Source organism: Apium graveolens, chromosome 3 (genome assembly GCF_009905375.1).
Source record: "Apium graveolens cultivar Ventura chromosome 3, ASM990537v1, whole genome shotgun sequence".
NCBI lineage: Eukaryota > Viridiplantae > Streptophyta > Magnoliopsida > Apiales > Apiaceae > Apium > Apium graveolens.
Window position 1 is genome coordinate 56,326,446 of NC_133649.1, and position 288,358 is coordinate 56,614,803.

General features: G+C 35.3%; 2 protein-coding genes across 2 annotated transcripts; both read left to right on the forward strand.

The window, feature by feature from the left end:
• The first annotated feature begins 109,437 nt into the window (after window positions 1–109,437).
• LOC141714233 (uncharacterized) lies at window positions 109,438–224,343 on the forward strand. The gene is made up of 10 exons (XM_074517765.1): window positions 109,438–109,952; window positions 110,058–110,124; window positions 110,227–110,290; window positions 110,411–110,533; window positions 146,423–147,880; window positions 148,025–148,374; window positions 148,753–149,040; window positions 222,532–222,589; window positions 222,670–223,130; window positions 223,600–224,343. Exons 1-10 carry the CDS (start codon window positions 109,438–109,440, stop codon window positions 224,341–224,343), a joined length of 4,128 nt encoding a protein of 1,375 aa, XP_074373866.1.
• An 11,460-nt stretch (window positions 224,344–235,803) lies between these two features.
• LOC141714234 (uncharacterized) lies at window positions 235,804–237,437 on the forward strand. Its single transcript, XM_074517766.1, has 4 exons — window positions 235,804–236,110; window positions 236,230–236,482; window positions 236,583–236,715; window positions 236,763–237,437. Exons 1-4 carry the CDS (start codon window positions 235,804–235,806, stop codon window positions 237,435–237,437), a joined length of 1,368 nt encoding a protein of 455 aa, XP_074373867.1.
• Window positions 237,438–288,358: the final 50,921 nt, after the last annotated feature.

Sequence of the window (288,358 nt, forward strand, 5' to 3'; positions counted from 1 at the left end):
ATATTTCAAATCAATAATTGATAATCGGGTGGAGCATTGTCAAGAGGCGTCACTTAATAACCATTTCTTACAGATAGAAATCTGTTGTCGACAGAATCATCCTTTCTCTCATATCGAAAATTCATATTAAATTACGTGTTTCATAAACACGAGAATCTCATGATTGTATTCATAATATTATCATTAAGGTTATGAAACAATTTTACTATACTAGGTTGTCTAACAAACGCCTTATGTTCATTTAAGTTCACCTAAATCTATCATCGCATGATAAACTAAGCATATATCACATATATAAACATGAATAAACATCAAGGTAGGCATGTTACATTATCTAGCACATTAGTCTAAGCATTATACATCTAAATATATCACATGAAGCATTTAAAAGGAGTTAAAACAGTCAAACACAGCTTTAAAACACTTCTGTTAGCTATAAACAGTTCGAAACAATTTCATAAAATATCATATAATATACCATTAGAAGTGTCTCGAAAAGACGAATCCAACGGCACCAAAATCGCCCAATTCTGAGCTGCCACGCGCCCGAACACGCCGAAAGAAGATCTCCCACGCGCCCACACGCGCACACGCGCTGTCAGGCGCGTGTCAGAACTCGGCCCACGCGGCCCACGCGCCCACGCGCTTCACGCGCCCAGAACCCTACGCTGACGTCAGCATGATGTCACCAGCGCGTGTCTACCACGCGCCGTGCGTGGAACGCCATCGCGTGAGCCCCACGCGCGCGTGGTCGACGCGCGGTCCTCCCCCTTTCTGCGATTCGCCGCCGCCTGACTTCGTCTCGATTTCCATGCCGCTGTACCTTCTCTGTCTGTTCCTTGCTTTGCTTCCCGTGCCACACAGACAGCCACAACAACCAACACAGCAGATATATATATACGTACTTATAATTTTTATATATATATGATTATTTAATTACGGATTTAATTGCAAGATCTTCAAAAATTCATAATAAAAAATCTATACATCATAAAATTATAAGAAAAAATACCCAGACGATCTACAACACTTGTAGAACCCAGATCAACATTCAAAATTATTCTGAGAAACGATTTCTCATCAGACAAAATTAATCCATGATATAACTTGTAAAAATCATAATTAATTCATACAAGCACATAAAATTCTGAAATTTTTACCACAGATCTATATGCATACAACCTAAGCTCTGATACCAATGTTGGATTTTAATCGCAGCAGAGGCATGGCAAAACACTCTTACACATACAAAATCCAAATAAAAGCATATAAATCGTGGTAAAAACGTAGGGATCGATTACTAACCTTTAATATGCGATCCAAAAGCAACGTTCGGAGATCCTTAGCAGCTGCTCCTCAAACGTGAAGCACTCCACCGGTATCCACCAAGAAAACGATGTTAAGGAGGAGGAGGAGGTGGAGAGAATTAGGTTTTTATAAAAATTGGGGTTAGAATAAAAATAGGGTTTATAATAGTATATTTATAGGCAAAATTTTCAGCTGAAATTTTCCCATAAATATTATTATTATTATCCCATTTATTATTCTCATTAATAATTAAAACACCTTTTAATTATTAATCCTTTTTCTAAACACTTTAGAAATAATTCTCTCTCTTGATTTAATTTCCAAAAAATTAAATCCTTAATTAATAATATTAAGAACTTTTCTTAATTAATTTATAATCAATTAAATCTCATTTAATCAATTATTAAATTTGCCAATTAATTATTTATTTCACAAATAAATAATTATTAGCCATTATTAATTAATTCCTCCACCATTAAATCATTCTCTTTTTATGGTGTGACCCTATAGGTTCAATATTAAGCCGGTAGTAGAAATAAATAATAATAAAACTATTTTATCATTATTTATATAAATTCTCTAATTTATTAAATATGATTAATTAATTAATCACATTTATTCTACATCGTGAGGGATACTTCTCAGCCTATCGCGACTATCCGGATAATATGAATTCACTGCTTAGAATACCAAGAACCTATTCAGTGAATAGTTACTGTACAATAAACTCCTTCTACCCTACAATGTCCCGATTAAATACAAGGCATGGATCTCGTGTCAAGCCTATCTAATTTAATCACTTGCTTACCATTTACTATGCTTAGTTCTATGCAAATTAGAAACTCCTTTCTAATTTCATTCACTCTGGCCAGAGATTCCTGAACTAGCATAAGTGGATCAGCCTTGAACATTCGCTTCCTTCATTGGAAGGGGTAGATCCTTTATTGATCATACACTATCTTCGTGTACAAATTCCTATACCCAGTAGAGCCCTAATAATTGACCCTGGAGACTAAGAACTAAACCAAAGCATAGTTCAGTGTACACAAGATGACTATGATGACCTCAAGTCTAAGGATACTTGTACAACTATCACTATGTGAACAACTGCTGACACGTGAGTGAACTCCATCAGTTGTTCAGCTGTGCGAGTCATGTTCAGTGAACTTATTCTATAATAAGCACCTACATACTAGCTATAGTGTCACCACACAAATGTCTATGAGAACAGACATCCTTCATAATGAAGCAAGCATAATATGTACCGATCTTTGCAGATTATTAATTACCAGTTAGTAATCCTATGATCAGGAACAATTTAAGTTTAGAGTTATCATCTTTTAGGTCTCACTATTATGATCTCATCATAATCTATAAAAAGCTTTACTCTAAACTATGGTATATCTTATTTAAACACTTAAATAGATAAAGCCCATAATAAAAACAAAACAAGTCTTTTATTAATATCAATGAAATCAAAACAGATTACATAAAAAGTTATTCCTAAATCCTAATACATGATTGGACTTAGGACATATTCCTTTCAATCTCCCACTTGTACTAAAGCCAATCACTCTGGTATCTAATACCCATCTTGTCTTTATGACGATCAAAGTGACTTTCAGAAAGTAGCTTTGTGAGTGGGTCTGCTATGTTGTTATGTGTGTCAACTCTATTTCAATACAACACAAGAAATGTTATCGCGCTCCCACTAACCCTTTTGTAGACACATGGTTCATCTACATTTTTCATAAAATCAAACTCTTTGATTGTCTCATCAAAACAGATGTTCCATCTACGAGAAGCTTGCTTTAAACCACATATGGTTCGCTGCAGCTTACACACTAGGTTTTCATTTCTCTTAGAAAGAAAACCATCTGGCTATTTGCCAGATCTCATAGTCGTAGTAAGCAGCATTCGCAAGCAAAATCCGAACTGATTTTAACAGGGCTACAGGTAAAAGGTTTCATCAAAGTCAATTCATTGCCTTTGTTTGAATCCTTTTCCCAAAAGCCTGGCCTTAAAGGTCTCCACCTAGCCATCTGCTCTAATCAATCTTTTGTATCCCGTATACATAGATTTCATTCCGGATTTCATGGCACAATGCCATTTCTCTGAGTCAACACTACTCATAGCCTCATTATAGGTCACAGGGTCGTCATCATCAATGATCGACAACTCATTGTCATTCTCAATGACAAGGCCATATTACCTCTCAGGTTGGTGAGACACTCTCCCTGACCTACGAATAGGCTGTTCCACAGAAGGTTGTTCAGTCAGAACATGTGTTTCCACTTGATCCGTAGTAGTTTGTGCTTCTTGAACTTCATCAAGTTCAATTTTGCTCCCACTGTTTCCTTCAAGGATAAACTCCTTTTTCAAGAAGGTAGCATGTCTGGAGACAAACACCCGATGATCGGTGTAAAAGTAATACCCTAAAGTCTCTTTAGGATATCCCACAAAACTACATTTTACGGATCGATATTCCAGCTTATCTGGGTCAACTTACTTGACATAAGCTGGACATCCCCAAATCTTAACGTGTTTAAGACTCAGTTTCCTTTCTTTCCATATCTCATACGGAGTTTGAGGAACAGATTTGGAAAGCACCTTATTCAGTAAATATGCTGAGGTTTCCAATGCATAACCCCATAGGAATACTGGAAGATTTGCATAGCTCATCATGGACCAAACTATGTCTAACAAAGTTCAATTTCTCTTTTCAGATACCAATCTGGAGGAGTCCACTGGGAGACTATACCATTTACTTTGAGATAATCTAGAAACACTCATTTAAAGTATTCACCACCTCGATCTGATCGAAGAGTTATAATACTATGTTTGGTTGTTTCTCCACTTCATACTTATACTCTTTGAACTTTTCAAAGGCTTCAGACTTGTGTTTCATCAAACACATATCCGAATCTAGATCTATCATCTATGAAAGTAATGAAGTATGAAAATCCACCCATGGCTTGCTTAGACATTGGTCCACATACATCTGTGTGTACCATTCCTAGCAAATTTGCAGTCCTCTCTCCATGTCTACTAAATGGAGACTGCAATGCCACTATAAAGTGAGATTTTCATCATCCCTTTTCTTTTATTAGTTTGTTCAATCTGAAGTAAATTATGTCACATATATACAGACCATTATTTAAAGCACCACGTCCATAAAGAATATTATCTCTAAGAATAGAACATTTATTATTCTCAATAATAAATGAAAATCCAGCCAAGTCTAACATGGGAATAGAAATAATATTCCTCACAATCGAGGGAACAAAATAACAATTATTTAAAAAACAGTAGTCTTGCCCGTAGACATATGTAAATGAAATGATTCTACATCTTCAGCAGCAACTCTTGCTCCATTTCTCATCAGTAGAATCACCTCCTCTTCCTCAAGAGTCCTACTTCTCCTTAGTCCCTGCAATAAATTACAGATTTGAGAACCACAGGCGGTATCTAATACCCAAGTAGAAATTTGATTTAATGACATATTCACTTCTATCATGAACATACCTGAATCAGTAGCGGTAGTCTCACTACCCTTCTTCTTCTTCAATTCTGCAAGGTAAACCTTGCAGTTCCTCTTCCAGTGCCCCACCTTGTTACAGTGAAAGTAAACAACTTTGCTTTTGGGGTCTTCAGCTTTTGGTGGAACCGGCGTTTTCTCACCTACTTTCTTCTTCTTGGAAGGGTTCCTCTTCCTTTTCTTAGGATTGGAAACTTCACCAATTAGAAGAACAGAACTCTTCTTAGTGGGAAAATTCGATTCCGCAGTCTTCAACATGTTGTGGAGTTCAGGCAGGCTGACATCCAACTTATTCATGTGAAAGTTCACAACAAACTGCGAGAACGAACTCGGAAGCGATTGCAAGACCAAGTCTTGGCTCAGCTCCCCATCCATGGCAAAACCAAGTTGTCCAAGACGTTCAATCAAATTGATCATCTTAAGTACATGGTCATTCACAAATGATCCCTCAGACATCCTACAACCGAACAACTCCTTCGATATCTCATATCGAGCTGTCCTCCCCGCCACATCATACAACTCTTGTAGATGCATGAGGATAGTGTGAGCATCCATATGCTCATGTTGCTTCTGTAGCTCAATGTTCATGGAAGCTAGCATGATGCATTGAGCAATATTTGCATCATCTATCCACCTACGATACACAACATGTTCATCATTATGTGCATCACTAGCAGGTTCAGTAGGCTTAGGTGAGTCAATCACGTATTCCAGCTTCTCAATCCTGAGAACAATTCTCAAGTTTCGAAGCCAGTCAGCATAATTAGGACCAGTCAATTTGTGAGCATCCAGTATGCTCCTGAGTGATAGTGCAGAAGACATAATGTATATTGTAAATCTGTAAATGATAAACACATAACTACACTCAGCAAATATTCGATTTCATTTTAAAACACTATATGAATCGGGTCTTTATTTATAAGTGGCTCCCACTAGTTTATCTAATTTATTCAACCCCCTACGTGAAAAAATTAAGCATTCATAATGCTATTGGGAATAGGGATCCTACATTCCATTACACAACCCCGGCTGTGGCACGAAACGCCATGTAATGTTCAATAGGCAGACAACTCTTGTCAATTACATCTTATGTTATTCCCTAATCAAACTTTAGCCTCTTGAATAATTGAGTCTCGGCTGTGGCACGACAAACTCAATATTCTAAGTCAAGTCTAACCCAACATTCCGTACAGTTAAATCAGTCCCCAAAGGCCCACGGCTGTGGCACGTACCGACCTTTAGATTCTTATTCAATGTACACATCTCTATGTAATAGACAAGTATTTCTTATTTCGAAATCAAAGCCCTCGGCTGTAGCACGAACCGACAATGATTTAAAAATAAGAACTACTTTCTATCATGTTGGAAGGCTATGACCGACACAAGCCCGTTGTGTCATTGGCCAATTACTACTTGATATTATTTAATTTTAGAGGGATTATATTACGTTACAATCATAATCATATTATAAAGAGATTGTTCCTTTTAAATTAAATATTTCAAATCAATAATCGATAATCGGGTGGAGCATTGTCAAGAGGCGTCACTTAATAACCATTTCTTACAGATAGAAATCTGTTGTCGACAGAATCATCCTTTCTCTCATATCGAAAATTCATATTCAATTACGTGTTTCATAAACACGAGAATCTCATGATTGTATTCATAATATTATCATTAAGGTTATGAAACAATTTTACTATACTAGGTTGTCTAACAAACGCCTTATGTTCATTTAAGTTCACCTAAATCTATCATCGCATGATAAACTAAGCATATATCACATATATAAACATGAATAAACATCAAGGTAGGCATGTTACATTATCTAGCACATTAGTCTAAGCATTATACATCTAAATATATCACATGAAGCATTTAAAAGCAGTTAAAACAGTCAAACACAGCTTTAAAACACTTCTGTTAGCTATAAACAGTTCGAAACAATTTCATAAAATATCATATAATATACCATTAGAAGCGTCTCGAAAAGACGAATCCAACGGCACCAAAATCGCCCAATTCTGAGCTGCCACGCGCCCGAACACGCCGAAAGAAGATCTCCCACGCGCCCACACGCGCACACGCGCTGTCAGGCGCGTGTCAGAACTCGGCCCACGCGCCCACGCGCTTCACGCGCCCAGAACTCTACGCTGACGTCAGCATGACGTCACCAGCGCGTGTCTACCACGCGCCGCGCGTGGAACGCCATCGCGTGAGCCCCACGCGCGCGTGGTCGACGCGCGGTCCTCCCCCTTTCTGCGATTCGCCGCCGCCTGACTTCGTCTCGATTGCCGTGCCGCCGTACCTTCTCTGTCTGTTCCTTGCTTTGCTTCCCGTGCCACACAGACAACCACAACAACCAACACAGCAGATATATATATACGTACTTACAATTTATATATATATATGATTATTTAATTACAGATTTAATTGCAAGATCTTTAAAAATTCATAATAAAAAATCTATACATCATAAAATTATAAGAAAAATACCCAGACGATCTACAACACTTGTAGAACCCAGATCAACATTCAAAATTATTCTGAGAAACGATTTCTCATCAAACCAAATTAATCCATGATATAACTTGTAAAAATCATAATTAATTCATACAAACACATAAAATTCTAAAATTTTTACCACAGATCTATATGCATACAACCTAAGCTCTGATACCAATGTTGGATTTTAATCGCAGCAGAGGCATGGCAAAACACTCTTACACATACAAAATCCAAATAAAAGCATATAAATCGTGGTAAAAACGTAGGGATCGATTACTAACCTTTAATATACGATCCAAAAGCAACGTTCGGAGATCCTTAGCAGCTGCTCCTCAAACGTGAAGCACTCCACCGGTATCCACCAAGAAAACGATGTTAAGGAGGAGGAGGAGGTGGAGAGAATTAGGTTTTTATAAAAATTGGGGTTAGAATAAAAATAGGGTTTATAATAGTATATTTATAGGCAAAATTTTCAGCTGAAATTTTCCCATAAATATTATTATTATTATCCCATTTATTATTCTCATTAATAATTAAAACACCTTTTAATTATTAATCCTTTTTCTAAACACTTTAGAAATAATTCTCTCTCTTGATTTAATTTCCAAAAAATTAAATCCTTAATTAATAATATTAAGAACTTTTCTTAATTAATTTATAATCAATTAAATCTCATTTAATCAATTATTAAATTTGCCAATTAATTATTTATTTCACAAATAAATAATTATTAGCCATTATTAATTAATTCCTCCACCATTAAATCATTCTCTTTTTATGGTGTGACCCTATAGGTTCAATATTAAGCCGGTAGTAGAAATAAATAATAATAAAACTATTTTATCATTATTTATATAAATTCTCTAATTTATTAAATATGATTAATTAATTAATCACATTTATTCTACATCGTGAGGGATACTTCTCAGCCTATCGCGACTATCCGGATAATATGAATTCACTGCTTAGAATACCAAGAACCTATTCAGTGAATAGTTACCGTACAATAAACTCCTTCTACCCTACAATGTCCCGATTAAATACAAGGCATGGATCTCGTGTCAAGCCTATCTAATTTAATCACTTGCTTACCATTTACTATGCTTAGTTCTATGCAAATTAGAAACTCCTTTCTAATTTCATTCACTCTGGCCAGAGATTCCTGAACTAGCATAAGTGGATCAGCCTTGAACATTCGCTTCCTTCACTGGAAGGGGTAGATCCTTTATTGATCATACACTATCTTCGTGTACAAATTCCTATACCCAGTAGAGCCCTAATAATTGACCCTGGAGACTAAGAACTAAACCAAAGCATAGTTCAGTGTACACAAGATGACTATGATGACCTCAAGTCTAAGGATACTTGTACAACTATCACTATGTGAACAACTGCTGACACGTGAGTGAACTCCATCAGTTGTTCAGCTGTGCGAGTCATGTTCAGTGAACTTATTCTATAATAAGCACCTACATACTAGCTATAGTGTCACCACACAAATGTCTATGAGAACAGACATCCTTCATAATGAAGCAAACATAGTATGTACCGATCTTTGCGGATTATTAATTACCAGTTAGTAATCCTATGATCAGGAACAATTTAAGTTTAGAGTTATCATCTTTTAGGTCTCAATATTATGATCTCATCATAATCCATAAAAAGCTTTACTCTAAACTATGGTATATCTTATTTAAACACTTAAATAGATAAAGCCCGTAATAAAAACAAAACAAGTCTTTTATTAATATCAATGAAATCAAAACAGATTACATAAAAAGTTATTCCTAAATCCTAATACATGATTGGACTTAGGACATATTCCTTTCACATGTCGTAACCTTGGCTATAGTACGCCAAGCTCTGCAGTTGCCTGAAAACAGAGCCTATACAACTGTTGAGGAACCCATTCTTCAAAATATGATGGCCAGTCTGGGGTATGAAAAGACATTGGCAAAGCTGGGTCAATGGAAGAGACCTTATATAAGGAGGGAATGGAGTTTCTTCTTTGACTGCATCACCAAGGCTTTTGCCAATAAATGTTCTAACTTTGATGTAATCCCTATATTCAGTCAACAAATCGGGTATGCTCTCATTAATCAAACTGATTTTGATTATGCAAGTGCTATTTTAGGTTTCATTGGGGATAGGATGACAGAAGATAGGAATATTGTCTATTTTGCTAGATTCCGTCAGCTTATTTATAGTTTTGTTGTGATTATAAGCCCCAATAAGCTAGTGAATTAATTCCATCATTCAGACTAGCTAAAAGAGCTTTTAATGACTTATTATCTACTGATAATAAGAAGGTTGTGTTAAGAGCCCTCCGAGTTCCTTTATCTGTCAAACAAGCCTTAATAACCTATGATTCAGTTAAATACACTGCACTATATCCTGATGTCCAATCATCAGAACCTCAACCGTCAGCACCTACCACCTCTACACAAACACCTCAAACTTCTCAACCATCAGGACAAACAACCAGACCTTCATCTTCCAAACCTTCTAAGAGGACAAAGTCTGTTCCTCAACCTCCACAAAAGAGAAGGAAGATGATTCTCAGAGATGAGTCTGAGAGTGAAGAGGAAATAATTGAAGCACGGGTTCATGCATCTGAACCTGTGATAAATGAAGGTGAGAATGTTACTTCTCAGAAAAAACAACAGCTCAAAGTTCTAATACTTTGAAAAGAAAGAAATCTGTAAGTTCTGTTGCTGTTGAAGCAACTCCTTCATTGGCAAGGAGATTGAAGAAAATGAAGGCTAGGAGGTATTTGGCTAAGGCTCCATCAGAAGATACTGAAGAAGCCGAGGAAGGGGATCGGGAATCTCTGATCTCACAAGAACCAGTTATTATTGAAGCCCTTCCAGCTCAAGCCAAAGAAACTGCTAATGATACAGTTGTTACCCCTCCTATCTCTCCTATTAAAACTACAGATGATGCTAAAGAACAAACTGATAATTCTGAAATAGATATTCATAATTTGAATATACCTAAAAGTTCTTTATCTGGAAGCTCCATCTACATCAAAGACACCAGCTCTGGAGTTAAATTCTGATCCTCATAATTTAGATGATGTTATTCCTGAATCTCCAGTTGCTTCACACACTGTTGAGCTATCAGAACAACATGAGTCTTCCTCAAGTTCTGATGACAGTGTTTCTGCTGAGCATCCAGTTCCTATTCTGGGCAAGGAAGAATTGGTAAAGAAATTTGTTGAAAAGGAAGCACCTATTCCTTGGGAGGATACTCACAGAGGTGTTGAGTGGACCAAGAAGCGGAATGAATCAGGATTTTATTCCATGTTCTAAAGTTCTGACAGAGCATATTGCAAAAGCTGATAAGTTGCTCACAAATGCTAATTTTAAGACACAACTCAAGATCACAGCTCTGTCTACAAAATATCTTCAAGGTCTACATACTTCTACTCATGAAAAGGTTGATACATTCAGAGAACAAGTTGACAAGCTCGATCTAAAACTCAAGCTTGACAAGAACATATATATCAGACCTATTTCTAAAAAAGTTAAAGCCATTGAGGAAACTCAAGAGAAGCAACAGGCCCAAATTGCTGAGTTCCTGGCTAATCAAGCTTCTCAGAAAGCTAAATTAGATGAAATCCAATCTTCAGTTGAACTTCTTCTTTCTCTCTTACTTCCTGATGATGCCAAAAAGGGGGAGAAGGTAGTTAAGTCCAAATGCTCACCTATTTATGAACTGAAGAAAAAGGATGATAAAGGTGATGACCAGGGAAACTCTGAAAAGAGCAGAGGTCAAAGAAAAGTTCAAGGAAAATCTTCTATTCAGAACAAGTCAAGTTCTGATGCTGTGAATGCTCAAAGACTGAAGTCAAGTGCTGATAAACAAAGTCAGGATCTGAAGACTCTCAGAAGTTTTTGCAGACTCTGAAGTTAAAGGGGAAGCAGACTACTGTTTATTACAAAAATCCTAAAATCCAGACACTTGATGAGGAGATAGCTAGAAGATTATTTCTGAAACACAATCCAGGAATGGATTTAGAAACTCTCAAGGAGGAAGAAGCTAAATTTGCAGCTGAGAAGACAAATCTTAAGTCTAAAGCTTCTGATGCAAAGAAACCTCCAAGGCATAAGGAAAAAGGCATTATGATAAAGGAAAAGTCAAATTCTGAAACTTCAAAGTTCAAGACTAGATCACAGATTGAGAGTGATCCCAAAGACAAAGGGAAAGGAAAAGTTGATGAACCAACCAAGCCACTGGACTTGAAAACTTCTCAAGATTTGATGAAACCAGTGTGCAAAATGGTTCAAGTAACTGATGATAATCTTTTTGAAGATGAAACTGTTCAAATTCTGAAAAGAAGAAAGATAATTGAAGAATCTAAAACAACCTCTTACACTGCTCAAGTTGTTGTTCAGAAAAAAGGACAGCAAGGTACAGAAGAAACAACAAATTCTGATCAAGCTATCAAGACATCAACTACTGACAATGCTCAAGTTGATTTGAAGAAAATGACAATTGCTGATAAGAAAAAGCTGTTATGGAAGAAAGCTACTCCAGTTGAACCAAAATCCAATCTCATGATTAATCAACTCGCTACATTTGTGTTGAGAGCCAAGCAACCTAGAGATAGAGCTGGATTAGGTTCTGACGAAGAGAAGATTCGAACAGGAGTAGAGGTTACTCTAAGAGATCCTTTCATGTCGACAGACAAACCATATGAACAAATCAAATAAAGGCACTTTGACAAGGTGTTGTCTGCTCAAATTGTGACAGATGCTCATGACAAAGAGAATCTAAAAGAGAAACTGATCTTATTTCTCAATGATGGAAGGACTTATAGACTAGCTGATACTGATGTACTAAAGAAGTCTGTCAGAGAGCTTTAACATATTCACTATCTTCTGGAAGTGAAATCTGATGTTACAAGAAGATGGTCAGAATACATTTTGAAGGCTATAAGAGATCTATTCAGAATCTCTGGTACAAAGACTTCTCATTACAGTCCAATGATTACTGAAGGTGATAGAAGAGAAATTCCTATGCTGAAGAGCTAAGGTGGAAGTTATTCTGAAAGGAAGATTCTTATGTTATAATGAAAACTCTTCACATCCTAAGGTTATCAGAATTGGTGATGGACTTGAAAGAACATCCATTCAAGCTCTCAGAACAGCCATTTATCAAATTGGTGATAGTAAAGAAGAAAAACTGATGTAAGTCAAAGCACAGTTAGCTAAAGTTCTGAGGAAAGCTGAAGATAATCTGATAAATGATTTTGTTAAGAATCATTATGGATTCAGATTGATTCAGTGATGTTGGTAAAGCTGGATGTTTTGTAAGTTGTAGTTAATAGTCTTATTAAACTCTTATTGCATTTGAACTTAAATGTTCTTGACATCATCAAATCTATTAACTTGTACATTCTTGCATAATTTACAAGTTGGGGGAGATTGTTTGATATATTTGAGATGTCATGTCTAATATGTTTCATGTTTAGTTTTCAGATCTTAACAAACAGGAAATATCAGTTCTTTCTGGAATCAAGACTTACTAGAAGTCAAGACTTTAGGATATCAGGACTTAGATTATCAGAAGATAATATCAGAAGATGGATATCAGAACTTAAGTACTGGAGGACTAACAGTTAAGGAAAGAAGCTGATTTATAGGAAAGAAAATCGAGACTAATACAAAAGAAGATATGCATGGAAAGAGTTAAAGGACTAGAAGAATTGTATAAGATATCTGATTGATATATTTTAGGAGACAAAATTATATTCCATATCAATTAGAAGTTATCTTGTAACTGTATGTCTATATAAACACATACATAGGTTTACACTATATGTGTTACGATCATCGAGAAGATCATACATTGTAACCTAGCAGCTCTCGTGATATTTTTTCATCACTGAGAGAGAACAGTTCCATTGTAACAAAGTTTATTATATCGAATACATCTGTTTTCTGTTACTTTTGTTCTAAATCGATTTGATTGTATTCTACACTGTATTTGACCCCCTTCTACAGTGTTGTGTGATCTAACAACCTGTAGAATTACTTACAACTTCACTGTTTTTTTCAAAGAATTCCACATGATAACCTCCGTCATAGATTTGACTCACACTCAGCAGATTGTGTTTAAGTCCTGAGACAAGAGCTACTGTTTCAATGATAACATTCCCATGATTAATATTACCATATCCCAGAGTTTTTGCCATGTTGCCATCTCCATAAGAAACTCCTGGGCCAGCTTTCTCCACAAAGTCTGAGAGCAGGGCTTTATTTCCAGTCATATGTCCTGAACATCCACTATCCAGTACTAGGATGTTTATCTTGTTGCCCTTCAATTCAGCAGTTTCATGGGGGCCATCAACATTTGCCATTAAATCATAATTCACCTCATCTTCAGAATCTGAAGAGTCTGTTCAGCTTTTCTTCTTTGTGACAAGTGCCTTGCCTTTGTCACTTTTTCCTTTCTTGTAGTCAGGAGATATGTGGCCTCTTTCACCACAATTGTAGCATTTTACATTTTAGTTATCTCCTCTGTCAGACTTTGCACTTTTTCCTTCTTACTTTCTGAACCCTTTCTTATCAGTACTTCCACCTTTCTTGGAAAATTTCTTTCCCCTTCTGAATTTCCTGTAGGCTATCTTTGTAATACCCTTCACCATGAGAGCACACAATTTCATCATCTCTTCATCAACATCTATTTTAGGTAAACTTTTAGTTTCTGAATCATCATCATCAGAACTTGATGATTCTGAATCAGGCTTTATGATGAGAGCCTTTCCTTTGCCTTTCTTTGAGACATCCACTTTGGGGGATTCCTCCTCAGCCTTAAGAGCAATTGTCCTTGACTTTCTCCCATGCCTCTTGCTCCTTTGATCCATCTCAAGTTCATAAGTCTTGAGCATACCATAAATTTCATCAAGAGTAGTTTCATCAAGAGCATAGTTGTCTCTTGTAGTAGTAGACTTTAAATCCCAACTATCAGGAAGAGCTAAAAGGAATTTTAGATTTGAATCTTCAAGATCATATTCCTTGTCCACCAGTGACAGATCATTCAAGAGTTTGACAAACCTATCATATAAGTCAGTTAATGACTCATCACCTTTTGAGTCAAAGTGCTCATACTCTTGAGTGAGTATAGTCCTCCAGTTCTTCTTGATTGCATCAGTTCCCTGGCATCTTGTCTCCAAAGCATCCTATATCTTCTTTGCAGTCTTGCAATGAATTACCCTGTTTGACATGACATTATCAATGGCACTATGCAACAAATGCCTTACCTTTGCATCCTTGGCAATGGATGAGATATCTTCAGCTGTATATTCACTTTTCTCTTTTGGTATGGTCTTTGCTGGGTGATCTGCAACTACAACAGAGAGCTTGGTTGGCTTATGCGGTCCTTCATTAATTCTGTCAAGGTTTTCTGAATCTGTAGCTTCCAGAAACATAGCCATCTTCACTTTCCATATGGGGTACTCAAAAGGTCTCAGTATGGGAACCCTAATAGTCTCATATCGACTGTGGATTTGAGTGTATTTAGTTTCTTCAGTTTTGGTGGGCTTGGTTGGATTTTCTGCTTCTTCAGACATGATTGTTTGGATCTTTACTGTATATGTGTTAACAGCTAAGCTCTGATACCAATTGTTAGGTCACACAACACTGTAGAAGGGGGTTGAATACAGTGTTTAATACAATCAAATCGATTTCAAACACAAGTAACAGTAAACAGATATATTCAATATAATAAACTCTGTTACAATGGAACTGTTCTCTCTCAGTGATGAACAAATATCACGAGAGCTGCTAGTTTACAATGTATGATCTTCTCGATAATGATAACACATATAGTGTAAACCTATGTCTGTGTTTATATCGTACACAGTTACAAGTTAACTTCTAATTGATATAGAATATTATTCTGTCTCCTAAAATATATTAATCAGATATCTTATACAATTCTTTCAGTCCTCTAACTCTTTCCATGCATATCTTCTTTTGTATTAGTCTCGATCTTCTTTTCTGTAAATCAGCTTCCTTCCTTAACTGTAAATCTTCCCATACTTAAGTTCTGATATCTATCTTCTGATATTTATCTTCTGATAACCTAAGTTCTGATATCCTTAAGTTCTGACTTCCAGTAAGTACTGATTCCAGTAAGTACTGATATTTCCTGTTTGTTAAGATCTGAAAACTAAACATGAAACACATTAGACATGATATCTCAAATATATCTAACATATATGTATATATATGTATTTTAACAACAAAAATATTAGAGGGAAAAAGCCCAAATCCACATTACATAAACTAGCCCAATTGTAAAAGGGCTAGAACAGAACCAATCTAAACATATTATACTAACACCACATTTCATTAATATAACTTAATAAACCACTAAACTTCATTACCAAACTTAATTAACTTAATAATTATAATTTAAATAACAACTGTTGGACTACCCAAAAAGTCATCATCTTCTAGCTGCTTGCTTCTGCTGCTACCTTGCTTCTTCTGTTGCTTCAGAGCTCCATCTCCTTGCCTGCTTCCCGGACAACACCAGCTCCCACCGCCCCAGCTGCTGGAAAGCCCACCACAACCTCAAGCCCCGCAAAATCATCCACACCAGCATTACCTTCAGCATCTCCAGCCACATCAACTTCTTCATCATGCCAAGCCAAACCCAAACCCTAAACCTGAACCTCATTGATCTCCGCATCGTGGGGCAAGTCATCTTCTTGAGGATCAAAAACCTCATCTTCCATAGAAACATGCTCAATCTCACTTTTCTTAACTGCACTGAACTTCTGATCAATATTCCCCAAATCCATATCTAGATACCAACGCTCTTCAATTCTCCTAAAATCCTCTATTATCAACATTTGATCCCAATGATTAGCACCACACTCAGCTAAATATGCAGCTAATTCATTAGCCTCACTATCAACGAACCTAAGCTCACATTTGTCGTTTGTATCATCCTTACGCTGATTAAGCTACCACATGACATTAACATACTGAAGCTTTCCTCCAATAACTATAGAATTATACAACTCCCAGTAGGAATCTACATGATCAGTCTCAAGAATGACCTTCTTATAACCCTTGTAGTAGGCCTCCTTAAGACCCTCCAACAGTGCATGAAACTCATTTTTCCTATGATATTCAAACCCCACAAATCCACCAGTCATGTGTAAAATGACTCTCACACAATTCCTAAACACATCACCTATACCTGAGTGATTCCCATTTGGTAATGTTTCTTGTGAAAAGAAAATGTGCACATTAACATTCACATTTTCTTCTTCCACGAAACTTTTCCTAAAAGACTGATGATACCCTAAATCTGAATTTCTCTCAAAAGAAGAAGAGTATAACACTGAATTGAAATAATTTCTATGGAGTGGTTGCATGCAAGGAACCCTCTTTATATATTACTTCCAGTTGACCCCCCCTAGAGTCTTTCATAAAAGCCCTACGACCTCAATACTACTCCCCAAAGAAATCGTTTAGGCTTCCAAGAGGGAATCTTAAACTCTTTCAGTTTCCCCAAGCTAACATAATGACTCTATAAACAAGTAATTATGCCTATAATATTTATTGATTTGAAATAATCCACTAAAATCCTAATTAAAAAAGTACTTTTATGCACCCCCAAAAGGAAAAAATTCCCTATTTAATCACTTCTAATTTATTCTTGATATATATATAGTAAACCCCCGAGAGTTGTAATACGAATCATATTTATCTTTTTTTTTCTAGAATTTATCTATTTTTTAATGTTAAAATTAGAATTTCCTTTTAGGGATTCTAATCTTTAGGTAATTATAAAATACAAATGTTCTAACAATTGTAAATTTTATCAAAATATGTAACTAATTGATCATAAAAGAAAAACCTAATCAAATTATGTAACTATTTGATTATGTCAATAGTTTTATATGTAGTTATTATAATCACGTCAAGTTGAATATATTAGCATATTCGAATTCTGTGATTACTTTTTATAATTTTTCATTAATATTGCATATGTACTTTGTGGTGTTGTTAGAGTTTGAAAAAAACACCCAAAATAACCACTATAAACTACAGCACTGTCTGATATACCCAGTGAACGGCGACACTTTCCCCACCCAATATGGTTATGTGTATGAAGTATATCAAGTCAAAAAATAAAACCCTCCTAGGAGGTGCTGCTGCCATTGAGGTTCATATGAGCAAATATATCCCTGCAAGACTACTTCAATCTCGGCGTAACATAATACATATAGTACTTTGTCGGAGGCATGTACTCCAGTAGTTCTTAACCATCCAAAGCGTATCCACTTGATACGACAAGCACGCAGACGCAATCTTTTGATATGTCTCACCGTTAGGCGTAACATGGGTAAATGGATGGCAGAAGGCGTAACATGGGTGTGTGGCTTTGTCGACTAATACTTATATAAAGGAGAAGACGGGGGCTGTTATTCCCAGACAATCTAACAATAGAATTAAAGAAGGGGGTTGAATGTAATTCTTGGTTTCTTTTCAAAATTAAGAAAACTCTTTATCGAAACATAAAAACTGTTTGAATATGCAAGTGTGCGGAAATGAAATATAAACTTATTCAAGACACAAAGTAATTAAACACAAGGATTTAAAATTTTTCTAGTGGATTGATCTTTTCCACCAGAGATATATATTGATTGAGAACTCTGTGATGCAAGATTACACACAGCTATTTACAAGTAAAGTTACAAACAAGAACAAAGAAATTCTTAACAGATATAGCTTTTTTATTTCTCAGTTCTATCAATTGATTATTATCTACTTGCTACACTTGGTTTATTTATCACCAAGTTACATATGAAAAAGACAAACATATAAAACAAAATATCTAAGTCTAATAACATGTTTCTTCATCTCTCTATCCAGCATCTTTGTATTTCTTCAAGTAAGCATGTAAATGGAAATGCTTCTTGGTTCTCATAAACCTGTAAATAGGCTGCCACATTCCTTTTATATACAATCAACCCATGTGACTGTCAAGTCACTATCAACTGCTATATGAATTTTTTATCCGTTGAGACTTGTAGATTATCCGTTGAGTCTCTATTGGATCATCCGTTGATAGTACCTTGAGTCATCCATCGAAGCCTTGTAGAATTATTCGTTTAAAGTATTTCCATAGCAGTTGACACAATTTCATTTATATAAAATTACAAGACATCTCATATTTACAATTAGCCAACCTATTTGGCATATCATCCTAGTAGTCAACATGACTTAGAATATTCTACAACCTCTAATTCTCTAAAACATTACAGTATACAGAAATGTGCTACACAAATTTATTTAAACATAAGCTACTCTAACAACGGATGAACAAGTGTGGTTATCCGTTGATAGTTACAAAATCACTTAATTAAATCTACTGAGGTGTTTTGGTGAATTATCATCAAGCCTACAACATATTCCTATCAATCTCCCCCAATTTATGTCTACTAGAATTGTAGGCATAAATTTAGGAGGACTTGATGATAACAAAACACCCTATACAAAATGATCATTCAATAATAGATAAAAATAATTAGTGCTGCAAAATTTTATTAAAAAATGATAGTGTTAGATATATTTGTGATGTCATGTCTAATCTGATTTGTTTAGTTTCAGAACTTACTATCAGAACTTAACTGGAAATCAGAACTTACTGAAGACAGAAAGTTATCAGAACTTAAGCCATCAGGACTTACATCAGAACTTAAGTGCGTATACACTTCAGGGATGAAAAGCGGCTGATTTACACGAGAGGACCTGGATTAAAAAAAAGAAGATATGCTTGGAGAGTTGTACAGCTAAAGGACTACAGTAGATAATCTCTGAATGATGTATTTTAGGGAACAGTATCAATTAGGAGATATCTTGTAACTGTGTAGTATATAAACACAACTTAGGGTTTACACTATATGTGTTATCATTCATGAGAATATTATTCATTGTAACCCTAACAGCTCTTAGTGATATCATACATCACTGAGAGAGTAGATTAAACCTACTGTAACAGAGTTTGATATATTGAATAAACTTGTTTTCTGTTACATACTTGTGTTTATAATCGAATCGATTGTAGATACTATATTCAACCCCCTTCTATAATATCATTGAGGCCTAACAAGTGGTATCAGAGCCAATCTGTTAAGATTACAAACAGTTAAGATCCAAACAAACAATCAATCATGTCTTATCAATCAAAAACACAAGACCCTCAAGAACTTGCAAAGGTTCAACCCATTCAAAACACTAGTAGATATGAAACCATCAGGGTTCCAATGCTCAGGGTGTCTGAGTATCCTGTATGGAGTGTGAAGATGGCCATATTTCTAGAAGCTACAGATCCAGAATATTTAGACAGAATTTATGATAGTCCACACAAGCCCACAAAGCTTTCTGTTGCAGTTGGGAATGAGCCACATAAGATGATTCCCAAAGAAAAGAGAGAACTCACCACTGAAGACATCTCTTCACTAGGCAAGGATGCAAAAGTAAGATACTTGCTTCATAGTGCACTTGATAATGTCATGTAAAATAGGGTGATTGGATGCAAGACTGCAAAAGAAATCTGGGATGCATTGGAAGTGAGATGTCAAGGAACCAATGCCATAAAAAAGAACAAAAGACAATACTCACACAAGAGTATGAGCACTTTGACTCAAAATCTGATGAGTCACTAACTGATACATATGACAGATTCATAAAGCTGTTGAATGATCTGTCACTAGTGGATAAGGAATATGATCCAGAAGATTCAAATATGAAATTCCTATTAGCTCTTCCTGGAAAGTGGGATTTGAAAGCTACTACAATAAGAGACAACTATGAACTTGCTGATATGTCTCTTGATGAAATCTATGGGATGCTCAAGACTCATGAACTTGAGATGGAGCAAAGAAAGGAGAGGCATGGAGGGAAGTCTAAGAAAGTTGCTTTAAAGACTGAAGAAAAGCCAATTGTCTCTAGGAAGGCAAAAGGAAAGGCTCTCATCATACAGTCTGATTCAGAGTCATCAGATTCTGATGATGATGATTCCGAACCTGAAAATTTATCTGAAGTGGATGTTGATGCAAAGATGCTGCAACTGTGTACTCTTATGGTGAAGGGTATCACAAAAATAGCCTACAAGAAATTCAGAAAGGGTAAGAAGTTTTCCAGGAAAGGTGGAAGTTCTGACAAGAAAGGGTTCAGAAAGACTGAAGGCAAAGGAGGAAAGTCTGACAGAGGAGACAACTCAAATGTCAAATGCTACAATTTTGGTGAAAGAGGCCACATCTCTCCTGATTGCAAGAAAGGAAAAGGTGATAAAGGCCAGACACTTATCACAAAGAAGAAAAACTGGGCAGACACTTCAGAATCTGAAGAAGAGGTGAACTATGCCTTAATGGCAAATACTGATAGCAGTTCTGATGTTGCTGAACTAAAGGTACCTCTATCAACTCTTGCTTTTGATACAAAAGATATTACTGAGTTGAGATTATTTTTGAAAAATATTTATATTAGCTATAGAGATCAGACTTTGGATGAAAGATTAAAATCTGAAAATCTAAAGTACAAAAACAGAACTAGCTATCTTGAAGAAGAGTTAGTCAAGATGAACACTATTCAGACAGAGAGAGATAATGTCGTGTATGTTAAGAATGAATTGCTTAAATAGAATGATTATCTAAAAACTGAATTAGAAAAAGAAAGAGAAATCATCAGGACTTGGACTAACTCAGGCTGAACAACTCAGAATATTGTAAGTAGTGGAAACTCGAAAGAGGGGTTGGGTTATAAAGATGATAAAAGTGAGAAAGGGACTTTGCCAATTAAGCCAATTGCTATCAAATAGACTGAAAAGCCAAAGGTAAATCCTGTTAAATTTGTTGTAAAAACTGTTGTGTCTGATTCTGAAGAGATGAAAGACTCTAAAACAGAAGTAAAAGAAAAGTCAACTTCTGACAAATTAAAATTGGATAAACCAGCTTTGGTAAACATTGGCTTAATGACAAAGAAGCAGCTTAAGTATAAGCTGAAAGAGATTAAAAATGTGAACAAGGTAAAGGAAGCTAGGAAAAATAGGAATGGAAAGGAAGGTGTGAATAAAAGTAATAATTTTATGCCTGTTCCTAATGCTCCTAAAAAATGCTATAATTGTGGAAACTCTAATCATCTTGCTTCTTTTTGCAGGAAAAATAAAGATATAAACTCTTTACCTCCTAGATCAGGAGTTAAGAGTCAGTCTGTTAGGTTTAAACCACAAAATCCTTGTTTTCATTATGGTAGTTTATGACATTCTATTTATACTTGTAAGAAATATCATAGTTTATACTATGATTATTATGAAATAAAACCTTCTTTAAAGAAACTTAGTGTAATTCCTTCTAGTTTAAATTCTGATACAAAGTCTGATATAAAGTCCAATAAAAAATATATTAGTTGTAACACCCCCAAATCCGGGGTCGGGGATCTGGGTTGTCACGAGTTCCATTTCCCTTAATAACACATAATCTTAATAAACAATCAACTCCTCCGTACTGTGACCCCACAATAAACACACACACCACAAGTTATAGTCTCAGAGATGAATATCCAAAAATAACACGAGTCATTTTATTCCACAATTATATGCCATTACACCTTAAAAGGGTTTCTGAATAAATTTACATTTCTTTGCCATTATTATAATTCATAAATATACATAAGTCTGGTACATCAAAAGTTGAAAGCCTAGCCTATTGGTAGTTCCTACCTCAGCTACAGCGACATCAACGCCTATAGGAAACTGCGGAACGTTTCCTATTCGCTCGCGAATTGGGAGCTTGATCTTGTTCATCTTGTCTATCTGTTGTTGTGTGATGAAAGAAGAAAGCAAGGGTGAGCAACATGCCCACTGAAATAATATGTATAATAATTAACAATATATGAGCATTCTCATAGTACTCATGAAAGTCTTGGTCAAGAAGAAATGAACCAAGTTGATATCTTAACGCGACCAAGTCGCAAAATATTCAGTATATATATACATATATACTTTTCACAATCTTTGAAATCCTCTGACATGTATAATATACACAGAGTTCCCGTTTATAACTGTATAAAATATCGTTGCAAGGTGATCTCATATATCTAACCTTGTCACAATGTTTTTCCGAAAATCTTTGACATGCACAAGATAATCATTTACTAGATATAAGTTTAAAAGATGAAGTTACAAGATACTCCAATATACTTATATCTTTCCGAATACTACTTGAACTACCACCGTTCAAGTTATAATCAGTTTCAAAAGTTCATCACCCAGATGAGACTACAAGATAAGACTTGAATAGATTCAATCTTTGAAATATTATTGAATGAAATGAAGTTACGAGATACTTCATTAAATCCCGATATATATCCATATATATCTCTCATACATTTCCTGAAAACCTTTGTCATGTAAGGTATGAACAGAGTTGCAATATCCAATGAATTTGGAAAGAAAAGAATTTTGGCATAAACCCGATATCTTGCTGATCAGGCAAAGATACCAATAAGTAACCTTTTCTACTGTAGATGGATGAATTCCTCGCCGATCATCATCCTAGCCGCATTAGAACCTCGCGCTAGACCGTTACCCGGCCACTCACGCGTGGATGGACTGTCACCCAGCCTCTTACACCTTCATAGACCGTACCCCGGCCTGTCGCTTATGCCGACTCAATTAGATGGACTTACTTCCCGAACGTTGGGCAAGTAATCAAATTGTTTTCTCAAAACAGAAACCTCGTTGCGAATATAAAATACACAACAGAGCCGGATCCCCAAGATTTTTGAGCAAATATTCAAGTCTCCTTCGAAAGAAAGATCTTAAATCTGAAAACAAGTTTTGGGATCCGCTCTAACTTTTAAAATCATTTTGAAGACTCGAAAACATTTTTAAGAATGTTTGGAGTAAAGCTGATATAATGAAATAAATCAGTCCCGATATATTAGAAAATATCTGAATATTATTATTTAAATAATATTTCCATAAGGATAATCCTTATAAAAATAATTGAAGTAAAAGTTTTAAAACTTATATTTAAAATGAATAATAAATAACCAAGGATATACTTATACGAAAGTACGATCTTTATTTGAATAATCGAAAATAAGTTTGTTTATCGAAACATTATTCTTTAATAAAATAAAGAATATTATTTAATAAATAAGCGGAGTCATAAGTCCTCAAATGAATATTCAAAATAATATTAATTAAATAAAATAAACGGAGTCTTAAGTCCTCGAATGAATATTCAAAGTAATATTCATTAAATGAAATGAAGTTATCGAATAAACCTTATTTGAATAATAGTTTTGAAAACTATTTATATATATATATAAAATATACTCGGGAACATCGTCTCCCGGTTTAGAAAATATGTTCACCTTTGGGTCCCCTATACTAAGGGTATACGCAACTACTGCTTATCTCTAGTATAGGTATTATGCAACTTATAAGCAATTGAATCAACAATTAGATATCAAGATTATGAAACAGACATGCATATATACCATATCAGCATGCTCCAATATATCGCAAGATTTGCTAATAACAATCATGCACTTACCACAAGATAATGCATATACATATATACATCACAACAACAATATAACGGGTAGAAAACTTGCCTGAGCGACTGGGGGGTTATAAATGGCTTGGGACGAGTCTGGTAACCTATAAACAACATATAAGTTGGAATTAAACCAAAGTCACTTATAAATCTATACTTTAACCAATTTAGACTCTAACGCTCGCTTTGCGCTTAATGATTCTCTTAAGTCGCTCGAGTACCCTCGGCTCCACCATTTTTAATAAATTAACCATTAAGAGTTTTAAGGCGATTCTTTCGCGAGTGCCTTACCAACTGCCTAATACACTTTACATAAATGTTTCATATTCCAATTAGTCCTTTTAGGTCTTTAACCTATGTTTCAAAGTAAGGCGAGGGGTAATGGTTCGTTCGCGAAACGCCGTTACTTAAAACGGTCGTTTCTCCTAAACCGTACATCGGATTCAAACGAACCACATATCAAAACGAAGCTGGTAACATGAACTATCTAATCATGGCAATGGTCAAAACCTAGAAGTGAGTTCACGGGTCCTAATGTTAAGAACAAAAACCGTCTAAAGTAAATCGGGCATTACGACGGCTATGTTTACGCGATTACCCAAATTTATACCACTCTAAATCAACCCACAATCAACATCCCAACCAAAATCCATCCATACTTCACCATAACAGCCCCAACAACTCAATATTATCAATTTATACTATTCTCAAACATGAATTTAAACTATACTTAAGTTCATTAAACAATAATCCAAGAATTACAACTCCAAAAACATCACAAAACCAACTAACCTCTACATACACAACAATCAAGCCTCTCATGAACTATAACAACAAAACTAAACCTAATACTCAAAGTAAATTTAGGGTTTGGAGGGGTTATACCTTCCTTGGAGAGTGGAGAATCAAGTAATTAGCTTGGAATAACCCTTAAAAGTCCTTATCCAAGCTTAATCTAAATAAAAACTCAAGAACAAAAATTTTAGTTCTTGAAAAACACTATTCACCCTCTTCTTCCATGATTTTTAGGAAGAGACTGTGAATGAATTAGAAGCTCAAACTTATAGGATAGCTATATCTATGCATAAGGAGTCTTAGATAATTACCTTGCTAATTAACAAAGCTTGAAGCTAGGATTTTGACTTTTTCTTTCTTTGAAGAAGAAGAAAGCCGAGAGCTTTTGATGAAGAAAGGGAAATAACTTTGTGTTTTTGGGGAAATGAATTGTTGGTTGGCTTGGTTGATTTGTTTTGTTTTGATTTATTACCTTTTACCATGGTAACTTTTGTGTGGTTCTTAATCAACCAACAACACACCTTTCTTTGTCATGCTTATGTCACCTTGTTATGTCACCCTCCCCCACTTGTCCTCCTCTTATTGGTTTGATGACATCATCATCCCTAACCTCCTTGATTAACTCTTAATTGCTTGCCTAATGACCGTTGATCTGTTGTGCGGTTAGCTTAACTTTCGTTTTCGTTTATCGTTTATCGTTTGAGGGATCATACCCGGGATCTTATTACTTAGGTTTCCTTAACCTTTCTCAATACATTATATTCCTTTTATGATCCTCTCTTATAATCCTTGAATTTAAATCCTTTTTATTCTGTTACCTTATACTCAATTCTTTCTGTATCTGGTAGATTTCCGGGAAAAATCAAAGTGTTCGGATTTGGATTCTGACGATCTTTAAATACACTTATATACCACATAGAGTACTAATAATATCCCAGAAGATCAATAAAAGAACCCCTACATAGTGTGGCATGAAAATTTTTCTTATTCAGCATAATCAGCAAAACACTATTCATAAGGGTTTCAAAAATTCCAAAAATTGGGGTTATTACATTAGCATAAACTCTGAAACTAAATCCACTGCAAATTCTAACAAACTTAACAAGGCCAAAGGATCCAAGCAAGTCTGGGTCCTTAAAACTAATCAATAGTGGTCTTTGTGATTGCAGGGCAACTGGAAAAATATCCTGGTTCCGGACAGTGGATGTTCAGGACATATGACTGGAAATAAAGTCCTGCTATCAGACTTTATGGAGAAAGCTGGCCCAGGAGTTTCTTATGGAGATGGAAACATGGGAAAGACTCTGGGATATGGCAATATCAATCTTGGGAATGTCATAATTGAAACAGTAGCTTTTGTCTCAGGACTTAAACACAATCTGCTAAGTGTGAGTCAAATATGTGACAAAGGTTATCATGTGGATTTCTTTGAAGAGCACTGTGAAGTTGTACATAATTCTACAGGAAAAGTGGTTCTGAAAGGTTACAGACATGGTAACATATATGAAGCCAGACTTTCAACAAATTCTGATGGTTCTGCAATCTGTCTGTTAAGCAGAGCATCAATTGAAGAAAGCTGGAATTGGCACAAGAGACTCTCTCATTTAAATTTCAACAATATAAATGAGCTAGTAAAGAAAGATCTTGTGAGAGGACTGCCAAAATCAATATTTGCTCCTGATGGTCTTTGTGACTCATGTCAAAAGGCAAAATAAAGAAAATCTTCATTCAAGAGCAAAATTGAATCCTCAATTTTTGAGCCTTATCACTTACTACATGTTGATCTATTTGGTCTAGTCAATGTCATGTCTATTGCAAAGAAGAAATATGCTATGGTTATAGTGGATGAGTTCACAAGATACACTTGGGTGTATTACTTGCACAAGAAGAATGAAACTACATCTACTCTAACTGATCATGTCAGACAACTGGATAAGTTAGTCAAAGATTCTGTTAAAATAATAACAAGTGATAAGGGCACTAAGTTCAAGAATTCAATCATGGAAGAGTTCTGCAAAGAGCAAGGAATAAAGCAGGAATTTTCAGCACCTAGAACTCCACAGCAGAATGGAGTTGTAGAAAGAAAGAACATGACTCTTATTGAAGCTGCAGGAACTATGCTTGATGAAGCAAAGCTACCAACCTATTTTTGGGTTGAAGCTGTGCAGACTACTTGTTTTACACAGAATGCTACACTCATAAACAAGCATGGAAAAACACCATAGGAGATGGTGAAGAAAAAGAAGCCAAATCTGAAATACTTTCATGTATTTGGATGCAAGTGTTTTGTTTTTAAGACTCATCCTGAACAACTGTCAAAATTTGATCTAAAAGCTGATGAAGGAATTTTTGTTGGTTATCCACTTTCCACAAAAGCCTTCAGAGTCTACAATTTAAGAACAAGGGTTGTCATGGAATCTATCAGTGTATCTTTTTATGATAAAAAGATTACTGGACTTGAAGATTTCAATGATCATGATCAGCTGAGATTTGAAAATGAAGATGTAAATTCTGATTCTGTAAATTCTGATGACTAAAATCCTGATCCTGTAGGTTCTGACGGGTTAAATTCTGATGTCATTGAAACTATGGTAACTGCTCCAAAGGAAAATGCACCTGTTCAGGGGTAGCAAGCTGATGATCATACCACATCTCAAGACTCTCAAGAAGCATCAGAACCAATCACTGGCTCTTCAAGTTCTGATTCATCAAGTTCTGATGAGCCAAATTCTGACAATTATGGAAACTATAATTCTTCAATTCCTGAAGGATCCAACTCAAATTCTAGAATATCAGAGAGCATAACTTCAGGGGGAGCATCAGAAAATACTTATGGAGATAGCATGGATCACGAGGGAGGATTCAGTTTTAGAGATCAACTTCCATCTGCAAGGAAATAGACTAAATCACACACACCTGACTTAATAATTGGAGATCTTGAAGCAAGTGTCAGAACTAGAATAGCAACAACAAATGAATGTCTCTATCATTCCTTTCTATCTCAGACTGAACGAAAGAAAGTGGAAGAAGCTCTTCAAGATGCTGATTGGGTGCAAGCAATGCAGGAAGAGTTAAATAAATTTGAAAGAAATAAAGTCTGGACCCTAGTACAAAGATCAAAGGACAGATCAATTATTGGTACAAAATGGGTGTTCAAAAATAATTTTGACAGTGATGGCATAATTACAAGAAACAAAGCAAGGCTGGTTGCTAAAGGTTACTCTAAACAGGAGGATATTGACTATGATGAAATATTTGCTCCAGTTGCTAGATTGTAAGCCATAAGAATCTTTTTGGCATATGCTGTTCACAAGAAGTTTAAAGTCTTTCAAATGGATGTGAAAAGTGCTTTTCTCAATGGAGAATTGGAAGAAGAGGTTGAAAGGCATATGTCATAGCCTATTTGTTTATTCGAGGATTTAACTTAACTCAAATAAGAATGTAACAAGTAAATAGTGGATCTACCATCAAAGAGATCTCTCAAAGTAACATCTGTCAAAGGATTCAGAAATAAGGTTCATCTACAGACTTGAGGAATTACTTCACTGGAAGAAGTTCAAGAAATTGATCAAGCCTCAGTGATATAAATCAAGATTGTGGATTTAATCAAGTGACAGAGATCTTGTCAGGGTATCAGATAATTACAGGGATTTAATCTGAAGAAAATCAAGTTTTCAAAGTCAAGACATGAAGAAACGTCACGAAAGTTAGTCACTCATGAACCAGACAGTACATCGAGTGTCAACATTGAAGTGGTGTAATTGATTCATAATTGAAAGTGATTTTCAGAAGATTTTCAAAAGAATGGTTGCTGTTGAAGAGTATTATTAATTCTCTATTAATTAATTAAATCATATAGTTTAATTAAGAAAATAAATTATATCTGAAAAGATTAATTTATTGATTAATTGAATTGATTGATTAATTAATTCTGAATTAATATTATGAATTTTCAGAATTGATTTTGAATTTATATTCAATATTAATTCAGCATGACAATCAATTGAACTGGTATGACAATCTGGATTGTCATACCGAAAGTCATACTAGTTAAACAGATTGTCATACCGAAAGTTCTACCAGCTATGGGATTGTCTTGCTAGTTTAATAGATTGTCATGCCGATTGTCTTGCTAGTTCAAGTGATTGTCTCACCGATTGTCATGCTAGTTCAAAAGATTGTCTCACCGAAAGTCATGCCAATTCTCAGATAGTCATGCTAGTTCAAGTGGATTCTGTTGATTGAATTATAAAAGACAGAAGCAGCTGATCATTCATTAACAATTGAATACACTCAACCAACCAAGAACACAGCAGCCGCAGAACAAAACATTTCATCTCTCTGCTGACTTCAAGATTATCAATTTCTAGTTTTAAAGTTAAATCCAAACCACTAGAAATCATTCTCTTGTTCTTGTGTAACTATCTAGCGGATCAAAATCCCAAGAACTTAATCTCAAATTGCTTTTAGCATTTGATTCTTTTTATTGCAAAAATAGAAAAAGTTCATGTCGAATTTATTCTAGATTTGTGATAATTAATTTGAGATTAATCCCTTGTAATCGATACCGTTGTTGTAACACCTTTCAAGTTTAATAATAGTTATATTTAACTTGAATTTTGTTTCAATTTTTATTCCGCACTAAATTCTATTAAACAGTATAGTTTGTATTCAACCCCCCTTTCTACAAACATATTGGGACCTAACAATTGGTATCATAGCCTTCTGATTAACGAACAAATCAAGATCCTAGACTTTTGTGATTTTTCAACTCCTTGAATTTTTATTTATTCAAAAATTCATAATGACTTCACAAAAAGTTGGAACCGTTAAAATTCCACTATTTGATAAATAAAATTATATTATGTGGAAGAAGAAGATGCTCTTGTTTTTACAAGTTGCAAATCCCAAATATCTGAACTTGTTAAAGAAGGGTCCCAAAATTCCGATGGTTATTGAACCAAAGATGATAGAAGATGATGTTGTAATTACCAAAGCTAGAACCTATGCAAAAGAGCCTAAGGATTTTACTCCTGCTGAAAAGGAAGAAACCTCCTTGGATGTCAGCCTTCAATTAATTTTAGTTGATTCCCTTGATTCTTTGATGAACAGACATGTGATGAACTGTAAAAATTCCAAAAACATCTGGGAAACTATTGAGGTGATTAATGAAGGTACAGAGGAAGTTAGGGAGAACAAGTTAGAGATCCTAACCTCTGAGTATGAACATTTTAAATCCAATCCAGGAGAAGGAATTACTGAAGTGTTCGAGAGGTACAATGCATTGATCAACAACCTGAACATAAATGGAAAATATTATTCAATGAGGGAGAACAACAAAAAGTTCCTTTTAACACTGCCAACTCATCTTGAACATATAATCACTGCCATAAGAGAAGCTAGCGATCTGAGTGAGATTTCTTTGGATAGACTCTATGGTATGTTAAAAACCTATGAGTTGGAGCATATTCGGCAGAAGGAAGTCTACGGTAAAGATAGAGTGTTCAGCACATCTACTGCTCTAGTAGCTGAAGGTCAACAACAATAACAACAATCTCAACAGTCAGAGAGAATGGTACAGTATTCCAAGGCTGAGGAAAACGTGTTAGTAGCAAAATATGATCCTCCTACTACAAATCAATCCAGTGATGATTTTTACTCCTTGGAAGAGCTGGAGCAATTGGAAGATGAGTCAATGGCCCAGATTGTCAAGAGATTCTCCAATGTCAGATTCAAGGGAAATCCCAAGTTCAAGTACAAGTCCAACTACAACAAATTCCAGAAAGGTGGATATTCATCCTCTAACACTAGCAGTGGTGGATACAAAACATGGATGGTTGATCGGAGCACCATTAGATGCTATAACCGCAATAAGTTGGGACACTTTGCCACATAATGTAGGAAGCCAAAGAAAGTAAGAAAGAACTCTTATAATTTGAATCAGAAGAGTAACTCTGAAAGGGCTTATCTGGCAAAGGGAAGAAGCTGTGATGATACTGATAGTGAAGATGAAGAAGATGGGAATCTTGCTCTTATGGCTATTGATGGAAATACTTCATCGTCAAGAAAAGAGGTAAAATTTACTGATGCTGAATTAGTTTATCATCTAGGAGGTTCCTTAGATTGTGCTCGTCGTGATAATGAACTGTTAAGTCAGCAGATCAAAGACCTTGAGAAAGAGGTCAATGAATTAAGACTTGTTCACATTAATCAAGACAAATTAAAAGAACAAGTATCTTTTCTAGAGAATAGAGTTAACTGTTATAGACAACTCAAAACTATTCTCAAAGACAAGATCACCGGTCTTGAGACTAAGGTTAAAGCTTACTTTAATTCTTGTTCGAAGGCTAAAGAGTTCTACAGTAAGCAAGCTGTTAATCAAACATCTGGAATATGTTTTGATTACAATGCTGCTATTGGAGAATTAGGCATAAACTCCCCTCCTCATGTATGTGCTAAAGGTAGGGAAGTACCACATGTGCTTAAGGGTGTTGATAAACCCCTCTATAAAGGATCATTTGCTGAACCATTTGATAAGACCTCCTTTATTATTCAAGAAGAAATACGTGCTGAAGATCATGCTAATGAGAAGGTTGTTTCCAAGTCAAGTGTGTCAAAAGTTCCAGTCAAAGTTGTGAAAGCAACTGAGACTAACTCAGACACACATGAGTTGGATAACAAAAATGTCATGTCTACCATGCATAAATTGCCTGTTGTTAATCCCTCTCATAAAGTATGTGGTGTTCCTAATTGTATGTCTTGTGCTTTCAATTTGATGTATGCTTATTTTAATGGTAAACATGTTTCTAGTGATAAGACTACTCCTCGTCAGTATGTGAATAATAGGAAGCATGATAGGTCTAAGACTGCTAGTCCTCCTAAGGCTAGAAAGGAGACATTTGTGCCTAAGCCTAAACAGAAATTTGTTAAGGTTGTTTACAAGGTCAAATGTCCAGTCATTGAGAAAGTTGAGAACATGAAAATTAAGAATGTTGTTTTGCCTGAAAAAGGCCAAGCTTGGGTTCCGAAGAAGGTCTAATCCATTTATAGTGTAGGGCAGTAAACAGGTGGAACTGGTAGTGTGGATTCTTGACAGCGGATCGTCAAGACATATGACCGGAGATAGAGCCCTGCTATCAAATGTGGTTGAGAAAGCTGGCCCAGCACCTTTGGAGATAACAGCAAAGGTTTAACTGAGGGATATGGCTGTTTGCAAGCTGGTAATGTTATCATTGAACTCAAACTTCTTTCAACATTAGTGATTTCTTATTTCATTTAAAATCTTTTGAAATCACTATTGTACATCATTTCTCTCAAAAGATTAAATATATAATTTTCATTCATTATCGATCTTAAGTACATTTTATCTCTATATTTCCATATGTTCTGTGATACAGGTTCAATCTCCAATGGCTTTCTTTCATTGACAGTCATGAGGTTGAAAACCCACAACTTCTAGCCCAGATTGTAAAGACAAACATAAAAACAAAACCAACCAACACTCTTTTACCACTAAAATGAAGTATGAATGAGCGTGAGGGAGATAGTGCCTTAGTGCACCACATAAGGAAGGTTCTGAAGTCAACCCGACAGCTCTGTCTCCTACAAAGATGAGTAGTATTTAAACCAAGACAACTGCTAGCTCCTATACATCTTCTCAAAAAGATGTAATGGCTGAAAAAGGCATAAAAACAGTTACTAGATTCACTCTCTCAACAGGGTGCGTCTATTGAAATTTGCCTGTCGGCCAGGGTATCTGTTGTAGTGTCACCACCTCAAACATAAACAATTCTTGATGTACAAGGAAATGTTACACACACAAAGGAGAAGTTGATGGAGACAGAAGTTTCGACCATTTTAAGATCATATTCGATTGTTCAAGGTTCTTTAATGGACCAATTGCCTTTACAGGTGTTAGGAGAGGATACTGATCCAAAAGCCATATGTCAGTTGTCAGTGTCTACCTCCCCAGGCTTAAATTCCCTGGATGCATCTGCGGATAGTGGATCTGACATAGGCGCAGATCGGCAACTTGTTGACAATGATTCAGATATTACCTGATGAGTCATAAGGAAATGTCTTCACAGACATTAGAAGGGAACTTTGATCTTTATGCTAAATTCGTTGGATTGGGATCTTTGTAGAAGAATGTTGCTTTCTTTCCTTTGAATTTCAAAGTCTGCAAAAACTTCTGTGACTCTTGGCTTCCAGCTTGGACTATCATATCAGAAGTAATTATCAGAACTTGATCATCAGTATTTGAAGTATCAACATTTGTGATCAACAAAGAAACATCCTGATCTGTTGGCTTCTTTCCTTCCTTATTCCTCCCTTGCATAGCAGATCTATCAGAGTTCTTGCTACCAGACATTCTCTGATGAGAACTTGTCTGTTGAGTGGGAATTCTACTCAGCTGCTTCCCTTGACTTTGACCTCTACTCTTTTCAGAGTTTCCCTGGTCATCTCCATGATCATCCTTTTTCTTCAGTGTTTGGCTTGGTGAGCATTTGGAATTAACTACCTTCTCCCCCTTTTTGGCATCATATGTCATGAGTAGAGAAAGAAGGAGTTTCACTGAAGATTGGATTTCATTTAACTGGGTCTATTGAGAAGCTTGATTTTATAATACCTCATCCAGTTGGGCTTACTACTTGGCTTGAACAAGCTCAATAACATCCACTTTTTCTTGAATTGGTATGATAAACCTCTTCTTGTCTAGATCTTGCATCATGGCTAGCTTATCAGCTATTTCCTGAAGTTTATCAACCTTTGCATGAGTCTTGGAGTGTTGACCTTGTAGAGTTCTTGTACTGAGAGCAGTGACCTGTAGTTGATGCTTGAAGTCAGAACTTGTCAGCAACTCATCAGCTTTTGAAATATGTTATGTCAGAACATGTGGGCTTAGAATAAAATCAGTATCATTCTATTTATGCATCCACTCAGCCCCTCTAAAGGTTTCCTCCCATGGAACTGGAGCAGCATCTTCCTCAAACTGGAATAATGCCTCCTTTCCTGTAGGCACTGGAGTGTTTACTGGAGCTGACTCTCCAGAACTTGCTAGAATCTCCTCATCTTCAGATAACACCAAGGTGTGTGTGGATGTAGGATACTCTGAAGCAATTGCAGCTTTGTCTAAATTCTGATCTTCAGTTCCAAGATCAAGAATTGGTGTTGTCGGTATCTCAGCCTGTAAAATTGGAGAAGTAACAGGAGTTGGCTATTTTGTAGTTGGAACTTCCAAATATAGAACAATAGGTATATTCAAATTATGAATATCTGTTTTAGGACTTTTCTCTTTTTTTCAACATCATCTGTAGCTTTGATTGGAGAGTGAGGTGGAGAAATCACAGATTCTGTACAGGTTCTGATCTGTGGACTTTAGGAATTTCAGATTCCTGAATCAGAACTTCTTCAGCTGCTGGCAGGGCTTCAATCACAATAGATCCTAATGAGATCAGAGATTCTTGATCCCCTTCCTCAGCATCTTTAGCATCCTCAGATTGAGTTTGTGCAATATGCACACATGCTCTCACCTTCCTCAATTTTGATTTTCTAGATGGAGGGGTGACATGATCTATATCAGAATATGAAGACCTCTTTCTTTTCTGAATGCCAGAAGCTTCAACTGCTTTCTCCTTCTGAAGAGTTGACTCTTCAGCTTCTTTTGTCACATGTTTTGATGCATGAACCTGGACCTGTTCTTTCTCATCTGATTCATCTCTCAGAATCAGCCTTCTCTTTCTCCTAGGTGGAGATTGAGGAACAGATTTAGCTCTTGAGGTTTTGGGTCTGGAGGATGTGTCAGATTTTACAACTGGCACCTTTTGAGAAGTAGCAGAGGTTGGTTTGGTTTTGGATTTGGGTCTGGACTTTGAAGTGCTGACAATAAGTGCTGATGTTGGTGGTTGTGAGGTAGACTGTGGTTGTTGAGTAGTGGATGGTTGTGATGGTACTACATCAGGGAATATGGCTGTGTAAGTGTCTGGGATAGTATTGACTAAGAACTGTTTGACAGATTGGGGTATTTGGAGAGGTCTTAGTACTTCCTTCTTATTATCAGCAGATAACAAGTCAGTAAATGCCCGTTTATGTAACTTAAAAGGTTCCATTAGGTCACTGAACACTTGTGGATTATCAGGACAACAATAACTATAAATTAATTGACAGAACCTAGCAAAATATACTACATTTGCATCTTCCTTCATTATGTCACCAATATAGCCTAACACGGCAGATGCATAATCAAAATGAGTCTGATTAAGAAGTGCATACCCTATTTGTTGACTCATGATTGGAATGGCTTCGAAATTAGAGCATTTGTTAGCAAAAGTCTTTGTGATGCAATCAAAGAAGAAGCTCCATTCCCTCCTGATGTAAGGCCTCTTCAACTGTCGTAGCTTGGATAAGCTTTTCTCATATCCCAAGCTTGCCATCATGTTCTGAAGAACAGATTCTTCAGGTGCTGAGTTGTAAGTGCAGTTTCCGGCAGATGAAGAGCCTGCCTCACTGTAGTAACAGTTACCATATACTCATCTTCTCATGATGAGAAAATGATGCTTGGAGATCCAGTTTAACCTCCATCATCATAGATTCCAGTCTTCCAGAACTCCAGCACTTGTTTACCAGAGATTGCTTGAGGTTGGGTCAGAGCATACCCAATCTCACTGTGAGCCAAGAAATCCTGAACAAAGTGAAGTTCTGAAGGAGCTTCATCCTTGTTCAAGATAGCAGAGTAGTTGTTTGGGACAAACTTAGCTCCATTAAAAATAACATCCTTTGGTGCCATTTCTGTTAAAAAATCAAGTGAAAATTTTGTGTTTGCAAAGTGTTTGATAAAATGCCTGTAAGAGAACATCAGAAAATAAGAGAGTAAGAAAATAAGAGAGAGAGAGAGAGAGAGAGAGAGAGAGAGAGAGAGAATAGAGTAAAAGAGTGGGTAAAAGATTGTATAATCTTGTATCTCTGATATTTATACTCTGCACATGGAAACATCTCTTTTTGTGAATTAGAACCGACAACTTTACACTTGGCAGTGTGTAATCAGTTAAAACATAAATAGTGGGCACGGTAAACATACAATAATTATTGCACACCTGCACATACCAAAACCAACAAGCAACCCACTAACAAATGATTATGATTGTTTTTATCTCACCCAATTATTTTTCTAAGTGATATAACCGTTACAGTAAATACCAAAAATAAGTCAAGTAAATAAATAATGCCACGCAAGCATCAGGATTTGCATCAGAATTTGACTATTATCGGAATTTAACGGTCATCAGAACATGGTTTCTGTACTCAAAAAGTGAATGACTATTTCTGTGTTTCTTCACACAAATACTGACTGGTTTCTTCAGAGTTTAATCATCAGAACATAATCAGAACTTGTCCTCAGAATTTATGCAAATAATACTTAACTGTTTATCAGAAACAACTTAATCACCACAGTAATTTTCATCATTCATATGGAGTGATAGTATGTGTATGTGCAAATAATCAGATAAAGATTAAAGTCTGATAAACCTCAGTATATCTTAGAAATAAGGCATAACTAAGAAAAATGCTTAAAATCTGTCTTAAATTGTGAAGTCTACCGTAGAATAAAGTTATGCAAGAATCCACCTCAACTGTTTGTGCTTATTTTATGCATCTTTTGAAATTCTTTTGACAAGGGCTTCTCAGTGTAAATGAGTTACAACTACCATCAGAATTAATGCTGTTATCAGAATATTTCTCCAGTAATCAGAGAATGTGAAAAGTAACCAAGAAAAATTAATTTGCTTTTCTAATGCATATAACTTAATACCAGCAATGCACTTGGATCTTCCCTTTCACATAAATTACTCTAAACTCAAAGGAGTACTTGATTTCAATTTTTTCTTTTCTTTTATTTTCTTCTGATAAGTGAGGCTTATCAAGCATGTAGTTCATCCTTAAGATATACTGACATCAGAATTTGATAGATAAGAAGCAATAATCTAGTTTGTGACTTAGTAATAAGATACAGGAAGTAAATTTGACTATGATCAAAATCAGAATTTGCTTGTGTTATTGATTTCCACATAAATAACTAATTCAAACATTGGATACATAGTTTGTTAAAGACTATTAAGTCAACATCTAACAAGATAATCCGCATTGGATTGAATAGCACAGAACATTCAAAACACTTTCAGAGTTTATAGAATCACATCAGATAATAAGTAGTGTTTAATATGTTACAATTTAAGCACATGTTACATTGAGATAGGAAAATCTGTAAAAACTGATCATACAGTCTGATGTATGAGAATAAAAACTAAACAGATTTTGAGAAAGAACCTGAAACCATTCCAAGTTCATTTACCAGTCTTAGCAAAGTAGCTTCACATAGTTGTTGATCTGTTGGAACAAAATACAATTCCACTGTACCTTCCATCATATTTTCCCTTATGAAATGGTAACTAATGTTGATGTGCTTTGTCATTTTGTGTTGAACTGGATTTCCTGTCATAGCAATAGCACTTTGATTATCACAGTAAATAGGTATTTTAGAAAATTCTAACCCATAGTCCAGTAACTGATTCTTCATGTAACACCCCCAAATCCGGGGTCGGGGATCCGGGCTGTCACGAGTTCCATTTCCCTTAATAACACCCAATCTTAATAAATAATCAACTACTCTGTACTGTGACCCCACAATAAACACACACACCACAAGTTATAGTCTCAGAGATGAATATCCAAAAATAATCACAAGTCGTTTTATTCCACAATTATATGCCAATACAACTTAAACGGGTGTCTGAATAAATTTACATTTCTTTGCCATTATTACAATTGATAAAGATACATAAGTCTGGTACATCAAAAGTTGAAAGCCTAGCCTATTGGTAGTTCCTACCTCAGCTACAGCGACATCAACGCCTATAGGAAACTGCGGAACGTTTCCTAATCGCTTGCGAATCGGGAGCTTGGTTCTGTTCATCTTTTCTATCTGTTGTTGTGTGATGAAAGAAGAAAGCAAGGGTGAGCAGCAAGCCCACCAAAATAATATGTATAATGATTAACAATATATGAGCCTTCTCATAGTACTCATGAAATTCTTGGTCAAAAGAAATGAACCAAGTTTGATATCTTAATGCGATGAAGTCGCAAAATATTCAGTATATATACATATATACTTTTCAAAATCTTGGAAGTCCTCTTCCATGCATAATATACACAGAGTTCCAGTTTATAACTGTATAAAACTATCGTTGCAAGGTGATCTCATATATCTAACCTTGTCTCAACGTTTTTCTGAAAATCTTTGACATGCATAAGATAATCATTTACTAGATATAAGTTTAAAAGATGAAGTTACAAGATACTCCAATATACTTATATCTTTTCCAAATACTACTTGAACTACCACCGTTCAAGTTATAATTAGTTCAAAAGTTCATCACATAGATGAGACTACAAGCTAATACTTGAATAGATTCAATCTTTAAAATATCATCAAAATAAAATGAATTTATGAGATACTTCATTTGATGCAAACATCATTTTGAAAACTTGACCCTTCCAACACTCAACAATCGCCCAACCGTAGCCTTTCTATCGAAGTGCTCTGGGTAGTGTTGCAGAAATATCCAATTGGATGATGAACTCATTACGGGAGTTTGCCGTGCCAGGAAGACCACTTACGATGATCAGTCGTAGTAGTGCAACCCCACCATTTTCTACATGTAGAGGAGAACCTGTCGGATTTACTTGTCAACCAAACACTGGACTCCTAAGGAATGGACCGTCTTAGCGGAACTTCCAGGCCATTTTGGGCCAATATAATAAGGCTGGGCCGGCGCCACTCGACCACTTACGCCACTCCTAGTTCAGATGAAATCCATGACTCTGAAACGTAAAGCTCGTCCCCCCTTTCCCCAAGTAGAAACTTGTTGATACGGCTCCACCAAGAAGTCGTATCTAGTTGGAAAGGAAAACTCACCGATATTTCCCAGGCGATACCTGTTAATGGATTAACTTGTTCCAAGATTTTTACTTCCCGAGTGTTGGGTAAGTAATCAAAATTCTTTTATCAAGACAGCAACCTTGTTGCGAATTTAAAACACACCACAGAGCCGGATCCCTCAGGTTTTGAGCGAGTATTTAAATCCCCTTCGAAAGGAGGATCTTAAATATAAAATGAGTTTTGGGATCCACTCTAACTTTTAAAAATCATTTTGAAGACTCGCAAAACATTTTTAAGAATGTTCGGAGTGATGCTGATTTAATAAAATAAATCAGTCCCAATATATATAAAATATCTGAATATTATTATTTAAATAATATTCCCATAAAGAATAATCTTTATAAAAATAATTGAAGTAGATGTTGTAAAACTTGTACTTGAAATGACTATTAAATAACCAAAGAAATACTTATACGAAAGTAATATCTTTATTTGAATAATCAAAAGTAAGTGTGATTATCGACACATTATTCTTTAATAAAATAAAGAATAATAATCATATAAAGAATCGGAGTCATAAATCCTCGAATGAATATTCAAAATAATATTCAATAAATAATATAAAGTGATTAATAATTCCTCGAATGAATATTCAAATAATATTCAATTAATAAAATAAACGGAGTCATAAGCCCTCGAATGAATATTCAAAATAATATTCAATAAATAAAATAAGCCGTGTCATAAGCCCTCGAAGGAATATTCGAAATAATATTCATTAAATAAAATAAGCCGAGTCATAAGCCCTCGAAGGAATATTCGAAATAATATTCATTAAATAATATAAAGTTATCGAATAAACCTTATTCGATTAATAGTTTTGAAAACTATAACCATATAAATATATATATATATATATATATATATATATAAAATCTACTCGGGATCCTCGACTCCCGGTTTTAGAAAATGTTTTCACCTTTGGGTCCCTATACTAAGGGTATATGCAAATTACCGCTATTCTCTAGCATATATATTATCAACTGAACCAACATATATATATGGCAAGAATACGAAACAGGCATCCATACGTACCATATCACATGCTACAATATATCGCAAGAATTTGCTAATTTAACCGTCATGCATCTATCACAAGATAATGCATATACAAGTGTATACATCACAACAACAGTATAACGGATAGAAAACTTGCCTGAGTGCTCCCGGATAGGCTTAAGCTTAGAGTGGGTCCGATAACCTATGAACAACAACATAAGTCGGAATTAAACCCCGGTCGCTTAAGAAACTAGACTTTAAGCATTTAGAGTCCTAACATTCGCTTTCGCGCTTAACGATTTACTTAAGTCGCTCGAGTACCCTCGGCTCCCCCATTTTTAATAAATTAACCATTACGAGTTTTAAGGCGATTCTTTCGCAAGTGTCTTACCAACTGCCTATTACACCTTACATAAATGTTTCATACTTCAATTAGTCCTTTAAGGTCTTTAACCTATGTTTCAAAGGGTAATGATTCGTTCGCGAAACGTCGTTACTTAAAACGGCCGTTTCTCCTATACCGTACATCGGAATCAAACGAACTACATATCAAAACGAAGCTCGTAACATGAACTATCTAAACATGGCAATGGTAAAAACCTAACAATGAGTTCAAGGGTTCTGATGTTAAAAACAAAAAACAGTCTACGGTAAATCGGGCATTACGACGGCTATATTTACGCGATTTCCCAATTTTATACCATTCCAATTCAACCACCAATCAATCCACAATCACAACCAAATCAAAACTCCATCCATACTACATCATAAGAGCCCCAACAACTCAACATTAACAATTTATACTTATTCCCCACATGAACTAAAAGCTTTACTTAAGTTCTTTAACTAATTATCAAGATTTAAAACTCCAAAAACACCACAAAACCAACTAATCTCTACAAACTCAACCAAACTTTAAACAAACAAGCCTCATGCTTCACATCTACTATATCAATCATATTCATTCCTAATTACTCAAAACTAAAGCTAGGGTTTGGAGTTTATACCTTCCTTGGAGAGTGGAGAATCAAGAGAATGGCTTGGAATCACCCTTAAAGTCCTTATCCAAGCTTAAACTAAACAAAACTTCAAGAACAAAAATTTTAGTTCTTGAAAAACACTATTCACCATCTTCTTCCATGATTTATTGGAAGAGATTGTGAAGGAATTAGAAGCTTAAACTTATAGGATATCCATATCTATGTACAAGGAACCTTAGATAATTACCTTGTGATTTAACAATGCTTGGAACTAGGATTTTGATTTTTCTTCCTTTGGAAAAGAAGAAAAGCCGAGAGCAAGATGAAGAGAATGAAATGATTTTGTGTTTTTCGATTTGTTTGGCTTAGCTTGGTTGTTTTTTGTTTTGTTTTTGGTTAATTACCTTTCTAACCTTGAACTTTGTGTGGTTTTAAATCAACCACATCTCCTTCCCCTTATGTCATGCTTATGTCATGCTTATGATGTCATCATCCCTTACTTGCCCTCTTCTTATTGGTTGGATAACCTCATCATTCCTAACCTCCTTGATTAACTTCCTAATTGTTTGCCTAATGACCGCTGATCTGTTATACGGTTCGCTTAACTTTCGTTCTCGTTTCTCATTTGAGGGATCATACCCGGGATCTTATTACTTGGATTTCCTTAACCTTTCTCAATACATTATATTCCTTTTATGATCCTCTCTTATAATCCTTTAATTTAAATCCTTTTTATCCTGTTACCTTATACTCAATTCTTTCCGTATCTAGTGGATATCCGGGAAAAATCAAAGTGTTCGGAATTGGATTCTGACGATCTTTACATACACTTATATACCACATAGAGTACTAACAATATTCTAGAAGATCAATAACAGAACCCCTACATAGTGTGGCATGAAAAGTTTTCTCATTCAGCATAATCTGCAATATCACTATTCATAAGGGTTTCAAAAAATTTCCAAAAATTGGGGTTATTACAGTCTCCTCTCCTTAAAAGGATTCCGTCCCGGAATCAGATAGAAAATGAATAGGGATACTTTCTTACTCTCGAGTAAATTTTCCCACATTGTGGTTCTTCCATCAAACTCTGAATAGTTTGATAACCCTTCTCCTAAGCACTTGTTCCTTTTTACTCTATAACCCATCCTGGTTGCTCCATATAGGTTACGTCGGGTTGCATGTCTATGTGCTCATATGCCCCTATTTATCTGGCATCCGAATTATACTTCCTTAACATTGATACGTGGAACACGTTATGACTTGCTACATGTTCGGGGGTAGGGCTAGCTCATATGCTAACTTCCCAATATGTTTTAGTATATCCAAAGGTCCGACAAATTGTGGACTTAGCTTTCCTTTCTTTCCGAATCTCATCAATCCTTTTCAAGGGTTTCCAAGGGGATACCTTTAAAAATGCTAGGTCCCCTACTTCCTATTCTTTGTCCTTTCGTGTCAAATCAACATACTTCTTATGTCCATCTTGGGCTACTACCAGCCGTCCTCTGATTAGATCTATTATATCCTTGGTCCTTTGCGGGTCCGAGCATCTTGCGCTCTACCACTTCATCCTAACATAAGGGAGATCGACATTGTCTTCCCTCAAGGATCTCATAAGGCGATATCTCGATACCTGACATACAATCTATTGTCGTAAGAAAACTCAATCCGTGTTAAGTGATCATTCCAATTTCTCTCAAGTCTATTGCACAGACTCTCATTATAGCTTTTAGCATTAGAGCTTTTGCTTCTCAATACCCATCCTTTTCCAGTTCATAATCGCTACTACCTTCCGTTCCTACTATTATACTGGTTATACTTTTGCTTGTTAGCGTTCTATAACCTTTTAATAACCCCGTCAACCTTAGTATCACGAATGTGTTAGAATCGGAATACCACCATACTTGGTACCACTTCCTCTCTAGCTGCCTCCATCTTCGAAAGCTTGGTCCTTCATATAGAAGTAAAAGAATTTATTGAGAGATCACTATGATCATGAACACTTGTTACATTGCATAGTTAGTATAGAAGGTGGCCAGCCTTTAGTACTTGACAAGCAATTAAACAATAGATGGTATCCTACTAGGCTTCTATCACACAGATAGATAGTCATTCGGCAATACCTCCCCTTCTGGAAGGGTTGTTCTTCTCATCTTACATGAAATGAAAAGAAGAGAAAAGAATGAACTGAAGAGGATTGTATATTCGTAAAAAAAAATTTTATTGCCATAAAATATCTGGCTTGGAATCTACCTCTGAACTATAGAGGTTTGTCATAGGAGAACAAAACATATATGTATTTATATCAACATCAAGTATTATAGCATCGTATTTCACATGCCTAAATATTTTTACTATTCCGTCCATCATTCTATGGACCCATGCTCTTCCTCGAGCTTATACACAATCACCTTTGAAACTCCCTCGATATCGAAAATCGAATCTGGGATCTCATTCTAGACATCATCGTTACTAGAATTCTATGCTTGCACCGCAACCTTCCTCATATAGTAATATGACTCACTTTTCATAAGAGGGAATAAATATTCAATAGGTAGATACTCTACTTAAATAGTCTATCAATGATAACTTATACACTACCACGACCCGATTAGTGGTACTCAATCTCAACATCCATTCCAATACAACTCTCACGGTTGTAATCAGCTCATTAATCGCAGAATCATTGCTGCACTACTATGGTCCTCTGCTGACCTACTGTAGTCATTACTTTCCATGAAATCTTAATATCTAATCATACGGAGTCCATACATCTAGTATAGAATTCTTCTAAGGAGTTAACATAACCACCAATCACAATTCATGAAGAACACTCCAAACTCTGACGTACTTTCATGGCATGAAGTAGATAAAATTGCAGAAGAGTTTCAGTCAAAGCAACGATAGCAGGTTAATACCATTCTTAATCGTATACCTTAAATAGAAGACTTAACTCAAGGGTTCGTCTAGTCCTTTTTGAAACATGGTCCTGACTTATCTCAAGATAGTATCTTCTGAGATAGATAGCCCGCTCATGGCGATTACACGAATTAAACCTTTACCAACTACTATTACGGTTGGGTATTGCACAGTCATCCGAAGGAATGTCAATCTTCCAAACCATAATACAACCTTGACGGCTTCAACCATTATCACTGTATTCCTTTGGCACAAGCGCCTATAATTATCCTCTTACCTTTAAAGTGTCGGCCACCTCTTTGGCCTTTCCTGATAGTAAAATTTCCTTACAGTCAATGTCATTTTAACCACCTCCAAATAAATTTTCTACCTTTATTTCAATCACAGCTTATGTGAAGATGTTTTCCTTAAAATCTGATGAGTAAAAAAAAATATCACCATTTTTCCATAAGTTATTGCCTCACTCTTTAGAGGTTATTCACTGTCATGACTGAATCTCAATCATATTTAGAACATCTTTTATCTTAAGTCCTAATTGCCCTGAACAATTTCGACCTTTACTGGTTCGATCCATACTTTCTCGTGGTTTAACACGTGCCCCACTTGGCATCATTATAATTATGTCGTATTTCCTTTATCAACATTTTTACTCTTGAGAATTTTGAATATTACCCTTCTCCTTGTAAAACCTCTAAGGTTATCCTTGAATCGTTCCTCCTGTATTCCCTAGATACAGGGCATATCGAAATACCCTTTACTAATACTAGAACCATTGTCTATATGCTTCTGAAAATTTCTCCACTGATTCTTAAAGGTTGTTATTACCTTAATCCTTTCCAATTCATACTGTCAAAACTCATGATGTCCCTATTAAGGGTGAAATGCCAACCTTTATGCATTCCCCTAGGATTCGTTTTAAGTTACCGATATTCTATCCTTAATTCCACCTTTAAAAGGTATAAGCATCCTTCCATGGATAAATAAAGTCATATATCCCTGATAAGGGTAATCTTATTCAATCATTTCCACCTCGATAGTCTATACCAAATTTCACAATAGCATCCTTATTCAAGTTAAGGTCAATCCACATGGCCTCCAAAAGATAAAAATGGTTATCCGCTTTTCTTTCCTGATTTGGTAATGATCACATGGATGTTCAGGAAGATATTGGTCGTGTTCAACGTGAACTTCTTCTTAATAAATCCTTATTTACTTTTGTTGTTTATCTCAACAGTCATCTCAATGTTGGGATATCTTTCATACCTGGCGTCTCCCTTTCTGGGTATCATGCCCCTGGTCTTACACTTCACATTCTTGAAGGTCACTTCCTTCATCCAGTTTTCCTAATTTCTTACTTCCTTGTCTCCTCAGTTTGTCCGCGTCTCAATATTTATCCTTCGAACTATCTCAAGGTTTCCTCAAATCCTCCCAACTTACAGGGGATAAAATATATGTATCTCTTATGCCTTCAACCATCAATTTAACTCATGGTGAATCACCCTCATCCTGACGAATGCATACTTTTCTATTTCTATTGCTACGAGTCTTTAGGGTTTCCTCATACCCAACTCCCTTATCATACCTCAAACTCTATTGCCTTTATATTCCTTTCCACTTCAGTTTCTTTTTATTTTCCTTTCTCTTATCCTTATTTCATGAACCAACACAACATAAGTATTGATTTCAAACATCCCGTCATTCTGGATTCGTGTCCTCAGAACGAATCTTGACAACTTTTACAACTTAGATTCATAATTCATCATACTCATCCGCTTTTGTTCTAGCTCCAAAGCTTTTACACTATCTCCTTATCTTTGGGAAGTACTTTCCCGAAAACAATTGGCTGAACTTAAATCAGTTTATTATAATCTCTTGCTTCGTGCCTTCCTTGGCCTTTCACCAGCGGGTGGTCTCTCTCTTAGGAGGGTAAGTGACAAAAACAGTCTTTTGTGATTCGTCAATCATTCAGAATCTCAAATGATTCCTCTATTTCCTTTAGCCAGGCTCTTGCCTCGACTAGGTCAACCTGTTCCTTGGAACTCTGAGAGCTTAGAGACTTAAAGGTCCTGAAAGAATTTCCTACCGCATTATTTCCTCAAGGTGGTGGTTGGGGATAATAGTCTAAGTTCTGTCTAGACAGGTCCATAAATTGCCGTATAGGAGTACCGTCTCGGGTCTCCTTTCCTTACTCGACTTTCTGTTTCCTTAGTATGAAGTGTTTCAACCTTCTCCCATAATCGGGGTTATCTTATACATTAAAAAAACCTTGTTTTCCACTCTATTATGTTATGGGTTCTTTCTTTCTTGATGGCAACCTCCCTGACTATCACATTCAGGGTTTGCCCTAAATCTTATTCCTCAAACTATGGCTCTCATCTAAGTTCTCATCCTTAAGCTCTCGAACTTTTGGAACCCAATTTCTGTAGGAACACCTCACTATCCCCTTATCATCTTTCTCGGTATGGATCTCTTCTCCAGTCATTGACTCTCTGCCTTCATTCATCACTTTTTCTGGCACAATATGTTCTTTTCCAGAAATTCGGTCTGTATTACAATCTCAAACAGCTTTTCGGTACCGGCTCCGGTTACCTTCACTTATATTTCCATTTTCTCAAAATCTCTTATAAACTCTCCCAAAGACATTATTATCTTGAGTCTCTCCTTTTTACTAAGGGCATCAGCCACCACATTGGCTTTCCCTGAATGATAAAGAATCTCCCAATCATAATTCTTGATTAGCTCTAACCACCTCATTTGGCACATGTTGAGCTCTTTCTGCGTGAAAATGTACTAGAGCACTTATGGCTTGTGTAAATCTCGCACTTTTCTCCATACAAGTAGTGCCTCCAATCTTTAGGGCAAAACTATTGCCACTAGCCCAAGCTCATGGGTGAGGATATTGAATTTTATATTCCCTTAATTGTCTTGACGCGTACACGATTACCTTGCTGTGCTGTATAAGAAGCACCCTAATTCCTTATGCGAAGCGTCACTACACTTCACAAAATCTCATTTTCCATCCGGCAATGCCAACATAGGGAACGTCACCAACCTTTGCTTCGGTTCTTAAAAGTTGTTCTCGCATTTCTCTGTCCCTTCGAACTTCTCAGTCTTATGAGTAAGCCGCGTTAAAGGGGCTACTATCTTTACAAATTTGAACGAACCTCTGGTAGTGACCGGCCAATCCTACCTCTGGGAGTTGCCCTAACTATGGTCATCGATTCCTCAGTGGTCCTTTATTCGTTCTTGTTAGGATCCTTCACGGGATCCTCTTCAGCAACAATCCCTTCTAGGACAACATCCTCAACCGCTACATCCTCAATATCAACATCATCCGGTCCTGCGTTAGGACGCTCTATCGGATCCACAATCCGATCTCCAATTAGTAATAAAACATCATCGCGCTGTTACTCCTCAACCTCAGGGTTCGGAGTCCCGCTACCATATACGATAACGAACTACGCTTCTACCACGATATTTATAAGGGTTCCCATAAGGGTTTTAACTGTCAGTACTATGTTAGGTAGCCTGACTATGAACTTGGCAAGAGTTCTTATTATCTTAGTTATTATCTTAACGTCACATCATCTCTGAGGTTTATAACGCTTAGCTCTGATACCACTTCTATAACACCCCCAAATCCGGGGTCGGGGATCCGGGCTGTCACGAGTTCCATTTCCCTTAATAATACCCAATCTTAATAAATAATCAACTACTCTGTACTGTGACCCCACAATAAACACACACACCACAAGTTATAGTCTCAGAGATGAATATCCAAAAATAATCACAAGTCGTTTTATTCCACAATTATATGCCAATACACCTTAAACGGGTTTCTGAATAAATTTACATTTCTTTGCCATTATTACAATTGATAAAGATACATAAGTCTGGTACATCAAAAGTTGAAAGCCTAGCCTATTGGTAGTTCCTACCTCAGCTACAGCGACATCAACGCCTATAGGAAACTGCGGAACGTTTCCTAATCGCTTGCGAATCGGGAGCTTGGTCCTGTTCATCTTTTCTATCTGTTGTTGTGTGATGAAAGAAGAAAGCAAGGGTGAGCAACAAGCCCACCAAAATAATATGTATAATGATTAACAATATATGAGCCTTCTCATAGTACTCATGAAAGTCTTGGTCAAAAGAAATGAACCAAGTTTGATATCTTAATGTGATGAAGTCGCAAAATATTCCGTATATATACATATATACTTTTCAAAATCTTGGAAGTCCTCTTCTATGCATAATATACACAGAGTTCCAGTTTATAACTGTATAAAACTATCGTTGCAAGGTGATCTCATATATCTAACCTTGTCTCAACATTTTTCTGAAAATCTTTGACATGCATAAGATAATCATTTACTAGATATAAGTTTAAAAGATGAAGTTACAAGATACTCCAATATACTTATATCTTTTCCAAATACTACTTGAACTACCACCGTTCAAGTTATAATTAGTTCAAAAGTTCATCACATAGATGAGACTACAAGATAATACTTGAATAGATTCAATCTTTAAAATATCATCAAAATAAAATGAAGTTATGAGATACTTCATTTGATGCAAACATCATTTTGAAAACTTGACCCTGCCAATACTCAACAATCGCCCAACCGTAGCCTTTCTATTGAAGTGCTCTGGGTAGTGTTGCAGAAATATCCAATTGGATGATGAACTCATTACGGGAGTTTGCCGCACCAGGAAGACCACTTACGATGATCAGTCGTAGTAGTGCAACCCCACCATTTTCTACATGTAGAGGAGAACCTGTCGGATTTACTTGTCAACCGAACACTGGACTCCTAAGGAATGGACCGTCTTAGCGGAACTTCCAGGCCATTTTGGGCCAATATAATAAGGCTGGGCCGGCACCACTCGACCACTTACGCCACTCCTAATTCAGATGAAATCCATGACTCTGAAACGTAAAGCTCGTCCTCCCTTTCCCCAAGTAGAAACTTGTTGATACGGCTCCACCAAGAAGTCGTATCTAGTTGGAAAGGAAAACTCACTGATATTTGCTAGGCGATGCCTATTAATGGATTAACTTGTTCCAAGATTTTTACTTCCCGAGTGTTGGGTAAGTAATCAAAATTCTTTTATCAAGACAGCAACCTTGTTGCGAATTTAAAACACACCACAGAGCCGGATCCCTCAGGTTTTGAGCGAGTATTTAAATCCCCTTCGAAAGGAGGATCTTAAATATAAAATGAGTTTTGGGATCCGCTCTAACTTTTAAAAATCATTTTGAAGACTCGCAAAACATTTTTAAGAATGTTCGGAGTGATGCTGATTTAATAAAATAAATCAGTCGCAATATATATAAAATATCTGAATATTATTATTTAAATAATATTCCCATAAAGAATAATCTTTATAAAAATAATTGAAGTAGATGTTGTAAAACTTGTACTTGAAATGACTATTAAATAACCAAAGATATACTTATACGAAAGTAATATCTTTATTTGAATAATCAAAAGTAAGTTTGATTATCGACACATTATTCTTTAAAAAAATAAAGAATAATAATCATATAAAGAATCAGAGTCATAAATCCTCGAATGAATATTCAAAATAATATTCAATAAATAATATAAAGTGAGTCATAATTCCTCGAATGAATATTCAAATAATATTCAATTAATAAAATAAACGGAGTCATAAGCCCTCGAATGAATATTCAAAATAATATTCAATAAATAAAATAAGCCGAGTCATAAGCCCTCGAAGGAATATTCGAAATAATATTCATTAAATAATATAAAGTTATCGAATAAACCTTATTCGATTAATAGTTTTGAAAACTATAACTATATTATATATATATATATATATATATAAAATCTACTCGGGATCCTCGACTCCCGGTTTTAGAAAATGTTTTCACCTTTGGGTCCCTATACTAAGGGTATATGCAAATTACCACTATTCTCTAGCATAGGTATTATCAACTGAACCAACAGATATATATGGCAAGAATACGAAACAGGCATGCATACGTACCATATCACATGCTACAATATATCGCAATAATTTGCTAATTTAACCATCATGCATCTATCACAAGATAATGCATATACAAGTGTATACATCACAACAACAGTATAACGGATAGAAAACTTGCCTGAGTGCTCCCGGATAGGCTTAAGCTTAGAGTGGGTCCGATAACCTATGAACAACAACATAAGTCGGAATTAAACCCCGGTCGCTTAAGAAACTAGACTTTAACCATTTAGAGTCCTAACGTTCGCTTTCGCGCTTAACGATTTACTTAAGTCGCTCGAGTACCCTCGGCTCCCCCATTTTTAATAAATTAACCATTACGAGTTTTAAGGCGATTCTTTCGCAAGTGTCTTACCAACTGCCTATTACACCTTACATAAATGTTTCATACTTCAATTAGTCCTTTAAGGTCTTTAACCTATGTTTCAAAGTAAGGCGAGGGTTAATGATTCGTTCGCGAAACGTCGTTACATAAAACGGCCGTTTCTCCTAAACCGTACATCGGAATCAAACGAACCACATATCAAAACGAAGCTCGTAACATGAACTATCTAAACATGGCAATGGTAAAAACCTAACAGTGAGTTCAAGGGTTCTGATGTTAAGAACAAAAACAGTCTACGGTAAATCGGGCATTACGACGGCTATGTTTACGCGATTTCCCAATTTTATACCATTCCAATTCAACCACCAATCAATCCACAATCACAACCAAATCAAAACTCCATCCATACTACATCATAACAGCCCCAACAACTCAACATTAACAATTTATACTTATTCCCCACATGAACTAAAAGCTTTACTTAACTTCTTTAACTAATTATCAAGATTTACAACTCCAAAAACACCACAAAACCAACTAATCTCTACAAACTCAACCAAACTTTAAACAAACAAGCCTCATACTTCACATCTACTATATCAATCATATTCATTCCTAATTACTCAAAACTAAAGCTAGGGTTTGGAGTTTATACCTTCCTTGGAGAGTGGAGAATCAAGAGAATGGCTTGGAATCACCCTTAAAGTCCTTATCCAAGCTTAAACTAAACAAAACTTCAAGAACAAAAATTTTAGTTCTTGAAAAACAGTATTCACCATCTTCTTCCATGATTTATTGGAAGAGATTGTGAAGGAATTAGAAGCTTAAACTTATAGGATATCCATATCTATGTACAAGGAACCTTAGATAATTACCTTGTGATTTAACAATGCTTGGAACTAGGATTTTGATTTTTCTTCCTTTTGAAAGGAAGAAAAGCCGAGAGCAAGATGAAGAGAATGAAATGATTTTGTGTTTTTCGATTTGTTTGGCTTAGCTTGGTTGTTTTTTGTTTTGTTTTTGGTTAATTACCTTTCTAACCTTGAACTTTGTGTGGTTTTAAATCAACCACATCTCCTTCCCCTTATGTCATGCTTATGTCGTGCTTATGATGTCATCATCGCTTACTTGCCCTCTTCTTCTTGGTTGGATGACCTCATCATCCCTAACCTCCTTGATTAACTTCCTAATTGTTTGCCTAATGACCGCTGATCTGTTATACGGTTCGCTTAACTCTCGTTCTCGTTTCTCGTTTGAGGGATCATACCCGGGATCTTATTACTTGGGTTTCCTTAACCTTTCTCAATACATTATATTCCTTTTATGATCCTCTCTTATAATCCTTTAATTTAAATCCTTTTTATCCTGTTACCTTATACTCAATTTTTTCCGTATCTAGTGGATTTCCGGGAAAAATCAAAGTGTTCGGAATTGGATTCTGACGATCTTTACATACACTTATATACCACATAGAGTACTAATAATATCCAAGAAGATCAATAACAGAACCCCTACATAGTGTGGCATGAAAAGTTTTCTCATTCAGCATAATCTGCAAAATCACTATTCATAAGGGTTTCAAAAAATTTCTAAAAATTGGGGTTATTACACTTCATCCAAAGAATCTGTGCACAACAGCTTCCTGCAACAATATATTCTACTTCTGCAGTTTATGTGGAAATTGATTTCTGTTTCTTGTTAAACCAAAAAACCATTTTACCTCCAAGAAATTGGCAGCTTCCACTAGTGCTTTTCCTGTCTATTTTGCATCCTGCAAAATCTGCATCTGAGTAACCTATTAGCTTAAAATCTGATTCCCTAGGATACCAAAATCCTAGATCAGTTATACCCTTGAGGTACTTGAAAATTCTTTTCACAGCTATTAGATGCGGTTCTCTTGGATCAGCCTGAAATCTTCCACAAAGATAGGCAGCATACATGATATCTGATCTACTTATAGTTAAATAGAGTAAAGAGCCAATCATACCTCTGTAGTTAGTAATATCTACTGATCTCCAGCATCTTTATCTAACTTGGTGGCAGTGGCCATGGGAGTTGATGCAGTAGAACTGTCTTGCATTCCAAATTTCTTGAGTAGATTTCTGGTGTACTTGGATTGACTGATAAAAGTACCTTCTTCAGTTTGTTTGACTTGAAGTCCCAGAAAATAACTTAACTCTCCCATCATACTCATTTGATATCTTGACTGCATTAACTTGGAAAATCTTTTACAAAGTTTTGTATTTGTAGAGTCAAAGATGATATCATCAACATATATCTGTACCAAAAGTAAGTCCTCTCCATGGTTGAGGTAGAATAAAGTCTTGTCAATTGTGCCTCTGTGAAATCCACTTTCCAGAAGGAATTGAGCCAGAGTCTCATACCATGCTCTAAGAGCTTGCTTAAGACCATAAAATTCTTTTTCATGCCTGTAAACAGGATTTGGAAATTTTGGATCTACAAAGCCTGGAGGTTGTTCAACATATACCTCTGTTAGGTCCCAATATGTTTGTAGAAAGGGGGGTTGAATACAAACTATACCGTTTAATCGAATTTAGTGCGGAATAAAAATTGAAACAAAATTCAAGTTAAATAAAACTATTATTAAACTTGAAAGGTGTTACAACAACGATATCGATTACAAGGGATTAATCTCAAATTAATTATCACAAATCTAGAATAAATTCGACATGAACTTTTTCTATTTTTGCAATAAAAAGAATCAAATGCTAAAAGCAATTTGAGATTAAGTTCTTGGGATTTTGATCCGCTAGATAGTTACACAAGAACAAGAGAAAATTGATAATCTTGAAGTCAGCAGAGAGATGAAATGTTTTGTTCTGCGGCTGCTGTGTTCTTGGTTGGTTGAGTGTATTCAATTGTTAATGAATGATCACCTGCTTCTGTCTTTTATAATTCAATCAACGATATCCACTTGAACTAGCATGACTATCTGAGAATTGGCATGACTTTCGGTGAGATAATCTTTTGAACTAGCATGACAATCGGTGAGACAATCACTTGAACTAGCGAGACAATTGGCATGACAATCTATTGAACTAGCAAGACAATCCCATAGCTGGTAGAATTTTCGGTATGACAATCTGTTGAACTAGTATGACTTTCGGTATGACAATCCAGATTGTCATACCAGTTCAATTGATTGTCATGCTGAATTAATATTGAATATAAATTTAAAATCAATTCTGAAAATTCATAATATTAATCTAGAATTAATTAATCAAATAATTAAATTAATCAATAAATTAATCTTTGCAGATATAATTTATTTTCTTAATTAAACTATATGACTTAGTTAATTAATAGAGAATTAATACTACTTTACAACAACAACCATTCTTCTGAAAATCTTTTGAAAATCACTGTCAATTATGAATCAATTCCACCACTTCAATGTTGACACTCGATGTACTGTCTGGTTCATGAGTGACTAACTTTCGTGACGTTTCTTCATGTCTTGACTTTGATAACTTAATTTTCTTCAGATTAAATCCCTGTAATTATCTGATACCCTGACAAGATCTCTGTCACTTGATTAAATCCACAATCTTGATTTATATCACTGAGGCTTGATCAATTTCTTAAACTTCTTCTAGTAAAGTAATTCCTCAAGTCTATAGATGAACCTTGTTTCTGAATCCTTTGACAGATGTTACTTTGAGAGATCTCTTTGACGGTAGATCCACTATTTACTTGTTACATTCTTATTTGAGTTGAGTAAAATCCTCGAATAAATAAATAGGCTATGACATATGCCTTTCAATCTCCCCCTATTTGTTTGTTATAAAATAACAATAAATACCTAGAGGATAACTCAACTAACAAATAAGAAAAAAATGTAAACAGAAATGCAAAGTAAATAGCAGAAAAGTTCTGGATTATATTTAACATTTTCCTGATTCCAAATAGATGTTCCTCTAGACTGAACATATCTTCAAGTAGTTTCATCTTCTTTTGTACAACCACATTTCCTGTTGAGAAGCGCATATCTCTCTTGCTTCTCCCCTATGAGAATCAACTGCTTAAAGGAGATCACCTTCGTTTACCACATCTCCCATACAATAGGATCCGCAGATAAAAACCAATGGTATCCCCTTTTGGAAAACAGCTTCTTCCCTTACTAGGAAATCACCTTGTGTTAACCACCTCTCCCGTACAATAGGATCCGTAGTTACAAACAACAATGGTGTAGTGTAGTGTACATGTGCTTTACCTTTTTCTTCCTCCCTGCTATTTCTCCCCCTTAGTTGAGGAATCCTCCAAACTATTACTTGAGCTTTTATCTCCCCCTTAGAAAAGGAATGTATGCCAATGTCTGAAGGAGTTCTCATATTTCACTTGGTTGGAAAAGAAATAACAAGTAGTTTCTCTTTCTTCCTCACTGTGAGTGTGTGATTCTGTTTAGTGTACCTCACATGTGTTTCACTCTTCTCTCCAATTGTGTTTACACTCATTCTCACAAGTGTATCACTCATCTCATAGCTCCAAAATTCAGCTGTACCTGCAAGGAAAATCACCTTAGCCATCCTTAAGGAGGTCACATGTGGTGCAATGGGAGTTCGCAAATCCCCATACTTGTTAAACTCGTCAGATGAATCTGAGTCATAATCTACTAGTTGCTAGTTTCCCTTTTAGGATTCCAGATTTGAATTCTGGGAAGGTAAACAATGGGTTAATGAGTATATTCAATTGGTATTGCGTTTGCATGTTGTTATAGATATTCATTTTGTGTATGAGTACTCGAAAATATGATTTAAGTGTTAGTCTTGCTACTTTATTTGTATAATTTGGTCATGGTGCATTAGGGTATGAATGATCTACACCACGTGTTAGTGGGTTAGATGAGAGTATTAGGATAGTAATTATGCTTGGTTAAAGATTGGGTTCATGGTTTATAAGTGGGAGTTAAGGTGGAAGGGTTAGTATAAGGTTTGTCTTTTTCCAGAATTTTGCACTAGTTTGTAGGAGAGTTTTGATTGGGCATTCATTGGGAATTTGGAGGCCCAAGCCACCAGAAGTTAGGACTTGACCTATAGTTGAACCCAGAAGCTTTAAATGTAAGAAATCAACTCATTTAGTTAGGTGCATAAGTCGAATCATGAATCTGGTCAGAACAGAGACAATTTGAGTGAGGAGCACTTTTAAGCTTAGAAAGTGGTGTCATTGGTAGGCCCTCATTAGGACTTACTTAGAATTGATACTAGGGAGTTTGTGGGAGGTTTTTAAAGATATAGTTAGAAGGTTTAGAGTTGAAACCAAGAGTATAAAGTGAGTTCAAATCAGGGCAGTTTGAGTGTCACTAGGACAGGGGAGAGCCATCTTTGAGAATAGGCCCAAGGAGGCCTAGGTTGAGCCTTGCTGTAATTCCAAGTGCACAAGTTAGATTTAGGACCTAAGATTCCATTTTAGTAATTTGAGTGTCAAACCTTGAGTGGAAGGGGGATCATTGTCACTTAGTACCATTCGGTGTCACCCAATAGTTGCACTTAGGAACACATTATCCTTGCACTTAGATTTTATATTCTTAAAGATGAGGCCTGAGTTGAACATTGAGTCTAATTGTTAGTAAGAGGTCAGAAGAAGGTTAGGCCATATGTGTGGCTAAGCGAAATGGAGTTTGGCTAGTAAAGGCACTTCAAAAATTGGAGAGCTAGTTGGGTTGCACTAGACTAGTTAGCACTTCGAGTCAATTGTTTTGGTTGAGTGAGATAATTTAATACTCAATAGCGCACCATTATATCAATGTTGTATATTATGTGATTAAATGTGTTAAGTGATCCTAAATAATTATTTGAGCATAATAAGTAATTAGTAAAGAGTCAAATGTGTAGTTAGGCCTAAGTGCCGATATGATTTGAAATCCTTAACTAGGATGGAGTATTTGTGAGAGTCTGTCTTGATGAGGTCTAATATTTTGTGTAGGCTCAGGAGAAGATAGTAAACTTGCCGTCAAAGTCGAGTAGTGATCCCGGTTACTTCCACGATCAAGATGAGAGTTAGGCCAGCCTTCTTAAGGCAAGTGTTCCCGGACTTCCTTGATATATTACAAGTGTTTCCCCTTGTCAATTCTTTTTTTGTACAAGTGTTTTGCCCACATCGTTCTAGTGATGTTTTCATTAAGACATATATATATTGCAAGTGTACCGAACCACTCTTTTGAATCATGATAGCATGTTCGTATAATGATCGTTAATATTGTTGTCACCATGATATATCGTTACAAATATTCTGATTTTAGATTGAGATATTGCAAATGGTGTGTCATGCTTACGGTTATTGGACTTGTTTTGAATATGTTTATGCGCTTATAAAAATCACACCCTTACAAACTATAACACTTCATTTGCCTTGATTGTGTAATCTCTCTTGATTAACCGCTATTCTTTTTACTCTTACACCTCCGAGTTACCAACTCTTTACATAAATCCTTACAATCATACCCAATTTTTGTCACTAGATATATCCCATATATAACCCTCAAATTTAAGACATCTATCTTGTGGAACAACGTTATTACTCTTTTTCAATACTTTCAATACTTTCATTTACGTGAACCTAAATGATTATTTGAGCATAATAAGTGATTAGTAAAGAGTCGAATGTGTAGTTAGGCCTAAGTACCGATATGATTTAAAATCTTTAACCAGGATGGAATATTTGTGAGAATGTATCTTGATGAGGTCTAATATTTTGTGTAGGCTTAGGAGAAGATAGTAAACTTGGCGTCAAAGTCAAGTAGTGCTCCTGGTTTCTTCCACGATAAAGACGAGAGTTAGGCCTGCCTTCTTAAGGCAAGTGTTCCCGGACTTCCTTGATATATTGCAAGTGTTTCCCCCTTGCCAATTCTATTTTTGTACAAGTGTTTTGCCCACATCATTCTAGTGATGTTTTCATTAAGACATATATATATTGCAAGTGTACTGAACCACTCTTTTGAATCATGATAGGATGCTCGTATAATGATCCTTAATATTGTTGTCACCATGATATATCGTTACAAATATTCTGATTTTAGATTGAGATATTGCAAATGTTGTGTCATGCTTACGGTTATTGGACTTGTTTTGAGTCTGTTTATGCGCTTATAAAAATCACACCCTTACAAACTATAACACTTCATTTGCCTTGATTGTGTAATCTCTCTTGATTAACCGCTATTCTTTTTACTCTTACACCTCTGAGTTACCAACTCTTTACATAAATCTTTACAATCATACCCAATTTTTGTCACCAGATATATCCTATATATAACCCTCAAATTTGAGACATCTATCTTGTGGAACAACGTTATGACTCTTTTTCAATACTTTCTTCCTTGGTTACCAAACCTTTGCTGACTATCCTTGAAAACCCTGCTAGTGAGAGGTCACATCATTCTGATAAGAGTTTCTTAACTCGAAATCCTTGATTGATGATTTAATACCCTTTTTTATTTAGATCTTTGTAAAGTTCTCCTTGGCATCAGTTTTATAAAAGATAATTGCTCTTTAAATAAAAGAATGTTTTCTTGAGATTGGTGAATTGGACTAAGACGTAAGTCCCTTTCACATTTATCATGTTAGGCTTAAAATATTCCTAGGGTTCCCATTAAATTGTTAAGAACCCAACGAGGTTCGGGATTGCTTCACGGCTGATCACCGGCTATAATCTGTAGCGTCATAAAATGATTTTGAGCAATGTTTTGGTTATAAATGTTTTGACTTGAATAAGATGCCATACACCTCAATTCCCAGATATAAATTGCTATGATGTTAAATTCTATTTTATGATATACCTTGTTGAGCGCTTGGCTCACTTCTTACTTTTCATTTATGTCATTTCAACTAGCAAGTATGGTTAGATTCAAGCAGACTGCTCGTAATTCTACCAGTGGAGATGCTGAGGCTTATGTGAGAGCCCAGGTAGTATAGTTGGCGTTTGTGTGAGGACCTGTAGCTTTATATATATAAGTTGTCATAGTTGTAATGTTGGACTGTTCAAAAACTGAACCTTTGCGATCTTGGATTCTGTTGTTAACAGCCGTTTGTAATAACTTTGTATTTATTCAGTTATATTTTGTTAGTGTTATTTTTGGGCTGTGACACTTCTTAGTGATAAGTATTTTAATTTCAGCACCTCTGTTGCTAATTACCATAAGGAGGTTCCCCTAATCTACATGCCAATAATGGAGCAGCCTCAGGTAAGTGAGGTAAACATTTTTGTCCCTACTACTTCTCTACCACAAATGTCTTTGCAACCAACTGTGGCCATGGCACCTGTGACAGTGACCAAACAGGTGCCTACCCAAGCCACAAAATTAAGAATTTACAAATCCAAGTCTCAAAGACCCCACTCTAGTTCCTCTCAAAAGGGACTAGTTTCAAAAACTACCAAAAGTAAATAGGGGAGTGTGAAGGGAAGTAAGTCTAGTGAGGAACATGGTGAATATAAAAGAAACCCTAATGATAAGGAGGGAGAGGTGTGTGTAACCCAGCCTAGCCACACTACAGTTTCCCAACAAACTGTAGTTCTTAATAAAGATTCTAGCTCTTTACTAGTTTCATCCTCCCAAAAGGATGTCACTATTCAAACAAGCTCTCAACCAAGAGCACAGGCCAAAAGGGTTAGGGACACAGACTCACCCTAAACTTATACAAGAAAGAAGAAATCTAAAACACTTGGGGATACACAGGGTGCACATACTGTGCAAACTACAGTCAAAGAATCAGTTACAACACCTTCTCAAATTCAGTTTGATGTGGCTCCTGTAAATGTGGAGTCACAGCCAAAATCTCTAACAATAGAAGCACCTCACACACAAAACTCACCATAAACTCTTTGGATGTGGACATGATTCACACATCAATTCCTGATTCTCCATCTTTAACTCTCATGGAGAAGCCAATATCGACAACAAGTGAGCATCATCTTTTAGATGATCTGTTGGCTCACTTGCCATTTCTTTCTGATTCTACTGAGAAATCTTTGCCAAATATTAAATCAATCACCACAGATTTTACAATACTTTCCACTCCAAACTCTGTCATTTCTACTATCTCGATGGACATTGTTCATCCGTTGACTAGTGATTTTATCTCGACGGATGTGCCTAACAGCAGTCATCCATTGAAACTTTCAACTACTACCTTGACGGATGTTTCTCATCCATTGACTATCACTGCACCACTTGAAATCTCAACTATTGTTACAAGTGCAGATGACTTAGTAGTTGTACAATCACTCATAGGATTGAGGGAAGGGGGTGAACAGAGTGAGAGACTGAGTTTAATACCTGAGAATTATTTTTTTCAATTATTATTATTATTATTATTTATTTATTTTATTATTATTTATTTTATTATTATTATTATTATTAATTTTAAATGTAATGGTAATTACGGAAGCCATATTAGATTGATATAGTTAGTTTATTTATAGGATTCTTTATATTTAAATAAATATGTTGGTGTATAATTATAGAATTTAAAAAGAAGTTAGTTGATGATTGTTACTCGTGATACGCAGTAGATAAGGACTAAGGTTCTAGTAGTTGCATACTGATAAGGATAGAAATTCGTTTAGAGGTCTATCACTTTGCTAAAACTAATCTACATCCTTTAATATGAGATCTTGGCCGCATCATATTTTTTTATACTCATTAGAAGCTCACTAGTGGGTTGAGAATAGTGACTGTGGCACAAGGATGTACAATGATATATACTTATGCCATTTTACTTGTGATAGTGCAATACCTTCTAAACTCAATGATCATGATTTATTTCTAAGTTAAATAATTTTTGTCAACAACTTTGATGTAGGATCAATATTTTGATCTTCTTCGTCAAGATTGTATTAGTGATTTTGTGAATTGTGCTTGCAAGTAAGTGTTCTTGCCTTGGTTGCTAAAATATTTTATATTAATTTGTTTAGTATAAATTTGGTTCCATAATATATATATCATAAAATTTGTAATTATCGCTCTTTGATTAAATAAATGATTAAGTGTAATATTTTTGTAGTAGTGATAATTATTTGTTTAGATTTTACATGCGTTTTAATCTTATGTTTTATAATAGTATTAATTTATAAGTATTAATTGCTATAATAATTTATAATTGTGTAGATCGATGTCTTATTTTAGAATCTTGGTATCTTGTGGTAAAAAGCATTCTTGGAATTGAAAATTTTTATTTTTAATTTTAAAGAGATTTTTTTAAGAAACGTGAGTTTTATAAATCATGTTAAATAGTCGTTTATTATTTTTGATTGTAGTTAACCTGACCAATGCATGCATTCACTTTGTAGTTTCTGGTTACATGTGAAATTGGATATACAACCTTATAGTTATATAAGCTTTGCTCATTAAAAATTATATTTACCAAATATTAATTTTAATGGATGCATGTATTTTATATTAGTGTCTAAATTGGTTTTAAAGTGCTAATTATTGTGATTGTCCTTTATTTATTTATACATAGTTTTGATTTTCATATACAAATAGAATCATATTTTCTATGTTTTAATTTATTATATAATTAACATACTTTGTCGATTTTAGCCACTATATTTGATTTAAGTGTTGGCTGGCTTAGTGGTGTCTATGAATTAAATGTGCATGTTCTATACTTATATGTCTGCTTTAGTTAGCTACTGCATCAACTGATATCAAAGTTTAGTTGCTACCGATCTACGTGTATAATATTAGTAACAGTCTATGTTATTGTAGTTAATTATATGTTCATTTATAAACATGTATGTTAGATATATTTGTGATATCATGTCTAATGATGATTTGTGTTTAGTTTTTCAGATCTCTATCAACAGGACAAATCAGTACTTAACTGGAAATCAGTTCTTATACTGAAGTCAGGACTTAAGATATCAGGACTTAAGTTATCAGAACTTAAGTTATCAGAAGATATTTATCAGGAGATAATATCAGGACTTAAGGAGACTTTCAGATAAGGAAGGCGGCTGATTGAAAGGAAAGAAGATCGAGACTAAAACAAGAAGAGATATGCTTGAAAAAAAATTCTATGAAGAATAGAATACTTGGAAGAAAAGATAACTGATTGATATATTTTAGGATACAACATTATATTCTATATCAATTAGAACTTATCTTGTAACTGTGTGTCTATATAAACACATCATAGGGTTTACACTATATATGTTATCTTAATCGAAAATATTATTCAGTGTAACCCTAGCAGCTCTCGTGATAAATTGTTCATCACTGAGAGAGAACAGTTCATTGTAATAGAGTTTATTGTGTTGAATAAAATTTGTGTTCTGTTACTTGAGTTCTTATATTCGATTTGATTGTAGTAAACACTGTATTCAACCCCCTTCTACAATGTGTGACCTAACAAGTGATATCAAAGCAATCTATTAACATACATACAGTAAAGATCCAAAAACAATCATGTCTGAAGAAACACAAACTCCAACCAAGCTCACCAAAACTGAAGAAACTCCAAAGACTCAAATCCATAATCGATATGAGACTATTAGAGTTCCCATACTGAAACCTTCTGAGTATCCCATATGGAAGGTGAGGATGTCTATGTTTTTGGAAGCTATAGATCCAGAATACCTTGACAGAATTAATGAAGGACCACAAAAGCCAACCAAGCTCTCTGTTGTAGTTGCAGATCAGCCATCACAGACTGTACCAAAGGAGAAAAGTGAATATACAGCTGAAGATATCTCATCTATTACAAAGGATGCAAAGGTAAGACATTTGATGCATAGTGACATTGATAATGTCATGTCAAATAGGGTAATTAACTGTAAGACTGCAAAGGAGATATGGGATGCCTTGGAGACAAGATGCCAGGGAACTGATTCAATTAAGAAGAACAGGAGGACTATACTCACTCAAGGGTATGAGCACTTTGACTCAAAACCTGATGAGTCATTAACTGGTTTATATGACAGATTTGTCAAACTCTTGAATGATCTGTCACTGGTGGATAAGGAATATGATCTTGAAGATACTAATCTTAAATTCCTTTTAGCTCTTCCTAATAGTTGGGACTTGAAGGCAACTACTATAAGAGACAACCATGCTCTTGATGAAACTACTCTTGATGAAATTTATGGTATGCTTAAAACTCATGAACTTGAGATAGATCAAAGAAGCAAGAGGCATGGGAGAAAGTCAAGAACAGTTGCTCTTAAGAATGAGAAGGAATCCCCCAAAGTGGCTGTCTCAAAGAAAGGCAAAGGAAAGGCTCTCATCACAAAGTCTGATACTGAGTCATCAAGTTCTGATAGTGACGAGGATTCAGAAACTAAAAGTCTATCTGAGATGGATGCTGATGAAAAAATGATGAAGCTGTGTGCTCTTATGGTGAAAGGTATCACAAAGATAGCTTACAGGAAATTCAGAAGGGGAATGAAGTTTTTCAGGAAAAGTGGAAGTTCTGATAAGAAGGGATTCAGAAAATCTGAAGGCAAAGATGGAAAGTCTGACATAGGAGATTACTCAAATGTTAAATGCTACAATTGTGGTGAGAAAGGCCACATATCTCCTGACTGCAAGAAAGGAAAAGGTGACAAAGGTAAGGCACTTGTCACAAAGAAGAAAAGCTGGACAGACACTTCAAATTCTGAAAGTGAGGTGAACTATGCTATGATGGCAAATGCTGATAGCAGTTCTGAAGCTGCTGAGTTAATGGTACCTCAAACAACTTATGCTTTTCATACTGGTGATATTAATGAGTTGAGAAGATATCTTAAAACCATGTTCATTATTTATAGAGATCAAACTTTAACATGTGAAAGGTTAACTTCTGAAAATTTGGCTTTTAAGAAAAGGAATGACTATTTAGAAAAAGAGTTAGTTATGTTCCATCAAACTCAGAAAGAAAGAGATGATGCTTTTTATGTTAGAGATGAAGTGTTAAAATTGAATCGATCTCTAAAAACTGATTAGAAAAGGAAAGAGAGATTATCAGGACTTGGACTAACTCTGGAAGAACAACTTAGAATTTGTTAAGTAGTGGAAACTGGAAAGAGGGCTTAGGTTATGGAGAAGATAAGAATAATAAAGGAACTGTAGAAATTGAGCCTATAGTTGTTAAACAAAAGCCAAAGGTAAATCCTGTTAAGTTTGTAGCTATAAAGTGTGATATTGATAAATCATAAGTTAAAGAGAAATTAACTTCTGACAAACCAAAAAGGATAAGCCAACTGAAGTTAACATAGGCTTAATGACAAAGAAGCAGCTTAAGCATAAGCTGAAAGATGTTAAGAATGTAAACAAGGTAAAGCTACCTAGGAAAAATAGGAATGGAAAGGAAGGTGTGAATAAAAGCAATGATTATAAGCCTGTTCTTGATGCTTCTAGAAAGAAATGTTATAAATGTGGAAATTCTAACCATCTGGCTTCTTTTTACAGGAAGAATAAAACATAAACTCCTTACCTTCAAAATCAGGAGTTAAGAGTCAGTCTGTTAGATATAGGCCATAAAATCCTTGTTTTCATTGTGGTAGTTTATGGCATTCCATTTATACTTGTAAGGAATATCATAGTTTGTACTATGATTATTATCAAATAAAACCTTCTTTAAAGAAAGTTAGCATTATTCCTTCTAGTGTAAGTTCTGATGCAAAGTCTGATACTGTAAATTCTGATAAGAAAAATGTTAACATAAACTCTAATGTTAAATCCGCTGCAAATGTTAACAAACTTAATAAGGCCAAAGGATCCAAGCAAGTTTGGGTCCTTAAAACTAATAATTAGTGTTCATTGTGATTGCAGGGCAACATGAAAAATATCCTAGTTCTGGATATTGGATGTTCAGGACATATGACTGGACATAAAGCCCTGCTATCAAACTTTGTGGAGAAAGCTGGCCCAGGTGTTTCTTATGGAGATGGCAACATGGGAAAAACTCTGGGATATGGCAATATCAATCTTGGGAATGTCATCATTGAAAAAGTAGCTCTTGTCTCAGGATTTAAACACAATCTGCTAAGTGTTAGTCAAATCTGTGACAGTGGTTATCATGTGGATTTCTTTGAAGAACACTGTGAAGTTGTAAGCAAATCTACAGGCAAAGTTGTTCTGAAAGGATACAGGCATGGTAACATTTATGAAGCCAAGCTTTCAACAAGTTCTGATGGTTCTGCAATCTGTCTGTTAAGCAGAGCATCAATTGAAGAAAGTTGGGATTGGCACAAGAAACTCTCTCATTTAAATTTTAACAATATAAATGAACTTGTCAAGAAAGATCTGGTGAGAGGACTACCAAAATCAGTATTTGCTCCTGATGGTCTTTGTGATTCATGTCAAAAGGCAAAACAAAGAAAATCTTCATTCAAGAGCAAGACTGAATCTTCAATTTTGGAGCCTTATCACCTACTACATGTTGATCTATTTGGTCCAGTGAATGCCATGTCTATTGCAAAGAAGAAATATTCTATGGTCATAGTAGATGAGTTTACCAGATACACATGGGTGTATTTCTTGCACACAAAAAGTGATACCTCATCTATTTTGATTGATCATGTCAAACAACTGGACAAATTGGTTAAAGACTATGTGAAAATCATAAGAAGTGATAATGGCGTTGAGTTCAAGAATTTGATTATGGAAGAGTTCTGCAAAGACCATGGAATCAAGCAGGAATTTTCTGCTCTTGGAACTCCACAGCAAAATGGAGTTGTTGAAAGAAAGAATAGAACTCTTATTGAAGCTGCACGAATTATGCTTGATGTAGCAAAGTTACCAACCTATTTTTGGGTTGAAGCTGTGCAGACTGCTTGTTTTACTCAGAATGCAACACTTATCAACAAGCATGGAAAGACACCATATGAGATGGTAAAGAAAAAGAAGCCAAATCTGAAGTATTTTCATGTATTTGGATGCAAGTGTTTTGTTCTTAAGACTCATCCTGAACAGCTGTCCAAATTTGATCTAAAAGCTGATGAAGGAATTTTTGTTGGATATCCACTTTCCACAAAAGCCTTTAGAGTCTACAATTTAAGAACAAGGGTTGTCATGGAATCTATTAATGTCTCTTTTGATGATAAGAATATTACAGGACTTGAAGATTTCAATGATCATGATCAGCTGAGATTTGAGAATGAAGTTTTAAATTCTGATTCTCTAAATCCTGACAGTCTAAATCCTGATAGTCTAAATCCTGATACTGCAAACTCTGATGGGTTAAACTTTGATGTTATTGAAACTGTGGTAATTACGCCAAAGGAAAATGCACCTGTGCAGGGGGAGCATATTGAAGATCCAACCACATCTCAAGAAGCATCAGAACCTAGAACAGGCTCTTCAAGTTCTGATTCATCAAGTTCTGATGGGCCATGTTCTGATAATTCTAGAAACTCAAATTCTGATTCATCAAGTTCTGATGGGCCAAATTCTGATAATTCTGGAAACTCAAATTCTGAAGGATCCAACTCAGAGAGCATAATTTCAGGGGGAGCATCAAAAAATGTTGATGGAGACAGCATGGATCATGGGGGACCATCCAGTTCTAGAGATAATCTTCCATCTGCAAGGAAGTGGACTAAAGCACATACACCTGACTTGATTATTGGAGATCCTAAAGCAGGTATAAGAACTAGAACAACAACACCAAATGAATGTCTCTATCACTCTTTTCTTTCTCAGGCTGAACCAAAGAAAGTGGAAGAAGCTCTTCAAGATGCTGATTGGGTGCAAGCAATGCAGGAAAAGTTAAATGAATTTGAAAGAAATAAAGTCTGGATCCTTGTGCCAAGACCAAAGAATAGATCTGTTGTTGGTAAAAAATGGATGTTCAGAAACAAAACTGATAGTGATGACATAATTATAAGGAATAAAGCAAGGCTGGTTGCAAAAGAATATTCTCAACAGGAGAGAATTGATTATGATGAAACATTTGCACCAGTTGCTAGATTGGAAGCCATAAGGATATTTTTGGCTTATGCTGCTCACAAAAAGTTTAAAGTCTTTCAAATGGATGTGAAAAGTGCTTTTCCTAATGGAGAATTGGAAGAAGAAGTATATGTTGAACAACCTCCAGGTTTTGTAGATTCAAAATTTCCTCATCATGTCTACAGACTTGATAAAGCACTTTATGGCCTTAAGCAAGCTCCAAGAGCATGGTATGAGACCTTAGCTCAGTTTCTTCTGGAAAGTGGATTTAACAGAGGGACTATTGAAAAAACATTATTCTATCTCAACTATGGAAAGGACTTACTTTTGGTGCAGATATATGTTGATGATATCATTTTTGGTTCTATAAATGACAGACCGTGTAAAAGGTTTGCCAAGCTAATGCATTCAAGATATCAAATGAGTATGATGGGAGAACTTAGCTATTTTCTGGACCTTCAAGTCAAGCAGAATGAAGAAGGAACTTTTATTTGTCAATCTAAGTACACTAGAAATTTGTTGAAGAAATTTGTACTGCAAGACTGTTCAAGTGCATCCACTCATATGGCCACTGTAATAAAATTGGATAAGGATACTGGTATATCAGTAGATATTACTGATTATAGAGGTATGATTGGCTCACTACTCTATCTAACTGCAAGTAGACCTGATATCATGTATGCTACCTTTCTTTGTGCAAGAATTCAAGCAGATCCAAGAGAACCTCACTTAACAGCTGTGAAAAGAATTTTCAAGTACCTCAAGGGTACAGCTGATCTGGGTTTGTGGTATCCTAGAGAATCGGACTTTAAGCTAATAGGTTACTCAGATGCAGATTTTGCAGGATGCAAAATTGACAGGAAAAGCACAAGTGGAAGCTTCCAATTTCTTGGAGGCATATTAGTTTCTTGGTTTAGCAAGAAACAAAAGTCAATTTCCACATCAACTGCAGAGGCAGAGTATATTGCTGCAGGAAGCTGTTGTGCACAGATTCTTTGGATGAAGAATCAGTTACTGGATTATGGGTTAACATATTCTAAAATCCCTATTTACTGTGATAATTAAAGTGCTATTGCTATGACAGGTAATCCAGTTCAGCACTCAATGACAAAACACATCAACATTAGGTACCACTTCATAAGGGAACATGTGATGGAGGGTACAGTGGAATTGCACTTTGTTCTAACAGATCAACAACTAGCAGATATCTTCACAAAACCACTATGTGAAGCTACTTTTACAAGATTGGTAAATGAATTTGGAATGGTTTCAGGTTCTTTCTCTAAATCTGCTTAGTTTATGTTCTGATACATCAGGCTTTATGATCAGTACTTATAAATATTACTATCTTTATGTATTCTGTGCTTAAATTGAAATTTTCTAAGTGCTGATTGTTGTCTGATGTGAATTTCTAAATTCTGATAGTGATATGAATGTTTCTGTGACTATTCAATCCAATGAGGATAACTGTGCTAGATGCTGACCTAGTAGTCTTGAATATACTAAAGATCCCATGTATGAAGTAATTGTTTATGTGGAAATCTTTTATCACAAGCAAATTATGATATTGAGCTTGGTTAGGTTTACTTTGTGTATCTTATTACCAAGTCAAAAACTAGAGTAGTGCTTCTATTTTGTTAAGTTCTGATGTTGGTAAATCTTATGAATGTACTAAGTGCTGGTAAGCCTCACTTATCAAAAGAAAAAGTGAAGAAAAGTATTAAAAGGCAGGTACTCCTTTGAGATCTAGAGTAAAAATGTGGAAGGGAAGACCCAAGTGCATTGTTGGTATTAAGTAATATGCATTAGAAAAACAAAATTTTTCTTGGTGACTTTTCACGCTCTATGATTACTGGAGAAATACTTTGACAATAGCATAAGTTTTGATAAGCAGTTGTGATTCACTTACACTGAGAAGCCACTGTAAAAAGGAATTTCAAAAGATGCATAAAATGAGCGCAAAAAAAGTTGAGGTGGACTTATGCATGAACTCATTCTGTAGTGGACTTCAGACTAATGACAGATTTTGAGCAAAGTTCTAAGTTATGCCTTATTTCTAAGATGTACTGAAGTGAATCAGACTTTACTCTTTGTCTGATATTTAGCTCAATGCACACACTTACACTCCATATGAATGATGAAAATTACCGTGGTGATCAATGTTGTTTTAGATGAACAGTTTAAGTGTCAGTTGCATAAGTTCTGAGGACAAGTTCTGATGGAAGTTCTGATGATTAAGTTCTGAAGAAACCATATCAGTATTTTTGTGAAGAATTACATAAATAAACATTCACTTTTTGAGTTAAAGAAGCCATATTCTGATGACTTTTAAATTCTGATAATAATCAAGTTCTGATGCTGGCGTGGCAGTATTTATTTACTTGGTTTACTTTTAAGTCAATACTTGAACAATTATATTTTTCAGAATATTGGATTATGTGAGATAAAGCAGTAATAATCATTTGTTTAATGGGAACAATTTTTTTTAAAAACTGAATGTGCAATGTAATCATTACTTATTTACCGTGCCCATTAACTCTTATCTTAACTGCTGCATGGCTGACAGGTGTAAAGGTCTGTTCCACTTCTCAGTAATTGTTGTCACGTGGGATGTTTAAGTAAAAGAGATAAAAGATTTTCAAATCTTTTATTCACATTACTATTCTATTCACTCTCTCTCTTTTCTTATTCTCTCACATTTTCTGACGGTTTTTTATACAGACATTTTCTCAAACACCTTTTAGGCACTCTATTTTCTCACTTCTTTTCAATGGCGCCCAAGGATATAATCATCGATGGAGCTAAGTTTGTACCAAACAACTATGCTGCCATTCTCACTAAGAGTGAAGCTCCTTCTGAACTTCATTTTATTCAGGATTTTTTGTCTCATAGTGAAATTGGTTTCGCCTTGACGCAGCCAGAAACTTTTTCTAGAACTCAAGTTCTGAAATTCTGGAGAACTGGGTTATATGATGATGGTGGTGCTGCTGGTTCTCCAAGCATAATTTTCACAGCAGGAGATGTCGAGTATGTGGTTACTAAATCGACTGTTCGTAAAGCTCTCCATTTACCTGAAGACTGTACATTCTCAACAGTGGAGGAGCCTGTTTTACAGCAGCTTATGGCTAATTTGGGCTATGAGCAAAGCCTGGGAAAGCTGGGTCAATTGAAAAGATCACATATCAGAAAGGAATGGAGTTATTTCTTTGACTGCATAACCAAGGCATTCGCCAATAAATGCTCCAACTTTGATGCTATTCCCATAATGAGTCAGCAAATCGGGTATGCCCTTATCAATCAAACTCATTTTGATTATGCAAGTGTTGTGCTAGGTTTCATAGGGGATAGGATGACAGAAGATAGGAATGTAGTATATTTTACTAGATTCTATCAGCTTATATATAGTTACTGTTGTGATGATGAACCCCAACTAGCCAGTAGCTTAACTTCACCTTTTCAGCTTGCAAAACGGGCCTTTAATGACCTGTTAAACTCTGATACTAAGAAGAGAGTTTTGAGACCCTTACAAATTCCTCAATCAATAAAACAAGTCTTGGTAAATGCTGATCCAGAAACTTATACCACTTTATATCCTGATGTCCAAATCACAAATCTACAACAGCCATCAGTACCTCCTCCTGTCACTCAACAACCACTCACATCAGAACATGCAAATCAACCATCAGCACATACTTCTGTGAAGCCTTCTGTGTCTAGAGCTAAGAGGACAAAGAATGTACCTCAGAAACAGCAGAAAAGGAGGAAAATAATTTTGCAAGATGAATCTGATGATGAGGCACATGTTCAACACTCAGAACATGTTGCTAAAGCAGCTGAGGAAGTATCTCCTCAGAAAGGAATGGAAACTGGCAGTTCTAGGCCTCTAAAAAGGCTTAGAAAGCAAATCTCTGATGATGAAGCTCCTAAAGTCTCTACTTCAGCAAAGAGACTTAAAAAGCAAAGAGCCAGGAGGGCTATAAGTGAATCATCTCACTCTAAAGTGAAAATGTTTGTCCTTGTAAGTCATATGTCATAGCCTATTTGTATATTCGAGGATTCAACTCAACTCAAATAAGAATGTAATAAGTAAATAGTGGATCTACCGTCAGAGAGATCTCGCAAAGTAATATCTGTCAAAGGATTCAGAAACAAGGTTCATCTACAGACTTGAGGAGTTAATTCACTGGAAGAAGTTCAAGAAGTTGATCATGCCTCAGTGATATAAATCAAGATCATGGATTTAATCAAGTGACAGAGATCTCGCCAGGGTATCAATTAATTACAAGGATTTAATCTGAAGAAAATCAAAGTGTCAAAGTCAAGACATGAAGAAATGTCACGGAAGTTAGTCACTCATGAACCAGACAGTACATCGAGTGTCAACGTTGAAGTGGTGGAATTGATTCATAATTCTCAGTGATTTTCAGAAGATATTCAGAAGAATGGATGCTGCTCAGGGTTAATATTAATTCTCTATTAATTAATTAAGTCATATAATTTAATTAAGAAAATAAATTATATCTGCAAAGATTAATTTATTGATTAATTAAATTAATTGATTAATTAATTCAGAATTAATTTTAGGAATTTTCAGAAGTTTAATTGGATTAAATTCAATCTTAAATCAGCAAGACAATTGAAAATGAACTAGCATGACAATCTGGATTGTCATACCGATTGTCATGCCAGTTCAAAAGATTGTCCTACCGATTGTCATGCTAGTTCAAAAGATTGTCCTACCGATAGTCATGCTGGTTCAAACGATTGTCTTGCTAGCTCAAAAGGATAGTCTCACCGATTGTCATACAAGCTTAAAGGATTGTCATTCCAATTCAATTAATTCGGCTGTTGATAAATAGAAGCAGAAGTCATTCAACTCAATGATCTCTCAATCATACAGAACACATTCAAGAACAAAGAAAAGAAAGCAGCCGCCTTGAAACATTTTATTTTCTTCTCTGCTTACATCAAGATCAAAATTCTAGTTTGTTAATGTTAAATCCAAACCACTAGAATTATTTATCTTGTTCTTGTGTAACAATCTAGCGGATCAAAATCCCTAGAACTTAATCTCAAATCGCGTTTAGCATTTGATTCTAATTATTGCAAAAATAGAAAAAGTTCATGTCGAATTTATTCTAGATTTGTGATAATTGATTTGAGATTAATACCTTGTAATCGATACAGTTGTTGTAACACCTTTCAAGTTTAATAATATTTTTATTTAACTTGAATTTTGTTTCACATTTTTTATTCCGCATTTATTCGATTATTCGGTACTGTTTGTATTCAACCCCCCCTTCTACTAACACATTGGGACCTAACAATTGGTATCAGAGCCTTCTGATTAACGAACAAATCAAGATCCTAGACTTTTGTGATTTTTCAACTCCTTGAATTTTTATTTATTCAAAAATTCATAATGACTTCACATAAAGTTGGAACCGTTAAAATTCCATAATTTGATAAAGAGAATTATATCATGTGGAAGAAGAAGATGCTATTATTTTTACAAGTTGCAAATCCCAAATATTCAAACTTGTTAAAGAAGGGTATAAAAACTCCGATGGTTATTGAACCGGAGGTAATAATAGATGGTGTGGTGACTACTAAAGCTATAACCTATCCAAAAGAGCCCGAAGATTTTACTCCTGCTGAGAAGGAAGAAGCCTCCTTGGATGCCAGCCTTCAATTAATATTAATTGATTCCCTTGATCACTTGATGAACAGACATGTGATGAACTGTAAAAATTCTAAACACATGTGGGAAACTATTGAGGTAATTAATGAAGGCACAGAGGAAGTTAGGGAGAACAAGTTGGAAATCCTAACCTCTGAATATGAACATTTCAAATCAAATCCAGGAGAAGGAATTACTGAAGTGTTTGAGAGGTACAATGCGTTGATCAACAACCTGAACATCAATGGAAAGTATTATTCAATCAGGGAGGTCAACAAAAAGTTCCTTTTAACACTGCCAGCTCATCTTGAACATAGAATCACTGCCATTAGAGAAGCTATAGATCTGAGTGAGATTTCTTTGGACAGGCTCTATGGAGTGTTAAAAACTTATGAGTTGGAGCAGATTCAACAGAAGGAAGTCTACGGGAAGGATAGAATGGTCAGCACATCTAATGCACTTGTAGCTGAAGGTCAACAACAACAACAATCTCAACAGTTAGAAAGAATGGTACAGTTTTCCAAGGGTGAGGAAAATGAGTTAGTAGCTGAATATGATCCTCCTACTACAAATCAATCAAGTCATGATTTTTATTCCTTGGAAGAGCTGGAGCAATTGGAAGATGAATCAATGGCCCAAATTGTCAAGAGATTCTCCCATGTCAGATTCAAGAGGAATCCCAAGCTTAAGTACAAGTCCAACTACAACAAATTCCAGAAAGGTGGATCTTCATCCTCTAACACCAGCAGTGGTGGATACAAAACAGGGATGGTTGATCGGAGCACCATCAGATGCTATAACTGCAATGAGTTGGGACACTTTGCCACAGAATGTAGGAAGCCAAAGCAAGTAAGAAAGAACTCTGAAAGGGCTTATCTGGCAAAGGGAAGAAGCTGGGATGATACTGATAGTGAAGATGAAGATGAAAGAAATCTTGCTCTTATGGCTATTAATGGAAAAGCTTCATCGTCAAGAATAGAGGTAAAACTTTCTGATGCTGAAATGGTTTATCATCTAAGAGGTAACTTAGATTGTGCACGTCGTGATAATGAACTGTTAAGTTTACAGATCACAGACCTTGAGAAAGAGGTCAATGAATTAAGACTTGTGCACATTAATCAAGACAAATTAAAAGAACAGGTATCTTTTCTAGAGAATAGAGTTGAGTGTTATAGAAAACTCGAAACTATTCTCAAAGACAAGATCACCGGTCTTGAGACTAAGGTTAGAGCCTACTTCAATTCTTGTTCGAAGGCTAAAGAGTTCTACAGTAAGCAAGCTGTTAATCAAACATCTGGAATAAGTTATGATTACAATGCTGCTATTGGAGAATTGGGCATAAACTCCCCTCCTCATGTCTGTGCTAAAGGGAGGGAAGTACCACATGTGCTTAAGGGTGTTGATGAACCCCTCTATAAAGCATCAATTGCTGAACCATTTGATGCGACCTCTTCTGTTATTCAAGAAGAAATACGTACTGAAGATCATGCTAATGAGAAGATTGTTTCCAAGTCAAGTGTGTCGAAAGTTCCTGTCAAAGTTGTGAAAGCAACTGAGACTAACTCAGACACACATGAGTTGGATAACAAAAATGCCATGTCTGCCATGCATAAATTGCCTGCTATTAATCACTCTCATAAAGCATGTGGTGTTGCTAATTGTATGTCTTGTGCTTTTAATATGATGTATGCTTATTTTAATGGTAAGCATGTGTCTAATGATAAGACTACTCCTCGTCAGCATGTGAATAACATGAAGCATGATAGGTCTAAGACTGCTAGTCCTTCTAAGGCTAGAAAGGAGACATTTGTGCCTAAGCTTAAACAGAAATTTGTTAAGGCTATTTACAAGGTCAAATGTTCAGTCATTGAGGATGTTGAGATCGTTAAAATTAAAAATGTTGTTTTGCCTGACAAAGGACAATTCTACAAGTATGCCGGGCCCAACCAAGTTTGGGTTCCGAAGAAGGTCTAATCCATTTGAAGTGCAGGGCATTAAACAGGTGTAACCGGTAGTGTGGATTCTTGACAGTGGATCATCAAGACATATGACCGGAGATAGAGCCCTGCTATCAAATGTGGATTGAAAAAGCTGGCCCCCTGGTTACCTTTGGAGATAACAGCAAAGGTTTATCTGAGGGATATGGCTGTTTGCAAGCTGGGAATGTTATCATTGTAATTTTGTATATTGTGCTAGGTTATTATCAGGAAGCAGTATCTAACATATAGCACCAGTGACGAGACTTGAGAATATTACGACATATCAGGCACCTGCTGCATATTACACTTGGAATTGTACTCTAGTAAGATGTGTACAAGTGTAATCCTGATTGGTGAATCAAAAGAGGAAGTCAATGCACCACAGTTCATGGACTTTGCAGCTGCAGATCTATTGGACTATGCAATCTCTTCTTCACAATCTCACTTCAGGTTGGTATGAACTAGTATACTGCTCAAGCAATCGTCAAGGACATGGTATGGCACTCTAACAGAAGTTATAATTTTATATGAATAAGTAGAGTCGTCATATTAATAACTATCTTATCACTAAGCACAATCATATTGTTTTATATGTGCAGTGGTATATTGATTATGCAACATAACAATTAGTATCTAAAGTACTTGACAAGTATCGGTCAATGATATGTTGTTAACATTATGTTGCAGATATTTGGAAGCTTTTGACATGAATGAGAATTACTTAGACTTTACCCTAAGTGATCAATGTTTTATCAAAAACTCATTCATATTGAAATACAAAATCAAACTTCTTTCTACATTAGTGGTTTCTTATTTCATGTAAAATCTTTTGAAATCACTAGTGTAAATCATTTTCTCTCTATTACCATATGTTCTGTGTTACAGGTTCAGTCTCCAATGACTTTCTTTCATTGACAGTCATGAGGTTGAAAACCCACAACATCTATCCCAGACTGTAAAGACAAACACAAAAACAGAACCAACCAACACTCTCTTACCACTAAATGTAGTATGAATGAGCGTGAGGGAGATAGTGCCTAGTGCACCACATAAGGAAGGTTCTGTAGTCAACCCAGTAGCTCTGTCTCATACATAGATGAGTAGTATTTAAACCGAGACAACTGCTAGCCCCCATACATCTTCTCAAAAAGATGTAATGGCTAAAAAGGCACAAAAACAGTTACTAGATTCATTCTCTCAATAGGGTGCGTCTATTGAAATTTTGCCTGTCGGCCAAGGTATCCGATGTAGTGTCACCACTTCAAACATAATCAATTCTTGATGCACAAGGAGAGGTTACATACACAAAGGATGAGTTGACGGAAACAAGAGTTTCGACCATTTTAAGGTCAGATTCGATTGTTCAAGGTTCGTTAGTGGACCAATTGCCTTTACAGGTGTTAGGAGAGGATACTGATCCAAAAGCCATATGTCAGTGGTCAGTGTCTACCTCCCCAGGCTTAAATCCCCTGGATGCATCTGCAGATAGTGGATTTGACATAAGCGCAGATCGGCAACTTGTTGACAATGATTCAGATATTACCTGATGAGTCACAAGGAAATGTCTTCACAGGCATTAGAAGGGAACTGTGATCTTTATGCTAAATTCTTTGGATCATTGTTTACCTTCCCAGAATTCAAATCTGGAACCCTAAAAGGGAAACTAGCAACTTGTAAATTATGACTCAGATTCATCTGACGAGTTTAACAAGGATGGGGATTTGCGAACTCCCATTGCACCACCTGTGACCTCCTTAAGGATGGCTCAGGTGATTTTCCTTGCAGGTACAGCTGGATTATGGAGCTATGAGAGAAGAGTGATACACTTGTGAGAATGAGTGTAAACACGAGTGGAGAGAAGAGTGAAACACATGTGAGGTACACTAAATAGAATCACACACTCACAGTGAGGTAGAAAAAGAAACTACTTGTTATTTCTTTTCCAACCAAGTGAAATATGAGAACTCCTTCAGACGACGGCATACATTCCTTCTTTAAGGGGGAGTTAAAAGCTTAAGTAATAGTTTGGAGGATTCCTCAACTAAGGGGGAGAAATAGAAGGGATGAAGAAAAAGATCCTAAAAATGTACACTACACCACACCATTGTTGTTTGTAACTACGGTTCCTATTGTACGGGAGAGGTGGTAAACACAAGGTGATTTCCTAGTAAGGGAAGAAGCTGTTAGGGGAGTACTATTGGTTTTTATCTGCGGATCCTATTGTACGGGAGAGGTGGTAAAACGAAGGTGATCTTCTTTAATCAGTTGATTCTCATAGGGGGAGAAGCAAGAGATATGGGCTTCTCAACAGGAAATGTGGTTGTACAAATGAAGATGGAACTACTTGAAGATATGTTCAGTCTAGAGGAACATCTACTTGGAATCTGGAAAATGTTAAATCTCATCCAGAACTTTTCTGCTATTTACTTTGCATGTATGTTTATATCTTTTTCTTATTTGTTAGTTGAGTTATCCTCTAGGTATTTGTGTGTTATTGTCTAACAAACAAATAGGGGGAGATTGTAAGTCATATGTCATAGCCTATTTGTATATTCGAGGATTCAACTCAACTCAAATAAGAATGTAATAAGTAAATAGTGGATCTACCGTCAGAGAGATCTCGCAAAGTAATATCTGTCAAAGGATTCAGAAACAAGGTTCATCTACAGACTTGAGGAGTTAATTCACTGGAAGAAGTTCAAGAAGTTGATCATGCCTCAGTGATATAAATCAAGATCGTGGATTTAATCAAGTGACAGAGATCTCGCCAGGGTATCAATTAATTACAAGGATTTAATCTGAAGAAAATCAAAGTGTCAAAGTCAAGACATGAAGAAACGTCACGGAAGTTAGTCACTCATGAACCAGACAGTACATCGAGTGTCAACGTTGAAGTGGTGGAATTGATTCATAATTCTCAGTGATTTTCAGAAGATATTCAGAAGAATGGATGCTGCTCAGGGTTAGTATTAATTCTCTATTAATTAATTAAGTCATATAATTTAATTAATAAAATAAATTATATCTACAAAGATTAATTTATTGATTAATTAAATTAATTGATTAATTAATTCAGAATTAATTTTAGGAATTTTCAGAAGTTTAATTGGATTAAATTCAATCTTAAATCAGCAAGACAATTGAAAATGAACTAGCATGACAATCTGGATTGTCATACCGATTGTCATGCCAGTTCAAAAGATTGTCCTACCGATTGTCATGCCAGTTCAAAAGATTGTCCTACCGATAGTCATGCTGGTTCAAACGATTGTCTTGCTAGCTCAAAAGGATAGTCTCACCGATTGTCATACAAGCTTAAAGGATTGTCATTCCAATTCAATTAATTCGGCTGTTGATAAATAGAAGCAGAAGTCATTCAACTCAATGATCTCTCAATCATACAGAACACATTCAAGAACAAAGAAAAGAAAGCAGCCGCCTCGAAACATTTTATTTTCTTCTCTGCTTACATCAAGATCAAAATTCTAGTTTGTTAATGTTAAATCCAAACCACTAGAATTATTTATCTTGTTCTTATGTAACAATCTAGCGGATCAAAATCCCTAGAACTTAATCTCAAATCGCGTTTAGCATTTGATTCTAATTATTGCAAAAATAGAAAAAGTTCATGTCGAATTTATTCTAGATTTGTGATAATTGATTTGAGATTAATACCTTGTAATCGATACAGTTGTTATAACACCTTTCAAGTTTAATAATATTTTTATTTAACTTGAATTTTGTTTCACATTTTTATTCCGCATTTATTCGATTATTCGGTACTGTTTGTATTCAACCCCCCCTTCTACAAACACATTGGGACCTAACAGTCCTAAATCCAATCACGTATGATGAGTTAGGAAGAACTTTCTTGTATTCCTATTTGATTTCATTGAAATTAATAAAAGACTTATTTTGTTTTATTATGGGCTTTATCTATTTAAAGTGTATTAAATAAGATGTTCCTTAGTTTAGAGTAAAGCTTCTAGAATTATAATGAGATTATAATAGTGAGATCTAAAAGACGACAACTCTAGACTTAAACAGTTCCTGATCATAGGATAACTAATTGGATGTTAGTGGATCCACAAAGATTGGTACATACTATGCTTGCTCCCTTCAGGAGGATGTCTGTTCTCATAGACATTTGTGGGGTGACACTATAGCTAGTATGTAGGTGCTTATTAGGGAATACGTTGTTAGTCCCTTAACAATATAGCAAGAATTACAGAAGGGGGGTTGAATGGAATTCTTGAACCTTTTTCTTGAAATAAAAATGTTCAACTCGATTATGGATATATTTGTTTTGATTAGCACAATGCGGAATGTAAACTTGAATGAATCAAAACATAAGTAATTAAAAACAAGAGGCTTTAAAAACTTTCTGGTGGATTTAAACAATTCCACCAGAGATATATTTAATATATCGAGAGGACTCTGTGTGCAGAAATGCTCACAGCTGCTTACAAAAAATAGAACTGCTAAAAACACAGGAAATGCTAAAGATAGTGCTTACAAAGATTTCTCTGTTGTTGTTTCTTAGCTATCTCAGTTGTTTATTTTTATTTGCTACTCTCTTGGTTTATATATATTACCAAGATTAAAAAGTCAAAAGAACTGAACAAATATAAAATCTAACAGTCTTGATCTTTGCTGCTTTTCGTCCTCTATTACCCAGTTAATGGGCTTCCACAGTGTACTTGTATCCAACTCAACGGCTGTGTGTCAGCTTTCACTGTTCAACTGATGTTTGAATCTTGATATGATCATCAGTCGACTTTCAGATCATCCGTCGATGACTTAATTGATCATCCGTCGACTGCTATGTTAAACATCCGTTGATAGTCATTTGATCATCCGTCGAAGCTTTGTTAAGCATCCGTTGGTAGCTATTTTGGCACTTGACTTCATTTCACTTATACAGAATTACAAGACATTGCTTATGTACAGTTAATCAACCTATTCTGCATATCTAGTTAAAGTCAACATGACTTATATGCTACTTCAGATTCTATAGCATACAACACTGTGCTACAAACTTATTATTACATAAGCTACTCACTCGATGGATAATAAGTTAATCATCCGTCGGGACTATAATGAGTTATCCGTCGGGACTATAATTCTTATCCGTCGAGTGCTACATTATTTAACTAAGTAAAATCTACTTAGATGTTTTGTTTAGGTAATCATCAAGTACACAACATATTCACAACATACGTTCACTGAACATGACTCGATAAGTTGAACGTCTAATGAAGATTACTCACGTGTCAATAGTGGTTCACTGAGTGATAGTTGTAGAAGTGTCCTTAGACTTGAGATCGTTAAAGTTATCTTGTATATAATGAACTGTGCATTGGTTTACTCCTTTGTCTCAAGGACATCCATTAGGTCTATTCTAGGCATAGGGATTTGTGTACAGAGATAGTTAACATCAATAGAGGATCTACCCCTTCCAGTATAGGAAGAGAATATCCTATGTTATTCTTAGTATGCGAGTTCTGGAATCTCTGGCCAGAGTGTATGAAATTAGAAAAGAGTTTTTAATTTGCATTAATATCAACTTTGCATTATGAATAAGAAATCATATGATTAAATTTGATAGGCCTGACATAAGATCCATGCCTTGTATTTAATCGGGATATTATAAGGGTAGAAGGAATTCATTGTACGGTAACTAGTCACTGACAGGTTCTTGGTATTCTAAGCAGCAAATTCATATTATCCGGATAGTCGCGATATGTTGAGAAGCATCACTCACGATGTAGAATAAATATAATTAATCAGTTAATTATATTTAGTGAATTTTAGTATTCATATAAATAATTAATAAAAGTTTATTATTATTTATTTCTACTACCGGAATAATATTGAACCTACAGGGTCACACCATAAAAGAATATTTTCTTTGATGAAATAATGAGAGAGAGAATTATTTTCTAAATAGTTTAGAAAAAAGAAATAATGATTAAAATAGTTTTAATTATTATTAAAGCATTTTATAAAGATAAAATGTGGGGCTAATATATATATATATTGATATATTATGGAAAAACCCTAGGAGAGCCCTATAAATAGAATAAGATGGATCATTCTATTTACACAATTTTGGTTTTGTGAAAACCCTAGCCTCCATCTTCTTCCTCTCTCTCTCTCTCTCTCCCAAAAACTCCATTTTATAAAAGCTCGGTTTTATAAAAAGGTTCATCGAAGAGGATCGTTCTTGGTGGATACCGGTAGAGTGCTTCACAACTGAGGAGCAACTGCTAGCACTCCATTTTTATAAAGCTTCGATTCACAAGGTATGGTTATGATTCCTCAGTTTTTCCTTTTTATACATTTTTCTATATGTGCGGTATATGGTTTTTACGGAATAAATGTTATATCTCGCTTCCGCTCATCCGTAAATTCCTTCAATGTCATCCGAGCTAGTTTTTGCATATAGAGATTTATATAAAAAATTTCAGATTTTTTAATGCATGTATGGATTTGTTATGATTTTTGCAAGTTTATTTATATTTAATTATGAATTAATTCGAAATAATTTTTGCATAATATCTTGACTACTGATCTGGGTTCTACAAGTGTTGTAGATCATCTAGGTATTTTTTTCATAATTTTGTGATGCATAGATTATTTGTTATGAATTTTTTAAAATTGTTTTAATTAAAAATTCATGAAATAATTATGCATGTGAATAATTATGATTAAAATTTGCACAAGGACACATGGCTGATCTGATAATTTTCTGCTACTGCCTGATTTAAGAAATCATATTATTTTGATTTTTATTAATTTATTAATTAAATGTTAATTAATTTATTAGTAATAAAATTAAATGAGACAATATTAGTAAAGGTTATTAAATGATGGTGTAAAGAAAAGGGGTTACCTTTTTTTTTGAAATGGCTGTAAGCAGACACAGACAAACGGCAGGTGCAGGTAGATAGAAAGAAAAAAAAAATTGCAAAGCAACGGTCGGCCAGGCGCAGGCGCGTGAAGCGCAAGCGCGGAGGGGGGTGTCGCACATTCCGGGAATGCGTTACACCCTGTTGCGCATTCACGGAATGCGTTACAGGGCTTGTAACGCATTCCTATAATGCGTTACAACCCATCTGTCTTTTTTAAATTTGATTTTTGGGAGTTTCGTAACTCCGTTTTGGGCGTGCAATATATAGTTGGATTCGTTTTTCCGAGACGGATCTAATGGAGTGGTCAAATATTTTTTATATAAAAGTTTTGAACTGTTTATATTCCCGAGAGTGTTTTAAAGCATGTTTTAATTGTTTTTGTTGCTTTTAAATGCTATAATAAATCCATACATCATTATATCAATGTGTGACATGATATTACTTGCATGCTTACTTGTTTATTTATTTTTATATATGAGATATATGCCTATGTTTACCATGCGATGATAGATTTAGGTGAACTTAAATCAATATAAGGCGTGCTCTAGAAAATCTAGAATATGAATCGTTTCTTGCCTTAACAATAATATTATGAATACAATCATGAGATTCTTGTATTTATGAAACACATAATTAAATATGAATTTCCAATTTTGAGAGAAAGGATGATTCTGTCAAAAGCATATTTCGATATGTAAGAAAGGGGTATTAAGTGACGACTCTTGATAATACTCCCCCCGATCTAGGAATCATCTGATTAACGATTATTGATTTGAAATATTTAATTTAAAAGGAAGAATCTCTTTATAATATGATTATGATTGTAACATAATATAATCCCTCTAAAATTAAATAATATCAAGTAGTAATTGGCCAATAACCAAACGAGCTTGTGTCGGTCATAGCCTTCCAACATGGTAGAAAGTAGTTCTTATTTTTAAATCATTGTCGTTTTGTGCTACAGCCGAGGGCTTTGATTTCGAAATAAGAAATACTTGTCTATTACATAGAGATGTGTACATTGAATTAGAATCGAAAGGTCGTTATGTGCTGCAGCCGTGGGCCGTTGGAGACTGATTCAATTGTACAAAATTTGGGTTAGACTTGACCTAGAATATTGAGTCTGTGGTGCTACAGCCGTGACTCAATTATTCAAGAGGCTAAAGTTTAATTAGGGAATAACATAAGATGTAAATGACAAGAGTTGTCTGTCTATTGAACATCACATAACGTTTCGTGCTACAGCCGAGGTTGTGTGATGGAATGTAGGATCCCTATTCCCACTAGCATTATGAATGCTTAATTTTTCACTTAGGGGGTTGTATAAATTAGATTAACTAGTGGGAGCCACTTATGAATAAAGACCCGATTCACATAGTGTTTTGAAATGAAATTGAATATTTGCTGAGTGTTGTTATGTGTTCATCATTTAGAGATTTACTATATACGTTATGTCTTCTGCACTATCACTCCGGAGTATACTAGATGCTCACAAGTTGACTGGTCCTAATTTTGCTGATTGGCTTCGAAACTTGAGAATTGTTTTCAGGGTAGAGAAGCTGGAATATGTTCTTGACTCACCTAAGCCTACTGAACCTGCTAACGATGCACATAATGATGAACATGTTGTGTATCGTAAGTGGATAGATGATGCAAATGTTGCTCAATGCATCATGCTAGCTTCCATGAACATTGAGCTACAAAAGCAGCATGAGCATATGGATGCTCACACTATCCGTATGCATCTACAAGAGTTGTAAGATGTGGCAAGGAGGACAGCTCGATATGAGATATCGAAGGAGCTGTTCGGTTGTAGGATGTCTGAGGGATCATCTGTGAATGACCATGTACTTAAGATGATCAATTTGATTGAACATCTTGGACAACTTGGTTTTGCCATGGATGGGGAGCTGAGCCAAGACTTGGTCTTGCAATCACTTCCGGGTTCGTTTTCGCAGTTTGTTGTGAACTTTCACATGAATAAGCTGGATGTCAGCCTGACTGAACTCCACAACATGTTGAAGACTGTGGAATCGAATTTTCCCCTAAGAAGAGCTCTGTTCTTCTAATTGGTGAAGATTCCAATCCTAAGAAAAGGAAGAAGAACCCTTCCAAGAAGAAGAAAGTAGGTGAGAAAAAGCCGGTTCCACCAAAAACTGAAGACCCCAAGAGCAAAGTTGTTTGCTTTCACTGTAACGAGGTGGGGCACTGAAAGAGGAACTGCAAGGTTTACCTTGCAGAATTGAAGAAGAAGAAGGGTAGTGAGACTACCACTTCTGTTTCAGGTATGTTCATGATTGAAGTGAATATGTCATTAAATCAAATTTCTACTTGGGTATTAGATACCGCTTGTGGTTCTCACATTTGCAATTCGTTGCAGGGACTAAGGAGAAGTAGGACTCTTGAGGAAAAGGAGGTGATTCTACGGATGGGAAATGGAGCAAGAGTTGCTGCTGAAGCTGTACGATCATTTCATTTACATATGCCTACGGGCAAGACTATTTTTTTAAATAATTGTTATTTTGTTCCCTCGATTGTGAGGAATATTATTTCTATTCCCATGTTAGACTTGGCTGGATTTTCATTTGTTATTCAGAATAATAAATGTTCAATTCTTAGAGATAACGTTCTTTATGGAAGTGGTATTTTAAATAATGGTCTGTATGTATGTGACGTAGAGCATAATTTACTATAAATTGAACATACTAATAAAAGAAAAATGGATGATGAAAATCTCACCTTTTTGTGGCACTGCAGACTTGGTCACATTAGTGAAAATAGACTGCGGACATTGCATAAGGAAGGGTTACTTGACCCCTTTGATTTTGAATCATATCCTACATGCGAGTCTTGTCTATTGGGTAAAATGACCAAATCTCCATTTAGTGGACATGGAGAGAGGGCTGCAGATTTGCTAGGATTGGTACACACAGATGTATGTGGACCAATGTCTACGCCAGCCATGGGTGGATTTTCATACTTCATTACTTTCATAGATGATCGATCTAGATTCGGATATGTGTATTTGATGAAACACAAGTCTGAAGCCTTTGAAAAGTTCAAAGAATATAAGCATGAAGTGGAGAAACAAACCAAACATAGTATTATAACTCTTCGATCAGATCGAGGTGGTGAATACTTGAATGGAGAGTTTCTAGATTATCTTAAAGAAAATGGTATAGTCTCTCAGTGGACTCCTCCATATACTCCACAGTTGAATGGGGTATCTGAAAGGAGAAATCAAACTTTGTTAGACATGGTTCAGTCCATGATGAGCTATGCGAATCTTCCAGTATTCCTATGGGGTTATGCATTGGAAACCTCAGCATATTTACTGAATAAGGTGCCTTCCAAATCTATTCCTCAAACTCCATATGAGATATGGAAAGAAAGGAAACCGAGTCTTAAACACGTTAAGATTTGGGGATGTCCAGCTTATGTCAAGAAAGTTGACCCAGGTAAGCTGGAATCTCGATCGGTAAAATGTAGTTTTGTGGGATAACCTAAAGAGACTTTAGTGTATTACTTTTACACCGATTATAGGGTGTTTGTCTCCAGACATGCTACATTCTTGGAAAATCAGTTTATCCTTGAAGGAAACAGTGTGAGCAAAATTGAACTTGATGAAGTTCAAGAAGCACAAACTACTACGAATCAAGTGGAAACACCTATTCAGACTGAACAACCTTCTGTGGAACAGCCCATTCGTAAGTCAGGGAGAGTGTTTCACCAACCTGAGAGGTATTATGGCCTTGTCATTGAGAATGACAATGAGTTGTCAATCATTGATGATGACGACCCTATGACCTATAATGAGGCTATGAGTAGTGTTGACTCAGAGAAATGGCAAAGTGCCATGAAATCCGAAATGGAATCTATGTATACCAACCAAGTATGGACTTTGGTTGAAGCACCTGAGGGTGTGAAGCCTATTGAGTGTAAATGGGTATACAAAAGAAAGATTGGAGTAGATGGCCAGGTGGAGACCTATAAGGCCAGGCTCATGGAAAAAGGATTCTGACAAAGGCAAGGGATTGACTTTGATGAAACTTTTTCACTTGTAGCCCTGTTAAAATCAATTCGGATTTTGCTTGCGATTTCTGCTTACTACGACTATGAGATCTGGCAAATGGACGTGAAAACGGCCTTCCTCAATGGGAAACTTGAAGAGGAAGTGTTTATGACACAGCCAGAGGGTTTTCTTTCCAAGGGAAATGAACACCTAGTGTGTAAGCTGCTTCGAACCATATATGGTTTAAAGCAAGCTTCTCGTAGATGGAACATCCGTTTTGATGAGACAATCAAAGAGTTTGGTTTATCAAAAACATAGATGAACCATGTGTCTACAAGAAGGTTCGTGGGAGCGCGGTAACATTTCTTGTATTATATGTGGATGATATACTTCTTATAGGAAATGATATACGGATGCTGCAACCAGTCAAAGTGTGGCTATCGAAGAACTTCACTATGAAGGACTTGGGAGAAGCATCCTACATTCTCGATATGAAGATCTATAGAGATAGATCTAGAAGAATGATAGGTCTTACCCAGGGTACATACATGCAGAAAGTGCTTAAAAGGTTTAGCATGGAAAACTCCAAAAGAGGTCTCATACCGATGAGCCATGGAGTGTCCCTTTCCGAAAAGATGTCTCCTAAGACACCTGAGGAAAGAGAGCGTATGAGTAAGATTCCTTATGCTTCAGCAATAGGATCTATCATGTACGCGATGTTATGTACTAGGCCTGATGTTACTTATTCAATCAGTGTGACGAGCAGATATCAGTCCAATCCAGGTGAAGACCACTGGAAAGCAGTGAACAACATCCTTAAGTACTTGCAAATGACTAAGGATATTTTTCATGTTTTCGGTGGTGGATCTGAGTTAAAAATAGAGGGTTATACTGACTCTAGTTTTCAATCAGAAAGTGATGATAGCAAATCCATGTCAGGGTACATGTTTACTCTGAATGGTGGTGCGATTAGTTGGAAGAGTTCCAAACAGTCTACAACGGCTGACTCCATAGCGGAAGCAGAATATATAGCTGCAAGTGAGGCTGTAAAAGAAGCCGTTTGGATGAGGAAATTTGTTTTTGAGTTGGGAGTTGTTCCTAGCATTGAAGAGCCTATTATGTTGTATTGTGATAACAACGCAGCAATAACACAATCCAAGGAACCTAGGTCTCATAAAAATTCCAAACATGTTTTGCGACGCTTTCATTTGATTAGGAAATCATTGAAAGAGGAGATGTCAAGATTGAGAGAGTTGACACACATTAAACGTAGCAGACCCACTCACAAAGTCATTGTCTCAGATTCACTTTGATCGTCATAAAGAGAAGATGGGTATTAGATACCAGGGTGATTGGCTTTAGTTCAAGTGGGAGATTGAAAGTGTTTGTCCTAAATCCAATCATGTATGATGAGTTAGGAAGAACTTTCTTGTATTCCTATTTGATTTCATTGAAATTTATAAAAGACTTATTTTGTTTTATTATGGGCTTTATTTATTTAAAGTGTATTAAATAAGACGTTCCTTAGTTTAGAGTAAAGCTTCTAGAATTATAATGAGATTATAATATTGAGATCTAGAAGACGATAACTCTAGACTTAAACAGTTCCTGATCATAGGATAACTAATCGGATGTTAGTGGATCCGCAAAGATTGGTACATACTATGCTTGCTCCCTTCAGGAGGATGTCTATTCTCATAGGCATTTGTGTGGTGACACTATAGCTAGTATGTAGGTGCTTATTAGGGAATAAGTTCGCTGAACATGACTCGATAAGTTGAACGACTAATGGAGATTACTCACGTGTCAATAGTGGTTCACTGAGTGATAGTTGTACAAGTGTCCTTAGACTTGAGATCGTTAAAGTTATCTTGTATATAATGAACTGTGCTTTGGTTTAGTCCTTTATCTCAAGGACTTCCATTAGGTCTATTTGTGGGCATAGGGATTTGTGTACAGAGATAGTTAACGTCAATAGAGGATCTACCCCTTCTAGTATAGGAAGATAATATCCTATGTTATTCTTAGTATGCGAGTTCTGGAATCTCTGGCCAGAGTGTATGAAATTAGAAAGGAGTTTCTAATTTGCATTAATATGAACTTTGCATTATGAATAAGAAATCATATGATTAAATTTGATAGGCCTGGCACAAGATCCATGCCTTGTATTTAATTGGGATATTATAAGGGTGGAAGGAATTCATTGTACGGTAACTAGTCACTGACAGGTTCTTGGTATTCTAAGCAGTAAATTCATATTATCCAGATAGTCGCGATATGTTGAGAAGCATCACTCACGATGTAGAATAAATATAATTAATCAGTTAATTATATTTAGTGAATTTTAGTATTCATATAAATAATTAATAAAAGTTTATTATTATTTATTTCTACTACCGGAATAATATTGAACCTACAGGGTCACACCATAAAAGAATATTTTCTTTGATGAAATAATGAGAGAGAGAATTATTTTCTAAATAGTTTAGAAAAAAGAAATAATGATTAAAATAGTTTTAATTATTATTAAAGCATTTTATAAAGATAAAATGTGGGGCTAATATATATATATTGATATATTATGGAAAAACCCTAGGAGAGCCCTATAAATAGAATAAGATGGCTCATTCTATTTACACAATTTTGGTTTTGTGAAAACCCTAGCCTCCATCTTCTTCCTCTCTCTCTCTCCCAAAATCTCCATTTTATAAAAGCTCGGTTTTATGAAAAGGTTCATCGAAGATGATCGTTCTTGGTGGATATCGGTAGAGTGCTTCACACACTGAGGAGCAACTGCTAGCACTCCATTTTTATAAAGCTTCGATTCACAAGGTATGGTTACGATTCCTCAGTTTTTCCTTTTTATACGTTTTTCTATATGTGCGGTATATGGTTTTTACGGAATAAATGTTATATCTCGCTTCCGCTCATCCGTAAATTCCTTCATGAGGAAGTCCTGGAAGCAGCAGCAAAGGAAGGGGGTCAGGAATCTCTGATCCCAACAGAACCTAGAGTAATTGAATTACTTCCCACTGCTGAATCATCTCACAAGTCTCCTATTCAAGCACAAGAGGATATTCCAGAGAAAGTGCCTACACCTCCCGTGTCTCCTATTAATGATCCAGTACATGCTGAAGACTCAGGTACAAGTGCTGAAACAGATATTCATAACTTGGTTGTGCCTGAGGTTCTGTACTTGGAAGCTCCACCTACTCAAGTTAATCCACCAACAACACCAATTCTGGATGCTGATTTCACTGCAGAATTTCCCACAACACCTCTTCTAAATCTAGATGCTGATGATCAGATATTAGGTGGGCATCAGAATTTGGATGTTGATTAGAACTTAGTTACAGATCAGAATTTAGAGGATGATGTTGAAACCTCTATAGCCTCACATACTGTTATTCTATCAGATGATGCCGATACTGCAGACTCTGTAAGTTTTGATGCTGACAATGCTGAAATTACTGGTGAAGCTGCTATAAATGTAGATACTGATGCAACTGGTCCATCTGGACATGCATCTCAACAAGCTCTATCTAAAGATGATCTAGTCAAGAAGTTTGTTAGAGAGGATGCACCAGTACCTTGGAGTGAAACTCCTAGAGGAAAGGAGTGGACTAAGGAGTGGAACACAGTTGATTTTGTTCCTACTGCCAACATACTTGCTAAGCACCTGGCCAAAGCTGATAAAATGCTGATAAATGATGATTTCAGGGCACAACTGAGAGTTACTGCATTGAGTACAAAGCTGTTGTGAATATGTTGTGTACTTGATGATTACCTAAATAAAACATCTAAGTAGATTTTACTTAGTGAAATAATGTAGCACTCGACGGATAAGAATTATAGTCCCGGCGGATAACTCATTATAGTCCTAACGGATGATTAACTTATTATCCATCGAGTGAGTAGCTTATGTAATAATAAGTTTGTAGCACAGTGTTGTATGCACCTTTGTATAGAATCTGGAGTAGCATATAAGTCATGTTGACTTTAACTAGATATGCAGAATAGGTTGATTAACTGTACATAAGCAATGTCTTGTAATTCTGTATAAGTGAAATGAAGTCAAGTGCCAAAATATCTACCAACGGATGATTAACAAAGCTTCGACGGATGACCAAAATAGCTACCAACGGATGCTAAACAAAGCTTCGACGGATGATCAAATGACTATCAACGGATGTTTAACATAGAAGTCGACGGATGATCAATTAAGTCATCGACGGATGATCTGAAACTCGACAGATGATCATATCAAGATTCAAACATCAGTTGAACAGTGAAAGCTGACACACAGCCGTTGAGTTGGATACAAGTACACTGTGGAAGCCCATTAACTGGGTAATAGAGGACGAAAAGCAGCAAAGATCAAGACTGTTAGATTTTATATTTGTTCAGTTCTTTTGACTTTGTAATCTTGGTAATATATAAACCAAGAGAGTAGCAAATAGAAAAATAACTGAGATAGCTAAGAAACAACAACAGAGAAATCTTTGTAAGCACTATCTTTAGCATTTCCTGTGTTTTTAACAGTTCTATTTTGTAAGCAGCTGTGAGCATTTCTGCACACAGAGTCCTCTCGATATATTAAATATATCTCTGGTGGAATTGTTTAAATCCACCAGAAAGTTTTTAAAGCCTCTTGTTTTTAATTACTTATGTTTTGATTCATTCAAGTTTACATTCCGCATTGTGCTAATCAAAACAAATATATCCATAATCGAGTTGAACATTTTTATTTCAAGAAAAAGGTTCAAGAATTCCATTCAACCCCCCTTCTGTAATTCTTGCTATATTGTTAAGGGACTAACAAAAGCACCTTCAAGGTCAACACTCAATAACTCATGATAAGATGAAAAAAATTCAAGAATCACTGATCCAGCAAGATATGAATGTAAAATTGGAAATGAATAGATTTTTTAAGCCATCCTTTGACTGAATTGGGAATATTGAAAAGACTCAGGAGAAGCAACAAGATCAGATTTATGAAATTCTAAAAAATCAAGCTTCTCAGCAAACTCAACTCAATGAGATCCAATCCTCAGTGGAATTGCTTGTCTCTCTTCTTTTACCTGTTGATGCCAAAAAGGGGGAGAAAGTGATTAAGTCCAAATGCAAATCTATTCAAACACTGAAGGGAAAGGATGATGAAAATGAAGACCAGGGAAACTCTGAAAGGAGTAGAGGTCATGGTCAAGGCAAAGGATTTTCATCAAGAAAATCTAGAACTTCAAGTCAAAGATTAAGTTCAGATGCTGGAAAGAGAACAAGTTTTGATAAACAAGTTCTGACCAAACCTGAAGCTTTGATACAGGGTGAAAGTCAAGAATCACAAAAGTTATGCAGACACTGAAGCTCAAGGGGAAGGAAACAACTGTTTATTATCAAGACCCCAAGCTACAGAAGCTGGATGAAGAGATTTTAAAGAGATTATTTCTTAAAGACAATCCAGGTATGAACCTTGAAAGTCTGAAGGAAGAAGAAGCCAGACTTAAAGCGGAAAATGTCAAATCCAAGTCTAAAGCTTCTATTGCTGAAAAGAAACTTCCAAAGCCTAAGGGCATTGTGATGAGGCAACCAAGGCCAAATCACAAGAGGAGGTAGATCCAAGGTTCAAGGGCAAAGCTAAAATTAATGACTTTGTAAAAGTCTATCTGCCAATCATGGATGAGGAAATAATTGATGAAGAAGATACTAGTCTTACTCTGAAGAAAAAGAAGATTTCTCAATCAACCTCTGACATGGCTCAAGTTGTTTAGAGTCAATGTAATATCCGGGATATAACGTGTAATTATTTTTACTATTAAATAATTAATATGTGTGTTCAGTATCTATTCTGTGAGTTAATTGTTAAGTGATATATGTACTTGTATATTCAAAAATAATATTAATTGAGTATTTTAATTTTTATATGTCCAAAATAAAATATAGATAATTGTCATATCTTCCTAATTATTTTTATGTTGATTTATAGATTTATGAGAATCATATGAAATTTTTAAAATCTTTTTCCGGGTAATTAAAATTTATTTTATAAAAATGGGAACCAACCGACGTCAACCGTTGTTACGTTTTTGGAACCCGAAACTCTTCCGAGAACTCCTTCCTAACCTAATTGTAATATTCCGAGCATTTTCCATGTTTCGACTTTTTCGATCCGGCGTACGGTTTGTCCTGCGCGGGTCCCGGCACAACATTTTCGATACAATATTCGTTTCGGTAAAGTAATAAAACCCGTATTTTCGATAAACGGGAGGTTTTTTTATTAAACTATCCCAATTATCACTTCGTAGTACGGGTAACTGGGTGCTGAGACCAAGACCGCAGTACAAGCTGTACTGATTTGGATAATTATCCCGAAAACCGATACCGTTTGGATCAGTTTTTATAAATAAACATACCATTTTATATCCGGAATGATCCAACGGGATACTAATTTTCCGTAATTATAAATAGCCTTTTTCCGTATTTTTATTTCGTATAAAAATCATTTGCATACAGATAATTATATAATTTTACAGAGAAAAATCTTATATTCATAAACTGTTCTAAGAATCAAACAGCAAAACGAAGGCGTTACCGATCTCTGTTTTCAAAGCTTGAGTAACCAAAACGAAGGATTTGAGGTGTTCTATCAGATTCTGAGCTTTGTTTCACTGCAGAATCAAAGGTTTAATTTCTAAAAATTTATTTATTTTTGAATTTATTTTATTAAAAATATGAATTTGTGTTCGGATGATTGTTTGTATAATTTGATGATTGCATGTTGTAGAGCTTGTTTTCCTGATGATTTTCATATGTCATACGTCTGATTTGGAGTTCAATAACATGTTCAAATTTGAGTTTGATTTTCGAATTTTAAAATTAGGGTTTATAACCCGTATGAATGTTCTTAATTGAAATTTTGGGGTTTCTTATTCTGTGATAGATTGATGTTGTGTTATAGTGGGTTGTGTTCTTTGTGAAATTAGCAATCCAGTCATATAAGTTTCATGAACCAACGAGGTCTGTAGAGAAGGAAGTTGTGTTTTGAATATTTTCGATGTTCGCCTGAAACCGGCGATGTTCTTGGCCAATTTTCGGCCAAAACATGAATGATTATAATGATTTGATTGCATGAATATGTTTCTGGTGAGGTGTAGTTGTGATCTGGACAGTTTGGTGGCCTGAGGTGGCCGGAATCGTGTTCTCCGGTCACACTCCGGCGAAGTCGACGGCGGGGTTGGTAAAATTGCAAACAGGCCCCTGTAGTTTTAAAAACGATGCAGTTAGGTCCCTGAAGTTTCCAGACTTTGCAAAAATAGGATTCCTGTTTTAAAAATGTTTAAAAATCATATTTCCCATTTATTTTTATTATAAAAATTCGTTTTTAATTTCTGAAAATTCTAAAAATTATTATTTTAATTCCAAAAATTATTTTTAATTCACAAATAAATATGAATTAATTAGTTAATTAATTTTAGTTAATTTTTAATTGATTAATTAGTCAATTAATTCAAAAATTAATTGATTAATTGATTTAATTAATTATTAATTGATTTTTAATTAATTATTTAATTAGATTTAATTATTAAAAATAATTTAAAAATTCTGAAAAATAGTTTCGAGCTTTAAAATATTATTCTAAATTATTTTTAAGGCTCGATAATTATTCTAAAATTATTTCGGAGCCAGAATTGGCTAACCGAATCCTGTTTATTAACCCGAAATTGATCCAACGACCCGTTTTAATTCCGAAAAATGTTTTAAAAATTATTTTAAATACCCGAAAGCACATTTATGACCCGAGACTTCTTTATAAATGATATGTCATTGATTACGTGATGTATTATGTGTTATACGTGACCTGTTGTTTGACTATCGGTCTATATATTCGGTGTTTACTTCGTTATTTCATAGATTTCAATCCGTTAATCGGATTTGGGTAAAACGAAGGGTAGATAGAAGTGTGTATTGAATAGAACTCTATGAGTTGATGATTGATAGATGCTTATGATATGTGAGCAGAAAAGGCAAGACATAGGAAAGGAAAACAGATAGTTGAAGAGTAAGACGGTTGTGATTGGAAGTCAGTGCAGAGTAGTAAGCTAATACCAGGCAAGTGTTCTGAACTTTCTCGAGATATTGTAATTCTTGATAGTCTTGTTGACATTGCAAGTGCTTTGAAGCACGGAAACCTAAACCCTGATTTCAGTTATTGTTCTTGAGCTATGAACCATATTCTTTCTAAGCCATTGATTATTGTAAACCCAAACTCGAACCTCAAGTATACGATACTATTCCATAAATACATGCAAACAAAATCCCAAACACTGAACTGAATTACTTGTACATTCAACCATTGTATCCTATGCTTTGAGAGCCCAAATCTTTGAAACCCTGAAATATTGATTCTTTTGTTATCCAATTCTTTCATTACCCAGCGTTCAAGCTTTTAAACTACTTTATTGATCCTTACAAAGATTGAAAACCTTTCATTGTTAAACACTCATTGTTGTTAATGATTTTGGTTATTGTTTATTATTGCATATTCTGTTATTATATTAGAATTGGATTGTTTTTATAAAATTATGGACCAGATTCGTGGTCAGACCATATAATGGTCAAGTTAGGCCAATGTGTGCCTTGGATCCAGTAGTTAGAGCAATGCTGTGTGCCTTGCTCGGGGTTAGTGCGTGACTGATCAACAGCCTAACCTTGGTTTTTAAATTAAAAGTATAATATCCAATTCTAAATCATAATCCAATGTTCACTTGATATCATAATCATAGTCACCTGATGATCATTATTCTCAGTTTTGTCATTTTGACTTGCTGAGCTAGTTAGCTCATTTGTGTGATGTTGTTTATATTCTTTCCAGTTAAAAAGGAACCAGTTGGTAGCGAGGATCCCCAGTCCAGCGCGAGAGCTAGGGGTTCAGGTTGAGGAAGCTGAGCTAGTAGGCTTCTTTTGGGATAATTTAAGTTTGTAAAAGTTTGTATTAATGTTTGATACTCAGTGTGAGTTTGAAATAGTTGGGATTTGAACGGTTTGTAATATATTAGTGTGTTTGGCTTGTGTGCATACTTTAACCTGTTGCGGTCCGTGGTGGTTGATAAGTAGGGTCACTGCATATATTATTATTATCTTTATTATTGTTATAAGCAGGTTATAATTAAGGTGTGTGTGTGGACCCCAAACTTCTGACCCGGGTTTGGAGGGCGCCACAGATTTGGTATCAGAGCTACAGGTTATAAGTCACTGACACAAGCCTAGGTTAACGGGAATGGGTAGAGGGTTAAGATTAGAAGTAAGGCATAGGATGAAAGAACGTTGAGAGGTTGAGTGCTTCGGTATATCAGGTATTAGTATAGTTTGCGTTATGGAATGAGATTCTTATATTGCGATATGATTTCAGATAGCAGAGATGGCCGACTCTTTTATTCCCGTATCAGCTGATCACTCAGAGCCTTCAGTTGGAGTGCCGTTTTCGCATCCACGTCCTGTTGTTCCACCAGCATTGGCTATTCTACCTCCACCGGTGTTGCAGCCCGTGCCACTGCAGGCTATTCCACCTCCAGGCATGAGGCCACCTGTTAGAGGACCCCCACCTGCTGATTCCGGTTTTACTAGTCATTCAGTTACAGGAGTACCTTTTCAGTTCTCTTCTTATCCTGTCCCATATCATCAGTTTGAGGCTTGCCTTATGGAGCAGCGATTCCTTCAGGGTCAGATTCAGGAGTTACTACATATCATGCGTACCAGAGAGGTTGGGAGTGGTGAGAGGCGACTCAGAGAGAGGCTACAGGCGTTTCCTAGGACAGCTGCAGTGAGGATTGCTGAGGCTACACATGAGGACATCACCCCTGACTTCCTAGTGGAATGGGCTAAGTGGGTTGTAGAGGAGCTTGAGGAGATTGGAGGTCCAGACTTGCCATGAGTTAGAGACTCAGAGATGGAGATGCGGAGCAGTGTTGTATGGTTATATAGCATGTACAGTAGTGTGTAGTGTGTATCAGTAGACTTTTGAGTTGTATTTATAGACTAGCTATGTTGACTAGTGAGTAGGTTGTTGTACCCTTTTTACTTTTACTTTCGAAGCGTCTTTACGCTTGTACTACCCTAAAACTTTTGATCTATATATATCTGTACCTTTTTCCTTTCCAGCACTGTCATTTATTTTATTGCACCTGTTTTACCTTACCTTATTTATTGCACCAGTTATACCCTGTGATGCCATGTACCCTATTTTCCATAACTGTTTATATTCTGTAAAGAAGCATGCAATTTACTTAATTACCACTATTTTCAAAAAGAGATATTCATGTTTTACAAAACTTTTCTTTTATGCAAATATTTGATTCAAAAGCTAAATAAATTGATTGATTCTTTACAGAAAATGCCTCCCAAAAGAAATACCCGCACCAACACCCGAAATGAAGAAACCAACAATAACAACAATCAAGATGATACAAACCCGAATGTGAACCCAGGACCTATGGACCCAGCAATAGCCCAGATTCTTCAAATCTTGGCCCAACAAACAGTTCACCTAGCACAACAACAACAAAGACAGACCAATCCCCAGGTAACTTTCAAAACTTTTCAGACAATAAACCCACCAGAATTCAAGGGTTCCTTAGAGCCAATTGAAGCAAATGTTTGGTTAAAGGAAATAGAGAAGGCATTTGCCTTAGTGAAAGTAAAGGAAGAACAGAAGGTTGAGTTTGCAAGTTACTATTTGAAGAATGAAGCCACCTATTGGTGGGAGATGGTGAAGACATTGGAAGGTACGGATGTTATTACTTGGGAAAGGTTCAAGGAATTGTTTCTAGAAAAGTATTTCCCTCAGTTTGTTCAGGATCAAATGGAGCTGAAGTTTTTAGAGTTAAAGCAAGGGAATATGTCGGTAACAGATTATGAGGGGAAGTTTGAGGAATTGTCAAGGTATGTGCCGTCGTATGTTGATACTGATAGAAAGAAAGCTAAGAGATTCCAGCAAGGCTTGAAGCCATGGATCAGAGGGAAGGTAGCTATTTTTGAATTGGATACCTATGCCGGGGTTGTACAGAAGGCTATGATCGCAGAGACAGAGAGTGAGATGTTCCAGAAAGATAAGGAAAGCAAGAAAAGGAAAGTTGAGGGAAGTGAGGGTCAGTCACAAACAGGGAAGTTTCCAAATTTTAAGAAGGGCAAGTTTCAGCCAGGGAGAAATTTTAATTTCAGGAGACAAAATGCAGGAGACGGAGGCCAGGGCAATCGTCCAGCTAATGTGAATCAGCTGAATCAGTTGAGATTAACTTTTCCAGATTGTCAAGTTTGTGGAAAGAAGAATGGAGGAGTTTGTAACAAGTTGAATGTGGTATGTTTTAAATGCAACCAGAAAGGGCACTATTTAAGGGAGTGCCGAAATCAGCCAGCAAATAAGGATCAGCCTATCCGGAATCCAGCAGTAAAGGTTCCAGTCATTGGATTTACATGCTTTAAATGTGGGAAGCCAGGACATATGGCCAGGGATTGCAAGACACCAGCCCCAGTCAGTAATGCATTGAGGATTATGGGATCTACCCCAACAGTGAATGAGACTTCAAGGGCTAGAGTTTTTGACATGTCGGTGAAGGATGCGATCCAGGATACGGATGTCGTGGCAGGTACGCTTAATGTGAATTCTTTATGTGCCAAAGTGTTAATAGACTCGGGAGCAACTCGATCGTTTGTTTCACAAGATTTTGTTAGTAAATTAAACTGTCCAGTTGAGTGCTTAAATGAAATAATGACTGTGGAATTAGCAAATCAAGAACGTGTAACTGTAAACCAAGTTTGTGGAAATTGTGAGATTGAGATTTATGGTAGTAAGTTTTGTGTAGATTTGATACCATTTAAGTTAGGAGAATTTGATGTGATATTAGGGATGGATTGGTTATCTAAGTATGATGCTCAGATAGATTGTCGAAATAAGAAAGTAATGGTGAAAACGCTAGACGAAAGAATAATAACGTTCAAAGGTCAGAAACAAATAAAGAAATTCTTAACAATGATTCAAGCCAAGAAGTTACTACGACAAGGATGTGAGCATTTTGTAGCAGATGTAATCGACAGAAGTCAGGAGCCAGCAAAACTTGAAGATATTCCAGTAGTGAATGAATTTCCAGACATATTTCCCGACGAGTTACCAGGACTTCCTCCAGATAGAGAAATTGAATTTGCGATCGACTTAGAACCTGGAACAGAACCGGTGTCCAAAGCCCCGTACAGAATGGCGCCTGTTGAGATGAAAGAGCTAGCAAGGCAATTGCAAGAATTGTTAGAGAAAGGAGTAATTAGACCCAGCGTATCCCCGTGGGGAGCCCCGGTATTATTTGTCAAGAAGAAAGATGGAAGCATGAGACTGTGCATTGACTATAGGGAGCTCAACAAGCTGACAATCAAGAACAAGTATCCGTTACCCAGAATCGATGATCTGTTTGACCAATTGAAGGGAGCCAAGTACTTCTCCAAAATTGATTTAAGATCGGGATATCATCAACTAAAGATCAAACCAGAAGATATACCAAAGACAGCTTTCAGAACAAGGTATGGGCATTATGAATTTCTAGTGATGTCTTTTGGATTGACCAATGCCCCAGCAGGGTTTATGGACCTGATGAACAGAATTTTTTAAGGAGTATTTGGATAAGTTTGTTATTGTGTTTATAGACGATATTTTAATCTATTCCAAGACGGAAGAGGATCATGCGGAACATGTGAGAACGGCTTTGGAGATTTTAAGGAAAAAGAAGTTATATGCTAAACTGTCGAAGTGTGAGTTTTGGCTACAGGAAGTTCAGTTCTTAGGACACATAGTCAGTAACGAAGGGATCAAAGTGGACCCGGCAAAGATCGAAGCAATTACGAATTGGGAGAGACCGAGAACACCCACTGAGGTAAGAAGTTTCCTAGGATTGGCGGGATATTATCGTCGATTTGTTCAGAATTTCTCAAGGATTGCCACATCATTAACAAAGCTTACACGAAAGAATGAAAAGTTTATATGGAACGACAAGTGCGAAGAAAGTTTTCAGGAGTTGAAGCGAAGATTAATCACGGCACCTGTTTTGTCACTTCCAGACGATCAAGGGAATTTCGTAATTTATAGCGATGCTTCTCATAAAGGATTAGGATGTGTTCTTATGTAGCACGACAAGGTGATTGCTTATGCGTCAAGGCAATTGAAACCACACGAACAGAAATATCCTACTCATGACTTGGAGCTAGCAGCTATAGTTTTTGCTTTGAAGATATGGAGACATTATTTGTATGGAGAAAAGTGTGAGATTTTCACGGATCACAAAAGTTTGAAATATATATTTACCCAGAAGGAACTTAATATGAGGAAAAGGAGATGGTTATAATTGATCAAGGATTATGATTGCTCGATTAATTATCATCCCGGTAAGGCGAACGTTGTAGCAGATGCGTTGAGTCGGAAGGAAAGGTTAAATGTGTTATCTGTACCTGAAGAAATATATAAAGAATTTCAGAAATTAGAATTGGAGGTTAGAATTTGCAAGCCTGAGGAAGCAAAAGTGTACAGTATGATTTTCCAACCAGAGTTATTGGAGAAAATAAAGAAATGCCAGAAAGAGGTAATGGATCAAGATATAAATAGTTTGGTAGGTGAGGAATTATGCACGCAACAAGATGATCAAGGTATTCTTAGGTTTTCTTCAAGAGTTTGGATTCCACCAGTGACGGAGTTAAAGAATGAAATTTTACAAGAGGCACATAGTTCAAGATATTCCATCCATCCAGGGAGTACCAAAATGTACAGAGATTTAAAGAAGAATTATTGGTGGCCAAATATGAAGAGGGAAATTGCGGAATGGGTTAGCAAATGTTATACCTGTCAGAGAGTTAAAGCAGAGCATCAGACACCTAGCGGATTGCTACAGCCATTGGAGATTCCAGAATGGAAGTGGGAACATATTACCATGGATTTCATAGTTGGATTACCAAGGACAAGGGCTAATCATGATGCCATTTGGGTTATAGTGGATAGACTTACCAAGTCAGCTCATTTTCTGCCTATAAATGAAAGATTTTTGCTCGACAAGTTAGTCCATATGTACCTAAAAGAAATTGTAGTTCGTCATGGAGTTCCAGTGTATATCGTATCTGATCAGGATCCAAGGTTTAATTCAAGATTTTGGAAGAGTTTTCAAGAATGTTTGGGAACAAAATTGAATATGAGTACGGCCTATCACTCGCAGACGGACGGCCAAAGTGAAAGAACAATCCAGATAATCGAGGACATGCTACGTGTTTGTGCTATTGATTTTAAAGGAAGTTGGGACGAGCATTTACCCCTGGTAGAATTTGCTTATAACAACAGTTATCACACCAGCATTGGGATGCCACCTTATGAAGCCCTTTATGGACGCAAATGTAGATCTCCATTATATTGGAACGAAGTAGGAGAACGCATAATACTCGGACCTGAATTGGTGCAACAGACAAAGGAAATTGTTGAAATTATCCAGAAGAGATTAATAGCCGCACAAAATCGTCAGAGGAGATATGCAGACCAGTCAAGGAAAGACATGGAATTTGAAGAAGGGAGCTTGGTATTATTGAAAGTATCACCGTGGAAAGGACTAACGAGGTTTGGGAAGAAAGGGAAGCTAAGCCCAAGATATGTCGGACCTTTTGAGATCCTAAAGAGCGTTGGCAAAGTCGCTTACGAATTGGCGTTACCTCCGCACATGGGGCACATTCACAATGTTTTTCATGTATCGATGCTCAAGAAATATAATCCAGACTCCAGGCATGTAATAGAATATGAGCCAATAGAGCTTCAGGCAGATTTATCATATGTAGAGAATCCAATAGAGATTTTAGAGGAAAGAGAGAAAGTATTGAGGAATAAAGTGATAAAGTTAGTAAGAGTATTGTGGAGAAACCCAAAGGTTGAAGAGTCAACCTGGGAGTTAGAAAGTGATATGAGAGAAAAGTATCCTCATTTGTTTTCTTAGGAGATTCTGAGGACAGAATCCTTTTAAGGGGGGAAGGATGTAATATCCGGGATATAACGTGTAATTATTTTTACTATTAAATAATTAATATGTGTGTTCAGTATCTATTCTGTGAGTTAATTGTTAAGTGATATATGTACTTGTATATTCAAAAATAATATTAATTGAGTATTTTAATTTTTATATGTCCAAAATAAAATATAGATAATTGTCATATCTTCCTAATTATTTTTATGTTAATTTATAGATTTATAAGAATCATATGAAATTTTTAAAATCTTTTTCCGGGTAATTAAAATTTATTTTATAAAAACGGGAACCAACCGACGTCAACCGTTGTTACGTTTTTGGAACCCGAAACTCTTCCGAGAACTCCTTCCTAACCTAATTGTAATATTCCGAGCATTTTCCATGTTTCGACTTTTTCGATCCGGCGTACGGTTTGTCCTGCGCGGGTCCCGGCACAACATTTTCGATACAATATTCGTTTCGGTAAATTAATAAAACCCGTATTTTCGATAAACGGGAGTTTTTTTTATTAAACTATCCCAATTATCACTTCGTAGTACGTGTAACTGGGTGCTGAGACCAAGACCGCAGTACAAGCTGTACTGATTTGGATAATTATCCCGAAAACTGATACCGTTTGGATCAGTTTTTATAAATAAATGTACCATTTTATATCCGGAATGATCCAACGGGATACTAATTTTCCGTAATTATAAATAGCCTTTTTCCGTATTTTTATTTCGTATAAAAATCATTTGCAGACAGATAATTATATAATTTTACAGAGAAAAATCTTATATTCATAAACTGTTCTAAGAATCAAACAGCAAAACGAAGGCGTTACCGATCTCTGTTTTCAAAGCTTGAGTAACCAAAACGAAGGATTTGAGGTGTTCTATCAGATTCTGAGCTTTGTTTCACTGCAGAATCAAAGGTTTAATTTCTAAAAATTTATTTATTTTTGAATTTATTTTATTAAAAATATGAATTTTTGTTCGGATGATTGTTTGTATGATTTGATGATTGCATGTTGTAGAGCTTGTTTTCCTGATGATTTTCATATGTCATACGTCTGATTTGGAGTTCAATAACATGTTCAAATTTGAGTTTGATTTTCGAATTTTAAAATTAGGGTTTATAACCCGTATGAATGTTCTTAATTGAAATTTTGGGGTTTCTTATTCTGTGATAGATTGATGTTGTGTTATAGTGGGTTGTGTTCTTTGTGAAATTAGCAATCCAGTCATATAAGTTTCATGAACCAACGAGGTCTGTTGAGAAGGGAGTTGTGTTTTGAATATTTTCGATGTTCGCCGGAAACCGGCGATGTTCTTGGCCAATTTCCGGCCAAAACATGAATGATTATAATGATTTAATTGCATGAATATGTTTCTGGTGAGGTGTAGTTGTGATCTGGACAGTTTGGTGGCCTGAGGTGGCCGGAATCGTGTTCTCCGGCCACACTCCGGCGAAGTCGACGGCGGGGTTGGTAAAATTGCAAACAGGCCCATGTAGTTTTAAAAACGATGCAGTTAGGTCCCTGAAGTTTCCAGACTTTGCAAAAATAGGATTCCTGTTTTAAAAATGTTTAAAAATCATATTTCCCATTTATTTTTATTATAAAAATTCGTTTTTAATTTCTGAAAATTCTAAAAATTATTATTTTAATTCCGAAAATTATTTTTAATTCACAAATAAATCTGAATTAATTAGTTAATTAATTTCAGTTAATTTTTAATTGATTAATTAGTCAATTAATTCGAAAATTAATTGATTAATTGATTTAATTAATTATTAATTGATTTTTAATTAATTATTTAATTAGATTTAATTATTAAAAATGATTTAAAAATTCTGAAAAATAGTTTCGAGCTTTAAAATATTATTCTAAATTATTTTCAAGGCTCGATAATTATTCTAAAATTGTTTCGGAGCCAGAATTGGCCAACCGAACCCTGTTTATTAACCCGAAATTGATCCAACGACCCGTTTTAATTCCGAAAAATGTTTTAAAAATTATTTTAAATACCTGAAAGCACATTTATGACCCGAGACTTCTTTATAAATAATATGTCATTGATTACGTGATGTATTATGTGTTATACGTGACCTGTTGTTTGACTATCGGTCTATATATTCGGTGTTTACTTCGTTATTGCATAGATTTCAATCCGTTAATCGGATTTGGGTAAAACGAAGGGTAGATAGAAGTGTGTGTTGAATAGAACTCTATGAGTTGATGATTGATAGATGCTTATGATATGTGAGCAGAAAAGGCAAGACGTAGGAAAGGAAAACAGATAGTTGAAGAGTAAGACGGTTGTGATTGGAAGTCAGTGCAGAGTAGTAAGCTAATACCAGGCAAGTGTTCTGAACTTTCTCGAGATATTGTAATTCTTGATAGTCTTGTTGACATTGCAAGTGCTTTGAAGCACGGAAACCTAAACCCTGATTTCAGTTATTGTTCTTGAGCTATGAACCATATTCTTTCTAAGCCATTGATTATTGTAAACCCAAACTCGAACCTCAAGTATACGATACTATTCCATAAATACATGCAAACAAAATCCCAAACACTGAACTGAATTACTTGTACATTCAACCATTGTATCCTATGCTTTGAGAGCCCAAATCTTTGAAACCCTGAAATATTGATTCTTTTGTTATCCAATTCTTTCATTACCCAGCGTTCAAGCTTTTAAACTACTTTATTGATCCTTACAAAGATTGAAAACCTTTCATTGTTAAACACTCATTGTTGTTAATGATTTTGGTTATTGTTTATTATTACATATTCTGTTATTATGTTAGAATTGGATTGTTTTTATAAAATTGTGGACCAGATTCGTGGTCAGACCATATAATGGTCAAGTTAGGCCAATGTGTGCCTTGGATCCAGTAGTTAGAGCAATGCTGTGTGCCTTGCTCGGGGTTTGTGCGTGACTGATCAGCAGCCTAACCTTGGTTTTTAAATTAAAAGTATAATATCCATTTCTAAATCATAATCCAATGTTCACTTGATATCATAATCATAGTCACCTGATGATCATTATTCTCAGTTTTGTCATTTTGACTTGCTGAGCTAGTTAGCTCATTTGTGCGATGTTGTTTATATTCTTTCCAGTTAAAAAGGAACCAGTTGGTAGCGAGGATCCCCAGTCCAGTGCGAGAGCTAGGGGTTCAGGTTGAGGAAGCTGAGCTAGTAGGCTTCTTTTGGGATAATTTAAGTTTGTAAAAGTTTGTATTAATGTTTGATACTCAGTGTGAGTTTGAAATAGTTGGGATTTGAACGGTTTGTAATATATTAGTGTGTTTGGCTTGTGTGCATACTTTAACCTATTGCGGTCCGTGGTGGTTGATAAGTAGGGTCACTGCATATATTATTATTATCTTTATTATTGTTATAAGCAGGTTATAATTAAGGTGTGTGTGTGGACCCCAAACTTCTGACCCGGGTTTGGAGGGCGCCACAGTCAAGATGTAGTAAGTTCTGATATTACAAAGAAGCAAGCAACCTCTGACATAGCTCAAGTTGGTTTGATATCAAAAGATAAGAAGAATGGCACATTAACCTCTGACAGTGCTCATGTTAAACCTACTACAAGTCTACTACCAGGATTCTCCAAAGCTCAACAGACTCAACCTTTGAAGACTACATCAAGTGGTTTTGAAGCAAGCGTTGTTCAAGGAAAGGAAGCAAGAGACAAATCAGGATTGGGTAGTTCTAAAGAGAAGAGAATACACAACACTACCAATGATCCTACTTCCTTAAGTGAACCAGGAGTAGGTGCAACTCCTGAGAGATTGAATCAACTTGAATCTGTACAAATGGTTTACCATTCTGTTTTGAAAGAAGATTTCATGTTATATTTTATGACAGATGGGAGGGTATTCCAGATTAGGAAGAATGCTATTAGACTGAAGTATTTTGAAGAACTGGAACATGTTCTATTCCTACTTCAAGTGAAGAACAGATCAACAAATGGTGCTGCCAGTTATTTAAAATCTGATATTCAAAGACAGAAGAGACTTTATTCTGTAAAGTCTGACAGGCCATATTTTCCTAAGTACAGAGATCACAATGGTGATATTGTTAAAATGAAGCCTAATACCGCAAAAATCATCACTACATTTTCTGGTATTAACGGACTAGAATTCAATCTAGAGTCTGATAAAGCCTATATTATCAAACTGGATCAAGATATAAGGAAATAAAAAAAATGATCTCAGGGCTGCTATCTTCCAAACAGGTGAAGATACAGTTGAACTTAAAAATGTAAAAAGGAGGATGCATAATCAACTTGAATATGCTGAGAGAAGTCTGTTGAAGAACTATCTCAGAATAACTCCTGATATTAAAGAGATCACATATTGAAGCCAAGTCAAAGATCTACAACTGCTTAAATTCTGAAGGATATACAGACTGAAGCTGATATCAGACTTTAAGGATGGTAAAGCTGTAAGGACTGTAAGTTGTAGTTATCTAGTCAAATTCTCATACATTTGTACTTAATATTTTTTACTTCATCAAATATCTCTTAAACTTGTATATTATGCTAATTTACAAGTTGGAGGAGATTGTTAGATATATTTCTGATGTCATGTCTAATGATGATTTGTGTTTAGTTTTTTAGATCTTAATTAACAGGATAAATCAGTACTTAACTGGAAATCAGTTCTTATACTGAAGTCAGGACTTAAGATATCAGGATTTAAGTTATCAGAACTTAAGTTATCAGAAGATATTTATCATGAGATAATATCAGGACTTAAGGAGACTTTCAGATAAGAAAGGCGGCTGATTTAAAGGAAAGAAGATCGAGACTAAAACAAGAAGAGATATGCATGAAAAAGAATTCTATGAAGAATAGAATACTTAGAAGAAAAGATAACTGATTGATATATTTTAGGATACAGAATTATATTCTATATCAATTAGAACTTATCTTGTAACTGTGTGTCTATATAAACACATCATAGGGTTTACACTATATATGTTATCTTAATCAAAAATATTATTCATTGTAACCCTAGCAGCTCTCGTGATTATTTGTTCATCACTGAGAGAAAACAGTTCTTTGTAACATAGTTTATTGTGTTGAATAAAATCTGTATTCTGTTACTTGAGTTCTTATATTCGATTTGATTGTAGTAAACACTGTATTCAACCCCCTTCTACAGTGTGTGTGACCTAACAATGTATTGTTATTTTGTTTAATTAATTGATCTACTATTAAGATAAATTATAATATTATATATATGTAAAATATTCACATTTTGGTACTTATAAACATAATTGTTAGTAATTACTATAGTATGAATCTGAAGCTCAGCTTATACTAGGATTTGATATTATGTGTTTTGGTGTTGAACATGTGGCAACTAGTAATAGAATGGTGTTAGACTAGGACTAATGCTCAGTTGTTGTCCTTACATAATCTAGTTTGTATTTATCATTTAATTTTATATTTAAATAAGGAGTAGTAGCTGTGTATCTCTCTTAGCGGATTTACCTTAACATTGTCGGACTAGTTTTTTATTTACTCGAGGTACGAATTTCTTATTCTTCTCTCGTTTTAAATAATAAAATATTCGTTAATTTAATGTTGATTCATTTTCTAAAATTATGCGCTTATTGTACTCAATACGTACCTTTTTGTACGCATTCTCATTTTCGTTTCAGTTTCCCTATTCTTTGAATTATTGTTGCTTTGACTCGTTCATATTGTTATCTCGCATTTTTCTTGCGACATTTTTTTACTTTGTTTCGTTTCGTGCAACGAGTCGAGCAACCTTTGTAACCTTATTGTTGGGCTCTTAGACCGATCTGTGTGGGTTAATCACGGACAATGTTCACATGGAGTTCAGAGTAAAGGTGAACTGGGCACCAACTCGTATCGGTGGGTGAGTATACGAGCACGTCTCTAGGGTATCAGATGTGATTAGATCATGATCGCTATTATATTGTTGGGGTGTATTTTACATTCCTTATTTCTTCTTCTGGATTACCGAATAAGGAACCATTGTCCTATACTTCGTTGGTGATTGGAGTTTAGCAAGTATAGTTTTGTGTAAGAGGTCCATATTTGTACCCACCTTATTTGCTATTCCGCCTTCTTTTATGCTTCATTATTAGCTCAATTATTTGTACTTATTATCCCGCTGATTCGATAAATATTAGTAAATTGTTTCAAAACTACATTATTGACCTTTTTGTCATTTTCAGTTTAAATCTTTGTGTTGGTAAGACACAGTCTATTCGTATTTATATTTTATCAATTATATAGATTATATTCGTACTGAGCATTTGGCTCACTCGTATTGTTTCCTTTCTGCAGGTAATTAGGGGGTAAAACGGGCAGAGTGATAAGTGACACCCAGTATTTAGTTGAGATTCAACTTAGTGGATCTAATAAATGCGAAGGCTTTTTTTAGTGGATTTTATATCCTATTTCTATTATTATTGTTGGAGATTTAAACCATGGATTTTTTTACTATGTCATTCGGTTTTGCTACACTATTGCAGGTTTTATATAATTTAGACTTGTTTATATTGTGTAGTTTTATTGTTATAAAAATAGGGTGTCACAGTGTTGGTATCCGAGCTACGGTTATAGATTCTGTAGACTGTCTTTTAGGCATTGACCTGTGAGTTTTGGGTTGACTTCGCATGGGTAGGAAAAAAAAGAAATCTCGATTCTTTATTTGAATATCGTATTACTTCTGTGTGTTATTTTTGCACTTATAGAAAAGTTTTACAGGATGGCGCGAGGCAGTGCAAGTCAGAATAATGCTGGAAATGCCCATCATCAAATTGTGATGGATCGAGCTACTTTTATGGACATGGTGCAGGAAGTTGCAGCCCGACAATAACAGAATTCTTATGGTAATAATAATGGGCAGAATCTGGAAGGCCAGACCATGTTCGATCGATTCATGAAGCAAAGACCTAATTTTTTTAAGGAAGCTAAGACCCCGATGGATGCTGAAGCGTGGATTGATCACATGGAAAAAATATTTCGGGTTTTAAATTGTTCTAAGCAGGAAAAGGCCCGTTTTGCTATATACCGTCTTGAGGGGGATGCTAGCATTTGGTGGAAGTCAGTGGTGGCTTCTCACGCAGCTGGATATGAAAATACTATCACTTGGGATGTGTTCAACGCACAGTTTGATCAGAGATACTTTCCTGCCGGTATTCGTGAGGAGTATGCTCAAGAATATCAGGGTATAGCTCAGAAAGAGGATGAGTCTGTGGTAGACTTTCAGGTCAGATTTTAGAGATTGGCTAGGTATGCTCGATCTGTTGCTGGTACTGAGGAGGATAAGATCATGAAATTCAAGTGGGGTTTGAAGACTTCTATTCGTAACCACATCATAGCTAATCGCTACACTACCATGGACAATTTGGTGGACAGTGCTAGAGATCAAGAACTTCATCAGGCTGATTTTTGTAAACAGCGAGACATGCAGAATCAGAAAAGGAAGAGAGATGATGATTCATCTAAGTTTTAGAAAAATGGCGAATCTGCAGGAAAATTTAAACAAAATGAACACAGGTACAACACTCGCAGTTTTCAGCAGAGAAATGGAAATCAAGGCAATCAGCAGAACAAGTCAGGGACTCAAGTTGGTAATCAGAATGGAGGAAAATCTTGTGAGCACTACGGGAAGATGCACAGTGGTGTTTATTATTGGATTACTAGATCCTGCTTTAACTACAGCCAGAAGGGCCATACTATTCGAGATTGCATGCAACCATTGAAGAAATCTGGGGACCCAAACGATCAGAATGGAAGAAATAATCAGAAGAATGGTGGACGTGTCTTTTCTATTACCGTAAAGGATGCTGCAAATACCCCAGGTACCTTTACGGGAACATTTTCTATTGGCAATAGGAATGCTACTGTCTTATTTGACACTGATGCTACACACTCATTTGTCTCTACATCTTATTTTAAACACTTATGCATTGCACCTACTACACTTTCATCAGAATTTTCTGTTGGCAACCCTATTGGGATAAATACATATGTGAACACTCTGTACCATGATTGTGTAGTCGTAGTTCAGGATAGGAAATTATTCATGGATCTTCTACCTATTCCGATGCAAGATTTTGATGTCATCTTGGGGATGGATTGGTTAGAGCGGCATAAGGTCACTATTGATTTTCAAAAGAAGAAAATAATTTTTGGTGATCCAAATTCACCCGAGTTCGAGTTTCAGGGTTCTACGCCTAGTGGTTTGAGGAAATTTATCTCGGCCATCAAGGCCCATAGGATGCTTACACATGGATGTGAAGGATATTTAGCTCATGTGATTGATTCTTTTATATAATCACCTGAACTTGTGGATGTCAGTGTAGTTTGTGAGTTTCCAGATGTGTTTCCAAAGGACTTGGATGGACTACCACCACAAAGAGAGGTGAAATTTTCTATTGACCTACTTCCTGGTGCGCAACCGATTTCTAAGGCTCCGTATCGCATGGCTCCATTGGAATTGCAAGAGTTAAAGGAACAATTGTAGGAACTTCTTGAGAAAGGTTTCATCAAACCGAGTGTTTCACCTTGGGGTGCACCTGTCTTGCTTGTGAAGAAAAAGGATAGTTCGATGAGGCTATGTATTGATTATCGAAAGTTGAACAGAATCACTGTGAAGAATAGGTATCCGCTGTCGAGGATCGATGACTTATTTGATCAGCTGCAAGGAGCAAACTATTTTTCAAAGATTAATCTACGTTCCGGCTACCATCAGTTGAGAGTGAAGGAAAGTGATATCCTGAAGACTATATTTAGGACTCGTTATGGGCACTACGAGTTTCTTATCATGTCATTTTGGTTGACAAATGCACCAGTAGTTTTCATGGACTTGATAAACAGGGTATTCAAAGATTTTCTCGACAAATTTGTGATTATATTCATTGATGATATTTTGGTGTATTCAAAGTCTAAAGAAGAGCATGAGGAACATCTACGAGTTGTATTGGAGATATTGAGGAAAAATAAGTTGTTTGCAAAGTACAAGAAGTGTGAATTTTGGCTTGATCAAGTTGCCTTTTTGGGACATATTGTATCAGCAGATGGAATTAAAGTGGAACCAGCTAAGGTTGAGGCTATTACCGATTGGCCAAGGCCTAGCACTGTGACTGAGGTGAGGAGTTTCTTGGGACTTGCTGGTTATTATCGTCGCTTTATTGAAGGTTTCTCGACTATTGCCATGCCATTGACACAATTGACTCGTAAAAGTAACAAGTTCATATGGACCGAGGAATGTGAGGCTAGTTTTCAAGAGTTGAAGAAAAAACTTGTGACATCTCCTGTTTTGACACTACCATCTGGAAAGGTGATTGCATATGCTTCGAGGCAACTGAAACCTTATGAGGTGAACTATCCGACACATTACTTGGAGCTTGCCGCTGTTATATTTGCACTAAAGATATGGAGACACTACTTGTATGGTGATAAGTGCGAGATCTTTACCGACCATAAGAGATTGAAGTATATCTTTATACAGAAGGAGCTTAATATGAGACAAAGGTGATGGATTGAACTTTTGAAAGACTATGACGTGAACATTCAATATCACCCTGGAAAAGATAATAAGGTTACAGACGCGTTGAGTAGGAAGAATTCTGGAAATTTGGCAGCATTGATGACACATCAACGACCTCTTCAGCATGAGATTGAAAGATTTGTCTTGGAGTTTTATCGTGAAGGCACAGATGGTATATTAGCAAGTATGCATGTCGAGCCTAGTCTTATCTCTATGATAAAGGCAGCTCAGGATGGTGATGGTGACATATGGTATCTTATACAGAGCATGGAATCAGGAAAGCAACCAAAAATTCGCGTTGACGAATATGGTATAATTTGAAAGGGTAACCGATTGTGTGTGCTTGATAATAAGCAACTTAAGGAGCAATTATTGGAGGAAGCCCATCGATCTCCATTCTCAATTTATCCAGGTGAGACGAAGATGTATCATGATGTGAAGGAACACGTTTGGTGGAGTGTTATGAAGCGTGATATAGCTGAGTTCATTTCAAAATGTTTGACTTGTCAACAGGTGAAGATTGAACATCAAAGACCAAGTGGATTATTACAACCATTGGAATTGCCTACATGGAAATGGGAGAATATTTGCATGGATTTTATTATTGGGTTGCCGAAAACTTTGAAGAAGAATGATGCGATATGGGTGATTGTGGATAGGCTTACTAAATCTGCTCACTTTTTACCGATTCGTGGGAACATGTCTTTGGAGAGTTTAGCACTAACATACAGAAATGAGATTGTTAGACTTCATGGTATTCCAGTTTCTATTATTTCTGACAGAGATCCAAGATTTACTTCAAAATTTTGGCAGGGATTTCAAAAAGCATGGGGCACCATATTGAATTATAGTACAACATTTCATCCGCAGTCTGACGGACAGTCAGAGCGGACGATTCAGACTTTGGAGGATATGTTACGAGCTTGTGCACTAGAATGGTTTTGAAATTGGGATGAGTATTTACCGTTGGTTGAATTTGCGTACAACAATAGTTGGCAGGAGAGCATTGGTATGGCTCCTTTTGAGGCATTGTATGGACGCAGGTGTAAGACACCGACTTGTTGGAATAAAGTGGGAGAGAAGCTTTTAGAAGGTCCTGACTTAGTTCAGGTAACTACTGACAAAGTATCATTTGCTCTGGAGAAACTTAGGCAAGCTCGATCTAGATAAAAGAGTTATGAAGATAAGAGTAGACGAGAGTATGAGTTTAAGGTTGGAGATAAGGTCTTTCTAAAGGTATCTCCGACAAAGGGCATTCAGCGTTTTGGTCAAAAAAGTAAATTGAGTCCGAGATATATTGGTCCATTTGAGATTCTTGAGATGGTTGGAGCAGTAGCATATAGAGTTGCATTGCCACCTCAGTTGTCATGAGTATATAACGTATTTCACGCATCAGTTTTGAGGAAGTATGTTTATCATCCGCATCATGTTGTTCAATATCCTTTAGACACATTAGGCGAGGATCTACTTTGTAAGGAGGAAGCTGAAGCAATATTGGCAAGAGAGGAAATAGTTATGCGTAAAAAGACGATTTCTTTTGTGAAGGTTCTTTGGAGGAATCATGATATCCGGGAGGCTACTTGGGAGACCGAAGATTCGGTTCGCACAAGATATCCATATCTTTTTGAATAAGGTACATTATTTTAATTTCGAGGACGAAATCATTTTAAGGAGGGAAGGATTTAATACCTGAGAATTATTTTTTTCAATTATTATTATTATTATTATTATTATTTATATTATTATTATTATTATTTATATTATTATTATTATTATTATTAATTTTAAATATAATGGTAATTACGGAAGCCATATTAGATTGATATAGTTAGTTTATTTATAGGATTCTTTATATTTAAATAAATATGTTGGTGTATAATTATAGAATTTAAAAAGAAGTTAGTTGATGATTGTTACTCATGATACGTAGTAGATAAGGACGAAGGTTCTAGTAGTTGAATACTGATAAGGATAGAAATTCGTTTAGAAGTCTATCACTTTGCTAAAACTTATCTCCATCCTTTTATATGAGATCTTGGCCGCATCATATTTTTTATACTCACTAGAAGCTCACTAGTGGGTTGAGAATAGTGACTGTGGCACAAGGAGGTACAATGATATATACTTATGCCATTTTACTTGTGATAGTGCAATACCCTCTAAACTCAATGATCATGATTTATTTATAAGTTAAATAATTTTTGTCAACAACTTTGACATAGGATCAATATTTTGATCTTCTTCATCAAGATTGTATTAGTGATTTTATGAATTGTGCTTGCAAGTAAGTGTTCTTGCCTTGGTTGCTAAAATATTTTATATTAATTTGTTTAGTATAAATTTGGTTCCATAATATATACATCGTAAAATTTGTAATTATCGCTCTTTGATTAAATAAATGATTAAGTGTAATATTTTTGTAGTAGTGATAATTATTTGTTTATATTTTACATGCATTTTAATCTTATGTTTTATAATAGTATTAATTTATAAGTATTAATTTCTATAATAATTTATAATTGTGTAGATCGATGTCTTATTTTAGAATCTTGGTATCTTGTGGTAAAAAACATTCTTGGAATTGAAAATTTTTATTTTTAATTTTAAAGAGATTTTTTTTTAAGAAACATGAGTTTTATAAATCATGTTAAATAGTCGTTTGTTATTTTAGATTGTAGTTAACCTTACCAATGCATGCATTCACTTTGTAGTTTCTGGTTACATGTGAAATTGGATATACAACCTTATAGTTATATAAGCTTTGCTCATTAAAAATTATATTTACAAAACGTTAATTTTTAATGGATGTTGTGTATTTTATATTAGTGTCTAAATTGGTTTTAAAGTGCTAATTATTGTGATTGTCCTTTATTTATTTAGACATAGTTTTGATTTTCATATACAAATAGAATCATATTTTCTATGTTTTAATTTATTATTTAATTAACATACTTTGTCGATTTTAGCCACTATATTTGATTTGAGTGTTGGCTGGCTTAGTGGTGTCTATGAATTAAATGTGCATGTTCTATACTTATTTGTCTGCTTTAGTTAGCTACTACATCAACTGATATCAAAGTTTAGTTGCTACCGATCTACGTGTACAATATTAGTAACAGTCTATGTTATTTGAAAGGCATTTGTCATAGCCTATTTGTTTATTCGAGGATTTAACTCAACTCAAATAAGGATGTAACAAGTAAATAGTGGTTCTATCGTCAGAGAGATCTCTCGTAGTAACATATGTCAAAGGATTAAGTAACATTGTTCGTCTACAGACTTGATGACTTAATTCACTGGAAGAAACTCAAGAAATTGATCAAGCCTCAGTGATATAAATCAAGATTGTGGATTTAATCAAGTGACAGAGATCTCGTCAGGGTATCAATTAATTAAAAGGATTTAGTTTGAAGAAAATCAAGAGTATCAAAGTCAAGGCATGAAGAAACGTCACGGAAGTTAGTCAATCATGAACCAGACAGTACATCGAGTGTCAACATTGAAGTGATGGAATTGATTCGTAATTGACAGAGATTTTCAGAAGAATGGTTGCTGCTCAAGATTAGTATTAATTCTCTATTAATTAATTAAGTCATATAATTTAATTAAGAAAATAAATTATATCTGCAAAGATTAATTTATTGATTAATTGAATTAATTGATTAATTAATTCAGAATTAATATTAAGGTTTTTCAGAATTTAAATTGGATTAAAATCTATTTAAATTCAACAAGTCAATCTGATTGTACTAATATGACAATCGGTATGACAATTGATAGTCATACCGAAAGTCATGCTAGTACAAATAATTGTCTTGCCGAAAGTTACACTGGGAGGAGGATAGTCTTGCTAGTTCATTTGATAGTCCTACCGAAAGTCTTACCAGTTAAAAGGATTGTCATGCTGAGCCAAAAGAATTGTCTTGCCGAAAGTCTTACTGATTCAATAGAAGTGTTTTGTTTACAAAACCAATAGAAGCAGCTCATTCAACAAAAAGCAGAGTATTGAATATCATTCAGCAGAACACAGAACAAAAGAAACCTGCAGAGAATTTATTGCAAATTCGCAGATCATTTATTTCTAGTATTTATTGTTAAATCCAATCCACTAGAAATATCTTTCTTGTTCTTGTGTAACTATCTAGCGGATCGAAATCCCTAGAACTTAATCTCAAATCGCTTTTAGCATTTGATCTTTTTATTGCAAAAATAGAAAAAGTTCATGTCAAATTTATTCTAGATTTGTGATAATTGATTTGAGATTAATCCCTTGTAAACGATACCGTTGTTGTAACACCTTTCAAGTTTAATAATAATTTATTTAACTTGAATCTTGTTTCATTTTTTTATTCCGTATTTTATTCGATTAAACGGTATTGTTTGCATTCAACCCCCCTTCTACAAATATATTGTGACCTAACAATTGGTATCAGAGCCTTCTGATTAACGAACAAATCAAGATCCTAGACTTTTGTGTTTCTTTTACTCCTTGAATTTTTATTTACTCAAAAATTCATAATGACTACACAAAAAGTTGGAACCGTTAAAATTCCACTATTCGATAAAGAAAATTATGTTATGTGGAAGAAGAAGATGCTATTGTTTTTACAAGTTGCAAATTCCAAATATCTGGAAGTGTTAAAGAAGGGTCCTAAAATTCCAATGGTTATTGAACCAGAGGTAATAGAAAATGATGTGGTGATTACCAAAGCAAGAACTTATGTGAAAGATCCTGAGGATTTTTCTCCTGCTGAAAAAGAAGAAGCCTCCCTGGATGCTAGCCTTCAATTAATTTTAGTAGATTCCCTTGATCCCTTGATGAATAGACATGTGATGAACTGTAAAGATTCCAAACATATCTGGGAAACTATTGAGGTTATTAATGAAGGCACAGAGGAAGTTAGGGAGAACAAGTTAGAAATCCTAACCTCTGAGTATGAATACTTTAAATCCAATCCAGGAGAAGGAATCACTGAAGTGTTTGAGAGGTACAATGCATTGATCAACAACCTGAACATTAATGGTAAATACTATTCCATCAGGGAGGTCAACAAAAAGTTCCTTTTAACACTGCCAACTCATCTCGAATATAGAATCACTGCCATTAGAGAAGCAAGAGATCTGAGTGAGATTTCTTTGGAAAGGCTCTATGGTGTGTTAAAGACTTATGAGTTGGAGCAGATTCAGCAGAAGGAAGTTTACGGGAAAGGAAGAGTGGTTAGCACGTCTACTGCTCTAGTAGCTGATGAACAACAACAACAACCACAATATCAACAACAATCTCAACAGTCAGAAAGAATGGTACAGTCTTCCAAGGTTGAAGAAAATGTGATAGTAGCAGAATTTGATCCTCCTACTACAAATCAATCAGGAGATGATTTTTATTCCTTGGAAGAACTGGAGCAATTGGAGGATGAGTCAATGGCCCTGATTGTCAAGAGATTCTCAAATATCAGATTCAAAAGGAATCCCAAGTTCAAGTACAAGTCCAACTACAACAGATTCCAGAAAGGTGGATCTTCATCCTCTAACACCAGCAGTGGTGGGTACAAAACATGGATGGTTGATCGAAGCACCATTCGATGCTTCAACTGCAATGAGTTGTGACACTTTGCCACAGAATGCAGGAAGCCAAAACAAGTTAGGATGAACTCTTACGATTCTAATCAGAAGAGTAAATCTGAAAGGGCTTACCTGGCAAAGGGAAGAAGCTGGGATGATACTGACAGTGAAGATGAAGAAGTTGGGAATCTTGCTCTCATGGCTAGTGATGCAAACACCTCATCATCAAGAAAAGAGGTAAAATTTACTGATGCTGAATTAGTTTATCATCTAGGAGGTTCCTTAGATTGTGCTCGTCGTGATAATGAATTGTTAAATCAACAAATTAAAGACCTTGAGAAAGAGGTCAATGAATTAAGACTTGTGCACATTAATCAAGATAAATTAAAAGAACAAGTATCTTTTCTAGAGAATAGAGTTGACTGTTATAGACAACTCGAAACTATTCTCAAAGACAAGATCACCGGTCTTGAGGCTAAGGTTAAAGCTTACTTTAATTCTTGTTCGAAGTCCAAAGAGTTTTACAATAAGCAAGCTGTTAATCAAACATCTGGAATAGGTTATGATTACAATGTTGCTATTGGAAAATTAGGCATAAACTCCCATCCTCATGTCTGTGCTAAAGGAAGGGAAGTACCACATGTGCTTAAGGGTGTTGATGAACCCCTCTATAAAGAATCAATTGCTAAACCATTTGATGAGACCTCAATTATTATTCAAGAAGAAATCCGTGTTGAAGATCATGCTAATGAGAAAGCTGTCTCCAAGTCAAGTGTGTCAAAGGTTCCAGGCAAAGTTGTGAAAGCAACTGAGACTAACTCAGACACACATGAGTTGGATAACACAAATGCCATGTCTACCATGCATAAGTTGACTATTGTTAATCCCTCTCATAAAGCATATGGTGTTCCTGATTGTATGTCTTGTGCTTTTAATTTGATGTATGCTTATTTTAATGGTAAGCATGTTTCTAATGATAAGACTACTCCTCGTCAGCATGTGAATAATAGGAAGCATGATAGGTCTAAGACTGCTAGTCCTCCTAAAGCTAGAAAGGAGACATTTGTGCCTAAGCCTAAACAGAAATTTGTCAAGGATGTTCACAAGGTCAAATGTCCAGTCATTGAGAAAGTTGAGAACATTAAAATTAAGAGTGTTATTTTGCCTGATAAAGGCCAATTTTACAAGTATGCCGGACCCAGCCAAGCTTGGGTTCCGAAGAAGGTCTAATCCATTTGTATTGCAGGGCATTAAACAGGTACAACCGGTAGTGTGGATTCTTGACAGCGGATCGTCAAGACATATGACCGGAGATAGAGCCCTGCTATCAAATGTGGTTTAGAAAGCTGGCCCAGTGGTTACCTTTGGAGATAACAGCAAAGGTTTAACGGAGGGATATGGCTGTTTGCTAGCTGGAAATGTTATCATTGAAAATGTGTATGTTGTGCAAGGACTTGAACACAATCTGCTTAGCATTAGTCAGTTCTGTGACAACGGCTATAATGTTTTATTCGACAAGCTGAAGTGTCAGATTCTGCACAAGAAAAATGAAAAACCCTCCTTGATGGGAATCCGGAAAGGAAATCTGTTCGTAGCTGACATGAACTCTGGAAGCAATCCTGAAGTCAATTGTTTCTATGCAAAGGCATCGTCAGATGAGAGTTGGCTATGTCACAAGAGACTTTCTCATCTCAATTTCAAAACAATGAATTCTCTTGTCAAAAGAGAATTGGTCAAAGGTCTGCCTCAGCTGGAATTCTCCCCAGAAGGACTATGTGAGGCTTGCCAGAAAGGAAAGTCAAAGAAAGCAAGTCACAGAGGCATTGACACATCCTCCATAACTGGTGTTCAGCAATTATTGCACATGGATTTATTTGGACCAGTTAATGTCCTTTCGATGTCAAAGAAGTGTTACTGTCTTGTGATAGTTGATGACTATTCCAAGTATACGTGGGTTTTATTCCTTCACTCTAAGGATGAAACACCACAAGTTGTGATTGATCATATCAAGTTGATCGAGTTAGATTCTAATGTCCCTGTTAGAGCAATAAGGTCAGATAATGGAACAGAATTTAGGAATTCACTTCTCAATGGATTCTGTACAGACAAAGGGATTACCAGACAATTTTCAGCTCCTAGAACCCCTCAGCAAAATGGAGTGGTAGAAAGGAAGAATCGTACATTGATTGAAGCTGCAAGAACGATGTTAAGTGAATCAGGTCTTCCAATGTACTTTTGGGCTGAAGCTGTCAATACTGTATGTTATACTCAGAATCGAACTCTAATCAACAAAGACTTCATGAAAACTCCTTATGAGATTTTGAATGAACAGAAACCTTCTATCAAATACTTTCATGTATTTGGTGCCAGATGCTTCGTGCTCAAGGATGGAGATGATCGTCGTGGTAAATTCGAGGCAAAGGCATATGAGGGTATTTTTGTTGGATATGGAAGAAGATCATACAGAGTGTATATCATTGATCAACACAAAGTAACTGAAAGTGTCAATGTTACATTTGATGACACTAAACTCCCTAGTATCCAAACTGAAGATCCTTCTGAGAAACTGAAGTTTGATGATATGTCAGATTCAGAATCAGAACATGGTCAAGAACCTGAGATTGTTGCTGGTGAAGAACCTGTTAATCATGATGATACTCAAAGTAATGGTGATGGAAACTTTGGCAACAATGGAGATACCACTGCTACTGACGGAGAATCTTCAAGTCAACATGGCAATAACTCAGGGGGAGATGCTGAAGGATCAACTAGTAGGACGCAACATCCCAATGAATTTCAAGGCGAATCATCAAGATCAAAACTTCCAAGACAGACTGTCTGGAATAAAGCTCATCCTTTTGAGTTAATTATTGGTGATCCAGATGTTGGAGTCAGAACTAGACGTGCTACTCAAAATGAGTGTCTATTCTCAGGATTTCTTTCTGAGATGGAACCTGAGAAGATTGAGGAAGCACTGACTGATCCAGATTGGGTGATTGTTATGCAAGATGAACTCAATCAGTTTGAACATCAACAAGTCCGGAAACTGGTACCTAGACCTACACACAAGAAAGCTGTTGGTACTCGGTGGGTATTCATGAATAAACTAGATGAAGATGGTGTGGTTACAAGAAACAAAGCAAGACTGGTAGCTAAAGGGTATTCTCAAGCTGAAGGCATTAATTATGATAAAACCTATGCTCCAGTGGCTAGACTAGAGGCCATCAGGATTTTTCTGGCATTTGCAGCATTCTCTAACTTTAAAGTTTATCAAATGGATGTCAAGAGTGCCTTTCTGAATGGAAAGCTGGATGAAGAGGTATATGTAGAGTAACCTCCTGGTTTTGAAGATCCAGATCATTTAGATTTTGTCTACTTTCTTTTCAAGGCTATCTATGGACTCAAACAGTCTCCGAGAAAATGGTATGACACTCTCTCTGAATTTCTTATTGAAAATAGCTTTATTAGAGGTGTCATAGACAAAAATCTCTTTTCTAAAAAGCATAAGAATGATACAATATTAGTCCAAGTCTATGTAGATGATATAATATTTGGGTCTACTAATGATAATCTCTGTAAGAGATTTGCTAAGTTAATGCACAGCAAATTTGAAATGAGCATGATGGGAGAGCTGAAGTTCTTTCTTGGATTACAAGTAAATCAAAGGTTAGATGGAACCTTTATTTGTCAATCCAAATATCTCAAGGAACTCCTCAAAAAGTACAATCTAGAGGATTCTGCATCAGCAAGGACTCCGTCAACTACAGCTGTCAAGCTTGGACCATGTGAAAACTCCATTAAGGTAGATGTCATAAGCTACAGAGGTATGATTGGCTCGTTACTCTATCTTACTGCAAGTAGATCAGATATTATGTATGCTACATGCTTATGTGCAAGGTTCCAAGGGGATCCTAGAGATATTCATCTCGTTGCTGTTAAACGAATCTTAAGATATCTTAAGGGAACACCAAATCTAGGTATTTGGTACCCTAAAGAATCTGGTTTTAACCTTGTTGGATATACAGATTCAAATTACGCAGGAAGTGTTGTTGATAGGAAAAGCACCTCAGGGAGTTGTCAATTCCTAGGTAGCAGACTAGTCTCATGGTACAGCAAGAAACAGCAAACAGTTTCAAATTCAACGGCCGAGGCTGAATATATTGCTGCTGGAAGCTGCTGTGCTCAAATCTTGTGGATTAGGAATCAGCTACGGGACTATGGCTCTGTACTGAACAAAATACCTATTCTATGTGACAATACAAGTGCAATAGCCATCACCAACAACCCTGTGGAGCATACAAGGACCAAGCACATTGACATCAGGTATCATTTTATTAGAGAGCACGTCATGAATGGTACTGTTGAACTATTTTTTGTTCCAACAGAAGAACAAATAGCAGATATTTTCACTAAACCTCTTGATGAATCCACATTTACCAAATTAGTTGGTAAATTGGGTATGTTGAATATCTTTAGTGATTAAACTTGTGAATATCTGAAATCTGTTCTTGAGTGAATTTACAAATGAATTTTTCATAAATGAAAAATTCATTTGCAAATTTATTTTATCATTTTCCAAAATTTCTTGCTTATTTCTATGAAATTTTTATTATCTTATCTTATTTATTTACTCAACTTGTTAATTTTAATGTCTCAGAATATTTTATTTTCTCTAAAAATATTTTTCTATGAATTTTATTTGCTAAAATTCAAAAGAAATCTATTTTTGGACTGAAAATATAATTATCTCTGAAATATTTTAATTGTGTAAATATTTTCTGCCATATCTATATTAGTATTTATTGTAGTTTTCTGTAATTTTGTTTATATATATATGTTCTGTTTTTGTTAAAAACTGTTTGTATTTGTTTTTGTTAAAAACAGTTTTTTATTTTAATTATTAAATATATATATATATATATATTTGTTTGTTTGTGTTAAGTTTATACTTGAATGACAATCGGCAAGACAATTGAAATTGTCTTGCTGAAAGTCATTTCAGTATATTTATATAAATATGTAATTTAGTTTATACTAGAATGACAATCAGCAAGACAATTGAAATTATCTTGCTGAAAGTCATTCCAGTACAAATACGTGTTTATTTTTAATACAGTTTAATTTTATAACTGGCAAGACAATCGGTATGACTATTGATTGTCATGCCAGTAATAAAATTAATATCAGATATTTTATGATTTATTTTGTACTGGTATGACAATCGGTTTGACTATCAGATTGTCCAGTTATATATTATTACTATTTTTTGTTTTGTCTTCTCAAAATGCCTGGTATGACAATCGGGAAGACAATCGGTATGACTTTCCTCGATTGTCATACCAGTTGTCTTCTTAAACATTTTTTTTATTTTGTAAATCTTTCAGTTCAGTTTTTCTTCAAAATTCCAACAGTCTTCATTTTCTCTCTTATTTCTCTCTCTATTCGATCAAAATCAAAACCCATCTCCATTATCTTCCTTGCTCGAGTTTTTACTCAGCAAACTAAAACATCACTTCTATTATATACATACACGTATATACATACAGAAGTGCTGCGAAATTTTTTTAAATTTTTTTTTTTCGATTTTTCCCCAAAAATCAGTTTGTGTTTGTTTGATTTTGGGTAATTCTATTTAATTTTGTTTGGTGTCTTGTGCGTTTTTCTAATTTGCTTTTGTGAGTTAAGAACTTTAACGAGATACATTTCTTTCTAAATTCTTCGAATATAATTGATTTAATTCGAATTATTAAATTAATTTAATTAATTCGAATTTTCTTAATATTATTCTTAAAATTCTGAAAGTGTGTATTTTATTATTTTTAAATGGCTCTCAATTTCGAAATTGTCGCACATAATCTTGTTGGTTATTTTAATCCAGATAAATGTGATGTAGAAAAATTTAAGCCGTGGATTAGATTTTTAAATGACCATTCGATTGTTAGCTCTGCTATTAAATCAAATGTGATTTTAAATGTTGATCTGCTCAGACTGATTTGCACAACCTCTACTGTGGCCGATGATTTTAAATCTTTTTCATTCACCGTGGCAAACACACAGTATGTGGTTGATGAAACAGTCGTCAATCGAGCGTTAAATTTTCCTATGGACAATTTCTGTAATTTGCCCTCTGAAAATGATATTTCAAACTTTTTCCATGCTATTCACTACCAGGGGGTGATTAATTTAACCAAGTTATCAAAATCCAACTTGGTTTCTGAATGGGACATTTTCATCGATACTCTTTCTAAAGTGTTTGCCAACTGCACTAAATCAAACTTTCACAACATCACTTCCACTCTGCAGTATATTGGTCTTGCGGTTGTTTTCAATTAAAGGATCAATTTTGGCAAACTACTTTTACCTATTCTTTTGAGATGTCTCACTACTGCTTTACGGGATCATTCTACAAATCGTAGGGTCTCGTGCTACTATGCCCGTTTTCTCATGCTCATAGCAGAACATATTCTCTCACCTGAGCATAAAGCCCTTTTTGCTAACTCCTCAGTAACCGAACCCCCTCCTGTAAGCAAAAAGATTTACACCCGCCAAGATACAATGTTCAAATTCATGCAAGTTCCAGTACTTGTATCTGCTTTCATGGCCACTTATATTCCTTTACCTATCTTCAATCTTCCCGGTCATGAACAACAAGCTCAACCTCCAGTGGTTCAAACCACCCAGGCTCAAACATCGGATGCACTTTCTCTACAGGTAATAGTTCCTCAAACTCAACCTATTCCTACTTCTGTTGAAAGACCCCCAGTGGTTGATAGGACTGACCATGAAGTTGTAGAACCACAGCTTCAATCCCAGGTCATAGAGCCAAACACAGAGTCACAACCTATCTCAACCTCTCCCCCACTGTCTAAAATGTTGCCTAGAAGATTAGTAGGAAGTAGTTTGTTAGTAGATGTGAATGAACCCTCAGCTCTGCCTCCACCCAAGAAAAGGAGAACATTTACTGAGGCATCTAAAAGCCCATCCTTGTCCTCCAAACAGGACATGGACTTTGAAATGACCACTGAACAGTTACTAGAAACATTCTCTCAACAGGATGAATCTATTAAAATTCGCCATAGGGCCATGGCATCCTGTACTGAGTCAAGCACAATTCCATTACTCACAATGGAAGCATACAGACCAGTAGATGATACTCAGGACACGGAGCGAGGAGTGCACATAGAGTCGGTTACAGTGCCTGCCATAGTTACGGCAGAAGAGTAGTCACATGCTTCTGAGGGAAAATTTGACTCTCAGCCACCTTTAATAGAATCATTTTCTCCCCTCCCAGATCCAACACCTCTGGCTCCCTCACGGGATTCTCCACTCGCAGATTTATCTGGAGAAAGTGGAGGGCAACTCGGTCAATCTATCCCTAAAGCAATTCAGACATCTATTTCACATGAAATGATAGGTTTGACTGAGGATCGGGACTCGCGAATTCCCATTGCACCACCACTGACCTCTCTTGAAGAGGCTAGGGTGATTTTAAATGCAGGTACAGAAGATCAGCATCAGGAAGACTCCTCACGAGCAATTATATTGAGAGATACACATGCATGTGAGTTGAGTGAATCAAATAGGAGAGATATTCAGGTGAGCGCACACACAGACACAAACACTGAAAATCTGTTAGCTCAAATTGCTGATCTCAAGGAACAACTTGCAAAAAGTCAGGCTGAAGCTAAATCATTCAAAGCACAAGTGGTTGAACGGTCTTCTTCTTCCACCTCTGTCAATAATCAGCTGGCTCTTATCAGGACTGAAATATCAGATTTGAAGACATCTGTTGTACCAAAGCTTAACTCAATCCAGGAATCTCCAACGTTATCAGCTGACGACATTTCAAACTTCTGCTCTCTACATACAAGAATGACTTCTCTTGAAGACTTGGTTGACATGAATCATTCACTAGATTCTTCCAGATTTCTGAAGATAGAGACAGGCATGGAACATCTGAATGAAGGGATGAAGCACTTGTACTTCATGATCAAAAATTCTCACTGCCCTAATGAAGAACAAAGGACTTTCTTTGAAGGGCCGTCTGGTGGAGGCTCAGGCTCGGGAGGTGATAAAGGTCATGGAGGATCTAAGGGAAGGTCTATAGAGGATTCCTCAACTAAGGGGGAGAAGAAAGGGAGAAGTGAAAAGGGAAAAGAAAAAGATTCGTCTGCTGGAGGCACAGGGAAGCCTGATGATATCTACTATAGTGGAGAACAGGATGACTTTGATATTTGTGACATTCCCACTGAACCAGTCTTGGAAGATAAAGATGGTTTCTTTGAAGCTGAGGAGGAAAGTGATTTTGGAGAATGGGAAGAGGAAGCTCCAGTGGATCCTCAGTTTGAGAAAGAGTTTCAGCAGCAGCAGTCAGAGATGAAAAGAAAAGAAGCTGAACTCAAAAAGGTATCCCAGATCATTGACATGAGGAAAGACATACAAAGAACAGAAACTCTTCAAAAGCAACGTCTTCATGACATTAAAGCTCAAGAAAGGAGAAGAGATGTCAGACTGAAGATTGGTGAAAAATGGGATGAAGCTAGGAGAGTACTTGATATGCCTCAGCTGAGCACAAACAATGATAGGTGGTTTCTATATCTTCTGGACAAGCTGGAGATCTCTAATCCAAACAATGACATGTACATGAATGCTATAAAGACTGAAGTCTCAAGGATCACAGCTGTCTTTGAAAGATCCTTAAATGAGATGAGCATATTTGTATATTGTCAGAGCGAAGGATCTTTCAAGGTGTCACTTCATCTATTTCAGAATCGTTCATTGTCAGAGACTTGGGTTCTTCTTAACAAAGTCAAAAGAAGCTCAGAGTTGAATGAAGTTCTTCGAAAAAGGCTCAAAGTGTTTGCCAGCAGGGCTAGTCCTCAAGTGGTCAACAATCCTCATCAGGTAAGATTCTTTAAGTCTGACTGTCTTCAAATCTGCCAGCTCGATTCACAATCTCTTAAAGACTACTCAGCTAAGCATCTGGTTTGGATGGAACATCACTTAAGAACTGCTGGATATTCATCCATGTTGAAAACTCAAGCAGCTGATATGATTCAAGCTTATTGTGAAAAGAATATTAAAAGATACAATCAACTCAAGAATAAGCTAAAGACAGTTGGAGTTCAACCAGTTAGACCAGACAGCTTCACTTCAGAAAAGGATCGTGTCTTTGACAAGGAGTTGCTTCAAGATTTGGAAGAAGGTGAAGTCGGAAGAGAAGACAACTGAATTCAATTAGCTCAAAACTCAATGTAATATGATTAGAGCTTTATGAATCAAGATAGACTAATGTAGTTATATGTTCAGGCTAGAGGAACATCTATCTTGTATTCACTTGTAAATTTCGTTTGGAATCTGGAAAATGTTAAATATAATCCAGAACTTTTCTGCTATTTACTTTGCATTACTGTTTATATCTTTTTCTTATTTGTTAGTTGAGTTATCCTCTAGGTATTTGTTGTTATTGTCTAACAAACAAATAGGGGGAGATTGAAAGGCATTTGTCATAGCCTATTTGTTTATTCGAGGATTTAACTCAACTCAAATAAGGATGTAATAAGTAAATAGTGGTTCTATCGTCAGAGAAATCTCTCATAGTAACATATGTCAAAGGATTAAGTAACATTGTTCATCTACAGACTTGATGACTTAATTCACTGGAAGAAGCTCAAGAAATTGATCAAGCCTCAGTGATATAAATCAAGATTGTGGATTTAATCAAGTGACAGAGATCTCGTCAGGGTATCAATTAATTACAAGGATTTAGTCTGAAGAAAATCAAGAGTATCAAAGTCAAGGCATGAAGAAACGTCACGGAAGTTAGTCACTCATGAACCAGACAGTACATCGAGTGTCAACATTGAAGTGATAGAATTGATTCGTAATTGACAGAGATTTTCAGAAGAATGGTTGCTGCTCAAGATTAGTATTAATTCTCTATTAATTAATTAAGTCATATAATTTAATTAAGAAAATAAATTATATCTGCAAAGATTAATTTATTGATTAATTAAATTAATTGATTAATTAATTCAGAATTAATATTAAGGTTTTTCAGAATTTAAATTGGATTAAAATCTATTTAAATTCAACAAGTCAATCTGATTGTACTAATATGACAATCGGTATGACAATTGATAGTCATACCGAAAGTCATGCTAGTACAAATAATTGTCTTGCCGAAAGTTACACTGGGAGGAGGATAGTCTTGCTAGTTCATTTGATAGTCCTACCGAAAGTCTTACCAGTTAAAAGGATTGTCATGCTGAGCCAAAAGAATTGTCTTGCCGAAAGTCTTACTGATTCAATAGAAGTGTTTTGTTTACAAAACCAACAGAAGCAGATCATTCAACAAAAAGCAGAGTATTGAATATCATTCATCAGAACACAGAACAAAAGAAACCTGCAGAGAATTTATTACAAATTCACAGATCATTTATTTCTTGTATTTATTGTTAAATCCAATCCACTAGAAATACCTTTCTTGTTCTTGTGTAACTATCTAGCGGATCGAAATCCCTAGAACTTAATCTCAAATCGCTTTTAGCATTTGATCTTTTTATTGCAAAAATAGAAAAAGTTCATGTCGAATTTATTCTAGATTTGTGATAATTGATTTGAGATTAATCCCTTGTAAATGATACCGTTGTTGTAACACCTTTCAAGTTTAATAATAATTTATTTAACTTGAATCTTGTTTCACTTTTTTATTCCGCATTTTATTCGATTAAACGGTATTATTTGTATTCAACCCCCCTTCTACAAACATATTGAGACCTAACAATTGGTATCAGAGTCTTCTGATTAAAGAACAAATCAAGATCCTAGACTTTTGTGTTTCTTTCACTCCTTGAATTTTTATTTACTCAATGCGTACCTTTTTGTACGCATTCTCATTTTCGTTTCAGTTTCCCTATTCTTGGAATTATTGTTGCTTTGACTCGTTCATATTGTTATTTCGCATTTTTCTTGCGACATTATTTTACTTTGTTTTGTTTCGTGCAACGAGTCGAGCAACCTTTGTAACCTTATTGTTGGGCTCTTAGACCGATCTGTGTGGGTTAATCACGGATAATGTTCACTTGGAGTTCGGAGTAAAGGTGTACTAGGCACCAATTAGTATCAGTGGGTGAGTATACGAGCGCGTATCTGGAGTATGAGATGTGATTAGATCATGATCGCTATTATATTGTTGGGGTGTATTTTACATTCCTTATTTCTTCTTCTGGATTACCGAAGAAGAAACCATTGTCCTATACTTCGCAAGTGATTGGAGTTTAGCAAATATAGTTTTGTGTAAGAGGCCCATATTTGTACCCACCTTATTTGCTATTCAACCTTATTTTATGCTTCATTGTTAGCTCAATTATTTATACTTATTATCCTGCTGATTCGATAAATATTGGTAAATTATTTCAAAACTACATTGTTGACCTTTTTATCATTTTCAATTTAAATCTCTGTGTTGGTAAGACACAATCTATTCGTATTTATATTTTATCAATTATATAGAGTATATTCGTACTAAGCATTTGGCTCACTCGTATTGTTTCCTTTCTGCAGGTAATTAGGGGTAAAGCGGGCAGAGTGATGAGTGACATTCAATATTTAGTTGAGATTCAACTTAGTGGATCTAATAAATGCGAAGGCTTCTTTTAGTGGATTTTATATCCTATTTCTATTATTATTGTTGGAGGTTTAAACCATGGATTTTTTTACTATGTCATTCAGTTTTGCTACACTATTGCAGGTTTTATATAATTTAGACTTGTTTATATTGTGTAGTTTTATTGTTATAAAAAAGGGTGTTACACTGAGTTGCTCTCAGGCAAAAGGAGAGGAAAGGAGTGAAGCTATGCAAGCTATTTCTTCAAGGTTGGAAATAGTGAGTGGGTGGAGTCCCACCTTAGATGGTGAAGGTGAGGGTGTGAGGGTGGGAAGCCAAGGGGAGCCCTTGATGCAAGAAAAGAAAGATTATGAGAGAAAAGAAGGTAATGAAGAATGGGAAGAGCCCATTGTTAGTGAGTTAAGGGATGTCAATGAGGATGAAAAGAAACAGCTATTTCAGCAAGAATATTAAGCTGTCTTAGAATCTGTTTCTTATGAGGTTGAGGCATTTACTCACCTTATTCCAGCTTATCAAGTTTTGGCTGAACAGGAAAATGTGGCTGCTGAGAGAATTCTAAACTTGGTGCATACAACTGCTTCCATGCAAAGGGCGAAAGATGCAATCACTGTAACACCCCCAGATCCCGGGTCGGGGATACGGGTCGTCACGGTCTTTCTTTCCACAAAATCACTTAACTTAATTAATAATAAATAACCTCATACTGTGACCCCACACTAACACACACCACAACACGTTATAGTCTCAGAGATGAAATTGAAATAAGTACAAGTCCTTGAATCCACAATTTAAAAGTTATTACAACCCAAAATGATTACTTGATAAGTTTACAGTTATTTGCCATTATCTGCCACAAGTTATAATTATACATAATTAATTCCCAAAAATAGAATGCCTTATCTACAATAGATCTACCTCTGCAGCTATAACAGCTACGATATCAATGGGAAGATGCGGGACGCTTCCCACGCGCTTGCGCTGGGTCTGCTTGAGTCTGGCCATCTTTCCTAACTGTTGTTCTGTGATGAAGAAATGAAGCAAGAGTGAGCATTACAGCTCGCAAGATAATATATAGTGTAAACAATAATGCAAGTATCTAAATGGATAACTTACAAAAAACCTTTATCAAGTATAAGGTAATTACTTACTGGATATAAGCTTAAAGGAAGATCAAGTTACCAATTACTTCACTATACTTATACCATTTTAGAAATCCACTTGAACTACCACTGTTCAAAGTATAATAAGTTTTCGAAGGTTCATTATATAAATGAGACTACAATATGAGACTTGACTAGATTCAATCTTTGAGATATTGTTTAAAGGAAATGAAGTTACGAGATACTTCATTTGATGGAAACACCATTATAATTGTTTGACCCTATCAATGCTTCGGCAATCACCCATCCGTAGCCTTTCGATCGAAATGCTCCGGGTAGTGTTGCGGAAATATCAAACTGGATGATGAACTCATTATGGGAGTTTGTCGCGCCAGGAAGACCACTTACGATGATCAGTCGCAGTAGTGCAACCCCACCATTTTCTACATTTAGAGGAGAACAGTCGGATTTACTTGTCAACCGAACCCTGGACTCCTAAGGAATGGACCGTCTTAGCGGAACTTCCAGGCCATTTGGGATAATATAATAAGGTTGGGCCGGTGCCACTCGACCACTTACGCCAATCCTAGTTTAGATGAAATCCATGACTCTGAAACGTAAAGCTCGTCCCCCCTTTCCCCAAGTAGAAACTTGTTGATACGGCTCCACCAAGAAGTCGTATCTAGTTGGAAAGGAAAACTCACCGATATTTCCCAGACGGTGCCTGTTAATGGATTAACTTGTTCCAAGAATCTTACTTCCCGAGTGTTGGGTAAGTAATAAAAAAAAACTCTTTGATCCAAACAGCAACCTTGTTGCGAATATAAAATACACCACAGAGCCGGATCCCTCAGGTTTTGAGCGAGTATTTAAATCCCCTTTGAAAGGAGGATCTTAAATTATAAAAATGAGTTTTGGGGTCCGCTCTAACTTTTAAAATCATTTTGAAGGCTCGAAAACATTTTTAAGAATGTTTGGAGTAATGCTGATTTAATGAAATAAATCAGTCCCAATATATTAGAAATATCTGAATATTATTGTTTAAATAATATTCCCATAAAGGATGATCTTTATAAAAATAATTGAAGTAGAAGTTTTAAAACTCATACTTGAAATGAATAATAAATAACCAAAGATATACTTATACGAAAGTACGATCTTTATTTGAATAATCGAAAATAAGTTTGATTATCGAAACATTATTCTTTAATAAAATAAAAAATATTATTTAATAAATAAGCGGAGTCATAAGTCCTCGAATGAATATTCAAAATAATATTCATTAAATAAAATAAAGTTATCGAATAAACCTTATTCGATTAATAGTTTTGAAAACTATTTATATAAATATAATTAAATATATATATATATAATATACTCGAGAATATCGTCTCCCGGTTTAGAAAATGTTCACTTTTGGGTCCCCTATACCAAGGGTATACGCAACTACTGCTTATCTCTAGCATAGGTATTATGCAAATAGATATTAAGATTACGCAACAGGCATGCATATAAACCATATCAGCATGCTCCAATATATCGCAAGATTTGCTAATAACCATCATGAATCTATGACAAGATAATGTATATACATATATACATCACAACAACAGTATAACGGGTAGAAAACTTGCCTGAGCGACTGGGGGTGATAAAAGGCCTGGGACGAGTCTGGTAACCTATAAACATCATATAAGTTGGAATTAAACCAAAGTCGCTTAAGAATCTATACTTTAACCAATTAGACCCTAATGTTCGCTTTTGCGCTTAACGATTCACTTAAGTCGCTCGAGTACCCTCGGCTCCATCATTTTTAATAAATTAACCATTAGGAATTTTAAGGCGATTCTTTCGCGAGTACCCTATCAACTGCCTAATCCACTTTACATAATTGTTTCATACTCCAATTAGTCATTTAAGGGCCTTAACCAAGGTTTCAAAGTAAGGCGAGAAATAATGGTTCGGTCGCGAAACGCCGTTACTTAAAACGGTCGCTTCTCCTAAACCGTACATCGGATTCAAGCGAACCAAATATCAAAAAGAAGCCCGTAACATGAACTATCTAATCATGGCAATGGTCAAAACCTAACAGTGAGTTCACGGGTCCTGATGTTAAGAACAAAAGTAGTCTAAGGTAAATCGGGCATTACGACGGCTATGTTTATGCGATTACCAAAATTTATACTACTCCAAATCAATCCACAATCAACCCACAATCATTACTACAACCAAACTCCATCCATACTTTACTACAACAGCCCCAACATCTCAAGATTTCCAATTTATACTACTCTCAGTCATGAACTAAAAGCTATACTTAAGTTCATTAACCAATAATCAAGATTTACTACTTCAAAAACATTACAAAACCAACCCAACTCTAAATATACAACAACTGTAATAACCCCAATTTTTGGAATTTTTGAAACACGGATGAATAGTAACTTTTGCTGATGATGCTGATGAAGGAAAATTATCAGACCATGCTATATAGGAGTACTGTTACGGAAATTCTAAGATCGTATTAGTATTCCATAAAGTAAATAAGTGTATGTAAAGATCGTCAGAATCCAAATTCGAACACTTTGATTTTTCCCGAAAATCCACCAGATACCGAAGGAATTTAGTATAAGGTAACATGATAAAAAGGATTTAAATTCAAGGATTTTAAGAGAGGATCATAAAAGGAATATAATGTATTGAGAAAGGTTAAGGGAACCCAAGTAATAAGATCCCGGGTATGATCCCTCAAACGATAAACGAGAACGAAAGTTAAGCGAACCGTATAACAGATCAGCGGTCATTAGGCAAGCAATTAAGAGTTAATCAAGGAGGTTAGGAATGATGATGTCATCAAACCAACAAGAAGAGGACAAGTGTGAGAGGGTGACATCACATGATGACCTAAGCATGACATAAGGGAAGGAGGTGTAGTTGATTAATAACCACACAATTTTTCATGGTTAAAAAGGTAATTAATAAAAAACAAAAGCTAGCAACCAAGCAAATAACATAAATCAAAAAGAGAAGAGTAGACTTTGCAAGAAGAAGCTCTCGGCCAAAATAAACACAGCAACTTCAAACTGCCATATCTCCTTCAATACTCACTCAAATGTTGTGTTCTATAGCTCGTTGGAAAGGTATTGAGATGGCCTACAAATCTTGTTCACAATTCTCTTCCAAATAAGTATGGTAAGACCCTCATTTTTACAGTTCTTTAAATCGGACTTTTAGAAACTTCAAAGCCTAACTTTGTGTTCTTGATTTCTTTGGAAAGATCAAGCTTGTAGGAGGCTTCCTAAGGCTTCCTAGCAACTTAACACCTCCCAAGGAAGGTATAAACATCAAACGCTAGCCTTTACTTTATTTTTTAGTAAGTTTAATTGTTGGTTTTGTGAAATGAGAAGCATAGATTGTGATTATTAGTAGTTTGGTTTGATTTGGAAGTGTTTTGGTAATTAAAGCTTGATTATAGTTCATAGGTCTTGATTGTGGTTGTTTGAGTTGAAAAACTTGGAGGTTATGGACTGATGTGATATGGTTTAGGTGAAGTTTTGTTGTATTGATGGTTATGAGTTGGTTGGTGGTTGATTGGAGTAGTTTAAAATTTGGGAATCGCTAAGGTATAGCCGTCGTAATGCCCAATTTTCCTTAGACTGTTTTGTGCATGACTTTTGAACCCGAACACTAACTACCATGAACTGACCATTACAATTATTAGATAGTTTATGATTCAAGCTTCATTTTGATATGTGGTTCGCTTGAATCCGATGTACGGTTTAGGAGAAACGACCGTTTTAAGTAACGACGTTTCGCGAACGAACTATTACCCCTCGCCTTACTTTGAAACCTTGGTTAAGGCCCTTAAATGACTAATTGGGGTATGAAACAATTATGTTAAGTGGATTAGGCAGTTGGTAAGGTACTCGCGAAAGAATTGCCTTAAAACCCTTAATGGTTAATTTATTAAAAATGGTCGAGTCGAGGGTTCACGAGCGACTTAAGTGAATCGTTAAGCGCTAAAGCAAGCGTTAGAGTCTAATTGGTTAAAGTCTAGATTCTTAAGCGACTTTGGTTTAATTCCAACTTATATGTTGTTTATAGGTTACCAGACTCGTTCCAGGCCTTTTACCACCCTCAGTCGCTTAGGCAAGTTTTCTACCCGTTATACTGTTGTTGTGATGTAAATATATGTATATGCATTATCTTGTGATAAGTGCATGATTGTTATTAGCAAATCTTGCGATATATTGGAGCATGTGATATGGTATATATGCATGTCTGTTTCGTAATCTTGATATCTAATTGTTGATTCAAATGCTTATATTTGCATAATACCTATGCTAGAGATAAGCAGTAGTTGCGTATACCCTTAGTATAGGGGACCCAAAGGTGAACATTTTCTAAAACCGGGAGTCGATGTTCCCGAGTATATTATATATATATATATTTATTTATATATATATATTGATATAGTTTTCAAAACTATTAATCGAATAAGTTTTATTCGATAACTTTATTTTAAATAATGAATTTTAGTTGAATATTCATTCGAGGACTTATGACTCTGTTTATTTTAATTAATGAATATTATTAGTTGAATATTCATTCGAGGACTTATGACTCCGTTTATTTAATGAATATTATTTTGAATATTCATTTATGGACTTATGACTCATCTTATTTATTAATTAATATTCTTTATTTTATTAAAGAATAATATTTCGATAATCAAACGTATTTTCGATTATTCAAATAAATATCATACTTTCGTATAAGTATATATTTGGTTATTAATATCCATTTCAAGTATGAGTTTTAAAACTTCTACTTCAATTATTTTATAAAGATTATTCTTTATGGGAATATTATTTAAATAATAATATTCAGATATTTTCTAAATATATTGGGACTGATTTATTTTATTAAATCAACATTACTCCAAACATTCTTAAAAATGTTTTCGAGTTTTCAAAATGATTTTCTAAAAGTTAGAGCGGATCCCAAAACTCATTTTTGTATTTAAGATCTTCCTTTCGAAGGGGATTTAAATATTCGCTCAAAACCTGAGGGATCCGACTCTGTGGTGTATTTTATATTCGCAACGAGGTGGCTGTTTTGATAAATGAATTGATTACTTACACCAAAGTTCGGGAAGTAAGTCCATCTATTGAGTCGGCATAAGCAACATGGGCTCAGTGGGCGTCCATGAAAGTGTAAGTGGCTCAGTGGGAGTCCATCAAATGCGTAAGTGGCTGAGTGGCAGTCCAGCATAAGGTCCTATTGCGGCCAGGGTGATGACCAGTGGGGAATTCATCCATCTACTAGTAGAAAAGGTTACTTATTGGTATCTTTGCCTGATCAGCAAGATATCAGGTTTATGCCAAGGTTTTCTCCTTTCCAAATTCATTGGATATTGCAACTCTGTTTATAATTTTCATAACAGAGGTTTTCAAGGAGTGTATGAAATGTATATATATAGGTGTATATATATATCGGGATTTAATGAAGTATCTCGTAACTTCATTATTTATAATAATATTCAAAGATTGAATCTATTCAAATCTTGTCTTGTAGTCTCATCTATGTGATGAACTTTTGAAACTAATTATAACTTGAAGGTGGTAGTTCAAGTAGTATTCGGAAAAGATATAAGTATATTGAAGTATCTTGTAACTTCATCTTTTCAACTTATATCTGGTCAATGATTATCTTATGAATGACAAAGATTTTCACAAAAACGTTGAGACAAGGTTAGATATATGAGATCACCTTGCAACTATATTTTTATACAGTTATAAACTGGAACTCTGTGTATATTATGCATGGAAGAGGACTTCCAAGATTTTGAAAAGTATATATATACATATATACTAAATATTTTGTGACTTGGTCGCGTTAAGATATCAAACTTGGTTCATTTCTTCTTGACCAAGACTTTCATGAGTGCTATAAGAATGCTCATATATTGTTAATTATTATACATATTATTTCGGTGGGCTTGTTGCTCACCCTTGCTTTCTTCTTTCATCACACAACAACAGATAGACAAGATGAACAGGATCAAGCTCCCAATTCGCGAGCAGATAGGAAACGTTCCGCAGTTTCCTGTAGGCGTTAATGCCGTGTAGCTGAGGTAGGATCTACCAATAGGCTAGGCTTTCAACTTTCGATGTACCAGACTTATGTATATTTATGAATTTTAATAATGGCAAAGAATATGTAAATTATTCAAAAACCCTTTTTAAGGTGAAATGGTTTATAATTGTGGAATAAAATGACTTGTGTTATTTTTGGTATTCATCTCTGAGACTATAACTTGTGGTGTGTGTGAGTATATTATGGGGTCACAGTACGCAGTAGTTGGTTGACTGTTAAGATTAAGTATTGATAAGGGAAATGGAACTCGTGACAACCTGGATCCCCGACCCCGGATTTGGGGGTGTTACAATAACCATGCTTCTCATGAACTATACTACTCATAACAAGCTCTTAACATTCAATAATAAGGCTAGGTTAAGAGATTATACCTTCCTTGTGAGTAGGAGTAACTAATGAGCTTGAAATAACCTTGGAAAATCCTTACAAAAGCTATATCTAAACAGAAACATAAGATCAAAATTTCAAGTTCTTGAAAACACTGTCCACTCTCTTCTTCCATGAATTATTGGAAGAGATTGTGAAGGAAATGGAGGCTTAGATTCATAGGATATCTATATCTATGTATAAGGAACCTTGGATAATTACCTCACTAATTATCAAAGCTTGGAACTTGAATTTGGATTTTCTTTTCTTTGAAAAAGAAAAGAGGCCGAGAGCTTCTTGTTAGAAATGCAAAGTCAACTTCTCAAATTTGATTTTGTGTTATGATTATTGTTGGCTTGGTTGCTTCCTTTTATTTTGTTTAATTGAATTGTTACCATAGTAAAAATTGTATGGCTTATAATCAACCAACAAATTCTTCCTATTTGGTCATGCTTATGTCATCCACTTATGTCATCTTCCCACACTTGTCTTCTTCTTGTTGGTGTGATGACATCATCATCACTAACCTCTTTGATTAACTCCTAATTACTTGGCTAATAATCGTTGATATGTTATACGGTTCGCTTAACTTTCGTTCTCGTTTATCGTTTGAGGGATCATGCTCGGGATCTTATTACTTGGGTTCCTTTAACCTTTCTCAATACATTATATTCATTTTATAATCCCCTCTTATAATTCTTGAATTTAAATCCTTTTTATCATGTTACCTTATACTCAATTCTTTCGGTATCTGGTGGATTTTCGGGAAAAATCAAAGTGTTCGAATTTGGATTCTGACGATCTTTACATACACTTATATACCATATAGAGTACTAATAAGATCTCAGAATAACAATAAAAGAACCTCTACAAAGTGAGGCATGAAAAGTTTTCTTATTCAGCATAATCAACAAAATCACTATTCATAAGGGTTACAAAAAGTCCAAAATTTTGGGGTTATTACAATCACTGTCATGCCCTCCACAGCTGGTGATGACTTTGAATATCTAAGTGGTGGTTCTGAAGACAATTTTGGGGATATGATGGTGAGGATGATGAAGGAGATTTCATGGACATGGGGGGAGAAACAGGCCCTAGCTCAAGCTGTTAGGTCACACAACACTATAGAAGGGGGTTGAATATAGTGTTTATACAATTAAATCGATTTATCAATACACGTATGTTAACAGTAATCAAGTATATTCAATATAATAAACTCTGTTACAATAGAATAGTTGTTCTATCTCATTGATGAACAATATCACTAAGAGCTGCTAGGTTACAATGTATAATCTTCCTCGTGAATGATAACACATATAGTGTAAACCCTAAGCTTTGTTTATATAGTACACAGTTACAAGATATCTTCTAATTGATATGGAATATAATTCTGTCTCCTAAAATATATCAATCAGATATTATCTTCTACAAGTCTTCTAGTCTTCTAACTCTTCATGCATATCTTCTATTGTTTTAGTCACGATCCTTTCCTGTAAATCAGCTGATTTCCTTATATGAAGTATCCGCACTTAAGTCCCGATATAAATCCTGACGACCTTAAGTTCTGACTTTAGTAAGTTCTGATTTCCAGTAAGTCTTGATATTAAGTTCTAAAACTAAACACAACAGATTAGACATGACATCTCAAATAAATCTAACAATCTCCCCCAACTTTTAAATTATGAAAAATATACAAGTTAATAGATTTGATGATGTCAAAAACATTGAAGTACAAATGCAATAAGAGTTTATTTAGACAACTAACTATAACTTACAGTCCTTGTAGCTTTTACCAATCTTACTGAGTCAATCTGAATCCAAAGTGATTCTTGACAAAGTTTGATATCAGCTTCTCTTCTGCATTCCTCAGGACTTGAGCTAATGTAGCTTTGACTTGCTTCATCTCTTCATCTTGACTTCCAATCTGGTAGATTGCAGTCCTAAGTGATGAGATATGATTTCTTTCCAATCCATCACCAAGTCTGGTTACTCTTGGATGAGATGAGTCTTCATTATAGCACAGACATTTCTCTTTCAGAATAACTTCAAGTTTAGCAGAATCCTTCTTCATTGGAATTTCACTTCCATCATCTTCAACTATATTTGGAATGAATTCTGTAACCCTTGATCCAGAAATTCTTGCTTTATCCCTTATGGTCTTCATTTTGAAATTTGACCATCTCCTAGTAATCTCAGACTTCATCTCCAAAAGATAATAAAAGAATTGAAGTTCTTTCAAAGATTTGTTCATCACTTCTGATTCTGACATTATGTATGTTCTTCCGTCTTCAAGAAATAGAATCAGTTTTTCTTTGACATTACTTTTATCATGAACATCTAGTACCAATTGAACAAATATAACCTTATCAAGGTGTTTCTGTGTAACTTCTTCAAGAGGTTTGTCAGTCAATAAGAATGGATCTCTTTTAAGTACTTCCACTCCTGTCTTGATCTTGGCTTCTTCAGAACCTAATCCAGCTCTGTCTCTTGCTTCTCTGGCTTTTAATCCAACAGTCATGAAATCAGATAACAATTGACTTTTCTTAGGAACTGATGGATTAACATTCTTCCATAGGAGTTTTCTCTTATCAGTAACTGTCAATTTGTTCAAATCAACTTGAGCTTTGTCGGAGGTTGATGTCTTGATGACTTGATCAGGATTTGTTATTTCTTCTATAGCTTTCTATTCTTCACTCTGAACAACTTGAGCTATGTCAGAGGTTGTCTTAGATTCTTCAGTTATCTTCCTTCTTTTCAGAGTTTCAACAGTTTCATCTACTGCAACAGCATCATCAAATACTTGAACCAGTTTACATACAGGTTTCATCAGGATTTGGGGAATCTTCATCTCCTGTGGTTTTGTTGGTTCATCAATCTTTCCTTTCCCTTTATCCTTGGGATCAATTTCAACTTGTGATCTTTCCTTGGGCTTTGAAGCCTCATAATTTGACCTTTCCTTGATCACAATGCCTTTACCTTAGGCCTTGGAGGTTTCTTTGCATCAGAAGCTTTAGACTTAAGATTTGTCTTCTCAGCTGCAAATCTAGCTTCTTCCTCCTTTAATGTCTCTAAATCCATTCTAGGATTTTGTTTGAGAAATAGTCTTCTTGCAATTTCTTCATCAAGTGTCCGAATCTTAGGATCTTTATAATAGACTGTAGTCTCTCTTACCTTGAGCTTCAGAGTTTGCAAAAACTTCTGAGAGTCTTGACTATCACCATGAATGAGAAGATCAGAACTTGATATCAGATTTTGATTATCAGAACTTGCTATCAGAGCTTGAGCATTTACAGCTTCAGAACTTGTCTTCTTCTACGTAGAAGATTTGCTAGAGTCAGAAATTAGTTTCCTTGAAGAAATTTTGATGTTTTGCCCTTGCCCTTGACCCTTGCTAGGGTTTCCCTGGTCATCTCCTTTATCATTCTTTTTCTTCAGTACTTGACTAGTTGAGCATTTGGACTTCACCACCTTCTCCCCCTTTTTGGCATCATCTGGTAGGAGTAAAGATAGAAGAAGTTCTACTGAATATTGGATTATATTCAGTTGAGCTTGTTGAGAGGCTTGATTCTGCAGGACCTCAGTCAGTTAGGCTTGTTGCTTTTCTTGAACCTTCTCAATATCCTCTACTTTCTCATGAATAGGTCTGATAAACCTGTTCTTGTCCATCATGATCATCAGGTCCAGCTTATCAGCATTTTCCTGTAGCTTATCGACCTTGGCATGAGTAATGGAGTGGTGACCTTGAAGGCTTTTAGTACTGAGAGCTGTGACTTTAAGTTGAGCTTTAAAATCAGAATTTTCATCAACTCATCAGCTTTAGCAATATGATCTGACAGAACTTTGGAGCTTGGAATGAAATCAGATTTATTCCACTTCTTGGTCCATTCAACTCCTCTATGAGTTTCTTCCCATGGAACAGTCTTGTTCAACAAACTTTTTAATCAGTGCCTCCTTTCCAAGAACTTGAGCTGGTGTGTTTACTGGAGCTGACTCTCCAGAACTTGCAAGAAACTCATTATCTTCTGACAACACAAGTGTGTGTGTGGCTATTGGAGATTCTGGTACAACTTCATCTGTTTCCACATTCATAATTGGAGTAGTTGGAACTTCAGCATTTATTGAGAAATAGGTGGAATTGTCACTTGTCCTTTTGGAGCTTCCAGAAACAGGGCAGATGGAATGATCAGCCTATGTATGTCAATCTCAGGACTTAATCCTGAATCTTTAACTTGAACATTTTCTTTTATTGGAGAGACAGGAGGTGTGATCACTGTATCTGAAACAGTGTCTTTAGCTTGAGGTGGAGGTGGCAAAGCTTCAATCACTATTGGTCTTGATGAGATCAATGATTCCTGATCCCCTTCCTCAGCTTCTGTAGCATCCTCAGATTGAGGTTGTGCCATATGCCTTTGTGCTCTCATTTTCTTAGATCTCCTGGATGGTGGAGGAGTTGCTTAAGCAGCATCAGAACTTGAAGTTCTTTTCTTCTTTGCAATACTAGAACCCTCAGCTTCAGTTTCCTTCTGAGAAATATCTTTTTCAGCTTCTACTGTCACAGGTTCGATGCATGAACCTGGACTTGCTCCTCTTCTTCATCAGACTCATCCCTTAGTATCATCCTTCTTCTCCTTGGTGGAGATTTAGGAACAGATTTTGCTCTTGAAGGTTTGGGTCTAGATGTTGTAGCAGATGGTTGTGGTTGAGAAGATTGTGCAGGTTGGAAATAAGTTCTGATGGTAGGCTGTGGTTGAGGTTGAGAGGATGGAGCTGGTTGTGTATTTGTTATAGGTGCTGATGGAGGTTGAGATGGTGCTACATCAGGATATATGGTATTTTATGTGAGAGGATCAGAATTTACTAAGAACTGTTTGACTGATTGAGGAATTTGGAAAGGTCTTAGTATAGTCTTCTTATTATCGGTAGATAGTAAGTCAGTGAAAGCCCTTTTGTGAAGTTCAAAGGGTTCAATTGTCTCACTAAAGTTTTGAGGTGAATCAGGACAATAGAAATTATAAATAAGTTGACAAAATCTAGCAAAATAGACTATATTGCTATCTTCTTTCATCCTATCACCAATAAACCCAAAAATAGCACTTGCATAATCAAAATATGTTTGATTCAAAAGGGCATACCCGATTTGCTGACTCATTATGGGTATAACATCAAAGTTTGAGCACTTGTTGGCAAAAGCTTTTATAATATAGTCAAAGAAAAAACTCCACTCCCTCCTGATGTGGGGTCTCTTCAATTGTCCCAGCTTTGTTAAAGACTTTTCATAGCCTAGATTTGCCATCATTTGTTAAAGAGCTGGCTCCTCAACTGATGAATTGAAAGTGCAATCTTCTGGCAAATGTAGTGCTTGTCGAACAGTTGACAAGGTCACCACATGCTAATCCTCCCCTGTTGTAAAAATAATACTTGGGGACCCAGCTCTTCCACCATCATCATAAACTCCAGACCGCCAAAACTCCAGAATCTGCTTGCCTGAGAGAGCCTGAGGTTGGGTCAGTGAATAGCCTATTTCACTTCGAGCAAGAAAGTCTTGGATGAAATGAAGTTCTGAAGGAGCCTCGTCGTTAGAAAGAATATCCATGTAGTTATTAGGAACAAACTTGGCTCCATCGTAGATTAGGTCTTTGGGTGCCATTTCTGTAAAAAAATAAGTGAGTAAATGTGTGTTCACAAGATGTTTGTTAAAATGCCTGTAAGAAAATCCGTCAGAGAATGTTAGAGAATGAGAGAGAGAATAAGAGAGATTAGAAAGTAAAAAAATAGTAGGTGAAAGGTTGTAATTTTTTTTAACTCTCTTATTTATACACCCCACGTGACAACGGCTAATTTTGTGAAGCAGAACAGACTTTTTACACCTGGCAGCATAGAAACAGTCAAAAAGTAATGAGTGGGCATGTTAAACGTGCAGTAATTATTGCTCACATGTTGTTACCAAAACAAACACGCAACCCATAAACCAAATGATTATCATTTTTTTTATCTCACTTAATTATTTTCTGACAAAATATAACTGTTACAGTATATACTAAAAAAATAAGCCAAGCAATTAAATAATGCCACGTAAGCATCAGAGTTTCCATCAGGATTTGCATCAGACTATTATCAGAATTTAACGATCATCAGAACATGGCTTCTGTACACAAAAAGTGAATGACTGTATCCGTGATTCTTTACACAAATACTGTAATATCCGGGATATATCGTGTAATTATTTTTGATATTAAATAATTATTATGTGTGCTCAATATCTATTCTGTGAGTTAATTGTTAAGTGTTATTTGTACTTGAATATTCAAAAATAATATTAATTGAGTATTTTAATTTTTATATGTCCAAAATAAAATATAGATAATTGTCATATCTTCCTAATTATTTTTATGTTGATTTATGGATTTATAAGAATCATATGAAATTTCTAAAATCTTTTTCCGGGTAATTAAAATCTATTTTATAAAAAACGGGAACCAACCGACGTCAACCATCGTTACGTTTTTGGAACCCGAAACTCTTCTGAGAACTCCTTCCTAACCTAATTGTAATATTCCGAGCATTTTCCATGTTTCGACTTTTTCGATCCGGCTTACGGTTTGTCCTACGCGGGTCCCGGCGCAACATTTTCGATACAATATTCGTTTCGGTAAATCAATAAAACCCGTATTTTCGATAAACGGGAGCTTTTTATTAAACTATCCCAATTATCACTTCGTAATACATGTAACCAGGCGCTGAGACCAAGACTGCAGTACAAATTATACTGATTTGGATAATTATCCCGAAAACCGATACCGTTTGGATCAGTTTTTACAAATAAACGTACCATTTTATATCCGGAATGATCCAACGGGATACTAATTTTCCGTAATTATAAATAGCCTTTTACCGTATTTTATTTCGTATCAAAATCATTTGCAGACAGATAATTATATAATTTTCAGAGAAAAGCCCTAATTTCTTAAAATTGTTCTAAGAATCAAACAGCAAAACGAAGGCGTTACCGATCTCTGTTTTCAAAGCTTGAGTAACCAAAACGAAGGATTTGAGGTGTTCTATCAGATTCCGAGCTTTACTTCACTGCAGAAATCAAGGTTATTTTTCTAAAAAATTATTTATTTTCGAATTTATTTTATTAAAAATATGAATTTTTGTTCGGATGATTATTTGTATGATTTGATGATTGCATGTTGTAGAGCTTGTTTTCCTGATGATTTTCATATGTCATACGTCTGATTTGGAGTTCAATAACATGTTCAAATTTGAGTTTAATTTTCGAATTTCAAAATTAGGGTTTATAACCCGTATGAATGTTCTTAATTGAAATTTGGGGGTTTCTTATTCTGTGATAGATTGATGTTGTGTTATAGTGGGTTGTGTTCTCTGTGAAATTTGCAATCTAGTCGTATAAGTTTCATGAACCACCGAGGTCTGTAGAGAAGGGAGTTGTGTTTTGAAGTTTTCCGATGTTCGCCGGAAACTGGAAAATTTCACGGCCAAATTCCGGCCAACTCAGGGATTGTTAGGATGAATTGATTGCATGGTTGTGTTCCTGATATTGTGTAGATGTGATCTGGAGGTATTGGTGGGGTGAGGACGCCGGGAACGTGTTCTCCGGCGAACCCGACTGTTTTCCGGCGAAGAGCTGGAAAATTACAGTTTGGTACCCCAACTTTTGAAAACGATGCAGTTAGGTCCCTGAGGTTTCCAGACTTTGCAAAAATTGGATTCCTGTTTTAAAAATGTTTAAAAATCATATTTCCTAATTATTTTTATTATAAAAATTCGTTTTTAATTTCTGAAAATTCTAAAAATTATTATTTTAATTCAGAAAATTATTTTTAATTCATAAATAAATCTAAATTAATTAGTTAATTAATTTCAGTTAATTTATAATTGATTAATTGGTCAATTAATTCGAAAATTAATTGATTACTTGATTTAATTAATTATTAATTGATTTTAATTAATTATTTAATTAGATTTAATTATTTAAAAATGATTTAAAAATTCTGAAAAATAGTTTCGAGCTTTAAAATATTATTCTAAATTATTTTCAAGGCTCGATAATTATTCTAAAATTGTTTCGGAGCCAGAATGGCCAACTGAACCCTGTTTATTAACCCGAAATTGATCCAACGACCCGTTTTAATTCCGAAAAATGTTTTAAAAATTATTTTAAATACCCGAAAGCACATTTATGACCCGAGACTTCTTTATAAATGATATGTCATTGATTATGTGATGTATTATGTGTTATACGTGACCTGTTGTTTGACTATCGGTCTATATAGTCGGTGTTTACTTCGTTATTGCATAGATTTCAATCCGTTAATCGGATTTGGGTAAAACGAAGGGTAGATAGAAGTGTGTGTTGAATAGAATCTTGTGAGTTGATGATTGATAGATGCTTATGATATGTGAGCAGAAAAGGCAAGACGTAGGAAAGGAAAACAGATAGTTGAAGAGTAAGACGGTTGTGATTGGAAGTGAGTGCAGAGTAGTAAACTAATACCAGGCAAGTGTTCTGAACTTTCTCGAGATATTGTAATTCTTGATAGTCTTGTTGACATTGCAAGTGCTTTGAAGCACGGAAACCTAAATCCTGATTTCAGTTATTGTTCTTGAGCCGTGAACCATATTCTTTCTAAGCCATTGATTATTGTATACCCAAACACGAATCACAAATCTACGATACTACTCCACAAATATATACCAACTAAATACTAGACACTGAACTGGATTACTATATACTCAATCCATGATATCTTATGCTTTGAAAGACCAGATCCTTGAAACCCTGAAATGTTGTTTCCTTTGTTATCCAATTTTTTTTTCATTACCCGGCATTCAAGCTTTGAAAGTACCTGGTTGATCCTTACAAGGATTGAAACCCTTCCATTGTTAAACATTTATTGTTGTTAATGATTTCGTTTATTGTTTATTATTGCATATTCTGTTATTATGTTAGAATTGGATTGTTTTTATAAAATTGTGGACCAGATTCATGGTCAGACCATATAATGGTCAAGTTAGGCCAATGTGTGCCTTGGATCCAGTAGTTAGAGCAATGTTGTGTGCCTTGCTCGGGGTTAGTGCGTGACTGATCAACAGCCTAACCTTGGTTTTTAAATTAAAAGTATAATATCCAATTCTAAATCATAATCCATTGTTCACTTGATATCATAAACATATTCACCTGATGATCATTATTCTCAGTTTCGTCATTGTGACTTGCTGAGCTAGTTAGCTCATTCGTGCGATGTTGTTTATATTCTTTCCAGTTAAAAAGGAACCAGTTGGTAAAGAGGATCCCCAGTCCAGCGCGAGAGCTAGGGGTTCAGGTTGAGAAAGCTGAGCTAGTAGGTTTCTTTTGGAATAATTTAAGTTTGTAATAATGTTTAATACTCAGTTTTGAGTTTGGAATGGTTGGGATTTGAACGGTTTGTAATGTATTAGTGTGTTTGGCTTGTGTGCATACTTTAACCTGTTGCGGTCCGTGGTGGTTAGTAAGTAGGGTCACTGCATATATTATTATTATCTTTATGATTGTTATAAGCAGGTTATAAATAAGGTGTGAGTGTGGACCCCAAACTTCTGACCCGGGTTTGGAGGGCGCCACAGGTTTGGTATCAGAGCTACAGGTTATAAGTCACTGACAGAAGCCTAGGTTAACGGGAATGGGTAGAGGAATAGGATTAGAAGTAAGGCATAGGATGATAGAACGTTGAGAGGTTGAGTGTTTCAGTATATCAGATATTAGTATAGTTCGTGTTATGGTACGAGATTCTTATATGGCGATATGATTTCAGATAGCAGTGATGGCCGACTCTTTTATTCCCGTATCAGCTGATCACTCGGAGCCTTCAGTTGGAGTGCCATCTTCAGATCCACGTCCTGTTGTTCCACCAGTGTTGGCTATATTACCTCCACCTGTGTTGCAGCCCGTACCATTGCAGGCTATTCCACCTCCAGGCGTGAGGCCACCTATCAGAGGACCCCCACCAGCTGATTCAGATTCCACTGGGCATTCAGTTGTGAGTGCCCCATTCCAGTCTACATTGCCCCCAGTTCCTTATTACCGGTATGAGGCTCTTCTATTGGAGCGTGATTCCTTGTTGGCTCAGATCAGAGAGTTACAGCATATCATCAGGACTACAGATGTTGATCGTGGTGTGAGGGAGCTTCGAGAGGAGATTTATGTAACACGGAGGGTTCTTGAAGCTAGGCTACATGGAGCTACACTACCTGGCAGAGGTCCTGATGCACTGATGGGCTGGGCTACTGAGGTGATGGAGGACTTTGAGAGGCTGGCAGGACCAGAGTTTCCTTGGAGCTGAGTTAAAGATTCAGAGATGGAGATGTTGAGCAGTGTTGTTATGGTTATGTAGTATGTACAGTAGTGTGTAGTGTGTATCAATAGACTTTTGAGTTGTATTTATAGACTAGCCATGCTGACTAGTGAGTAGGTTGTTGTACCCTTTTTGCTTTTACTTTCGAAGCATCTTTACGCTTGTACTACCCTAAAACTTTTGATCTATATATATCAGTACCTTTTTCCTTTCTAGCACTGTCATTTATTTTATTGCACCTGTTTTACCTTACCTTATTTATTGCACCAGTTATACCCTGTGATACCATGTACCCTGTTTTCCATAACTGTTTATATTCTGTAAAGAAGCATGCAATTTACTTAGTTACAACTGTTTTCAAAAAAAAGAGATATTCCTGTTTTACAAAACTTTTCTTTTATGCAAATATTTGATTCAAAAGCTAAATAAATTGATTGATTCTTTACAGAAAATGCCTCCTAAAAGAAATACCCGCACCAACACCCGGAATGAAGAAACCAACAACAACAATCAAGATGATACAAACCCGAATGTGAACCCAGGACCTATGGACCCAGCAATAGCCCAGATTCTTCAAATCTTGGCCCAACAAACAGTTCACCTAGCACAACAACAACAAAGACAGACCAATCCCCAGGTAACCTTCAAAACTTTTCAGGCAATAAACCCACCAGAATTCAAGGGTTCCTTAGAACCAATTGAAGCAAATGTTTGGTTAAAGGAAATAGAGAAGGCATTTGCCTTAGTGAAAGTAAAGGAAGAACAGAAGGTTGAGTTTGCAAGTTACTATTTGAAGAATGAGGCCACCTATTGGTGGGAAATGGTGAAGACATTAGAAGGCACAGATGTTATTAGTTGGGAAAGGTTCAAGGAATTGTTTTTAGAAAAGTATTTTCCTCAGTTTGTTCAGGATCAAATGGAGCTGAAGTTTTTAGAGTTAAAGCAAGGGAATATGACGGTAACAGATTATGAGGGGAAGTTTGAGGAATTGTCAAGGTATGTGCCGTCGTATGTTGATACTGATAGAAAGAAAGCTAAGAGATTCCAGCAAGGCTTGAAACCATGGATCAGAGGGAAGGTAGCTATTTTTGAATTGGATACCTATGCCAGGGTTGTACAGAAGGCTATGATCGCAGAGACAGAGAGTGAGATGTTCCAGAAAGATAAGGAAAACAAGAAAAGGAAAGTTGAGGGAAGTGAGGGTCAGTCACAAACAGGGAAGTTTCCAAATTTTAAGAAGGGCAAGTTTCAGCCAGGGAGAAATTTTAATTTCAGGAGACAAAATGCAGGAGACGGAGGCCAGGGCAATCGTCCAGCTAATGTGAATCAGCCGAATCAGTTGAGATTAACTTTTCCAGATTGTCAAGTTTGTGGAAAGAAGCATGGAGGAGTTTGTAACAAGTTGAATGTGGTATGTTTTAAATGCAACCAGAAAGGGCACTATTCAAGGGAGTGCCGAAATCAGCCAGCAAATAAGGATCAGCCTATCCGGAATCCAGTAGTGAAGGTTCCAGTCATTGGATTTACATGCTTTAAATGTGGGAAGCCAGGACATATGGCCAGGGATTGCAAGACACCAGCCCCAATTAATAATGCATTGAGAATTATGGGATCTACCCCAACAGTGAATGAGACTCCAAGGGCTAGAGTTTTTGACATGTCGGTGAAGGATGCGATCCAGGATACGGATGTCGTGGCAGGTACGCTTAATGTAAATTCTTTATGTGCCAAAGTGTTAATAGACTCGGGAGCAACTCGATTGTTTGTTTCACAAGATTTTGTTAGTAAATTAAATTGTCCAGTTGAGTGCTTAAATGAAATAATGACGGTGGAATTAGCAAATCAAGAACGTGTAACTGCGAACCAAGTTTGTGGAAATTGTGAGATTGAGATTTCTGGTAGTAAGTTTTGTGTAGATTTGATACCATTTAAGTTAGGAGAATTTGATGTGATATTAGGGATGGATTGGTTATCTAAGCATGATGCTCAGATAGATTGTCGAAATAAGAAAGTAATGGTGAAAACGCCAGACGAAAGAATAGTAACGTTCAAAGGTCAGAAACAAGTAAAGAAGTTGTTAACGATGATTCAAGCCAATAAGTTATTACGGCAAGGATGCGAGCATTTCGTAGCATATGTGATCGACAGAAGTCAGGAGTCAGCAAAACTTGAAGATATTCCAGTTGTAAATGAATTTCCAGATTTATTTCCCGACGAGTTACCATGACTTCCTCCAGATAGAGAAATTGAATTTGCGATCGACTTAGAACCTGGAACAGAACCAGTGTCCAAAGCCCCGTACAGAATGGCGCCTGTTGAGATGAAAGAGCTAGCAAGGCAATTGCAGGAATTGTTAGAGAAAGGAGTAATTAGACCCAGCGTATCCCCGTGGGGAGCCCCGGTATTATTTGTCAAGAAGAAAGATGGAAGCTTGAGACTGTGCATCGACTATAGGGAGCTCAACAAGCTGACAATCAAGAATAAGTATCCGTTACCCAGAATCGATGATCTGTTTGACCAATTGAAGGAAGCCAAGTACTTTTCCAAAATTGATTTAAGATCGGGATATCATCAACTAAAGATCAAGCCAGAAGATATACCAAAAATAGCTTTCAGAACAAGGTATGGGCATTATGAATTTCTAGTGATGTCTTTTGGATTGACCAACGCCCCAGCAGCATTTATGGACCTGATGAACAGAATTTTCAAAGAGTATTTGGATAAGTTTGTTATTGTGTTTATAGACGATATTTTAATCTATTCCAAGACGGAAGAGGATCATGCGGAACATGTGAGAACGGCTTTGGAGATTTTAAGGAAAAAGAAGTTATATGCTAAATTCTCGAAGTGTGAGTTTTGGCTACAAGAAGTTCAGTTCTTAGGACACATAGTCAGTAACGAAGGGATCAAAGTGGACCCGACAAAGATCGAGGCAATTACGAACTGGGAGAGACCGAGAACAGCCACTGAGGTAAGAAGTTTCTTGGGATTGGCAGGATATTATCGACGATTCGTTCAAAATTTCTCAAGGATTGCCACACCATTAACAAAGCTTACACGAAAGAATGAAAAGTTTATATGGAACGACAAGTGCGAAGAAAGCTTTCAGGAGTTGAAGCAAAGATTAATTACGGCACCTGTTTTGTCACTTCCAGACGATCAAGGGAATTTCATAATTTATAGCGATGCTTCTCATAAAGGATTAGGATGTGTTCTTATACAGCATGAAAAGGTGATTGCGTATGCGTCAAGACAATTGAAACCACACGAACAAAAGTATCCTACTCATGACTTGGAGCTAGCAGCTATAGTTTTTGCTTTGAAGATTTGGAGACATTATTTGTATGGAGAAAAGTGTGAGATTTTCACGGATCACAAAAGTTTGAAATATATATTTACCCAGAAGGAACTTAATATGAGGCAAAGGAGATGGTTAGAATTGATCAAGGATTATAATTGCTCGATTAATTATCATCCCGGTAAGGCGAACGTTGTAGCAGACGCGTTAAGTCGGAAAGAAAAGTTAAATGAGTTATCAGTACCTGAGGATATATATAAGGAATTTCAGAAATTGGAATTGGAAATTAAAGTTTGCAAACCCGAGGAAGCGAAAATGTATAATATGACTTTCCATCCGGAGTTGTTGAAGAAGATAAAGAAATGTCAGGAAAATATAATGGACCAAGATATAAATCGTTTGGTAGGTGAAGAATTATGCACGCAGAAGGATGATCAAGGCATTTTAAGATTTTCATCTAGAATTTGGATTCCACCGGTGACGGAGTTAAAGAATGAAATTTTACAAGAAGCACATAGTTCAAGATATTCCATCCATCCAGGGAGTACCAAAATGTACAGAGATTTAAAGAAGAATTATTGGTGGCTAGATATGAAGAGGGAAATTGCAGAATGGGTTAGCAAATGTTATACCTGTCAGAGAGTTAAAGCAGAGCATCAGAGACCAAGTGGATTGTTACAGCCATTGGAGATTCCAGAGTGGAAGTGGGAATATATTACTATGGATCTCATAGTTGGATTACCAAGGACAAGGGCTAATCATGATGCCATTTGGGTTATAGTGGATAGACTTACCAAGTCAGCTCATTTTCTGCCTATAAATGAAAGATTTTCGCTCGACAAGTTAGTCCATATGTACCTGAAAGAAATCGTAGTTCGTCATGGAGTTCCAGTGACTATCGTATCTGATCGAGATCCAAGGTTTAATTCAAGATTCTGGAAGAGTTTTCAAGAATGTTTGGGAACAAGACTGAATATGAGTACAGCTTATCACCCTCAAACGGATGGCCAAAGTGAAAGAACGATCCAGACAATCGAGGATATGTTACGTGTTTGTGCGATTGATTTCAAAGGAAGTTGGGACGAACATTTACCTCTGGTAGAGTTTGCTTACAACAACAGTTATCATGCCAGCATTGGAATGCCACCCTATGAAGCCCTTTATGGACGCAAATGTAGATCTCCAATATATTGGGATGAAGTAGGAGAACGTAAAATACTTGGACCTGAACTGGTACAGCAGACAAAGGAAGTTGTTGAACTTATCCAGAAAAGATTAACAGCCGCTCAAGATCGTCAGAGGAAATATGCAGACCAGTCAAGGAAAGACATGGAATTTGAAGAAGGAAGCTTGGTATTACTGAAAGTATCACCATGGAAAGGACTAACGAGGTTTGGAAAGAAAGGGAAGCTAAGCCCAAGATATGTCGGACCTTTTGAGATCCTAAAGCGCGTTGGCAAAGTAGCTTATGAATTGGCGTTACCTCCGCACATGGAGCACATTTACAATGTTTTTCATGTATCGATGCTCAAGAAATATAATCCAGACTCCAGGCATGTAATCGAATATGAGCCAATAGAGCTTCAGGCAGATTTATCATATGTAGAGAGTCCGATAGAGATTCTAGAGGCAAGAGAGATAGTATTGAGAAATAAAGTGGTAAAGTTAGTAAGAGTATTGTGGAGAAACCCAAAGGTTGAAGAGTCAACCTGGGAGTTAGAAAGTGATATGAGAGAAAAGTACCCTCATTTGTTTTCTTAGGAGATTCTGAGGACAGAATCCTTTTAAGGGGGGAAGGATGTAATATTCGGGATATATCGTGTAATTATTTTTGATATTAAATAATTATTATATGTGCTCAATATCTATTCTGTGAGTTAATTGTTAAGTGTTATTTGTACTTGAATATTCAAAAATAATATTAATTGAGTATTTTAATTTTTATATGTCCAAAATAAAATATAGATAATTGTCATATCTTCCTAATTATTTTTATGTTGATTTATGGATTTATAAGAATCATATGAAATTTCTAAAATCTTTTTCCGGGTAATTAAAATCTATTTTATAAAAAACGGGAACCAACCGACGTCAACCGTTGTTACGTTTTTGGAACCCGAAACTCTTCCGAGAACTCCTTCCTAACCGAATTGTAATATTTCGAGCATTTTCCATGTTTTGACTTTTTCAATCCAGCTTACGGTTTGTCCTACGCGGGTCCCAGCGCAACATTTTCGATACAATATTCGTTTCGGTAAATCAATAAAACCCGTATTTTCGATAAAAGGGAGCTTTTTATTAAACTATCCAAATTATCACTTCGTAATACGTGTAACCAGGCGCTGAGACCAAGACTGCAGTACAAATTGTACTGATTTGGATAATTATCCCGAAAACCGATACCGTTTGGATCAGTTTTTACAAATAAACGTACCATTTTATATCCGGAATGATCCAACGGGATACTAATTTTTCGTAATTATAAATAGCCTTTTACCGTATTTTATTTCATATCAAAATCATTTGCAGACAGATAATTATATAATTTTCAGAGAAAAGCCCTAATTTCTTAAAACTGTTTTAAGAATCAAACAGCAAAACGAAGGCGTTACCGATCTCTGTTTTCAAAGCTTGAGTAACCAAAACGAAGGATTTGAGGTGTTCTATCAGATTCTGAGCTTTTTTTCACTGCAGAAATCAAGGTTATTTTTTTAAAAATTTATTTATTTTCTAATTTATTTTATTAAAAATATGATTTTTTGTTCGGATGATTATTTGTATGATTTGATGATTGCATGTTGTAGAGCTTGTTTTCCTAATGATTTTCATATATCATACGTCTGATTTGGAGTTTAATAACATGTTCAAATTTGAGTTTAATTTTCGAATTTCAAAATTAGGGTTTATAACCCGTATGAATGTTCTTAATTGAAATTTGGGGGTTTCTTATTCTGTGATAGATTGATGTTGTGTTATAGTGGGTTGTGTTCTCTGTAAAATTTGCAATCTAGTCGTATAAGTTTCATGAACCACCGAGGTCTGTAGAGAAGGGAGTTGTGTTTTGAAGTTTTCCGATGTTCTCCGGAAACTGGAAAATTTCACGGCCAAATTCCGGCCAACTCAGGGATTGTTAGGATGAATTGATTGCATGGTTGTGTTCCTGATATTGTGTAGATGTGATCTGGAGGTATTGGTGGGGTGAGGACGCCGGGAACGTGTTCTCCGGCGAACCCGACTGTTTTCCGGCGAAGAGCTGGAAAATTACAGTTTGGTACCCCAACTTTTGAAAACGATGCAGTTAGGTCCCTGAGGTTTCCAGACTTTGCAAAAATTGGATTCCTGTTTTAAAAATGTTTAAAAATCATATTTCCTAATTATTTTTATTATAAAAATTCGTTTTTAATTTCTGAAAATTCTAAAAATTATTATTTTAATTCAGAAAATTATTTTTAATTCATAAATAAATCTAAATTAATTAGTTAATTAATTTCAGTTAATTTATAATTGATTAATTGGTCAATTAATTCGAAAATTAATTGATTAATTGATTTAATTAATTATTAATTGATTTTAATTAATTATTTAATTAGATTTAATTATTTAAAAATGATTTAAAAATTCTGAAAAATAGTTTCGAGCTTTAAAATATTATTCTAAATTATTTTCAAGGCTCGATAATTATTCTAAAATTGTTTCGGAGCCAGAATTGGCCAACCGAACCCTGTTTATTAACCCGAAATTGATCCAACGACCCGTTTTAATTCCGAAAAATGTTTTAAAAATTATTTTAAATACCCGAAAGCACATTTATGACCCGAGACTTCTTTATAAATGATATGTCATTGATTACGTGATGTATTATGTGTTATACGTGACCTGTTGTTTGATTATCGGTCTATATATTCGGTGTTTACTTCGTTATTGCATAGATTTCAATCCGTTAATCGGATTTGGGTAAAACGAAGGGTAGATAGAAGTGTGTGTTGAATAGAATCTTATGAGTTGATGATTGATAGATGCTTATGATATGTGAGCAGAAAAGGCAAGACGTAGGAAAGGAAAACAGATAGTTGAAGAGTAAGACGGTTGTGATTGGAAGTGAGTGCAGAGTAGTAAGCTAATACCAGGCAAGTGTTCTGAACTTTCTCGAGATATTGTAATTCTTGATAGTCTTGTTGACATTGCAAGTGCTTTGAAGCACGGAAACCTAAATCCTGATTTCAGTTATTGTTCTTGAGCCGTGAACCATATTCTTTCTAAGCCATTGATTATTATATACCCAAACACGAACCACAAATCTACGATACTACTCCACAAATACATACCAACTAAATACTAGACACTGAACTGGATTACTATATACTCAATCCATGATATCTTATGCTTTGAAAGACCAGATCCTTGAAACCCTTAAATATTGTATCCTTTGTTATCCAATTTTTTTTTCATTACCCAGCATTCAAGCTTTGAAAGTACCTGGTTGATCCTTACAAGGATTGAAACCCTTCCATTGTTAAACATTTATTGTTGTTAATGATTTCGTTTATTGTTTATTATTGCATATTCTGTTATTATGTTAGAATTGGATTGTTTTTATATAATTGTGGACCAGATTCGTGGTCAGACCATATAATGGTCAAGTTAGGCCAATGTGTGCCTTGGATCCAGTAGTTAGAGCAATGCTGTGTGCCTTGCTCGGGGTTAGTGCGTGACTGATCAGCAGCCTAACCTTGGTTTTTAAATTAAAAGTATAATATCCAATTCTAAATCATAATCCATCGTTCACTTGATATCATAAACATATTCACCCGATGATCATTATTCTCAGTTTTGTCATTGTGACTTGCTGAGCTAGTTAGCTCATTCGTGCGATGTTGTTTATATTCTTTCCAGTTAAAAAGGAACCAGTTGGTAAAGAGGATCCCCAGTCCAGCGCGAGAGCTAGGGGTTCAGGTTGAGAAAGCTGAGCTAGTAGGTTTCTTTTGGAATAATTTAAGTTTGTAAAAGTTTGTAATAATGTTTAATACTCAGTTTTGAGTTTGGAATGGTTGGGATTTGAACGCTTTGTAATGTATTAGTGTGTTTGGCTTGTGTGCATACTTTAACCTGTTGCGGTCCGTGGTGGTTAGTAAGTAGGGTCACTGCATATATTATTATTATCTTTATGATTGTTATAAGCAGGTTATAAATAAGGTGTGAGTGTGGACCCCAAACTTCTGACCCGGGTTTGGAGGGCGCCACAAATACTGACTAGTTTCTTCAGAGTTTAATCATCAGAACTTTCATCAGAACTTGTCCTCTGAATTTATGCAAATAATACTTAACTATTTGTCAAAAATAACTTAATCACCACAGTAATTTCCATCATTCATATGGAGTGAGAGTGTGTGCATTTATAAATAATCAGATAAAGATTAAAGTCTGATAAACTTCAGATATCTTAGAAATAAGGCATAACTAAGAAAAATGCTTAAAATCTGTCTTTAACTTTGAAGTCTACTATAGATTAAATTTATGCAAGAGTCCACCTCAACTGTTTGTGCTCATTTTATGCATCTTTTGACATTCTTTTTATAGTGGCTTCTCAGTATAAATGAGTCACAACTTCTATCAGAATTTATGCTATTATCAGAGTATTTCTCCAGTAATCAGAGGATGTAAAAAGTTACCAAGAAAAATTTATTTGCTTTTCAAATGCATATAACTTAATTCCAACAATGCACTTGGGTCTTCCCTTTCCCATATTTACTCTAGATCTCAAAGGAGTGCCTGACTTCAATTTTTCTTTTGTTTTGTTTTCTTCAGATAAGTGAGGCTTATCAAACATGTAGTTCATCCTTAAGATTTACTGACATCATAATTTGATAGATAAGAAGCAATAATCTAGTTTGAGATTTAGTAATAAGATACACAGAGTAAATTTGACTAAGATCAAAATTAGAATTTGCTTGTGTTATGGATTTCCACATAAATAACTAATTCAAACATGGGATACACAGTTTTTTAAAGACTACTAAGTCAGCATCTAAAAATAATCCTCATTGGATTGAATAGTCACTGAACATTCAAAACACTATCAGAGTATATAGAATCACATCAGATAACAATCAATATTTAATATATTACAATTTAAGCACAGATTACATGGAGATAAGAAAATCTGTAAACACTGATCATAGAGTCTGATGCATGAGAACAAAAACTAAACAGATTTTGAGAAAGAACCGGAAACCATTCCAAGTTCATTTACCATTCTTGTAAAGGTAGCTTCACATAGTGGTTTTGTGAAGATATCTGCTAGTTATTGATCTGTTGGGACAAAATGCAATTCCACTGTACCTTCCATCACATGTTCCCTTATGAAATGGTACCTAATCCTGATGTGCTTTGTAATTGAGTGTTGAACTGGATTACCTGTCATAGCAATAACACTTTGATTATCACAGTAAATGGGTATTTTAGAAAATTCTAACTCATAGTCCAGTAGCTGATTCTTCATCCAAAGAATCTGTGCACAACAGCTTCCTGTAGCAATATATTATGCTTCTGCAGTTGATGTGGAAATTGATTTCGGTTTCTTGCTAAACCAAGAAACCAATCTGCCTCCTAGAAATTGACAGCTTCCACTAGTGCTTTTCCTGTATATTTTGCATCCTGCAAAATCTGCATCTGAGTAACCTATTAGCTTAAAATCTGATTCCATAGTATACCAGAATCCTAGATCAGCTGTACCCTTGAGGTACTTGAAAATTCTTTTCACAACTATTAGATGAGGTTCTCTTGGATCAGCCTGAAATCTTGCACAAAGACAGGTAGCATACATGATATCAGGTCTACTTGCAGTTAAATAGAGTAAAGAGCCAATCATACCCTTGTAGTTAGTAATATCTACTAATGCTCCAGTATCTTTATCTAACTTGGTGGCAATGGCCATGAGAGTTGTTGCAGTTGAACTGTCTTGCATTCCAAACTTCTTAAGTAAATTTTTGGTGTACTTGGATTGATTTCTGAAAGTACCTTCTTCAGTTTGCTTGACTTGAAGTCCCAGAAAATATCTAAGTTCTCCCATCATACTCATTTGATATCTTGACTGCATTAACTTGGAATATCTTTCACAAAGTTTTGTATTTGTAGAGTCAAAGATGATATCATCAACATATATATGTACAAAAAGTAAGTCATTTCCATGGTTGAGATAGAAAAGTGTTTTATCAATTGTGCCTCTGGTAAATCCACTTTTCAGAAGGAATTGAGCTAAAGTCTCATACCATGCTCTTGGAGCTTGCTTAAGGCCATAAAGTGCTTTGTCAAGCCTGTAGACATGGTTTGGAAATTTTGGATCTACAAAGCCTGGAGGTTGTTCAACATATACCTCTTCTTCTAATTCTCCATTGAGAAAAGCACTTTTCACATCCATTTGAAAGACTTTGAACTTCTTGTGAGTAGCATAAGTCAAAAAGATCCTTATGACTTCCAATCTAGCAACTGGAGCAAATGTTTCATCATAGTCAATACCCTCCTGTTGAGAGTAACCTTTAGCAACCAGCCTTGCTTTGTTCCTTGTAATTATGCTATCACTGTCAGTTTTGTTTCTGAACACCCATTTTGTGCCAACAATTGATCTGTTCTTTGGTCTTGGCACTAGGGTCCAGACTTTATTTCTTTCAAATTCATTTAACTCTTCCTGCATTGCTTGCACCCAATCAGCATCTTGAAGAGCTTCATCCACTTTCTTTGGTTCAGTCTGAGATAGAAAGGAATGATAGAGACATTCATTTGATGTTGTTCTAGTTCTGACACCTGCTTCAGGATCTCCAATTATTAAGTCAGGTGTGTGTGTGATTTAGTCCACTTCCTTGCAGATGGAAGTTCATTTCTAGAACTGGATCCTCCCCCATGATCCATGTTGTCTCCATCAGCATTTTCTGATGCTCCCCCTGAAGTTATGCTCTCTGAAATTTCAGAATTTGAGTTGAATTCTTCAGGAATTGAAGAATCAGAGTTTCCAGAATTATCAGAGTTTGGCTCATCAGAACTTGATGGATCAGAACTTGAAGAACCATGGACAGGTTCTGATGCTTCTTGAGAGTCTTGATATCTGGTAGGATCATTAGTTTTCTCCCCCTGAACAGGTGCATTTTCCCTTGGAGTAGTTACCACAGCTTCAATGACATCAGAATTTAACCCGTCAGAACTTGCAGGATCAGGATTTAGGTCATCAGAATTTACAGAATCGGAATTTAAATCTCCATTTTCAAATCTCAGCTGATCATGATCATTGAAATCTTCAAGTCCAGTAATCTTTTTATCATCAAAAGATACATTGATAGATTCCATGACAACTCTTGTTCTTAAATTATAGACTCTAAAGGCTTTTGTGGAAAGTGGATATCCAACAAAAATTCCTTCATCAGCTTTTAAATCAAATTTTGACAGCTGTTCAGGATGAGTCTTAAGAACAAAACACTTGCATCCAAATACATGAAAGTATTTCAGGTTTGGCTTCTTTTTCTTCACCATCTCATATGGTATTTTTCCATGCTTGTTTATGAGTGTAGCATTCTGTGTAAAACAAGCAGTCTACACAGCTTCAGCCCAAAAGTAGGTTGGTAGCTTTGCTTCATCAAGCATAGTTTGTGCAGCTTCAATGAGAGTCCTATTCTTTCTTTCTACAACTCCATTTTGCTGTGGAGTTCCAGGTGCAGAAAATTCCTGCTTTATTCCATGCTCTTTGCAGAACTTTTCTATGATTGAATTCTTGAACTCAGTGCCATTATCACTTCTTATTATTTTAACGGAATCTTTGACCAACTTATCCAGCTGTCTGACATGATCAGTTAGAGTAGATGCAGTTTCATTCTTCTTGTGCAAGAAATACACCCAAGTGTATCCTGTGAACTCATCCACTATAACCATAACATATTTCTTCTTTGTAATAGACATGGCATTGGCTGGACCAAATAGATCAACATGTAGTAAGTGATAAGGCTCTAGAATTGAGGATTCAGTTTTGCTCTTGAATGAAGATTTTCTTTGTTTTGCCTTTTGACATGAATCACAAAGACCATCAGGAGCAAATACTGATTTTGGCAGTCCTCTTACAAGATCGTTTTTTCTAGCTCATTTATATTGTTGAAATTTAAATGAGAGAGTCTCTTGTGCCAATTCCAGATTTCTTTAATTGATGCTCTACTCAACAGACAGATTGCAGAACCATCAGAGTTTGTTGAAAGTCTGGCTTCATATGTTACCATGTCTGTAACCTTTCAGAACCACTTTGCCTGTAGAATTACCTACAATTTCACAGTGTTCTTCAAAGAAATCCACATGATAACCTCTGTCACAGATTTGACTCACACTTAGCAGATTGTGTTTAAGTCTTGAGACAAGAGTTACTGATTTAATGATGACATTCCCAAGATTGATATTGCCATATCCCAGAGTCTTTCCCATGTTGCCATCTCCATAAGAAACTCCTGGGCCAGCTTTCTCCATAAAGTCTGATAGCATGGCTTCATTTCCAGTCATATGTCCTGAACATCCACTGTCCAGAACTAGGATGTTTTTCCTGTTTCCCTACAATCATAAAGACCACTATTGGTTAGTTTTAAGGACCCAGACTTGCTTGGATCCTTTGGCCTTTTTAAGTTTGTTAGCATTTGCGGCGGATTTAATTTCAGAGTTTATACTAACTTGCTTTTTATCAGACTTTATATCAGACTTTATATCAGACTTTATATCAGACTTTGCATCAGAATTTATACTAGAAAGAATTACACTAACTTTCTTCAAAGAATGTTTTATTTGATAATAATCATAGTACAAACTATGATATTCCTTATAAGTATAAATAGAATGCCATAAACTACCACAATGAAAACAAGGATTTTGTGGTTTAAACCTAACAGACTGACGCTTAACTCCTGATCTTGGAGGTAAAGAATTTATATCTTTATTTTTCCTACAAAAAGAAGCAAGATGGTTAGAGTTTCCACAGTTATAGCATTTCTTTTTAGGAGCATTAGGAACAGGCATATAATTATTGCTTTTATTCACACCTTCCTTTCCATTCCTATTTTTCCTAACTTCCTTGACCTTGTTCATATTTCTAATCTCTTTCAGCTTATGTTTAAGTTGTTTCTTTGTCATTAAACCTATATTTACTGAAGCTGGTTTGTCCTGTTTTAATTTGTCAGAAGTTGAATTTTCTTTGACTTCTGTTTTAGAATCAGACTTTGACACATCAGTTTTTGCTACAAATTTAATAGGATTAACTTTAGGCTTTTCAGCTTTCTTGGTAAAGTTTGATTTAGATGACACAGTTTCCTTTTCTTCCTTATCATCTAAGTAACCTAGACCTTCCTTCCAATTTCCATTTTCTAAGATTTTCTGAGTTGTTCTTCTAGAGTTAGTCCAAGTTTTGATTATCTCCTTTTCCTTTTCCAGTTCAGATTTAAGAGATTTATTCAATTTTAGCACTTCATCTCTAACATACAAAGCCTCATCTATTTCTTTCTAAGTTTGATGGAACATAACTAACTCTTTTTCTAAATAGTCATTTATGTTTCTAAGAGCAAGACTTTCAGATATTAATCTTTCATTTGTTAAAGTCTGATCTCTAAAACTAATGAACATGGTTTTCAGATATAATCTTAGCTCAGAAATATCATCAGTATGAAAAGCAAGAGTTGATTGAGGTACCTTTAATTCAGCAGCATCAGTACTGCTATCAGCATTTTTCATCAAGGCATAGTTCACCTCATCTTCAGAATCTGAAGTGTCTGCCCAGTTTTTCTTCTTTATGATAAGTGCATGTCCTTTATCACCTTTTCCTTTCTTGCAGTTAGGAAAGATCTGGCCTCTTTCACCACAATTGTAGCATTTGATATTTGAGTTGTCTCCTCTGTCAGACTTTCCTCCTTTGCCTTCAGACTTTCTGAACCCTTTCTTTTCAAAACTTCAACCTTTTCTTGAAAACTTCTTGCCCTTTCTGAATTTCTTGTAGGCAATCTTTGTGATACCCTTCACCATAAGAGCACATAGTTGCATCATCTCTGCATCAACATCAACTTTAGATAAATTTTCAGATTCTGAATCATCATCATCAGAATATGATGACTCTGAATCAGAATGTATGATGAGATCCTTTCCTTTGCCCCTCTTTGAGACAACCACTTTAGGAGATTCCTCCTCAGCTTTAAGAGCAACTGTCTTTGACTTTCTTCCATGCCTTTTGCTCCTTTGATCCATCTCAAGTTCATGAGTCTTGAGCATACCATAGATTTCATCAAGAGTAGTTTCAGCAAGGACATAGTTGTCTCTTATGGTAGTAGACTTCAAATCCCAATTTTCAGGAAGAGCTAAAAGGAAATTTAGATTTGAATCTTCAAGATCATATTTCTTATCCACTAGTGACAGATCATTTAAGAGTTTGGCAAACCTGTCATATAAACCAGTAAATGACTCATCAGCTTTTGAGTCAAAGTGCTCATACTCTTGTGTGAGTATAGTCTTCCTATTCTTTTTGATTGCATCAGTTCCCTGGCATCTTGTCTCCAAAGCATCCCATATCTCCTTTGCAGTGTTGCATCCAATTACCCTGTTTGACATGACATTGTCAATTACACTATGCAGCAGATGCCTTACCCTATCAAAAAGTAATTTAAATCCGGTTCTATGATTTTTAAATCATAAATAAACCCTTTAATAAATAGTAAATAATTAAATGATAATCAAAAAATAATTAAATCTCGAAGGAGTTTACTTTTAAAAGAATAAAATAATATTCCTCAACTAATTTATATTTAATACATTAATAACTTTAATATTTAATTGAGATTGAAGTAAATATTTACTGGAAAATACTTATCCCTAATAAATGAATAGTAAGTAAATATTTCTTGTCCAAATGATAAAGTATAGTTGAGGGAATACGATCTTTGGAAATCGTTTTAATAAAGCTCGAGGTGTTTAATATTGGTAAGTGGACGTTGAGTCCCTTTAAAACGTACTACTATGGACTTGTAATCGTCCTATAATATCACCGGAATGATTCCCGGGTTTTTATCTTGAAATCCCGACCGACTCTCGGTCTTATTATAATACGTCACGCTTATAGCGGAATTAAACATTTCACGATATATACTTATCGTACAACATCGCTATATCATGCGAAAATTCAATAACTACGTATCATGGCAAACATGGTACTTAAGCAATGATAATAAAACAATCCTTTCACAACACAACAGTAAATGGGATTGGGTTCGTAAACTTGCCTGGGTATCTCGAGGTGGAGGATGCTCTAGGTTCCGCTCGGAAATCTATAATCATGAACACAATTCATTTCGTTAGGTCCCGTTCTAATTTACGACTACCCGCACTCATGCGCTAATTAATATGCACCCTGTCAACTTATTTTATCCTTATTATTCCTTTAAGTCCTTATTCACATCATGGTCGCTTCCTTTTTCAAAGTATCTTAAGTTCATTTTCGTTTTCGTCGTCGGCTCCACTTATGGATTCTACGGTTTCTAATCGCGCGGTCTCGTCTCCGATATTTTTATAAAATTGAAAAATGATTATTTTCACTTGAAATTTTTATAGAAGTTAGGAAACTCAAAATACTACTCTCTGTAAAAATTTCGTGATTTATGAACATTCTTAAGTCGATTTTTTTTATTTTCAAAGTTCATAATTCGTAGCAGTTTTTGTCACGTAAATCACTTTTAGTAAAACGGCCATAACTTTTTATCCGTAAATCGAAATAAAGAGATTCAAGCGCCTAAACGATCCTTATAAAATTTCCTATCATAATAAAGGGTTATGTTTCAATAAACTACAGTTTACATCTTCCGACGTTCTGCAGAAACTTAAAGTTACGTTTTGTTCGTTTTAACGAGATTACGTTTACGATCGGAGTTTCGTTTACACCTTAAATCTTTATACTACCACCAACAATCATAATATCATCATCAACACACTAACTCCTCTCAAGAACATCATATTATTGATTCAACAACAATCAACCTTAAATCTACTTAACTAAACATCAAGATCTTAACAATATCACCACTAAAACTAGGTTTATAACTACATACTAAAAGGATCTTGCAATTGAATCTTAAATAAAGTTGGGTCAAAGATTTTTACCTTTATTGAAAGCTTGAGATGTGTTCTTGATGATGGTGAAGTCTTGGGAGTGCTTGGTATGGTTTTTGGAACCTAAAACCACCATTGAAAGCAAGAAACCAAAGAAGAGTTACTATTCATACTATTCATTCTTAACTTTCTTGATTTTATTTCACCCATCAAACCTTAATAAAAAGAGATAAAGATTTATCTTACCTTGGTTTGGTTGTTAGAAAGCTTGAGAATTAATGGGAGGATTTAACCATTGCTAGAACTTGAGGTTTTGAATTTGATTTCTCTTGTTTTTAGGAAGGGGCCGAATGAAGCTTGATAAAGAAGTGGGGAGAGAGTTTTTATGCTTGCTTCTAGGAAATTATGTTGGTGATATCTTATATTGATTTGATATTCTCTAGTTTAGAATCCTAGGTTTATTCTTGTTGCCAAATCCATGGACAAATCTAACTAGCTTCCAAGTTTACAAGCTAAGCTACTTGTTTTAGCTTCCTTAGCTCACTATTTCATTAACCTTGATTGATCATCCTATATCTAGATCACTATTTGATAAAGTAACCATGGTTACTTTCTTACCATGGTTAGTTAGTGAGTTACGTTTATTTAATCATTTACGCGTTCGCTCGGTCGCTTTAACGTTTTCGTAATACTTCCCCGTAAATGGTTCGTGACGTAACTCCTTTCGTATTTATTCCTTATGTTTTGAATTATCATACTTGGATATAAATCCGTAGGGTTTTAATCTTGTAATTATATTGTGATTCCCGTATGTTGGGTCCCAATGTGTTTGTAGAAGGGGGGTTGAATACAAACAGTACCAAATAATCGAATAAAATGCGGAATAAAAAATGTGAAACAAAATTCAAGTTAAATAAAAATATTATTAAACTTGAAATGTGTTACAACAACTGTATCGATTACAAGGTATTAATCTCAAATCAATTATCACAAATCTAGAATAAATTCGACATGAACTTTTTCTATTTTTGTAATAATTAGAATCAAATGCTAAACGCGATTTGAGATTAAGTTCTAGGGATTTTAATCCGCTAGATTGATACACAAGAACAAGATAAATAATTCTAGTGGTTTGGATTTAACATTAACAAACTAGAAATTGATCTTGAATTTCTGCAGAGAAGATGATTTTATATTTCAAGGCGGCTGCTCTTTTGTTCTTGACTTGTGTGGATGATAAAAAAGATATGCTGCTTCTCTGCTTCTATTTAAATCAACAAACGAATAGAATTGACTTGGCATGACAATCCTATAGCTGGCAAGACTTTCGGTGAGACAATTGAATGAACTAGCAAGACAATCTGAATGAACTAGCATGACAATCAGAATGAACTAGCAAGACAATCATCCTCCTAGAGTAACTTTCGGTGTGACAATTGAATATGGCCTAGCATGACAATCGGTATGACAATCCTGATTGTCATGCTAGTTCATTTTCAATTGTCTTGCTGATTTAATGCTTGAATTTAATCCAATTAAACTTCTGAAAATTCCTAAAATTCCTAGAATTAATTCAGAATTAATTAATCAATTAATTCAATTAATAAATAAATTATTCTTCACAGATATAATTTATTTTCTTAATTAAATTAGATGACTTAATTAATTAATAGAGAATTAATTCTAGTCTTGAGCAGCAACCATTCTTCTGCAAATCTTCTGAAAATCACTGAAAATTATGAATCAATTCCACCACTTCAACGCTGACACTCGATGTACTGTCTGGTTCATAAGTGACTAACTTCCGTGACGTTTCTTCATGTCTTGACTTTGACACTTTGATTTTCTTCAGATTAAATCCTTGTAATTAATTGATACCCTGACGAGATCTCTGTCACTTGATTAAATCCACGATCTTGATTTATATCACTGAGGCATGATCAACTTCTTGAACTTCTTCCAGTGAATTAACTCCTCAAGTCTGTAGATGAACCTTGTTTCTGAATCCTTTGACAGATATTACTTTGCGAGATCTCTCTGACGGTCGATCCACTATTTACTTATTACATTCTTATTTGAGTTGAGTTGAATCCTCGAATATACAAATAGGCTATGACATATGACTTACAATCTCCCCCTATTTGTTTGTTAGACAATAACACACAAGTACCTAGAGGATAACTCAACTAACAAATAAGAAAAAGATATAAATATACATGCAAAGTAAATAGCAGAAAAGTTCTGGATGAGATTTAACATTTTCCAGATTCCAAGTAGATGTTCCTCTAGACTGAACATATCTTCAAGTAGTTCCATCTTCATTTGTACAACCACATTTCCTGTTGAGAAGCCCATATCTCTTGCTTCTCCCCCTATGAGAATCAACTGATTAAATAAGATCACCTTCATTTTACCACCTCTCCCGTACAATAGGATCCGCAGATAAAAACCAATGGTACTCCCTTAACAGCTTCTTCCCTTACTAGGAAATCACCTTGTGTTTACCACCTCTCCCGTACAATAGGATCCGTAGTTACAAACAACAATGGTGTGGTGTAGTGTACAAGTAGGATCTTTTTCTTACTCCCTGCTATTTCTCCCCCTTAGTTGAGGAATCCTCCAAACTATTACTTAAGCTTCTATCTCCCCCTTAAAGAAGGAATGTATGCCGTCGTCTGAAGGAGTTCTCATATTTCACTTGGTTGGAAAAGAAATAACAAGTAGTTTCTTTTTCTTCCTCACTGTGAGTGTGTGATTGTGTTTTAGTGTACCTCACATGTGTTTCACTCTTCTCTCCACTCGTGTTTACACTCAATCTCACAAGTGTATCACTCTTCTCTCATAGCTCCATAATCCAGCTGTACCTGCAAGGAAAATCACCTTAGCCATCCTTAAAGGAGGTCACAGGTGGTGCAATGGGAGTTCACAAATCCCCATCCTTGTTAAACTCGTCAGATAAATCTGAGTCATAATCTACAAGTTGCTAGTTTCCCTTTTAGGGTTCCAGATTTGAATTCTGGGAAGGTAAACAATGATCCAACGATTTTAGCATAAAGATCAAAGTTCCCTTCTAATGTCTGTGAAGACACTTCCTTGTGACTCATCAGGTAATATCTGAATCATTGTCAACAAGTTTCCGATCTGCGCCTATGTCAGATCCACTATCCGCAGATGCATCCAGGGGATTTAAGCCTGGGGAGGTAGACACTGACCACTGACATATGGCTTTTGGATCAGTATCCTCTCCTAACACCTGTAAAGGCAATTGGTCCACTAACGAACCTTGAACAATCGAATCTGACCTTAAAATGGTCGAAACTCTTGTTTCCGTCAACTCATCCTTTGTGTGTGTAACCTCTCCTTGTGCATCAAGAATTGTTTATGTTTGAAGTGGTGACACTACATCGGATACCTTGGCCGACAGGCAAAATTCAATAGACTCACCCTGTTGAGAGAATGAATCTAGTAACTATTTTTGTGCCTTTTCAGCCATTACATCTTTTTGAGAAGATGTATGGGGGCTAGCAGTTGTCTCGGTTTAAATACTACTCATCTATGTAGGAGACAGAGCTACTGGGTTGACTACAGAACCTTCCTTATGTGGTGCACTAGGCACTATCTCCCTCACGCTCATTCATACTACTTTTAGTGGTAAGAGAGTGTTGGTTGGTTCTGTTTTTGTGTTTGTCTTTACAGTCTGGGATAGACGTTGTGGGTTTTCAACCTCATGACTGTCACTGAAAGAAAGTCATTGGAGACTGAACCTGTAACACAGAACATATGGTAATAGAGAGAAAATGTAAAAAGAAGTTTGATTTTGTTTTTGAATATGAATGAGTTTTTTGATAAAACATTGATCACTTAGGGTAAAGTCTAAGTAATTCTCATTCATGTCAAAAGCTTACAAATATCTGCAACATAATGTTAACAACATATCATTGACCGATACTTGTCAAGTACTTTAGATACTAATTGTTATGTTGCATTAACAATATACCACTGCACATATAAAACAATATGTTTGTGCCTAGTGATAAGATAGTTATTAATATGACGACTCTACTTATTCATATAAAATTATAACTTCTGTTAGAGTGCCATACCATGTCCTTGACGATTGCTTGAGCAGTATACTAGTTCATACCAACCTGAAGTGAGATTGTGAAGAAGAAATTGCATAGTCCAATAGATCTGCAGCTGTAAAGTCCATGAACTGTGGTGTACTGACTTCCTCTTTTAACTCACCAACCAGGAGTACACTTGTACACATCTTACTAGAGTCCAATTCCAAGTGTAATGTGCAGCAGGTGCCTGATATGTCGTAATATTCTCAAGTCTCGTCACTGGTGCTATATGTTAGATACTGCTTCCTGATAATAACCTAGCACAATATACAAAATTATAATGATAACATTCCCAGCTTGCAAACAGCCATATCCCTCAGATAAACCTTTGCTGTTATCTCCAAAGGTAATCAGGGGGCCAGCTTTCTCAATCCACATTTGATAGCAGGGCTCTATCTCCGGTCATATGTCTTGATGATCCACTGTCAAGAATCCACACTACCGGTTACACCTGTATACTACCCTGCACTTCAAATGGATTAGACCTTCTTCGGAACCCAAACTTGGTTGGGCCCGGCATACTTGTAGAACTGTCCTTTGTCAGGAAAAACAACATTTTTAATTTCAATGATCTCAACATCCTTAATGACTGAACATTTGACCTTGTAAATAGCCTTAACAAATTTCTGTTTAAGCTTAGGCACAAATGTCTCCTTTCTAGCCTTAGAAGGACTAGCAGTCTTAGACCTATCATGCTTCATGTTATTCACATGCTGACGAGGAGTAGTCTTATCATTAGACACATGCTTACCATTAAAATAAGCATACATCATATTAAAAGCACAAGACATACAATTAGCAACATCACATGCTTTATGAGAGTGATTAACAGCAGGCAATTTATGCATGGTAGACATGGCATTATTGTTATCCAACTCATATGTGTCTGAGTTAGTCTCAGTTGCTTTCACAACTTTGACTGGAACTTTCGACTCACTTAACTTGGAAACAATCTTCTCATTAGCATGATCCTCAGCACGTATTTCTTCTTGAATAACAGAAGAGGTCGCATCAAATGGTTCAGCAATTGATGCTTTATAGAGGGGTTCATCAACACCCTTAAGCACATGTGGTACTTCCCTCCCTTTAGCACATACATGAGGAGGGGAGTTTATGCCTAATTCTCCAATAGCAGCATTGTAATCATAACCTATTCCAGATGTTTGATTAACAGCTTGCTTACTGTAGAACTCTTTAGCCTTCGAACAAGAATTGAAGTAGGCTCTAACCTTAGTCTCAAGACCGGTGATCGTGTCTTTGAGAATAGTTTCGAGTTTTCTATAACAGTCAACTCTATTCTCTAGAAAAGATACCTGTTCTTTTAATTTGTCTTGATTAATGTGCACAAGTCTTAATTCATTGACCTCTTTCTCAAGGTCTGTGATCTGTAAACTTAACAGTTCATTATCACGACGTGCACAATCTAAGTTACCTCTTAGATGATAAACCATTTCAGCATCAGAAAGTTTTACCTCTATTCTTGACGATGAAGCTTTTCCATCAATAGCCATAAGAGCAAGATTTCCTTCATCTTCATCTTCACTGTCAGTATCATCCCAGCTTCTTCCCTTTGCCAGATAAGCCCTTTCAGAGTTCTTTCTTACTTGCTTTGGCTTTCTACATTCTGTGGCAAAGTGTCCCAACTCATTGCAGTTATAGCATCTAATGGTGCTTCGATCAACCATCCCTGTTTTGTATCCACCACTGCTGGTGTTAGAGGATGAAGATCCACCTTTCTGGAATTTGTTGTAGTTGGACTTGTACTTAAGCTTGGGATTCCTCTTGAATCTGACATGGGAGAATCTCTTGACAATTTGGGCCATTGACTCGTCTTCCAATTGCTCCAGCTCTTCCAAGGAATAAAAATCATCACTTGATTGATTTGTAGTAGGAGGATCATATTCTGCTACTAACTCATTTTCCTCACCCTTGGAAAACTGTACCATTCTTTCTAACTGTTGAGATTGTTGTTGTTGTTGACCTTCAGCTACAAGTGCATTAGATGTGCTGACCATTCTATCCTTCCCGTAGACTTCCTTCTGTTGAATCTGCTCCAACTCATAGGTTTTTAACACTCCATAGAGCCTGTCCAAAGAAATCTCACTCAGATCTCTAGCTTCTCTAATGGCAGTGATTCTATGTTCAAGATGAGCTGGCAGTGTTAAAAGGAACTTTTTGTTGACCTCCCTGATTGAATAATACTTTCCATTGATGTTCAGGTTGTTGATCAACGCATTGTACCTCTCAAACACTTCAGTAATTCCTTCTCCTGGATTTGATTTGAAATGTTCATATTCAGAGGTTAGGATTTCCAACTTGTTCTCCCTAACTTCCTCTGTGCCTTCATTAATCACCTCAATAGTTTCCCACATGTGTTTGGAATTTTTACAGTTCATCACATGTCTGTTCATCAAGGGATCAAGGGAATCAATTAATATTAATTGAAGGCTGGCATCCAAGGAGGCTTCTTCCTTCTCAGCAGGAGTAAAATCTTCAGGCTCTTTTAGATAGGTTCTAGCTTCAGTAGTCACCACACCATCTATTATTACCTCCGGTTCAATAACCATCGGAGTTTTTATACCCTTCTTTAACAAGTTTGAATATTTGGGATTTGCAACTTGTAAGAATAATAGCATCTTCTTCTTCCACATGATATAATTCTCTTTATCAAATTGTGGAATTTTAACGGTTCCAACTTTATGTGAAGTCATTATGAATTTTTGAATAAATAAAAATTCAAGGAGTTGAAAAATCACAAAAGTCTAGGATCTTGATTTGTTCGTTAATCAGAAGGCTCTGATACCAATTGTTGGGTCCCAATGTGTTTGTAGAAGGGGGGTTGAATACAAACAGTACCAAATAATCGAATAAAATGCGGAATAAAAAATGTGAAACAAAATTCAAGTTAAATAAAAATATTATTAAACTTGAAATGTGTTACAACAACTGTATCGATTACAAGGTATTAATCTCAAATCAATTATCACAAATCTAGAATAAATTCGACATGAACTTTTTCTATTTTTGTAATAATTAGAATCAAATGCTAAACACGATTTGAGATTAAGTTCTAGGGATTTTAATCCGCTAGATTGATACACAAGAACAAGATAAATAATTCTAGTGGTTTGGATTTAACATTAACAAACTAGAAATTGATCTTGAATTTCTGCAGAGAAGATGATTTTATATTTCAAGGCGGCTGCTCTTTTGTTCTTGACTTGTGTGGATGATAAAAAAGATATGCTGCTTCTCTGCTTCTATTTAAATCAACAAACGAATAGAATTGACTTGGCATGACAATCCTATAGCTGGCAAGACTTTCGGTGAGACAATTGAATGAACTAGCAAGACAATCTGAATGAACTAGCATGACAATCAGAATGAACTAGCAAGACAATCATCCTCCTAGAGTAACTTTCGGTGTGACAATTGAATATGGCCTAGCATGACAATCGGTATGACAATCCTGATTGTCATGCTAGTTCATTTTCAATTGTCTTGCTGATTTAATGCTTGAATTTAATCCAATTAAACTTCTGAAAATTCCTAAAATTCCTAGAATTAATTCAGAATTAATTAATCAATTAATTCAATTAATAAATAAATTATTCTTCGCAGATATAATTTATTTTCTTAATTAAATTAGATGACTTAATTAATTAATAGAGAATTAATTCTAGTCTTGAGCAGCAACCATTCTTCTGCAAATCTTCTGAAAATCACTGAAAATTATGAATCAATTCCACCACTTCAACGCTGACACTCGATGTACTGTCTGGTTCATGAGTGACTAACTTCCGTGACGTTTCTTCATGTCTTGACTTTGACACTTTGATTTTCTTCAGATTAAATCCTTGTAATTAATTGATACCCTGACGAGATCTCTGTCACTTGATTAAATCCACGATCTTGATTTATATCACTGAGGCATGATCAACTTCTTGAACTTCTTCCAGTGAATTAACTCCTCAAGTCTGTAGATGAACCTTGTTTCTGAATCCTTTGACAGATATTACTTTGCGAGATCTCTCTGACGGTCGATCCACTATTTACTTATTACATTCTTATTTGAGTTGAGTTGAATCCTCGAATATACAAATAGGCTATGACATATGACTTACACCGTAATCCTCGATGAGTCGTAAATATGTTCATTTTTCAAAGTTCGTTTTCTTCGAAAACTAATAGCGTTTATATACACTCATTTGGTACGTATAATCATAATATCAACTCTGAAACTCATTTTCTCATGCACTACATAGTATGGGCTCAAAAGTTTTTCCCGTCCGTCAGGGTTACTATTCATTAAACGTTTTACAAGGTCTCAAAAATTCGAGTTATTACAAATACCTTGGTATGTGGTGATTGTATGATATCTAGCATAGGTTGTGCTTATTCATCTTATGTGCGTCGCGAACATGTAAGATAGCCTGTTAATCTCTTGTGAAGCGACAGTGAATCTTGAGATTTAGAACTTGCCATGCTAGCATAGGTTCATGTATTATATGCATGATTAGTGGGTAACTCTAACCGTTTTACTTGCCTTGTGTAATCATCGTGAATAACTTGCGCTTAAATCGTTATGTTGTCAAATTCTGTAGACATATAGGGTCTCAACATAATTTGTTTCCTATTCAACTTCTATCTTAATTGTGTATGCTTGGTAGAATGGTATTCATACAACCAAAGTTGGTGTTTATCAGTTTCGTGTTGTTCGATTAATATCATCATCATTACATGTTAAGGTTAATAACAATAACTATTGAATGAAGTAGTAATGAAGTTAGGATCTCATGTGTGTTTAATATTGTTAATTCAAGTGTTTAATTCTCGTAGTAATTATTAGTTAATCAACCTTAATTGTTATTGTCTTGACATTGAAGAATAATCATGCATTGGTGAGTAAGTGTTAATTAAATATAATTAATCAGAGTCTCTATGGGAACGAACTAGAAATCATTCTATATTACTTGCGAACGCGTATACTTGCGTGATTTATTTAGAGCATGCTTTGTGCCTAACAAGTTTTTGGCGCCACTGTCGGGGACTCGATGTTAATATGTTTAGTTTATGTACTTGCCATCAGTGGTCATTAGGATTCATTGATTAAGACTTGTTACTTACTGCTTCCGGTTGTGTTTCAGGTACTCTAGCGAGCGTTTATGCAAACACGTTCTCGCACTCGCAAGAGAAATCTGGATAAAGCTGAGGAAACAGATAAAGCTCTTGACTTTTTGGTGAAGGTAGTTTTTGAAGATTCGGATAAAGAGAGTGAAAAGAAAGAACCTAAAATAATGGGTGATCGTCTAGTTCAAGCTGATCCAGCTCTTATGGACTTTTAGTCAAGCATCATTCATCCGGCTATTTAGTCAAGCATCATTCATCCGGCTATTCAGGCCAATACTTTTGAAATCAAGTCGGGCACTATTCAGATGGTGCAGAATTCTGTTTCTTTCGGAGATGCTGCGACTGAAGATCCCAACATGCATATCAGGAATTTTGTCGAGATCTGTAGTACTTTCAAATATAATGGTGTTGCTGATGAGGCTATCAAGCTGAGACTTTTCCCATTCTTTCTGAGGGACAAAGCTAAGGACTGGTTACATTCTTTACCAGCTGGGTCCATCACTACTTGGGAAGATCTTGCGCAAAAGTTTCTGGAGAAGTTTTATCCAATGGACAAAACTGTAGCTATAAGGAGTGCTCTTACTCAGTTTCCGCAGCAATAAGGAGAATCTATTTGCGAGGCTTGGGAGCGCTACAAGGAGATGTTGAGAAAGTGTCCACATCATGGTAAGCCTGACTGGATGGTGATCACTGGTTTCTACAATGGTTTGGGGGCTCATGCTCGATACAGCTTCTGGAGGCGCCTTGTGGGCCAAAATCTATACTGAGGTCTATAATCTCATTAAAACTATGGCTGCAAACAAGTATCAAAACCCAACTCAAAGGATGATGCCTGGGAAGGTAGCAGGTATTCTGGAAGTTGATGCAGCTACAGCTATTGCAGCACAGCTCCAGGCGCTGTCTATGAAGGTCTATTCTTTAGCCAACAATGGAGTAAATCAAATAGCTAGTGTCTGTGAGCTTTGTGCAGGCTCTCATGTTACGGATCAGTGTTCTCTTGTTAATGAATCTGTTCAGTATGTGAACAATTTTCAGCGACCGCAGCAGCCTGTGCCCGCTACTTATCATCCTAATAACATAAATCATCCCAATTTCAGCTAGAGCAATAATCAGAATGCTGTTCAGCAACCATATCAACAAGCTGCAAGTAAATAGTTTAATCCACCTGGATTTCAGCAACCTCAGCAATTTGCTCAAAGGCAATCATATCCTGAACAAGGAGGTGCTGCTCCACCTTCTAGTGCTGATTTCGAGGAGTTAAAGCTGTTGTGCAAAAGTCAGGCTGTTTCTATCAAGACCTTGGAAAATCAAATTGGACAAATAGCCAATGCCTTGCTCAATCGTCAACCTGGCACACTTCTTGGCGATACTGAAGTGTCAGGCAGGAAGGAAGCTAAAGAGCAAGTCAAAGCTGTCACCTTAAGGTCTGGAAAAGTTGTTGATGCTGAAAAAGCAGAATGGAGAAGTTGAAGTTGTAGATGAAGAAGGAATGCAAAAGGGGAAAGATGGGGAACCAAGGAAGACTACTGTTGAACACACTCTGCCTGAAGGTAATACAGGGGAGAAACAGCTCTATCCTCCACCACCTTTTCCTAAGCGATTGCAGAAACAAAAGTTGGACAAACAATTTGGTAAGTTTCTGGAGGTGTTCAAGAAACTTCACATCAACATACCTTTCGCTGAGGCTCTGGAGCAAATGCCTAGTTATGCGAAATTCATGAAAGGTATTCTTTGAAGGAAGGTGAAACTTGATGATCTTGATACCGTTGCTCTGACGGAAGAGTGCAGTTCCGTGCTGCAACAAAAGTTACCTCCAAAGCTTAAGGATCCAGGTAGCTTCACCATTCCTTGCACCATTGGCAAGTTGTCATTTGACAAGTGCCTTTGCGATTTGGGAGCAAGCATCAATCTGATGTCGTTGTCTATCTTCAAAAAGCTGACTTTGCCTGATCCAAAGCCCACCTACATGTCTCTATAATTGGTTGATCGTTCGATTACATACCCACGAGGCATTGTGGAGGACGTGCTAGTAAAGGTGGACAAGCTCATCTTTTATACAGATTTTGTCATTCTGGATTTCGAGGAAGATAAGAAGATTCCCATAATCTTGGGAAGACCTTTCTTGGCTACAGGCCGTACCTTGATAGATGTGCAAAAAGGTGAACTCACTATGAGGGTGCAAGATCAAGATGTGACATTCAATGTGTTCAATGTGTTCAATGCGATGAAATTCCCTACGGAAGATGAAGAGTGCTTCAAGGTGGATTTGGTCGATTCTGCAGTTACTTCATAACTTGATCATGTGCTAAGGTTTGATGCCTTAGAAAAAGCCTTATTGGGGGATTTTGACAGTGAAGATGATGAAGGCAATGAGCAGTTACAATATCTAAATGCTTCTCCTTGGAAACGAAAGCTAGACATGCCATTTGAATCTATGGGAAATACTAATCTCAAGAATGCTGAGGGAAAGCTCAAACCATCTATTGAGGAAGCACCTACTTTGGAGCTTAAACCATTGCCTGAACACTTGATGTATGCTTTTTTAGGTGATGCATCTACTTTGCCTGTTATTATTGCATCTGACCTTTTAGGTAGTGATGAGGACAAGCTCTTGAGGATTTTGAGAGAATTCAAATCGGCCATCGGATGGGCTATAGCAGATATAAAAGGGATCAGCCCTTCGTACTGCATGCACAAAATTATGGTAGAGGAAGGTAGCAAGCCGACTGTTGAGAAACAGCGAAGGCTTAATCCTATCATGAAAGAAGTGGTGAAGAATGAAATTTTAAAGTGGCTTGATGCAGGAATTATGTATCCTATTTCTGGCAGTTCTTGGGTGAGCCCCGTGCAATGTGTACCTAAGAAAGGAGGTATTACTGTGGTAGCAAATGAGAAGAACGAGCTCATCCCCACTCGAACAGTCACATGATGGAGGGTATGTATGGACTACAGGAAGTTGAATAAAGCCATGAGGAAGGATCATTTCCCTCTTCCATTCATTGATCAGATGCTTGACAGGTTGGCTGATCATGAGTATTATTGTCTTCTGGATGGCTATTCGGGCTACAATCAGATTTGCATTGCACCAGAAGATCAAGAGAAGACTACTTTCACTTGCCCATTTAGCACGTTTACTTTTCGCAGAGTTTCCTTTGGCTTGTGTGGTGCACCTGTCACTTTTCAGAGATGCATGATGGTCATATTCTCCGATATGATTGGAAATAATGTCAAAGTGTTTATGGACGATTTCTCCGTCTTTGGACATTCGTATGATGAATGCTTTAATAATCTCCGTTTGGTGCTCAAAAGGTGTGTGGAAACCAATCTGGTGCTCAATTGGGAAAAATATCACTTCATGGTGCAACAAGGCATCATTCTTGGGCATAACGTCTCCAGTAAAGGTCTTGAGGTGGATAAAGCCAAGGTGGGCGTTATTGAAAATCTTCCGCCACCTATTTTTGTGAAGGGTATCCGTAGCTTTCTTGGTCATATGGATTTTTATCGGCATTTCATCAAGGAGTTCTCTAAGATATCTAAGCCGTTGTGCAACTTGCTCGAGAAAGATGTGCCTTTCAAATTTGATGATGAATGATTGGCAGTATTCGAGACTCTCAAGAAGAGTTTAATCACCGCACCAGTTATTACGTCACATGATTGAAGAGAACCTTTTAAGATGATGTGTGATGCAAGTGATTATGCAGTGGGAGCAGTTCTTGGGCAGCGAAAGACTAATATCTTTCATGTGGTCCACTATGCTAGCAAGATGCTAAATGGAACCCAACTGAACTACACCACTACTGAGAAGGAGCTCTTGGCTATAGTTTTTGGTTTCAAAAAATTTTGATCTTATCTACTTGGGACAAAGGTGACAGTGTTCACTGATCACGCTGCCATCCGCTATCTGGTCTCAAAGAAGTATTCGAAGCCTAGACTTATTCGTTGGGTTCTCTTGCTACAGGAATTCAAGTTAGAGATTAAGGATCGAAAAGGTACTGAAAATCAAGTAGCTGACCATCTCTCTAGATTGGAGAATCCTGAGTCTACTTCACATGATAAGACATTGATCAACGAATCTTTTCCGGATGAGCAGTTGTTCACAATTCAAGAGAAAGAGCCATGGTTCGCAGACATTGTGAACTATCTTGTTAGCAATATAATGCATCCTAATATGAATGCGGCTCAAAAAAAGAAGTTCCTACATGAGGTGAAGTGGTACATGTGGGATGAACCATATTTGTTTAGACAAGGAGCTAACCAGATCATCAGGAGATGTATCCCATTCTGTGAGACGGAGGGGATATTACGAGACTGTCATTCTGGTGAAAAGACAGCAGCTCGTATTCTTCAAGCAGGTTTTTTCTGGCCTACATTGTTTAAGGATGCACATCAGTTCGTTTTAAGGTGTGATCATTGCCAAAGAGTTGGAAATCTTACCAGAAAGGATGAGATGCCTTTAAATGTGATGCTTAAAGTTGAGGTCTTCGATGTTTGGGGAATCGATTTCATGGGACCATTTATCTCATCCTGCAATAATCAGTACATCTTGTTGGTAGTCGGTTATGTCTCGAAATGGGTAGAAGTCAAGGATCTACCGACTAATGATGCAAAGGTAGTGTTGAGTTCTCTTCATAAGCATATATTCACAAGGTTTGGAATGCCACGAGTTATCATAAGTGATGAGGGATCACATTTCTACAATCGCAAGTTCACTTCTATGATGCAACGCTACAATGTGAATCATCGCATTGCTACTGCCTATCATCCGCAAACTAATGGTCAAGCTGAAGTGTCTAATAGAGAGATCAAGCGCATTCTAGAGAAAGTCGTTTGTCCGTCAACGAAAGATTGGTCTTTGAAGCTCGATGAAGCTGTTTGGGCTTATAGAACAGCATACAAGACTCCAATTGGGATGTCACCGTTTCAACTTGTCTATGGTAAGGGATGTCATTTACCTGCGGAGCTTGAGCATAAGGATTATTGGGCATTGAAGAAGTTAAACCTTGATCTAGATGTAGCTGGTAAGAAGCGAATGTTTCAGTTAAATAAATTTGATGAATTTCGACTTCAAGCATACGAAAACAACAAAACGTACAAGGAAAATATAAAAAGGTGGCATGATAGGAAGCTATCTCCTAAGTCATTCATGCCGGGGAACAAGTTCTTCTATTCAACTCTCGTCTTCGACTTTTTCCTGGAAAGTTAAAATCAAGGTGGTCTGGACCATTTATCGTCAAAACTATGTTTCCACATGGAGCGGTGGAGATCTTTGAGAATGATCCAGGCCAAGCATTCAAAGTAAATGGTCAGAGATTGAAGCACTATTATGGGGATACGGCAAATCGTGAAGTGGTTAGTGTCGTTTTATTGTCAACTTGATCGCATTACTCTACGTCAAGCTAATGACGTAAAAGAAGCGCTTTCTGGGAGGCAACCCAAGATATGAGACCATAGGACACCTTAGAATTTAGTACTTTATCCAAAAACCCAAAAAAATCCAAAAAAAGTTGGCAGAATTTTTTTTCCCAGAAGCCATGCAGGCGGCCGCCTGCGCCACTGATTTTTGAAAAATCATTTTTCAGCCTATAAAAAAACAAACAAAATAAAAACAAAATTTACAGAACCCATATCACCCATTACCCCATGACTTCTCCCCATACTTAGCCACAATCCCCACTCCTAATTAAATTCTAACCCTAATTTTTCCCTATAAATACATACAGCCTCTATATACACATCCCACACACTTTCAACTCTACAAAATCTCTCCTACACACCAACACAAACTCTCCAACTCTTATTCTCAGTTTTCATGGCCCCAAAGAGATCACGAACTGTGGGTAGCAGCAGCACCAATCCGACTGTTACTGAATCTTCGAGGAATACTGCTGCAAAGCCCCGATTGTTGGATAGGGCTGATGAAGAAGAGTATTCCAAGCTTCTTACTAAGCCAATTATGAAGGAGAGGGGGTTCTTGCCATCAGGAAGGGATGGTGAGTTGCTACCGATGATTGCTGACAAGGGATGGATTACATTCTGCAAGTCACCCGAGGCGGTACCGATGAGTGTTGTTCGCGAGTTCTATGCGAATGCCAAGGCCGACTAGAATGGGTTTTCTGTTGTTCGTGGGCTTACTGTTGATTATCAGCCCGAGGCGATTTGGCCGTGTTATTGGGAAGCGATAAAGGAAACCACAGGAGGAGAATTGGAATGCAAAGGCCCCTGAGGATTTTGATTCAGACTTGATTATTGCTACTCTTTGTCAGCCGGACACAGTGTGGAAGTTTAAAAGGGGATCCAACAATTATCGTAGTTTTCCTGCTGTCGCGATGAACAAGTATGCTCGTGCTTGGAATGCATTTATATGTGCTAATATTCTTCCTTCTTCGCATGCACATGAGGTTATAGTGGAAAGGGCAAGGTTGTTATGGGGGATTCTGAATTATGAGTATTATGTGGACCTTGGTGAGTTCATCTACCAAGGGATTTTGAAGTTTTTGAGGGGGAAATTGCAGTACTCTATCCCGTATGCCTCTATTGTCACAAAGATTTGCAAGGCAGTTGGAGTCCAGTGGCCTTCTTATGAGCAGTTGCAGATGCCGGCCGCTCCTATTGATTCATCAACGTTGAATGCAATGTAGGAGTGGATGGGTGGAGAGCCCGTGTCACATGGTTTGAGATATCACCTTCCAGGAGGAGTTCCAGCAGCTGGTGCTACCATGGCTAGGTCCAGTCAGGCTCAGGGAGAGGCAGGTTCTTCGAGAGCCCAGGGAGGAGATGGTTCGGGATTGGCTGATGTCCAGTACAGGAGGCTTTCCAGGAGGATGGATGCGATGTATGGGTCGCAGAGTTGGTTTGCGCAGGAGCTCACCCAAGCACTTGGGACTGCATTTAGAGGCCTTGGAGCTGACATCTAGTGGCCCAGCCCGTTTTTGGTGAGGATTCTGCTTATCCACCTCCTGACATTCCACCCTCTGAGGGTGAAGATGATGATGATTCATCTGAGTAGGTATACCTTGTGTTCCTTTTTATTACCTTCACTGGGGACAATGAAGATTTTAAGATTGGGGGTGGTAGTTAAGGAACATATTGATGTGTATGTCATGTAGTTGCATATTCATGATAGTTTAGTCATATAGTTGCATATTTTTGCCATATATTTTTTATAGTTTTTTTTATTTTTATTTTTTATTTTTTAGCTTTATTTGTCATGTCATATAGCTCATGCATATACCATGATCCATTTGTCTTGCTTTACCGATTAATATGTGATATTGATGTGAGTGTAGTGATAGCGTTATAGTGATGTTGAATCTTGTTAGGTTGACATGTATGCTAGAAACACTTGTAATTTCACTAAGTCTTAGAGTATGCTTAAGGGCTAGATTGTTGTCATGATTTGATGGTTTTTGAGGTTAATCTATTGCTTATGCTTAGAATGCATGATAGGCTCTTATTGATAAAAGACATGAAAAGATAAATATTAGAGATAAAAATTGGAATTCATTGTTAGTTGTGGTTAGGCGTCAAATGGCTAGTAGCCGGCTTGTATTGTATACGAGTAGTCTAGGGTTGAGCAAGATGGAGCGAAACGCACTTGCTCATAAAATTGAAAAAAAAAGAAAGAAAAAGAGAAAAAGAAAAGAAAGAAAAAAAAATTAGTTTAATGCACAATTGATCACGAGTGAGCTCTTTGGTATTCGAGTTATTAAGTTCTTAGGGGACTTTGTGCCTAGTGACCTAAGGCTTTTATAGTCTGGGATCCGCTAACCTAACACTTGCTAAATGGGTACCATTGCATAAGTCTTTTGTGAACCTCGCTCATTGCACGATCAAATAAGCATTTATTTTATGTGTTGAATAAAAGCATGATTCCGTAATAAACTCCAATAATCTTGAAGTGTTATAAGTCATTTTGTGTCTGGAATATATTCTTCGTATAAGCTTGTGATTGCCTTGAGGATAATTAAGTTATGGTAATTGATCTAGTTTCGAAGCATATCTGTTAAGCATTTGCACACACCACGTTTCTAGTTGTATGTTATCTTGCATAATTTGATTGATCTTTAGTCGCTTAATTGCATTTGTTGATATGTCATGTGTTGGTTGGTTTAGTCATCGCAATGGGGATCGTTGCATTCATATAGTTGCATTCATGCATGTTTTATTCTGAGTTTGAGTCTGTGATGCTTGAGGACAAGCATAGATTTAAGTTTGGGGGTGTGATAAGTGGCATTTTATACCACTTAGAGCGTCTCATAACGGCTTGAATTGGTGTCTTGAACTCGAGTATTTTGTGTGTTTGACGCATTTTCTAGTGTTTTTGCATTTCAGGGTATAACTTGCTTAGATAGGTGGTTTTCATCAAATAAAGCTTAAGGAAGTGTTTGGAATCAGTCTATGGGTGATGAGCGAAGAAATCAGCAAAAATAGAAGCAAAATAATATATTTTCCAGAAGGGTTGCAGGCGCCCACTTGCTAGTAGCAGGCGACCGCCTGCTAGCAGACGCCCGCGTGGAGGATGCAGGCGGCCACCTGTGTGCGGAATTTCAGATTCTGAATTTTATTAATTCGAGTACAATTGGGCTTCTGTTAACGCTGGTTCTCTTGGGCTATTATATAAGCCTTATGGGAAGACATTTTCTTCATCAAGATAATCAAGAGTGAAGGCAAGAAGATTGAGAAGACCGTTTTAGCACGCAACAACGAAGAAGAGGAAGCATATGTTTATCTTGTGATTCTTTTAATTCGTTGTAACAGTGGATGCTAGTTTTCTTTATGCTTTGAACCTTAATACTCTTGTGACATACTTCATTATTTATTAAGTATTTTTAATCTTTATATTGTTGTGTTATTATCATGCTTTCATATGAACCCATTGTGACAATGAGTTCTATTATGGGCTAATCGTGATCATTGGATTCTAGCGTATTTACTATGGATTTCTTTAGTTAATTGTTTAATACCTTGGTATGTGGTGATTGTATGATATCTAGCATAGGTTGTGCTTATTCGTCTTATGTGCGTCCCGAACATGTAAGATAGCCTGTTAATCTGTTGTGAAGCGACAATGAATCTTGAGATTTAGAACTTGCCATGCTAGCATAGGTTCATGTATTGTATGCATGATTAGTGGGTAACTCTAACCGTTTTACTTGCCCTGTGTAATCATCATGAATAACTTGCGCTTAAATCGTTATGTTGTCAAATTCTGTAGACATATAGGGTCTCAACATAATTGATGCCTATTCAAGTTCTATCTTAATTGTGGATGCTTGGTAGAATGGTACTCGTACAACGAAAGTTGGCGTTTATCAGTTTTGTGTTGTTCGATTAATATAATCACCATTACATACTAAGGTTAATAACAATAACTATTGAATGAAGTAGTAATGAAGTTAGGATCTCATGTATGTTTAATATTGTTAATTCAAGTGTTTAATTCTCGTAGTAATTATTAGTTAATCAACCTTAATTGTTATTGTCTTGATATTGAAGAATAATCATACATTGGTGAGTAAGTGTTAATTAAATATAATTAATTATAGTCTATGTGGGAACGAACTAGAAATCATTATATATTACTTGTGAATGCGTATACTTGCGTGATTTATTTAGCGCATGCTTTGTGCCTAACAAGTTTTTGGATGTCACAGCTGAGCCAATTAATGAAGAAAAGCAACAAAAGCAAGAAAAACCAAAGCAGACAATGAAACCAAGATACAAATACAAACCAAAGAGGATGCTGGATTTTAATATAGACAAGGATGAGTATATGCCAACCGAATACAACTGCATCCAGTTTCTCAGTAAAGTAGGACTTTAAGTCAGCTATATCCTTTTTGAGTTCATCCACACTTAGATTATATCTTAATTGTTGTAGCTTCATGAGATGTAGAGAATCTAAGTGTGCTTGGAGAATGGCCTTGGTACCAGCATTGGAAGTTTCCTGAATTGCCTTTGGATAGCCCTGACTTGTTTGACCAAGGATACATTGAAATGCCATGGTGTAGATTCTTTTGTCAATGCCCACTCAGGTAACTCTGGAATAGAACTTGGGCCTTCATCTCCCCCTAAGCTCATGCTTCCATCAAAAGAACCAAAGTCATCATCATTAGAATTTACTCCAAATTCTTCATATGGCTCTCCAGCTGTAGAAGGCATCATATTGACAGCAGCTTTATCCCTTTGTAGTGATTCTGAAGTATGTACTAGGTTTAGAGTCTTTTCTGCCTCCCCATTGCCCTGAGTAGCCAACAGTTGATAGGCTGACACAAGATGAGTAAAAATGTCAGCATCCAAGGAAATGTTATCAATTTCAGCTCTGTAATGTTGCTGAAATTATCTTTCCTTGTCAGCATCATCCACAATCATTGACTCACCAACAATGGCTAAATCCACCCTTATATCTCCTGTACCTGCTTTTCTCTCAATTTCTCTCTTTTCTTGCATCAGGGGCTCCCCCTGGCTCACACTCCTCACACCCTCACCTTCACCTACTAAGGTGGTACTCCTCTCACTTTCTTTGGCCATGCTGGAAGAAATAGCATGCATATTTATACTCTCAAGCTCTCCTTTTGCCTGGGAGTAACCCAGCCTCTCACTCAAGTTTTCACTCCCTTCCCTCAGTCCTAGAAGTAATTGTACAGTAACCATGTCTTCTACACTTGGAGTTAATTCAGTTGTTTGTGTAGAGACCATCAACGGATAAAGAATATCCGTTGAAGTTGAAACTGATGGTATCAACGGATAACTGCTGTTAAGCTTATCCGTTGAAGAACAACCACTTGTCAACGGATGAGGGATATCCGTTGAAGAAGGAAAAGAAGTAAAAATTGAAAGTGACATAATTGTTGAATCTGTGTGGATTGATTTTAAATTAAGTGACACAGATTCTTCAACTAAGTCTGAAAGAATTGGCTGATGATCCAACAAATTATCTAAAAGATGATGATCACCAGTACTTGAGTGGGGCTCCTCCCTGAGTTGTAAAGAGGGAGAATTAGGAATTGATGTGAAAATCATGTCCACATCCAGAGATGGTGATGGAGAATTTGGTGGTTGGTGTGTGTCAATTTTAAGAGAATGGGGTTGTGACTCCATATTTGTTGGAGTCACATCAAGCTGAATTTGTGAAGGCATAGATACAAGTGATTGTATCTGTGCAGTGTGTGCACCCAGTGTTAAAACTAGGGTTTTGACCTTCTTTCTTCTTGTGAAGGCTTTTACAGGTGAGTGCGTGGCTTCAGTGTCCCTCCCTCTTTTGTTTTGTGTCCCTGGTTGGGGATTATTTTCAATAGCTACACCCTTTTGGGAGGGTGCAACTAGGGATGAGTTTGAATCCTTTTCAACCACCACAGTCTTTTGAGAAACTGTGGCTTGGCCAGCTTGGGTACCACTCACCTCTCCTACCTTATTATGGGGGTTTTCTTTATGTTCACCCCTCCCCTCACCACTAACACCCTGTTCACTCCCCTCAGGGTTTATGGTAGTTGTTACAACTATTGTCTTTTGAGAGACAACAGAGGTGGCTTTATTTGACTTGAGTTTTGAAATTTTAGGTTTGGTGGCCTTGGTAGGAATCTATTGGGGCATTGACACAGATCCCATGGCCACACTTGAAGGCAAAGAAATGTTGGGGTTGGAAGTAGTAGGAGTTGAAGAAGTATTTACCTTACTTACTTGAGGTGCAACCATTATTGGTAAGTATACCAATGGCACCTTACTGTTGAGGTCAATCCTTAAAAGGTTTGCAAGGACCCTCTTCTCTTGTACCCCGCACTTGAGCTTATTACTCTCGTTATTTATGACCAAACCTTCAGCAACATGGTTAGCCAATAACATAAAGAATCTAGCATAATAGATGTTATGAGTTCTATTAGCCTTGTTACCTAACCTAGTACCCAATTCTAGCATAACATAGTTGCTAAAATTATAGTACCTATCAGAAACCAACATATAGAGCATATTAACAAGAGCTGAAGTTATTGCATCAAAATTACTAATTTTCCCAGAGAAAACCTTGATAAAGGCATTACTGAGAAAACTACACTCCTTCCCAAGGCCTTTTCTCTTAATACTGCCTAAACTAGTAGAATCAAGGGAATAGCCTATGGAATCTCATGTTAGATTCAGCATTATCATTGTGTGGTGTCATGGCATTGTTTTCAGGTAATTTAAAACAGGATTGTATATCATCAAAGTTAATACAGTAATCCTTACCTTTGAGAGAGAAGGAGTTGGTCATATTAGTGGAGTTAAACTCAGCAGTTGTCCAAATCTCCTCAACTACCTTACAATAAATCATTGGGGCCTCCAGCATTGCATAGCTCAGTTTGCAGTTCTTGATGAAGTCCATCATCTTATGATAATCTGAGTGGGTTTCATTCTTTTCCACCAAAGCTACGAAATTGTTCTTCTCGTAGACAAACCCATGATTGGGACATTATCTTTACTACTGGTGCCATTGTTGTGGGTAGAAGTTGCAGAGAAAAGTTGAGAGTTTTGGGAGAGAAAGAGAGTAAAAGCTTTTGAAAATTCAAGAAAGCGTAAAGTGAAAATAAGAATTCAAAGGGACTTTTATACTTTCTCAAATTAAAACATAAAGAAAATGATTAAAAAATATTTGTAAGTAAATTACAGTCGTTTAAGAATTAAAGAAAAACTGTATGTATTCTAAAAACTACCTTTAATACAAATACATACAACTGTATATATATGTATCAACGGTTAAGAAAATAGAATCAACGGTTGTGATCCACTTGAATCGACTGATGTGTCACTTCAACGGATGAGGTAAACGGTCATCCGTTGAAGATTAACACAGCTTTATCCGTTAAAGGATAAAATTTCCAGAAATATATTTGTCTTTCAACGGATAATGAACTTTCGTTGATAGAGCAACTTTGGCTTTCAACGGATAGAAAATATCCATTGATAGAATAAACTTTACTTAAAGCCAACTTTGCTCTTGCGACAAATTCATTTCAGGCTGCATTACAAATTACAATTTGGACATGAATTTAAGAAAAATTAAGCATACCTAGCTCACATACCAATCTTGTGAATGTTGATTCATCAAGTGGCTTGGTAAAGATGTCGGCAATTTGTTTTTCACTTGGAACAAAATGAAGTTTCACTGTACCATTCATCACATGTTCCCTTATAAAGTGGTACTTGATGTCAATGTGCTTGGTTCTTGAATGTTGCATTGGATTTTCAGTAATAGCAATGGCACTTGTGTTGTCACAGAATATTGGAATTTTGTCAACAGTTAGCCCATAGTCAAATAGTTGATTCCTCATCCATAATATCTGTGCACAGCAACTACCAGCAGCAATGTACTCAGCCTCAGCTGTTGATGTAAAAACATAATTTTGCTTCTTACTGAACCATGACACAAGCTTATTCCCCAGAAATTGACAGGTTCCAATTGTACCTTTCCTGTCTATTTTGCAACCTGCATAATCTGCATCTGAGTAGCCAATTAGATCAAAACCAGACTCTCTAGGGTACCAAATTCCTAGATTTGGAGTCCCTTTGAGATATCTGAAAATTCTTTTAATAGCAACTAAGTGAGATTCTCTAGGATCAACTTGAAATCTAGCACAAAGACATGTAGCAAACATTATATCAGGTCTACTAGCAGTTAAATATAGAAGTGAACCAACCATGTCTCTATAGCTTGTAATGTCCACAGACTTTTCAGCCTTGTTTAATTCAAGCTTAGTGGCAGTAGCCATGAGAGTTTTTGCAGATGAACATTCCATCAAGTCAAACTTCTTTAAAAGATCATAAATATATTTAGTTTGACTAAAGAAAATTCCACCACTAACTTGTTTAACTTGTAAACCAAGAAAATAAATTAGCTCTCCCATCATGCTCATTTCATATTTATTTTGCATTAAATTAGTAAACTTTTTACAAAGTTTATCATCTATAGAACCAAATATAATATCATTTACATAAATTTGAACAAGTATTGTAGAGCCATTAACATTTCTAAAGAAAAGAGTTTTGTCAACAGTACCTCTAATGAAGTGATTATCTAGAAGAAATTTTGACAAGGTCTCATACCAGGCTCTAGGTGCTTGCTTTATTCCATATAGTGCTTTTAACAGATAATACACATGGTCTGGAAAATTTGGATCTTCAGAACATGGAGGTTGACTCACATAGACTTCTTCCTCCAATTCTCCATTCAGAAATGCACTCTTGACATCCATTTGATAGACTTTGAAATTGGCATGGCCTGCATAGGCTAGAAAAATTCTGATGGCTTCAAGTCTTGCAACAGGAGCAAATGTCTCATCAAAATCTATTCCCTCTTGTTGAGAGTAGCCCTTGGCAACCAATCTAGCTTTATTCCTTATGACAATGCCATTTTCATCCATCTTGTTTCTGAATACCCATTTTGTGTCAATAGAACTCTTGTTCTTTGGCTTGGGTACCAGCTTCAATATTTTGTTCCTCTCAAATTGGTTTAGCTCCTCTTGCATAGCTAAAATCCAATCTGGATCCAATAGAGCTTCTTCCACTCTCTTAGGCTCCTCCTGTGATAGAAAACTACTGTATAGACATTCATCTTGAGTAGCCCTTTAGTTTGCACTTTAGATGTTGCATCACCAATGATCAGTTTAAAGGGATGGCTCTTGGTCCATTTCCTTTGAGGTGGTAGATTAGCTCTAGATGAGGTGGCCTCAGTGTTGCCATGATGTGAGATAGAGTGTTGATTAACTGAAACTCCCCCTGAGTTGTTGGTCCTTTGTAAGGAACTGGGAGTTCTATCAACTGATGATGTAATTTGATTATCCGTTGATGAACTATGATCAACAGATGCTTCATTATGTACTTCAACGGATAATGCACTTTGTCTTTCAACGGATGCTGCATTACTTCTGTCAACGGATGCTGAGTTATGACTTTCAACTGATGCAGCATTTTGTGCATTATCCAAAGGCAAATTTTGAATCCTTTTTGAAGTGTCTTCTCCATCATTCTCATCTTCGCTGTCATCACAATATATCTCAATGTTGTCAAGTTTGAGTACTTCATGGTATCCCTCATCTGTTAGTCCATCAATCTTTTTATCATCAAACACAACATGCATAGATTCCATAACAATGTTGGTTCTTAGATTGTAGACCCTATATGATTTTCCAGCAGAATAACCAACAAATATCCCTTCATCAGCCTTTGCATCAAACTTGCCTTTGTGATCAGGTTGGTTCCTTAGAATGTAGCATTTGCAACCAAAGACATGAAGGAAGTTTAAGGTTGGTTTTCTTCTCTTGAACAATTGATAGGGAGTCATGCCTTTTTCCTGATTAATTAGAGAAATATTCTAAGTGTAACATGCACAGTTAACAGCCTCAGCCCAAAAATATGTTGGGAGTTTTGACTCTTCAAGCATTGTTCTTGAAGCTTTAATTAGTGATCTGTCCTTCCTTTCCACCACACCATTTTGTTGTGGAGTCCTTGGAGCTGAGAACTCATGCATGATCCCATTTTCTTCATAGAACAACCTCATGGTAGAATTCATGAACTCAGTTCCATTGTCACTCTTGATATTCCTTACTTTGAAATCTGGATGATTGTTGACTTGCTTGATATGATTGATAATGATTTCACTAGCTTCATCCTTTGAACCAAGAAAATAAGTACATGAAAACTTTGAGAAATCATCTACAATCACTAGGAAATATCTTTTCCTTGAAATTGATAATACATTGACTGGTCCAAAAATATCCATGTGTAGCAGTTGTAATGGTTCATCAATTGCTGATTCAAGCTTCTTACTGAATGATGCTCTCTTTTGCTTTCCTTTCTGACAAGCATCACACAGTCCATCCCTTGAGAATTCCACTAGAGTCATTCCTCTAACTAAGTCATTTATGACTAGATCATTCATTGTCTTGAAATTCAAATGGGACAGCTTCTTGTGCCATAGCCAACTTTCATCTTGACTTGCTTTGCTGAAAAGATAAGTGATTGATTCTGCATCTGTAGAGTTGAAGTCAGCCAAGTACACATTTCCTTTTCTAACTCCAGTTAGAACCACTTTTTTGTCCTTCTTGCTGGAAACAACACAGGCTTCAGAATTGAAGGAAATAGTATTCCCTATGTCACATAGTTGACTGATGCTCAATAGATTGTGTTTGAGACCATCAACTAGTGCAACTTCATCAATGATGACATTTTCCTTTGAAATCAAGACATATCCCATAGTGAACCCTTTGTTGTCATCTCCAAAGGTTATGCTAGGGCCAGCTCTCTCCTTGAACTCTGTGAGCAGGGTGAAATCTCCTGTCATGTGCCTTGAACAACCACTGTCCAAGTACCATAGATTCCTCCTTTTTCCCTACACACAACAAAATCAAATCAAGTTGATTTTGGTACCCACGTTTCCTTGGGTCCAGCCTTGTTAGTCTTTTTCCTAGACTTCACACTTCCTGCACCTTTTGACTTAGGTAACTTTGAGTCAACCTTGGTCTCAGATGTAGATGGTTAAAGTGTAGGGTTAGTCACAGAATCATTTAGCACATTTGGTTGAATTTGATAAGGCATGGATTGTGCAAACATGTTATTCCACATAGGCATGTTGTATGGCATTTGAGGCATACTAAATGCAGCAAAATAAGGATAATTAACATATGGCATGTTTGTAAAATGTGCATGAGGATTTTGTTGAGACTGAACAGGCATGGCATGCAATGGTGACATAGACATGTTAGGCATGGAAGGAGTTAAAGGCATGGGAGCATTTTTAACAGATTTGCAGTTAGCAGATAGATTATTAACACTACTACAATGCACATAACTTTTCCTAGGGGCATACTTATCAGGTGTGTAATTGTTATATTTGTTAATCTCTACCTTCCCATTTCTATTGGATTTTCTTTTGGTTTCCTTTTTATTCTCAACCAACTTAAGCCTATTCTTTAACTGATCTAAAGTCATGTGTCCTATATTCACCTTACTAGCATCTTTGGATGTGCTATCTTCTTCTTTGACAAAGTTCTTGGAAGTTGAACCAAACTTCTTACTGAGATTTTTCAAATTATCCTTTTTAGAATCATTTGCCTGTTTCAACTGATGAGCCTTCAACGGATGCTCCTTTTCTTCCTTCAACGGATGACTTTCATCATCCGTAGATTCCACATCAGTTGACAGTCCATCACCCAATTCCATTTCCTTTTTGTTTTTCTTCCAGGCATTCTCACAGAATGATTCAATTCCTTGAACTTTGAAAATTTGAGCACTAACATCCCTAGATGTTTTCCAGGCCTTGATTACCTCTTGCTCACGTTCTAGTTGTTTAGAAAAAATTTCTACTTTCTTAACAAACTCTTCTAGTTCACTCTCAACAAATAAGCATTTGATTTTAATCTTTTCAAGCTCAATTACCTTACCCTCTAACATAGCATTCCCATCACTTAAGAACAGATTATTCTCTTTAATTCTCATATTCTCTTTAGTCAGTGATTTAAGAGAAACACGTAAATGATACAATTCAGTAGACATATCATTTATAGCTTTATTGCATTCATTTTTAGAAAGCTGAGAGAGGTTAGTAGTGATTACATGGTTGCTTGATGAACTAGTTTCATTCTCATCAGAATTAGCCATCAGGGCTAAGTTGACATACTCCGTATCATCATCTTTATTGGCTCCATCAGCTTCCTAGTCATTTTTCTGAGTCAAAAAAGCCCTTTCCTTTTGTTTGAGCAATTCGGAATATTTCTTTTTGTAATCCACTTGCTCAAATTTCTTCTTTTCAGAAGTTGGCTTTCTGCACTCACTTGCAAAGTGTCCACTTGTGCCACAGTTATAACACTTGAACTTAGACTTGTCTACCATGTTCTTGTTTGGCTTAGTGGCTCTAGTGTTTTTCTTGAATTTCATATTTGCAAATCTTCTGGAAAGAAAGGCCAGATGTTCATCAACATCATCAGAGTCATCTTGACTGGAATTATCTTCAACCTCAGCTGCTTGCTCCTTTCCCTTGCTTGTGCCAATTTTGAGACTTGGCATTGTCTTTTCTTCATTCCTGGCTTCAATTCTCTCATTTTCAGCTACAAGTGCAACTGATCCACCTTTTCTCTTTCCCTTCTCCAACAGCTCATATTGCTCCATCTCAAGTTCATAGGTCTTCAAAATTCCATATAATCTTTCAAGTGTGAATTCCTTATAATCTTGAGAATTCCTTAGTGAAACAGTCATAGGCTTCCATTCCTTTGGTAGAGACCTTAGAAATTTTAAGTTGGAATCCTTGACTTGGTCACTCTGCCATACAGCGTCAATCCATTCAATAGTTTCTGAAATCTATTAAAAGTATCATTCAATGATTCTCCTTCTTCAGAATGAAAATATTCATATTGTTGAATGAGAAGCTGCATTTTGTTTTCTCTAACTTGCTCAGTACCTTCACAGATAAGTTGTACAGTATCCCAAATTTCCTTAGCAGAGAGGCTGTTAATGACATTATCAAACATATCTTTGTCTAGGCCATTAAACAGAATGTTCATGGCCTTCTTGTCCTTGTGAACCTCTTCAATATCTTCATCAGTCCATTCTGCTCTTGGCTTGGGAATAGACTTTCCAACAGCAACTGTGGCAGTAGCAGCTGTTGCCACTTTATGAGGGATGTGAGGACCATTCTCAATGCAGTTTATGTAGCTTTCATCTTGAGAGAGAAGATGTAGATGCATCTTCACTTTCCAGTGATGATAATTATCCCTTTCCGAGATTGGAATCTTCACTCCAATATCCTTCTTACTCATGATGTTAGTAGAATAGATCTTTAAACTCTTTGTATGTCAAGAGCTCGCTCTGATACCAATTGTTATTCCCAAGGAACTAACAATGAGATTTACAGAAGGGGGTTGAATGTAGATCTAAAGTTTTGAGCAGTTTCAAAGGCTAGGTGTATAATGAACAGATGTGTGTGAATTGCTTTAAGCAAGTACAGACAGATGTATATTCAAAACACAAATGTAAAGAACATAGAAGCTTTTAAAACTTTTCTGGTGGATTTGTTGTTCCACCAGAGATGTGTATTTCAGAAAATCTGTGATACAAAGAATTGTTCACAACTGCTTCCTAGTACAAACTAGATGATTTTCTCTCTGAATTTTTCTAAACAGCTCTTGAAAATTCACACCTAATTACTAGCTGCAACTTGGTTTATATATCACCAAGTTTTACAAGTGAAGCAAAAGATAAAATACAACTATAAAATAGTCCTTCACATGTTTCTTCTCTATTTCTCTATCCAATGCAATCTAAGATAATCTATGAATCTTTGAATACTTCCTTGTTTGCACCAGAATAGAAATGCTGTTTTTTCTTGATTCCTCCAAGAGGCTACCACATTCCAATTGTCTCTGTCAACCCATGTGCCTCTGTCAGCTTATGAATTGTCTGTATCAACTGCTATGGAACTGAGCATCCATTGAAGCTTTCATCCGTTGGTGGCTTTATCCGTTGATGCTCTTATCCGTTGATATTTTAGCAGTTGAAGCTTTATCCGTTGATGCACTCATCCGTTGATGGATGTTATCCGTTGAAGCTTTAGAGACATCCGTTGAGGATTTGTTTCTCATCCGTTGAAGGTCTTTAATTTACCAGTTGATACTACTTCATTTATGCAGAATTACAAGGCATGAAATATTTACAATTAGCCCTCCTATTTGCATATCCACTAGTAGTCAACATGACTTATAATTTCCTACAACTTCTAAGAATTATAACTCAATTACAAAGACTGAAATGTGCTACAATACTAAACTTATTTCTAAGTAAAGCTACTCCATCAACGGATAGCCAAAGTGGTCTTATCCGTTGATGCTACAAACACTAGTTTTCTACTTAAGTGTTTTGTTTAACTTATCATCAAACTAATACACATATATTCCTAACACCATGCATTATCATTTGCTAGGAATCATCTACATTAAACCATAATAAGCAAGAGACCAATCCATTATAAAAAAATAGGAAACAAACATAAAACTAGATAAGACACATGCCTTATGGGCCATACAGTTTTGGAGTAGAAATATATAATTGAAAGGGATAAGTACTTGTTAAGTAGATCATAGTTTATTGTCCAAAATAAATGTGGTGTCGGTCCTGACTTCCTTCACATACATATAATCAAGTGTTCTTCAATCACAATCTTTACAGAAGTAATAAGAATACGGAATTATCTGCATGAAACGAATCTGTGCTAAAAAAGTTGTGATGATGGTGAGAACTGGGACCCATTGTTGGCCATACACATCGAATGTTGTATAACAATGACTATGAGTCAATGACACATCAAAAAGGGTTAAAAAAATTAGTGACCTTGAATTGTAACCTGGTTTTTGTATATGTCTCAACTAGATAATTATTCAAGTCGCTAGGAAAATGTAAAAAGATATTATGGCAATTAGCAAGATTGTAACATTAATTAAAGAAGTTTTTAATAACAGTTATTCGTATATCTTCAGCTATACTTCTTCAAATTAGCACTTTTAGCAAATATTTCAAAGAAGTATGAATTTTAAAATTTTTAACATTTTCACTCTAAATTAAGATTAATTTTTAAGCAGCTTTACCTTATTTTTATCCTCTGCGAAAAATATGCGCAAGTCACCCGTATATGAAAGGCTGCATATTTTGGTATACAGATCTTCCTGCAAGAACATCATTTGTAAGGCTATCATTTGGAAATTAAAAATACTTTCAATGAAGAATAAGCAAACCTCGGTAAATTTGGATGGCAACAGAAGGAGAGCAGCGGAAGTGGCACTCTTCAAGTTAATAGAGTTTACATGTTCTATGCGGAGATTATCAACAAGCACACGGACCTATTGGAGTGGAATAAAACTCTCACTCATGTCATGTTTATTATTTTCCAGTGACAATACAATAAAAAAGAATACGAGGTCCACGTGTACAGAAACATAAGATTTTCTAAAAAAACTGTTTGCGTCACCCAAAGGAACATACTTAAAAGGATAAGTTGTGGGAAACTATGTTTGCTCATGCTGGAAAACTATGTTATGAGATCTTTGCATTAATAACTGCAATATTGCCTCATTCTCATAATTACTCGTCTGAGTAGGACAAGTTGACCTCATGTCTAAACTAGGGATATTAAGCCCACGAGGAAGTCTGTCTTTACCTATTGCCAAAATTGCATGATCGATAAACTCAATTTCTGCATTGATGGAATCATTAAAAATAGTAGATAGTGACTAACTAGGATTTCTCGAAAAAAATAGTAGAAACAAAATCTGAAGTATAATATGTATTTTAACTTTTTAAGCCACGTTTTTATCAAAAAATTGTGGTACAAAGATGATATAGAAATGAGCTCTTTCCATGACATATTGCAACTGAGACTCTTATAGGTACAAGAAAGATAACAACCACCAAGAAAACATACCTAAATCTAGATATTCTAGATGATAAGAATACACATACTAATATATATAATTTGATTAGGAGCCTAAATTTAACCTTAATTTCTTTAATTAACAAAACTCGCTGCAATTTGTCAATCCATAATTTACCTTTCACTGGGGCAGAATTCCAGTGATGCAATTGAAAAGCCCGAGTGAAGCCTCTTACTCCAATGGCATATTTTCATCTTTTTTACATCAACTACACAGACATCCCCATCTTTGCTCTCCCTAAAGTAAGCAAAATGTTAGATATACTTTGAAGTTTAGAGAAAAAAAATGCAACATCTGTTGTATATATTTAGTGGAGAAGTTTAAGCATCAAATCACTCTACACCTAACACATCTCTCCACATCCAACAACAGAACCACACAATCCAACAAAACACAACTGTATAAACACCTACTCATCAATCATTTAGGGAAATATCAAGGTCGGTAGATCATTTTGGCTACTAAAAACTTTCTCCACTGCAAAATTATCGCTCAAATAACAAAAACATTTTACCAAACTCAAACATCACTTAATCGAAGATTAATTTTCGATCACACATCACAAGAGGCAAAAAACTGTAATTAATACCGCAATATATCACAAAAGATGAAACAAAAGCCTCAACTAACAAACTAAATAAAATGTAGAAAATGTGACAAATTTAACAGATCAGATCAACAAATAAAACAAAATCGAAACAGGCATTTAAAAAACCCTAGATCAAATAAAAAGAGAGAGAGAAAAGTGAGAGATTACCAAAGCCGTCTAGGACGAGATAGTTGAAAAAGTGGCCAAAAGTAGGTGTAAGTGAACTTGTTATTAGTGGAAGGAAGCTTCTGGAGACACAGAGAAGCGATGCTGGTGAAATTGCCGGTGAATTCAGTGAATTCGGATAGAATCACCATCCCTCTCGCAACGAAACTGTAGATTAGCGATTGTTGTCCCATTGAATTCGAAAAGTGAGAGATTACTAAACCCTAGGGAGAGACGAGAGAGAGAGAGAGAGAGAGAGAGAGAATGAACTAAGGGAGAAAGAGTAAGACTGTTGATATTATTTTTTGACTTGGTTCAAGAAATTTAACCTACTGCCTGTGTGAAAAAAATTGCCGCTTTCCTAAATTGTATCCCAAATTTTACCGGGCTTGTCCAACTCTCCTCTAGTTTTGTGTTTTATTTTTTTTCCTTTTAAAAAATATTATTATCTTTATAAATTTTATCTAAATTATTAATTTAATATTTAAAACAAAAATGTAATTAATCATTATTTTATTAAAATTATATATATAAATTACTACTTAAATATATTGAAAAATTAATTAATTTAAATTCAAATTTTTATTTATATTTAATTATTTTGTAAAATGATAATATTTTATTCGTTTATACTCTATGGTAACACAAGTTCAAATATGTTACAGTGTGTAACACTTCCTATCTATATTAACATGCCGGAAATGTTATGGTAACATCAAATATGCGAAGTTGCGGTAGAAAAAAAATGAGCATAGCTAATGTAACATTAATTTGTAACACTAATGATCAAACTATTGTCATAGGTCATCTATGGCGTAGTGATTACATTCAACCCCCTTCTGTAATTCTTTGTTAGATTGTTTGGGAATAATAGTAACTGCACAAAATTAAATCTCTCAAGCAAAGTCAAGATGTGGATGAAATCAAGAGCACTATTGAGCAAGTCAAAAATGACATCAATGACAGAATAGAGTACAAACTTCCCGAGTCAACAATGAAAGACATTCACCAGAAAATTAGGAAGGACTTTGAATTAGGTAAAAAGATTGAATCATTGGATTCTAGGTTGACATCAGTGGAGAATTCCATTACCAAAGTGCTTGTCAATCAAATGAATCAGACACTCCTTCTTCAAAAATTGGTGTCTGCTCAAACTTTAAACCCTACCTTACTTGATGATAACAAAAAGGGGGAGAAAGATGTGCATGTCCAAGTAAGTAAGGTAATAGTTCCAAACCATTACCCTTTCTAAGTCACCAATGATGGACAACATTGATTTTATCAACATATATAGCAGCAGCTGAACTCAAGCTAAAAGAGCAAACAAAGAAATTTGATGAAAGAATTGAGAAATAATCTGGTCCGATTACAAATCAAGATAAATCTGTGAAGCACTCCACTCAATTGAGACCAATTCCAATAGATGAAACGAAGTTGGGAAACATGAAAAGAGGTCAAACCTCATCTAGAAGACATCAACAAGTTATTGTGACTTTAAAGCCTAAGAAATACTCATCAAAACATTCAAGTAAAAATCCAATGGACCTAGTCTATTCAACTCCTAAACTTGATGAAAATAAACTGTCTGGTCACTCTATTAAAAATCACAAAGATCCAAGAGACTCAGTTTTGAAGAAAAGGATAGCAAAGATCTACAGGCATGGCAAACTAATTTGTGTGATATTTGGACATCCTCAATTTGGAGAAGCTAAAAGAGAAGAGAGATTGAGGCTCAAATCTCAGAAAAAGCAGGCCTACTTAAAAGCAAAGGAACAAGCTGAAAAGCCTACTACCAAGTCAGAAACTGAGAAGCCTGCCACCATAACTGTAACTGAGAAGCATGAGGAACCAAAGCAAAAATCAGGAAAAAGGTATAGGAAGGAGAGAGCCAAAAGGAAGTAGATCTTTGAAGAATAAATGGAAGAATCAAAGCTAACTCAGTCTACTACCACAAATCAACCGACTATGCCCATAGTGGAACAAGTTGAAATCAAGGTCCATCCTGGTGTGAACTTTCATGGTGAGCCAATTATTCTCAAGGATGAACCAAGAGACTGGGAAAACTTACCAATTCCAGAGCTAAACGTCCAAATTTTAACCTCTTCAAAAAGAAGAAAGAATACAACAAGCAAGCTAGTCAAGTCTGTCCAATTCAAATCCAAAGCCTCATTTAAACCCAAGCCAACAATCAACAAAGGAGATCAACTCTTTATTTGTGATATAAAGGAATTTTCAGACATTAATCTTTACTTGAATGAACTAGATGAAGTGGGAGCAATTGATGCCCACAACAGACTTCAAAAAAGATTAATGTTCAGGTACAGGGGTGGAAAAGAACTCACTTGGCCTTTTCAAATGATTCTCAATGAAGGCTACTTTGTCTTAGTTAAAGTATTCTCTGTAATCAAAAAAAACTTTGGATTCACCTAGGTGGCCAAAACAAAGATACTTAACAAAATTCAACAAATTCAAAGAAGCTGGAGAGACTCAAGTGCACTACCAAGAATCTTAACTATCCCTTTCACCGGAAGTAAAGTGCACTTGAGGCCATATTGGTTGATGGAGTTCAAGGATGAAAGAAATACCAGAAGATTTTTCAGACTAGAAGATCAGCTAAAAAAATCAAGCAATGAGACTCTCAAGGAAATGCAGGAGATGCTGGATCTATCTAATGAAGATGAATCTGAGTTCTATAGACAACTCCAATACTAGATAGAAGAGAACAATGAGAAGCTGGGAAAGAAGACTAGACACTAATGAAAAAAGGGTTAATTTGCTTAGTCTAGAGGAGCACCTTGAACAAGGCTTGTGAGATTTCTGTGAACTTTCTTCTATTTTTCAATAAAATTGCAGCACTTATGATTTTTATCTACTATTGAATGATCATTTTGTATAAGGTGTTTAGTTATCATCAAGTCCTCCTAAATTTATGCCTACAATTCTAGTAGACATAAATTGGGGGAGATTGTTAGGAATATGTTGTAGGCTTGGTGACATTTTACCAAAACACCTTAGTTGATTTAATTAAGTGTGTTTGTAACTTTCAACGGATAATCTTACTCTGTTATCCGTTGAAAGAGTAGCTTATGTTTAAACAAGTTTTTGTAGCACATTTCTGTATACTATAATGTCATAGAGAATTAGAGGTTGTAGGATATTTTAAGTCATGTTGATTACTAAAATGATATTCAGAATAGGTTGGCTAATTGTTAAAATTAGATGCCTTGTAATTTTGCATTAATGAAATGGTGACAACTGCTATGGAAATACTTTCAACGAATGATTCTACAAGGCTTCGACGGATGACTCAAGGTACTATCAACGGATCATCCAATAGAGACTCAACGGATAATCTACAAAGTCTCGATGGATAACAAATTTAAATAGCAGTTGATAGTGACTTAACAGTCACATGGGTTGATTGCATACAAAAGGAATGTGGCAGCCTATTTGCAGGTTTTTTAGAACAAAGAAGCATTTCCATTTCCAAGTTTACTTGAAGAAATTCAAATATAGTGAATAGAGAAATGAAGAAACATGTGATGAAGACTTAGCATTTTGTTTTATATATTTGTCTTTTTCATATGTAACTTGGTGATATATAAACCAAGAGTATCAAGAAGAATATTTATCAATTAAACTGAGAAATAGAAAAAGCTACAACTGTTAGGAATTTCTCCATTCTTTATAATTTTACTTGTAAGCGGCAGTGTGCATTCTTGCATCACTGAGTTCTCAATTAATATATATCTTTGGTGGAAAAGATCAATCCACCAGAAAGTTTTTATATCCTTGTGTTTAATTACTTTGTGTCTTGAATACATTTACATTTCATTTCCACACACTTGCATATTCAAACATTGATATATTTTGGTAAAGAATTTTCTTATTTTCCAAAAGAAACCAAGAATTACATTCAACCCCCCTTCTGTAATTCTATTGTTAGATTGTTTGGGAATAACAACTTTCATTATGAAGAAAGTGAGTCTTTAAGTGACATTTTCAGTAGGTTTCAAAAACTACTAAATGTACTGAAGTTGCATGGAAGAATCTACCAGACAAAAGATTCAAACCTGAAATTCCTTAGATCTCTACCAAAAGACTGGAAGCCTATCACTGTCTTTCTTAGAAACTCTCAAGATTATAAAGAATTTACTATAGAGAGACTATATGGCATTCTAAAAACTTAAGAGCTTGATTTAGAACAAGATGAGCAGTTAGAGAAAGGAAGAAAGAAGGGAGGATCTATTGCATTGGTAGCTGAACAAGAGAGAGTGAAGGAGATGAAGGTTGAAGTAGTGGAATATGTACCAAACTAAAGGGTTTTTGAAGGCAAAGGAAAAGGGCTAATGGTTGGGCATGAAGATCATCTTAGTCACGATGAAATGGAGGACACAGATGAACATCAAGCTTTCCTTTCAAGAAGATTTGTCAAGCTCAAATTCAAAAAAAAAAATTGGAGAGCCAAATAGAAACATGGTGGATAAATCTAAATTCAAGTGTTTCAAATGTGGCTTGAGTGGTCATTTTGCCAAAAAATGCAGAAAGCCTGATTCTGAGAAAAAGAAGTTTGAGCTTGTGGATTATAAAAAGAAGTACTTTGAACTGCTCAAACTAAGGAAAGGGCTTTCCTGACTCAAAAAAATGACTGGGCAGCTAATGAGGTAGAAGATGAAGAAACAAGCTATGTCAACCTAGCCCTAATGGCCAAATCAGATGAAGCAGAAGTCAGTTCTTCAAGCAATCAGGTAATCACTACTAATCTAGCACACTTTTCTAAAGATGAGTGTAATGATGCTATAAATGACATGTCAACAGAATTATATCATTTGTGTGTTACACTTAAATCACTTACTAAAGAAAACACAAAAATGAAAGATAACAATCTGTTTTTAAGTGAGAGGAATACTGTGATAAAAACTCAATTTGTTGAGTTTGAGAAACTGAAGATAGAGTACAAGATTGCAAAAGATGAATTGACTGAATCTTTGAAAAAAGAAGAAATATTAAGAAAGCAGCTTGAATGAGAGCAAGAGGTAATCAAGGCTTGGAAACCATCAACAAATGTAAGTGCCCAAATTGCTAAGGTTCAAGATATAGAATCATTCTTTGAAGAAGCCTGGAAAAAGAGCAAGGAGCAACTGGATCCTATGCTTGCAGAAGGATTATCAACGGATGTGGAATCAACGGATGATGAAGTTTATCCGTCGAAAGCTAAAAGGGATTATTCGTCGAAAGACAAGGAACCACATCCATTGATTTAAAAGAAACCAATTAGCAAAGATAAGCTAGCTAAACTCAATGAGAAATATGGATCAGTTTTCAAAAAATTTTGTTAGATATATTTGATAATGTCATGTCTAAAGATGATTTGTGTTTAGTTTTCAGATCTTAACTAACAGGACAAATCAGTACTTAACTGAAAATCAGTACTTATACTGAAGTCAGGACTTAAGATATCAGAACTTAAGTTATCAGAACTTAAGTTATCAGAAGATATTTATCAGGAGATAATATCAGGACTTAAGGAGACTTTCAGATAAGGCAGACGACTGATTGAAAGGAAAGAAGATCAAGACAAACGCAAGAAGAAATATGCATGAAGAAGGAATTCTATGAAGAATAGAATACTTGGAAGATAAGATATCTAGTTGATATATTTTAGGAAGCAGAATTATATTCCATATCAATTAGAACATTATCTTGTAATTGTGTAGTATATAAACACAGACATAGGATTTACACTATATGTGTTATCTTAATCGAAGTTATTATTTTTTGTAACCCTAGCAGCTCTCGTGATAATTTGTTTATCACTGAGAGAGAACAGTTTTTTGTAACAGAGTTTATTTTGTTGAATAAAATCTGTGTTCTGTTACTTGAGTTCTTATATTCGATTTGATTGTAGTAAACACTGTATTCAACCCCCTTCTACAGTGTGTGTGACCTAACAAGTGGTATCAGAGCTATCTGTTAACACACATACAGTTTAAGATCCAAAAACAATTATGTCTGAAAAAGAAACTCCAACCAAGCCCACCAAAACTGAAGAAACTCCAAAAACTATAACCCATAGTCGATATGAGACTATAAGAGTTCCCATATTGAGACAATCTGAGTATTCCATATGGAAAGTGAAGATGGCTATGTTTCTAGAAGCTACAGATCCAGAATATATCGACAGGATTAATGAAGGACCACATATGCCAACCAAACTCTCTGTGGAAGTTGCAGGTCAGCCAGCAAAGTCTGTACCAAAGGAGAAAAGTGATTACACTGCTGAAGATATCTCATCGATTGCAAAGGATGCAAAGGTAAGACACTTGCTGCATAATGTCGTTGATAATGTCATGTCAAATAGGGTAATTCAATGCAAGATTGCAAAAGAGATATGGGATGCTTTGGAAACAAGGTGTTAGGGAACTGATTCAATCAAGAAGAACAGGAAGACAATACTCACTCAAGAGTATGAGCACTTTTACTCAAAGCCTGATGAGTCATTAACTGATTTATATGACAGATTTGTCAAACTCTTGAATGATTTATCACTAGTTGACAAAGAGAATGATATTGAAGATTCAAATCTTAAATTCCTGTTAGCTCTTCCTGAAAGATGGGATTTGAAGGCCACAATAATAAGAGACAACTATAATCTTGATGAAACAACTCTTGATGAAATTTATGGGATGCTCAAGACTCATGAACTTGAGATGAAACAAAGAAGCAAGACGAATGGAAGAAAGTCAAGGACAGTTGCCTTTGTGGCTGAGGAGGAAAGTCCCAAAGTTGTTGCCTCAAAGAAAGGCAAGGGAAAAGCTCTCATCACAAAGTCTGATACTGAGTCATCAAGTTATTATACTGATGATGACTCTCAGTTATGAAACTGAGAGTATACCTGAGATGGACCCTGATGAAGAGATGATGAAGCTGTGTGCTCTTATGGTGAAAGAAATCACAAAGACTGCATACAGGAAATTCAGGAGAGGAAAGAAGTTTTCCAGGAAAGATGCAAGTTCTGATAAGAAAGGTTTTAGAAAATCTGAAGGCAAAGGAGGAAAGTCTGACATAGGAGATTACTCAAATGTTAAATGCTACAACTGTGGTGAGAAAGGCCACATATCTCCTGATTGCAGAAAAGGAAAGAGTGACAAAGGCAAGGCTCTTGTCACAAAGAAGAAAAGTTGGTCAGATACTTCAGATTCTGAGGATGAGGAAAAATATGCCTTAATGGCAAATGCTGATAGCAGTTCTGATACTGCTGACTAAAAGGTACCTCAAACCACTTATGCCTTTCATACTGATGATATTACTGAGTTGAGAAGATATCTTAAAACCATGTTCATTAGTTATAAAGATCAAAATTTAACATGTGAAAGATTAACTTCTGAAAATCTTGCTTATAAAAAGAGGAATGATTATTTAAAAAAAGAGTTAGTCATGTTCCATCAAACTCGGAAAGATAGAGATGATGCCTTTTATGTTAGGGATGAAGTGCTAAAAATGAATGAATCTCTAAAAACTAAGTTAGAAAAGGAAAGAGAGATTATCAGGGCTTGGACTAACTCTGGTAGAGCAACTCAGGATATTCTTAGTAGTGGAAACTGAAAGAGATATGTCCTAAGTCCAATCACGTATGAGGATTTAGGAATAACTTTTATGTAATCTGTTTTGATTTCATTGATAATTATTAAAAGACTTGTTTTGTTTTTATTACGGGCTCTATCTATTTAAATGTTTAAATAAGATATACCATAGTTTAGAGTAAAGCTTTTTATGGATTATGATGAGATCATAATAGTGAGACCTAAAAGATGATAACTCTAAACTTAAATAGTTCCTGGTCATAGGATTACTAACTGGTAATTAATAATCCGCAAAGATTGGTACATACTATGCTTGCTCCCTTCAGGAGAATGTCTGTTCTCATAGGCATTTGTGTGGTGACACTATAGCTAGTATGTAGGTGCTTATTAGGGAATAAGTTCACTGAACATGACTCGATAAGTTGAACAACTAATGGAGATTACTCACGTGTCAATAGTTATTCATTAAGTGATAGTTGTACAAGTGTCCTTAGACTTGAGATGGTTAAAGGTATCTTATATATAATGAACTGTGCTTTGGTTTAGTCCTTAGTCTCAAGGACATCCATTAGGTCTATTCTGGGCATAGGGATTTGTGTATAGAGATACTTAACGTCAATAGAGGATCTACCCCTTCCAGTATAGGAAGAGAATATCCTATGTTATTCTTAGTATGCGAGTTCTGGAATCTCTGGCCAGAGTGTATGAAATAAGAAAGGAGTTTCTAATTTGCATTAATATGAACTTTGCATTATGAATAAGAAATCATATGATTAAATTTGATAGGCTTGACACAAGATCCCTGCCTTGTATTTATTCAGGATATTATAAGGGTAGAAGGAATTCATTGTACGGTAACTAGTCACTGACAGGTTCTTGATATTCTAAGCAGTGAATTCATATTATCCGGATAGTCGCGATATGTTGAGAAGCATCACTCACGATGTAGAATAAATGTAATTAATCAGTTAATTATATTTAGTGAATTTTAGTATTCATGTAAATAATTAATAAAAGTTTATTATTATTTATTTCTACTACCGGCATAATTTTGAACCTACAGGGTCACACCATAAAAGAATATTTTCTTTGATGAAATAATGAGAGAGAGAATTATTTTCTAAATAGTTAAGAAAAAGAAATAATGATTAAAATAGTTTTAATTATTATTAAAGCATTTTATGAAGATAAAATGTGAATGTTAATATATATAAAGATATATTATAAAACCCTAGGAGAGCCCTATAAATAGAATGAGATGGATGGCTCATTCATTTTTAACACACACAATTTTGGTTTTGTGAAAACCCTAGCCTCCATCTTCTTCTTCTCTCTCTCTCTCCCAAAAACTCCATTTTTATAAAAGCTCAGTTTTATAAAAAGGTTCATCGAAGAGGATCGTTCTTGGTGGATACCAGTAGAGTGCTTCACACACTGAGGAGCAACTACTAGCACTCCAATTTTATAAAGCTTCGATTCACGAGGTATGATTTCGATTCCTCAGTTTTTCCCTTTTATACATTTTTCTATATGTGTGGTATATGGTTTTTACGGAATAATTGTTATTTCACGCTTCCGTTCATCCATAAATTCCATCATTGGCATCAGAGCCAGGTTCTGCATATAGAGATTCATATAAAAAATTTCAGATTTTTTTATGCATGTATGGATTTATTATGATTTTTGCAAGTTTATTTAGATTTAATTATGAATTAATTCGAAATAATTTTTGCATGAGATTTTGACTACTGATCTGGGTTCTACAAGTGTTGTAGATTGTCTAGGTATATTTTTCATAATTTTGTGATGTTTAAATTATTTGTTATGAATTTTTTAAAATTGTTTTAATTAAAATTTATGGAATAATTATGCATGTGAATAATTATGATTAAAATTTGCACAAGGACCCATGGCTGATCTGGTAATTTTCTGCTACTGCCTGATTTAAGAAATCATATTATTTTGATTTATATTAATTTATTAATTAAATGTTAATTAATTTATTAATAATAAAATTAAAATAATAAATTAATAAAGAGTTATTAAGGAAGGGAGTAAAAGAAAAAAGGGGGTTACCTTTTTGTTTGTAACAGCAGCAAAAGTAACGGCTGGAAGCAGACACGTCGCAGGAAACAACAAAAAAAAAGAAAGAAAACTGCTGTCGGCTGCTGCAGGCGCGTGCGGCGCACGCGGTGTGGGGGGGTGTGTTGCGCATTCCGTGAATGCGTTACACACTGTTGCGCATTTACGGAATCCGTTACACACGTAAATGGCTCAAGAGTGTTGTAACGCATTACGAGAATGCGTTATAGGCCTTGTAACGCATTACTGTAATGCGTTACAGCCCATCTGTTTTTTTTTAAAATTTGATTTTTGGGAGTTTCGTAACTCCGTTTTGGGCGTGCAATATATCGTTGGATTCGTTTTTCTGAGACGGATCCCGACTTTACCTCGACGGTTATGTCACGATGCCCTTAATTAAAGTCTATATGCGATGGATAGACTACTGTAAAGTAAACTACACTCCACCAACTCGTTCCGTAGTAGTCATTGGCATCCTAATGTAACTAGAAAGCCAGCTAGCTTATGTTCTTGGCTTATATATGTGCAAATAAAGCAATCACTTAGTGGAAAAGGAAGTGATCCAGTCAGCGCATAGCGAATTAAAAAAGCGTTCATCCTGGATTATCTTCCAGGGATAAATCAAGTTTTTATTTTAGAATCGGACTTTCCTTACTTAAGTGAAAGCGCAAGTTTGCTCCTAACTGGGGAGGACCCTAGAAGGTAGTAGAAGCAAGCCGAGCTGGGAGCTGGAGCCAAAGAAGGGTGCTCGGCTAAAAGCTTCAAAGAAAGAAGCTTTTCTTTCTCAAAGTCAAGTTTCTCGCTTGTTAGTAAAGCTTTGAAGCCCCTACTTTTATGTTCTAATGGAGTGGTCAAATGTTTTTTATATAAAAGTTTTGAACTGTTTACATTCCGGAAAGTGTTTTAAAGCATGTTTTAATTATTTTAATTGCTTTTAAATGCTATAATAAATCCATACATCATTATATCAATGTGTGACATGATATTACTTGCATGCTTACTTGTTTATTTATTTTTATATATGAGATATATGTATGTGTTTACCATGCGATGATAGATTTAGGTGAACTTAAATCAATATAAGGCGTGCTTTAGAAAATCTAGAATATGAATCATTTCTTGCCTTGACAATAATATTATGAATACAATCATGAGATTCTTGTGTTTATGAAACACGTAATTAAATATGAATTTTCAATTTTGAGAGAAAGGATGATTCTGTCAACAACAGATTTATATCTGTAAGAAAGGGTTATTAAGTGACGCATCTTGACAATGCTCCACCCGATCTGGGAATCATCTGATCATCGATTATTGATTTGAAATATTTAATTTAAAAGGAAGAATATCTTTATAATATGATTATGATTGTAACGTAATATAATCCCTCTAAAATTAAATAATATCAAGTAGTAATTGGTCAATGACACAACGGGCTTGTGTCGGTCATAGCCTTCCAACATGATAGAAAGTGGTTCTTATTTTTAAATCATTGTCGTTTTGTGATACAGCCGAGGGCTTTGATTTCAAAATAAGAAATACTTGTCTATTACATAGAGATGTGTACATTGAATTAGAATCTAAAGGTCGTTACGTGCTACAGCCGTGGGCCGTTGGAGACTGATTCAATTGTACGAAATGTTGGGTTAGACTTGACTTAGAATATTGAGTTTGTCGTGCTACAGCCGTGACTCAATTATTCAAGAGGCTAAAATTATATTAGGGAATAACATAAGATGTAATTGACAAGAGTTGTCTGCCTATTGAACATCACATGACGTTTCGTGCTACAGCCGAGGTTGTGTAATGGAATGTAGGATCCCTATTCCCACTAGCATAATGAATGCTTAATTTTCACTTAGGGGGTGTATAAATTAGATAAACTAGTGGGAGCCACTTATGAATAAAGACCCCATTCACATAGTGTTTTGAAATGAAATTGAATATTTGCTAAGTGTTGTTATGTGTTTATCATTTACAGATTTACTATATTCGTTATGTCTTCTGCACTATCACTCCGGAGTATACTAGATGCTCACAAGTTGACTGGTCCTAATTTTGCTGACTGGCTTCGAAACTTGAGAATTGTTCTCAGGGTGGAGAAGCTAGAATATGTGCTTGACTCACCTAAGCCTACTGAACCTGCTAACGATGCATATAATGATGAACATGTTGTGTATCGTAAGTGGATAGATGATGCAAATGTTGCTCAATGCATCATGCTAGCTTCCATGAACATTGAGCTACAGAAGCAGCATGAGCATATGGATGCTCACACTATCCTTATGCATCTACAAGAGTTGTATGATGTGGCAGGGAGGACAGCTCGATATGAGATATCGAAGGAGCTGTTCGGTTGTAGGATGTCTGAGGGATCATCCGTGAATGACCATGTACTTAAGATGATCAATTTGATTGAACGTCTTGGATAACTTGGTTTTGCCATGGATGGGGAGCTGAGCCAAGACTTGGTCTTGCAATCACTTCCGGGTTCGTTTTCGCAGTTTGTTGTGAACTTTCACATGAATAAGCTGGATGTCAGCCTAGCTGAACTCAACAACATGTTGAAGACTGCGGAATCGAATTTTCCCCCTAAGAAGAGCTCTGTTCTTCTAATTGGTGAAGGTTCCAATCCTAAGAAAAGGAAGAGGAACCCTTCCAAGAAGAAAAAAGTAGGTGAAGAAAAGCTGGTTCCACCAAAAGCTGAAGACCCCAAGAGCAAAGTTGTTTGCTTTCACTGTAACAAGGTGGGGCACTGGAAGAGGAACTGCAAGGTTTACCTTGCAGAGTTGAAGAAGAAGAAGGGGAGTGAGACTACCGCTTCTGATTCAGGTATGTTCATGATAGAAATGAATATGTCATTAAGTCAAATTTCTACTTGGGTATTAGATACCGCCTGTGGTTCTTACATCTGCAATTCGTTGCAGGGACTAAGGAGAAGTAGGACTCTTGAGGAAGAGGAGGTGATTCTACTGATGGGAAATGGAGCAAGAGTTGTTGTTGAAGATGTAGGATCATTTCATTTACATATGCCTACGGGCAAGACTATTGTTTAAAATAATTGTTATTTTGTTTCCTCGATTGTAAGGAATATTGTTTCTATTCCTATGTTGGATTTGGATGGTTTTTCATTTTATTATTGAGAATAATGAATGTTCTATCCTTAGAGATAATATTCTTTATTGACGTGGTATTTTAAATAATGGTCTGTATGTATGTGACATAATTTACTTCAGATTGAACAAACTAATAAAAGAAAAGGGATGATGAAAATCTCACTTTCTTTTGGCACTGCAGACTTGGTCATATTAGTGAAAATAGACTGCGGACATTGCATAAGGAAGGGTTACTTGACCCCTTTTGATTTTGAATCATATCCTACATGCGAGTCTTGTCTATTGGGTAAAATGACCAAATCTCCATTTAGTGGACATGGAGAGAGAGCTGCAGATTTGCTAGGATTGGTACACACAGATGTATGTGGACCAATGTCTACGCAAGCCATGGGTGGATTTTCATACTTCATTACTTTCATAGATGATAGATCTAGATTCGGATATGTGTTTGATGAAACACAAGTCTGATGCCTTTGAAAAGTTCAAAGAGTATAAGTATGAAGTGGAGAAACAAACCAAAAATGGTATTATAACTCTTCGATCAGATTGAGGTGGTGAATACATGAATGGAGAGTTTCTGGATTATCTCAAAGAAAAGGGTATAGTCTCCCCGTGGACTCCTCCAGATTGGTATCTGAAAGGAGAAATCGAACTTTGTTAGATATGGTTCGGTCCATGATGAGCTATGCGAATCTTCCAGTATTCCTATGGGGTTATGCATTGGAAACCTCAGCATATTTACTGAATAAGGTGCCTTCCAAATCTGTTCCTCAAACTCTATATGAGATATGGAAAGAAAGGAAACCGAGTCTTAAACACATTAATATTTGGGGATGTCCAGCTTATGTCAAGAAAGTTGACCCAGATAAGCTGGAATCTTGATCCGTAAAATGTAGTTTTGTGGCATATCCTAAAGAGACTTTAGGGTATTACTTTTACACCGATCATAGGGTGTTTGTCTCCAGACATGCTACTTTCTTGGAAAAGCAGTTTATCCTTGAAGGAAACAGTGGGAGCAAAATTGAACTTGATGAAGTTCAAGAAGCACAAACTACTACGAATCAAGTGGAAACACTTGTTCAGACTGAACAACCTTCTGTGGAACAGCCCATTCGTAGGTCAGGGAGAGTGTCTCGCCAACCTGAGAGCTATTATGGCCTTGTCAATGAGAATGACAATGAGTTGTCAATCATTGATGATGACGACCCTATGACCTATAATGAGGCTATGAGTAGTGTTGACTCAGAGAAATGGCAAAGTGCCATAAAATCCGAAATGGAATCTATGTATACGGTATACAAAAGAAATATTAGAGCAGATGGCCAGGTGGAGACGTTTAAAGCCAGGCTTGTGGCAAAAGGATTCAAACAAAGGCAATGGATTGACTTTGATGAAACCTTTTACCTGTAGCCCTGTTAAAATCAGTTCGGATTTTGCTTGCGATTGCTGCTTACTACGACTATGAAAACTAGAAAATGGCCAGATGGTTTTCTTTCCCAAGGGAAATGAAAACCTAGTGTGTAAGCTGCTGCGAACCATATATGGTTTAAAGCAAGCTTCTCGTAGATGGAACATCCGTTTTGATGAGACAATCAAAGAGTTTGGTTTTATCAAAAACGTAGATGAACCATGTGTCTACAAAAGGGTTAGTGGGAGCGCGGTAACATTTCTTGTATTATATTGAAAGAGAGTTGACACACATAACAACATAGCAGACCCACTGACAAAGCCACTTTCTGAAAGTCACTTTGATCGTCATAAAGACAAGATGGGTATTAGATACCAGAGTGATTGGCTTTAGTACAAGTGGGAGATTGAAAGAGATATGTCCTAAGTCCAATCACGTATGAGGATTTAGGAATAACTTTTATGTAATCTGTTTTGATTTCATTGATAATTAATAAAAGACTTGTTTTGTTTTTATTACGGGCTCTATCTATTTAAATGTTTAAATAAGATATACCATAGTTTAGAGTAAAGCTTTTTATGGATTATGATGAGATCATAATAGTGAGACTTAAAAGATGATAACTCTAAACTTAAATAGTTCCTGGTCATAGGATTACTAACTGGTAATTAATAATCTGCAAAGATTGGTATATACTATGCTTGCTCCCTTCAGGAGGATGTCTGTTCTCATAGGCATTTGTGTGGTGACACTATAGCTAGTATGTAGGTGCTTATTAGGGAATAAGTTCACTGAACATGACTCGATAAGTTGAACAACTAATGGAGATTACTCACGTGTCAATAGTTATTCACTAAGTGATAGTTGTACAAGTGTCCTTAGACTTGAGATCGTTAAAGGTATCTTATATATAATGAACTGTGCTTTGGTTTAGTCCTTAGTCTCAAGGACATCCATTAGGTCTATTCTAGGCATAGGGATTTGTGTATAGAGATAGTTAACGTCAATAGAGGATCTACCCCTTCCAGTATAGGAAGAGAATATCCTATGTTATTCTTAGTATGCGAGTTCTGGAATCTTTGGCCAGAGTGTATGAAATTAGAAAGGAGTTTCTAATTTGCATTAATATGAACTTTGCATTATGAATAAGAAATCATATGATTAAATTTGATAGGCTTGACACGAGATCCATGCCTTGTATTTATTCGGGATATTATAAGGGTAGAAGGAATTCATTGTACGGTAACTAGTCACTGACAGGTTCTTGATATTCTAAGCAGTGAATTCATATTATCCGGATAGTCGCGATATGTTGAGAAGCATCACTCACGATGTAGAATAAATATAATTAATCAGTTAATTATATTTAGTGAATTTTAGTATTCATGTAAATAATTAATAAAACTTTATTATTATTTATTTTCTACTACCGGCATAATTTTGAACCTACAGGGTCACACCATAAAAGAATATTTTCTTTGATGAAATAATGAGAGAGATAATTATTTTCTAAATAGTTAAGAAAAAGAAATAATGATTAAAATAGTTTTAATTATTATTAAAGTATTTTATGAAGATAAAATGTGGGGTTTAATATATATAAAGATATATTATAAAACCCTAGGAGAGCCCTATAAATAGAATGAGATGGATGGCTCATTCATTTTTAACACACACAATTTTGGTTTTGTGAAAACCCTAGCCTCCATCTTCTTCTTCTCACTCTCTCTCCCAAAAACTCCATTTTTATAAAAGCTCAGTTTTATAAAAAGGTTCATCGAAGAGGATCATTCTTGGTGGATACCGGTAGAGTGCTTCACACACTGAGGAGCAACTGCTAGCACTCCAATTTTATAAAGCTTCGATTCATGAGGTATGATTTCGATTCCTCAGTTTTTCCCTTTTATACGTTTTTCTATATGTGCGGTATATGGTTTTTACGGAATAATTGTTATTTCACGCTTCCGCTCATCCGTAAATTCCATCAGAAACTGGAAAGAGGGATTAGGTTATGGAGATGATAAGAACAGTAAGGGAACTGTAGAAACTGAGCCTATAGTTGTTAAACAAAAACCAAAGGTAAATCCTGTTAAGTTTGTAACTGCAAAGACTGATATTGAGAAATCAGAAGTTAAGGAGAAATTAACTTCTGACAAACCTAAACAGGATAAGCCAACTGAAGTTAACATAGGCTTAATGACTAAGAAGCAGCTTAAGCATAAGCTGAAAGAGGTTAAAAATGTAAACAAGGTAAAGCCACCTAGGAAAAATAGGAATAGAAAGGAAGGTGTGAACAAAAGTAACAATTATAAGCATGTTCCTAATGCTCCTAGAAAAACATGTCATAACTGTGGAAATTCTAACCATCTGGCTTTTTTTTGCTGGAAGAATAAGAACATAAACTCCTTACCTTTAAAATCAGGAGTTAAGAGTCAGTCTATTAGATATAGGCCACAAAATCCTTATTTTCATTGTGGTAGTTTATAGCATTCCATTAATACTTGTAAGGAATATCATAGTTTGTACTATGATTATTATCAAATAAAACCTTTTGTAAAGAAAGTTAGCATTATTCCTTCTAGTGTAAGTTCTGATGCAAAGTCTGATATTGCAAATTCTGATAAGAAAACTGTTAATATAAACTCTAATGCTATATCTGCTGCAAATGTTAACAAACTTAATAAGCCCAAAGGATCCAAGCAAGTCTGGGTCCTTAAAACTAATCATTAGTGGTCTTTGTGATTGCAGGGCAACCGGAAGAACATCCTAGTTCTGGACAGTGGATGTTCTGGACATATGACTGGAAATAAAGCCCTGCTATCAGACTTTGTGGAGAAAGCTGGCCCAGGTGTTTCTTATGGAGATGGCAACATGGGAAAAACTCTAGGATATGGCAATATCAATCTTGGGAATGTCATCATTGAAAAAGTAGCTCTGGTCTCAGGACTTAAACATAATCTGCTGAGTGTTAGTCAAATCTGTGACAGAGGTTATCATGTGGATTTCTTTGAAGAACACTGTGAAGTTGTAAGCAAATCTACAGGCAAAGTTGTTCTAAAGGGATAAAGGCATGGTAACATTTATGAAGCCATGCTTTCAACAAGTACTGATGGTTCTGCAATCTGTCTGTTGAGTAGAGCATCAATTGAAGAAAGCTGGGATTGGCAAAAGAAACTCTCTCATTTAAATTTTAACAATATAAATGAACTAGTCAAGAAAGATCTTGTGAGAGGACTGCCAAAATCAGTATTTGCTCCTGATGGCCTTTGTGATACATGTCAGACGGCAAAACAAAGAAAATCTTCATTTAAGAGCAAGACTGAATCATCAATTCTTGAGCCTTATCACCTACTACATATTGATCTATTTGGTCCAGTGAATGTCATGACTATTGCAAAGAAGAAATATGATATGGTCATAGTTGATGAGTTCACCAGATACACATGGGTGTATTTCTTGCACACAAAAATTGAAACTGCATTTATCTTAATTGATCATGTCAAACATCTGGATAAATTGGTCAAAGACTCTGTGAAAATCATAGGGAGTGATAATGGCACTGAGTTTAAGAATTTGATTATGGAAGAGTTCTGCAAAAACCATATAATAAAGCAGGAATTTTCTGCTCCTGGAACTCCACAACAAAATGGAGTTGTTGAAAGAAAGAATAGAACTCTTATTGAAGCTGCATGAGCTATGCTTGATGAAGCAAAGTTACCAACCTACTTTTGGGCTGAAGCTGTGCAGACTGCTTGTTTTACTCAGAATGCAACACTTATCAACAAGCATGGAAAAACACCATATGAGATGGTGAAGAAAAAGAAGCCAAATCTGAAGTATTTTCATGTATTTGGATGCAAGTGTTTTTTTCTTAAGACTCATCCCGAACAGCTATCCAAATTTGATCTAAAAGCTGATGAAGGAATTTTTGTTGGATATCCACTTTCTACGAAAGCCTTCAGAGTCTACAATTTAAGAACAAGGGTTGCCATGGAATCTATCAATGTCTCTTTTGATGATAAGAAGATTACTGGACTTGAAGATTTCAATGATCATGATCAGCTGAGATTCGAAAATGCAGTTTTAAATTCTGATTCTGTAAATCCTGACAGTCTAAATCCTGACAGTCTAAATCCTGATACTGCAAACTCTGATGCATTAAACTCTGATGTTATTGAAACCGTGGTGACTACGCCTAAGGAAAATGCACCTGTGCAGGGGAGCATACTGAAGATCCAACCACATCTCAAGAAGCATCATAATCTACAACAGGCTCTTCAAGTTCTGATTCGTCAAGTTCTGATGGGCCAAGTTCTGATAATTCTGGAAACTCAGATTCTGATATTTCTGGAAACTTAAATACTGAAGGATCCAACTCAGAGAGCATAATTTCAGGGGGAGCATCAGAAAATGTTGATGGAGACAGCATGGATCATGGGGGAGCATCCAGTTTTAGAGATAACCTTCCATCTGCAAGGAATTGGACTAAAGCACATACACGTGACTTAATTATTGGAAATCCTGATGCAGGTGTCAGAACTAGAAAAGCTACATCAAATGAATGTCTCTATCATTCTTTTCTTTCTCAGACTGAAGCAAAGAAAGTGGAAGAAGCTCTTCAAAATACTGATTGGGTGCAAGCAATGCAGGAAGAGTTAAATGAATTTGAAAGAAATAGAGTTTGGACCCTAATGCCAAGACCAAAGAACAGATCTGTTATTGGTACAAAGTGGGTGTTCAGAAACAAAACTGATAGTGATGGCATAATTACAAGGAATAAAGCAAGACTGGTTACAAAAGGATACTCTCAATATGAGGGAATTGATTATGAAGAAACATTTGCACCAGTTGCAAGATTGGAAGCCATAAGAATATTTTTGGCTTATGCTGCTCACAAGAAGTTTAAAGTCTTTCAAATGGATGTGAAAAGTGCTTTTCTTAATGGAGAATTGGAAGAGGAAGTATATGTTGAACAACCTCCAGGCTTTGTAGATCCCAAATTTCCCAATCATGTCTACAAGCTTGATAAAGCACTTTATGGCCTTAAGCAAGCTCCAAGAGCATGGTATGAGACTTTAGCTCAATTTCTTCTGGAAAGTGGATTTAACAGAGGGACCATTGACAAAACTTTATTCTACCTCAACCATGGAAAGGACTTACTTTTGGTGCAGATATATGTTGATGATATCATTTTTGGTTCTACAAATGACAGACTTTGTAAGAAGTTTTCCAAGCTGATGCAGTCAAGATATCAAATGAGTATGATGGAAGAACTTAACTATTTTCTGGGCCTTCAAGTCAAGCAGAATGAAGAAGGAACTTTTATTTGTCAATCTAAGTACACCAGAAATTTGTTGAAGAAGTTTGGAATGCAAGATTGTTCAAATGCATCCCCTCCTATGGCCACTGCAACAAAGTTGGATAAGGATACTGGTAAATCAGTAGATATTACTGATTACAGAGGTATGATTGGCTCATTACTCTATCTAACTGCAAGTAGACCTGATATCATGTACGATACCTATCTTTGTGCAAGATTTCAAGCAGATCCAAGAGAACCTCACTTAACAGCTGTGAAAAGAATTTTCAAGTACCTTAAGGGTACAACTGATCTGGGATTATGATATCCTAGAGAATCATACTTTAAGCTAATAGGTTACTTAGATGCAGATTTTGCAGGATGTAAAATTGACAGGAAAAACACAAGTGGAAGCTGCCAGTTTCTTGGAGGCAGATTGGTTTCTTGGTTTAGCAAGAAACAGAAGTCAATTTCCACATCAACTGTAGTAGCAGAATACATTGCTGCAGGAAGCTGTTGTGCACAGATTCTTTGGATGAAGAATCAGTTACTGGATTATGGGTTAGAATTTTCTAAAATCCCTATTTACTGTGATAATCAAAGTGCTATTGCTATGATAGGTAATCCAGTTCAACACTCAATGAAAAAGTACATCAGCATTAGGTACCACTTCATAAGGGAATATGTGGATGCAGGTACAGTGGAATTGCATTTTGTTCCAACAGATCAACAACTAGCAGATATCTTCACAAAACCAATGTATGAAGCTACTTTTACAAGATTGGTAAATGAACTTGGAATGGTTTCAGGTTCTTTCTCTAAATCTGCCTAGTTTATGTTCTGATACATCAGACTTTATGATCATTATTTACAGATATTACTATCTTTGTGTATTCTGTGCTTAAATTGAAAGTTGCTTAAGTGCTGATTGTTGTCTAATGTGAATTCTAAACTCTGATAGTGATATGAATGTTTCTGTGACTATTCAATCCAATGAGGATAACTGTGCTAGATGCTGACCTAGTAGTCTTTAATATACTAAAGATCCGATGTATGAAGTAATTGTTTATGTGGAAATCTTTTAACACAAGCAAATTCTTATATTGAGCTTAGTTAAGTTTACTTTGTGTATCTTATTACTAAGTCAAAAACTAGAATAGTGCTTCTTATTTGTTAAGTTCTGATGTTAGTAAATCTGATGGATGTACTAAGTGCTGATAAGCCTCACTTATCAAAAGAAAAAGAAAAAGAAAAGAAATAAATATCAGGTACTCCTTTGAGATCTAGAGGAAAAATGTGAAAGGGAAGAGCCAAATGCATTGCTGGTATTAAGTAATATGCATTAGAAAAGCAAAAAAAAAAATCTTGGTGACTTTTCACACTCTATGATTACTGGAGAAATACTCTGATAATAGTATAAATTCTGATAAGCAGTCGTGACTCACTTACACTGAGAAGCCACTGTAAAATGGAATTTCAAAAGATGCATAAAATGAGCAGAAAATAGTTGAGGTAGACTTATGCGTGAACTCATTCTACAGTAGACTTTAGAATGATGACAGATTTTGAGCAAAGTTCTTAGTTATGCCTTATTTCTAAGATGTACTGAAGTGAATTAGACTTTACTCTTTGTCTGATATTTAGCTTAATGCACACACATACACTCCATATGAATGATGAAAATTAATGTGGTGATAAATGTTATTTTAGATGAACAGTTTAAGTGTCAGTTGTATAAATTCTGAGGACAATTTCTGATGGAAGTTCTGATGATTAAGTTTTGATGTACTCACATCAGTATTTGTTTGAAGAATTACAGGAATAACATTCACTTTTCGAGTCAAGAAGCCATATTCTGATGACTTTTAAATTCTGATAATAATCAAGTTCTAATGCTGACGTGGCAGTATTTATTTACTTGATTTTTGGTCATTACTTGAACGATCATATTTTTACAGAATATTGATTTATGTGAGATAAAACAGTCATAATCATTATGGGTTAGTGGTTAGCGTGTATATACTGGAAAAAACTGCATGCGCACAGTAATTGTTATTATATCCCGTGCCCATTAACTCCGGCTTTAGATCTTTTACTGACTGTTATTACTACTCATCAGTCTAGGGAGTCGAGGGGTCATTATTTTCACTTGTAATTTTTAACCAGTCCTCCCGTCCCTTGGTATTCTATTGGCTATTTAAATTGACTATTCATTTCATCCAAAACATCTTTTATTTTCTCACAAACTCACTCTCTTTTTATTCTCATCAACAAAAATGGTTTGTTTCAACTTGTTCCTGAACTATGAAACCTTTAACATCGAGTTGAGTTATGATGAATGGCAACAGGAGTGGCATGTCACCGCCATTCCTGAAGAGCTTTGGAACTCAGTTCCACAAGAGGTTCACACAGAAATCTTGTTCTTTTCAATGGAGTAACATCTCCATCTTGATAGGTTGGAAGAGGAAAGGAGAGAAGCTCTCTGTCAGCAAGAACGAATCATTCATCTTGCAGTGCTCTTCGTCAGCAGCAGAAGAAGTAGTCGTTAGGTCTTCTTAGCTTAGGACTAAGGCTGTTGATGTTAAGAATCGTAGAATAGGACTATCTTGTAATTTTTGCATGTAATTGATAAATTTCATGAAATGTACTCATCTTATATATCAATGAAATTTTCTTTAATTGCAAGATTTGTTCTTTGTTTCTCAAATTATGTGACTGTGCATGTTTAATTTCAATTTATTAATCTTTACTTCATCGATTTTTAATTTTATTTTGTGATGAATGTTTTGATTAAATTCTGTTGATTTGAGGAAACAACTGAGGAACAGGTTCCCATATCAGAACCTGTTGTTGTTGAAGCTGAGAAGATCATCTTCTCAGAAAGATACTGTAACTGGGAGTTCTAGGCCCCTCAAAAGGCTTAGAAAGTTCAATTCTGATGATAAAGCTCCTACAGTGTCTCCACCTTTGAAGAAATGGAAGAAATAGAGAGCTCACAGGGACATAGTTGAGTCAGATTCAGAGGATGTAGTGGAAGCAGCTAAGGAAGGGGGTCAGGAATCTCTGATCTTAACAAAACCAATTGTTATTGAATCACTTCCTTCTGCACAACCAGAAACTGCTCAAGACAGAATACATACACCTCTTATGTCACCTATAGTTGATCCAATACATACTGAAGACCCTGGTACAAGTGTTGAAATTGATATTCATAACTTGATTGTGCCTGAGGTTTTGTACTTGGAAGCTCCACCAATTCAACTCACTCCACCAATAACACCAATTTTGGATGTTAATCAGAACCTGGCTGCAGATCAAAATTTAGAGGATGATGTTGAAGCCTCTATAACCTCACATATTGCTATTTTATTAGAGGATGTTGATACTGCAGGATCTGCAAGTTCTGATGCTGTAAATGAGGAAATTACTGGTGAAGCTGCTACCAATCTAAATGTTGCTGCAGCTGGTCCATCAGGACATGCACCTCAACAAACAGTTAATAAAGCTGATCTAATCAAGAAGTTTGTTAAGGAAGCACCAGTACCTTGGAGTGAAACTCCTAGAGGAAAGGAGTGGACTAAGGAATGGAACACAGTTAGTTTTGTACCTTCTGAAAAGATTCTTGCTAAGCATCTGGCAAAAGCTGATGAAATGCTGATAAATGATGATTTCAAGGTACAGCTGAGAGTTACTGCATTGAGTACTAGGAACCTTCAAGGTCAACACTCAACAACTCATGCCAAGGTGAATAAAATTCAAGAAACCTTGATCCAGCAAGATATGAATGTGAAACTTGAAAAAAACAGATTTTTCAACCCAGCCTTTGACAGAATTGCCAACATTGAGAAAACTCAGGGGAAGCAACAAGCTCAGATTTCTAAAATTCTAAAGAATCAAGCTTCTCAGTAAACTAAACTCAATGAGATCCAATCCTCAGTGGAATTGCTTGTCTCTCTTCTTTTACCTGCTGATGCCAAAAAGGGGGAGAAAGTGATTAAGTCCAAATGCAAATCTATTCAGACACTGAAAGGAAAGGATGATGGAAATGATGACCAGGGAAACTATGATAAGGGTAGAGGTCAAGGTCAAAGCAAAGAATTTTCATCAAGTAAAGCTAGAATTACAAGTCAAGGAACAAGTTCTGATACTGGGAGAAGAATAAGTTCTGATACTAGTAAAAGGATAAGTTCTGGTGAACATCTGGAACTTGATGAAGAAATTTCAAAGGAGTTATTTCTTAAAGAAAATCCAGGAATGGACTTTGAGAGTCTAAAGGAAGAAGAAGCTAGACTCAAAGCAGAAGGTGTCAAGACAAAATCTAAAGCTTCTGTTGTTGAAAAGAAATTTCCAAAGCCTAAGGGTATTGTGAAAAAAGAAAGAACAAATTATGTGGTAACCAAAGCCAAATCACAAGTGGAAATTGATCCAAGGTCCAAGGGCAAAGAAAAAGTTGATGAACCTGTAAAGGTTTATATGCCAGTCATGGATGAAGAAATAACTAAAGAAGATGCTAGTTTTACTCTGATGACAAAGAAGATTTCTCAAACAACCTCTGACATGGCTTATGTTGTTCAGAGTCAAGATGTAGTAAGTTCTGATATGCAAGTGAAGCAAGTAACCTCTGACATAGCTCAAGTTGACTTGATATCATAAGATAAGGAAAAGGAAACCTCTGACATTGCTCATGTTAAACCTTCAAAGATACTCCTACCAGGATTCACCAAAGCTAAACAGACTCAACCTTTGAAGACCGCAACAAGTGGTTTTGAAGCAAGAGTTGTTACAGGAAAGAAAGCAAGAGATAAATCTGGATTGGGTAATTCTGATGAAAGAAGAGTACACAACACTACCAATGATCAAACTTCCTCAAGTGAACCAGGTGTTGGAGCAACTCCTGAAAGATTGAATCGACCTGAATCTGTACAAATGGTTTACCATTCTATTTTGAAAGAACATATCTTGTTATATTTTATGACAGATGGAAGGGTATTCTATATCAGGCAAAATGCTATTTCACTGAAGTATTTTGAAGAACTGGAACATGTTCTATTCCTACTTCAAGTGAGAAACAGATTAACAGATAGTGCTGCAGGTTATTTAAAGTCACAAATTCAAAGACAGAAGAAGCTTTACTCTGTAAAGTCTGACAGCACATATTATCCCAAGTACAGAGATCACAAAGGTGATATTGTCGAAATGAAGCCTAACACTGCTAAGATTATAACTACTTTTCTGGGTTATAAGGCTGTGGAATTCAATCTAGAGTCTGACAAGGCATATCTGATCAGACTAGATCAGGAGATAAGAAAAGCTAAGATAAATGATCTCAGAGCAGCTATTTTTCAAACTGGTAAAGATACAGTTGAATTGAAAGATGCAAAAAGGAGGATGGTTAATGAACTTGAATATGCTGAGAGAAGTCTTTTAAGGAATTATCTCAGAACAACTCCTGATATCAAAGAGATCAGAAATTGAAGCCAAGTCGAAGATCTACAACTGCTTAAATTCTGAAGTGTATACAGACTGAAGCTGATATCAAATCTCAAGGATGGTAAAGATGAAAGGACTGTAAGTTGTAGTTATCTAGTCAAATTCTCATGCATTTGTACTTAATGTTTTTGACATCATCAAATATCTGTTGAACTTGTATATTATGCTAATTTACAAGTTGGGGGAGATTGTTAGATAAATTTGATAATGTCATGTCTAAAGATGATTTGTGTTTAGTTTTCAGATCTTAACTAACATGACAAATCAGTACTTAACTGAAAATCAGTATTTATACTGAAGTCAGTACTTAAGATATCAGAACTTAAGTTATCAGAACTTAAGTTATCAGAAGATATTTATCAGGAGATAATATAAGGACTTAAGGAGACTTTCAGATAAGGCAGGCGGCTGATTGAAATGAAAGAAGATCAAGACAAACGCAAGAAGAAATATGCATGAAGAAGGAATTCTATGAAGAATAGAATACTTGGAAGAAAAGATAACTAGTTGATATATTTTAGGAAGCAGAATTATATTCCATATCAATTAGAACATTATCTTGTAACTGTGTAGTATATAAACACAGACATAGGGTTTACACTATAAGTGTTATCTTAATCGAAGTTATTATTCTTTATAACCCTAGCAGCTCTCGTGATAATTTGTTCATCACTGAGAGAGAACAGTTATTTGTAACAGAGTTTATTGTGTTGAATAAAATCTGTGTTCTGTTACTTGAGTTCTTATATTCGATTTGATTGTAGTATACACTGTATTCAACCCCCTTCTACAATGTGTGTGACCTAACAACTTTGTTACAGGAGAATCAAGTTAAGTCAAGGAGAACAAAAGAGTGAATGTAGGGCATCTTTTAATGAAGCAACTGAATGAGAAATTGGAGAAAATTGAGGTCAAGACAGACTCCAAATGGAAAAACAACAGGAATGGGAAAGTAGGAATTAACAAACATAAAAACTACACACCTGATAAATATGAACCTAGAAAAATCTGTGTTAAGTGTGGTAGTGTTAATCATTTGTCTGCTAATTGCAAATCTGTTATGCCTGCACCCATGTCTACACCTCCCTCATTTCCCAATATGCCCACAATGCATATGCATATTATGCGTGCACAAAATTTGAATGCGCAATTTTCTAATATGCCATTTGCATAAAATCCTTACTATGCTGTATTCAATATGCCTTAAATGTCATTTAGCATGCCATACTAGAATAACATGTCTACATATAATATGCCGCCCAACCTGTGCATAATAATTCTATAATTATGAATGGTTTTCAAAGCCTTACTCTAAAGACCAAGGTCGAATCTCAATCACCTAAGTCAAGTAAGGAAAATCCCAAGAAACCTAAAAAGAAGGCTAACAAGGCAGGACCCAAGGAAACTTGGGTACCAAAATTAACTTGATTTGACTTTGATGTGTGTAGGAAAATGGAAGAAATCTTTGGTATCTGGATAGTGGTTGCTCAAGGCACATGACTGGAGATTCTTCCATGCTCACTGAGTTCAAGGAGAGAGCTTACCCAAGTATTACTTTTGGAGATGACAGCAAAGGATATATTGTGGGATATGGCTTGATTTCAAAAGACAATGTCATCATTGAAGAAGTTGCTCTGGTGGATAGACTCAAACACAATCTTTTGAGTGTCAGCCAACTATGTGATAAGGGCAACTCTGTAACCTTCAATTCAGAAGCCTGTGTTGTTACAAACAATAAGAACAACAAAGTGGTTCTCACAGGAGTAGGAAAAGGAAATATGTATCTAGCTGACTTCAACTCACCCAATAAAGATCCAGTTACCTGTCTTTGCAGCAAAGTAAGTCAAGATGAAAGTTGGCTATGGCACAAGAAGCTGTTCCATTTGAACTTCAAGACTATGAATGAACTTGTTAGGAAAGACCTGATAAGAGGCATTCCTCAAGTTGACTTCTCAAAGATGGATTGTGTGATGTATGTCAAAAGGGAAAAAAATCAAGGCGTCATTCAAAAGAAAGCTTGAATATGCAATTGAGGAACCACTACAACTATTGCACATGGATTTGTTTAGACCAGTCAATGTGTTGTCAATCTCAAAGAAATGATATTACCTAGTGATTATGGATGATTTCTCAAAGTTCACTTGGACATATCTCGTCAAATCTAAAGATGAAGCTAGTGAAATCATTATCAATCATATAAGGCAAGTCAACAATCATCCTGATCTCAAACTTAGAACAATCAAAAGTAACAATGGAACTGAGTTCAAGAATTCTGCAATGAGGTTATTTTGTGAAGAAAATGGAATCATGCATGAGTTTTCAGCAGCAAGAACTCCACATTAAAATGGAGTGGTGGAAAGAAAGAATAGATCTCTTATTAAAGTTGCAAGGACAATGCTAGAAGAATCAAAGCTACCAACTTATTTCTGGGAAGAAGCTGTAAATACTGCATGCTATACTCATAATATTTCTTCGGTTAATCAAGCAAAATGCATGACTCACTATCAATTCTTCAAGAACAGGAAACCAGCACTAAAATTTCTTCATGTCTTTGGATGAAAATGCTGCATACTAAGGAATCAAACTGAGCAACATGGAAAGTTTGATGCCAAAGATGATGAAGGTATATTTGTTGGATATGCTGTGGGAAAAGAATTTAGGGTCTACAATCTTAGAACCAACACTGTTATGGAATCTGTACATATTGTGTTTAATGATAAGAAGATTGAAGGACTGCAAGATGAAGGTTTCCATGAAAGCCAAAAATTTGACAATGTTGAGACGAACTATAATGATAGTAATGACGAAAGTGATCAAGAAACAATTTCTAAGGAGTATGCATAAAAATCAGCAACAAATGAAGCCCGGAATTCTACATCCGTCAAAAGACAAAGTGCAGCATTCGTCGAAAGACAAAGTGCAGCATCCGTTGAAAGATATGGCGCATCATCCGTTGACAGACAAACTGCATCATCCGTCGAAAGGCAAAATTCAACATCCGTTGAGCCATCAATTGGAGTTAAAAGTCATTTTAGATCACAAACAGAAAGGACCCCAACCCCAAGTCAAAAATCCACAAACTCAGGGGTAGTTTCTTTCAATCAAAACTCAGTCACACATCAAGACAACTTTGAGGCCTCCTCATCTAGAGCTAATCAACCACAACAAAGGAAATGGACTAGAGATCACCCATTTGAACTAATTAATGATGATGCATCTTCAAAAGTGCAAACAAAGAAAGTAACTCAAGATGAATGTCTATATAGCAGCTTCCTGTCACAAGAAGAGCCAAAGAAGGTAGAATAAGCTTTCTTGGATCCTGATTGGTTTTTAGCTATGCAAGAAGAGCTAAACTAATTTGAAAGGAATGGAGTATGGAAGCTAGTACCCAAACCAAAATGCAAGAATCCTATTGATACAAATGGGTATTTAGAAACAAGATGGATGAGAATGGCATAGTCATAGGGAACAAAGCCAGATTGGTTTCTAAAGGCTATTGTCAATAGGAAGGGATAGATTTTGATGAAAATTTTGCTTCTGTTACAAGACTTGAAGCTATTAGAATTTTTCTAGCCTAAGCAGCCCATGCCAATTTCAAAATCTATCAAATAGATGTAAAGAGTGTCTTTCTAAATGGAGATTTGGAGGAGGAAGTCTATGTTAGTCAGCCTCTTGGTTTTGAAGACCCCAACTTTCAAGAATATGTTTACTATCTTTTGAAAGCATTTTATGGATTGAAGCAAGCACCTAGATCTCGGTATGACACTTTGTCAAAGTTTCTTTTAGAAAATCATTTCACAAGAGGTACTATTGACAAAACTCTTTTCATTAGAAATATTATTGGCTTTGGTATACTTGTTCAAATTTATGTAGATGATATTATATTTGGCTTTACAGATGAAAAACTTTGTAAAATTTTTGCCAAACTAATGCAAAGTAAATATAAAATGAGCATGATGGGAGAAATAACTTACTTTCTTGGTCTCCAAGTTAAACAAGTTAGTGATGAAATATTCATTAGTCAAACCAAATACATTCATGATCTTTTAAAGAAGTTTGACTTAATGGATTGTATATCTGCAAAAACTCATATGGCCACTGCCACTAAACTTGAAATAAACACAACTGAAAAGTTTGTGGATATTTCAAATTATAGAGGCATGGTAGGTTCACTTTAATATTTAACAGCCAGTAGGCCAGATATAATGTTTGCTACTTTTCTTTGTGCTAGATTTCAAGATGATTCTAGAGAATCTCATTTAATAGCTATTAAGAGAATTTTCAGATATCTCAAAGGAATACCAAAACTTGGCATTTAGTATCCTATAGATTCTGGTTTTGATCTAATTGGTTATACAGATGCAGATTGTGCAGGTTGTAGAATAGATAGAAAAATATAACAGGAACTTGTCAATTTCTAGGAAACAAGCTAGTGTCCTGTTTTAGTAAGAAACAAAATAGTTTCCACTTCCACAGCTGAGGTTGAATATATTGCTGCTGGTAGCTGTTGTGCACAGATTATATGGATAAAAAATTAACTATTGGATTATGGTCTACATGTGAACAAGATTCCAATTTTCCGTGACAACACAAGTGCCATTGCCATTACTGAAAATCTTGTACAACATTCAAGGATAAAGAACATTGACATCAAGAACCATTTCATTCGAGAACATGTCATGAATGGTACTATGGAACTTCATTTTGTTCCAAGTGAGCAGCAACTTGTATACATCTTTACCAAGCCACTTGATGAGTCAACTTTCACTAGGTTGGTAAGTGAGTTAGGTTTGCTTAATTATTCCTAAGTTATTTTGATGTCTAAGCAATTTGTGATGCAGCCAGAAATAAATTTGATTTTTGCTGAAGAGATGAAATTTTGGCTAAGTCAAAATTCATATCTCGACGGATGTTCATTATTTGTTGAAAATGAATATCCGTTGAATTTCATTATCTATTGAAAATCAAATATTTTCTGGGTACTTTATATCTCGATGGATATTTGTTTAATCTATATATGTTGAATTACTTTAATCATAGTCATTAATATTATACCATATTTATCGAATTTACTTACAGTATGTATGTATATGTCGATGGATAATCTTTAGAATTTCTACAGTTTATTTCATTTTTAAACGGCTATTTTTGGCAAATTTCACTGGGTACTTTATTATATTTATAATTTTTTATTTTACTTATATCCGAGAAAGTATAAAAGCCCCTTTTACTTTTCGTTTCTTTTTATCTTTCTCATTATTTTCAAAGCAATTTTACTCTCTTCATATCCAAAAACCCTTTTTCTATGTAATTGCTTTCAATCACAAAAATGGCACATGTAGTCAAGATTATGTCTCAGTCTGGATTTGTCTATGAGAAGAACAACTGTGTGGCTCTGGTGGACAAGAACATTACTACTTATGAGGACTATCACAAGATGATGGATTTCATTCTCAACTGCAAACTAAGCTATGCGATACTTGAGTCTCCAATAATCTACTGTGAGGTTGTGGAGTAGATCTGGACTACAGTTGTGTACAAATCCAAGGATAAAACCATTGCCTTCTCTCTTAAAGGTAATGATTACCGTATTAACTGTGATGAAATACAAGCTTGCTTCCATTTGCCTGAAATAACAATAATGTTCCACACACAGACACAGATGTGAACACCATGCTTATGTCTATGGGCTATTCTCTCAATCCTGCCAAACTAGGTGAGATTAGGAGAATAGGCCTTAGAAAAGAATGGAGCTTTCTCTATGATTCCTTTATAAAAGCATTTTCTGGTAAAATTAGCAACTTTGATGCAATTACTTACTCAATGATTAACATGCCTTACATGCTTTTGAATGACAAGTACTTCAACTTTAGTAACTCTGTCATGATAGAATTAGGGTATAAATTAGGCGATATCAAGAAAAGGTCAAAGAACATATATTATGCTAGGTTTCTTATGATGCTAGCAAACCATGTATCTAAGGACCTCTTGATTGAGAACCCAACAAATAAGCTTGATTGTCGGGTCCAAGAGAAGAGGGTACTTACTGATTTAAACAGGAACAATATTCATAGTGAAGTACCTCTCAACTATATGCCAATCATGGATGCACCTCAGGTAAGTGAGGTAACTGTTTCTGTCACAACTCTTTCCCAACCTTTAATTTCTTTTCCCACCTATAGTTGGTAATGATCTCGAGTTAGATTCTGGTGGCTCTTTTAAGGATGATTCTAATGAAGAAGATGGTGATGAAACTGGCATGAACATAGGGGAGATGCAGGACCTAGCTCATCCACAAGCACTCCATCCTGGATTTTCACCAAAAAAATACAGTGATTATCATTTTAAATCCACACTATTCAACCTTATTCATCATACTCAAATAGCCATCCAAGCCACCAATAATGTCAATACCAAATGTCTTCTACAAGCCCATCTTGAATCTCTGCAACTGCACAAAATTCAATCTCTCAAACAAAGTCAAGATGTGGATGAAATCAAGAGCACTATTGAGCAAGTAAAAAAGGACATCAATGAAACAATGGAGTGCAAACTTCCTGAGTCAACAATGAAAGACATTCACTAGAAATTCAGGAAGGACTTTGACTTAGGTAGAAAGATTGAAACATTGGATTCAAGGCTGACAGAAGTGGAGAATTCAATTACCAAGGTACTTATCAATCAAGTGAATCAGAAACATTTTCTTCAAAAATTGGCGGCTTCTCAAACTTCCAACTCTGCATTACTTGATGATAACAAAAAGGGGGAGAAGGATGTGCATTTTCAAGTCAGTAAGGTCATAGTTCTAGCCATTGCCTTCAAAAAGCCATCAATGTTGGACAGCATTGATTTAATCAACATAGAAGCGGCTGAACTCAAGCTAAAAGAGCAAAAGAAGAATATTGATGAAAGAATTGAGAAGGTATTTAGTCCAATTGCCAGTCAAGACAAATCTGTGAAGCACTTCACTCAAATAAGACCAATTCCAATAGATGAAATGAAGTTGGGAAATATGAAAAGAGGTCAAACCTCATCTAAAAGACATCCACAGGACATTATGATTTTGAAGCCTAAGAAACACTCATCAAAACACTCAAGCAGAAATCCAATGGACCTAGTCTATGCAACTCCTAAACCTGATGAAAAGAAGCTGCTTAGTCCCTCTATTGCAAATCACAAAGATCCAAGAGATTCAGTTTTGAAGAAAAGGGTAGCAAAGATATACAGGCATGGCAAACTGATTTATGTGAAGGTCGGACATCCCCAATTTGGAGAAGCCAAAAGAGAAGAGAGATTGAGGCTCAAGTCTCATAAAAGCAGGCTGACTTAGAAGCAAAGAAACAAGCTGAAAAGCCTGCTACCAAGTTAGAAACTGAGAAGCCTGTCACCATTACTGAAGCTGAGAAGCATGAGGAACCAAAGCAAAAATCAGGAAAAGGGTATAGGAAGGAAAGAGCCAAAAGGAAGCTGATATTTAAAGAAGAAAATGAAGAACCAAAGCCAACTCAGTCTACTACCATAAATAAACCAAATATACCCACAATGGAGTAAGTTGAAATCAAGGTCCATCCTGGTATGAACTTTTATGGTGAGCGAATCATTCCCAAGGATGAACCAATAGACTGGGAAAGCTTACATATACATGAGCTCAACATCCCAATTCTAACCACCTCTAACAGAAGAAAGAATTCAGCAAGCAAGCAAATCAAGTCTGTCCCATTTTAATTCAAAGACCTATCCAAACCCAAACCAACAGTCAACAAAGGAGATCAACTCTTTATCTGTTACATAAAAGAATTCTCAAACATCAACCTTTACCTGGATGAGCTAGATGAAGTGAGAGCAATTGATGTTCACAATAAACTTCCAAAAAGATTGGTGTTCAGGTACAGGGGATGGAAGGAAATTACATGGCCTACACATAAGATTCTCAATGAAGGCTACACTATCTTAGTTAAATTATTCTCTGCAATCAAGAAAAATATTGGATTCACCAAGGTGGCCAAAACAGAGATACTTAACAAAATTTAACAAATACAAAGAAGCTAGAGAGACCCAAGTGCACTACCAAGAATCTTAACTATTCCTTACGCTGGAAGTAGAGTGCACTTGAGGCCATATTGGTTGATGGAGTTCAAGGATGAAAGAAATACTAGAAGATTTTTCAGACTAGAAAACCAGCTAAAAATATCAAGCAATGGGACTCTCAAGGAAATGCAAGAGATGATGGATGTATCTAATGAAGATGAATTTGAGTTCAACAGACAACTCCAACACCAGATAGAGGAGAAAAATGAGAAGCTGGGAGAGAAGACTAGACACTCAAGGAAAAATAATTAATTTGCTCAGTCTAAAGGAGCACCTTGAACAAGGCTTGTGAGATTTTTGTGAACTTTCTTCTATTAATTTTTAATAAAATTTTGAAGCACTTATCATTTTTATCTACTATTGAATGATCATTTTGTATAGGGTGTTTTGTTATCATCAAGTCCTTCTAAATTTATTCCTACAATTCTAGTAGACCTAAATTGGGGGAGATTGTTAGGAATATGTTGTAGGCTTGATGATAATTCACCAAAACACCTCAGTAGATTTAATTAAGTGATTTTTTAACTATCAACGGATAACCATACTCGTTCATCTGTTGTTAGAGTAGCTTATGTTTAAATAAATTTTTGTAGCACATTCATATATACCGTAATGTCTTGGAGAATTAGAGGTTGTAGGATATTCTAAGTCATGTTGACTACTACGATGATATGCAAAATAGGTTGGCTAATTGTAAATATTAGATGCCTTGTAATTTTTGCATAAATGAAATTATGTCAACTGCTATGGAAATACTTTCAACGGATGAAAATACAAGGCTTCGACGGATGACTCAAAATACTATCAACGGATGATCCAATAGAGACTCAACGGATAATCTACAAGTCTCAGTGGATAACAAATTCAAATAGCAGTTGATAGTGACTTGACAGTCACATGGGTTGATTGTATACAAAAGGAATGTGGTATCCTATTTGCAGGTTTATGAGAACAATGAAGCATTTCCATTTCCATGCTTACTTAAAGAAATACAAAAATGCTGGATAGAGAGATGAAGAAACATGTGATTAGACTTAGAAATTTTGTTTTATATGTTTGTCTTTTTCATATGTAACTTGGTGATATATAAATCAAGAGTAGCAAGTAGATAATTATCAATCGATAGAACTGAGAAATAGAAAAAGCTACATCTGTTAAGAATTTCTTTATTCTTTATTTGTAACTTTACTTGTAAGTAGTTGTGTGCATTCTTGCATCACAGAATTCTCAATCAATATATATCTCTGGTGGAAAAGATCAATCCACCAGAAAGTTTAAGTCCTTGTGTTTAATTACTTTGTGTCTTGAATACATATATATTTTATTTTCGCACACTTGCATATTCAAACACAGATATATTTTGGTAAAGAGTTTTCTTAATTTTGAAAAAAAAAACAAGAATTACATTTAACCCCCCCCCCCACTTTTGTAATTATATTGTTAGATTGTCTGAGAATAACAATTGTAATATCATATGTTTTTAGCAATTATTATTATTATCATTATTTTAATATATATATATATATGATTTTCAGATTTAAAAGGAATAGAATGGTGGATATTATATTCCCAGTGACAAGGTTATGTCTTTTTGTGGCTTAATGTGTTAACTAATAGTTTGTATCGATCCCTGTCGTTATTGTGAAAGTATTTGATTACTCTACTATTTTCAAAAGTTGTTTTTTAAAAGTAGATCGTTTAATCGTTATCTGTAAATTTGAGTTTCTTTTGCCATTTTCGAGATCGAGTGGATAATTTATCTGCGTTAAAAAATTTTATTTGGTATTTTATCCGGGTTGACCCTGGTAGCGGGTGAGTTGTGAAAATATTAAAGTAGTATTTAATGACTATTTTGTTATATGTTAAATGAATTATAATGTGTTTATTTTAAATTTAAAATGTTGTTGGCCGTGATTTAACATGCGGTAGTTATAATTTTACGGGACCAGTTATTTTTCGGATATTTATTAAGTATTTAAAATGCATTTGAAATTATACGTTATTGGGATACGTGTCAAATTGCATTTGTTATGTGTTACGTAGTTAATGTCGAAACGTAATGGTAAAGTGTTAGATAAATCGAATATTTAATATAGAAAGTGAGTGTGGTAAAAAAAAGTAGCCGATATAGTTAATTTTTATATCATAGGAATTTTATTATTTTTATGGTAAATTTATTGTTTTAGAGAAACGAAGACTATTTTTGTATCCCTCATGAATTAACATTAAAAAGTCTTTGTACTCACCTAAATTAGGTGAAATTAGGTGAGCACGTACTTAGGAATATTAAACTCTTCTTAAAATATATAAAATTGAGAATTTTATTAACAAGTGTATATAACTAAACGAGAAAGGGAGTAATTTGGAAATATATGTAAAATAAAAATGCGTCTAGTTTTGAATTGATTTGTAGACAACATCTAAACAAAAGACACAGTTAACTCAGTCAAGGATACTAATGGGAAAATGTAGATCTGCAAACAAATAGAGTCGAGTCGAGTTTTATCCGAGCCGAGTTTATTTTTTTAAAACGAGTCAAACCGAGCTGAGTTTGATAACCGATCGAGCAATTTGTGATGTTCAAGCTTGGGTCATTCATAAATGAGCCGAGTCCGAGCCGGACACGAGTTTGTTCATGAACAACCGAGTCGAGTTGATCAGTAATAGTTCGCCTATATTTTTCCATTGACCAACCTTAAAGTAAAACTATAATTTTACAAGTTGTATTGAGATCAAATACTAGTCTAATCTTACAATTATATACGCACACTCAAACTCTACACGTGTGTCTTAATCTACATCATTTTATTTTTCAATACGAGTTTTAAAAATATATCCAATTTTATTGTAAATTGTTGAGACATTTTTAATTTTAGAAATTATACATTACTTTTTAAACTGTCGATATCAAAATTTTATTTTATTTTGATATTTTACTTCAACTCGGTTTATATAAATTACAAGTTATTTAATGATGTTTATGGAAATATGAATAATTGGAGATGAATATATCATGATAACAGTGTTTGATAGTTTCCTTATAAAAACACTAAGTTTTAATTTAGAAAAATATATTTAAATTCTAAAATAATGAAATTACTAATAAATGATGAAATTTGTTATTAATAAAATATTTAAGTAATTAGTAGTAATTGATTATTTGTATTATATATAAACTTTATCCGAGACGAGTTGAGTTACCGAGTCTGAGCCGAGTCCGAGCTAAACTAGCCGAGTCCAAGCCGAACAGATAAAAAGCTCGTCTCGACTTGTATATTTATTCGAGCTCAATTTCATGTTCAAGACCGGCTCGTTTCCTAATGAGCCGAGTCGAGTTCACTTAAATAAGCTGATCCCGAGTTTTATTCACGAACGACTATGTTCATTTCCAGCTCTAGGAAAATGTGTCACGGAGATTGAGAAGATTATGGTCAATCACTAGTTGGCGATGCATGTAAACTATGCTCACAACCTTCATTTACGCGTAGCCTAACCTAGAGCTGCAAACGAACATAATCGAGTTGAATTGTGTCCGAGTCGAGCTTATTTTTTCCAAAACAAGTTGAACGAAGTTTAATAACCGAGCCGAAAGTAATGTTCAAGTTCGGCTCATTTAAAAAATGAGCCGAGCCCGAGAATACGAGTTTGTTCATGAATAATCGAGATGAACCAAACTCGAGCCGAGTCGTGTTCATTAATAGCTCGCACATATTTTTCAATCAACCAATCTTAAAGTATATTTTATAATTTTATAAGTTGTATCGATATTATATACTAGTCTTATCTTAAAATTATATATACACACTCACACTTTACACGTGTTTCTAAATTTATATCATTTTATTTTTCAAGATGAGTTTTAAATATATATCCAAATTTATTTTAAATTATTGAGACATTCGTAACTTTTGAAATCGTACATCATTTTTTAAACCATCGATGTCAAAATTTTATTATATTTTGATGTTTTACTTAAATTTAATTTATGTAAATTACAAGTTATTTAATGATGTTAATGAAATATGAATTATTGGAGAGGAACATATGATGATAACAATGTTTCATAGTTTCCTAACGAATAAACTAAGTGTTAAATTTAGAAAAATTCTGAAATAAATAAGTTATTAATAAATGATGAAAAATGTACTAATGAAAATATAAGTGATTAGTAATAATTTATTCTTTGTGATATATATAAACTTTAGTCGATCAAAGTCGAGTTACCGAGTCCAAGACGAACAGACAAAAAACTCGGCTCGACTCATTTGCTTAGTCGAGCTCATTTTCAAATTGAAGACGAGTTCGTTTAAAGTTGCAAGCTGAGTTCACATAAACGAGCTATGATCCAAAGTTTTGTTCATAAACAGTTCTGTATATTTGCAGCTCTATATTAACATGTCCATTCTTACATCTTGTCATTAATGATGAAGTAAAATTTTGTACTTAATTTGTAATTATTATATTATCATCATTAATGGTTATTTGTTTTGTTTTCGTGGTCTTGGGTTTATAAGTTTGGTATTTTCGATTTTATGGAGATCAGATGAGAAAGAAATGTTAAAGCATAGAATAATAAACAAATTATGGATTTAAGGTTTACATCATACAAAAACGGTGTTGCAATTCCAGCATGACCGCGTATTCAATGATTTTGTTAGACAAGAACGTTTTAAACATTGGAGTTACTTTGACATTAGAAAATATGTATACATACGAGATAAATACCGTATGAAGAATGTCACGGGCTCATGTATTATATTTTTTCATATTTTATTTATGAAATAATATATATATATATATAATATTTGTCATACATAATTTTATATTTTATACTAAGCAAGAGTTTTCATGAAAAGACTGAGGTCCATGAAAAAGTAGAGCATAGTCTTCATATATCTTACACTCATATCATATAAGTATATTTGGTTTGGTTTTATTTTATTTATTGTATATTTAATTATAGACTTGTTACCTTGATAAATAATTTCAACTACTATTTCATATTTCCTGAAATTTATTTAATTTTATAAAGACTAGTTTACCAAGGCGGGCTTCGCAGCGGCCTTCTAAAATAATATTTCGTTACTTTTTTTATATTTCTTATATGACCTTTATTTTTCTGAAATTATGAAAAGTAAATAAATTTAACGAATCAAGAAGTTTAAAAAGTGACTCTTTCATTAAATATGTTTATTCCAAGGAGTCGTTTTCCCATTAATCACATATCTAATATCATACAAATTATATTATTTATAAAATCAATAATCAATGTAATATTTTTTCTATTTAATAATATGAAAATCTGAGAAAATTATTTAAATACACTGAAACGATATGAGAGGCGTCATCTCATCACCCTCATCTTCTCCTTTGCAAATTTATGGATACTTATCTTTATAATATTTTATTGACTAAAAATTAAAAGAAATATTTTAGGAAAATATACTCTATTAAGTTGATTTTAGGAGAAAAAGGAAAGAGGAGAATATCTAAATGGTAAGTTGATTTAAAGGGAAATAAGAAGTTTTAGGAGAATATTTTGAGAATAAGTTAATTTCAAAAATATTAAAGAAATCTCGGGAGGATATTATACATGATGATAAATATTTATAAAACTTATCTTGGTAATATTTTATAGGCTAAAATTTAAAACAAAAAATTTTAGGAAAATATAATATACCGTAGTTAGTTATATTTTAGGAGCAAGAGAATAAATGGTATTAAAAACTTCTTAATTTACCCATTTTCTAAATGGGTACCCATAACCCATATTAAGTATAAAATCACTAGATCCATGGATATATCCACAAAATTTACCCAATGGGTAAATAAATTTACCCATGACCCATATTAAGTATAAAATCTATATATCCATGGATGTATCCATATAAGTTTACCCATTTTTTTACCCATCAAAACACTAAACATGGAAATTTTTTGAATTTTAAAATTTAAACATCTTATCTAAGGAAAGATTTGCATAATTTTCCCACATCTGTTACAACACTAATTCAATGATAATTATTGGTTTTCTTATTCTCTCTCATTCTTTGCAAGTATTACCTAATTTTTTCATTGCCTACTTCATTTTGAACGAATTGTTGGTCAGTATATCTAAACTGTTCCTTCATTTTTATTAGTTAATTAGTGAGTCTCATCTTATGAATTTAGTTGATTTATATTTTTTCTACAGCCAGTTCATTTGATGGGTTGGTTTCGTATGTAAAGTTTTGAGGATAATAGCTCAAGATTTTTGACCTAATTTTTTCATAAAATTCTTGATGAAGATTTGATGTGTATCATGTTCGTCATACAAGTTTACAGAATATGGTGTTCATCTGTTAAAACCAGGTTCATGATTTACTGAATATATCCCGATGGATTCTCGAGGAACAAGTACATCAGGTATTCATCTCCTTTGTCAGTTTACTTATAATAACATCATTTTGCAGATATCTGATTTGATCATGATTTTCTTATTGGTTCAAAATGACGTGTTCGTGGACGCAATGTTGAAAATATGTTTAAAAATCCATTAGAACCAGAGAATCAAGGTAGTGTACACTTTAATTCCATTTCTGATTCGTTTATTGAAAGTGATAATAATGTTCATGTATTAATTCAGTTGTCAAACGTCGTACGCGTGGGAATAATATGGATAAGAATCTCACAAATTCAGCAAACATATATGATACACGTAAGCTTTCTCTAAAGAATTTCAGATTGGTTGATGTGTATATACGTTTGTCAGACCATGTTATGTAACATACCATGTATCTTCTCGGACCGAGCATATGAGTAATGATAATGTACATTGTTATATATATATTTGATGTTCTTATGTTAATAAAATAGGTCATTCTGTAAGAACTCCGTTATCAATTATTGATCAAAATATGACACCAGAACAGGGTATTGGTCTCATTGTTTATCCGCCTGATTATTTTTATACATGGATTGAAATGTGTCCTGAAGTTTCTATTAACATTCAGGAATAAGACAGCTTTCAAAAGGTGTGTTTCATAGCGGAGTTGCTGCAAATCTGGAAAGTAATAGAATGACATCAAATTACATCAATGGTATCATTCTTCAACCATTCTGATTGTTATTATACAGATTTTGTAATGATGTCTTCAGTTTGCATATATGTGTCGTGTTGCTGTTAATAATAAAATAGGTCATTCAGTAACAACTCCGCAATCAATGATTGATCAAAGTGTGACACCAGAACAAGGTATTTGTATCATTGTTTATCCGTCTGATTCTTTTAATACGTGAATTTATAATTGTGACTTGAATTTTCTATTAACTCAAGAATAAGACAGTTTTCGAAAGGTGTTTTGCATAGCGGACTTGCAGCAAATCTGGAAAGCAATAGAATGACATCAGAGTACAATAATGGTATCATTTTTTATCCATTCTGATTGGTATTATATATTTTTTCCAATTTTGTCTTCGATTATTTATTATATCTGTTGTGTTGCTGTTAATATTTTAAGCCTAATATATTGTTAAGATCATCAATAGGTAAAATAAGGATGGATTTTACCCATTACTATTGATTAACAACTTCATGCAGGTACTATTTCATCTCAGTTTACACATTTAAAGCAACAGCCGCAAACTATTCTAAAGAGTCCTCTTTCAATATTTGATGAAAATATATCTTCTAATATTTCAGCAGCCTCAAAACCAGGTTAATTTTAAAATAGTTTGATCAACATCTTATTCCAGCCTATTAGGAGATGTTGGTCATGTTTCATGTTTCTATTTATTTTCCATCTTCTATGTAGTGCAAAAAGTAAGAATTCGTTCAAAGAATTTGAACAAACAAGATCTCGGTGTTTTTCGTAACACCTTAGCAGCTGGAGAAAGCAATAGAATGACACCAAAGCACAATAATGGTATCATTCTTACTCCATTCTGAGATGTATCATACCTTTTTATAATTGTGCCATCAATTTTCCTATATATGTTGTGTTTCAGTTAATAATATAGGCCATCCAATGAGAACTCATCTATCAAGATCTGATGAACGTGTGCCGCCTAATATATCGTTAAGATCGTCGAGAGGTAAAATTTAGTTGGATTTATTTCATAATTACTATTTTTACCCTCTATTAGGCCAGAATTTATAGCGGAGACATGCTTCAGGTAGTATTTCATCTCAGAATTCACGGTTAACACAGCAGACGCAAAGTGTTCTGCAGACCTCTCTTGCAGAAAATCTTGAAAGCCACATAATTTGTTCAGAAGAACCTAATGGTATAATTCTTGATATATCTCATTCTTCTGATACATCTATAATTAAATTGCTTTTGAAATTGTGGATTTTGTGAGAATAGTTGCTGCAATGAATAATAGATCTATGATGCAGCATGTTGCGGTAAAAAAATCAAAATCGTGATTGCCGATTCCTCTATCAAGATTTGATCAAAATATATCTCCTAATATTCCATCAAATTTAAAATATGGTTAATTTTCATTACTTTCATTAACTTTTTATTTCAGTCTATGTATGAGTGTTTATCACCGCAGATGCTAAAATATGTTTTCCATCTTCTATGTCGTGCATAAAGTTAGGATTCGTCCAAAGAATTTCAACAAACAAAATCTCGGTGTATTTCGTAGCACCTTACCAGATTTGAGAAAAATATCCAGACAATGTACGTCATCGCCTAATATTCAGTTTTCTTCTGTAACTAATCCACAGTCATCAGGTAGTTTTTTAAATAATAAAATGCAATTCCGGATGTATCAGTTGATTACGAAATTATGTCAAATTCTAAAAATTTCAGTATTCTGTAAAATATTTTTTTAGGAATGTATTCCTCTTCTCAGACTGGTGAAGAAAGTACAAATCAATTTCTACGCATAATATCGCCAAACGTTCCTGTCAAAGGTATCAAATTTTGCAGCTTATTCCTAAATTACAAAACTCTGACGGATTATTTAAACAATGTGTCATGTTTAATACTCTGCATCTACTAATGTATATTATGCAGAACATAATAGTAAAAATGGAGAAATTCATAATATTAACATCAGTGGAAACAGTTCTCTCACATTCTCAATTCCTGAATCATGTGTGACAACCGTTCACAAACAAAAAGGTGACAAAAAGAAAATTGTTGCTGACAGTGCAGAAGAACAGAATCCTTCAAAAAAGGTTTTGTGGAAAACTATCACCAGGTCCTTCGTCGTTCAATACAGCAAATGTAAAGAGTACATTTGAAAAAGGTGAAAGTTCTAGGCAAAAAAATCTAATGAATGAGTTCAACGATGTTGATGACAATGTTACAATCGACAGTGATAAAACATGTGGAGGTATTAATTATTTGTTTTCGAATAATGTGTTTAATTCTGCAAGACATTAATAATTATTTTATAGTCTGAAGTATCACCTACTTTTGCTCAATGATGATTTTTAAAAATTTGCATTTTTTTGATAGACATGGCAAGTGATATTGAGGATATTGATGAAGAATATTTAAGCAATAATCAATCTATGTGGGACGGATACTTGGATCTTGGAGCCCCTGATAAAATCTGTTCGAAGTGTGATGTTGTAATGTGGAATCACAAAAAAAACAATAAGAGTTCTCCTAATAAGCCACCAACATTTTCTCTTTGTTGTAAAAATGGTCAAGTCGTACTGGATAAGGAGAAACAGCCTCCTGAACCTCTGGCTACTCTCCTTACTGGTGGTGTTCATTTTAAGCATTTCAAACAAAATATAAGGTTTTACAATTGCACATTTTCCATGAGCTCTACTGGAGGAAAGATTGACCATTCAATAAACAGAGGTGGTGCGCCATATCTCTTCAAGGTCCAAGGTGTTAATTACCACAATATAGGAAGTCTGGTCCCAACTGACGATAACACTCCAAAGTTTTATCAGCTTTATATCTATGACAAAGAGGACGAAATCAACAACAGGATCAATGCAGTTAATGGTTGCAGGGATGCTGTTAATGAAGAAATTGTACAATCTTTGTTGCATATGTTGGATGAGCATAACAGGTTGGTTAAAGGTTTTTGTATGGCTCGTGAAAGGGTTAAGCAAAATGCAGTAGATGAGTTTAAATTGGTTCTAATTTCATCGAGTTCAGCACATGGCCGACCAAATCACATTGCTCCATCAAATAAGGTAGCAGGATTAATTGTTACTTCTCTTTATGTAAAAGGCTGTCGAGATACTATCATTGATTCTAGAGTTGACGGATTACAGAGGATTCTTGAGACCGATCTATGTTTCATGCAACTTCATTATCCATTACTTTTCCCTCACGGAGATATTGGATATTACCGTGAGATCCCATTAAATAGACTTGTGAAGCATTCTAAGAGAGACGTAGAAGTTACCGAATCTGAAGATCCTGACGAAAAAGGTGCTAGATCGTATATTACAATGAGAGAGTTTTATAATTATAAACTAATGATACGTCTTTCAGAAGGTACAAATTTTCTATTTAACAGAAGTATAATTTCTCATTCAGCTGTTCAACTTTGTGATAATTAGTTTATATTCGATGAATTTATACCTTTTACTGTAACAGGTTTGACACCACATCTTGGAGGTCGTTTATGGTAGCAATATGTTGTGGATGCTTTCACTGCAATTGAACAGTACAGATTGGACTGGCATAGAGACCATCAAACTACTATAAGATTTGATCTCTACCATAATATCAGAGATGCAATGCAAAAGGGAGAGAGAAATCCATCCAATATTGGTAAAGCAATCATTATTCCCGCTTCATTCACCGGAAGTAAGCGATATATGTTTAAAGACTCATTAGCAATATGTCAAACTTTAGGACATCCTTCAGTGTTCCTTACTATGACCACTAATACAAAATGGCCCAAAATTCAGCGCATGTTAAAACATATGCCTGGTGTTGATGTTGCTGATGCACCTGATGTTGTAGCCAGAGTCTTTAAAATGAAGGTTGATCAACTTATGGATATGATTAAAAAGAAAAATTGTTTTGGCAGATGTATAGGAGGTATCATTTTAGCTAAGTTTTTTTATATTCATTTTATTATTCCTAAATTGTTCTATCAAAATACACTTTTAGTATATATTTTGCCTGGTACTAACCGTTTTTCTACAATATTTCCATAGTGATGCATGTAATTGAATTCCAGAAGCGTGGATTGCCTCACACTCATATATTAATTTGGTTGCACCCCGACGATAGACCTAAAACAACTGAGCAAATTGATAAAATGGTATCAGCTGAAATTCCCGATCCAGGAATTGATCCAGTTGGATATAATGCCGTGAGCAATTATATGATCCACGGACCATGTGGTCCAGATTATACTAAATCTCCATGCATGGTCAAAGGGAACTGTATAAATCATTTTCCTAAGCGGTATTTTCATTAACATCCTTAAATTATAAATACTTTACTTTGTTAATACCTCCAGTTTTATTACCATATTTTTTACAATTTTAAAAATGTTTTGTTACAGGTATAATTCTCATACATTTTTTGATGAGTGTGGATTCCCCATATATAAAAGAAGGAGGACTGGAATTACCATTAACAAGAAGGGGGTCAATCTTGATAATCGCTTTGTTGTCCCATTCAATCACGATCTTTTGGTGCATTTTCAATGTCACATGAATCTGGAGATTTGCAATAATTCAAGATCATTAAAGTACCTTTTCAAATACTGTCTAAAGGGTCACGACACGGCAACAATGTGTTTGAGGAAAACACGTACAGGTACTTCTGCAACAATCCCAAAAAAGCATCAAAAGGTCCGATTGATGAGGTAAAACATTATTTGGATGGGAGATATGTTTGTGTGTCAGAAGCATCTTGGAGGATATTTGCTTTTGACATTCATTCTTTTTGGCCTTCGGTAGAGAGGTTACCGATACATTTACCAGGTGAGAAGCATGTTTCGTTTAAGGATGGAGATGTCTTGGAGGATGTTTGCGACAAGGCAATATCAAAAAAAACCAAGTTAGAAGCATGGTTTGATGCAAATCAGAATTTCCCAAATGCGAGGAATTATAGTTATTCTGAATTTCCAAATAAATTTACTTGGCATCCTCGACTTGGTATCTGGAAAAAAAGGAAAAGAGGAGATGTTATTGGGAGACTCTCTGAAGTGCATTCATCAAATGGTGAACTATTATATCTCCACATGTTGTTACTTAGGAAGAAAGGTTCCAAGTATTTTGAAGATCTTAAAACTGTTAATGGACATATCCACGAAACATTCAAGGAAGCTTGTGCGGCCCTTGGTCTTCTACAAAATGATAACCAATGGCATGAATCAATTGCCGAGAAATCCCATACATCATTGCCTCCATAGTTAAGTGCAATGTTTGTCAATGTTTTGGCATATAGTCCTGTTTCAGATTCACTTAGACTTTGGGAAGCTAATTGGTAATGTATGTCAAACGATATTCTCATCATCAGGCGACATATGCTTAATGATCCTCATCTATACCTATCAGACGAAGATTTGAAGAATTATGCACTTGCAGGTTTATATCTCATTATCATACTACCTGAATAATTAATATAATTTTGTTTTAGATATTATATGTAGTATACTTTTAAACTAACATAACACTTTATATATATTTTTGCCCACAGAAATTAAAAAATTGTTTAATAACATCGGGAAGAGTTTGAAGGACTACGCGACAATGCCATTTCCAAGTGGAGTTTATTTTAGCAATGCTGTTAACAGACTACTCCAAGAAGAAACTTCATATGATAAAGAAGAACTGAAAATTTTGCATGAAAAGAATCATGGAATGCTCAACCCTAAACAGAAAAACGTTTACGATTCTATCATACAAAATGTTTATAATAAGGTAGGTGGTGTTTTCTTTGTATATGGAAGTGAAGGATGCGGCAAGACATTTATGTGGCAGACATTATATTGTCGCCTTCGTTCAGAAGGAAAGATTGTGCTTCATGTTGCCTCATGTGGAATAGCAGCCATATTGTTGCCTGGTGGTAGAACTGCACATTCAAGATTCCATATTCCTTTGAAACTTGATCAGGACAGTACAGCCGGAATCAGACATGGAAGCGATATTGCAGAATTAATCCAATAAACTGATTTGATCATTTGGGATAAAGCGCCAATGCAACATCATCATGCCTTTGAATCTGTTGACCGTTCTTTGAGGGATATAATGTCTGCTATTGACAAAAGGAGAGCAAAGAAGCCGTTTGGTGGTATCAAAGTAGTTTTTGGCGGAGATTATAGGCAGATTTTACCCGTGATTCCAAAGGCATCCAGAGCTGAAATAGTAGGTTCCACCCTCAATAAATCAAAGATTTAGGAATTTTGCCAAGTATTTTTACTTAAGCAAAATATGCAGCTTCATGCAGGAAATACAGAAATGGAGAACAAGGTTATAGCAGATTTCAGTAAATGGCAGCTTTTAGTTGGCGATGGTAAAGTTGAGAACTTTAGTCCTGATGCAGACACTGGTGAAATGCTAATAAAGATTCCAGATCAATATGTTGTTCATACCACGCAAAATCCTATAGAAAGTCTTTTTGAAATAACTTATCTGGATTTTCTAAAAAACATGTCTTCACATTCTTATCTAAGATCAAGACCTATCCTAACACCAACTAATGTTGTGGTGGACGACATCAATAACAGCATTCTTGAGAAAATTCCTGGACCTCTACACACATATCTTAGTCGGGATTCAATTGACGATGCTGGTGATGAAGATAATGATTTCAGATCAGCATTTCCAGTAGAGTACCTGAACTCATTAAATATGCCTTGCATTCCTAAGCGTGAGTTAAACATCAAGGTTGGTGTCGTTGTCATGCTTATGAGAAATTTAAACCAAATTATGGGATTGTGTAATGGCACGTGAATGATTGTGACATCCTGCAAGAAGAATAGTATTGAGTGTGAAATATTATGCGGATCCCATGTTGGGTCAAAACATTTGATCCCAAGGATAGAGATGATTTCAACAGATACCAGTTGGCCTTTTGAGTTTAAAAGAATTCAGTTCCCACTCCAGATTTGTTATGCAATGACAATTAATAAGAGCCAGGGCCAATCACTTGACACGGTTGGTCTATACCTTCCCAGAGCAGTGTTTTCTCATGGCCATGTCTACGTTGTCATCTCAAGAGTTACAAGACCAGAAAGTCTCCACATTCTCATCGACAGTGATGATGGTACCACCATAAATATTACATCAAATGTAGTCTATGAAGAAGTATTTTATCACCTACCGAGCATAAATGATGAGAATGTATCATATTAGTTATTTGTATTGCACATTTACAATCATGACTAAGTTACTCATCACTTTATTATAATGTTAGGTAACACACACTATAGAAGGGGGTTGAATACAGTGTTTACTACAATCAAATCGAATATAAGAACTCAAGTAACAGAACACAGATTTTATTCAACACAATAAACTCTGTTACAAAGAACTGTTCTCTCTCAGTGATGAACAAATAATCACGAGAGCTGCTAGGGTTACAAAGAATAATAACTTCGATTAAGATAACACCTTTTGTGTAAACCCTATGCCTATGTTTATATACTACACAGTTACAAGATAATGTTCTAATTGATATGGAATATAATTCTGCTTCCTAAAATATATCAACTAGTTATCTTTTCTTCCAAGTATTCTATTCTTCATAGAATTCCTTCTTCATGCATATTTCTTCTTGCGTTTGCCTTGATCTTCTTTCCTTTTAATCAGTCACCTGCCTTATCTGAAAGTCTCCTTAAGTCCTGATATTATCTCCTGATAGATATCTTCTGATATCTTAAGTTCTGACTTTAGTATAAGTACTGATTTCCAGTTAAGTATTGATTTGTCCTGTTAGTTAAGATCTGAAAACTAAACACAAATCATCTTTAGACATGATATTATCAAATATATCTAACATATAATTGGTAGTTTGAGAAATTTTTTTGTTATTAAATTAGAATTACATCAGGTCATATTGGTTATTGATGCTCATATGTGAAGTAAAAGGCAGATTCTCGAATAGTTTTTTATGCATATCAAATTGTCAATATAATTAGATGTGATATGTTTTATATTGATAAGGAGACATTATGATAATCAGAGAAGATTATGGGATAACAACAATATGTATCAGATAACTAACTCATATTTAAATATTTGTTTAATATCACGTTTATGTTACTAATTAATCTTCTATTTTAACACAATCTTTTTTCCATGCTAATATTAGTGTAAGCTGTTAAGGATCATCATACAACTCTAATAGATATCTATTGATTGAGATTTTCATGGACTAATTATCAGCCTATCACCTTAACTATAAAGATGGTGTATATCTTTACTTAAAATACAGCCGATTGTCTGAAACACTCCACACATTCCGATTTTTTTTGCTATATATCCAACTCACAAACTAATTTCATAGTTCATATGGCAGAACATCCAAGTATAATTACAATTCATTATCTATTTGTTGATATGAACATTTAACATACTTCTTTTTTGATAACATCTATTAACTTTTTCATTACTCGGATATGCAGGACCATCATCATTTATCTAATCTGGATGGTAATCATACTGCTTGGACTTTGAAGGTCCGTGTGATAAGAATGTGGGTATCAACTAATCGAATCGACAAGGTGTCTTTGTCAGGCACAATCTTATTCTATTGGACTGTGAGGTTTTATTGAATAACTATATGACTTATACCACATCTATGATTGTGTTATCCAGCCTATAACTAAGATTTTCTTTTTTGCAGAATAATCACATACTTGCAATTGTTCCACTAGCTCTTTGGAATTTGTTTTACTTTATCATTCATCCTGGCACATTGTTACATATCAGAAATGTTCAGGTTCTTCCAGCTGCTGGGTTTTTGAGGCCTGTACGTTCTGCAAATTACATCATATTTTTTCCCATCACTGTGGTGGTGTTGGAACCTGAGGAAATTTTGAGTAAACCGCGCCATAAATTTGATTTGGTTTCCGTGACGCTCCTATATAATTCTCTTCATTGTTCTGCTCTCGATGAGCTTCCTATTTATTCCACTGGTATTGCGTATAAAATTTTAGAACAAATCGCTTACAATTTGTTGTTTTTAACTTTAAGTTTATTGTTGTAGATGTTATTGGAATTGTTGAACTCTTGCAACTAGTACAATCTATTATGACAAGATTTGGTGAAAAGGAAGTGTTACGCTTCAGAATTTCAGATGGCGTGTAAGACTCTTCAATAATTTTTTTGACAATTATAAAAATACTACGCCATCCTCCAATTTTCATATTTTATGTATTAACATTATTGAACATCCATAAGTGTTTGACGTTTTATTATATTCATTTTAGGAGGGCCATCCAAGTGTGTTTTAGCGGTTCTTTGCCAACAAATTTTGAATCATTGTACCAAGTTACTGAAATTGAACCCAAAATTGTGATTCTGGCATCTGTTAGAGTCTTTATGTATCGAGGTTAATGTCTTATTTTTTATATTAAAAACCTTTAAAATTGTAAGCCTTCTCATAAGTTATAGAATTTCATCTAGCTACGCGCGCAATATAATATATATTTTTCGCTCTTAAAAGCAGGAAGAGCGCAGATCAGCAATTTTCCGTCAACAAAGCTTTTTGTCAATCTTAATTACCCTGATGTCTTTTATTTGAGGCAGAGATAACTAAATATAAATTATATATTTTTTATTTTTACATCATTTTTTTCATATATACGCTTATAATTTTTACATACTTTGCAATATAGGTTGATGGACATTTAACAAATCCAAATTTGACGCTGCAGAACCATTCCCGTCAACGAAGCTTGAAGACATTTTATTTTTACTGCATTTCTATTAAATTGATGAGACATGTCATTTTTCAATTGTTGGAATACTGATAAACTTCCTGATTCAACCGCATTGTCGTATTTGTTTTTATTAAACTTATTTACCACACTATGGATTATTTTATAATTTCTGTGTAAATCATAATTCTCTCAGTATTTGTCTTTATTAAATGTTGGAACAATTTTGATCACATTATCTCAACTCAACAGTTTAAATAAATACATTAATTTAATATGTATATTCTAAAGTTCTGAAAAAAGATGTTATATATAATTTCATTTCGAAAGAATCAAACAGCATCTGTTATAAATATTCATATCATTTTCATATATTATGCATATTTTTAAATGAATTAGAGAAACAGACGGAGTTATGAACAAAAATATACAAGTTAATAAAAAATGGAATCAATAACACTTTGATTGTGATGATTGGATTAATTTAATTAATTAACCTTAATTAATTAATTAACTCAAAATTTAAAATATAATATTCCGTTACATCTAAATTGTACTTATATATTCAAGAATTATATTGAATAGATAGGAAGATAATTGATGATTAATGATATAATCATTCAGGATTATATTGTTGTCGGTCTTTATCGTACATATTTAAAAAAAAGTATCAATTAGCATCAACTTACCAGATTGAATAAGATAATTGATGAATAATTAGAGAATCAATCAGGACCATATTGTTGGCAGTCTTTATCATACAGTTAAAAAAGAGTATCAATTGAGTATCAATTAGCATCAATTTACCAGTTTGAATAGTAATCATAACCTATCAAGTTGCATATATCATTTGCAAATGCATTTAAATTTCATGCCTTGAGATAAACATCAAACATACTCTGACACTAAAAATAAAACTTTAGGTTTCCTCTCAATTTGTTCTCTCTAAAAACATCATTGATTGGTACAAACTGATCTAATATGTTATCATTATTTCTTCATCATGCATGCTGTCAATTTTTGTTAATATTTTGTAGGCTTTAATTCCTCAATTGTTAATTCTTGACACTTTGTTTAATTGACTTGAACAAAAGCTTCAATGAAGTCTGCAGTATTCAATCTTATTGAAGACCTTGCTCAATCGACTACCAATTCGAAGATTAAGGCTAGAGTAACTAGGATGTGGACCAGCGTTAGCTCTGAGAATGGATTAGTCAAAGGATATAATGTCATTCTGTTTGATGATGATGTAAGTCTTATATTGTAAAATTTTATTATGTTATTACGTAAAATCCTACCTTCTTTTGTATACCAAATGTAACATCTTTTTTTGTTTTAGAATAATCACGTCCATGCATTTGTTTATCCCAATATTTGGAATGGATTCAAAACTCCGGTGATGCTCTATACCAGTACCATAATCATTATCTAGAAGTTCGGCGTGACCAATTCCATGGTTTCATTCTTTTTGCCATTTCTCTGGAAGTTGAGCAAGCTATGTTTTATAACTCGGTTCGAATGTTTTTCATGCGCAACAATGTGGATCATAATCTTGAAACTCTCTCTTTTCTATCCATTAATCATTTCCCATCTTATTTTAGTTATGTGTTTTTTAGAGCAGTTTACAGACCATATGAAAGAGATCAGATTGTTGAAGAAATGTCTCATATTCTTACAATGCTTGATCTTAAATCGAAGTTATTAGACATTGTTCATTTGCTTGAAGATATATACTGGAACATATCGGACGTAGATAATCTGCTTCCTATTTCTAAATTTTGTCCAAATGCAATAAATAAAGACCCGATCAACAGGACTGAAGGGAATCCTTTTGGTGAAGAGCTTTGGTATTCACTTTGTGAGTTGACTGTTAAGGAGAAGTACAGTGAAGAAGGTGATTTCTATCATGCACGTTTAACCATGTCACATATCTGGAATTCAAGTTGTGGTCATTACAAAGTGCAGCTACTTTTGTTCAAGATTTTGTTGGGTGATGTTTGTGATTGATGTGTTGCACTTTTATTTAATTTTAGTACAAAATTAAAACCTTTGGTAGTTGAACTTATGTTATTTCTAGCCTTGATAATGAATGCTCTATTGTTGTTCTTTCCTTTTGTTTAAAGTTACATGACAATGATCTGTAATATATATGTTTTGAACATGGAAATGACATTATTGTGGTATATATTCCAAGATGGATTGTATGACACAATCTTTTGTTACAAAAAATAAGAATATGATAAATACAGCAATTATATAAGTAAAGATTTTGTGATGTCATTTCCACAATTAAAATATTGACCAGACTACATAATTTGCCCATTTTTTGGAGAACTTGGGATTATGCCATACTAACATAACCTTAAAGTTATTTGACGTGGTTAGTTGGAAATCTTCATTAACTAAAAGTATCCCTGATTTGTAGCTAATGATGTACCAAAATAATACCAAACTCATATTAGTGTCTAACAAATCAAGTGTAACTGAACAGATTTAATATATATAAATATTGTATTTTTATGCCATGAATTTATGTTATGATTAGATAAGTACCTTAATTGAAGCATGGAAGAAATCAGTACATATGCCCAATGGCGTGTGTACCCAATAGTTATCACATAATATATAAATCCAGTAATAGCCAATCATACAAATCACATTATGTACGCATTGCGTCTACGAATTAAATCCATGCCACAACAATTGGCTAAAGTATGAACATTACATATCTTGAAACTGAGAGCTTAAGTTACAAACATTAAAAAAGTAGCATAAATGCAAGCATAGTAATGAGATGTATTCAGACCAATTCATCTTCATTGCATTATCCCTGAAATGTTTCCTGGTCATTCTCTACATCAAGAGAAAGATCATTTCAAGATTTAGATGTGTGTGAAAGAATATAGTCAAACAATCATGTTTTAATCAAGTAAAATGAAGTTATGTAAGGTAAGCAATTATTGTCAATTAATATGACCATATTGTATTACAATTTTGTTATTAGTAGAGTTCTCACCAGCCTCTGGGGTCTGATCTTCAAACAACTTCTGCACTCCATCTTTGTCAAAAATAAAAGTATCAAACCAACCAGCTTCCTAGTTTATGAACACTATAAAATCTCCCATGTTGAGGCTAAGTTTTGCTGGAATTTTATAGAGACCAAAGAACCGCTTCTCATAATCGTAAAAATAACCTGTAAACATTGTATCCAAAGGGAAACAGTAGAGAACAACTTTTGGGATATGCTTGCCATATCGTGCCACAAAAGGATGTGGAATATCCTGCAATAGGAGTTAGATCATATTAATCCTATGTTTTTATATTTTGTAAAAAAAAAGCACATGTGCATAACATATTACAAGTTAATGAAAAAAAACTTACAACTATGCCATCATAGATTGTTTTCTTAGTAGCTTCAACTAGAATTTTAACTCCAGCTCCAGCAACATTGGCTGATCATGTGTATAAACAGTATAATAACGATCATGACTTAAGATCGGCTTTCCAATGTGTAACCAAATATTGAAGAGCAGAAGACAGTATTACCTCTCTTTTCCGCATAGAGAATTGGATCCTCAGGCTTGACATAGTTTATCTCACATCCAGTTTTATCAAATATGTGACCGCAGTAATTTCCTTTAGATTCAAAACAGAGAAGAAGCTTGCAAGCACTTCCTTTTGGGTAAACTTGGATGAGTTCCCCAAGTACAATTAGGCTGCCACTCTTATTATCATAAGTGAAATCTAGCTTCTCGCCATTTGGTAGCATTATGTGTCCAGTAATAGCAAGTTTGCCACCATATTGACTAACAATAGTGGCTGGTAATTTCTGCAACCGTAAATAAAGAGCCTTTCAATAATTCAATTAACAAGCACGATCACATATTCAAACAAAATATAAAGTTATTTACCAATTCAAGCATAGTTGGATCAAACGGAACTATGAATGATGGAATCTTCACAGGGTCAGAGGTAGTATGCTACATTTGAATAATAAAAATAGTTATTATTAGCAACTATATAAATAGTATAATATTCCAATTAGTAAAACATGTTGAGTTCAACAAAACTCAGTTCAATGAATGGCTAAGTCTAGGCAGTCATGGGGGATACGATTAGAAATCAAAAAACCAGACTCAACATTGTTTAATGATTGTCCCGACACATAACAGATTTAGACAAAAATCACAACACACCCTTCCAGATAAAACGAATTGTGACTATAAACCAGGTACTTAAAACATTTACATGGTTTTTTGCACCATGTAAGTCAATATACAGATGGCAATACCTTTTCATTGCAACATAAAGTATTAGAAATTAATATACCTATGTGCAATATGCTAATGACTGTCCCAACACATAACCAACTATCCTAAGATCACAACATACACTTCGACCCAAAATGGTTTGATTGTATAAACCACATACTTAAACACTTTACAATGATTTTGTAACATATAATATGACAATACTGTATACAAAAATACCCAATATGAATCAATACAAAATCTTTTCATCAGATTACAATGACAAATCTATTTAATGTTAATAACTAATTTCATAGCACCATGAATGTAGACTATTCAGAATACTTATATGTAAACAAAGATGAGCAAGATTGATCAAATCAAATTCAATTAACACAAAATGGAGATTTATCTACATTCATCACATTACTAATTGAATGACAGAGTATATATACCTCCATGAGTTGAGTAGAATGATGAAAATCAAAAGTCCCCTGACGATTGTTTGTGCCGAGTTTGGAGTTTTGTTCGGTGTTAGTATTGATGAGAATGGTCTTTTGCATGCAGGGGTTTACTTTGATCCAGTGAACAAAAGTCAATCAACATGATTCTCTATGTGTAATTACAATAAGTGTTTATTTAATGGAAAAGATGTAATAAAATTTACATGTTAGGTTACATAATTATGAATAGTAAGTAAGATTACATATTTTAAGTATGCATTCAAATTATGTATTTGAAAAAATGTGTAAATTTTACAAACTTACAAAAGAGAAGAATATTAAGTTATTATTTTTCCAATATTAAAATTTAAGTTAGAAAACATTATGCCGCAGTTTTAACAGAATCGTACTATAGAATAATTTTGAATAATTTTCAAGAAGTTTATTTGTCTGAATATGCCCTGAATAAGGATTATAAATTTACTATTTATACTATTAAAATACACAGCACTAATAAATTTTGATTTTAATAGATTATGTGTCATTTTTTTTATACATGTTCTCTTATATCTTCATGTATGAGCATTCAATAGTTTAAAAAAATTATTTGGTATCTTTTGTAAATCTTTGGAGATGTATTATATATGTTATTGTAATAAGATGTTTTGTAATTGTAATTTGAATGAAAATAATAATAGGCTTATAGACTTATTATATTTATGTCTAAAGTTTTGACGAAGAAAGTAATTCGAACAATCGTTATCAAATGTCTATTAAATATTAAACATCTCAACTACAGAATATAATAAATATATTTATTATTGATTGTATTGTATTAATTTTTTAACCCTATGGTAAAGGCTTAAAATTAAAAAAAACATTTGTTTTTGAAACATTAAGACTTATTCGAGCTAATTTATTTTAAAATATTTTCTAATGAACGTTTAGTTTTGTATTTTACGCCATAATATCATCAGAGGTGAAAATTTCTAATAACCGTTGTATTTAATAGATTATGTATTATTTTGGAATCCATGTTTAGTCATCTTCCCATGATAAAGTTGCAATAGATATTCCATTTGTTGTTCCAATTTTTTTTCACATTCATACAATTTGGAAGAGAATGCAATATAACATAAACTATTACAATACCATATTTGATGAGAATAAATGTTTGCATTGATCAAGATAATATCATCACACTTATTCCTACCGAATCGAGATAATTAATTTCAAATTATATTCTTTTGAGGTTTTAAAATTGCTTATGTAGGAAATGATTACTTTAAGTATAATTTGTTAAAATAGATTAACAAATAGTTTCTCATAATTAATGTACCAATCCAGTTTAGGTGTAGGGAAATGATAACACCCATGAAATAATTAATGTACAAACTTACATTTGAGAAGAATATTTGTTATTATTTTTCCAATAAAAAAATTTAATTTGTAAAACATTATGCCAAAGTTTGAACAGAATAATACTATAAATTATTTTTCCTATATGTCAAATAGTTTATTTGTCCGAATATGTCGTTCGCTGGATTATAAATATTATTATTTATCTGAGATAAATAATTTCTAAATAGTTTTGCATGAGGTTTTATATTAGCCAATTCACGCTAATATATCATCAAAATACACAACACATAGAACGATTGATTTTAGTAGATTGTGTATCATGTTTTATACTTGTTCTCTCATATCTCCATGTAAAATTTGTAATAGTTTCCAAAATACATTTGGTATCTGATAAGAATTTTTGGACCTGTATTAAATATCTTTTTGCAACAAGATGATTCGTAATTGTAGTTGAAATAAAAATAATAGTATACTTACAGAGAAAATAGATTTTTCAGAAAAGTTTTGACGAACAAAGTAATTCGAACAATTGTTATCAAATGTTGGGTAAATATTAAATATCTCATCTATAGAAAAGAATAAATGTCTTTATTATTTATTATAGTTTATTATTTTTTAACCGCATGCTACAGTCTTAAAAAAACTATATGACATTTTCAAACATTAAGACTTATTTCTACTAATTTTTTTAAAATTTAGTTCTTAAGAACTTTTATATTTCTATTTTACGCCATAATATCATCACAATTAAAATTAATAATAACCATAGTTCGTCATAATTAACGTATGAATCGAGTTTTTATGTACGAAAATGATAATTCCCATGAAATAATTTACGTGAATATTGTATAAGACAATTTAACCTAAATTTAAGGTCATGTTGATACCACGTTAACTTACTAAAATTATTTGCAGGATATTGCATTTGTAATGGAGAAGTAAAATCCTAACAAACTCTTATCTAAAGATCACGCCAACTATGTTAACATCAATCATGTACCTAAATCCATGGCTGACGTACTAATCCTCATATATATATATATAGTTTTCATGTGTTATATGAATATCATAAAGTAATAACCCTTTAAGAAAAATTTATTGTTAGTTAACCTTTTGTGATTGCTGCCATGGAAGACAACCTTGCATTGGTTCATAGCACTAGGACTGATTGGAGGGTTCGTGTACGTATTACTAGGATATGGCCTTCATTTTCTCACATTCAACAATTCTGAGGTGTTAATCTAATTGTGCTTGATTCAGAGGTAATGTCTTGCGCTTTGTATAGTAGTAGTATATGATTATTGTTTGTATAGAAGAGTTTCCAATGAGCTTTCGTTATGCAGGATTGTCATGTCTTTGCATTTGTAAATCGTGTGATTTGGCATGATGTTAGCAATATCATACTTGAAGGAAACATATATGATGTTCACAATTTTGTAGTAATGGAGTCTGCAGGACTTATGAGGCCTGTATCTACTAATAAGATAATTGTTTTTCACATGATACCATTGTCCATCCTATTCCGTTTGAAGTAAATACCATTCCAAGGCACAAGTTTGAGCTTAAAACCATTCCTGAAATTTCTGATCTTGCAATGTCACTCTCTCAACATGTGCCTCCTGTACATGCTATAGGTATTTTTGAATATTATCACAGATTTCTTTTTAATTGAATTCATGATTGACAAAAGCTAAATAGTAACTATTTTGTAGATATTGTTGGCATGCCTCAGAATATTGATCCAATAAAGCAAGTTTATACACGATTTGGTGAGAAAAAGTTTCTTCGATTTGAGCTATTTGATGGCAGGTAAGACCATCATTTCAGTAATAAATGTAGTGTCGATCAGTGTTGAACAATATTTATCTGATAGTCTCATTATCTTTCTTTCCATTTCAGCAACGTGGTTAAGATTTTTGCTTGGGATGAATTTACTGTTGATGTAGCAAATGCACTTCAGGGATATGTTGGGTATCCTCCAATAGTTAGCTTGACAACAATGAGGCCACTAATCCACAATTGTTCCATTTTCTACTAATTTACATATCTTTACTATAAAATATAATAGTTTTTCATGGTGTCAACTAAAGCTTATCGCTGAATTGCTTCCAACAGGTTCACTGCAGATAAGAAGTTCATCATGTTCGCGGATTTATTTCAATATTAATCATCCTGCTATTGAAGTGTTGAGGCAAAGGTATCAACACTCTTTTAGAGATATCAATTATTACTATATATGCGACATAAACAGTAATTTGAGAGGTATAAACTCTAATAAACATTATTTGCACTATTGTGTTTACAGAATACTTGCTGGATTGGTCTAAATAAATGACTATTTGCGTGAAGTTTTACATATGACATTGCAATGTTTTAATGTTTTCTATTTTGTATTATAAAAGCTAGATATGAATTTAAAGAGGATTGTTTTGAAACTTAAGTATTTAGCCAATCTTTCTTTTCTGAATATTGAGTTGTATGGATGTTTTATTCATCTGTTATATGTCATTGGCAACTTTAATGTTTTCTTATGACATGTTACAAATTTGTAAACCATCCATGTTGTTATGTAGCCATGATTTAAGTGGAAATCCAATAAAGCAATGATCTTACCATAAAACAATATGTAATCCAATAATGATATCATTTAATTATAGATAACAACAATGTTCACTTTGTTCCAATAATGTTACAAACACTATTTCCAGAATAACAACTTTGTTACTAATTTATACTAAACCTGATTACAGAATAACATACTACCATTCATCTAATAATCAAATGAAGTTTTATCATATATTGCGACTATAATCATCAATTAATATGCGAATTCTACCAATTGATTCAATCAGCTTATCAGCCTGAGCATTGAAATTAGCAAGATATTCCTTCCACCCATCATCAAACTTTTGAAAGGCACTCATCATTTCTGCAACAGTCAATTTTTAAGGTTGTCTCATGCCCACGCAGAGATGAAGACGTATCACTTAGGAATTTTGGTTGATTTTTCATATATGATGCTGGTATTTCTTCATTACTTTGGGATGATTCTCCACGCTTTTTGTAATAACCCCAATTTTGGAAATTTTTGAAACCCTTATGAATAGTGTTTTTGCTGAACGAGAAAACTTTTCATGCCACGCTATGTAGGGGTTCTGTTATTGATCTTATGGGATATTATTAGTACTCTATGAAGTATATAAGTGTATGTAAAGATCGTCAGAATCCAAATCCGAACACTTTGATTTTTCCCGGAAATCCACAATATACGGAGAGAATTGAGTATAAGGTAACAGGATAAAAAGGATTTAAATTAAAGGATTATAAAAGAGGATCATAGAAGGAATATAATATATTGAGAAAGGTTAAGGGAACCTAAGTAATAAGATCCCGGGTATGATCCTTCAAACGATAAAACGAGAACGAAAGTTAAGCGAACCGTATAGCAGATCAGCGGTCATTAGGCAAACGATTAGGAAGTTAATCAAAGGGATTAATGGGAATGATGTCATCCAACCAATAGAAAGAAGACAAGGAAGGAAGGATGACATCATGAGGATGAGGTAAGCATGACATAGGAAGGAAGGAGGTGTGGTTGAATAAGAACCACACAAATTCAAGGGCAAGGTAGTAATTTGCTAAAGCAAGCACAAAAACCAAGCAACCAAGCCAAGCAAAAACCATTTTCATCAAAAATCAAAAGCAACCAAGGCTTGTTCATGAAGCTCTCGGGTGGTTTCTTAAGAAATGGGAAGTCCAAGCTCCTCCACTTGTTATTTTCCAAGGTAATTATCCTAGCTCCTCCTAGTTAAGTTACATACTTCCTATAAGTTTAAGCTTCTAATTCCAAGCCAATCTTTTTCTATAAATCATCAAAGAAGATGGTGAATAGTGTTTTCAAGAACTAAAATTTGTGTTCTTGAAGTTTTGTTTAGATTAAGCTTGGTTAAGGGCTTTAAAGGTGATTCCAAGCCATCCTCTTGATTCTCCACTCTCCAAGGAAGGTATAAACTACAAACCCTAGCTTTAGTTTTGAGTAATTAGGATTGAATGTGTTTGATATAGCATATGTGAGGCATGATGCTTGATTGGTTGAAGTTTGGTTGAGTTTGTAGAGATTAGTTGGTTTTGTTGTATTGTTGGAGTTGTAAATCTTGGTAATTAGTTAAAGAACCTAAGTAAAGCTTTTAGTTCATGTGAGGAATAAGTATAAATGGTTAATATGGATTTGTTGGGGTTGTTATGATGTGATAAGGATGGATGATTGTTGTATGATGGATTTGAGGTTGGATTTGGGGTTGATTTGGAATGGGTTTGAATGGTTTAAAAAAAAAATGGGAAATCGCGTAAACATAGCCGTCGTAACGTCCGATTTTCTTTGGACTGTTTTTGTGCATAGCATTAGGACCCGAGAACCCCCTGCTAGATTGTGACCACTGCCATGTTTAGATAGCTCATGTTACGAGCTTCGTTTTGATATGTAGTTCGTTCGATTCCGATTTACGGTTTAGGAGAAACGACCGTTTCAAGTAACGGCGTTTCACGAACGAAACTTTTTCCCTCGCCTTACTTTGAAATGTAGGTTAAAGACCAAAAAGGGTTAATTAATGCATGAAACATTTATGGTAAGTGTTTTAGGCAGTTGGTAAGTCACTCGCGAAGGAATCGCTTTAAAACTCGTAAAGGTTAAATTATTAAAAATGGTGGAGCCGAGGGTACCCGAGTGACTTAAGCGAATCAGTGAGCGCAAAACAAGCGTTAGAGTCTAAGTTAGTTAAAGTATAGATTCACAAGTGACTTTGGTTTAATTCCAACTTACTTGTTGTTTATAGGTTACCAGACTCGTCCCGAGCCATTCGTAACCCCCAGTCGCTCAGGCAAGTATTCTATCCGTTATACTGTTGTTGTGATGAATATATGTATTTGCCTTATCTTGCGATAGATGCATGTTGGATAATTAGCAAATGATGCGATATATTGTAGCATGTGATATGGTATATATGCATGCCTGTTTCATATTCTTGGAATATATATATCTGTTGGTTCAGTTGATAATACCTATGCTAGAGAATAGCGGTATCTTGCATATACCCTTAGTATAGGGACCCAAAGGTGAAAATATTTTCTAAAACCGGGAGTCGAGGATCCCGAGTAGATTTTGTATATATATGGATATGGATATATACATATATATATTTATATATATATGGTTATAGTTTTCCAAACTATTAATCGAATAAGGTTTATTCGATAACTTTAAACTTTATTTATTATTGAATATTATTTGAGTATTCATTCGAGGGTTTATGACTCAGTTTATATTATTATTTGAATATTATCTTGAATATTCATTCGAGGACTTATGACTCTTTTATATTATTTATTGAATATTATTTGAATATTCATTTGAGGATGTATGACTCCTTTATTTTATTTAATGAATATTATTTATAATATTCATTCGAGGTATTATGACTCAGCTTATTTTATTTATTGAATATTATTTGAATATTCATTTGAGGATCTATGACTCCGATTATTTGCTGAGGTATATTCTTTATTTTATTAAAGAGTAAGGTGTTAATAATCAAACTTATTTTCGATTATTCAAATAAAGATAATACTTTCATATAAGTATTTCTTTGGTTATTTAATGTTTATTTCAAGTATAAGTTTTAATACTTCTACTTCAATTATTTTGATAAAGATTATTCTTTATGGGAATATTATTTAATTAATAATATTCAGATATTTTCTAATATTCTGGGGACTGATTTACTTCATTAAATCAGCCTTACTCCAAACACTCTTTAAAGTGTTTTCGAGTCTTCAAAATGATTTTTAAAAAGTCAGAGCGGATCCCAAAACTCATTTTTATATTTAAGATCTTCCTTTTTAAAGGGGATTTAAATACTCGCTCAAAACCTGGGGAATCCGGCTCTGTGGTGTATTTTATATTCGCAACGAGGTTGCAGATTTGGTAAATGAATTGATTACTTGCCCAATGTTCGGGAAGTAAGCCCATCTAATTGAGTCGGCATAAGCGACAGGCCGGGGTACGGTCTAATATTGTGTAAGTGGCTGGGTGGCAGTCCATCAACGCGTGAGGGGCCGGGGTACGGTCGAGCGCGAGGTCTTAATTATGACCAGGGTGATGACCGGTGAGGAATTCATCCATCTACAGTAGAAAAGGTTACTTATTGGTATCTGTGCCTGATCAGCAAGATATCGGGTTTATGCCAAAATTCTTTTCCTTTCCAAAATTCATTGGATGTTTCGAACTCTGTTCATACTTCACATAACAGAGGTTCCAGGAAATGTTTAAAGGGATATATATATGTGGTTATATATATATCGGGACTAAATAAAGTATCTCATAACTTTTTCATTCAATAATATTTCAAAGATTGAATCTATTCAAGTCTTATCTTGTGGTCTCATCAGTGGGATGAACTTTTGAAACTGATTATAACTTGAATGGTGGTAGTTCAAGTAGTATTGGGAAAGATATAAGTATATTGGGGTATTTGGTAACCTCATCTTTTAAACTTATATCTAATTAATAATTGTCTTATGAATGACAAAGATTTTCAGAAAAACGTTGAGACAAGGTTAGATATATGAGATCACCTTGCAACGATATTTTTATACAGTTATACACTGGGATTTTGTGTATATTATGCATGGAAGAGGACTTCCAATATTTTGAAAAGTATATATGTATATATACTGAATATTTTGCGACTTCATCGCATTAAGATATCAAACTTGGTTCATTTCTTTTGACCAAGACTTTCATGAGTACTATGAGAAGGCTCATATACTAGTAAGTATATACTAGTAATTATCTTACACACGATAAAAGATTCTAGTAAGTATCCATTTAGATACTTATATTATTGTTATCACTATATATTATCTTGCGAGCTGTAAGGCTCACTCTTGCTTTATTTCTTCATCACACAACAACAGTTAGGAAAGATGGCCAGACTCCAGCAGACCCAGCGCAAGCGCGTGGGAAGCGTCCCGCGTCTTCCCGTTGATGTTGTAGCTGCTATAGCTGCAGAGGTAGATCTATTGTAGATCAGACCATCTACTTTTGAGAATCAATTATGTATAATTATAACTTGTGGCAGATAATGGCAATTAACTGTAAATTTATCAAGTAATCATTTTGGGTTGTAATAACTTTTAAATTGTGGATTCAAAGACTTGTACTTATTTAAATTTCATCTCTGAGACTATAACGGGTTGTGGTGTGTGTTAGTGTGGGGTCACAGCATAAGGTTATTTATTATTAATTAAGTGAAGTGATATTGTGGAAAGAAAGACCGTGACGACCCGGATCCCCGACCCCGGATCTGGGGGTGTTACAGAAATGGTATCAGAGCTAAGCGTTATAAACCTCAGAGATGATGGGACGTTAAGATAATAAGTTAACTAAGATAATAAGAACTCTTGCCAAGTTCATAGTCGGGCTACCTAACGTAGCACTGACAGTTAAAAACCCTTATGGGAACCCTTATAAATATCGTGATAGGAGCGTAGTTCGTTATCGTATATGGTAGCGGGACTCCGAACCCTGAGGTTGAGGAGCAACATCGCGATGATGTTTTATTACTCATTGGAGATCAAATTATGGATCCAATAGAGCGTCCTAACGCAGGACCGGATGATGTTGATATTGAGGAGGTAGCGGTTGAGGAGGTTGTCCTAGAAGGGATAGTTGTTGAGGAGGATCCCAAGGAGGATCCTGGCAAGATTGGATAAAGGACCACTGATGAATTGATGGCCATGGTTAGGGCAACTCCCAGAGGTAGGATTGGCCGGTCACTACCGGAGGTTTGTTCAAGTTTGTAAAGATAGTAACCCCTTTAACGCGGCTTACTCGTAAGACTGAGAAGTTCGAATGGACAGAGAAATGCGAGAACAGCTTTCAAGAACTGAAGCAGAGGTTGGTGATGGCCCTTATGCTGGCGTTGCCGGATGGAAAAAGAGATTTTGTGAAGTATAGTGACGCTTCGCACAAGGGCTTAGGGTGCGTGCTTATGCAGCACGGTAAGGTAATCGCGTACATGTCAAGACAATTAAGGTAATATGAAATTCGATATCCCCGCTCATGAGCTTAGGCTCGTGGCAATAGTTTTACCCTAAGGATTGGAGGCACTACTTGTATGGAGAGAAGTGCAAGAATTACCTAAGCCATAAGTGCTCTAGTACATTTTCACGTAGAAAGAGCTCAACATATGCCAGAGGAGGCAGTTAGAGCTAATCAAGAATAATGATTGGGAGATTCTTTATCATTCGGGGAAAGCCAATATGGTGGCTGATGCCCTTAGTAAAAAAAGGAGAGACTCAAGATGATAATGTCTTTTGGAGAGTTTATAAGAGATTTTGAGAAAATGGAAATAGAAGTGAAGGTAACCGGAGCCGGTACCGAAAAGCTGTTTAAGATTGCAATACAGCCCGAATTATTGGAAAAGATCATATTGTGCCAGAAAAAGTTATGAATGAAGGCAGGGAGCCAACAATTAGATAAAAGATTAATATCGAGAAAGATGATAAGGGAATAATGAGGTATTCCTATAGAATTTGGGTTCCAAAAGTTCAAGAGCGTAAGGATGAGAACTTAGATGAGAGCCATAGTTTGAGGAATAAGATTTAAAGCAAACCCTGAACGTGATAGTCAGGGAGGTCGCCATCAAGATAGAAGGAACCCATGACATAATGGAGTGGAAAATGAGGATTTTAAATTAAAAGATGACCCCAATTATGGGGAGTAGGATGAAACATTTCATACTAAGGAAACAGAAAGTCGAGTAAGGAAAGGAGACCCGAGATGGTACTCCTATACGGCAATTCATGGACCTGTCTAAAAAGAACTTAGACTATTATCCCCAACCACCACCCTGAGGAGACAGTGCGGTGAGAAATTCTTTCAGGACCTTTAAATCGCTAAGCTCTCAGAGTTCCAAGGAACAAGCTGACCCAGTCGAGGCAAGAGCCTGGCTAAAGGAAATATAGGAATCATTTGAGATTCTAAATGATTGACGAATCACAAAAGACTGTTTTTATCACTTACCCTCCTAAGAGAGAGACCACCCGCCGGTAAAAGGCCAAGGAAGGCACGGAACAAGAGATTATAATAAACTGATTTAAGTTCAGTCAATTGTTTTCGGGAAAGTAATTCCCAAAGATAAGGAGATAGTGTAAAAGCTTTAGAGCCAGAACAAAGGCAGACGAGTATGATAAATTATGAATCTAAGTTGTAAAAGTTATCAAGATTCGTTCTGATGACACGAATCCAGAATGACGGGATGTTTGGAATCAATGCTTATGTTGTGATGGTTCATGAAATAATGATAAGAGAAAGGGAAATAAAAAGAAATTGAAGTGGAAAGGAATATAACGGCAATAGAGTTTGAGGTATGATAAGGGAGTTGGGTATAAGGAAACCCTAAAGACTCGTAGCAATAGATATAGAAAAGTATGCATTCGTAAGGATGAGGGTGATTCACCATGAGTTAAAGTTGATGGTGGAAGGCATAAGAGATATATATAGTTTACCCCCTGTAAGTTGGGGGGATTTGAGGAAACCTTGAGATAGTTCGAAGGATAAATATTGAGACACGGATAGACTGAGGAGACAAGAAAGTAAGAAATCAGGAAAAAAAAAAAAAAAAAAAAAAAAAAAAAAAAAAAAATTTGGATGAAGGAAGTGACCTTCAATAATGTGAAATGTAAGACCGGTGGCTCGATACCCAGAAAGGGAGACGCCAGGTATGAAAGATATCCCAACATTGAGGTGACTGTTGAGATAAACAACAAAAGTAAATAAGGAATTATTAAGAAGAAGTTCACGTTGAACACGACCAATATCTCCAGAACATCCTTGTTATCGTTACCAAATTAGGCAAGACAAGCGGATAACCGTTGTTATCTTTTGGAGGCCATATGGATTGACCTCAATTTGAATAAGGATGCTAAAGTTAGGTATAGACTATCGAGGTGGAAATGATTGAACAAGATACCCTTATCAGGGATATATGACTTTATTTATCCATGGAAGGATGCTTGTACCTTTTTAAAGGTGGAATTAAGGAAAGAACATTGGTAACTTAACACGAATCCTAGGGGAATGCATAAAGGTTGGCATTTCACCCTTAATAGGGATAGTATGAGTTTTGACAGTATGAATTGGAAAGGATTAAGGTAATAATAACCTTTAAGGATCAGTGGAGAAATTCTTCAGAAGTATATAGACAATGGTTCTACTATTAGTAAATGGTATTGTGATATGCCCTGTATCTAGGGAATACAGGAGGAACGATTGAAGGATAACCTTAGAGGTTTTATAAGGAAAAAGGTAATATTCAAAATTCTCAAGAATGGAAATGGGGATAAAGGAAATATGACGTAATTATAATGATGCCAAGTGGGGCACGTGTTAAACCACGAGAAAGTATGGATCAAACCAGTAAAGGTTGAAATTGTTCTAGGCAATTAGGACTTAAGATAAAAGATGTTCTAAGTATGATTGAGAGTCAGTCGTGACAGTGATTAACCTCTAAAGATTGAGGCAATAACTTATGGAAAAATGGTGATTTTTTTTTTACTCATCAGATTTTAAGGAATACATCTTCACATAAGCTGTGATTGAAATGAGGTAGAAAATTATTTGGAGGTGGTTAAAATGACATTGACTGTAAGGAAATTGTACTATCAGGAAAGGCCAAAGAGGTGGCCGACACTTTAAAGGTAAGAGGATAATTATAGGCACTTGTGCCAAAGGAATACAGTGATGATGGTTAAAACTGTGAAGGTTGTATTATGGTTTGGAAGATTGACATTCCTTCTGATGACTGTGCAATACCCAACCGTAATAGTAGTTAGTAAAGGTTTAATTCGTGTAATCGCCATGAGCGGGCTATCTATCTCAGAAGATACTATCTTGAGATAAGCCAGGACCATAGTTCAAAAAGGACTAAACAAACCTTTGAGTTAAGTCTTCTATTGAAGGCATATGATTAAGAATGGTATTAACCTGCTATCATTGCTTTGAGCGAAACTCTTCTGCAAATTTTATCTGCTTCATGTCATGAAAGTACGTCAGAGTTTGGAGTGTTCTTCATGAATTGTGATTGGTGGTTATGTTAACTCCTTAGGAGAATTAGATACGAGATGGATGGACTCCGTATGGTTAGTTATTAAGACTTCATGGAAAATGAATGACTACAGTAGGTCAGTGGTGGACCTTAGTAAGGCAGCAATGATTCTGCGAGTAATGAGCTGATTACAACCGTGAGAGTTGTATTGGAATGGGTGTTGAGATTGAGTACCACTAATCGGGTAGTGGTAGTGTATAAGTTATCATTGATAGACTAATTAAGTAGAGTATCTACCTAGTGAATAATTATTCTTTCTTATCAATAGAGAGTCGTATTATTATACAAGGAAGGTTGCGGTGCAAGCATAGAATTCAAGTAACGATGATGTCTAGAATGAGATCCCAGATTCGATTTTCGATGTCGAGGGAGTTTCAAAGGTAATGGTGTATAAGCTCGAGGAAGAGCATGGGTCCATAGAATGATGGACGGGATAGCGAAAATATTTAGGCACGTGAAATGCGATGCTATAATACTTGATGTTGATTAAATACATATATGTTTTGTTCTTCTATGACAAACCTCTATAGTTCAGAGGTAGGTTCCAAGCCAGATATTTTGTGGCAGTATATTTTTTTTCATATATACAATTCTCTTCAGTTCGTTCTTTTCTCTTCTTTTCATTTCATGTAAGCTGAGAAGAACAACCCTTCCAGAAGGGGAGGTATTGCCGAATGACTATCTATCTTTGTGATAGAAGCCTAGTAGGATACCACATGTTGTTTAATTGCTTGTCAAGTACTAAAGGCTGGCCACCTTCTGTACTAACTATGCAATATAACAAGTGTTCATGATCATAGTGATCTCTCAACAAATTCCTTTACTTCTATTTGATTGATCAAATTTTGGAAAATAGAAACAACTGAAAAAGGAGTAATAAAGTGGTGGTAGTATGCGGAATGGGAACACATTCGTGATACTAAGGTTGACGTGGTTATTAAAAGGTTATAGAACGCTAACAAGCAAAAGCATAACCCGTATAATATTAGGAACGGAAGGTAGTAGCGATTACGAACTGGAAAAGAATGGGTATTGAGAAGCAAGAGCTCTAATGATTGGAAGCTATGATGAGAGTCTGTGCAATAGACTTGAAAGAATTTGGAATGATCACTTAATTCGGATTGAGTTATCTTACGACAATAGATCATATGTCATTATCGAGGTGTCACCTTATGAAATCCTTGAGGGAAGACAATGTCGATCTCCCTTATGTTAGGATGAAGTTGTAGAGCGCAAGATGCTCGGACCCGCAGTAGTCCAAAGGACCAAGGATATGATAGATCTAATCAGAGGACGGCTGGTAGTAGCCCAAGATGGACATGATAAGTATGTTGATTTCACACGAAAGGATAAAGAGTATAAAATAGGGGACCTAGTAATGTTATAGGTATCCCTTAGAAAGGATTGATGAGGTTCGGAAAGAAAGGAAAGCTAAGTCTACAATTTGTTGGACCCTTGGATATATTAAGATGTTTGGGAAGTTAGCATATGAGCTAGCCCTAACCCCGAACATGTAGCAGGTCGTAACGTGTTTCACGTATCAATGTTAAGGAAGTGTAATTCAGATGCCAGATAAATAGAGGCATATGAGCGCATAGATATGCAACCCGACGTAACCTATATGGAGCAACCAGGAAGGGTTATAGAGTGAAAAAGGAACAAGTGCTTAGGAGAAGGATTATCAAACTAGGCAGAGTTTGGTGGTAGAACCACAATGTGGGGAAATTGACTCGAGAGTTAGAAAGTGTAATGCTAAGCAAGTATTCCCATTTGTTTTCTATCTGATTCCGGGACGGAATCCTTTTAAGGAGGGGAGACTGTAATAACCCCAATTTTGGAAATTTTTGAAACCCTTATGAATAGTGTTTTTGCTGAACGAGAAAACTTTTCATGCCACGCTATGTAGGGGTTCTGTTATTGATCTTATGGGATATTATTAGTACTCTATGAAGTATATAAGTGTATGTAAAGATCGTCAGAATCCAAATCCGAACACTTTGATTTTTCCCGGAAATCCACAATATACGGAGAGAATTGAGTATAAGGTAACAGGATAAAAAGGATTTAAATTAAAGGATTATAAAAGAGGATCATAGAAGGAATATAATATATTGAGAAAGGTTAAGGGAACCTAAGTAATAAGATCCCGGGTATGATCCTTCAAACGATAAAACGAGAACGAAAGTTAAGCGAACCGTATAGCAGATCAGCGGTCATTAGGCAAACGATTAGGAAGTTAATCAAAGGGATTAATGGGAATGATGTCATCCAACCAATAGAAAGAAGACAAGGAAGGAAGGATGACATCATGAGGATGAGGTAAGCATGACATAGGAAGGAAGGAGGTGTGGTTGAATAAGAACCACACAAATTCAAGGGCAAGGTAGTAATTTGCTAAAGCAAGCACAAAAACCAAGCAACCAAGCCAAGCAAAAACCATTTTCATCAAAAATCAAAAGCAACCAAGGCTTGTTCATGAAGCTCTCGGGTGGTTTCTTAAGAAATGGGAAGTCCAAGCTCCTCCACTTGTTATTTTCCAAGGTAATTATCCTAGCTCCTCCTAGTTAAGTTACATACTTCCTATAAGTTTAAGCTTCTAATTCCAAGCCAATCTTTTTCTATAAATCATCAAAGAAGATGGTGAATAGTGTTTTCAAGAACTAAAATTTGTGTTCTTGAAGTTTTGTTTAGATTAAGCTTGGTTAAGGGCTTTAAAGGTGATTCCAAGCCATCCTCTTGATTCTCCACTCTCCAAGGAAGGTATAAACTACAAACCCTAGCTTTAGTTTTGAGTAATTAGGATTGAATGTGTTTGATATAGCATATGTGAGGCATGATGCTTGATTGGTTGAAGTTTGGTTGAGTTTGTAGAGATTAGTTGGTTTTGTTGTATTGTTGGAGTTGTAAATCTTGGTAATTAGTTAAAGAACCTAAGTAAAGCTTTTAGTTCATGTGAGGAATAAGTATAAATGGTTAATATGGATTTGTTGGGGTTGTTATGATGTGATAAGGATGGATGATTGTTGTATGATGGATTTGAGGTTGGATTTGGGGTTGATTTGGAATGGGTTTGAATGGTTTAAAAAAAAATGGGAAATCGCGTAAACATAGCCGTCGTAACGTCCGATTTTCTTTGGACTGTTTTTGTGCATAGCATTAGGACCCGAGAACCCCCTGCTAGATTGTGACCACTGCCATGTTTAGATAGCTCATGTTACGAGCTTCGTTTTGATATGTAGTTCGTTCGATTCCGATTTACGGTTTAGGAGAAACGACCGTTTCAAGTAACGGCGTTTCACGAACGAAACTTTTTCCCTCGCCTTACTTTGAAATGTAGGTTAAAGACCAAAAAGGGTTAATTAATGCATGAAACATTTATGGTAAGTGTTTTAGGCAGTTGGTAAGTCACTCGCGAAGGAATCGCTTTAAAACTCGTAAAGGTTAAATTATTAAAAATGGTGGAGCCGAGGGTACCCGAGTGACTTAAGCGAATCAGTGAGCGCAAAACAAGCGTTAGAGTCTAAGTTAGTTAAAGTATAGATTCACAAGTGACTTTGGTTTAATTCCAACTTACTTGTTGTTTATAGGTTACCAGACTCGTCCCGAGCCATTCGTAACCCCCAGTCGCTCAGGCAAGTATTCTATCCGTTATACTGTTGTTGTGATGAATATATGTATTTGCCTTATCTTGCGATAGATGCATGTTGGATAATTAGCAAATGATGCGATATATTGTAGCATGTGATATGGTATATATGCATGCCTGTTTCATATTCTTGGAATATATATATCTGTTGGTTCAGTTGATAATACCTATGCTAGAGAATAGCGGTATCTTGCATATACCCTTAGTATAGGGACCCAAAGGTGAAAATATTTTCTAAAACCGGGAGTCGAGGATCCCGAGTAGATTTTGTATATATATGGATATGGATATACATATATATATTTATATATATATGGTTATAGTTTTCCAAACTATTAATCGAATAAGGTTTATTCGATAACTTTAAACTTTATTTATTATTGAATATTATTTGAGTATTCATTCGAGGGTTTATGACTCAGTTTATATTATTATTTGAATATTATCTTGAATATTCATTCGAGGACTTATGACTCTTTTATATTATTTATTGAATATTATTTGAATATTCATTTGAGGATGTATGACTCCTTTATTTTATTTAATGAATATTATTTATAATATTCATTCGAGGTATTATGACTCAGCTTATTTTATTTATTGAATATTATTTGAATATTCATTTGAGGATCTATGACTCCGATTATTTGCTGAGGTATATTCTTTATTTTATTAAAGAGTAAGGTGTTAATAATCAAACTTATTTTCGATTATTCAAATAAAGATAATACTTTCATATAAGTATTTCTTTGGTTATTTAATGTTTATTTCAAGTATAAGTTTTAATACTTCTACTTCAATTATTTTGATAAAGATTATTCTTTATGGGAATATTATTTAATTAATAATATTCAGATATTTTCTAATATTCTGGGGACTGATTTACTTCATTAAATCAGCCTTACTCCAAACACTCTTTAAAGTGTTTTCGAGTCTTCAAAATGATTTTTAAAAAGTCAGAGCGGATCCCAAAACTCATTTTTATATTTAAGATCTTCCTTTTTAAAGGGGATTTAAATACTCGCTCAAAACCTGGGGAATCCGGCTCTGTGGTGTATTTTATATTCGCAACGAGGTTGCAGATTTGGTAAATGAATTGATTACTTGCCCAATGTTCGGGAAGTAAGCCCATCTAATTGAGTCGGCATAAGCGACAGGCCGGGGTACGGTCTAATATTGTGTAAGTGGCTGGGTGGCAGTCCATCAACGCGTGAGGGGCCGGGGTACGGTCGAGCGCGAGGTCTTAATTATGACCAGGGTGATGACCGGTGAGGAATTCATCCATCTACAGTAGAAAAGGTTACTTATTGGTATCTGTGCCTGATCAGCAAGATATCGGGTTTATGCCAAAATTCTTTTCCTTTCCAAAATTCATTGGATGTTTCGAACTCTGTTCATACTTCACATAACAGAGGTTCCAGGAAATGTTTAAAGGGATATATATATGTGGTTATATATATATCGGGACTAAATAAAGTATCTCATAACTTTTTCATTCAATAATATTTCAAAGATTGAATCTATTCAAGTCTTATCTTGTGGTCTCATCAGTGGGATGAACTTTTGAAACTGATTATAACTTGAATGGTGGTAGTTCAAGTAGTATTGGGAAAGATATAAGTATATTGGGGTATTTGGTAACCTCATCTTTTAAACTTATATCTAATTAATAATTGTCTTATGAATGACAAAGATTTTCAGAAAAACGTTGAGACAAGGTTAGATATATGAGATCACCTTGCAACGATATTTTTATACAGTTATACACTGGGATTTTGTGTATATTATGCATGGAAGAGGACTTCCAATATTTTGAAAAGTATATATGTATATATACTGAATATTTTGCGACTTCATCGCATTAAGATATCAAACTTGGTTCATTTCTTTTGACCAAGACTTTCATGAGTACTATGAGAAGGCTCATATACTAGTAAGTATATACTAGTAATTATCTTACACACGATAAAAGATTCTAGTAAGTATCCATTTAGATACTTATATTATTGTTATCACTATATATTATCTTGCGAGCTGTAAGGCTCACTCTTGCTTTATTTCTTCATCACACAACAACAGTTAGGAAAGATGGCCAGACTCCAGCAGACCCAGCGCAAGCGCGTGGGAAGCGTCCCGCGTCTTCCCGTTGATGTTGTAGCTGCTATAGCTGCAGAGGTAGATCTATTGTAGATCAGACCATCTACTTTTGAGAATCAATTATGTATAATTATAACTTGTGGCAGATAATGGCAATTAACTGTAAATTTATCAAGTAATCATTTTGGGTTGTAATAACTTTTAAATTGTGGATTCAAAGACTTGTACTTATTTAAATTTCATCTCTGAGACTATAACGGGTTGTGGTGTGTGTTAGTGTGGGGTCACAGCATAAGGTTATTTATTATTAATTAAGTGAAGTGATATTGTGGAAAGAAAGACCGTGACGACCCGGATCCCCGACCCCGGATCTGGGGGTGTTACACTTATGCTGATGTGCTTGGCCATGGAGTGTTGAACTGGATTACCTGTCATAGAAATAGCACTTTGATTATCACAGTAAATAGGGATTTGAGAAAGTTCTAACCCATAATCCAGTAACTGATTCTTCATCCAAAGAATCTGTGCACAACAGCTCCCTGCATCAATGTATTCTGCCTCTGGAGTTGATGTGGAAATTGACTTTTGTTTCTTGCTAAACCAAGAAACTAATCTGCCTCCAAGAAATTGGCAGCTTCCACTTGTGCTTTTCCTGTCAATTTTGCAACCTGCAAAATCTGCATCTGAGTAACCTATCAGCTTAAAGTCTGACTCTCTAGTATACCACAATCCTAGATCAACTGTACCCTTAAGGTACTTAAAAATCCTTTTGACAGCTATTAAGTGAGGTTCTCTTGGATCTGCTTGAAATCTTGCACAAAGACAGGTAGCATACATGATATCAGGTCTACTAGCAGTTAGATAGAATAATGAGCCAATCATACCTCTGTAATCAGTAATATCTACTGATTTACCAGTATCCTTGTCCAATTTAGTTGTTGTGGCCATGGGAGTGGATGCACTGGAACAATCTTGCATTCCAAATTTCTTCAACAAATTTCTGGTGTACTTAGATTGACAGATAAAAGTTCCTTCATCATTCTGCTTGACTTGAAGGCCCAAAAAATAGCTAAGTTCTCCCATCATACTCATCTGATAACTTGACTGCATCAATTTGGCAAACTTCTTGCAAAGTTTATCATTTGTAGAACCAAAGATGATATCATCAACATATATCTGAACTAGAAGTCCTTTCCATGGTTGAGGTAGAACAGTGTTTTGTCAATAGTTCCTCTGGTGAATCCACTTTCCCGTAAAAACTTAGCCAATGTCTCATACCATGCTCTAGGAGCTTGCTTAAGGCCATAGAGTGCTTTATCAAGCATGTAGACATGATTTGGAAACTTGGGATCTACAAACCCTGGAGGTTGTTCAACATATACTTCCTCCTCCAATTCTCCATTGAGAAAAGCACTCTTCACATCCATTTGAAAGACTTTGAACTTCTTGTGAGCAGCATAAGCCAAAAAGATTCTTATGGCTTCTAATCTAGCAACTGGTGCAAATGTTTCATCATAGTCAATTCCCTCATGTTGAGAGTAGCCTTTTGCAACCAACCTAGCTTTATTTCTTATAATTATGTCGTCACTGTCAGTTTTGTTTCTGAATACCCATTTTGTACCAACAACTGATTTGTTCTCTGGTCTTGATACAAGGGTCCAGTCTTTATTTCTTTCAAATTCATTTAACTCTTCCTGCATTGCTTGCACCCAATGAGCATCTTGAAGAGCTTCGTCCACTTTCTTTGGTTCAGTCTGAGAGAGAAAGGAATGATAGAGACTTTCATTTGATGTAGCTGTTCTAGTTCTGACACCTGCATCAGGATTTCAAATAATCAAATCAGGTGTATGTGCTTTGGTCCACTTCCTTGCAGATAGAAGTTGATCTCTAGAACTGGATGCTCCCCCATAATCCATGTTGTCTCCATTAACATTTTCTGATGCTCCCCATGAAGTTATGCTCTCTGAGTTGGATTTTTCAGCATTTGAATTTTCAGAATTATCAGAACTTGGCTTATCAGAACTTGACGAATCAGAACTTGAAGAGCCTGTTCTTGGTTCTGATGTTTCTTGAGACATGGTTGAATCTTCAATATGCTCCCCCTGCATATGTGCATCTTCCCTTGGCGTAGTCACCACAGTTTCAATAACATCATAGTTTAATCCATCAGAGTTTGCATTATCAGAATTTACAGAATCAAAACTTAGGAGTTCATTCTCAAATCTTAGCTGATCATGATCATCGAAATCTTCAAGTCCAGTGATCTTCTTGTCATCAAAGAGACATTGATAGATTCCATGACTACCCTTGTTCTTAGATTATAGACTCTGAAGGCTTTTGTGGAAAGTGGATATCCAACAAAGATTCCTTCATCAGCTTTTAGATCAAATTTCGATAGCTGTTCAGGATGAGTCTTAAGAACGAAACACTTGCATCCAAATACATGAAAATACTTCAGATTTGCCTTCTTTTTCTTCACCATCTCATATGGTGTTGTTCCATGCTTGTTGATAAGTGTTGCATTCTGAGTAAAACAAGCAGTCTGCACAGCCTCAACCCAAAAGTAGGTTGGTAACTTTGCTTCATCAAGCATAGTTCGTGCAGCTTCAATTAGATTTCTATTCTTTCGTTCAACAACTCTATTTTGTTGTGGAGTTCCAGGAGCAGAAAATTCCTGCTTTATTCCATAGGCTTTGCAGAACTCTTCCATTATCAAATTCTTGAACTCTGTGCCATTATCACTCCTTAAAATTTTCACAAAATCTTTGACCAATTTATCCAGCAGTCTGGCATGATCAATCAAGATAGATGAAGTCTCACTTTTTATGTGCAAGAAATACACCCATGTGTATCTGGTGAACTCATCTACTATGACCATAGCATATTTCTTCTTTGCAATAGACATGACATTTACTGGACCAAATAGATCAACATGCAACAGGTGATAAGGCTCAAGAATTGATGATTCAGTCTTGCTCTTGAAAGTAGATTTTCTTTGCTTTGCCTTTTGACAAGAATCACAAAGGCCATCAGGAGCAAATACTGACTTTGGCAGTCCTCTCACAAGATCTTTCTTGACAAGCTCATTTATATTGTTGAAATTTAAATGAGAGAGTTTCTTGTTCCTATTCCAGCTTTCTTCAATTGATGCCCTGCCCAGCAAACAGATTGCAGAACCATCAGAACTTTTAGAAAGCTTGGCTTCATAAATGTTACCATGCCTGAATCCTTTCAGAACAACTTTACCTGTAGATTTGCTTATAACTTCACAGTGTTCTTCAAAGAAATCAACATGATAACCTCTGTCACATATTTGACTCACACTCAGCAGATTGTGTTTAAGTCCTGAGACCAGAGCTACTTTGCCAATGATGACATTCCCAAGATTGATATTGCCATATCCCAGAGTTTTTCCCATGTTGCCATCTCCATAAGAAACACTTGGGCCAGCTTTCTCCACAAAGTCTGATAGCAGGGCTTTATTTCCAGTCATATGTCCTGAACATCCACTGTCCAAAACTAGGATGTTTTTCCTGTTGCCCTGCAATCACAAAGACCACTAATGATTAGTTTTAAGGACCCAGACTTGCTTGGATCCTTTGGCCTTATTAAGTTTGTTAACATTTGCAGCGGATTTAGCATCAGAGTTTATGTTAACATTTGTCTTATCAGAATTTACACTATCAGACTTTGAATCAGAACTTATACTAGAAGGAACAATGCTAACTTTCTTCAAAGAAGGTTTTATTTCATAATAATCATAGTACAGACTATGATATTCCTTACAAGTATAAATAGAATGCCATAAACTACCACAATGAAAACAAGGATTTTGTGGCTTATATCTAACAGACTGACTCTTAACTCCTGAAGTTGAAGGTAAGGAGTTTAAGTTCTTATTCTTCCTGCAAAAAGAAGCCAGATGGTTAGAACTTCCACAGTTATGACATATTTTTCTAGGAGAGTTAGGAACAGGCTTAAAATCATTGCTTTTATTCACACCTTCCTTTCCATTCCTATTTTTCCTAGGTGACTTTACCTTGTTTGCATTCTTTACATCTTTCAGCTTGCTTAAGCTGCTTCTGAGTCATTAAGCCTATGTTAACTTCAGTTGGCTTAACCTGTTTTAGTTTGTCAGAAGTTAATTCCTTTTTAACTTCTGATTTTTCATTATTAGACTTTGTAGTTACAAACTTAACAGGTTTTACCTTGCTCTTTTGTTTAACAACTATAGGCTCAATTTCTACAGTTTCATCTTCATCTCCGTAACCTAAGCCCTCTTTCCAGTTTCCACTACTTAACAAATTCTGAGTTGTTTTTCCAGAGTTAGTCCAAGTCCTGATTATATCTCTTTCCTTTTCTAACTCAGTTTTTAGAGATTCATTCATTTTAAGTGCTTCATTTCTAACATAGAAAGCATCATCTCTCTCTTTCTGAGTTTGATGGAACATGACTAACTCTTTTCCCAAAAAATCATTCATTTTCTTAAGAGCCAGGTTTTCAGAAGTTAATCTTTCACATGTTAAAGTTTGATCTCTATAGCTAATGAACATGGTTTTAAGATATCTTCTCAACTAATTAATATCATTTGTATGAAATGCATAAGTAGTTTGAGGTACCTTTAATTCAGCAGCTTCAGAACTGCTTTCAGCATTTTCCATATCAGCATTTGCCATCAAGGCATAGTTCTCCTCACTTTCAGAATCTGAGGTGTCTGACCAGTTGATCTTCTTTGTGACAAGAGCCTTGCCTTTGTCACTCTTCACCTTTTTGCAATCAGGAGATATGTGGCCTTTCTCACCACAGTTGTAGCATTTGACCCTTGAGTAATCTCCTCTGTCAGACTTTCCTCCCGTGCCTTCAGATTTTCTGAAATTCTTCTTGTCAGAACTTGTACCTCTCCTGGAAAACTTCTTTCCCTTCCTAAACTTCCTGTATGCAATCTTCGTGATTCCTTTCACCATAAGAGCACACAACTTCATCATCTCTTCATTAGCATCCGTCTCAGGCAAGCTTTCAGTTTCCGAATCATCATCAATGTCAGAACTTGATGAGTCAGTATCAGACTTTATAATGAGTGCTTTCTCCTTGCTTTTCCTTGAGGTATGTGCTTTGAGTGATTCTTCCTCAGCCTTAAGAGCAACTGTTCTTGATTTTCCTCCTTTTCTCTTGCTTCTTTGTTCCATCTCAAGTTCATGAGTCTTGAGCATCCCATAGATTTCATCAAGAGTTGTTTCTTCAAGTTTATAGTTGTTTCTTATTGTTGTGGCCTTCAAATCCCAACTTTCAGGAAGAGCCAACAGGAATTTGAGATTTGAATCTTCAAGAGCATATTCCTTATCAACTAGTGACAAATCATTCAAGAGTTTGCAGAATCTGTCATATAGACCAGTTAATGACTCATCAGACTTTGAGTCAAAGTGGTCATACTCTTGAGTGAGTATTGTCTTCCTGTTTTTCTTAATTGAATCAGTTCCCTGACATCTTGTCTCCAGAGCATCCCATATCTCTTTTGCAGTCTTGCAGTTTATTACCCTGTTTGACATGACATTATCAATGGCACTGTGCAGTAAGTGTCGTACCTTTGCATCCTTAGCAATTGAAGCAATATCTTCAGCAGTGTAGTCGCTCTTCTCCTTTGGTACATACTTAGCTGCTTCACCTGCAACTACAACAGCGAGCTTGGTTGGTTTGTGAGGCCCTTCTATGATTCTGTCAATATATTCTGGATCAGTGGCTTCCAGAAACATGGTCATCCTCACTTTCCATATGGGATATTCAGATGGCCTCAGAATGGGAACTTTGATTATCTCATAACGACTATGAGTTATAGTCTTTGAGTTTCTTCAGTTGGGGTGGACTTGGTTGGTGTTTTAGGTTCTTCAGACATGATTGTTTTTGGATCTTAACTATTTGTGTGTTAACAGAAGGCTCTGATACCACTTGTTAGGTCACACACACTGTAGAAGGGGGTTGAATACAGTGTATAGCACAATCAAATCGATTTAAAGAACACAGATAATAAAACACAGATCTTATTAAACTCAATAATCTCTTTTACAATATGAAACTGTATCCTCTCAGTGATGAATGAATATCACGAGAGCTGCTAGGGTTATGTGTATAATATTCTCGATCAATAACACATCTAGTGTAAACCATATGTCTGTGTTTATATAGTACACAGTTACAAGATCTTCTAATTGATATGGAATATAATTCTGCTTCTTAAAATATATCAATCAGATATCTTCTTTTCCAAGTCTTCTATTCTCAATAGAATTCTTCTTCATGCACATCTCTTCTTATGTTCGTCTTGATCTTCTTTCCTTTCAATCAGCCTTTCCTTTTCTGTTTGTCCTTCAGCACTTAAGTTCTGATATCCATCTTCTGATAATTATCTCCTGATAATTTAAGTACTGATATCCTTAAGTACTGACTCCCGTAAGTGCTGATTTCAGGATAAGTGTTGATCTTCCTTGCTAAGTATGATCTGTAAGACTAAACATGAAACACATTAAACATGACATTATCAAATATATCTAACATAATTAACACCTGAATTCACAATATTAAAACACTCATGAGATCACAACTTCATTACTACTTCCTCCAATAGTTATTGTTATTACCCTTAGCATGTAACAGTGATGATATTACTCGAATAACACGAAACTGATAAAAGCCAACTTTCATTGTACTAATACCATTCTACCAAGCATCCACAATTAAGATAGAAGTTGAATAGGCATTAATTATGTTGAGTCCCTATATGTCTACAGAAATTGACAACATAACGATTTAAGCACAAGTTATTCCTTAATGATTACACAGGGCAAGTAAAACGGTTAGAGTTACCCACTAATCATGCAACTTCGTACATGAACCTATGCTAGCATGGCAAGTTCTAAATCTCAAGATTCACTGTCGCTTCAAAAGAGATTAACACCCTATCTTATATGTTCGCGACGCACATAAGACGAATACGAACAACCAATACTAGATATCATACAATCATCACACACTAAGGTATTAAACAATTAACTAAAGAATTCCATAGTAAATCCGTTATGACCCCATGATCACGATTAGCCCATGATAGCACTCATTGTCATCATGGGTTCATAAGAAAACATGATAAATAAACACACGATAATAATAACTAAACTAATTATATTAAACCAGAGTACGTCACAAGAGTAGATGTAATATCCGGGATATATCGTGCAATTATTTTTGCTATTAAATAATTATTATGTGTGTTCAGTATTTATTCTGTGAATTAATTGTTAAATGTTATCTATACTTGAATATTCAATAATAATATTAATTGAGTATTTTAATTTTTATATGACCAAAATAAAATATGGATAATTATCATATCTTCCTAATTATTTTTATGTTGATTTCTGAATTTATAAGGATCATATGAAATTTATAAAATCTTTTTCCGGGAATTTAAAATCTATTTTTATAAAACGGGAACCAACCGACGGCAGTCGTTGTTACGTTTTTGGAACCCGAAACTCTTCCGAGAACTCCTTCCTAACCTAATTGTAATATTCCGAGCATATTCCATGTTTCGACTTTTTCGATCAGGCGTACGGTTTGTCCTGCGCGGGTCCCGGCGCAACATTTTCGATACAATATTCGTTTCGGTAAATTAATAAAACCCGTATTTTCGATAAACGGGAGCTTTTTATTAAACTATCACAATTATCACTTCGTAGTACGTGTACTGGGCGCTGAGACCAAGACCGCAGTACAAATTGTACTGGTTTGGATAATTATCCCGAAAACCGATACCGTTTGGATCAGTTTTTACAAATAAACGTACCATTTTATATCCGGAATGATCCAACGGGATACAAATTTTCCGTAATTATAAATAGCCTTTTACCGTATTTTATTTCGTATCAAAATCATTTACAGATAGTTAATTTTATAATTTTCAGAGAAAAACCCTAATTACATAAACTGTTCTAAGAATCAAACAGCAAACGAAGGCGTTACCGATCTCTGTTTTCAAAGCTCGAGTAACCAAAACAACGGATTTGAAGTGTTCTATCAGATTCTGAGCTTGGTTTCACTGCAGAATCAAAGGTTGAATTTCTAAAAATTTATTTATTTTCGAATTTATTTTATTAAAAATATGAATTTTGGTTCGGATGATTGTTTGTATGATTTGATGATTGCATGTTGTAGAGCTTGTTTTCCTGATGATTTTCATATGTCATACGTCTGATTTGGAGTTCAATAACATGCTCAAAAGTGGGTTGATTTTTGAATTTTAAAATTAGGGTTTATAACCCGTATGAATGTTTTCAATTGAGATTTGGGGGTTTCGATTTAGGGGTTATTAGCTGTTGATTTATAGTGGGTTGTGTTCCTTATAAAATTTGCCAATCGATTGATATATAGCTCGTTAACAGAGGATTAGTGAATCGAAGGGAGTTGTACTTTGAAGTTTTCCGATGTTCGCCGGAAAACCGGCGATGGTCTTGGCTAATTTCCGGCTAAGTCCAGGGGTTATTTGAATGATTTGATTGCATGAACAGATTCCTGGTAATATGTAGTTAATTCTGGAGCTTGTGGTGGTGTGACCGTACCTGGAACGCCTTCTCCGGCGAGACAGGAATTTCGGCGAAGTTCGACGGTGAACTTTGCCAAATTGCATTTTAGTCCCTGAAGTTTGAAAACGAAACAGTTAAGTCCCTGAAGTTTCCAGAACTTGCAAAAATAGGATTCCTGTTTTAAAAATGTTTAAAAATCATATTTCCCATTTATTTTTATTTAAAAATTCGTTTTTAATTTCTGAAAATTCTGAAAATTATATTTTAATTCCGAAAATTATTTTTAATTCACAAATAAATCTGAATTAATTAGTTAATTAATTTCAGTTAATTTTTAATTGATTAATTAGTCAATTAATTCGAAAATTAATTGATTAATTGATTTAATTAATTATTAATTGATTTTTAATTAATTATTTAATTAGATTTAATTATTTAAAAATGATTTAAAAATTCCGAAAAATAGTTTCGAGCTTTAAAATATTATTCTAAATTATTTTCAAGGCTCGATAATTATTCTAAAATTGTTTCGGAGCCAGAATGGCCAACCGAACCCTGTTTATTATTCCGAAATGATCCAACGACCCGTTTTAATTCCGAAAAATGTTTTAAAAATCATTTTAAATACCAGAAAGCCTATTATGACCCGAGACTTCCTTTAAATGATATATCATTGATTATGTGATGTATTATGTGTTATACGTGACTTGTTGTTTGACTATCGGTCTGTATGTTCGATATGAGTTTGATTATTGCATAATTTCAATCCGTTAATCGGATTTGGGTAAACGAAGGGTAGATAGAAGTATGTGTTGAATAGAATCTTGTGAGTTGATGATTGATAGATGTTTATAATGTGAGCAGAAGAGGCAAGGCGTAGAAAGGGAAACAATAGTTGAGGAGTAAGACGGTTGTAAGTGAAGCGAGTGCATTGTAAAAGCTAATACCAGGCAAGTGTTCTGAACTTTCTCGAGATATTGTAGTACTTGATAATCTTGTTGACATTGCAAGTGCTTGAAGCACGAAACCTAAACCCGATTTCAGTTATTGTTCTTGAGCCATGAACCATATTCTTTCTAAGCCATCGATTATTGTAAACCCAAACTCGAACCTCAAGTATACGATACTACTCCACAAATACATGCAAACAATCCCAAACACTGAACAGAATTACTTGTACATTCAACCATTGTATCCTATGCTTTGAAAGCCCAAATCTTTGAAACCCTGAAATATTGATTCCTTTGTTATCCAATTCTTTCATTAATAGCATCCAGCTATTTAAAGTACCTTATTGATCCTTACAAAGATTGAAACCCTTTCATTGTTAAACCTCATTGTTGTTAATGATTTGGTTATTGTTTATTGTTGCATATTCTGTTATTATGTTAGAATTGGATTGTTTTTATAAAATTGTGGACCAGATTCGTGGTCAGACCATATAATGGTCAAGTTAGGCCAATGTGTGCCTTGGATCCAGTAGTTAGAGCAATGCTGTGTGCTTGCTCGGGGTTAGTGCGTGACTGATCAGCAGCCTAACCTTGGTTTTTAAATTAAAAGTATAATATCCAATTCTAAATCATAATCCATTGTTCAATTGATATCATAATCATGTTCACCTGATGATCATTATTCTCAGTTTCGTCATTGTGACTTGCTGAGCTAGTTAGCTCATTTGTGCATGTTGTTTATATTCTTTCCAGTTAAAAAGGAACCAGTTGGTAAAGAGGATCCCCAGTCCAGCGCGAGAGCTAGGGGTTCAGGTTGAGGAAGCTGAGCTAGTAGCTTCTTTTGGGATAATTAAGTTTGTAAAAGTTGTAATAATGTTTAATACTCAGTGTGAGTTTGAATAGTTGGGATTTAACGGTTTGTAATATATTAGTGTGTGGCTTGTGTGCATACTTTAACCTGTGTGGTCCGTGGTGGTTGGTAAGTAGGGTCACTGCATATATTGTTATATTTTATTATTATAAGCAGGTATAATAAGATGTGTGTGTGGACCCCAAACTTCTGACCCGGGTTTGGAGGGCGCCACAGGTTTGGTATCAGAGCTACAGGTTATAAGTCACTGACACAAGCCTAGGTTACGGGAATGGGTAGAGGGTTAAGATTAGAAGTAAGGCATAGGATGAGAGAACGTTGAGAGGTTGAGTGCTTCGGTATGTCAGGTATTAGTATAGTTCGCGTTATGATACGAGATTCTTATATTGCGATATGATTTCAGATAGCAGAGATGGCCGACTCTTTTATTCCCGTATCAGCTGATCACTCAGAGCCTTCAGTTGGAGTGCCGTTTTCGCATCCACGTCCTGTTGTTCACCAGCATTGGCTATTCTACCTCCACCGTGTTGCAGCCCGTACCATTGCAGGCTATTCCACCTCTAGGCATGAGGCCACCTGTTAGAGGACCCCCACCTGCTGATTCCGGTTTTACTAGTCATTCAGTTACAGGAGTACCTTTCCAGTTCTCTTCTTATCCTGTCCATATCACAGTTTGAGGCTTGCCTTATGGAGCAGCGATTCCTTCAGGGTCAGATTCAGGAGTTATTGCATATTATGCGTACCGAGAGATGGGAGTGGTGAGAGGCGACTTAGAGAGAGACTCCAGGCATTTCGTAGAGCAGCTGCTGTGAGGATTGCTGAGGCTACACATGAGGACATCACCCCTGATTTCCTAGTAGAGTGGGCTAAGTGGGTTCTAGAGGAGCTTGAGAATAGGAGGTCCAGACTTGCCATGAGTTAGAGACTCAGAGATAGGGATGCTGAGCAGTGTTGTTATGGTTATATAGTATGTACAGTAGTGTGTAGTGTGTATCAGTAGACTTTTGAGTTGTATTATAGACTAGCTATGCTGACTAGTGAGTAGGTTGTACCCTTTTTGCTTTACTTTCCGAAGCGTCTTTACGCTTGTACTACCCTAAAACTTTTGATCTATATATCAGTACCTTTTTCCTTTCCAGCACTGTCATTTATTTTATTGCACCTGTTTTACCTTACCTTATTTATTACACCAGTATACCTGTGATACCATGTACCCTGTTTTCCATAACTGTTTATATTCTGTAAAGAAGCATGCAATTTACTTAGTTACAACTGTTTTCAAAAAAGAATTCCTGTTTTACAAAACTTTTCTTTTATATTTGATTCAAAAGCTAAATAAATTGATTGATTCTTTACAGAAAATGCCTCCCAAAAGAAATACCGCACCAACACCCAAATGAAGAAACCAACAATAACAACCAAGATGATACAAACCCGAATGTGAACCCAGGACCTATGGACCCAGCAATAGCCCAGATTCTTCAAATCTTGGCCCAACAAACAGTTCACCTGGCACAACAACAACAAAGACAACCAATCCCCAGGTAACTTTCAAAACTTTTCAGGCAAAACCCACCAGAATTCAAGGGTTCCTTAGAGCCAATTGAAGCAAATGTGTGGTTAAAGGAAATAGAAAGGCATTTGCCTTGGTAAGGAAAGAGCAGAAGGTTGAGTTTGCAAGTTACTATTGAAGAATGAGGCCACCTATTGGTGGGAGATGGTGAAACATTGGAAAGGTAGATGTTATTACTTGGGAAGGTTTAAGGAATTATTTCTAGAAAATATTTTCCTCAGTTTGTTCAGATCAATGGAGCTAAGTTTTTAGAATTAAAGCAAGGGAACATGTCGGTAACAGATTATGAGGGGAAGTTTGAGGAATTGTCAAGGTATGTGCCGTCGTATGTTGATACTGATAGAAAGAAAGCTAAGAGATTCCAGCAAGGCTTGAAGCCATGGATCAGAGGGAAGGTAGCTATTTTTGAATTGGAGACCTATGCAGGGGTTGTACAGAAGGCTATGATCGCAGAGACAGAGAGTGAGATGTTCAGAAAGATAAGGAAAGCAAGAAAAGGAAAGTTGAGGGAAGTGAGGGTCAGTCACAACAGGAAGTTTCCAAATTTTAAGAAGGGCAAGTTTCAGCCAGGGAGAAATTTTAATTTCAGGAGACAAAATGCAGGAGACGGAGGCCAGGGCAACGTCCAGCTAATGTGAATCAGCCGAATCAGTTGAGATTAACTTTTCCAGATGTCAAGTATGTGGAAAGAAGCATGGAGGAGTTTGTAACAAGTTGAATGTGGTATGTTTTAAATGTAACCAGAAAGGGCACTATTCGAGGGAGTGCCGAAATCAGCCAGCTAAGAACCAGCAAATAAGGATCAGCCTATCGGAATCCAGCAGTGAAGGTTCCAACCATTGGATTTACGTGCTTCAAATGTGGAAGCCAGGACATATGGCCAGGGATTGCAAGACACCAGCCCCAGCAGTATATTGAGGATCATGGGATCTACCCCAACAGTAATGAGACTCCAAGGGCTAGAGTTTTGATGTCGGTGAGGATGCTATCCAGATGCGGATGTCGTGGCAGGTACGCTTAATGTGAATTCTTTATGTGCCAAAGTGTTAATAGATTCGGGAGCAACTCGATCATTTGTTTCACAAGATTTTGTTAGTAAGTTAAATTGTCCAGTTGGGTATTTAAATGAAATAATGACTGTGGAATTAGCAAATCAAGAACGTGTAACTGTGAATCAAGTTTGTGGAATTGTGAGGTTGAGATTTCTGGTAGTAAATTTTGTGTGATTTGATACCATTTAAGTTAGGAGAATTTGACATTATATTAGGGATGGATTGGTTATCTAAGTATGATGCCAGATAGATTGTCGAAATAAGAAAGTAATGTGAAAACGCTGACGAAAGATAGTAACGTTCAAGGGACAAAACAAGTAAAGAAGTTCTTAACGATGATTCAAGCCAAGAAGTTATTACGACAAGGATGTGAGCATTTCATAGCATATGTAATCGAAAAAGTCAGGAGCCAGCAAAACTTGAAGATATTCCAGTAGTGAATGAATTTCCAGACGTATTTCCCGACGAGTTACCAGGACTTCCTCCAGATAGAGAAATTGAATTTGCAATCGATTAGCACCTGGAACAGAACCAGTATCCAAGGCCCCGTATAGAATGGCGCCTGTTGAATGAAAGAGCTAGCGAAGCAGAGAGTTGTTAGAGAAAGGAGTAATCAGACCCAGTGTATCCCCGTGGGGAGCACCGGTATTATTTGTCAAAAGAAAGATGGAAGCATGAGACTGTATTGACTATAGGGAGCTCAATAAGCTTACAATCAAGAATAAGTATCCGTTACCCAGAATCGATGATCTTTTGACCAATTGAAGGAGCCAAGTACTTCTCCAAAATTGATTTAAGATCGGGATATCATCAACTGAAGATCAAGCCAGAAGATATACCAAAACAGCTTTCAGAACAAGGTATGGACATTACGAGTTTTAGTGATGTCTTTTGGATTGACCAACGCCCCAGCAGCGTTTATGGACCTGACAGAATTTTTAAAGAATATTTGGATAAGTTTGTTATTGTGTTTATAGACGATATTTTAATCTATTCAAAGACGAAAGAGGATCATGCGGAACATGTGAGAACGGCTTTGGAGATTTTAAGGAAAAAGAAGTTATATGCTAAATTCTCGAAGTGTGAGTTTTGGCTACAAGAGTTCAGTTTTAGGACATAGTCAGTAACGAAGGGATCAAAGTGGACCCGGCAAAGATCGAAGCAATTACGAATTGGGAGAGACCGAGAACACCCACTGAGGTAAGAAGTTTCCTAGGATTGGCGGGATATTATCGTCGATTTGTTCAGAATTTCTCAAGGATTGCCACATCATTAACAAAGCTTACACGAAAGAATGAAAAGTTTATATGGAACGACAAATGTGAAGAAAGTTTTCAGGAGTTGAAGCGAAGATTAATCACGACACCGTTTTGTCACTTCCAGACGATCAAGGGAATTTTGTAATTTATAGCGATGCTTCTCACAAGGATTAGGATGTGTTCTTATGCAGCACGACAAGGTGATTGCGTATGCGTCAAGGCAATTGAAACCACACGAACAAAAGTATCCTACTCATGACTTGGAGTAGCAGCTATAGTTTTCGCTTTGAAGATTTGGAGACATTATTTATGGAGAAAAGTGCGAGATTTTCACGGATCACAAAAGTTTGAAATATATATTTACCAGAAGGAACTTAATATGAGGCAAAGGAGATGGTTAGAATTGATCAAGGATTATGATTGCTCGATTAATTATCATCCCGGTAAGGCGAACGTTGTAGCAGATGCGTTAAGTCGGAAGAAAGGTTAAATGTGTTATCTGTACCTGAAGAAATATATAAAATTTCAGAAATTAGAATTGGAGGTTAGAATTTGCAAGCCTGAGGAAGCAAAAGTGTACAGTATGATTTTCCAACCGGAGTTATTGGAGAAAATAAAGAAATGCCAGAAAGAGTAATGGATCAAGATATAAATATTTGGTAGGTGAGGAATTATGCACGCAGAAGATGATCAAGGTATTCTGAGATTTTCATCTAGAATTGGATTCCACCGTGACGGAGTTAAAGAATGAAATTTTACAAGAGGCACATAGTTCAAGATATTCCATCCATCCAGGAGTACCAAAATGTATAGAGATTTAAAGAAGAATTATTGGTGGCCAGATATGAAGAGGGAATTGCGGAATGGGTTAGCAAATGTTATACCTGTCAGAGAGTTAAAGCGAGCATCAGAGACCAAGCGGATTGCTACAGCCATTGGAGATTCCAGAATGGAAGTGGGAACATATTACCATGGATTTCATAGTTGGATTACCAAGGACAAGGGCTAATCATGATGCCATTTGGGTTATAGTGGATAGACTTACCAAGTCAGCTCATTTTCTGCCTATAAATGAAAGATTTTCGCTCGACAAGTTAGTCCATATGTACCTAAAAGAAATTGTAGTTCGTCATGGAGTTCCAGTGTCTATCGTATCTGATCGAGATCCAAGGTTTAATTCAAGATTCTGGAAGAGTTTTCAAGAATGTTTGGGAACAAGATTGAATATGAGTACGGCCTATCATCCGCAGACGGACGGCCAAAGTGAAAGAACAATCCAACAATCGAGGACATGTACGTGTGTGCTATTGATTTCAAAGGAAGTTGGGACGAGCATTTACCCCTGGTAGAGTTTGCTTATAACAACAGTATCACGCCAGCATTGGGATGCCACCTTATGAAGCCCTTTATGGACGTAAATGTAGATCTCCATATATTGGGACGAAGTAGGAGAACGCAAAATACTCGGACCCGAATTGGTACAGCAGACAAAGGAAGTTGTTGAAATTATCCAGAAAAGATTAATAGCCGCACAAATCGTCAGAGGAAATATGCAGACCAGTCAAGAAAGACATGGAATTTGAAGAAGGAAGCTTGGTATTATTGAAAGTATCACCGTGGAAAGGATAACGAGGTTTGGGAAGAAAGGGAAGCTAAGCCCAAGATATGTCGGACCTTTTGAGATCCTAAAGCGCGTTGGCAAAGTAGCTTACGAATTGGCGTTACCTCCGCACATGGAGCACATTCACAATGTTTTTCATGTATCGATGCTCAAGAAATATAATCCAGACTCCAGGCATATAATAGAATATGAGCCAATAGAGCTTCAGCAGATTTATCATATGTAGAGAGTCCAATAGAGATTCTAGAGGAAAGAGAGAAAGTATTGAGAAATAAAGTGGTAAAGTTAGTAAGAGTATTGTGGAGAAACCCAAAGGTTGAAGAGTCAACCTGGGAGTTAGAAAGTGATATGAGAGAAAAGTACCCTCATTTGTTTTCTTAGGAGATTCTGAGGACAGAATCCTTTTAAGGGGGGAAGGATGTAATATCCGGGATATATCGTGCAATTATTTTTGCTATTAAATAATTATTATGTGTGTTCAGTATTTTCTGTGAGTTAATTGTTAATGTTATCTGTACTTGAATATTCAAAAATAATATTAATTGAGTATTTTAATTTTTATATGTCCAAAATAAAATAGATAATTGTCATATCTTCCTAATTATTTTTATGTTGATTTGATTTATAAGGATCATATGAAATTTAAAATCTTTTTCCGGAATTAAAATCTATTTTATAAAACGGGAACCAACCGACGTCAGTCGTTGTTACGTTTTTGGAACCCGAAACTCTTCCGAGAACTCCTTCCTAACCTAATTGTAATATTCCGAGCATATTCCATGTTTCGACTTTTTCGATCCGGCGTACGGTTTGTCCTGCGCGGGTCCCGGCGCAACATTTTCGATACAATATTCGTTTCGGTAAATTAATAAACCCGTATTTTCGATAAACGGGAGCTTTTTATTAAACTATCACAATTATCACTTCGTAGTACGTGTAACTGGGCGCTGAGACCAAGACCGCAGTACAAATTGTACTGATTTGGATAATTATCCCGAAAACCGATACCGTTTGGATCAGTTTTTACAAATAAACGTACCATTTTATATCCGGAATGATCCAACGGGATACAATTTTCCGTAATTATAAATAGCCTTTTACCGTATTTTATTTCGTATCAAAATCATTTACAGATAGTTAATTTATAATTTTCAGAGAAAAACCCTAATTACATAAACTGTTCTAAGAATCAAACAGCAAAACGAAGGCGTTACCGATCTCTGTTTTCAAAGCTCGAGTAACCAAAACAACGGATTTGAAGTGTTCTATCAGATTCTGAGCTTGGTTTCACTGCAGAATCAAGGTTATTTCTAAAAATTTATTTATTTTCGAATTTATTTTATTAAAAATATGAATTTTTGTTCGGATGATTGTTTGTATGATTTGATGATTGCATGTTGTAGAGCTTGTTTTCCTGATGATTTTCATATGTCATACGTCTGATTTGGAGTTCAATAACATGCTCAAAAGTGGGTTTGATTTTCGAATTTTAAAATTAGGGTTTATAACCCGTATGAATGTTTTCAATTGAGATTTGGGGGTTTTCGATTTAGTGGTTATTAGCTGTTGATTTATAGTGGGTTGTGTTCCTTATAAAATTTGCAATCGATTGATATATAGCTCGTTAACAGAGGATTAGTGAATCGAAGGGAGTTGTACTTTGAAGTTTTCCGATGTTCGCCGGAAACCGGCGATGTTCTTGGCTAATTTCCGGCTAAGTCCAGGGTTATTTGAATGATTTGATTGCATGAACAGATTCCTGGTAATATGTAGTTTAATTCCGGAGCTTGTGGTGGTGTGACCGTATCTGGAACGCCTTCTCCGGCGAGACAGGAATTTTCCGGCGAAGTTCGACGGTGAACTTTGCCAAATTGCATTTCAGTACCTGAAGTTTTGAAAACGAAACAGTTAAGTCCCTGAGGTTTCCAGAACTTGCAAAAATAGGATTCCTGTTTTAAAAATGTTTAAAAATCATATTTCCCATTTATTTTTATTTTAAAAATTCATTTTTAATTTCTGAAAATTTGAAAATTAATATTTTAATTCCGAAAATTATTTTTAATTCACAAATAAACCTGAATTAATTAATTAATTAATTTCAGTTAATTTTTAATTGATTAATTAGTCAATTAATTCGAAAATTAATTGATTAATTGATTTAATTAATTATTAATTATTTTTAATTAATTATTTAATTAGATTTAATTATTTAAAAATGATTTAAAAATTCCGAAAAATAGTTTCGAGCTTTAAAATATTATTCTAAATTATTTTCAAGGCTCGATAATTATTCTAAAATTGTTTCGGAGCCAGAATGGGCCAACCGAACCCTGTTTATTATTCCAAAACTGATCCAACGACCCGTTTTAATTCCGAAAAATGTTTTAAAAATCATTTTAAATACCAGAAAGCCTAATTATGACCCGAGACTTCCTTATAAATGATATATCGTTGATTATGTGATGTATTATGTGTTATACGTGACTTGTTGTTTGACTATCGGTCTGTATGTTCGATATGAGTTTGATTATTGCATAAATTTCAATCCGTTAATCGGATTTGGGTGAAACGAAGGGTAGATAGAAGTATGTGTTGAATAGAATCTTGTGAGTTGATGATTGATAGATGTTTATAATATGTGAGCAGAAGAGGCAAGGCGTAGAAAGGGGAAACAGATAGTTGAGGAGTAAGACGGTTGTAAGTGAAAGCGAGTGCATTGTAGAAAGCTAATACCAGGCAAGTGTTCTGAACTTTCTCGAGATATTGTAGTACTTGATAATCTTGTTGACATTTCAAGTGCTTGGAAGCACGGAAACCTAAACCCCGATTTCAGTTATTGTTCTTGAGCCATGAACCATATCTTTCTAAGCCATCGATTATTGTAAACCCAAACTCGAACCTCAAGTATACGATACTACTCCACAAATACATGCAAACAGAATCCCAAACACTAAACAGAATTACTTGTACATTCAACCATTGTATCCTATGCTTTGAAAGCCCAAATCTTTGAAACCCTGAAATATTGATTCCTTTGTTATCCAATTCTTTCATTAAATAGCATCCAGGTATTTAAAGTACCTTATTGATCCTTACAAAGATTGAAACCCTTTCATTGTTAAACCCTCATTGTCTTAATGATTTTGGTTATTGTTTATTGTTGCATATTCTGTTATTATGTTAGAATTGGATTGTTTTTATAAAATTGTGGACCAGATTCGTGGTCAGACCATATAATGGTCAAGTTAGGCCAATGTGTGCCTTGGATCCAGTAGTTAGAGCAATGCTGTGTGCTTTGCTCGGGGTTAGTGCGTGACTGATCAGCAGCCTAACCTTGGTTTTAAATTTAAAAGTATAATATCCAATTCTAAATCATAATCCATTGTTCAATTGATATCATAATCGTGTTCACCTGATGATCATTATTCTCAGTTTCGTCATTGTGACTTGCTGAGCTAGTTAGCTCATTCGTGCAATGTTGTTTATATTTTCTTTCCAGTTAAAAAGGAACCAGTTGGTAAAGAGGATCCCCAGTCCAGCGTGAGAGCTAGGGGTTCAGGTTGAGGAAGCTGAGCTAGTATGCTTCTTTTGGGATAAATTAAGTTTGTAAAAGTTGTAATAATGTTTAATACTCAGTGTGAGTTTGGAATAGTTGGGATTTAAACAGTTTGTAATATATTAGTGTGTGGCTTGTGTGCATACTTTAACCTGTTTGGTCCGTGGTGGTTGATAAGTAGGGTCACTGCATATATTGTTAATATTTTTATTATTATAAGCAGGATATAAATAAGATGTGTGAGTGTGGACCCCAAACTTCTGACCCGGGTTTGGAGGGCGCCACAGTAGATAAGTTCAAAACAAAGAAAACTAGCATATAATGTTACAACAAAATAAAGAATCACAAGAAAATATGCTTCCTCTTCGTTGCGGTGTGCTAAAACGGTCTTCTTCCTTATCTCCTTCGCTCCTTGATTAATACAACGATCCAACACACGTGAAACGTCTCTAAAATCTACTTATTAGGAGTCCCAGAAACCCAGGTTACTAAGGAGTTAAAAGCCAAACAGCAATAGGAGTCTAAAATAATTATTCTGATTTTCCGACCCTGCGCGGCCGCTCAGCATAGCTGAGCGGGCGCTCAGACCCTTCTGGAAAATTGATCTGTTTGCTCCGTTTCTTCGCTGCAACCTGTTCCTCTCTTTCCACATACAATGCTAAACACATGCCAAGGCTTATTACTGATAGATTCTCCCCCGAAATGCAACTAATACCCTGAAATACATAAACACGAAAAAATGCATTAAATACACAAAATACTTGATTTCAAGACACCAATTTAAGCTATTATAAGCATTCTAAGTGGTATAAAATGCCACTTATCAATGAGGATAAAGAGAAGAAAAATGCAGAAACAACTCCATCTTCCAAAGCTGAAGAGAAGCTCATGGACAAACAAAGTTCCAAGACACCTGTCAAAGAGACCAAGACTGAAGATGCAAGAAAGAAGAAGAAAAATAGAAATGGGAAAATTGGGATAAACAAAAGCAATAATTTTGCTTATGTTGCAGATGCTCCAAGAAAGAATTGTGAAAAATGTGGCTCTGTAAATCATCTAACTCACCTTTGTAAAAAGGTTGTTAGCAAGCTAGCTGAAGGAGCATGCAAGTGCAATGAAATAGATGCAAATGATCCCTACTCATTCTGTGACAAGTTTGACTGTATCTGTAATATCCGGGATATATCGTGTAATTATTTTGCTAATAAATAAATATTATGCATGTTTCGTGTTTATATGTAAAATATTTGCTAAGTGATATATGTGTTGGAAGGTTTAAAAATAATATTAATTGAGTATTTTAATTTTTCTATGTCCAAAATAAAATATAGATAATTGTTGTATCTTCCTATTAATTTTTATGTGGATTTATGATTTTATAGGAATCATATGGAATTTATAAAATCTTTTCCCGGGTATTTAAAATCTATTTTATGAAAAACGGGAACCAACCGACGTCATCCGGTGTTACGTTTTTGGAACCCGGAACTCTTCCGAGAACTCTTTCCTAACCTAATTATAATATTCCAAGCATTTTCCGTGTTTCGACTTTTTCAATCCGATGTACGGTTTGTCATGCGCGGGTCCCGGCGTAATATTTTCGGTACATTATTCGTTTCGGTTAATCAATAAAACTCGTATTTTTGATAAACGCGATCTTTTTACTAAACTATTATAATTATCACTTCGTAGTACGTGTAACTAGGCGCTGAGACCAAGACCGCAGTACAAATTGTATAGGTTTGGATAATTATCCCGAAAACCGATACCGTTTGGATCAGTTTTTATAAATAAACGTACCATTTTATATCCGGAATGATCCAGCGGGATAATAATTTTCCGTAATTATAAATAGTCTTTTCCCGTAATTTATTTCGTATCAAAATCATTTACAGATAGTAGTTTATAATTTTCCAGAGAAAAACCCTAATTTCATAGACAATTCTAAGAATCAAACAGCAAAACGAAGGCGTTACCGATCTCTGTTTCAAAGCTTGAGTAACCAAAACAAAGGATTTGAAGTGTTCTATCAGATTCTAGGCTTTGTTTCACTGCAGAATCAAAGGTTTATTTTCTGGAAATTTATTTATTTTCGAATTAAATTTATTAAAAATATGAATTTTTGTTCGGATGATTGTTTGTATGATTTGATGATTGCATGTTGTAGAGCTTGTTTTCCTGATGATTTTGATATATTATACGTCTGATTTGGAGTTCAATAACATGTTCAAAATTGAGTTTATTCTTCGAATTTTAAAATTAGGGTTTATAATCGTATGCATGTTTTCAATTGAAATTTGGGGGTTTTTGATTCAGGGGTTATTAGCTGTTGATTTATAGTGGGTTGTGTTCCTTATGAAATTTGCAATCGATTGATGTATAGCTCGTTAACAGAGGATTTGTGAATCGAAGGGAATCGTGTTTTGAAAGTTTACGATGTTCGCCGGAAACCGGCGATGTTCGTGGCCAATTTCCGGCCAACTCAGGGGTTATTAGAATGATTTGTTGATATGGTTAGATTCCCGGTTTTCCAGCGACTGGACTGCAAAATTGCAGTTTAGTCCCTGTAGTTTTGAAAACGATGAAGTTTGGTCCCTGAGGTTTCCAGAACTTGCAAATTTTGGATTCCTGTTTATAAAATGTTTAAAAAACATATTTCCTATTTATTTTTATATAAAAATTCGTTTTTAAATTCTGAAAATTCTGAAAATTATTATTTTAATTCCGAAAATTATTTTTAATTCAAAAATAAATCTGAATTAATTAGTTAATTAATTTTAGTTAATTTTTAATTAATTAATTAGTCAATTAATTTGAAAATTAATTGATTAAATTAATTATTAATTGATTTTACTTAATTATTTAATTAGATTTAATTATTTAAAAATGATTTAAAATTCTGAAAAATAGTTTCGAGCTTTTAAATATTATTCTAAATTTTTCAAGGCTCAATAATTATTATAAAATTGTTTCAGAGCCAGAATTGGCCAACCGAACCATGTTATTACTTCGAAATTGATCTAACGACCCGTTTTAATTCTGAAAAATGTTTTAAAAATCATATTAAATACCCGAAAGCTTATTTATGACCCGAGACTTCTTTATAAATAATATATCATTGATTACGTGATGTATTATGTGCTATATGTGACTTGTTAATTGACTATCAGTCTATATATTCAGTGTTTATTTGATTATCGTGTAACTTTCAATCCGTTAATCGGATTTGGGTGAAACGAAGGGTAGATAGAAGTATGTGTTGAATAGAATCGTTTGAATTGATTATTGATAGATGCTTATGATATATGAGCAGAAGAGGCAAGACATAGGAAAGGGAAACAAGTAGTTGAGGAGTAAGACGATTGTGATTGGAAGCGAGTGCAGGATAGTAAGCTAATACCAGGCAAGTGTTCTGAACTTTCTCGAGATATTGTCGTGATTGATATTCCTGTTTATATTGCAAGTGCTTTGAAGCACTATACCCTAAACCTTGATTCCAGTTGTTGATCTTGAGCCGTAAACCTTATTCTTTCTAATCCATGGATTATTGTATACCTAAATATGAACCTCAAGTATACGATACTACTCCACAAATATATACAAACTAGTAATCAAACATTGAACCCGGTTGCTTACACACTCAACCCATTGTACTATATTCTATGAAAGTCCAAATTGTTAAAACTCTGAAATATTGATTCCTCTGTTATCCAATTCTTTCATTACCCAGCATCCAAGGTTTGAGATTACCTTGTTGATCCTTACAAGGATTGAAACCCTTTTATTGTTAAACGTTCACTGTTGTTAATGATTCTGGTTATTGTTTATTATTGTTTATTCTGTTATCATATTAGAGTTGGATTGTTTTATAAAATTGTGGAACAGATTCGTGGTCAGACCATATAATGGTCAAGTTAGGCCAATGTGTGCCTTGGATCCAGTAGTTAGAGCAATGCTTTGTGCTTTGCTCGGGGTTATTGCGTGACTGATCAGCAGCCTAACCTTGATTTTTAAAATAAAAGTACAATAT

Coding starts and splice junctions, on each gene's coding strand:
- LOC141714234 (XM_074517766.1), top strand. CDS start 235,804: ATGCAAAAGGGAGAGAGAAATCCATCCAATATTGGTAAAGCAATCATT. Junction 236,483..236,582: donor ATAAATCATTTTCCTAAGCG/GTATTTTCATTA, acceptor GTTTTGTTACAG/GTATAATTCTCATACATTTT. Junction 236,716..236,762: donor CATTCAATCACGATCTTTTG/GTGCATTTTCAA, acceptor CAATAATTCAAG/ATCATTAAAGTACCTTTTCA.
- LOC141714233 (XM_074517765.1), top strand. CDS start 109,438: ATGTATCATGATGTGAAGGAACACGTTTGGTGGAGTGTTATGAAGCGT. Junction 109,953..110,057: donor CGAGCTTGTGCACTAGAATG/GTTTTGAAATTG, acceptor GTATGGACGCAG/GTGTAAGACACCGACTTGTT. Junction 222,590..222,669: donor CATTGCCTTCTCTCTTAAAG/GTAATGATTACC, acceptor TTCCACACACAG/ACACAGATGTGAACACCATG.